Below are 288,358 nucleotides of genomic sequence, written 5' to 3'. Positions count from 1 at the left end.
TGTATTATTTAATCTTGGTGTTCTTATATATTGTTGGAGAAATGATAAAATATAGAAGGGATTATATTCTTATTTCTAACAAATAATATGAATCTAAAATTATTTTAAAATAAAATGTTTAATTTGCAAAATTAACTATAAATGGTTTGCATTAAGGATGCTGAGATGTTTATGGATTGGGCTGAAGATTACTTTCTGCAGCTCACCAGAATCAGAAACGGGCCCAACAGATGAAGATGGATTTTGCTGGTCACTGCTATTTCCCATTGCAGATGGGTAATTCACTGTCTCAGAGCTGCCTTCCAAGACTGCTTCAGGTATTACTGGAATATCTACAAGAAAAAATTTTCAAGGATCCCAATTATGAATTCATACATTGCAAGACTATCCTTAAGTAAGGTGTAGGAGCCAGGTGGTGGCGCACGCCTTTAATCCTAGCACTCAGGAGGCAGAGGCAGGCAAATCTCTGTGAGTTCAAGGCCAGCCTAGTCTACAAGAGCTAGTTGCAGGACAGACTCCAAAGCTACAGAAAAACCCGGTCTCGAAACCTCCCCTCAAAAAGTACAGGAAATAAACACATTTTCACATAGACTAAGACAAAATTATAATTTTAAAAGAGCCGAAGGAAAATCATCTAGAAATTACATGGTGAAAAGAATGAAGCTTTGAGAACCATAAAAAAGGAAAAATGAAAATAGAAAGATATACATGTAGAGAAATTGTGTTGTTCACAAATACTCATGAGGTGATAAAAATGGTATAACTCCCTGGGAAAAAATTCAGTGAGTTTTTAAATGAAGCGCATGTCAACATATGATTCAGAATATCACATAAATTTATAAAATGTATACATAAACGCTCATAGTACTTTACTTCTAACAGTTAAAAAAACCCTGGAATTATCTTCACTATTGATTAGTGGGTGAAGAGACAAAGAAAGTTGTACATACATGCCATGAAATAGTATGTGGCACTGAAGGAAGTGCTGACATGTGCAAAAATTGATACTCACTGCAAGCAAGTCACGTTTCATGAAAAATTACACCCAAAAAGTTACATAGCATTTACTTAAATTGAAGTAAAATGCAAATGAAAAATGTAGAAAAGAAATTAAGGTCACAGCCAAATGGTGCTTAGGATGGAGCAGGGTGAGGTGAAGGGAGATAAGAGAGGCAGATGGTTGTAGTTTATAGAGGGGCAACAGGAAATATTCTTACAATGATGCTAGACATCTCCTATAGCATAACTGTGGAAGTGAACAAGTAAGCATCTCATATTATAAAATTCCATAAAACTAAATATAAACATTCATGCATACAAATATTGATTTAATCAATGTCAATTTCAGTCATAATGCTGTATTTCTGCAATACATTATCACTGATGAAAATGAGTACAGCTTAAATGTAGCCTCTATAATTTCTTCTAACATAGAGATTTTAAGTTATCTCAAAATATAAAGTTGTAAGGCTGCTGATAAAAAAATAAACTATAAACTACAAGTTCTACACAACTATTCTTAAATATATAAGGAGAATAGAGACACTTTCCCATGAAGAAAACTAAAAGAGCCTTGAATAAACGCAAAAAAAGAAATTATTCTAACAGAAAGAAGCAACTATGGATCATTGGGAAGGATAAAATAACAACAGAGAGATTCTAAATACAAACATGGATAAAACAGATCATTCATACATAAATGCTGGGAATGAAAAATGTATAAAGCAGAAGAAATAGAAGACTGGTAATTTCTAATAAATCTTGATATGAAGAAGGTTAGTATCTAGAATATGCAAAGAAGTAAAAATAACTGAACAACAAAAGATAAATAATCCAATTTTAAAAGAACTAAGCGAAAGCTTTCAACAGATGAAACACAAATGGCTGAGAAACACTTTTTAAAGTGTTCAAAATTGTTACTCACCAGGGAAATTAAAAGTAGTTTGAGATTCACCTCACCCTAGTGCACCTCACACTATATGCAATAAAGATTAGTTTAAAAAGGACATTAATGTAAAGGAGAATGGGAGGCGTATGTGGTACAGTTTGAAGGAAGGAAAGGGGAGGGAAATGTAATGAAATTATAATCTAAAAAATAAATTAATGAATACTTCAAAATAGGTTCCACCCCACCTGAGGAGTTATTGGCAATTGATAGCTACAGAGAAAAGTAGAGTCAATATTTTTTTTTTTTTGGTTTTTCGAGACAGGGTTTCTCTGTAGCTTTGGAGCCTGTCCTGGAACTAGCTCTTGTAGACCAGGCTGGCCTCGAACTCACAGAGATCCGCCTGCCTCTGCCTCCCGAGTGCTGGGATTAAAGGCGTGTGCCACCACCGCCCGGCAGAGTCAATATTTTTTAAGAATTAGACTCCCAACAGACTGCCTAGGCTCTAGTAGACAGTCCTATATTTATGTACATACTGGCAACACTAAGTGGACTCAGTGCATTTTTAGAAGGTGTACATGAAGTTGGGAATGAAAAATGGAGACTGAGAGGGGAGCTGGAGGGGAGGAGAGAGAGGGGAGAGGTGTACATGATCAAAAACTTATGTGTATATATAAATTCTCAAACAATAAAAAAATTGACACTAACTTACACTGAGGTAAATTTGGATTACAGAGTGCTATTTGTAATGTGTATCATTTCAAACTCACGGAAGTTGTGAAAGACAGGCGGACTGAAAGTGTCTTCCTCTTCCTGATTTTCCTCAAGAGTTGGGTTATTCATTGTCAGAGTGTGGTTTCCAACATTGGCTTCTGCAATTCCTGGAATTTCTATTTAAAAAGAAAAATTAACTGTTGTCAAATAAGATCTTTCATATTTAGATTATATTCCCCAGGAAAGGAGGAGGAATTAAGATATTCACACAAAAAAGAAATTTAGAAGAATTTGTAAACCCCCCCCCCACAGACTTACTCATAGAAAAATCTTCAGGGGCTGGAGAGATGGCTCAGAGGTTAAGAGCACTGACTGCTCTTCCAGAGGTCTTGAGTTCAATTCCCAGCAACCACATGGTGGCTCACAGCCCTCTATACTGAGATCTGGTGACCTCTTCTGGCATGCAAGCATACATGGAAGGAATATTGTATGCATAATAAATAAATAAATCTTTTTTAAAAAAAGAAAATCTTCAATACAGAAGGATGCGATGAAGGAAGGAATTTTGAATCATCCAGAAGTAGAAAACCATAGAAATGACAGGTACAAAATGCTAGCAAGAATGTAAACTAGTCTAGATACACTGAAAAGCAGTCATGCAGTTTCTCACAAAAGTGAACATGCAAATGGCCAAGTTTTTCAAACTGTATACATTCAACATTTGTAGGATTTTACATATCAATTAGTATGGTTTGAATGAATATGTTGTCTCATTTAGAAGTCAGTACTGACAACCTGTTAGTATTAAGAAGAGAACTTTGAGAGATTAGTAGGCTGTGAGAATTCCTCTCTCTCATGAATGGCATTAATTTCCTTGTAAAAGAGGTTTAGTGCACCAGTTATGGAGCTTGCCATTACAACCTGTAGCCATGTGAAGAGATGGCATTTCTCTCCTTCAGAGAAAGCAGCCTTTACCAGAAAATGGCACCTTGTTTTTGAACTTCCCATTCTCCAGAACAGGAAGAAAATGAATTTATGATTTTAAAAAATTAATTAGTCTACGATATCTTGTTTTACCAGCAGAAATAGATGAAGACATTAATTACATCCCAATGGAACTTTTGTTTTTAAAAAGCTAGATATACAATTCATATATTGATTGTAAGTAATCAAACTCTTGATAATTTTTTTCAGGAAAATAAAAATTTAAATTTAATAAAAAATCTATACGTAAATGCTCAAAATAGTCTTAATTCTAATAGAACAAAAACAAGGGAAGAAAACCCACAAAATTTCCTTTAACAGATGGTTTAGTCGTAGTACATCTACTCCACGGAATAGTGTTCAGCAGTGAAAAAGGATGAAACTGTTGATACACATAACGATTTGGATGAATCCTCAGGGAATTATATTGTAGGGGGAAAACTTATATTAAAAAGTTACAAGTGGAAGGAAAGGGCAACCAAAAAAAAGATGGTTTTAGGTGTATATTTGGTAATACAACCATGTTGGATAGAAAAGTACCTTATGATAGGATGTTCTATATCTTGACTGTGGTAAACACATAAACCTTCTCATAATAAACTACACAGAACTAAACTCGCAGGCACAAATGACAACCACAGCTTTCATAAGATGTTACCTTTGAGGAGGATCATATTTCTGCCTTGTTTCTTACCACTATATGTGAATCTGGAAAGGTCTCAACATAAATCTTTCAATGAAAAAGACTAACATGTGTGAAGGAGTTTTAAAATATAAAGAATGCTATTTATGTGTTTTTATAAACTTACCCAAATTGGCAGGGATGTAGAGAAATGGTAAGACAGTATTTGTGCTGATATCCTCAGCTCCTACAACAACTGGATAAATCATCCCATTAGGGTCAGTGAGCAGAATGGTGTCTACTGGTTGCAGAAATATTAGAGGTGCTTGCACACCAGGCTGCTGGGATGAGATGACACCGTTGGTTCCTTGAGCACCTTCATCAAAGGGTCCTGTGTCATGGTTAGAAACTTGGTCTTCAGGCTCAGCCTCTGCCACTGGCTCAGGAACTGTTTCCTCAGGGTTGTCCTGGTCGTGGGATGCCTGCTCTGTCTGGTTAAATGACTCACCACAAGATCCCTACCCAAGAAAAGAGAACAGAATGAGTTAAGCTTTTCTCAGTTCCTAGACTTCAGTTCCACCATGAGATCAGCCGATCAAAACTTTTCTTTTTGGGTTGGTTTGTTTCTTAAGACAGGTTGTCATATCATTCAAGCTATCCTACAAATGATGGCCCTCCTGCCCAGGCCTGCTGGGTACTATATTATATTATATTATATGCTGGGTATTATAGATACATTCAACTACACCTGGTTGCCAAAACATTCTTTTTGTAATTAAAACTTTATTATATAGAACTTGCAAATTAAAAAAAATCATGCACAGAAATAAACCAGACCTAAAGTCAAGATATTCTTGTGTGAATACAAATCACATCTAAAATGACACTAACCCAATTTAAGTCAACTGTGAATTAAAACAATAATTAAAATGTGAATCAGAGATGGCTTAATATATTTTTCTTCCAGAAGACCCAACTTTGGTTTTCAGCACCCACACACACCATGAAGCTCACATCTGCTGATGACTTCCATCCCATGGAATTTGGCTGCCCTTCTGGCCTCTGCAGCAACCATGCATGTACACACATAAACATAAATAATGTAAAGTAATAGCTGGTCAAAACATGTACATCTATACCTGTCACTACACTACTTTTAACTTTTAAAGGTAAATGCTATCCCCCTCCACCCCAGTACATTTAAGGGAAATTTATGCATGGTCATTTAGTAACATAAAACAAGTACTTGTTGTGGTAATTTAGCAAGCCTACATTTAAGCATTTTTCCCAACAGAATTTTAGTCATCCATCTGCTACTGAAACAAGTGTAGATCAGTCTTGTTAATTTTATGGTTACCAGCTCCATATCTTCAGCTACTAGAAGTTTAAACAAATTGCAAGAATGCTTTGAAAATACTTACACATTTCTCCATCTCTGATACTTCTTGTATTTTTGAAACAGTTTCAAAAAGATGGGTAATCTGCCTGTTTGTCCTCTCAAGAAGATCTTCTAAATGCTATTATAAATAAGAAAAATATGATCATTTTAAAAGAAAAGTAACACATGGTAAAATGTATGAAGCATGGGGCTGGAGAGATTGGTTCAACTGTTAAGAGCACTTACAGCTTTCGCCAAGGACCTGGGTTCAGTTTCCAGGACCCACATTGTGGTTTATTACCATGCCTAGTTCCAGTTCCAAAAGATATGCTCCCCCTTCTGACATCTGCAGGGACCATGTATGCATGTAGTGCATGTATATACTTGTAGGCAAAACACTCACATAAAATAAAATGAATATATCTAATAAAATTTTTAAAAATGAAATAATTTTTAAAGGAGAATGTATGAGGATGACCTTTGATTGCTAGGCACAGTGGAAGTTCTCTAGCAGTCAGAAATACCCCATTTCCTCGGTGAAGCCTGGGTGTAGCGCCAACCACTTTGACTGAGACATGGACTCTCAACCTGCCTCTACACTGTTTGACCTATGCACACTTACTTGGAAGAAACTTCAGTGAAGAAGGTGAGCACTTCAAGCCCCTGATAGCCTCCTATGCACACATATATGCTATAGCCACTTCGCATCAATGAAGGTGTTAACAAGGGAAATTCAAAATCAAGGGCTCCAAACCACACCTACTGAATGGAAAACTGAGTAGAAGCAAAAGGCTGGGTTTTAATAGCCTTTGTGTGGTCCAGATACATGCTCAGGTGAAAAAACTCAAGACTGTGGCACTGAGGTAAATGCCACAGCTCTAGGGGAACAGGATTGACTCCAATACCAGAACTTGTTAGGTGTGTGATGTTGAGCAGGTTACTCAACTTCTCTGTCTTTCAGTTTCCTTATGTTCAGAATTGGGATGAAAATATCTCTTAATGACAAACATTGCTATAGCACTATCTTAATACAAAAATAGCCGTGCTACAAGATGATTGGTTCAATGGTACTCAACACTCCATTAGTGTTATTATCATCTCTGCATACCATGACACAAGAAAGGTGAGGCCTAGCTTGCTCAGAAGAGTAGACAGAATCCAGATTGTGAGTTGAGGCTTTTCAGAAGCGGAATCTGAGGAGAGCATTTAAAGGTAAGGTAAAAAGGTATAGGTTGGGTAAAAATACGTGGAGCATACAGGGCAGAAGGATCAGCATGTTCAAAAATCCCGAGGAAAGAAAGCTCAGTGTTTCAACAGACAGTATAAATGTTGTTGAAGGAACTGTGTTCTGAGGGGGGTGCAAGGGTGAGAACCATTAAGAGGAGATAGACAGGCAAATAAAGCAGTGTTTTGAAGCTGCAGAAGAGAAAGAGCAACAGGAACTGCATCCATGATTGGGATGGGGGGCTGTGCCCAAAGCACCTAAGTCTTTCAACAAAAAAAAGAAGGAGGAGGAGGGGGAAGGAGGAGGAGGAGGAGGAGGAGGAGGAGGAGGAGGAGGAGGAGGAGGAGGAGGAGGAGGAGGAGGAGAGGATTCAGAAACCAGCAAATGCATCAGCCCTGAACAACAGAAGATTTTACTCTTTATAATCCATAATGGTCCAAAGACAGCTAGGTTCTGGAAGGTTTGCTGGCTATCGGAGCTGACTGGGGCTGTGGAATATTTGCCAGACAGAAGATAGTCCTGCCAAAATGGGCTACTCTTCTGTACTCTGCCTCCAGCCCATATCAGGTCTAGAGACATACACAGGATGCTTGGCAAGGAAAAGTTGCTAAAGGAACTGGAGAAGAGGAGAACCAAGGGCTGCAAGCAGCATAGCCTAGGGGTGCGTCAGTAGAATTCAGTGAAAGCCAGGAGCCAGTAATATCAGAAATGGCAGTGCTTCCTTCAAGAGACAGTTCTTAAGAACATGACTTGGGAACCTGAGCATTTTTAGCCCTGACATCACATTCTACCCAGCTTGCCTAGTTGTTGGGACTCTGGATAAATACTATACCACAGGCAGCAGGGTACTGATGGGGAAACCAATCACACCTAATTCGTCAGCAGGGTACTAAGGTCTAGGCACTACAGGCTTTACAGTCCTGTTAGATCTCAAACTTTTAAATTTATTTGTTGTTATGTATTTCATTTTCATCTTTACTGGTGATTGAATCTAGAACTTTATACATGTCAGGTAAAGGCTCTGATATAGAATTGTATCCCCAAATCTTTTTTTTTTACATTTTTATTTTGAGACAGGGCCTCACTACATTGCCAGGCTAGCCTTGGCCTTGTGACCTCCTGTCATAGCCTTCCAAGTAGCTGGGATTGTATGCCTATCACACCACTTTCAGACAGACTTTTGCTTTTCAAACCATGTTAGCACGTTCTATTCAAGAAATACTATAAGAAAAGAACCACCTATTTTATATATATCTCCATTATTTCTAGGGCAGTGGTTCTCAACCTTCCTAATGCTGCAACTCTTTAATACAGTTCCTCATGCTGTGGTGACCCCAAATATAAGATTATTTCATTACTATTTCATAACTGTAATTTTGATACTGTTCTGAATTGCAATGTAAATATCCTGATATGCAGAATATCTGATATGTGACCCCTGTGAAAGGGTAGTTCGACCCCCAAAGTGGTGCATCCCACGGATTGAGAACCACTACTCTAGGGTATGCAGTTTACAAAAATCCCTGAAAATTACATATTTCTATTAGTATCTACTAAAAACGTTAGTTTTTCTAATATCCCCTCAAAATGACATTAAAATAAATTCCTCACAAAATATACCCTTTGGTTTAAGTTGAGATAATTTTATACGAAGTTAGGCTCAAAATAAAATTGCATCCAAATAAGCCAATTGTCATAGAAGAGCACAAGGAAAAATTAAACATCAAAGAATTTACATGAGTTTTAATTGTATTTAATTAGTTATGTGCTTTTTCTTCTTCTTCTTTTGTTTTTAAATTAGCAATGAAGATTGAACCCAGGGCCTCAATTGTGTTAGGTAAGCATTCTACCTCTGAGTCCCGGTCCTTTCTTCACTTTTTATTTTGAGACAGTCTCATTAAGCTGTCAAGGCAGACTTTGAATTTAAGATCCTTCTGCCTCAGCTTCCTGAGTGGCTGAGCTTTACAGGCCTTCACTATTAGGCCCAGTTAATTATAAGTTGTTGTTTTTATGTTATAATAACCGTATTTCTATTTCAATATTTTAACATTGGGATAATATTCTAGTCAGAAATTTTGTTCCTCTTCTTTAATTTTTTGAAAAGAAAACAAGCTTTTTTCATTTTTCATACCAATCCCAGTTGTCACTCCCTCCCCTCATCCCATTTCTTCCAACTCCTCCCCATCCACTCCTCAGAGTGGATTTTTGCTTTGAGGAAGGTCCAAGGTCCTCCCTACTATATCTAGGCTGAGCAAGGTATCCATCCAAAGAGAATGGGTTCCAAAAAGCCAGAACAAGCAGTAGGGATAAATCCTGCTGTCACCACCAGTGGTCCCACAGTCTGTTCCAGCCATATAACTGTCACCCACATTCAGAGGGTCTAGTTTGGTCTTATGCTGGTTCCTTCCCAGTCCGGCTGGAGTTGATGAGCTCCCATTAGCTCAGGTAAACTGTTTCAGTGGGTGAACCCTTCATGGACTTGACCTTTTTACTCATATTCTCACTCCTCCCACTCTTCAACTGAACTTTGGGAAGTCAGTCCAGTGCTCTGTTCCCATCAGTTGCTGGATGAAGGTTCTATGGTGATATTTAAGATATTCATCAATCTGACTACAGGACAAGGCTAGTTCAGGCACACTCTCCTCTATTGTTTAGCTGTGGTCATCCTTGTGGATTCCTGGGAATTTTTCTAGTGCCAGGTTTCTTGTTAGCCCCATAATGGCTCCCTGAATCAAAATATCTCTTTCCTTGCTCTCCATTTCTGTCCTTCCTCCTTCTCAAATATCCCATTTCCTCAAGTTCTATTCCCCTCCCCCTTCTCCCAGCCTCCTCCTTCTCTGACCTCCCTTCTCCCCCACCCCCATGTTCCTAGTTTTGTCAGGAGGTCTTGTCTATTCCCCTTCCCAGGTTGATCTATATATGTTTCTCTTAGGGTTCACCTTGTTACTTAGCTTCTCTGGGGTCGTGGACTATAGGCTCATTATCCTTTGCTTTACAGCTAGTTTCCACCTATGAGTGAGTATATACCATGCTAATCATTCTGGGCCTGGGTTACCTCATTCAGAATTTTTTTCTAGTTCCAACCATTTGAATGCAAATCTCAAGACGCCATTGTTTTTCTTTTTTTTCCCCACTGAGTAGTACTTAATTGTACAAATGTATCACATTTTCTTTATCCAATCTTCTGTTGAGGGGCATCTAGGTTGTTTCCAGGTTCTGGCTATTACAAATAATGCTGCTATGAACATAGCTGAACAAATGTCTTTGTATTATGATTGAGCATCCTTTGGGTATATGCCAAAGAATTGTGTGCTGGATCCTGAGGTAGGTTGATTCCAAATTCTCTGAGAAACTGCCATACTGATTTCCAGAGTCTAACCAGAATTTTTAAGTGTACATTATAGTGGAATGATAATTACAGAACAAGAGAAAAGTTGAATGATACATGTAACATGAGGGCCTGTTCAATGTTACTAAATGTAATAAAATCTGCTCAATATTTTAGAAAAATACATTTAAAAGACAGAACTTTGATACCTCACAAAAATTACATTTAAAAGACAGAACTCTCGATACCTCACAAAATGACAGAGATCTGTAAGGAAGTTTAAAATATTTTATTACTCTATAATATTATAAAAGCAAGTAGCCAGTGCTTAATATCAGTAGGAGCTAAATGAAGCACTAGGAAAAATATTTTCAAATGGCTTCCCATTTTAATAGTTTTTACTTTTGACCTACATTCTAAAGTATTTCATAAATCTAGTATGATAGAACAAAAATAATGTAAGCCAAAACCCACCTTCATACGAGAATGAAATAGAAAAATCACTAACTAATATAAAGGTTGAAAGAAAAGAAATTATATAAGGACTTAAGTTTAAGAAAAGTAACTCATGAGTATTACTATGAGCATATTTTACTATAGATAAACACAAGGTTAGGGTTGTAACTTGGTGGTAAAACTCCTGCCCCGCATGCCCAAGGTACTTTTTATGTATATTGCATGGTTTATTTCCTGCCTCTGTCCACTGATATGGCTTAGTAATACTGACCCAAGAATTAACAATGTATGGACCTAGCATCCACATCCAAATTTCCATTCTCTAAAACAGAAGGATTCCTTCAGTAGTTGAATTTCTGGGCAGAAGCAGGGAAAATGCTGATGAACATAAAGCATCTTGTAAAGCCAGAAAAGAAGAAAGTACTCAAAAAAATTAAGGCGGAACAAAAAGGCTTTAGGAGCCAAAGGGAAGAAGGTCAAAATTACCCAAACTGAAAAATTATATCAATGAAATGAGTGCTGCTAATTTTGAATTGCAAATCAAAATACTATAAGCATTGAGTCTGCTTTGATATATTGATAGATATACATATATATGTATATATTTGAATAGATAATACTAGCTCAGTTCATAATACAATAAATGTTGATGGATCTGTTTTTTTGACTATATAAAATTGCATGAGTTAGAAATAAATAATGTTTTGTCCTAACAAATTCTATTGAAGTATTTCTAATAAAATAGAAGAAATGAAGGAATAGAGAGTCACCATTAGGCAAATATCACAGTAATGATGGCCCTGTTAAAAAAAAATCTATGGATAAATAGTAACTAAGTTCAGTGGGTTTTGGAGAAGCAGAATGTTAAAAGAACCACAGAAAATGTTGTGTATTTACCACTTACAAAAGGAAAAAATGAAAGACACTTCACAAATCAAGTGATCTATCTTAATATCCCCATTAAAAAGATATATAGACAACATCTACCCTGTTATATGGCTCAACAAGGAGATTAGCATCATTTGTGTAGTATTCTTACCAACAATGCATAATCTCAATCTACTCAAAAGGGGGTATTAGACACACAATAATTGAGAGAGATTTATAAAGTAACTGTCATCAAATGTCAAGGTTACAATAACATGGAGAGAATGAGGACATGTGACTGATTCAAAGAGACAATGGAGACTATTAAATTCAATATGTGTATGTGTGTGTGCACACACGCATTTAATGATAATAATTATAGAAGAAGAGGTCATAAATTTGAAATTGGGTGTTTTGCAAGAAGAAATGGTGACTCACAGGAAGAGTTGGGGATAGAAATGATATAAATGTAATACACTCATACATGAAATTCTCAAAAAACAAGAAAAATTTAAAAACAAGAAAAATTAAATGTAAGATACTGGATTGAACCTGGTCACAGAAAAAAAGTGAGATTTGGAAAGAATGGCATAATTCAAGTAAGAACTATAGTTTAAGTAATATTTCTGAATCAGGGTTGATTTCCTAGCTTTGATTACAATACAATTATTTTAATATTAGGGAAGTTTAATGAGGTACATATATGGAGAACTCTGTACTATTTTATAATTCTCAAAAGTCTAAGACTATTTCAATATTAGGAAACACAATAAAACAAGGATCAAACTGCTGTGAATTGAGCAATAGGGCCATAACTCAGCAGCGGACCACTTGTCTGCCATGCAGGTATGAACTCCAGCACTGCAAAAAAAACTGTGAATTTTAGACTAGAGAAAAACACATTGGTTCATAATTGACTCTCCCAAAAGTAGTACACAAATTCAGGATGAAGAAATATTTCTTTGGGTATGAGTCTAAACTAAGTCCACAGTACACAAAATTCAAAAAGAATCTGACATAGAGTTTACTTAGCATGAACAAAACCCAGGAATCCATCTCCAACACTGAAAAAAAAAACCTAAATTTGTTTCTCAGTAAGTGTGAAAATACATAACATTTAGCAAATGCTATGTAAAGATTCAAATTTTGAAGAATACCAGTTAATAATATTTCCTTCTTTACAAATAGATGCTCTATTTGTATTCTTAAATCTACAGGAACACAGTCCAATAACAGAGTCTTGCGAGGAGAATTCTGAGTACTTGTGAGAGAAAACTCTAAGAAAACAAAAGTCTTGTGACCTAAGTTTCTTTAAAAAAAGAAAAAACAACAACACAGAACTGTTCTTAGAATGTGCTTTCACGCCCCTCCCAGGTGTGGTGGATAGGAGTGAATTTACTTTAGATTGTTCATTTGAACTAGCTATTGTTATTTGTCCATAGGCCTCTGTAGAAAAATGTTTTTGCCATATGTGGCTTGCCCTTGGAATTGTATACTTTACTCAGGTTTAACCCTCAGAGCACCAGAAAATTTATACTCCTACTCTCCCAGGTTCATGTTGCCAATTAGACAGGTACATATTATCTAAGGAGAATTTATTTATAGACCAAAAGGAGCTATAAAGGTAAAAATTAGAAGGAAAGTTCAGGACATCTATTTTGTTTGAAGAAACCCCAAATGTCTATTTATTGTATCAAAAAAATCTCTCACTGAACATACAACATGAAAGCATGCACTGGTAAAACTATATTCTTATTTATTCAACTGCCCTTAAGTAACATTTCCCATTGAGCATAACCCTTTCTTCACTTCAGTGCACAGACTAGTCTTCCAGTAACCTAGAATCATTTCTGATAAGAACAGAAATATTTCTAGCCATAAGCCAAGAATACAATGTTACAGGGCTTTTGATCTTCAAATAACCCAACAGCGACACCCTGTGGACAACACAGGAAACAATCCTTCTTTGGAATAAAATAGGACATAAATGACTAAATAAACAAAAATCCATTTTAACAACTGAATAATAATAACTATTCAAAAATCAAATTATGGGCTTTAAAGATAATATTAATACAAATATGTTAAGTAGTTAGCAAAAATATTTGTTCTAAAATACATGATTAAACTATTCGAATTAGCCTTGCATTATACACTTAACCAATAGCTAAAAATAGTAAAGCATATACTAAAAGAACAGTATTCTTATTAATTCAAGTTCCCTTAAGTCACAATTCCCATTTAATATAAAACTTTCAGTACTTCAGGGCACAAAGACTAGTCTTCCTGTAACCTAGAATCAATTCTGCTATAAATGCAAATATAAATACTGAAGAACTCTAGCAGGCCTGAGCTTGGTAAACAGGGCAAAACAGCAGATCTTGCCCATCTCTCTTCCCTCTCCCTTGATAAACCATTAGATTACATTCCTAAAGAAAGTCACCAAGGTCTATTCTGTTATTTGGCCACTTTGTTACGCCTGACTCATTCCTGAAGTTGATCACCAAGGTCCAATTATCAAAACATCAAGGCCCATCAATCAAAAATCCACATGTGCCTACTTTAATTCTAAATGCAGTCAAGTTGACAACCAAGAATAGCTATCACAAGTCCACCTCTGGTAAACTTGACACATACATAACCATTAACACATTATAAATTTTAGAATAGGTGATATTGTTCCTTGAAGGACATTCTTTTAGTATCTCAAACTTAAAACAACCACTGTTACTTTCTTAATTTCTTAATTGATAACACATTTTATGACAAATAAATCAAGGAAAGAAAACAAATATCTGTACAAACACGTTCTTAATAAAATATGACAGAAACTTTCATGTCAAGTATAATCCTTGTTTCTGCATGGCCTTAGCTGGTATTTATAACTGGCAACCAGGGATAAGGGAAAGAACACCCTCCCCCTGATTTGACCCATGGTCCAAGACCATAGCCAAGGGAAAAACCCTGCCTTGGCTTGACCTGGAGCCCCTGAGATTTAGAAATTGCCCCCATGTGACTTAACAATATGGGGGGTGAGCAGGGCAACAACCAGTCATGCTGTACTTTTCAACTAGCTCACTCTACATGCTCCAAAACCCTATAAAAGCCCTTCACTTTTATCCAATCCTCTGCTGTCTTTCAGTTCAGAAGCAGCTGCTGCCATTCTGTTCTCCCCAATACAACTCTTGTGTAAGACTGCCACATGGTATGACTTTTTGGTATTCCTTGACTCCTGCCAAGATACCTATGTGCCAGAAAAACCCTTACATTGATAACGGGACTTGGGTGGGCTCTCTAAGTGCCTTTCACCCCCCACCAGGGTTTAAGCTGCACCAGGACACTATCCCTCATCTCATTATCCACCCATAAAGGACTTGCATTCTGGCTCACCAATCCCTTGGCATTTCATTCATCAGCAATAATTCTATAAGTTTCCCCTTGAGACAGAGGTACCTCCACCCATGGTATATAAGGTTATGGTGGGCCCTCTTCACTGAACCCATCACCCTCACCCTTGGGACCGCAATCCTGCAACTTCCTTATACCCAAATGGGCTATTATGGCCCTTTCCTTTCCCCTTTTCTGCCTCCCTACTAAAACTGCCTGTAATCCCCCAGTTTCTGGCCTTCTATGATACTGTGATATCCTGTTCCTGTCCCTTTCCTGTGGATAAGACCTTATTCCTGAAATCAATTTTTCATTGCCTTTAAGCAAGCCTTTGGGCCCCTTCCACAAAAGTCCTGGTACCAGGTGAGGTGCTGATTTTTTCCTCAAACTGTTAGCCCCAATCCCTGTTGAGTGTGGTGATGACTCACTGGCCCTATTTGGTATAACTGAGTCCTGTGAATGCCTGTAACTACAGGCTACTGCAACCTTTTTGTCTACACAACCCTCACCCATGTCAACAGTGACATTCTTACCTTCTCGCCCCCCCTTGGGATAATACCTCTTAGAAGACCTCCAACCTCTCCACCTGGCATCTGACCTGAAGGGTCCAAAATTTATTCACTTTTGCAATCAAATCTGGTCTCAATATCCCTTAGATAACCAATTCAAATAGCCACCGAATGGCATCCTAGATTCCCAATGTTATTCAGGACTTTTACAGCTACTGTGAGCAATCAGGAAAACAGAAAGATTCCTTATTCCCCATGTTCCAGGTTTCTCTTATCTTTCACCCAAGCCCTGTTTGGTTTTTCTCTGCCACCAACACACACAGAGGGGTGTGTGTGTGTGTGTGTGTGTGTGTGTGTGTGTATGTGTGAATGTTCTGTCTTTTTAAGTTTCTGTTGATGGGATCTATACTTTTGTTGCAGATGTGTGAGCCAGGACCTGGAAAGAGCAAGAGAGAGAAGGTGCTGGCCTTGCTGGCTGGTGCATCTCTAAGCTCCCTCCTGCAGTGAACTCTATACCTACGGGCTCAAATTTATTTCTGTCCCTAAGCCTTCTTTGTTCTTAGCTTACTGGATTCAGTTTTACAGGGATTCAAGTATCTTTTAGGTATAGGTATTATTAAATTATTGCTTTATGCTGCTTCACTTCAATGAAAAGCTGGTTCTGGAGTTGGATAATGCCTCCCCTATTTCTAGACCTAGGCATGCTTTTTTAAGGGTTTCCTCCAAAATCTCTGTCCCATGTCAGGCAGGCCACCTGACTATATAACAGAGAAAGGAGAACAAAACAGGAAACTATTCCTAATAAGGATTATTGCTACTCATTTCATACTCTTTTTTGAGTTAATTCTCTAAAACTTTTGCTATGTTGTAAATCTTAAGATTTATAAGACTATTTAAACTCTTTATACTTCAGGATTTGTAAGTATATTGGGTATGTTTAAAAATCTCTAAAAATCAGTAACAACTCATAAATCTGTAAAACTCATAACACAGAGTATTGACTATATATATATACACACACACACACACACACACACACACACACACACACACACACATATATATATATATATTCTTTAAGGAAATCAGGTGGCAAAACACCATTTTGGGATATAAGCAACATGTGGCTCACCACTATCTTAGCTGTTGTCCCCTACTAGGATGAAGGCAGCCATATGGATGGCAACTGTCCTTGCTATGGTTGGAGAGGGTAAGTGCCATGTGACTTCACTACAATCTTGATTAAAGGTGACTACATTGTGTAAGCTAAACAAGGAGGCAACAAAAGGTCTCCAAGATATTTTGGATTGGGATGTATTTTCGTGTAGGCCATACTTGTTCTAAGGATAAGAATAATAATTGAGGAAAATTAATAAAAAAAATAAGTTACCCAAAATAGGACTTAAAAACAGCATCTTATACTAATTCCTGCACCTTCATTAAAAAGGTCCAACATATTACCCAATCCTACAAGCTCATATTACATGACATTTAGATGATTCGCATTAACAACCTTTTCTGAAGGAGCACAAGTAAGTCTGGGAGCAGGATAGGATGCATGCAGACAAAATTCAAAAATCTAACACTGTCCACTCAGTTGGGGCTGAGGCAGTCCCCATCTTGGACCCTGAATGAAACTACAATATTCTAGGGGGCATTTCAGCTAGAGATAAATTTATAGCTTGCCTCCTGGATCAATTTATAACTTGCCTTCTGACCAGTATCCAGAAGGCTGCCCTTAAAAGCTGTAAAGTATATAAAAAATACAGGAGGTCATTTAGGACAAACAAAAAACTTTTATTCCAATTTCTAGACAATTACAAAAGCCCTCCTACAATATACCAACCTGCATCCCAAAACCCCAGATGGGAAATAACTCCTTATGACCTCCTTTTCCCTGTGTTTCCCTGACATTGGGGCCAAACACCTAGAGACGGAATCCCTAACTCCAAAGGCACAAGTCTTAGTGGTGGCCTTCAAAGTGTACCAAGGGTGGCAAAGGCCTTTCAGCCAGTCACAGCCACTGCCCCTATGGCCCCCGAAAGCCTGGGAACCTGAGTCCTTTCTTCAAATGCAGTCAGAAGGGCCACTGGGCCCAGATCACCCCAAACCCTCGAAAACTCTACCAACCATGTCCTATGTGCTATCAAGAGGGACATTGGGCTGTGGACTGCCCCCCATGGCCCTTGCAGTTTGGAGACACCAGGCCCAGATCACCCATCAGCTGACCAGTCATAAATTATCTTTGCTTTTACTTGAACTGACCCAAACACCCACCTTTCTACTCAATTCACCTGGACTGTCCTATCCCAGAAGTTCCAGGACAGGCCACATCTACTTGACCAGGATTTGGCCTCTGACTTACTCTCTGTTTCTTCTGAAATCCAAGCTTATACAATACATTGAAGATCTCCTCTGTAGTCCATCCCTACAAAATAGCCAAGCTGGCATCTCTACTCTTCTAAACTTCCTGTCTGACCAGAGATACAGGGTCTCACCCTCTAAGGTCCAGCTGTCCACCCCAGGTTACTTATCTGGGGACTAGCTATTATTCCAAGTTACAAGGCCATTACCCTAGGTAGAAAATATTTACCTCAGTCACTTGCAGTCCCCACCACCAAGGACGAAAATCTGTCCTTTCTAAGGATGGCTGGTCTCTTACTCTTGGATCCCCTGTTTTTCTCTTCTTGTTTGCCCCCTATATGAGGTGGCTCTTGGAACCTTACATGAGCCCTTCCTTGCACCTACTGACAAGCTTTTTCATAAGCTTCCATGTGTGCTCCTAGCCGGAACCACTAATCAACAGGATGGACTAACTGCTCTTATTCATTCCTTTCAAATGGCAAAGGGACTATGCCACTCTGAACCAAGCTTCTGGTCTGACTTGAGCTACTGATTTGACTCCCCTAAGGTATGTAAGGATCATTTGTTTTTGCTGGTTCACCTCTTCAGGCAATTTCTTCCCTCTACCTGCTCTAACCATTTCTCCTCTCCTACTTGATAAGTGTCTTGCTGGCTCCTGGAGCCTGCTATGCCCTTTGTGGCCCCACCATGTGGGCAAGTCTAATTACTAAAACACTTATGCTGCTCCCTTTATTGGAACCCTGTCTGTTTCCTTGCCTCCTCCCCATAAGAGCTGCCTGTGGAGCCTCACCACTTCCTTAAATTCTCCTAGGATTCTGTGACCTTATTCCTCCTGTCCCTCAGCTCCCTCCTGAAAGTCTTGTGCCTTCCCTATGTCCTCTTGGGCTTATTTCTTATCTCGCAGCTCCCACTTGGAGATTATGAAGCTGCCTTCAGTGGAGTTTATTTTGTGTCCTTTTCTTAGAACTACACAGACTTGGGTGTACCAAAGCCTTGCTCTGATACTACAAACAGCTTGACTTAAGTACAGCCCAGTAACCAAAGTTAGCATGCTCAATTTTCAAATTCTCTCATGTGGTAGCACCTTCTGCCACTGCACAGATAATCCAAAAATCTTTTATATCCAAATTTGCTCTTTCCTCTATTTCTTCCTATCTACATGTGTCCAGGTTAGCTCTTATATATGGATGTTTAACATTCAAGAGACTCAAACCTCTAACCCATCCTAATAGGTTCAGGAAATTGTTCTATATAAGAATGTTAAAAGGCACCGGGCGGTGGTGGCGCACGCCTTTAATCCCAGCACTCGGGAGGCAGAGGCAGGCGGATCTCTGAGTTCGAGGCCAGCCTGGTCTACAAGAGCTAGTTCCAGGACAGGCTCTAGAAACTACAGGGAAACCCTGTCTCGAAAAACCAAAAAAAAAAAAAAAAGAATGTTAAAAGGCTAACTGAGTTACCTATAACTATCTATCTATCTCTCCTTCACTGGTACTTACCCCCATGCCTGTTTTCTCTATGACCAAAAGGAAGATTATTGTAAAAAGTGGACAGAAACTTACGGAGGTTGCCCATACTGGTCCTGCAAATACCATGGGACAAATCTTGGCTATCCTAATTCCCCCTCATTTTATGTACAGGGGGATCCTTCTATCTCTACATTCAAGACCTATGGAACACCAGATGGGAGGAGAGTGTCACTGGTAAGTTGTATTATGAACTGTTCAGCAGGTGTATATGATCAAAATGCAATGAGTACACACTCCACTCTCCTAACATCTAGGTTAAAAAAATAGAAGATGTGATCCAACATGCATCAAAGGTTCTTACTGCCCTAATGTCTCCCCTCTTGGATGATACTGATTTCACCTCTATGTCTTTATTTCAGGCCTTAACCTCTGCATAGAAGCTACTAAATAACACTCTGCATGGCTGCTTTGAGGAATGCTGGTTGTGTGTCCCTCCAGTGCCAAACTCAGCCTTGCCCATTGAACTATTAGGCTCTCTCATCTCAGTGCCCATTAACTTCTCTGAACCAAATATCACTACCCATCCCTTATCTCTCCCACATCCCTCTCTGATACCACAGACTGCATTAGTTCTTCAGGGACACACTTTATGGGTACACTGGATTCCTTGAATTTTATTAATACTTTGACCCTGAGCACTACCAGCCAACCCTTCCGTCCAAAGATTCACAATGCCTCAGTCCTCTACAGCACTCAAGTTTACCACTGTCTACCCACCTGGCAGTCTGGGATTTGGGCTCTGGTGTTTCTTTTCTCAAAACTGGGGGTGGTACCCAGAGAAGAACCCTTGCCAGTTCCCATCACAGAGTTTATGGTAGCATGACATGACAGACGAATAGTTCTCGCAATCCTAGGGAAAACTACTGGTGTTGCTACTGGAACATCAGGACTAATTACTTCCCTAACTACCACTGTCCTTTTAGCTTAAGGGTACCAGAAGCCCAAAGTGGCCAGGAGAAAATCTGAGCTTCCAGTTCAATGGAATGTTTGCTGTGTCTCCTAGCAGGAGTCTGTAGCCCAGGCTGGCCTCAAACTCACAGAGATCTGCCTGTCTCTGCTTCCTGAGTGCTGGGATTAAAGGCGTGCGCCACCTCCACCCAGCTAGCATTGTCCTTTTCATGAATGAAGTGAGCGAATGTAGTAAACCTGCAACCAGGTTGCTGGCTGGTTACCCCAGGGAATGGTACCAAATCTATGGTTTAGTGTTAGTCTCTATTGCTGGTAGGTTTGGGACTAAGCAGCATCCATAGCAAGGTCAGTTTTGATGAGTGGCAGTCCATGTTGTCAAGCCCATGCATAATTCCCATCTCTGCAACCATGGTCACTTTGTTCATGAGCAATGACAGGGATGGCTGTGGAAAGAGGCTGTCAACAGAATGGGTCATACTATCTACTTGGTTAGTAAGCAACTCCTCTACTGAAGTCAGTTTTTGATGAACATTTACAAGGGACACCAGTTTGGAGAGATCTATACACATACTTCTTCCCCAGATGACTTTTTCACCAATTTTCCAATCATACTTTTTCCAAGTCGCTGACCATCCAGCTACAGTCTATGAATCAGTGAATGATTATCCATCTGGCCATTTCTCCTTCCAAACCAAATTATATATAGTTTAACCTGTTTCGTTAAACTTCAGAAGTCACCAAACACAGAATATGATGGTAACCTCAAAGAGTACAACAACTTCAGAAAATATTACAACTACCCTAGGACTCAATGTTTCTATCCTGAGTGTTTGTGAAAAAAATTCAAAGATATTTACAATGAGACTTTCATAAACCTATTCACAATCACTTACTCAAAACTTGTAGAACCCAAATGGCCACTAGGAAGAGAATGAATAAGTGAACTACATATAATACTATCACTGGAAAATAATGGGATAAAATAAATCTCTAAAACATTAGTCTAAGGAAAATACTGAAATATAAATTCCACAATTCTATTTATATAAAATATTTTCATCTATACAATTTTACATGAAGCTGTGTGGCAGGTAAATTAGCCTAGGATGTAAGATAAATCAAAATATTTAGAGAAGATAAAGATTTGCTGGGAGCTTGGAACCCTGAAACACAGCCTGCTTCAAGGCTGAGGGGACCGGAGAGCCAGCAGGTAGTGTTCTTGCTGCTGGGCTTTCTTTCTCCCATTCCACCTTTCCCCCAAGCTCGCCCTTTTGTCTGCAAGGTCCTTGGAACCCTGCAATAGACCCTGCCCCAGTGCTGAGGGGACCAGAGAGGTGACTCAGTGACCACAGGGCTGGACAGCTGGAAGTGCCACACTCTGGGACCTTTCCGGGGGACAGAATCCAGCCCCCCCACAATTCTCTAGGCTTTTTTGGCCATCCAGTGGCATGTGTTCCTGCTGCTGGGCTTTCTTTACCCCCATCCCCATCCTGCCCCCAAGCCTGCCTTTTCACCTGTGAGGTCCTCCGAACCCTGCAACATAGCCTGCTTCAGCTCTGAGGGGATCTTAGAGGAAAGTCAGCGCCCACAAGCCCGGACAGCCAGATGCCCCACTCTACAGGACCTTACCAGTGGTCCTGAACTTAGGGGCCCCTCCACAACTCCCTAGCTTTTCTTGCCAGCCAGCTGGGAGTGTCCCTGCTGCTGGGCTTTCCCCCAACCAACCCTGCTCCCAAGCCCGCCTTTTTTGCCTGTGAGGTCCTTAAAATCCTGCAATACAGACTGTTCCAGTGCTGAGGGGACCTAAGAGAGGCAGACAAAGAAAAACTCCCAAGTACTCAGTCAGCCACAGCAAAGAATGGACCAAGACGCCAAGACTCTGCTGGCCTCGTTTGAAGGAAGAGATGGGTAGACACCAATGCAAGCATTCCTCCAACATTCTTTAAAGCAACATGGTAACACCAGAATCCAGTGAACATGCAATAGGAAGACTTGATCATCCTAACCCAGAAGAAGTAGAAGAAAACGACTTTAAACATAACCTTATGAAAATGATGGAGACATTTAAACAGGAAGTTAAAAACTCCCTTAAAGAAATTGAAGAGAAGACAAACAAAAGGTTAGAAGAAATTAATAAATCCCTCAAAGATACCCAAGAAAACAAAGAAAAAGCAATCAAACAGGTAAAGGAAACAGTTCAAGACTTGAAGACAGAAATGGAGGTAATAAAGAAAACACAAACCGAGAGAACTCTGGAAATGGAAAATCTGGGTAAATGAACAGGAGCTACAGAGACAAGTATAACCAACAGAATACAAGAGATAGAAGAAAGAATCTCGGGCACTGAAGATACTCTAGAGGAAATAGAATCATTGATGAAAGAAAACATTAAATCCAACAAATTCTTAACACAAAACATCCAGCAAATCTGGGACACCATGAAAAGATCAAACCTAAGAATAATAGGGGTAGAAGAAGGAGAAGAACTCCAGTTCAAAGGCCCAGAAAATATATTCAACAAAATTATAGAAAAAAACTTTCCCAACCTAAAGAAGGATATCCCTATGAAGGTACAAGAAACTTATAAAACACCAAATAGACTGGATCAAAAACAAACATCCCTTCTCCATATAATAATCAAAACACAAAACATACAGAATAAAGAAAGAATATTAAGAGCTGCAAAGGAAAAAGGTCAAGTAACATATAAAGAAAAACCTATCAGAATTACACCTGACTTCTCAATGGACACCATGAAAGCCAGAAGATCTTGGATAGATGTGCTGCAGACACTAAGAGACTATGTATGCAATCCCAGACTACTATACCCAACAAAGTTTTCTTTCACCATCGATGGAAAAAACAAGATATTCCATAACAAAACAGATTTAAACAATACATATCCACAAACACGGCCTTACAGAAAGCACTAGAAAGAAAACCTCAACCCAAGGAAGCTAACAACACTCACAACAACACAGACATCTGATAACCCTCCACCAACACAACTCAAAGAAGGGAAACACACAAACACTACCATCAAAAAATAGCCAGAGTTAACAACCACTGGTCATTAATATCACTTAATATCAATGGACTCAATTCACCTATAAAAAGGCACAGGTTAAGAGAATGGATATGAAAATAGGTTCCAGCATTATACTGTTTAAGAGAAATACAGCTCAACCTCAAAGTAGACACTACCTCAGAGTAAAGGGTTGGGAAAAGGTTTTCCAATCAAATGGACCTAAACTAGACAATAAAATTCTAAATAACCCAATTTAAAATGGTGTACTGAACTAAACAGAGAATTCACAATAGAAGAATTTCAAATGGCCAAAAGACATGTTCAACTTCCTTAGCTATCAGGGAAATGCAAATCAAAACAACTTTGAGATGCCATCTTACACCTGTCAGAATGGCTAAAATCAAAAACACCAATGATAGCTTATGCTAGAGAGGATGTGGAGTAAGGGGAACACTCATCCATTGCTGGTGGGAATGCAAACTTGTGCAACCACTTTGGAAATCAGTGTGGCGGTTTCTCAGAAAACTGGGAGTCAAGCTACCTCAGGATACAGGAATACACTCTTGGGAATATACCCAAAAGATGCCTAATCATACTACAAAAGCATTTGTTCAACTATGTTCATAGCAGCATTATTTGTAATAGTCAGAACCTGGAAACAACCTAGATGCCCCTCAACTAAAAAATGGATGAAGAAAGTGTGGAATATACACACATTAGAGTACTACTCAGTGGTAAAAAACAATGACATCTTGAATTTTAACCCAGACCCAAAAATATTAATACGGTATGTACTCACTCATTAGTGGATTCTAACTGTAAACAAAGGACATTGAGACTATAGTTCGTGATCCTAGAGAAGCTAAGTAATATGGTGAACCCAAAGAAAAACATATATAGATCCACCTGAAAACTGGAAGCAGACAAGATCACCAGGTAAAAGTTGGGAGCATGGGGGTAGGGGTGGGGTGGGGGAAGGGGAGAGCAGGAGGGAGAGTGAGAGGAGAGAAGGGGAGGGTTGGGGAGAGCTTGGGGGAGCGGAATGGTTTAGATGGAGGAAGGACAGATATGGGAGCAGGGAAGGAGATATCTTAATTGAGGGAGCCATTTTGGGGTTGGCAAGAGGCTTGGCTCTGGATGGATTCCCAGGAGTTCATGGGGATGTCCCCAGCTAGAACCCTGGGCAGTGGAGGAGAGGGTGCCTGAACTGGCCTTGTCCCATAATCAGACTGATGACTATCTTGAATATCACCATAGAACCTTTGTCTGGCGACAGATGGAGATAGAGACAGAGACCCACATTGGAGCACTGGACTGAGATCCCAAGGTCCAGTTGAAGAGCAGAAGGAGGGAGAATATGAGCAAGGAAGTCAGGACTGTGAGGGGTTGGTCCACCCACTGAGACAGTGTGCCTGATCTAATGGGACTCACCAAAGCCAGCTGGACTGGGACTGAACGAGCATAGGATCAAACTGGACCCTCTGAATGTGGTTGACAGTTGGGGGAAATGAGGGGCCAATGACAATCGCACTGGGATTTGTCTCTACTGCACATACTGGCTTTTTGGGATCCTATTCTCTTTGGATGTATACCTTGCTCATCCTTGATGTAGTGGGGAGGGCCTGGACTTCCCACAGGGCAGGGTGTCTTGTCCTCTCTTAGGACTGGAGGGAGTGGGGTGAAGAGTGTGTAGGAGAGCAGGAGGGAAGGGGGAGGAGGGGAGGAAGTGGGAATTTTGATTGGTATTATTTTTAAAGTAATAAAATAAATAAAATAAACAAAATAAATAAAGATTTACTGGGAAAAGGCACATGGAAAGTTTCTAGAATGACAGAAAATTTCATTATCTTCATATAGGAATATGGTATAAATATTTATAAAAACTCACCACTTTACTTTAAGATCTATGAATTTCATTTTATAAAATTCAACTCAATGTTTTTAAAGAAGAAATACAGTATAGTGAGAACAAAAGACTTTCACTTTAATATACGAACCATAAAATCATCTGGAGCAGATGGTCGACTTCTTTTGTTTACTGGGGAAAAACCCACTGAGCTAGGGTTGCCTCTTTTTAAATTTTCTGGAAGAATATTTTCTTCAACAGCTTCATTGTCATCTTCAAGATTTTCTTCATCATCTGTATGAACTATATTGTCTTCATCATCTTCAGTATCTGTCAAGCAGCATATAAAAGTCAGTTTATATATTTACTAAGAACCTTATCTCATATATGTACATATATATGTATATATACATATGTATGTATTTTCTGAGCATGCCATTTTAAATTAGCACCTCTTTCTGTTTGAGTGACAAAACACAAATTCTTCCATGAGTAATTTAGAATAAAAATATCTAAAAATGAAAAGGGTATAAATAGGTGTAAGTGTGAAGTTAAAAAATAAAAGTCCAGCCGGGCGGTGGTGGAGCATGCCTTTAATCCCAGCACTCGGGAGGCAGAGGCAGGCGGATCTCTGAGTTCGAGGCCAGCCTGGTCTACAAGAGCTAGTTCCAGGACAGGCTCTAGAAACTACAGGGAAACCCTGTCTCGAAAAACAAAACAAAACAAAAAAAAATAAATAAAAATAAAAATAAAAAAATAAAAGTTCAAACTATGAAGAAATGTTTACAACTTAAACTCCACACGAGGAGATGACTATCTATAATGATATAACCCTCCAGTTTGAACTAGGTCTGGCTTGCCCTCTTTCTTCATAGTTACTGGAGATTCACAATACTACAAAAAGCTAATTCACTTTATCCATCCTGAGTTAGAGCAGTCAAAGAGATATTAATAACCTAAAAGACCCAAATGTCAGAAAGTAAAAGGAGTAAGAAGATAGTAATTAACTGGATGTAGTGGTTTACACCTATGCTGCCAGCACCCTGAGGCCAAGGCAGAAGGATACCAAGTTTGAGCCAGCCTGAGCTGACCTGTTGAGCTACACAGAGACCCTATGGGCTCCTTTCAAAATGAAAGAAAGTTTGCTGGATCTGGTTCAGGCTTTAAATTCAAAGCCTAGCTGGGCAACTTAGCTAGAGTGTCTCAAATAGAAAAAAATTAAAAAGAGGGCCAAGGTTATAGTTCAAAGGTAGCATGAAGGAAATCCCAAATACTACAAAGAGACGATAAAAAAAAATGGGAGAATTAACTCTCAGGTGAAGTAAACACAGAACAATGCATTAAAAAAACAGCATCAAAAACAAATAAACAAAAAGTCAGACATATCCAACTTGAACTGTAATTGCCACTAAACTTATTTTTAACTGGATTTTTTTCCGACCATAAAATGAGCTGTAAATAGTTAACCCATAGACACAAACTCAGAATAAGTCACCTACTGGGGCTTCCAGTCAGGATGAACCTCATAAACTTGAACTTGAATTAAAGTAGCCAAACATAACAGTAAATACAATGCATGATTCAACTCACAGAAAGTTCAAAATCAGGCCAAAGTAAACCATGATGGGACAAGTCAGCATAGTGACTACTTGCCAAGGGGGTTAGGAGCTACAAGGAGACATGGTTAGAGTATGTACAGTTCTTATCCTATTATTTGTTATTATTAATGATGATTATATACATACATTGAAAATATTTAAATTGTATATGCATGAAGTATATAATATATACTTAATATAGTATAGCTCTATGTAAAACTTATCTAAAAATAAGCTCTTTAGGGCCTGGAGAGATGACATCACAATTAGGAGTACAGAGGACCACTCCCCACACTCACCCAGCAGTTCACAACCACCTGTAGCTCTTTTTCCAGAGGCTCTGATGTTTTTCTCTGGTCTCCATGAACACCAGGCACACATGTGGTGCACAGGAATGCATGCAGACAAAACTCCATAATATAAAATATTTTTAAAATTAGCTCCTTATAGAAAATTCAGAATCTAATTAAAGTAATCCATCACCAATAAATACGAGTTTTAGATGCATTTCCTTTTTTCTTTTATACTGTATACATCTTTAGAGCAATTTTGAGTATCACCTAAAATTTCAAAATACTTTTGAATTTCTTCACAGTATTTCATTTTATTAATGCACAAAGGTAGTATTTATTAATACTACTATCTCACACTGGGCATTTTATGGTTTCTAAGTTTCATGGCTCCTAAGTTTTCACTATTTTGAAATAATCATGGATACGCTTTCAAACAAATATTTCTTCCTATAAAAGAATCACTACAAGAAAGGCTATAACATTTGAATGACTTCTGATAGGTGTTCCCCAGAGATTCTGAAAGGCTGTTCAAACTTACGCTCCAAAAGAATTAAAGTGTAATATTTTTCTTTATTATTACTAAAGTGAATTAACTTTTAAACACTACTAATTTGATAAAGATTTAAAGCTATATCCCATCTCATTTGCATCTTTCTCAGTATGAATTAGGTTGAATAATTTCAGATGATTATGTCTATTAAAACCCCTTGGTATGGGCCCTACACCTTGCTTGGGCAGTACCATAGAGGCAAACTTGGCGGAGGTATGGATGAGCCAGCCCTAAAGTGGTGAGCATGGGAGAGAGCTGTCCCCACTAATAGTCTGTCATGCTACAGTGTGGATGTGAGAGAGGTGTACCTCCTTACCCCGCTCCCCTTACTGCCTAGGACAGAGAAGCAAGTTGTCCCTCCCCCTTACCAGCTGCAGTATTTGGGAGAGTGGACCTTACACCTTACCCAGACAACACAGTAGAGTTTACCCTAAAAGTGTAGGTGTGGGAGAGCTGACCCTGAGGATGTGAAAGCTGGAGAACTGACCACATCCCTTGCTCTTTGCTGCAAGGGGTAAAGTAGACAGGGCAACGCAGGAGAGCCCACCCTGATGGGGGAAGACAGGGGAGAGCTGATGGGCTGATCAATCCTGTACCTACCCAGGCCCAGAACAAGGGTTATATGTCGGCCCAGCCCAACATCTGTCCCATCTATGATCTGTTGAAGCATGAGGGTGATGGGTGGGGTGGAGTCGGTCCTGTGGACTCAGGGCTGCAGGACCTCCACTACACAGGACAGGCAACAGGATGTCCAGGAAGAGTCCCAGTGAGGACCCAGTATGGATGGTGTACTAGAGACCAAGGGCCTTGAACCAGATCAATAAATTTTTATGATGAATTCCTGCCTGGTACTATAATTCCTTAAGTATATTATATTCACACATAGTGTAGCTCTCACCAACTCATCAAAAAAGCTTCTTTTTGTATCGTATATATCTCCTTAGAGGCCTTAACGTTTAGGTCAGATGTCTTTTCATACCTGGAGAAAAACATATTGATCATTTGAGAAATGTTTTTCCCCTTCCTGGAACCATAACACAGGGTTGATTTGACTTGTACTTGCCCAGTTGCCTTCCTCATCCTTCAAGACACCAAGATGGGTGCCTAATGCTTTGAAAAAATTTTAAACTACTTTAGAATCTATTTTCTATGCATCTGCCAGCCTCCATGAAAGAAAAATGATGGACCAGAATAGAAGCAAAAGGAGATGGCACCCAAGTTCCAAGAAATGTCTGCCTAATACAAGGAAAGACAGGAATATTCCTCCTCTTAATCAGACAATGTCTCCTCTAATTCTGTTTACCCTATAAAAACAGATAAGTTAGCTGTTCACTGGATGCCCTCTTCTCTGTTTTTGTTGTTGTTGCTCACTGAATGAACTTATACTATCAGTATTTAATGCTTCATTTCATTTTTGGTTTTTTTTTTTTTTTGTGTGAGCCTGAAAGGGAAACCATTCCCTACTAGAGGTCTCTGCAAAAGTGACCATCAAGTTTAGAGAACCAAATTATTATTCGCTACAACAAGAAGAAATCATTACCCAAATGCACAAGGATGTTCAAACATAAGAAAATCAGTGCAATATATAAATAAAGAGGGGAACACTCACATTATCATCTTGATAAACAAAAGGCAGTTGACAAAATTCAATATCATTTCACAATAAAAGTTTTCAGAACATTAGAAATAGAAGAAAACTTTTATAACCTAATAAAGGATATTAATGGAAAATTTACAACTACCTTCATGCTAGATAAAACAACTGAAAAGTCTTTCTGTGGCTGTCTATGGTGCAGCAGGCTTTTAGTCCCAGCACTTACAAGGTAGAAACAAACACATCTCTGTGAGTTGAAGGCCTGCCAGGGCTACATAGTGAGACTCTGACTCACAAAGACGGGGAGGTCTTTCTGGGGACTCTTATGTTCAACTGTAAATAGTACTGTGCTTTAATTTATAAGTCCAATTTTTCATTACTGGTATGTAGAAAAATGACTGACTTGTATACTAAGCTCTTTATTTTACAAATAACCATTTTAGTTCAGTAATTTTTGTTCCTTAAGATTGTCTACATAGACAGTTATGTTATGTCACCTGATTCATAAACTCCATCAAAGCTATTATATTTAGTTTATATATTTTATAAATATTTATATATAAGTATTTATATATTTATAAATTATATATAGTTTAATTATAGCTGCCAAATACAAATAATTTTCTAAGACAGAAAACATAGTTTTTAAATATTTTCTGAGATTGTTCCCCTTAGAGTGAAAAAGGCAAAGGGAAACGCAGCACATATAAAAGCTGAAGGAAAAACACAAACACACAGAAACACTGTATTACTGTGACTCTTGGGATTCTTAGAAAAAATTATGATGCGTATGAGTGTTTTGACTGAATGTTTGTACATGCCCCATGCTTGGTGCCTACAGAAGTCAGAAAGAGAGTGTTGGAGCCCCTTGGACCAGAGCTACAGATTTTTGTGAGTGGTCATGTGGGTTTTGGGAATTGAACCACGGTCTTCTGCAAGAGCATCATGTGCTACTAACTGCTGAGCCATTTCTCTAGTCCCAAATTCAGGCTTTCTACACAAACTAATTCATACAAAAATTATGAAAATAAGTGGGTTACTAGAAATGAGAAACAGACCATAAAATTTAATGAAGGAGAAAATTTAACAAATTACCATGCAGGGATTGTTCCTCAAAGTTGTCATCAGATTCAGATTCTACGGTCAAGTAGACATCGCTGGATGTATCCGGAATAATATCTGAACCAAAATACTCACTTAATACCTCATCTCCATCATCGTTGTTATTATCACTGTTGCTGTCTATATTGACAACAATATACTCTAAGAATAAAAGGAAAAAACAGATTAAGTAACATGTTAAATGAACAGTTTCATGGACTATGATATAAAGTTATGGGTTGTTTAAAAAAAATCTCCATTCTTTGAGGCAGGTTATCACTGTGTAGCCTTAGCTGGCCTTGAATTTTCTATGTAAACCAGACTGACCTTGAACTCAGAGGTATCTACCTGCCAATGTTTTTCTCACAGTGCTGGAACTAAAGGCATGCACACAACTTTTATAAAACATATTTTAGCTTACAAAACTATTTTAAGTATTTTTTATACTTATAATCAATAGTTGGCTAAAGAATCATTTATTTACTATAAAATATTGAGCTATATGAGTATATACACAGACTATTATTTCTAATTGTGTAGAGCAATACATTTCTTCACTGAAACAATAAATGTCTTCTAATTAAAGAAATATCAGCAGCATTGGGTGCAATCTGGCAATACAGAGCTTGCCTAGCATACCCAAGGCCCTGGGTTCAATCCTCAGTACAAGAAAAGACGTAGCTGTCATCACATGTTCCACGCTATGATGTGCTCAATGGTTTGCTTTTAAATTTTAAATTATAAAACTGCTGCCTCCTGGCCACATTTATAGTGACCAATAATTTAGAAGTCTGTTCTCCAAAAATTAACACACTATATAATTGATGATAAAATACAAAAATACTATTTATAAAAATTAAATTCAAACTAGATCTCACAAAACATGAAACAGATAACTACATATGAAATATCACCTTTTAACCATCTAAACATTATGTATATTGTCAAATATCTAAATGGGATTTCTAATTTCTTAAAGCTGTCCTTTAAAAGAACATTTTGTTTAACATGGTGGCATTCACCTTTAATTCCAGCAAGTGAAATGCAAGGGCAGGCAGATACCTGTGGGTTTCAGGCCAGCCAAGGCTATCTAGCAAGGCCTTGTTTAAAAAGGAAAGCAACAACATATTTAGGAATGCAGAGACAGCTCTGCATGGCACTTGCCATTTAAGTATGATTGGCTTGAGTTTGAGTTTAAAATCCACATGGAAAAATCAGGTGTATGTTTACAAAGAAAAGGCCCCAACATTTATGTGTGGGTGTGTGTGTATGTGTGCATAAGATGGAGTTTTACCAAGATGCCCCCCAAACTGGGGCTCAAACCCTAGCCTGATCCTACCACCTTGGGCTCATCTGCATCTGGAAAAATAGGTACACAGTCCACTCTTCCTGACTCACTTTTTCTCCATGTGGTGCTAGGCACCGAACTTCAGGAGAGTCAGTCAAGTGCTGTCAACTAAGCTAAATACACACACTCCCAGCTCCAATTTTAAAAAGATTTAAAAAAAAACAAACACTTAAACTACAGTATTAATGACTCTCTTATTTCTATGGAGGCCCTCTTAAAAGAACGGCTCCCCCTGTCCAGGGGGTTGTACATGCCGGCACGTGGGAGACTCTGGCAAGAGTTTTGCTGTTTCCAGGTGGCCTGAGCTCCTCGGTGAGAACCTCTCTCAACAAACAAAGAAAAGTAGCCTTCCATTGTGCAGGCCAAACTTAGATACTAGAAAGTCAGCTCCGTGGGAGATAAAACAAGCAAATTATGTTCCGCTATCCCCCCCCCCCGCCAGCATTAGCATTTGCTTCCTTTCAGACAAATGAGGTTCAAAACTGGCACACATTTAATCCCAGCGCTAGGGAGGTAGAGACTAGCCTGGTCTACATAGCCAGTTCCAAGTCGGTCAGTCAGTCTATATAATAAGACTCTGTCTCAACATGGAGAGAAGGCAAGTCAGAGGGGGGGAGAGAGAGAGAGAGAGAGAGAGAGAGAGAGAGAGAGAGAGAGAGAGAGAGAGAGAGAGAGAGAGAGAGAGAGAGAGAGAGAGAGAACATTAAAACCTGTATCTAGTCCAAGTCCTATTTTATAAAATACGGAGCAGAAAGGTTGCTTGGAAAATCACATTTTGCAACCATTAAAAACAGTTTGGCAGTGCAGTGGTGGCACAAGTCTTTAATCCCAGCACTCGGGAGGCAGACGTAGGCGAATCTCTGTGAGTTCAAGATCAGCCTGGTCTACAGGAGCTAGTTCCAGGATAAACTCCAAAGCTACAGACAAACCCTGTCTCGAAAAGAAAACAAAACAAAACAAAAAACAATTTGTCAGTTCACGTCATAAAAACTCTACAGCAGAATGAGTTCAGAGAGAGCAGACAGCCTTTACTATCGAAGGTCCACAAATCATGAGGCCTCTCTCAGGAACATGCCGAAAGGCGCTGTGCTTTTCAAGGAACGCCACACACATTTTGCAGCTGTTCCCAGACAACACATCTGTCCCCTGAAAAACAAACAGAAAGCTCAATACATAGCAAGGCCTCTCCACAACATCTCCAGATCTCTGCAATCTTCCCCCTCACCACAACTACAATAAAATTAGAGTCCTGTCTCCAAACAAACACGGTTAATCGCCAAGGCCCCAAACTGGCTCTGCTTCCGTCTCTAAGAAAGCATCCTCACAATGAACTCCCTGAATTTAGAAGTCAGCAAAACATAATATTAGTCCTCCCTCGTCTTAACCTATTTCCGCCGGGGAAGGACATTACAAGAAGGGTCAACTCGTCCCAGACAGTCCACACCAAGTGGCCGAACTGCAAAGGCTTTCAGGAGCTGGTGGCCCACGAGAAGGTCCACGCCAAACAGGAGAGTTACTTCGCGGGGCTGACACCCAAGTGCAGGTTCCTTCTTCTCCAAAGAAAGTTCTTGCGGGTCACAAGTGCCCGCCACGAGCCTTCAAGGCACACAATGGAGAAAAGCACGGTTCAGAGCTTGCGTCCCAATGGACGCGCAGTGGCCCCTGAGCCCTCCACGCCTCCTTTCCGAAGCTACGGAAATCGGCCTGGGATGCAGCCATGCCCTGGGGCGGCATTTTCTAGAACCTCTTCCTTAGCGGCTTGAAACTCCTCAAAGAACTAACCCAAGTTCGGTACCACAGGAGCCGCAGCATCGGTCTCGTCCCTCATTTGCTGGCAACTCCAGCCCAGGGAAAACCCGCAAGCCCTGTGCGACCGCCCAGAGCAGCCTTTTGGGACGCCATGTTATGGCGGACGCCCACTAGCCCCTGAAGCACCCTGAATGCCAAGGATACGAAGAAGCCGAGGGTCCCTTCGAGTCCCTAGACTTGCGGGGGGGCCTCTCTAGCCCCCGGGAAGCCGCGACCGGGAGCACCTGTTAGCAGCCTCAGAAGCACCCCGAATGCCAAGGCTACGAAGAAGCTGAGGGTCCCTTCGAGTCCCTAGACTTGCGGGGGGGGGGGCGGGCCTCTCTAGCCCCCGGGAAGCCGCGACCCGGAGCACCTGTTAGCAGCCTCAGAAGCACCCCGAATGCCAAGGCTACGAAGAAGCCGAGGGTCCCTTCGAGTCCCTAGACTTGCGGGGGGGGGGGGGGGGGGCGGGCCTCTCTAGCCCCCGGGAAGCCGCGACCCGGAGCACCTGTTAGCAGCCTCAGAAGCACCCCGAATGCCAAGGCTACGAAGAAGCCGAGGGTCCCTTCGAGTCCCTAGACTTGCGGGGGGGCCTCTCTAGCCCCCGGGAAGCCGCGACCGGGAGCACCTGTTAGCAGCCTCAGAAGCACCCCGAATGCCAAGGCTACGCAGAAGCCGAGGGTCCCTTCGAGTCCCTAGAAGCCACGAGAGCGGAACGCAGAAATGTGCCGCCGGCCGCCGTGAGCCCCAAGATCCTGTGGAAACCCGGAACTGCGCCACCTGAGGCTGAAGCTCGAGCGTCAGGAGACGTCGCCCCTCAGCCAGAGTTTCGAAGACAACCGGAAACACCTAGACAGCCCCACCCCCACCCCCACCCGTCACCGCCCCCCCCCCCCCCGCCCGTAGTCTCACCTTAGGGACTCCCGCTCCCAACCCCCCCCCCAAAGCCCTCACCTTACCTTCCCCACCCCCACCTCAAGAAAACCGTGCGTTCGTTCCTCAGGTGCACCTCAAGCTCCCGGAACCTGGGGAGCCCCCTGGGAGGCACGTCTGGGCAGTGGCATGGCCGGTTCTCTCACACACGCACTCCAATTCCCGCTAGCGAGGCGAGAAAAGCAGCGGCGCGGGTGGCCCTCACTTTTGAGGTCGCCGGGCTGCAGGCTAAGGGACTAAGGAACAGAGACACCCTATCTGACGGAACCAGGCGCAAGGGAGGCGAACGGGAAGGGTCCTTACCTCCTCCCTCCTCAGACATCGTGAGGTGGCAGGTGCAGTGCGTTGCACCGAGCGACAGCGCCCAGACCGCTTCTCAGCACATGTGGCGCGAACCCATACAGGCGCCAAGTGCGTGGAGCGCGAACCCGAAAGAGGCTTCTGCGGCTGCGCAGTGGCGCTTTAGCGCCTCCATAGGGGGCAGAACCCCCACCTCCACCCCCCACCCCCACCCCTACACCCCCGCGCACGAATATTGGCGGCTTTCCACCCTCCCGCCATCATTTGAAAAAAAAAAAAAGCTCTTCTCTTTTACACAGCACCGCCAATAGCCAACTGCTCATCCCACCCTTCACAAAAGGTGCTTTTTTTGTTTGTTTGGCTGACTGGTTGGTTTTTTTATGTTTATGTTTATGTTTTTGTTTTTTGAGACAGGGTTTCTCTGTGTAGTTTTGAAACCTGTCCTGGAACTAGCTCTTGTAAACCAGACGAGTCTCGAACTCACAGAGATCCACCTGTCTCTGTCTCCCAAGTGCTGGGATTAAAGGCCACTATCGCCCAGTCACCACAAAAGGTGCTTTAAAAAAAAAAAAAAGCATCCAGCTCAAACTTTTAAAACGTGCGAACAGATTCCTCCGAGTCGCCGCACTGCTTAAGCTACACAGCTCTGTTTCCTTTTTTCTATATAGCTCTGTGCTTCATTCCTCCATGAAATAACTGCTAAGGTTTATGCAGTACTCTCCACAGTTCTAAAATGCCGATAGATATTAGCATCCCATTTTAAAAATGAGAAAACTGAACTAGACAGTGGACTTGGTGCGTGCCTTTAATCCCAGCACTCGGGAGGCAGAGGCAGGCAGATCTCTGTGAGTTCGAGGCCAGCCTGGTTTACAGAGTGAGTTTTAGGACAACTAGAGCTGGTACACAGAGAAACCCTGTCTTGTAAAAACTAAAAATAAAAAAAGAAGAAGACAATGATGATGAAGTTTTAATTTATTTTTTTATTTAACTTATTATTGGGTCTCATTCTGCAGCCCAGGCTGACCCTGAACTACTAAGCTGAAATGAGGTGTTTTTTTTTTTTTGCCTCAGCCCCCATAACTACTTACTTATGTCGGTATGTGCACCACGGTGTTGGGCTCAGGATTATTTGGACACTAGGGTCAGACACCATAGCACATGGTCCCTTATCCTAGTTACTTTACTCCCTTCTCAGTTATGTCCAGTCCTCATGTTATTTAAAGCCTTCGTCATTCCTGTATTTGTTTGTCTGCGGGGTTTGATGGGTTTTGTTTGTTTGTTTGCTTGCTTGCTTGCTTGCTTGCAAAAAAAAAAAACAAACAAACAAAAAAAACCTCTCATATATTCTGAGCATACTACACCAAAACACTTATGCAACCTCATGGTAAGAAGAAGTCACTCCTCTAGGGTTCCAAAAAAGTTACCTTCAATACCCCCAAAGCTCTTGAATTACTTTGCCTGATACTAAAATATTCTTGCCAAGAGCCTCTCTCTAAATTCTTGGTGGGAAGCACTACCTCTTCTTTTATTAAATGTAAAACAAAATTTTGCTTCTGGTCCCTTGTGTAGTCAATTATATAATGACAGTGGCAACCATGTCTCCTCATCTGGGAGAACAGTAAAGAATTTTCTTTTCTGGTAAGAAAGAAATGTGTATTGGATAGAAACAGAGTTGTGGCCTGGCATGAAGACAGATCTGTAATCCTGATATGTGGAAGGCAAAGACAGGCGCATTGAGAGTTTCAGGCCAGCCTGGGCTACATAGTAAGACTCTGTCTTAAGGCCTAAGGGTTTCTGGGTAGTGGGAACTGAGTATGCACAAAACCCAGGATGCACCCCACTATTGCAAGGGCACCACCAAGAAATATGTAAACCAATAAGATCACTGGTCGCCATTGTATGGGAGAATAAATGTGAGAGGGTTATAGGGAAACTGAGTGCTAGAACTTAGCTCTCGGCTTCAACTTTGCCTGTTAAACAAGTTTCCTTTTGTTAATGGCATAACCCCAGTTTTTGTTGCTAGGAAAGTCTTGGAGAGAAATTTTAGGATAAGAGAGGTTTGCCCCTGGTGCCATATGTTCTCTGGGGAGGCTGTTGCAGATTTCAGCCTTCCCCACACTGTAAAGGGCGAGTATCTGAAACATTCTAGAAAGCATGCTTCCAGTACCTTGCAGAGAATATATTTCTGGCAACTTCTGGAAGGTAGGTTTCTAGACAGTTCCATAGAATGGCTGTGCAGTAGGTTCCACCAGTATAATTCCACAGTGTTACGACTGCTACCTATCAGCCATTGTTATACCTATTTGGAAAAGCTATCTTAGCCCCAAATGTCTTCCTTTGTTATTTGTTTGACTGTGGAGAGAGGCCTTTAACTTGAAATACCTGTCCTGGCTCTTTCTTTAAAAAAATGTTTCCTGTGTATGTGTGTGTGTACCTGGTTGTATGTATGTATCTATACTACTTCAATGAAGGAGCCTTAAGCAGTCAGAAGAGGCATCAGATCAGATCTCCTGGAACTGGAGTTACAGACAACTGTTATCAGCTCTGTGGGTTCTGGGAACCAAATTGCACTTCTCTGCTAGAGCTGCATGTGTTCTTACCTGTTAAGCCATCTCTCTCTTTCTCTGCATCTTGAATGTTGGTAGTGCATGTGTATGCCACTATACCCAGCTTCACAGTGTTTCTTGCAGCTGTAATTCATATATTGTTTAGAATTTTCTTTAATTTTTACCAACCAACTACTCATTACTTCAGTCTTCCATTTTGCTGTTGACCTTGAATTTATATTCTTCTGTTACAGTCTCCAGAGTGGTACAACTATAGGCAATTTTTTTTATACCCAGCTTTACTAATTGTTTCTTATTGCTGTATTTCATATATTCTTTAGCATTTCTTTCTTTTCTTTTCTTTCCTCTCTTTCTTTCTTTTTTTCTTTCTTTCTTTCTTTTTTTTGATACAGGGTCTTGATATATAGTCCAGGCTGACCTGACCTTGAGCTCACCCTAAGTTCCCAAGTGCTGAGATTACAAACATGCAACACCACATCTGGCTTTTGAAAAATTAATGTGTGTTTATATGTGTTTGTAATGATCCCATGTGAGTGTGTATGTGTGTGTGCTCATGCACATGTGGGTGAAAGCCAGAAGTCAACATTGAATGTCTTCTCCAATTGCTCTTCACCTTCTCTTTCGAGACAGGGTCTTTCCTCACTGGCCAGCAATCCCCAGAGGTCCTATAGTCTCTACATCCCCAGCCTTAGGATCTTAGCTGCTGCACCTGGGTTTTCCCATGGGTACAGTGGGAAACAAGCACATTTTCCATAGGGATCTGAATTTGGGTCCTTAGGTTTACACAGCCAGAACGTTACCAACTGAACCATTTTATTAGATCCCTAAATTAATTTTTAATAATTGCTTTCACTACACAAAATATTTAAATCTTTATGCTAAGGAAATCTTCTAAAAATTTTATAGCTGTGAATTGCTTATGTTTATTATAAAAAAATTAGAAGTGTCCTTAAAGTTACAGAAAGTATTATAATAAACCCCCAGGTGTCTATTACTAACTGATATCAATTTCAATGCATATTCCAATCTTCTATTCTACTTAATACTTCATATTAAACTTTCATTTATAAATTACCATGTGTTTTTTTCTTCGTACTTGCACAGACTGGTCCAATCACTGGTGTGGGAGGTCCTTCTGTCTATATGTTACTTTTATTGGTTAATGAATACAGAAACTGCCTTGGCCTGATAGGGTAGAACTTAGGTAGGCAGGGAAGACTAAGCTGGGGGAAGACTAAGCTGAATGCTGGGAAGAAGTAGGTGAAGTCAGAGAGATGCCATGGAGTTGCTTGAAACAGACGCTGGAATTTTACCTGGTAAACCACAGCCTCGTGGTGACATACAGATTAATAGAATGGGTTAAAAATGGAATTAAAATAAGAGTTAGCCAATAAGAAGCTAGAGCTAATGAGCCAAGCAGTGTTTTTAATTAATACAGTTTCTGTGTGATTATTTCATGGCTGGGCAGCCGGGACCAATGAGCCTCCCCTTCCTCCAACACACTCACCCTTTCAGATTTCCTTCTGGAATTTAGTTCTCAGTAAGGACACATGGTTTGCTCATGGAATGTGATTGAAAATCCAACAGTTACTCAACAATTCCCTTCACCTTTATTTCTGCTCAGTCATCTGTATGCATTTGCTTGGCTCTTCTCCAATGAAGGAGGTAGAATGAAGGAAAGAAACCAATTTTCCTACTGTCATTCCTAAGGCTACCTTTCCAATTCCAGGCCTGCCTGAAATGCATTAACCTGAGTAGGACAGGACAACAGTGACCAATAAAGGAAATTCTCCAACAAGGGAGAAGTGGGAAGAAGTGTATTCATGTAATGCTCACTAGCTAGTCTAGGGTACAAGCTGAACCAGATAACAGACAGCAGGTGTTTGGTCAATAGCCAGGATAGTTATGGAACCCTGAAGTTCTGCTGCTTATTACGCCAGACTGGCTCATGAAGAATAGCTATCCTCAGAAATCTAAATAGCCCATTTCTAAAATCTTATAACATTAAAGAAGAACATAAAACTTGAAAAACTACAAAACTGTGGCTGATTTACTAAGCTAAGAACTGGGGAATACCAGAAAGCTGAAGAGATGTAAAAAGCTAAGAAGGCTGATTTTGCTCTTGGGGAAGGAGAAAAGGAAGGAGTATGGGTTTCATTTTCAGTCAGAATTTGAGGTGAAAATCAAAATCTTGAAGTCACCAAATCATCTGAAGGGTTCTCTAATAGGCCCAAGCATTGCAAACATGACACCAACAGGTTTTGCCCACCCTTTCTTTCCCCTCCCTTGCTAAACCATTATATTGCATTCCTAAATCTAATCCCCAAAGTCTATTACTTTATTTAACCACTTCCTTATGCCTGACTAAAAGTCTAACATTCAGCTATAAAAACACCAAGGTCCATCACTCAAAATTCATTATTTGGCTACACTTGATAACATTTCCAATCAGGACTGATCAACTCACCCTAGCATAGACTTCCCCTTTTTCCTTAAAAGCCACTTCTGCAGAGACACCTGCTACTGTCTTTGTCCAATCCAGGGGCAGCCTCCTCCCCTCTACTTGTCCCTCCAGGGTAATAAAAATAGATTGTGATGAGAATTTGATGTATGAGTGTGTTCTGTGCCAACACTGAGGCTCCACTTCATTGGATCTTGACTACAATGAGTCTACAGGTCCCGTGACCCAGTTATTGAACTTTTTGGACCACCTGGTGGCTACTCCATACATTAGTGGCTAATTGGTGAGTTTTCCCTTACTAACCATCCTAAACATTCCTTGGCACATCAAGTCTCTGGCATCCCTGCTCTGTCTTCAACAGCCATGACAGACTTCTTTGGATGTCTGGCAGGCACATTCCATTCAGTTTGGCTAGGATGGCAGTTTTCCTTTTTTTTTTTTTTTTTTTTTTTTTTTGGTTTTTTGAGACAGGGTTTCCCTGTAGTTTTTAGAGCCTGTCCTGGAACTAGCTCTTGTAGACCAGGCTGGCCTCGAACTCAGAGATCTGCCTGCCTCTGCCTCCCGGGCAGTTTTCCTTTTGATTTTGGTGACTGTTCTGCAGGAAGTCAGTTGTCAGAAAATACTGTCCACAGATTTCTCCTTGGAATATTGTGCCCCTCTATTGGAGACAGAGCTTGGGTGACGACACTTCCCTCCCAGAGACCTCTCTTTCAGGCACTCAAGACCCTTGGGGATGCCCTTGGCTTTCGACCTTGGATCCCAGCCACCATTTTCTGAATGATACACTTTTGGGATGTCTCTTAAAGACTCCAGTCAACACCCAACATTACTAGTGCATCTTAACACTCAAGAATGACCCTTATGCTCCCCAGAAAAATCAAAGTGACAATCTTTACAATTTTGTGGGCACATGAAAAGATGGAAGGGGATACCCCTTTCACCCCTGCCTCCACTTTCTGGAGATTCTAGTCTCCACCTGCTTTTGGCCTTCTTCTAACCTCTGCTCTAAGTCTTCCCACTTTGCCACAGGAGCATCATGACTCACCAAATGGTACTCTGAGTCTGGCCCCTACCCACTACTTCCTCCGCTTCTGCAGGCCACGCAGCTCTAGGAGCCTGTCTGGGATGCCCTGTTCCAAAAGGCCTCTCTTGCAGCCACAGCTGCTGTCTAGTCTGGGCTGGGACTCCCTGGGACACTTGCCTGTGTCCCTGCTGTGCCACTGGAATCTGCTTCTGCTCTGGAAGCTCACCAGAGTCTGCCTCTACCTGCAGCTGTCTCCGCTTCCTACTGCTGATAAATGCCCTCACTATTCCAGCTCTTTTCCTCCTTGTCAGCCACCTTCCCTTCAGTCCTCTTATTCTTCCCCCTGCTACACCCCTCCTGGTCAGTGGTTCTTCCTCCCCTCTCCTTGCATGGCCCAGCTCAGATTCACGTTACTCTATATGCTCCCAAATGTCCCTGCTTCTGATTGTGCTCTCCCCCCTGCTTCTTCTGGCTAATCCAGCCTGGGCCCACCCACTCTGCATGGCCCAACTCAGCAGGGAATGTTGGAGCACACATTTGACTTGAAGCAGTCCCAAGGCAGGTAGGTCTCTCCAAATTTATTTCCTCTCAACTCCTCCTCACTCCGGGTTTGGACATGTCTCCCCCTCCCATACCTAAACAACTGCCATTACACAAACAAATTTTATTTAGCTTCCTATATACGTTTTCAAAGTTAAGCCCCAAATCAGCTATACTTCGTAGATGGTCCTCAAACCCTTCAGAGATATGTTAAACATAACATTTAAAAATTTTAAACTTCCCATTATAGAGACATTCCCACTCCTAATAGGAACCCTATGGTTTCCAAAAAGATAGGTAAAACACAACAATTCTACCTGAATTGTGGTAACACTAACCACTGGGATGAACTACCCCAATGCCTTTCACCATCCCCTGCTTCAGACTGGAACCAGAAAAAGACTTGCATTCCAAGTAAAAATTATTAATGCATGGTTGTTACAAGGAGAGGCTGCTTGTTCATCCCAGCCGCCCGACTGGCTTACACTCAAAATAACCACACAGAAAGTGTATTAATTAAAACACTGCTTGGCCATTAGCTCTAACTTCTTCTTTTTTTGGTTTTTTGAGACATGTTTATCCCTGTAGTTTCTAGAGCCTGTCCTGGAACTAGCTCTTGTACACCAGGCTGGCCTTGAACTCAGAGATCCGCCTGCCTCTGCCTTCCGAGTGCTGGGATTAAAGGCGTGCACCACCACCGCCCGGCTCAGCTCTGACTTCTTATTGGCTAACTCTTACATATTGATTTAGCCCATTTCTATTAACCTATGTATCGCCATGTGGTTGTGGCTTACGGGAGATTCTAACTGGCATCTGTCTTCAGCGTAGGATACATAGCTTCTCTGAGTCTGCTTTCTTCCTCCCAGCATTCATTTCTGTTTTTTCCATCTACCTAAGTTCTGCCCTATCAACTAGACCAAGGCAGTTGATTTATTCATTAACAAATGAAAGCAACACACAAACAGAAAGAACTCCTATACTACATGGTCACCTGAAATGACTGGCAGGAATTATAATAGGGCAAATGTTTTGCCATGCCCTGTCTCAGCTGAAGCTATCTTTGATTTAACCTGAAACTGGATTTGGATTTCCCTCCCCTTTTCCCTTCACCCTCCATAAAAAGTCCCATTGGAAATACCCAATCTTGTTCTAAAGCCTCAGGCTCACTTGCTCTACTTCCACCTGCAACTGCCAACCACGGTTTATTTTTTTCTGTGTTCTTTGCCCTTAAAATCTCCCTGAAAAAAATCATTCAAGGGTGCTTTGTGAGAAGTTTCTCTACAGGGTCGCTTCCAGCAGCCTAATAAAGACTCTCAGTTCTGCCTTTGATCCTGCTGAGTGTTTTTTTGTTCTCTACCCATCAACAAAAAGCAAGTAAAAAAAAACTTTAGCCAAGGAAAAGAATGTCAATTTGCCTCTACAAGTAAGTTTTAAGTAAAATATTTAGCCTAAAGTTAAATAAAACCAGTTAGAGAAGACGATAGGAGACCAGGGTGTGGTGGTACATGCCTGTAATCAAAGCACTTAGGAGGTTGAGGTAGGAGAAGGACCAGGACTCCAAGGAGCTAAACTACATGAAATCCTGTTTCAAAACAAAACAGAACCACTGCAAGAGAAAGATGCAATAAATGCAGGCATGCTAGAGGAATATAATCTCTTAGGTCACTCTTGATTGTTTTCGCTTCTCAACAACCACAAGAAAGGGCTTGTTATGGTAGATTACTAACCAGTGATTACGGTCCCCTGAAAGAAGCTAATTACTATCTTAAAACAACCATTTAGATCAAAAGTCCCAAGGAGTTCAAGTATTCAGCAAAGAGGCTTAACCATAGGGAAAAGAAGCCAGATAAGCCCGGCAGGCAGGCATTCAAGCCATGAATTCTGCAGCATTCCTTTCATCCAGGCTAGATCTTGTGGGAGTATGAAGATGATTCTGTAGACAAAGCACTATAGAGGTTCAGGACCTGAATTGAGATGCTCAGAACCCAGGGGCAAAAGTTAGGTGGGTGTGGCATCCCACCATTAATCTCAATATGCTGGAGTCAGAAAAGAATGAAAATACAGATAAAGGACCAGTTCCAGCACCTATGTCTCAGGATGCTTCCTCTTCTCACCAGCCTGAACTGCTACCCTCCTACAGGGAGTGGTGATCTTCATTCTACCAATGAAAAAGCAGTTGTTTAGACAATAGAGCCAAAGTCTGGCCTGCAGAATCTGGCAGAGTTGTATTGGTCCAACTCCAAGAAGGTGGGGGGGAGGGTCAATATTTTCTTTTAAAATTATTGAAACCCTCAAAGATGTTCTCGTACAGACAGGATGCTCTAGAGGATCCTAGACAGGGATCCTTTAGGAAAGGGAAGGAAACACAATAAGAGGCTCTTTGCTAATAGAGCAAAGTCACTGGTAGTTGGCTGAATGCCATGCCTATGAAACCTCAGACTGAATCCTGAGCTCCTGTCTCCTCTCTCTGTCCAGCCATATCACTTCCCATCTCCACCTCCCTAGTGCTGGATTAAAGGCGCGAGGAACCATTGCTTAGCTCTGTTTCTCTTTTAGGCTGAGTCAATCTCATGTAGCCCAGGGTGGCCTTGAACTCACAGAGATTCATCTGCCTCTGTCTCCTGAGTGGTAGGATTATAGTGCTCATGCAAAGGTGATCCCAGCACTTGGGACCACACATCTTTAATCCCGGCACGAGGGAGGTGGAGAGAGGAGTGATATGGCTGGGTAGAGAGAGGAATATAAGACGGAAGGAGCTAAGAACAATCTGAAGTTTGGTGAAGATAGTTGCAGTCTAAGAATGCAGTCTGAGGAGACAGTCTGAGGACAGGATCGCCCCTTTGTTCTGAGCATTGGTGGAGGTAAAAGGTCTTTCTAGTGTTTGGCTGTACTGCTTCTCTGATCTTCAGCATTAACCCCTATATCTGACTGGGTTTTTATTATTAAACCCAACTAGAATTCGTGTTACAACTTCTCTTAGGGTGTTATAACTTGTATCCTGTAGTACAAGGGCTAAAACTCCCAAACCTGTTGACCAAGTCACCCCTAGACTGAGTAAAGTTGAAACTAGAACAGCAGCTATTCCTATGGCCCATCTATGTCTGGTCTGAAGGGAGGAAAGGAGCTGCCTCTCTATTTTCTCATTGGTATAGTAGAGAATACAAGGTGTGAGCTGAACCAAGATACAGAATTCCCCCTATTTAATGTAGTATCTGGGAGTGAACACGGGGGGGGGGGGGGGTGAGACCTGATGAGCAGACCCACCAGTCATTATCAGGGTCTGCCAGATAGTCTGAACAGATTTATCAACATACTGGGTCGAACACCTGTACAAAATGGTGATGACCCTGAGAGGAGCAGGCTCCCTTTAAGCACAGCTAGGGGAATTTCAAGAACAGTCAGGTCATCTGAAACAAAATTGGTCAAGTAAGCAACAGTTACGCTAGTATACTTTTAATTGGCTGAGGTTCAGTTTTACCATTTTGGGTAAAGATTTCCTTTAGGGATGACCTGGGTCTCATTACAAAGGTGTACATAGGTTCAGGGAATTTGTTTTCTTTGACCGACTACATGTGCCCATGCCATGAGCCATCTCTAAGGTGACACCTGGTGCTTGTCCTTGAGCCTACCTGATGGAGGAGTGTCTATGTGTTACTTTCATTGGTTAATAAAGAAACTGCCTTGGCCCTTTAATAGAACAGAAAATTAGGTAGGCGGAGTAGACAGAACAGAATTCTGGGAGAGAGAAGGCAGACGCTTCAGGCAGTTGCCATAGTCAGTTGCCATGCTTCTCCTCTCCAAGACAGATGCAGGTTAAGATCTCTCCTGGTAAGCGACCACCTCGTGGTGCTATATAGATTACTAAATATGGGTTAAAGCAATATGAGAAGTTAGCCAATAAGAGGCTGAAACTAATGGGCCAGGCAGTGTTTAAATGAATACAGTTTCTGTGTAATTATTTTGGGTAAAGCTAGCCAGGTGGCGGGACACAGCCCGCCATTCCATCTATACCTACCTACAAGAGGACTCTTTTGGAGTCTGTATATAGTCAGCCAATACAGTTATACCCTCATAATAATAGAGTTGTGTGTCCAAGCAAACCCAACACTCAGCTGTCTATTCTGACTGAGAGGTGTTCAACACCATATAGGTGGCCTTAAGGAAGTCCCAGGGAGTATATCCAGTCAGGAGAGTGAGCACAGGGACATCAGTCCCAGGAGGAGTCAGGGGGATCATTGTAGTGGGATTTTGTGACCGACCTCTGAGGAGAAACCTGAGCTTGGAGTGCCAGTAGCAGGATGGTATTGGGCCCTAGAGGGACTCTCAGTTTAAAAATGCACTGTATGGTAAGTGACCATCCACAATCAGTGCCTGTTCTTGAGTACAACTTTAGGCCCAGGTCTTTCCCCCCACTCCCATCTTGGGGTGTTTTTTCCTTTCTGAGTGAACTGTACAAGAAGTGGGTTATAGGTCAGGGGAAGGCAAGGCTCCCCTCCTAAGATTCTGTGGCCTTAATAAGATCATTTTTGATGACTGGGTCCCATGACTCAGTCTCTGTGGATTCACTGCCTCGTTTTGCACAGTAATGATCATGTGAACTACCACAATTATTGGCTTGGGCTTGGAATCGTCCACTCCCAGGGCAAACATAAATATCTATTTAGGTGTGTATGGTCATCCCCCCGACCACATCCATAGGTCCCTTTGAAATTATCTGGTACAAGTGATAAGAAAGCACAAGACACAAACAAACCCGCTTAGGAGTTTATTAGAGGGGGTGCGTCCAGGCCTGGGGAACAGTGTGCAGAGAGAGGGGGAGAAATGGCACGTCCAGCTTTTAAAATCTGCCTAGCACATGTGCACAGGGGGTTGGCTGTCTATGTTATATGCTGATGACGCAGATGGGCAACTCACACATGCGCACAAGGGTTTTAGTTGAGTCACCCGTGGAGGTAACCACGCATGTGCACCCATGGGCTATGTGGGGAGCCCCTTGTTCCCGATGGCCTGTCTGCACGTGCCTGCCTTTAGAACCTGGAAGTGTAGCCTTATTGGTAGCTGAATAATAACACCCTTCACAGTCAAAGGCCTGCCATTCCCTCCCATCATGTTTGAAATAAGGAAACCATGTGTCGAGAGTAGCTACGTTTGAAATGGAGCAGACTATTGTCCTGGTATAAGCTTTGGACAGTATCCAAGTGATGCTGATGGGAAGTGTGGGTTGGCATTAACTGGGGCTGTAAGTATGTAATAACAGCATGAAGAGGATTAGGAACATTTGTGTCTTAGCATTAATGGCTCTCAGGGACTCACCTTAGATGCTGGACTCTCCACATTGATGTCTCAGGCTGGCCTGACAGTCTATCGCTCTTGTGGCTGTGGCTCAACTGTTTAGGTCATCTTTAGTCCAGAAAACTTGATGTAGGAGTAGTGGATCCAAGTCCTAATCCTGCCAACTTTTACAGCTGTGGGTGTTGTCAGGATCAATGTGTAAGGGCCTTTCCAATGAGGCTCAAGTGTCTTGTGGTTATGTCTCTTAACCCAGATTTCATCATATAGTTCAAAGCAATGGGGGTTATAAGGGGGAGCTGATTAATAGGTCTGGCATATATCAGGCCAGAGCCATTTCTGGACTTTATGTAGGGCCTACAAGGATTTCAGGAACCCTTGGTGGTCCAAATCTGCAAGAATCTCAGACTGAAGGTTAGGCATAAGGGTAAGAGGTCTCCCACAGATGATCTTGAATGGGGTCAGACCCTGAGTATGGGGGTATTTCTTGTTTTATATAGGGCATAGGGAAGGAGGACTACCCAGTCATTGCCAGTTTCTAGGGTTAATTTAGTTAAGAGCTCCTTCAAAGTCTGATTCATTAATTCTACCTGGCCAGAACTCTGGGGATAGTATGCACAACGGAGTTTCCAATCTGTCCCCCTGATGTTAACAAGTGATTGTGTTACCTGAGAGATGAAGGCAGGTCCGTTGTCATATCCTAACAGTGTAGGTTCATAGCTTGGGAATGATCTCTTTTAGCAGCTTCTTGGCCACTATGTTGGCTGCTTCGTAGTGGGAAATGACTCAACCCAACCTGATAATGTATCTATGAAGTCTAGGAAGTAGTTATACCCATACAAACCCAGTTTGATTTCCATATACTCTATCTCCCATGTGGCATCTGGTTGCTGTCCACACAGCCTGACCCCCAAGCCTCCTTGTCCCATGGGCTTACTGCCTTACAAATAGAGCAGTGTGAAATCATATTGTCTACTAGGGACCCTAGGTGAAAGATCTTGTAGTGGGCATTTCTCAACAGTTCTTTAAGCTTCCTGTGTCCCAAGTGGGTATTTAGGTGTATCTGATGAATAAGTTGTTTAGCAAAATCTGAGAGAAGGGCTATTCAACCATCTTCTATATAGAGCCATCTGTCCTTTTGATAAAGTCCTTGACATTTCTCATTGTCCTTCTTATCTTCTGGGCTGTAACAAAGGGCCGAGGAAAGGTTCAGGGAAAACCATGGTTATCAGAGCAGTCATGGCACTGCCCAGTGTAGCCTCTTAAGCAGCCTCATTTGCCAGTCTATTTCCCTTGGCCCTATCATCCAAACCCTTTTAGTGCCCTGGGCAGTGGATGATGGCTATCGTAAGAGGTAGCCAAACTGCCTCTAGTAAGGCCAGGATTTCATCCATGTTTTTAATGGTTTTTCCTTTTGTTCTAAGCAACCCTCTCTCTTTATAAATGAGTCAGTGGGCATGAGTCATGGTGAAAGCATACTGGCTGTGCATGAAAGTGTTAGCAATCATGCCTTGGGCCATCTTAAGGGCCTGGGTCAGGACAATCAGTTTGGCCCGAGTCAAGGTCTCTGGTGGTAGGGCAGAGGCCCATCTTGGAGAGTTAAAGTTTAGCACTGCAGCACCTGCATACCTGATTCCATTCTGCGTGAAACTGCCCCCATCTGTGAAGTAGACTACCTCAGCATCTGGCCACGGAATGTCTGTCAGGTCTGACCTCAAGCTTTGGACTTGGCTCAGCACCACTGAGCAATCGTGGTTTACATCCAAGTCAGGGTCAGGCAGCAGGGTGGCTGGATTAAGAGCAGAGGAGTAGCTGTATCAGATCCTGGGTGGATTCAGGAGTAGCACCTGGTACTGGGCTAACTGGGCATTAAATCTCCATTGATCTGATGGGTTTTTAAGAGTCCCTTAGACAGCATGTGAGGTGGTAATGATAAGTCCTTGTCCTGTGGTGATTTTTGTCTGTGTCCTTAACCAATAATACAGTGCCTGCCACAATGCAAAGGCAGGCTAGGCATCCTTGGGCTACTGGGTCCAGTTTCTTGAACAATTGGGCCACTGGTCTCTTCCAAGGGCCCAGAGTTCATGTTAATACCCCTTTAACTATGCCTTTATTCTCATTCCCATTTAAGTGGAAGGGTTTGCAGATATCTGGTAGGACCAAGGCCAGGAACTTTAGGAAGGCCTCCCTTAGCTTATGGAAAGCCTCATCCTTTTTAGGAGACCAGTCCAAAGAGTTTCCCTACCCTCCTGTGGCTTCATAGAGCAGCTTAGTAATTTTTGAAAATCCTGGAACCCAGAGCCTACAGAATCCTGCTGATCCCAAGAACTCCCAAATCTGTCCCTGAGTTTTGGGGATCAGAATGTTAAGAATTGTCTCTTAAGCTAAGTAACAAGGAGTACCTTAAGAGGAACATATATCGATCCCCCTGGGAAGGGGAAATATAAAAGATCTCCTGACAAAATTGGGAGGTTGGGGAGACAAGGGAGGGCAGAAGGGGAGGAGGAGGAGGAGGAGAGACGGGAAGGGGGAGGAAACCTTGAGGGAATGCGATAGTCAAGATGGGGGAAGGACAGAGATGGAGGGCAAGAGAAGAGATATTCTGATTGAGGGAACCATTATGGGGCTATCAAAAAACCTGGCACTAGAGAAATTCACAGGAATCCACAAGGATGACTCCAGCTAAGACCGTAAGCAATAGAGGAGAAGGTGCCTGAACTGGCCTTGCCCTGTAGTCAGATTGATAACTATCTTAAATGTCATTATAGCACCTACATCCAGCAACTGATGGAAACAGAGGCAAAGATCCACAGCGGAGCATTGGACTGAGCTCCCAAAGTTCAGTTAAAGAGTGGGAGGAGTGCTCTCTTCCGGCAGCTGGATTCCCCATTCGAGCAGAGGACTGTGATCTGTGAGTCTCCCTTAAATAAATAACCCTTTATTATACTAAAAAAAAGAGTTGGAGGAGTGAGAATATAAGCAAAGGTGTCAAGACCATGAAGGGTTCACCCACTGAAACAGTTTACCTGAGCTAATGGGAGCTCACCAACTCCAGCCAGACTGGGAAGGAACCAGCATAGGACCAAACTAGACCCTCTGAATGTGGGTGACAGTTGTATGGCTGGAACAGACTGTGGGACCACTGGCAGTGGCACCAAGATTTATCCCTGCTGCTTTTACTGGCTTTTTGGAACTAATTATCTTTGGTGGAATGCTCTATTCAGCCTGAATATAGTGGAGAGGGCCTTGGCCCTTCCACAGAGCAATGTGCCTTGCCCTCTCTGGTGTGTGGATAGGGGGTTTGTGGGAGGGAAGAGAGAGGGCTTGGGAGGAGGGGAGGGAGTGGGAACTGGGACTGGTATGTAAAATGAAAAAGATAGCTTGTTTTGTTTTATAAAAAGGAAAATTAAAAAAAGAATTGTCTCTTTCCAAGCCTGGTATAACATACGTGCCCCCTCTTGAGTATGTACTCAAAATATATCACCCCTCTCTTGCAAATCTGTGCTTTGGGTACCCCATCTGGTCCAGCTTCTTGAGCATGGTGGTGGTCTCTATGTGGCAGATTTTCTCATCCACAGCAACTATAAGGAGGTCATATACAAATTGCAAGAGATTTATTTGGGGATGAGATCATCTGTACTCATCCAAATCCTTGTGGAGCACCTCATTGAAAATGGTAGGTGAGTTCTTGTATCCTTGAGACAGCCTGGTCCAGGTCAGTTGTCCATTAAAACCGTGGTCTGGGTAGTTCCATTCAAAAGAGAACAGAGGGTAGCTGGCTGGGACCAGTTGCAGACTTAAGAAGGCATCCTTGAGATTCAGCATAGTATAAATGACCTATTCATGTAGGGGGCTACTCAATAAAGTTTATGGATTAGACACTGTGGTGTATATTTCCTCGACACTTTTGTTAACTTCTTACAAGTCTTGTAAAGGTGGGTAGTCATTGGAATGGGGCTTTCTACCTGGGAGGAGGGGAATGTTCCAAGCCGCCTGGAACAGAGTCAATTTATGTGTGGTTTCATTTTCATTTTGGCCTCTTGGGGCATGGGGTATTGGTGGACTCTGGCCAGACAGGTATTTTCTTTTAGCTGCACCAGGATTTGGGCCTGGCGCTTAGCCAGTCCCACCTGATTTCTCTCCACCCATAACCCTGGAATCTCCTCCCACAGTCTCTCCAGGAATGGATTATTTTCAGTGGCTAGAAAGCATGTGGCCTACAGCTTATATTCTTCCTCCAGTGCCATGGTTAAAACATGTATGGGGCCATCTTCATTTAGGACCTGCAATTCCTGGGGCCCAAATTGGATCTCTGCTCCCATTTGTTTTCAGGAGGTCATGAGCCAAGAATGGATACAGGTGTCTTGGGGTGGTCATAAATGAAGGGGTTACCTGTCCCACATCCAAGTTGACCTTTCTTTGGGTAGTCCATGAGCATCAGTCAGTTCCAGTGGCCTCTTATATCCAGGTATTTTTATCAGACAAGGATCCCATGGACTGTTTTAGAATAGAGTCCTGTGTCCACTAGAAAGTCTACTGGCTTCCCCTCCACCTTTAAGGTTACCCAGGGCTCATGGAGCAGACATGAGGACCAAAATCCTCAGTCATTAAATTCCTCTATCTCAAAGACCTATGGCCATTTCACTGCTTGTTTCTTGGGGTACTTGTTCTTCCAGTGTCCCATTTCCTTGCAATAGGCACATTGGTCTTTCTGGAGGTAGGGGTGTGCCCATGTCTCTTCTTCTCATTCTTTGAAACTCCTTTGCATTTGGCCTTTCTTTCCCTGTGGTTACCTGGCAAGCCCTTTAGACTATTTTTCTTCAGGAGGTTATTGTTAGGAACTTTTTCTTCTATTGCTCCAAGATCAGCCAATTGCTTACCTACAAATCCATCCAGTCGCTGTAATTTCCATCAAATATCCAGCACTGCCTGGGTTACAAAAGCCATATTGACAGCAGACTGATCTTCTCTTGCTTCTGGGTCAAAAGAACTGAAGGTTCTGTAAGTCTCCATCAACCACTCTGGGAAAACTTCCAGAGTCTCATCCTACCTTGGATAAATTTGTGGGTCTTCTTGCAGTCTCACAGAGATTCCCCCCATTAGAATATGCCAGTATACTTTCAGCCTCTTTTTACCTGCATGATCACTGCGATCCCATTCAGGGCAGGTTAAGGAAAACACCTCATCGATATCGGACTGAATAGCTGTAGGCTGGCCATTCTGCCCTGGAACAAACTTCTGGGCAGCAGCTAGAATCCATACATGCTCCTCAGTTGTGAACAGTGTAATAATACCCAACATCCATCTTTGGAAGCCCCCTCCCCCTGGGAGTTGTCTTGGTCTGGACTCCACCTCCGGGAAAGCCTGCCAAATGCTGACCCCTCCCCAGGGAGGGTTAGGACTACTTCCACAGGTTATTTAGGCTGCGGCCCAGAGAAGGAACACGTCGTTTCAGGTTTTGTGTGTTCTCCTCTTCTGTCTCTCCCTTCTCCTTGTCACACTCCCCCAGCCACCCAGGAGTGCTGCATTTATTAAACATGGGCATCTTTGATTTGGTCTAATCTGGATTGATTGAAATTATGTGTGTCAGGGGAAAGGCACATAATAGATTATTTTTAACAAATGGAGGTTTCCCATCCAATAGGTCTGTTTTTCACACGGGCTCAGTGCTGCGTGATGGAAAACACCCTTTGTGAGCTCTCTGCCAGGCAAGATCGGCTTCAGGTAAGGTCACCTTTTTGAAGTACATGGCCTGTAGGGTCCCGGGGGTGACCCATTCGCTTCTCAGGTTTTCCATTGAAGTCGCATCTGTGCTGGAAGCCTGACCCATGCAGCGAAAGCTAGGCTTTCACTGAGATGAGATCTGAGTGTTTGGAGATGTTCCCATTCATTTCTCATGTACCCCGTTTTGACTCAAGAGTTGTCCCAGTGGATGCATTGCAACAGGCTTGAGTTCCAATAGGTATATACTTCCAAATGGATCCTTGCAATTCAAAGCTGATTACTCAAATGCCCTTGGGTGTCCTTTTACAAAATCCTTTTATCAAAATTGAGGCTATCTAACATAAAGCAAACAATACTCCATAACCTGTGGTTTCTAGATGTGTGCTCCTGTCCCCACTTCAGCTTCTCCTTCTCCACTTCTCTGTAGCCCATAGTTTCTCCCATACTCCCCTCTGCTTCTCTCTGGCCCGCTTTCTATAACATGCTGTTTCTAGATGCCTCCTCTCCCTCTCCCCCTGCTTCTCTAAGCTGTTTCTCATGCTTCCCTGACTTCTGCTGCCTACACCGGGATCACTCTGAGCCCCTTCCCCTCCACCCTCTGGCTGTTTGTTATGCTTCCCTGACTTCAGCCACCTACCTACCAGAATCACTCCCGTTCTGCCCCCTCCCCTCTGCTTTCTGTTTGCTTCACACTGACACTATAAAAGATCCATTTTACCAATGTCCTTTCACTCTAAAACTGTATAAATGTTTCATCCTTATGTTTCTGTTCCTTCTTACAGCATCTGCTAATCTGGTCCTTAATGAGATCACCTCTGTGTTTTTTTGGCTTTCGCCACCTACCTAAGCCAGGATTTTTAAGTTGGTCAGCTGACACAGGTTTCTAAAAATGTCCTATTTGTCTGTCTGTTAGAATAATGTGGCTACAGTATGCCTGTGTAAGTATGTGAATTTATGTTTCTGTGTACTTGTGAGCTTGTTTTAAAATTCTTTGATTTATTAAAATATTCCTTTTAATTTTCTTACATTTACTAGCATTGGTAAACTGTAACTAATTGGATAAAAATACATGCCTAAATTTAGCTTATATGGCCAGTTTAAAATAAAAGGTAATGGTACCCAATTCTCAAGTGCCTTTACAGATCTGAGGGTATGGCATTTAACAAAAGAACAGAGAGACATGCAGCTTCCGCAGCACACTATAGCTCCTCCAAGAAGATGTGTGGTTATAGAAGGACCTTCTGCCTCCAGGCTTGTCCTTGTCCTTGGCAAAGCCACTCACATAACAAAAAGCAGCCTTTCACCTCTTCAGCCTCCTGGATGCTTCTTCACCAGGAGAAGTGATCTTTTCGTCCTGCCAAGACAGGTAGACCAAATCTTCCCCCACAGGAAAATCTTTGGGCCTCTTGTGCTCAGCAGCTAACAGCAAGCACTACTTCTAAGACTGGTGTTCTCCAAGGACTAAGGAGAGGATTTGGGATTGCCTGCATAGCTACAAAGCTGTCTCATTTTTGCTCATTTATTTCTCCTAGATCTGTCTAATGGCATTTGATAACTTAAGCTATTTGTTTTCTGCTAAATACAGACAGGTGTGCCTCTTTCACAGGCTTCATAATTCAGGATTAACAGGTTTCAGGTGTATCCTTAATAATCCAGGGTTTCCAATTCCTTTAATTGTCTTTTAAAATGTTCATACCTTTTAACTTAAAACAATAGCCTTTTGCTATGACACCAAGATGTAAATCTGTTGACCAAGCTTTTCTGTCCCTCCTGGTACTGCAGCCATTAAGTCCCAAAGAATCACACAGAGGTCTACACTAATCATAAACTGATTGGCCCAGTATCTCAGGCTTCTTATTAAATAATTCTTATAATTTACATTAGCACATAATTCTTGACTGTGTTAGCCACATGGCTTGGTACCTTTTTCGGCAAGGCAGTCACATCTTGATATCTCTGTGTCTGGATCATGACTGCAGAATGAGCTTTCCTCTCCCAGAATTCTCCTGTTCCCATGGCCCTGCCTCTACTTCCTGCCTGATTGCTATGCCTATACTTCCTGCCTGGCTACTAGTGCCAATCAGCATTTTTTTTAAAAAAAAAATACAAGTGAGAAGATAAAAGACAATTGTCCCACAGCATAAATCTGTTCCAGTTCTCTTATCAAAACTCAGGTCTGGAAAAAAAAGTAACAGTCTCCAGAGCCAGTTTCAGCATATTTTACAGGTCACTCCTGCTGCCTGGGCCAAGACCAACCTACAAAGCACGCCCCAGACAATGCCAAATGGTGTGGGAAGTCCTTCTGTCTTTGTGTTTCTTTTATTGGTTAATGAATAAAGAAAACTGCTTTGGACCTAGAGCAGGGCGGAATTTAGGAAGGCAGGGAAGATGGAACTGAATGTTGGGAGGAAGAAGGAAGAGTCAGAGAGATGCCATGGAGCCACCACTGGAGATAGACGTGCTGAAACTTTGCTGATAGGCCACGACCTTGATGGAAGACTCTCATTGGTTAATCAAGAAACTGCCTTGGCTTTTTGATAGGGCAGGATTTAGGTGGGTGGAGTAGACAGAACAGGATGCTGGGAGTGAGGCAGATGCCTCAGGCAATAGCCATGCCTCTCCTCTTGGAGACAGATGCGATGAAGCTCTGACCCAAGATGGACGTACGCTAGAATCTTCCCGGTAAGGCACAACTTTGTGGTGCTACACAGATTATTAGATATGGGTTAATCAAGATGTGAGTAAGAGGCTGAAACTAATGGGCCAGGCAGTGTTTAAATGAATACAGTTTGTGTGTTGTTATTTCGGGGCATAAGCTAGCCGGTGGCTGGGAGCCAGGTGGGACGAAAGGCAGACCTGCCTGCTGCTCCTCACTACACGACCTCTTGGTGATATACAGATTAATGGAAATGGGTTAAATTAAGATGTAAGAGTTAGCTAAAAAGAAGCTAGAGCTAATGCGCCAAGCAGTGTATTAAAATTTTAATACAGTTTCTGTGTGATTATTTCAGGTCTAAGCTAGCTGGGCGGCCGGGGCAAAAATATGGGCCCTCCTACTACAGCCAAACACCTTCACCAGCTCCTGGGACTTTACCATTGGTACCAACTCTTCTGGATCAAGGACACCTACCAACTAAAATCTGGTTTTATATGCAACTGTATCCCAATTATACACCTGAGCCTTATATATACAACTAGGGCACTTCCTTGTTCTATTCTTTGTGGCAGTTAATGACTTCCCATGGCTAGCCCCATTTCATAGGGCCAATAATAACAATATTTTTTCTCCTAGCCACCTGCCTTCTCATCTCCCTCAAAAAACAGCTGCCTGAGGACTCCAGGATGACAGTAAACCAGATGCCACTCTAGCCACTCCTCTCACTGAGCATGAGCCCAACTCCCAGCTCTCCCCTCTCCCACATTGCCCCATGACTACAGGAAGTAGCCAGACTTGAGCTGATACCCCCTTATCCAAAGAGAGCCTAAGATAAGATATTGGTCATAACCATCACCTCAGCTCCCTATTACCCCTTATGCAAAGAGCCTGGAATATAATACCCAGCATCCATCTTTGGAAGCCCCCTCCCCTTGGAGTTGCTTTGGTCCAGATTCCACCTCCAAGAAAGCCCAGCAAACACTGACCCCTTCCCAGGGAGGGTCAAGACCACTCCCACAGGCTATTTAGGCTGCGACCCAGAGAAGGAACATGTGGTTTTAGGTTTTGCATGTCTCCCCCTTCTGTCTCGCCCTTCTCCTTGCCATGTTCTCCCAGCCACCTGGGAGCACTGCATTTATTAAACGTGGGCATCTTTGATTTGGTCTAATCTGGTCTGATTGAAATTATGTGTATCGGTATAGAGGCTCCTCTTGAGATTATTTTAACAAACAGTACCTGCAAGAGCTGCTGACAATCATCATAAGTAGGCTCATGAGTGTTCTTTACGGTATCTAATAAGTCTAGCAAGGCAGAGGGTTTCTCTGAAAACTTGTTTTACATTTTCCAGTTATAAATGTCACTAGTGGCAAAAAGGATATGTGTCATATATTACCCACCATCCTGTTTGGGGGGGCAGTTGCCTTTAGGAGTAGGGCAACTATCGTGGAATCTGCCTGTGCTACCTGTGCTACATGTGTTTTAGTCCAGGATCAGGTGTGAGGTGGACTTGCCATGCCTCCTTCCCCTTCCCCGGGGCTAGATTCACCTGTAGCAATCTGGCAGCTGGGGGCTTGTGTGGAGACTGACATAGGAACATTAAGGAGGTGGGTAAAGCTCCTCCTCTGGCACAGAAGGGGGTTAGGACCTCTGGTTTACAATCCTTCTTTGACTCTGCTTCTTTTACCTGCAAGACTGTTGGGGCAGGTGGCGGGAAGTGCTTCAACCAAGAAGGGGGGCTTTCCACCAAATATTGCCAAGTGGTGATGTAGGGGACCTGGATAGGGCATCCAGGGTTCTTGAATACATGATATCTTTAACCTGATATATGATGGGGCAGTGGAAGGTGCCCACTTCTAGCCATTCAATATTGAAGAATGGCCATTCATTGTTGAAAAAGTTTGTTAACTTCCCTGGTCATACAAATAACCCCAGAGTCTCAGCATGGTGATTGAAATCCTTGAAATGTGATCAGACTAGCTTCAGGAAGGTGGAACTCTCTGTCTGCCCCATAATAGTATTTTTCAAGATTGCAAAACAGGACAAACAAAATACACACACACACACACACACACACACACACACACACACACACACACAAAGACAAACCCACTGGTATTCAAAAAAGGAATTGGAAAGATGCAGATAGCATTCATACCCATTTTCCAGTACTGCCAGATGGGAGCCACTCATCAGTAACTACAAGAACCAGATTCAGACTTGAGTTTTTTAGCTCAAGAGACTGGAACTTGATGTGGGATTTCCCTCTGTGTGCTGTGATTAGCATTAATGAATAAAGAAACTGCCCTGGCCTGTTGATTGGGCAGTACTTAGGTAGGCTGGGAAAACTAAATGGAATGTTGGGAGAAAGAAGGGTGGAGTTGGGGAGAAACCATGTAGCCTGCTGGAGACAGACCTGGGATCTTTACCTGGTAAACCACAGCCACGTGGTGATACAGATTATGGAGATGGGTTAAATTAATATGTTAGCCAATGGGAAGCTAGAGCTAGTGGGCCAAGCAGTGTTTTAATTAATACAGTTTCTGTGTGATTATTTTGGGGCTAAGCTAGCCAGGTGGCCAAAAAGAACAAATGACCTCATCCTCCAACAGGAACTCTCTTGCTCCAACAGAAGTGCAGGTCCCAAGCGTTCCCTGAACCACCCCACCCTGCTACACACACAAGGAGGAAGTTAATGGCATTTCTGACCTGCCTCCATGGGTCTCAAGTTTGTATCCAGACACCAGATCAAAACAAAGATTAGAAAATGACATATCCAGACTTACTAATCAAAGGAGAATGAATTGTGCTCCCTTAAAACGCTCCAATAAGGAGTTGGGTGTCCCCACTGTTTCCAAGACAATGCACCAAAGGTAAAGGTTCAAGAAAATGCTGAAGGAAGACCCAGACTCAAATAGTATTCAAGAACAAAGAGCATTTATTTAGTAGCATGCAGAGTTGAACACCTGTATAAAATAGCCATCACCCCAAGAGAAGCATGCAGGTTCCTTTTAAGCACAGCTAGGGGAATTTCAGGAGCAGTCAGGTCATCTCAAACATAATTGGTTAAGCAAGCAGCAGTTATGTTAGTATACATTTAATTGGATGAGGTTCAGTTTTACCATTTTAGACATACTTGAGCAAGTTCCAACATGACCCAGCAGGGGGTTTGCAGGATTTGAGACATTGTAGGGCTGACTCAGACCTTGTACATGCTCTCTCTTTGTCCCTGAATGTAAGTGTGCTGTTGATTAATGACCCTTTGCTGGGAGAAACGTATTTTGCCCATCTCAGAGAACTGAAACCTATATTTAGTTATAAAAGTGGGAAGTTTAAAGCCTTCACTACCTTACTTTCTGACTTTGTGTTAATGTTACAACATGCACTTGTAGAGGAGTCTTTGTATTGTGGTTCACCAAAGGGCTGCCTCTGTTGTGGAGTATTCACCAGAGAAGACTACTTGGACACAGTGTTTAAGCCAAATAGAAATTCTTTATTAGCCAGCCAGTGACCACACTGGAAGTTTGTGATCCCAGTATAGCCCCCAGCCTTTCTCAGGGTGAGATTTTTATATAAACTATATCTTGGGTTAGCCTGGTGGTGGGCACACATCTTTAATCCCAGAACTTGGGAAGCAGAGGCAGGCAGATCTCTGAGTTCAAGGCCAGCCTGGTCTACAAGAGCTAGTTCTAGGACATGCTTCAAAGCTACAGAGAAACCCTGTCTCGAAAAGAAAACCTTTCAGATAAACTATATATTACATTAACACATTTCATCTAATAAAGATAGTTATCCAGAAACAGATCTTCAGAATCCAAAAGGCAAGGTTAGTATATTTAGAGACTTTACCAGAACTATGGACTTTAAAGAAATAGGTTTTGTTTTCATTTTAGCAGATGGTACTATCTACATGCTGAGTATCATGGCCTAAATGGTATTTCCATCATGGAGTTAGTTATGCTTAGGTTTGAGGGCCTACTGAGGTTTGGAGGCTGATAATATCTCTCCCAAGTGGTCTTAGTGGATGAGTAAAATCTTGGACCTATCCTTCTCTAAAGGAGTATCATATATATAGTTTAAGATGCAGAGCCCTTCTGTTAATCCAATCAGGATGAAAATTAAAGACCCAGCCAGTACTGATAGCAGAGTCATGCTAGCCAGGGGTACCAAGAGAAGAGAGACTCATATCAAGTAACTCATTTACACATTAGTTTTTTTTCTCTTTTTGAAGTTTCTCCCCCAACCATGGCAAGATATTTTTTCTAATTACTACTGATCAATTAGCATAGAAACAACAGGTTTCTTCCAAAGCCATACATAGTCCCCCTTGTCTCATGAGAAGTATCTAAACCTCTCCAATTTTGTTGGACCATTCTGCAAAGAAATCTGTTACTTTAATTTAGAAATGTTAACTCTCTGGGTGGTGGTGGCATACACTTTTAATCCCAGCACTCGGGAGGCAGAGGCAGAGGCAGGCAGAGCTCTGTGAGTTCAAGGCCAACCTGGTCTACAAGGGCTAGTTCAGGACAGGCTCCAAAGATATAAAGAAACCCCAACTTGAAGAAAAAAAAGAAATAGAAACTTTTAATACCTCTAGGTCCTGATCAACTTGTCTACTTAGTTTTAAAGGTTTTATCTCCCATGATAAAGGCTAATACGTTTATGACTGTTTGCCAGTGGCTCTAGCCAGGAGTGGGGTGAGGAGAAGCACATGTCCTTTTTTTCATTGTACTCAAGTATTAAAGTGTATTTTCCCTTCTTCCCTATTATATAGCTATACCTGGGGAAGAATGTGTACTAACATGCACAATTTGGAAAGCATCAGAAGAAGCATATTTAGTCATTTGGTACACGAACAGCAAATACTCTCAGGGGCCCAGCTATATTGCTATTGTCCAGATGAGTTAACCCATAAGGCAGAATAGCAGGCTTCAGAATAAGGCGGAGTGCCTAGATTAAAGGTTTTGGCTACTAATCAAGTTCCAACTCCCTGCAAGTCCTCTAATGGTAATTTGGATTGCCCCCAGTCACCATGAGTTTTATCAATCACTGGGCTGACAGTCTGGTTAGTCCCTATATCTGTGTAGGATAGGGACTGAGGATCTAAGCATAACCAGAAATCCTGGCTGATTTCAACTAAGTGGTTGACTTTTCCAAGAATGGAAAATAGGGATGGGCATCCTTCAATTTCCTGGACAGCAGAAGGAAGGACTGGGGTCCCAGGTGTGTCAAGTGCTTTGGAGGGGAGAGTTGGTCAGGGCTTGGACATCAGTAGATCTTTGTCAGGACAGAAAGTTCTGGGAATCATGAGGGGCAGTTTAAATCTATCCCTAGGGTTCCTTCCTGTGGCAGAAAGTCTGATTCCCCATGTTCTCCGTTTTCCTAAAGGCCAGAATCTTTTTAAAGTAATCTTTCAGGAAGCCTGTTTCATAACCCCAAATTTTGCAATGGAAATTCTCTTGTTTCTGGCAACTAGGGGGGCCTAGCCACAGGGCATACGTAAACTTGTAAACTCTGTATTCCTGTTTTAAAAGATAAACCCCCTTATCTTTCCTTTCTCCAATACAACTTAAAGTGGACATCAGTAAACAAAGACCATATTGCTCAGGGAGGACAAATCAGGGAGCCAGTTCTTGGAGGAGCTTTTTAGCTACTATCTGAGAAGTTTCAGTCTGGGTGGGTGTTTAGCTGGGAATCCTGCTTCAGCCCAATTTCTTCCTCTCCAGAACCTGCCCTCAGAAAGCCCTTCAAGCAGCAACTCCTCCTCTGGTGTTGCTCAAAGACTGCACAACAGAGAATTTAAGCTCCCCTCCTGGGGAGCATTGGGGTGATATCTCCTCCCCTCCCCGAGATTACCTGGGGGTGCTTTGCTCAGATTAAACCTGTGTTGTTAATTCATTTTGATTTGGCTTTGTGCATCAGTGGTGAAACCCCTCATAGGGGATTCTAAATCCTTATCAGTGTATATTAGATTCTAAATACTCACATTCTCATACTGGATTGCCTTGCCTAGCCTTAATACAAAGGGAGGTACTTACTCTTCCCGCAACTTGATATGCCATGCTTTGTTGATACTCATGGGAGTCCTGCCCTTTTCTGAACAGAAACAGAGAAGTAGATGGGGGCGGGGAGCAGGAGGAAAGGGAATGGGAGGACAGGAGGGAGGGGAAACTGGGGTCAGGATATAAAATAAAAGTTAAATCAAAATAAACAACAACAACTAGCAAGTACCCATATCCTCCCTGGCAGGCTGGATCCCAGTGGAGTCAGTTTTCCGAGAGTCCATCAGGGTGCTGGCCTCTCATTTAGACTTCTTGGGAAAGGGCTACTTTGAATTTACTTGAGCTTACGTCTGGAATCTGGTTGAGACATCTTGCCCCAGGTTGTCCAGTCTAGGTATAATACACCTTAGTCTGAGCAACTCGGAAAGTTTTGTGGACCCCAGATGTGTAGCCTAGTGAAGGTGAGTTACCAGAGTTCTGCCTGTCAATTGTTTCTGGAAGAATGATCTTTCCCTCTGGTGTCCTCCACCAACCTGTGGGGTTGAAATGCCCATTTCTTCTTTTATAGCCTCTATTTCCTCTTGGTTATAAGATAGATTCCCAGGCAGCACCCAGTTAGGGCATGCAGAATATCATATAGGTTCCACTTGTCTTATAACTGTATGTCTGGCAGCCAGGTCAGTAGCCCAGTTACCTATTCTCGGCAGTGAAGGAGAGAAATTAGTAAGAGAAGCCAAATAGCCTCCAGTAGGTTCAGGATTTTCTTTGTTTTTGCTGTTCTTTCCTTCAGTGGTAAGGAGCCCTTTTACTCTCTAGATCATAAAGTGGACATAGCATCTGTTTTTATATATGGTGGTGGACTTTCCTTTTCCCCATCTGAGTGCCTGGGTCAGATGGATCAGTTCTGCTCTGTGAGTTGATGTAGCTGGCTCGGGCCCAAATTATTTCAGTTAAAGTAGCTCCTACAGCTCTCATGAACTTGCTTGCATCTTCCGATGCATGGTAGTCATGGACGAGCACCTGTAGGCTGTCATCAGGCAAGAGGGAGAAGTGCCTAGTACTGGGTCACACAAACACTAGACAGCCAGTGTTCTGGTGTTCCTCAGAGGACAACCTCAGCTGTTTTGTGGGGTGTTATCAGTATAAAAATATCCTGACCCAGAGTTAATTTGATTTTTTTTCATTAGACTAGCAGCAGCTGCCACAGTTCTTAGATGCTTATAGGCAGTTGAGCCATCTTGTACCTATAGGGTCCAATCATTTGAAAAAATATGCCACGGGGCATTTCCATGGCCCCAAAGTTTGGCTTAAAATCTCTTTTGTAATGTCTTTTGTAAGTAAGTAGCAAGGTGTGATTTTTTTTTTAAAGGCAGACTCTCACTATGTAGGCCAGGCTGGCCTGGAACTAGCAATGTACATCAGTTTGGTCTCAAATTCAGTCACTCATCTGTCTCTCCTGAGTGTTGGATTTAAAGATATGTGCTATATGATCCAGTTGAAACAGAGATTTTAAAAATCAAATGTTCTAACCCAATCCAATTCAATGATAAGCTAATTTGATCCATGCTGAAGAATGATGGTGGGTGTCTCAGTTTGCTTCTCTGCTGCTGTGAAACACTAGTCAAATAAACTAGGTATGGAAATGCTCTATTTCATCTTGTAACTCAGGACAAGGACTCAAAGCAGGAAACTAGGGGCAGGAACTGAAGCAGAAGCCATAGATTAATGTTAATTCCTGCCTTGCTCTTAATGGCTTGCTTTGTTTTCTTTCTTATATAACCCAGGATCCAGAGGTGACACTATCCACAGTGGGATAGATCCTCTCACATAAATTATTAATCAAGAAAATGATCTACAAGCTTGCCTACAGGTGAATATAATGGAAGCAATTCCTCAATGAAAGTTTTCTCATCCCAGACTACTTTTAGCTTGTATTGTTTACAAAAAAATGATTATCACAGTAGGAACTATATTAAAGTATTATTTTACATAATTCGACCATTATGTTTCTATGAGAGTAGAAAATTTGGTATGTACAGTTAAAAACAGTGCAGTCTATATCATACAGTGGTCTTGAATCTGAGCTGAGCTGTCTCAGGGATTATTTGGTAAGCACTGCATGGTGTAATAAAAATGAACAGTGCAAAGGGCACATGACATTTCAGAATTAAGGTTACAAGAAAATACAGAGATGCAACAGGCATATGCTATCAGAAACACCCCAGATTCTTTATGTACTAGATTTCAAATTAACGTTTTATCATTGGGCATTTAGAAATCCTTTACTATTGGTAAGTCTTTGTGACAGTACAATAAGTTCTGCAGCTCCATTTTTAGTTAGGAATCACAGTTTAACAAATATAGATTTATCTGGGCAGTGGTGGCATGTAGACAGAGACCACTTGTTCATTTCCCAGCCACCCAGGCCTGAAATAATCACACAGAAACTATATTAATTGCAATACTGCTTGGCCAATAGCTTAAGCATATTTTTAGCTAGCTCTTACATCTTAACCCATTTCTATTATTTTATGTTTTACCATGAGGCTTGTGGTTTACTGGCAAGGTTCTGCCTGGCGGTTCCCATCTTTGCATCTTTCTCTTCTAGCAGCTGCATGGCTTCTCCCTGACTCCGCCTTCTTTCCTCCTTTATCTGCTTGGAATTCCCACCTTGTTCTATTCTGCTAAGCCACTGGCTGAAACAGCTTCTTTACTAACCAATGACAATAAAACATATTCACAGCATACAGAGGGGAATCCCACATCGGTGGTGCACATCTTTAATCCTAGCACTTGGGGGGGGGGGGCAGAGGCAGATCGATCTCTGAGTTTGAGGCCAGTCTGGTCTACAGAGCAAGTTCCAGGACAACCAGGGCTATACAGAGAAACCAATCAACCAAAACAATCAAATGACCAAACAAAAAAACAAACAAAACTCAAAACATGGACTTGCTCTTTTTGCTTCATGTTCGTGGTTTAAGACATGAGCCTTCAGGTTCTTCTCTAGCTGACATGTCTGCTGATTGCTGCCTTGCTTCTCTGTCCGGATGGACACATAGCCCTCTAGAACCAGAAGCTGAATAAACCCTTTCTTCTGTTAAAATATTTATGGACTTGATGGATATACACAAACATACAAAAAGCACAGAAAAGGGGGACATGGCTCCAAACCATTGTTATACTATTAACATACATGCATCAGATGTGACATGTTTAGCAAAGCTATAGAAGGACTAATTACATATTGTCCAGTTGTGTGATCTCCAAAGTGTGCATGTGTGTGTGTGTGTATGTGTGTATGTATGTGTAGGCCAGAGATCCATGCTTGATATTTTCCTCCTTCACTCTCCACCTTATTTTTTTTTTTGAGATAAGGTGTTTTACTGAACTTGGATCTCACACATTTGGCTAGACTGACTGGCCAGTAAGCCCCAGGGATCCTTCTGTCTCTGCCTCCCCTGTGTCTGCAGGGATTACAGGTAAACTTAGTCATTTCTGGTATGTTCTGTGGATTCTGGGTATCTGAACTCATGTTCTCATGCAGGCATAGCAAGCTCTTTACCTACTGAGATATCTTTCCAGCTCCTCCAATTTAGTTACTTTAAGAATAAGCCACTAAAACAAAGAAAAATTGAGGGCTTGTGGGGATTTTAAGTCCTGAGTGAATGTGTATTACCATGATCACAGCGATGTCAGGAACCCCAATGCCTCAGATCCAAGGGAATGGCAAAGCCTTCCCCCAAATCAAGCTCACAGAAATGGCATATCCTTTGTCTGGGTCATGTACAGATGTTTTAAATGATTGACCTTTAGGGAAACTCAATGCATATAGAAACTCTCAACCACAGCTTTCCCACGCAGCTGGCTGCAACCTAAAACTATGCCCCTACAGAGATTAATTTGCTTCCTCCTTCTTCAGCTCTGCATAGCAAAGTAACCCTCTTTCTCAGTGGTATATATAATAAAAGTCCTGCGCTGAGCTCTGAAAGTCTTGCAGAAGAAAGGGAGGAGGGATTGTATGACCCAAGGGGGTTATGATGGGGGAACCCACAAATGCAGTAGACCTGAGCTCACGAGAGCTCATGGACACTGGGCTAACAGTTAGGGAGCCTGCATGGCCGACCTAGGCCTCAGTCTAAAATTGGTGATCCTGCCTCCAAGAAACCTCAGAATGAGACTGAAAGCAGTTTTACAATCCTTTCTAGTTTTGGGATTAAGGGCGTGCACCACTACCAGCTGGGGTTTCTATGGCAACTGGTGTGGCTACTTGGATTAAAGTTGTGTGTCATTGTGGCTACTGGGATTAAAGATGTGTGTCATTGCTGCCTGGTCTGTAAGGCTGACCAGTGTGGCTGCTTTACTTTTCTGATCTGGTGTGGGAGGTCCTTCTTTCTATGTGTTGATTTTACTGATTAATGAATAAGAAAACTGGCTTGGCCTATAGCACTGAAGGAAGAAGGCGGAGTTAGGAGAAGCCATGGATCCACCACTTGACACAGACGCTGGGATCTTTAGCTGGTAAGCCACAGCCACGTGGTGATATACAAAATAATAGAGACAGGTTAGTTTAGGATATGAGTTTAGCCAGAATTACGCTTAAGCTATTGGCCAAACAGTATTACAAATAATATGGTTTTTCTAAATGGTTATTTCATGGCTGAGAGGCCAGGAATAACAAGCAATCCTTCCCCCAACATGGCTCTTCAGGCTTTATTCATTAAAATACCAATGAAATACCACTCTATAGGCCTTCTGTATATGTGTGACAATTGTGTAGCTTCATCTCTTAGTAGACTTAGAACAAGGGGAGCCTGACCTCTTTCTCCCTGGTGCTTAGATGGCTTTTGGTAACCTGTTGCCCATGCTGGATTACCTGGCTCTGTCTCAACATGAGGAGCTCAGTACTTGATGTGCAAATCCACAGGAGGCCTGCCCCTTTCTGAATGGATATGAAGGAGGAGAGAATGGGGAGGGGTGGTCGATAAGAAAGGGGACAGAAAGAGATAAGGGAAGAGAAATTGGCTGGTGTGTAAAATAAATGAGAAAAAGGTAACCTTTTCTTTTAAAAAGTACTGAGCTTCCATGCTGCTGGTGCATCTCAATCAGAGAGCCCAACCCACCTAATACCAGATTTTTGGTACATGTGTATGTCCTTTCTTCAGGTCTTAATTGCCACTGTGCAGGTTACAGCAAGGGTTTGAGTTTTCCTTCATTTATATTTTGGCCAACGACACGTTTTAGTCCTTTTAGGCTACATTTTTTTTCTTCTCTGGATACTATAATTCTCAAATTACTATCACTCTATACTTCTAGTTTATTAGCTAGGCTTATACCCTATACTAAACTGGGGAGGCATTCATACAAACAGTTCTAGAACCAACAATACTGGAAACAATCCCCAATATTCAATATCCATTACAGGGACTCAGACTACTAAACTCCTTTCCAATGGCCTTCTCTCAGCATTTCTTAGTCCCTCCACATCTCCACATGGTTTCCCCTACTGTGTCTCCACTAACAAGTCTGCCTCGCTCTATATTTGACTTTTTAAAATTTTTCTATTTATTTTTAAAAGAAAACAAACTATATTTTTTCATTATACAAAGCAATCCATTTCCCATTCCCTTCCCTCCTTCCATTCCCTACACTTACCCCCTCCATGCTACCCCCCGTCCACTCCATAGAGAGGGTAAGGCATATTGCTTTTGGGAAGGTCCAAGGCCTTCCCTACTGCCTCAGTCTTACTAAGTTTTCTACTCTATGGTTTTCAGCTCATCAGTTTTGCTTTAACTGTCATTTGTAAACAGATGTTAAATATATGTATGAAATCATGAGCATACATAAGTCCGTTCCTTTTTGTCAGGTATTTGGTCACAGTCATGTCAGTAACTGAAACCAGTTAAGGTGTACCCCTTAGCAAGTGTTTGACTGCACATTACAGTATTGTTTACTATGATCACTGGGCTTTTCTGGAGAACTCCTGACCTATCTTTCACAGCCAAAACTTTATAGCCTTAGCATAACGCATTCCATTTACTGTTCCTCTGGTCCTTGAAAATTGCTCTAGTTTGTTTGTGAGTCTGATTACTTTATATTGCTCATGTTTGATGACAGATTTCTTCCCCTTAGCATCACATCCTGCAAGTTCACTCAAATTCTCCCACACAATTAAATCTTCTATGGCTCCTAAACCCCAGAATTGGTTCTCACAAATGATGGTGCATCAGTATTCCTGGAAGGTTTATCAAACAGATTCATTGGCTCCACTACACTTTCTTATTCAGCAAGCAGATGGGGTCCGAAAATGGGAGTCCCTAGCTGAGGTATGTGCCTTTGTCAAGAGACCACATTGGGATGTTTTATCTCTCAGAGAAAAAGTTCAATCAACATCCTTAGCTATGAAGATTAAAACTTTGTTGAGAGTCCATCTCTTTCCAGTCAGAATGGCCATCATGAAGAAAACAGGCAAGGATGGAGGTAGAAGGAATCTTTATACAAATATGGTAGGAATAAAAATTAATGTAGTCACTATGAAGATTGGTATTTTGTTCCTGAAAAATATTAAAAACAGTACTGGTATCTGGTCCAGCTATACCACTACTTGTTATATACCTCAAAAAATCTAAGTCAGCATCCAGAAAAAATAACTATATACCCATATTTTTGTGGCACTATTAACATTAAGATACAGAATCACCTTAGGCAGATAAGATAAATAGCCAAGAAAATGTATCTATGAACAATGCAACCTTATTCAGCAGCAAAGGAGAAGGAAATTGTGTCATTTGCAGGAAGACAGATCAAACTGGAGTGATATTAAATGAAATAAGTCAGATTCAGAAAGACAAATATAACATTTTCTTTCACACAAATAGTCAAGATTCAAACAAATATGATATATTAAAATAAAAGGAGGACTCCTGGTGAGGAGGAAGGAGCTCAGTGAGAGGAAAAAGTGAGAACAAGAGAGGGTAATAGGGGATGGATATGAGCAAAGAACGTAATATGAGACATAATGAACCCTTTATTTTGTATGTTATTTTAAAGAGTAAACCACTCTCGTGGCAGAATCAAATACACCTGAGATTCATTTATTGCCAGTGTTTAAAGACTCTAGTTGGATTGCTGTTCTTAAGGTCCTTGTGCCATTAGAAAAACAAGGGTTCATGATGGAATGCAATATCAATTGTGGACAATATAAAAATTCACAAGGTTAAAGAAAATAAAGCAGAGGTTGGAAGGAGGCAGGTATACTGGTACACTGGAAGTGGAACAGGGGGATTTGACAGGTTTAAAGGAGGCATGTGTTGTGTTATCTGGATGAATAGCAGGTGAGACTATTTACAAAAGATCCATTTCCTCATTTTCTTGGTCAGACACTGTTACAGTGAGGAGTGGGCCCCTGACCAAATTCCACAGCAAGAGAAACAAAGCTGACAAAGGATCCCAGGGCCCAAGAAAATTATGGATCACAATGTTGAACCTGAGATTCCAAATCACCATAAAGGATAAGCTAGTTTAAAAGTGAGAAAAGCTACAGAGGTACATGGTACATAGCACTGTTGTGGAGTATTAGTGGAAGATGCATTTGTTTATGCTGTGGAGCATTTGTTTAATGATGCAAAGATGTCAGACACAGAATAAGGACAGAAAAGAGATACAGAAATAGAGAAAGTTGTAAAAGCCCAGAGGCAAAAGGTAGATGGGATCATTTAAGAAAAGCAGACTATAAATAAGCCAAGCTAAGGCTGGACATGCAAAAGGAAAGGCTAAGTCTCCGTGTGATTATTTGGGAACTTGGTGGCAGTCAAAGAGTAAAAACAAAACAAAACAAACCAAAAAAAACAAAAAACCAACAACATTTTGGTATTCCACCGTGGGCCCCATATTTCCAGCTAGGGACTGAGAAAGCTAAAAAAAAAAAAAAAAAAAAAAAAACACCAAACAGCAAAAAACACAGATACAGCTTTTTAAAGAGCAAGCCCTTGAGCAGCAAGTACATTAAATAAAAGCAAAGCAAAGCAAAACAAAACAAAACAAAAAGCTAAATTTAAAAAAATGCCTGCCACAGTGCAAGCATCAGCATTTTGGAGTTGGGGGGTTAAATGCAGTTCCTGGTCAAACGAACCTCCAACTGGGCTTTCGGCTTGGCTTTTGTGACGAGATGCAGGCACAGCCAGCCACCAAAGCCACACAGAGGTCCTAGACACACCACTTAGCAGTTTAAAGGTTTATGCAGTCAAAAAAGTCTAAAAGATATGCAGTAAAAGAGGTCCAGATGGAACATTTTCTAAAAAGATGTTTAATAATATGCATAGGCTTAAAAAAAGGGAAAGGGTATAGACAGTTAGAAAACATTGTTTAAAAGATGGCTCAGAGGTTAAGAGCACTGGCTGCTTTCAGAAGTCTTGAGTTCAATTCCCAGCAACCACATGGTGGCTCACAACCATCTGTAATGAGATCTGTCGCCCCCTTCTGGGGTGTGGGAATACATGTAGGCAGAACACTGTATGCATAATAAATAAGTACATAAATAAAATCTTAAAAATGTAAAAAAATGTTTAAAATAATAAAGTCTTTAAAGAGAATAAAAGTATTATAAAAAAGCCACTTGAGATGGGAAATACACAGGGAATCGGTTTTGACTTTTTTGGTTGCTGATAAGCAAAGACAGCTACTAAGAGACATGGGATTGAAAGAGGGACTGATAAAATAAATCAGTCTAGATATTTTAAGAATGCCTTATCTTTAAAATGTAACTCTTCTACATGACTCCTGAGAGTATTTGTAGAGAAAAATGCATTTTTATCTTCTCACATCTATTACTTCAACCCTGTTTTTTATTCTAATTTACCTTGATAAATATACACAAATTTACTACTTTACTACTGTAAATATACAATGAATATTACATATATCTACAATGTTGTACAAACAATAATACTATCTAAATCCACAACTTTTCTTTCATTCCATACTGAAATTCTGGCGCAATGAAACAGTAACTTCCCATTCCCTTTTTAACGACCACCTGGTAACTTCTATTTCTGAATTTCATGTAAGTGGATTCATACAGTATTTGTCCTTGTGCCTGGCTTAATGTAATTCATCTGGCAGTATGTGTCAGAATTTCATTCATTTTAAAGAATAAATCACACACACGCATACACAGTGTGTTTCATACTTCATTCATCTGATGATAAAGATTCATTTTTACCTTTAGACTGTTTGGAATACTGATATCCTAAGCATTGGATGCTTCTTTTTAAAAAATTTTGCGATTTGATATGTAACATAGTAATTGTTTTACACAGTAACTATATTTTAAATTTCCACTAGCATATAAGGGCTCTAATCTCACTTTACCTTTTTATTTAAAAATAAACTAATATTAATAGCAACTAATAAATATCTAAGCAGAGATTAAGCACACTCATACAATTGCAGCACCACGGAGGGTGAAGCCTTGTGAATTCAAGGTCAGTTTAAGTTATACAGGTGAGACTGGAAACACTAAATGACTGGAGATATAGGTTAGTGGTAGATCACTTTGGGTTTGACTCTTAGCACTCTCAAGAAAGATATCTTAAATATTTACTGTTCATGTGAAATGCTAAAATACAAAGGAAGTAGAGGAAAGAAAGACTATCTGATGGTATATTCTGATGGCGAGCATTTGTGTATGTATCTATTCTATCCTATGTTGTTTCACATTGGGTCAGTTTCAGGGGACTTCGTAAGATGTGACAGCTTCAGCCTGTAGAATGAGCCCCAGAGATTTCAACCTACTTCATTTACACAGAAAACTGCAAGTAAAATCTCTTCTGCAGTACGGAAAACTAGGGTTGTACTGTTAAGTACAGTACTAAGTAGTTTACAAGACCAACAAGCCCACATACTAATCCACTGTGGAGAAGGTAAGTAAAATAAAATTTCAGACTTAGGTATTAATTACTGTGCTTATTTAACTTTATTATATTCATCAAATTTGAAGATAACAAAACATAGTATTATAAACACCTGAGGACCACTCAACTGGACATAGCATCTTCATACAAACAATTTGCAAGAAGATCAATTTTTAGAGTCTAGTTATACCAGAAATGACATAGATGAAGTAATCTTTTATACATTTCTTCTGTTATATAAAACACATTTGGTATTTTTAAAGAGAAAATGGACATTCTCGTCCTGGTGAACATTTTGTTGACATTTAGAACAAATGGCTAATACATGTATAACTGATTCTCACAGCTTATATGCATTACACCACTATATAAAGTAATGGCATGCAGCATCATTTTCCTTTGAAAGCTCTCATTTATAAAAATAGAGCCCCAGTGTCAGAATTAATGTATCTTTTAAAATGTAGTAATTGATGGCTCAATAAGCAAATTAATTAGAAATATTGCATAGGATAAAGAGCATCCCTATGTGGGAGACAATCTAAGTAGAGTTTCTTAACACCTGAATAATAAGCTGAGAGGTACTGGTAATAGTAAAATGATGTACATATTTTTGATGGAATAAACATCTATATATAGTTCTTTATTACCTTTGTGGCAGTGTAAAGTGCCATAATAAATCAAAAAATCACTTGTGTATTCTCACAAATATAGAACAGTATATAAATATGCTAAAGTATCCATATGAGTAATAAACACAAAATAAAATAATTTTTTAAAATTTGGACACAAATATCTTGGAAATAGACATGTCAGGGTTGAATGTCTAATGTTTGAGCTTAGCAAAAATTCAGAAAATTGTAAAAGAGGTATAAAGTTTATCCAATTCCATCCAATCCACTCTTGAAGAATAAACATCTCCTCCACAAAAATTATTCACTTTAATCTATCCTAAAAATATCAAAGACTAGTAAGAACACTTTATGCAAGCTTATAAACTTGCTTTTTCCCCTTTGTATGAACAAGTATACCACCAAGGGCATGAAAAGAAAGGAGAATAATTTATATGGCTCTTTCCTTTCTAGTAGTAGTGTATCATGAACAGAAGAATGGGGAAGGAGATGAGAACTTAAGTGCATCATTAAACTCTTTTGAGAGAAAATTGTCATAGTTTTGTAATAGAGATTACATTGCTGGTATTTTCCCCTTTGGGGTTTAGCTATTTGGTTCTAGTTATAAAAATTAATCCTAATAAAAGGTTTTCATCTGTTTGCTACATGAAGTACACTTGTAAACACAATAAAATAATTAAAGATATAAATAATAAATTGCCAGTTATAAGTATGCTAATAAAACATATTCAATGTTGTTTAAAGAGTAAGAACATACTATCAATGTAATTGTACTACAATTTTGATAAAATATTTTTATAAAAACCTTTCATAAAATACAAACTGATGAGAAGGAAATTACTTTTATAAGTATACCTGAGAAATGTCTCTAATCTAAATTTGCACATTTTCAATTATATTTTATTTCTTTAAGTTTTTCAATGTAGTAACATAGTTTTAATGCTGGTCCTAGTTTCAGCCCCATATACTTCATCATCAGTTCACTCTTCAGTAGTAAAAGAGCTTTGCCATCAATTTCCTATAGAGAGAAGAAAATTATAGTAAGAATCCTTCCATAGTTTATACAGTATTGTCTATATATACACACATATAAATACACATATATGTATATATATTCATTCTCTGGATATATTTCTATGAAAACTAATAAAATTTGATTTGTACAATGGAGCATCATTTGACAATTTACAAACTTAATCTAATTTTTAAGAAAAAGGCTTAACCCTGTACTTTCAATATATGTTCTAAGTATCAAAGTATCCGACTTTACTGTGTACTGAACAAAATACTAGCACATATTTATGACAAATAGTTAAAGACTAAGAATAGTAGAAATGAATTTCATATGTTATTAACTTTGAGAAGGGAAAGGAGTATGTCATTATCAATGTAAACTGTAAACATGCTATACAGTTTCATCTTCATGTTGAAAGCTAATCAGCTGTCTGAAGCTAGTTAGGTATTGAAACAAATATTGATTTACTTAAAATATTGAAGAGGGGCTCGGAAGGATTGCTCAGTCAGTAAAGCACTTGTGTTGAAAACATGAAGATTGGAGTTGGATATCCAGAATCTGTGTAAAAATGCCAGACATGGTGGCATGTACTTAAATTCCAGCAATGAAGAGGTAAAGACATGATACTCCCTGGGGTGCACTGGCCAATCAGTGTAACTTAGTTGATGAGCCCCCAGATTGCAATGAGAGACCCTGTATCAATGGAAGCTCGATAGCCTTACTGAAGATAATACCTGAGATTGTCCTCTGGCTCCCATAAGACATATACACATGTGCATTTGCACCTGCACACACATGTGTACACACACACGCACGCATAAAATAGTGTACACCAGACATTAAATCAATAATTTTATATTAGAAAATGTTGTGAACACATTGCTTAACAGTTACAAGGAATCCTTTTAAAATTTTTTATTATTGTAAGCATACAATTTATGTCATAAAAGCCTATTATTTGTTATTCAAATTATAATGAAGTTGCTGTTTTCACTGGGTATCATGAGAAGGCCACCCTGGTATATGCTGTGGGTCAACCCCTCCTACTCGTGGTCCTAGAATAGAACAGGGAGCAGGTTGGGGGGAGGGTTCTTGTATTTGTCATTACAAGAAGGGGTGGTCTACACGAGAGTGGCAATCCTATAATACCACCTCTTGAAAACCTGAGGTTGTTTAGTGTTCGAGAGTCTTAGATACCCATTTGAAGAACAGTCAGTTAACCTACCATTTAAGGCCTGAATGTTGGGCAAAGCAATCTTTCTCCCAAATGAAAAAGATCAGTTGATATGGTTCCCCCACCATCAACACAACTCAGCAGCAAACTGAAAGGCCTGCACAGACGTCATTCAAAGGCATAAGGGCAGCAGGAAAACCGGATCAAAAGATACGTTACATGTTGCCTGAAGAGGTCGGCGAGGGGGCCTGATATGTGAGGATCTGTATGTTTCATAAACTGTATCACTTCATCCACAGACCAGGTTGAAGGGTCCTTACAGAAGCCTTGTTTCAGGACACTGGGGTCAGGTACAGCTATATAACTTGAAGCTTCAATGGGAGGGGAAAAAAAACAAATCATACTTGACCTGATCATAATCCTGAAAGAAGAGACGTTAGGTAGAAAGTAATGGTCTCACTTCTGGAACCTTCTCTCCAGTACCTAAAGTAAGGACTCAAGATTCCAACTGTAAAATCTCATGAGAGCCTTAACAAAGATGATCTGCGGAGTGTTGCACAAAGTGTATCACTGAACCTCCCCAAAGAGCAGAACAGCTTTACACTAGAAAGTACAAAGCTTCGATGTTCATGAAATACGTGTAGCAATCCAAGGCCTCTTAGGTCACAAGTACAGGAAAAGGTGTTACTTGAATTAAATTGGGATAAGCTGAGCTAACTCACTACTGTCTTCTTTGAACAGATCCAACAAACTTTGCACAAGCTGCTCTTTTAATGTCTTTTTCTTCTAAATTGACTTTATTTTGTTAAATATGATGGGGCCTTTCAAGTTTATAGGTTTATAATCCCTTATATTTTTCAATTTTAACTAATATATTTCAGCAATCCCATTATGTTTGAGGAAGAGATTATTTATTGGAACCATTCTCCTCAATTCAGTATGGTCATTTTTAGCATCACTTTTACACTTTATAGACTCTCACCTCTGGCTTAAATGTTTATCTCAATTTTAAAGAAAAAAAAATTAGCTGGGCGGTGGTGGCGCACGCCTTTAATCCCAGCACTCGGGAGGCAGAGGCAGGCGGATCTCTGTGAGTTCCAGGCCAGCCGGGTCACAGAGCTAGTTCCAGGACAGGCTCTAAAAAAACTGCAGAGAAACCCTGTCTCGAAAAACCGAAAAAAGAAAAAAGAAAAAAAGAAAACAAAATTATTTCCTGCTCAGCTCTGTCAGAAAGTAGCTTTAGTAGTATTTTTATTTGATCTCTCTTTCATGATTCACTGTCTAGCAAGAGATATTTTGATTAGACATTTACTAAAAAGGCAACAAGACAGAACACAACTAAGGTATTCATCTGATGAGGTTCCGGTTTTAGAGGTGCTGTACACTAAGTTGTGTAGAAATTTGTATTCAATACTCATTAACTTAAGGAGAATGCTCAACTTCCTACTGAGTGTGTGATGATAAAGAAGGTTTTGGACTTTTCTAGGGAAAATCTGTTTATATTTCTAGATATGAATTAGTCAAAGGTATATAATTTGTTTCCTATCATCCAGGTCATGGCAAATATATAGATGCTTTGAGTATTTACCGCAAGAAGGATAAAAAATAAAGAAAATGTGTCCAAAATTATAATGATTTTCTCTGAGTAGTTCTACTTTTTCTTTTCTTTACAAAACCACAACTGTAAAGTGAAATAAATATCTACTAAAATATATCTTAGCCTTAAAATTTCAGAAAACATAAATAAAAATTTGCTGGACTTCATTAATTCAGGTAAAACTGGTGATAATGTAGCTGGGAGTTTCCAACATTTGTTACTGCAACACGATGTCATCTACAAATCTGTTGGGCTATATTCTCAACTATCCTGGCACACTTGTGACCCAGGCTGGACAAGTCTACAGACAATGCTGTACCATTTGGGAATTAGGACAATTAGAAGTGATCTTTTACTTAACAATGCCATAATACTAAAATATTTACAGGGTTAATTATATTTCTAAATCTAGGTTTTAAAAAGGTTTCTGTCATCAGAATCTGGTATAGTTACGTCTTGTATAATACTTTACAGCTAGACTGTATGAAAAGGTATGATTTCTGGCATAAAATTAATTTCAAATTAAGATAAGACTATAAGATCTTCTGTTTTCACACTATTACTGAAACAAAATTGAGGATGCATCTTCAAAATGATCAGAGGTGGTTGTAAATATTACATGACTACTACTCAAATATGAAGCAAACTAATCATGAGAAAACAAAGTTCAGGTATATTTTTTTCTGCCTTTATAGATTGGGATATCAATAAATATACCTGAAATAAAGTGATTTAATTTCTCCTGACTATCATGGAATTTCTTTATAATGTAAAGGTGAACAATTTTCTTTTATTCAAATAATGAGAGAGTAATACAATAAGAGTTGTGTCAGCAACAGTGATAAATGAAGCTTAAACTAATAGTCACAGGACCTGAAAGAAAATAATGACACATCTAGAGAGCTTTGAAATGAAATGGTTATCTTTTATCTAGAGGTGCAGGCAATCAGTGTCTGGATCAAGAATTGGCCTAGCCACGTTTTTGTCTCAGGGATTACAGCCAAGTGACTTCTGAGATTTTTTTTCACTGAAAATGTTTACTAGTAGCTATTTTTCAAGGAATTTTAAAAATCAAAAATTATGTATATGAAGTCATATAAAATATATGCCTGGCACATAATGTCACATGATGATGATGACTTATTTCTAGCATCACAAAGTATTAATAAGCAATATCATTATTATTGAGCTCTCCAATCCTAGGATTGTCAGTAGCATTACTCAAACATTTGGAAGTCAGATAACTAGCATTAGAAATTTTAAAATCAGAAAATTTTACAACATGTTACTAAGAAAGTCTTTTTCACAAGTTGATATTTAGTGAACTTAGAATTAACATTTCATATTAGTTCTTATGGACTAAATATTCATTTTTAGACCTTTGGTAAACAATATCACTTTAAAAACAAACAGTCACTACAGGAGGTGGGGTAGGATAGAAGGGACAACATTAAATGTGTCATAGATGTGTATAGTGAGGTTGCTCATAGATAACATCCATGATAAAAAAAAAACCCAACGAGGACACTTGCTTTCTATGTTCTTTACTCTTCAACCCAGCCAAAAGAAAATGGACAGAACACTTATTATCTCTTTCACTCTCCTGTACTCTTATCCCTTAAAAGGTTAAGTAGTAGCAGCAGGAAATGCTATGTGATATTTTTCTTTTTAAAGAAGATACCACCTTTTCTTGGCAGATCTAAGAGAATGACAGCGGATGTGGTTATTAGGCAAATGATGTGGTTACAGAAACAGGATGCCAGAGACTTGATCCAAGAGCCACACACAGGCTGGTACCAGGAAAGGTCTCAACAGATATGACATCACATCAGAAACAAGGAGAAAGAGCCATGAGAGGTTTAAGAGTTCTCACAGCGCTTTGGGAATTACTTGAGAACTACTAATCAGAGACGTCTCTAGCTAATACGACTGGTGATCCAAAGTCCCAGAGACAGTTCTGTGATGCTATGAGGATATGAATAGCCACAACAGTATTGCCCCTGGCAATGTGGAAGAGAAAACATGACCTCTCTAATTTTGGCATTTCAAGAGGTGATCAGGTGGTATGGTCAGGTACGGAATCCTCAAGGAAAAAGATAAACACACTGACTGGGAAACACTATTCTTGAATATACCTTCATTTTTCTTTTTCCATTAGTATTTAATGTGCTTATAAGTCTTCAAGGCAGATGACTTTTTCATAACTATAGATGTACTTGATGTATTTGACACACAATCTCAGAAACTCTCTTGGAGACTGAAGTATATGCAGGATACTAGGAATCACCTATTGATGAATTCTCAGAAGTTTCAAGAAAACTTTTCATTTTAGACATGTCATGTCCCTCAGAAGATATTACTATAGGGGGAAAAGAGATTATCTTCAACAGCTCAAATTCTATTAGAAGGATGCCTTACTTTTCCATTGCCATGACAAGACACCATGACAAAGGCAACAAAAAAACCATTTAATCTGGGAGCTTATGGTTCAAGAGAGAGTTCATGACTATCAAGGTGGGGGACATGGGAACAGGCAGGCAGGCATGGTGCTGGAGCAGCACTTAGAGCTGAGAGCTTACATCTGATCCATTAGCGAGAGGCAGAGAGAGAGAGAGAGAGAGAGAGAGAGAGAGAGAGAGAGAGAGAGAGAGAGAGAGAGAGAGAGAGAGAGAGAGGAGAGAGAGAGAGAGAGAGAGAGAGAGAGAGAGAGAGAGAGAGGGAGAGAGAGAGAGAGAGAGAGAATATGCCAACTGGGACTGGTGTAGGCTTTTATAACCTCAACTCCCTCCTTCAGCAACCTATCTTCTCCAAAAAGGTCACACCTCCTAATTTTCTCAAAGAGCTCCAGAAACTAGGTACAAAATATTCAACTCTATGGGCCTTTGGGTTCCATTCTCATTCTGCCACATTCCATTCCATGGTCCCCATAGGCTTGCAGCAATATCATAAAGCAGAATACATTTCATTCAACTTCAAAAGTCTCAACAGTCTTTCAACAATGAAACTATTTAAAAGTCCAAAGTCTCTTTTGAGGTTTGAGGCAGTTTCTTAACTGTAAGCCCCTGTAAAATTAAAAGTAAATTACATATACCTAACATGCAATGGCACAGAATATACATTACAATTCCAAAAGGGAGGAATGGGGCATAGTGATGAAATACTAGACCAAAGCAAGACTAAAACCTAGCAGGGCATCCTCCAAATTCTGTAGATCTATGTCGGATTGTCAAAGGGATTAGATGGCTCTGTCCTTCCAGCTTTGCTGACTGCAACACATTTCTGTCTCTTGAACAGGTTCTACTCACTGTATGCAGCTTCCCTTGGCAGGTATCCTACAGCTCTGTCTCCAACATCCTGGGGTCTCCAATACAAATCCAGCCTTCACTTTCACAGCTTCGTGCAATGGCCTCTCTGGGCCTGCATGCAGAGACTTCCCTGCAACACTCCTTTCTTTAATGGTGTAGGAAGACTCCACAACCCCTTTATTGTTGTATCCTTCTTGACTCTAAAGCCAGACCATGGTTGCCAAGTTCTGTTGTAGGATCAGGATGAAACCTGGACCCTTCCTTGAAATATTTACATAAGGTTTGATTTGTTGTTGTTCTTTAGGAACAGATAATACCTTAGGCCTTTTCACAAATTGTAGAATTAATTGGGTGGGATCTTGCCCTGAGGTTATCATTCCCTTTATTCCATTTCTCCTTATCTCTTTCAGCACAAACCAAGGCTCTAACATAAAATTTCCTGTTGGTCTTTTTCTCCTCAAACTGTGTATTTTGTATTTCTTGTAGCCCTGCTTGTTCTTTTTCATTGCAGATCAGCATAGGAGTGATCACTAGTAACCACACGACAGAGTCAATATTTGGCAGTCTTGAAATCTCTTCTGCAAATGAAACTAATCCAAAACTCTTCAATTTAGTGTTATGAAGACATTTAGACAAGGACAAAAGGCAGCCACATTCTTACCCAAAATATCACCAAAACAGCTAGCCAAGTTGCTAATATTGTTTCCATCTGAAATCTCTTGAGCTGGTTCACATCACTCTCAGCATTAATATCTTCTAAGCTCCTAATATGATGGCTCATTAAGTTCCACTTATAGCATTCAAGCATGCTCTTAGTCCAAAATCCCAAAGTCTTTCACATCCCTCTGAAAAACGGCATGACCAGGGCTGTTACATCACTAGCCCACTCCACATTCTATCTTACTTTTCTATTGCCCTGAAAAAACACCATGACCAAAGACACTTACAAAAGAGAGCATTTAATTTGGGGGCTCACAGTTATAGAGTTAAGAGTTCATAATCATTATGATGGGGAGCATGGCAACAAGCAAGCAGGCATGGAACTTGAGCAATAGCTGAGAGCATACATATTGAAACACAACAAGGCAGAGACAGTCACACTGTATGAATCTCTCTTTTGAAATCTTAAAGCCTACCCTGGTGACAGATCTCCTTCAACAATGCCATAACTCCTAATCCCTCCCAAATAGTTCCACCAACTGGTGATGAAACATCCAAATATCTGAGCCTATGGAGGTCATTCTTATTCAAATGACCACAAAGATAAAAAAAATCTTATTTTCCTACTGTGCCTTTTATCCTACCACTGAAGAGACAGGGAAGGGCATAGCTTTCTGAGTTTGAGACAAGATTGGTTTATATAGTGAGTTCCAAGCCAGCCAGAGTTAAACAGTAAGACTTTATCTTAAAAAAATTAAAGTATCTTCCAATAAATCTAACAAAGGAAGTAAAAGATTTGTATAATGAAAACTATAAGACACTAGAGAAAGAAATCAAAACAAGATGGAAAACCAATCTATAGATTCAATGCAATCGGCAATCCTCATCAAAATACCAATGCAATTTCTTCACAGAAACTGAATAAAGATCTTAAAGTTTACAAGGAAACACAGAAGGACCCAGGATATTCAAAAAATCCTGAATAATAAACAGACTTGCTGGAGGTACCAGCATTCCTGATTTCAAAAAATATTATAGAAATATAGCAATAAAAACAACATGGTACTATCATCAAAACACACCAATTAGTAATATAGTTCTGAGGACCCAGATACAATTTGAACCTCTTACAGCCACCTGGCTATTAACAAAGGGGCCAAAAATATATATTGGAGAAAAGATATCTTCAATTTATGGTGTAGGTTGAGCTGAATAGATATATGTAGAAAAAGGAACAAAACTCTATTCTAAATGAATAAAAGATCTCAACATAAGCCCTAATACACTAAATCTGTTAGAGGGAATAATAGGGATAGGTAGGAGAAGGGCCCGCTTGTTTGTCCCAGCTGCCCAGCTAGCTTAGCCCCAAAGTAACCACACAGAAACTGTATTTATTAAATCACTGCTTGGCCCATTAGCTCTAGCTTCTTATTGGCTAACTCTTATATTAATTTAACCTGTTACTATTAATCTGCGTATTGCCACGTGGCAGTGGCTTACTGGGTAAAATTCCCAGTGTCTGTTTCTGGCGGCTCCATGGCATCTCTCAGACTCTGCCTCCTTTCTCCCAGCATGCCATTTAGTTTTCTCTACCTACCTAAGTTCTGTTCTATCAACAGGCCAAGGCAGTTTCTTTATTAATTAACCAATGAAAGCAACACATAGACAGAAGGACCTCCCACATCAGGGATTAACTTCAACTTTTAGGTACAGGCAAGGACTTTCTTAACAGAATGCCAGTAGTGCAGGCATTAAGATCTGTGATTGACAAATGGGACCTGCTTAAATTAAAAGCTTCTGTACAGCAAAGGACACCATCATTAGAGTGAAGAGCCAGTCTATAGAATGAGAAAAAAATTCTTTACAAGCTCTACATTTCATAGAGGGCTAGTATCTAGACTATAAAAAGAACTAAACAAAAAACTAAGCACCAACAAAACAAACTCAATTTAAAATTTTGGCATGTAACCAAATGAAGTTCTCAAGTGACAAAATATGAATGGATTAGAAACATTCAAAAATTGTTCATCTTTAGTGATAGGGAAATGCAAACTAATACTACTTTAAGGTTTTATTGTACCCCAGTTTGAATGGCAAAGAGTTAAAAATAATTTGGACAAAAAATTCGTGTGTGGATGTGGGGAAAATAATTATACACTATTGATAGGAGTTTAAACTGGTACAACCAGTATGGAAATCAGTGTGGAGGTTCCTTAAAAATAAATTTATCATATAATTCAGCTATAAATCTCCTGAGCATATACTCAAAGGACTCTATATCCTACTACAGAAATATTAGTTCATCCATGTTCATTGCTGCTCTATTCACAAGAGTAAGGAAATAGAAGTGGCCTAGGTGCATATCAACTGATGAATAGCTAATAATAATGTCATACACTTACATAATGGAATATTATTAATATGCTATGAAAAATGAACAAGAAATTCACAAGTAAAGGATGGAACTAGAAATAACCATTAGTGAGATAACCTAGACTTGGAAAGACAAATATTTCACATTTTTGCTTGTATGTGAACTCTAGCTTTGAATCTCCAGATATGTGTGTTTAACTTGGAGTACACATAGAAGTCAGGAAAACAGTAAGAGAACAGGGAATAATGGAGCAAGAAGGGTTAAGTGGGTTACGGGTTGGAGGGCAGAGTAGAGGAGGGAGTTTTCAGAGAGATAACTAAACAAAAGACTTTAGAAAAAGCCAAATGGAAACCTACTTGTACAAGCTTCCTAACACACACACACACACACACACACACACACACACACACACACACACAAAATGTGTTTTATATATATATATGTGTGTGTGTGTATATATATATACACACACACACATATATATATATAGTATATGCAAAAATTCAAATGGGCCTCTCACAGGCATGATAATCTATCAAAAACTCAGTGCCAGGAACATGTTACTTCTTTTGAAATGGATGGTCAGTGGGACTTCATAGACCAGTAAATATAAGCAGGGTTATTAACATTGTTCTTGGTTACCCCCTCAGACCCTAAGGTCAGGTTATGAGGTCACATAAGACCCTATTTGCTAAAGATACCACACAGAACATTGAGAAATCAAGCTGCTCTGACCTGTAAGCTACTGGCTAGCTTTCATTGTGCTGGGTGGTGCTGGGCACTCTATTAAGGGAAAAAAGTAATTAACAGTCCTACCAAGGTATGAACACTACAAACTATTATAATTATGGTCTGTCAAGACATATTTACTGTTACTATAGTGGTATGAATGCTATGGAAGTAACCAATCACTTAATGATAGTATTGTATTATTGTATTTAAGGCCTTCTTCAGAAGATTGAACTCATGCTTGGAATGTTAATGAGGCCAAGGACCTGAGTATAGGTTACAAGTCCTTGAGAACTTTTCTGCTAAAAGTACACAGTACTAAACTAACTCCTAGAGATTTATATACAGATAAGTGTATCTCTCAACTCTCCTCAGAGAAGATCCTTTTTGCAGTAGATGGAGATTAGCAGAGAGCTATATCATACTGTGACCGCAAGGCTAGTAATCATCTCAGAAGAGGGGGCAGAAAGATTATGAGAGCCAGAAGCAGTGAATAACTACAACAAAACTATTTTCTAGATACAATTTGGCAACTGCATATATAAACTAACATCTGTGGACTTCATGTACAAGATCAAATCCGACAAAAATATCAGCATGGATATGAAAGGGGCTTAGGACATCTCAGCCCTAGCCAAGGAACTAATAACAACTGATTGCTACTGAGAGAGGGAGAGTCAGTTTTCTTCAGGGATGCAGCCCCTGAGAATCTCTGCTCTAGTAGATAGTCTTGTATGTATGCACATAATAGCGGAACTATGTGGACTCTGTGGATTGAAATAATAACAACAGAGGGAGTGAATTCATGAAATTGGGAGGAAATTGTGGTGTAGGTGTAGAGGAGTAGTTAGAGGGGAGAGAATGAGATGAGGCTTGATTAAAATACATTACATACATGTATGGGATTCTTAATCAAGAAAAATAGCTTATTTCCAATAACAGATCACTTAGTGTTCTATTGAATGGCAAGCTTCTAACACAAAATACAAGGACGACTCTTTTTCATCATACAAATTAATGGACACTCCTAAAATCCACAGTGATTCTAGGCCATCATATATGTTTTATATGACAATTTAGTATATCTTTCCATTCTTGCAACCAAAGCTGTAAACTTCTAAAATACATTTCTTCTTAGGAGCACAATTCTTCAGAAATATTCCTTATGACCATACTGTTATTTTCTCATATTTGCTTTCACTGGAGAAAGCATATTAGCTTTTCTCTCATTATTATTAGCAAAGCAGAATGGAGTGTGCTATCCTAAGTCTTTTTAGCCCAGGGAAAATGACAGAAGTATATTTCTGAAAGGAATACAGTGCTCAGTGACCAAAGTAATAATGTAATTGTCAAGCATGAGTGAATTTAACTTCCTACCCTCAAAACCATCACACCAAGAGAATACATAGGTGGTGACTGAGGGACTGACTTTCTCAATTCTGGTGTGTGTGTGAATGCCATTTACCTTTAGAGGCTCGCCCACTCTTTCTGGGAACCTTTGATGACACTGGAGCAAAAGGTAGAGGTTGCTGACAACATCGTTTGAGTCTTCTCCTTTCTTTTAGTTCCTCATTTACTGCTTTTTTAAAAAAAGTACATGTTATAATTAATGTTATAATATAGTCAGGTATTTTTGTATTATCTGTATGAAGTACTTCTGCATCAAAATAATTTGCAGACTGACTTCAACAACAGTGTCAATTATTTGACTATAATAACAGGTTCACTGTATCCTATTATGTATTTCTACTGAAATACTATATTAAAGAGTTGGATTGGAGAGATGGCTCAGAAGTTAAGAGCCTATCAAAGCACTGGAGACCAGATCCCAGCACCCACATCAGGCAGCTTACAAACCCTGTAAACTCCGAGAGATCTGATTTGCCCTTCTGGGTTTTGTGAACACTTTAATGCACACACACACATACATAAATTCTTGTGTTCAGCAGGACGATGAGGGGTGCATACTTTTATTTCAGCACTCGGGAGGCAGAGGCAGGTGAATCTCTGAGTTTGAGGCCAGTCAAGTCTACAGATCAAGCTTCAGAACAGCCTACAAAGCTACACAGAGTAACCCTGTCTCGAAAAAAAAAAATCTTGTGTTTGTATATGTGTGTATTTTGATTAATTTCGCAGCATTTAGAGAAAGATATGTCTGAATTTTATTTATCCTGTGGTCACATACCAGGCAAACACTCTACCACTGAGCTATATCCCCTACTTACTTTCTATTGTGATACAGGGTCTTACTAAACTGTCTAAGCTAGGCTTGAAATTTATCTCACATAGGCCTTAGACTGCTTCAAAATCTCCAGTAGTTGAGATTACAGGTCTATGTCAGCAGACATGGTTGTACATATTTCCTCATAATTCAGAAAGTAACCACTTTGTCGAAAGGCAAACTGAGAATCGGGGAGGTTCAGTACTTTGTCCATAAAGTATAATTCTAATTAACAGCAAGCCTTGGATTAAAATTTAGATCTGCCAGACTTCATGTCCTTATAGTGTACAGGTTACACAGTCAGCACTGGAACCAGATTTGATAAATTCCAACACCTTATGATAATGACTATTGTACTTTCATGTAAGGACTTCCTGTATCATAACTTTATTTCAGAGGGATTCACTAGGCAGTTATACCAGCATGGAGAAACCAGAAAGGGAACTCCAATTACGAGATCACTTTACTAAGCCAGAAAAGGGGTGGGGCAATAGGCTTCTAAATGGGATGAGGGTTTTGGCAAGAAAATGGGAGAGAAAGGAATAGAGAGGAGACACTTCACTGAAACAGAGGCAATAAAGTTTATGAGGAAAAAATGAGAATAATCAGAAAGACCTGAAAATGAGTAAATGGAGATGATACCCTGGTTTTCTACCTGACTGGAATACACTGGACTTAAACACATTGAGCCTATCATGGTATTCTAGTTCCAGAATTGACAGCATTTGACAAGAAGACAATGCAGCTTTAAAACCAGGACTTACAGCTACTCTTGTGACATACATAAACTTCTACTATAACCAGAATATGGTTACTTGCCAATAGTCATATGAAAGAGCAACAAACATCCAAAACATGGACAAAAAGCTCAAACAACCTTTTCACTGTAGAGATTAGAAAGAATATCACCTGCGGTTCTATAGGACAACATCACACTCATCTTTTTATCCAGTCATCAGTTTGAGAGTCTATGGAAGACAGGTAAATGTAGCTAATTTTGAGAAAATCATTCTTTATTTTCTATGGGCTCAATAGTCTTTGCTACTTTCTTTAGATTATGGTCAATAATGTTAAAGCCATACCTCAACCTAACAGAATATGTCAAATATCAACTATTCATAAAGAAGCAAAACATAGCACACTGGCTTTGATTCTCAAGTTTACTAGGAATGCAGTTAAGAAATTAGTTTCTCACTTTAAGTGAAGAAAGTATAATTATATACTACACATTTTTCATTAGTTCAATGTGGCAAAATGTTTGATGATGACAGAAAGGAAAACTCTGAAATACTCAGATTCCCAAGTATAAAATGCAAAATAAAAGCATAGTAGGGGTCAGCAGATAAAGACACTTGCTACGCAATCCTGGTGATCTGAGTTCAATTCCTGGAATCCATGCAAAGACGGAAGGAGAGAACTGACTCTATAAACTTATTCTCAGGCCTCCATATGTGCACTGCTCCCAACATCCCCTCCTCACTTTCTTAGATATATAGTACAGAAAACGTTTATTTTTCTTACCTGGTTTGTTTTGATCAAGGTCTGTAGTAGAGGTATGAACATGAGCCTTAGGTCTAAAAGGCTGGCTACTCAAAAAGTTATCGCATTGCATGCTGCGGCAGAAGTTTTCAAGAAAGCGAAGCGCAAATGATGCACTATTCACTGGAGGGAGCTGAACAGTATGGACTTTCTCATCAAAGAAGGCTATGGGGCGGGGAGGTAAGGTCAGTCGTCAGTCATCTCATAGACAGATGAGAAATAAAATAAATCAATTCAGGAAATGTACTTTTAAGCTTACTTTCTGGGTTTTGAAATTTAAAAAGGAATTGATAAAAATCCTATTAAGTATATATAAATAGTGCAACAGAAATGGCTTGGTTTATAATAACCCTTCTACATCCCATGAGTACAAATGTTATGATATCTGTTTATAGAATCATGCTAGACAATAACTACAACTTACTTCTCTCCTATTCTATTTTTTCTTTGAAATTTTTTTTTATGGTGCTAAGCACTAAATTCAAGGCCTTGTGCCTGGAAGGCAAACATACTATTCCTGAGCTATAATCCTTAGCCTTTTCATTTTATCTTAAGAAGATTTTCTTTTGAGTCACATTATTCTTTAAAGCTTATTAGAAATTTTTCAAAAAAATTAAAACATTTTAATAGCCAAGGTACTATGCTTAAACATCTAGCTTAGTAAAGCATGTACAAGAAAAAAATCAGTATCTTTTACTTAAACTTATAGTACTACGCTGACTATTACCTATTTTGTTTTCTGTTTGTTTGTGTGAAACAGGGTATCACTATATAGCATTGGCTGACCTGGTACTTTACTTATAGCCCAGAGTGCCCTTGAAGTTACAGTAGTCCTTCTGTTTCAGACTCTGAGTACAAGGAGAATAGGTATGTGCCACAATACCTGGCTCTTATCTGTCTGCTTTGAGAAAAGTAAACTTTCCAAATGAGATTTAAAATTTTGTAAGCATATAACCACTATACTTATTCTATTACATCAGTATAATAAAGTGCTATAGTAGAATATAAATATTATATAAATAATCTCTATGCAATAATAGTCTGCTTATCTAAACCCCAAATCAAATTTAGAACAGATATAAAGAATTAGATTAATATACCAGTTATTAATTCTCCTCCTCGATTATCTGGCTTAATAAATAAAAACACACTCTTGGAGTCAATGGCACAATCCACACAGGCCTGCACAGTCTGCCGGAGAATCACATTCACAGGACCTGGGCCAAAATGGTCAGGCAGCTGTTGTACTTTCTGTGGATTCAGGTAGGGGCCACAATCTCCACGTTTATTTATATAGACACAGACTTGAGGAGAAAAAAGTATATAAAAATGAGATGAATTAAAACAAATTTTCTGAAAATATTACATAATTGTCATATCCTACTAGTGATTTCACTTAATGGAAACTTAAATATAGCTCATATCATTGACCATTTCTGAAAACATGCAGGTAGATATATTATATTTATATAAAGATATTGAACATGCAAACAGTCCAAAAATAGCTTATGTAGCATTTATGACTTCTACTCAAACTGATTATATAAAACATATGTTTGAGAAGACTTAAGGGCTTCATATAATCATTCTTAATTTAGCATTGCAAGAAATGATACAAAATTAAAGAGTAGTTTCATGTTATTCTTTAAATTTTGATCTTTCTCCCTCCAACTCCTCCTAGAGCTTTCCTACTTCTCTACCTACCCAAATTCATTACACATACAATATACAAATTTCATTTGAAAATTGCTCATTCTTACTCATTGTAAATCACTGATAGTGTGCTTCAACTGCATTTTCTAAAGCAATAAAATGACTTACGGTATATATAATAGTAAGTTGTAATGACAAAGTTTGAATATGAAAATAACAATTTCTTTCTATATATGACTAGGTTCACTGAGGAAAATTTTAAAGCATTTTCTTTGTACTATAAAATCATATAGTACAGAAGTCTCTCATCTATAATCATGGTGTCAAGTGTAGATAATTTAAAGTGACAAATGCAAATCAATGTATGCTAGAAAATCATGCAGGTTTATCAATACTGACACCATCTTAAACTTAATTTGTACTGAAAAATTACATACACACTATTTAGTATACTAACAAATCATACATGTCAATTTTACTGGGTTGAAACATGATAATTTGACTTGTCTCTCACAAAAATGAAACAGTGATTCAAACCTAACCCAAGGTGATAACAGGACAGATACACACAGAAAGTAAAGCAAAAGAAGGCTTTCAATGTTTTCTCATATTTCTGCTATGCATGTTCAGATCCCTTATAAGAAATCATTGGTACCAGAATATTTCAAACATAATGAGATAACTTGGGGGATGGAACATAAGTCTGAGCATAAACTCCATGTATACTTCATAAAAACTTTATGCACAAAGCCTGAGGTAGTTTGATATCATACTTTTGTGGCACTTGTGTTTTGATTGCAACTCATCATTTGATTTTTACTTGTGGTGTCATGTCAGTACTCAATAGTTTCATTCTTGGATTAGATATTATCAACTTGTATTCATTTAGCTAGTGTATTAAATATAATAAATAAGAAATTAAGTGTGTTAAATGAACCTTTAAAAAACAAGTGGTATTTAAAAAATAATTTCCTTGAAGTGAGAAAAATGATAAGGAAGAGTTAAAGGAAAATCAGAGCATAAAGGTGGTAATTCAGGATATAAAAGAATAGGACATACTTTTAAAACACTAAAGGGGTACTAGAGAGATAGCTCAAGAGCACTGGCTGCTGTTTCCAGAGGGCCCGGGTTTGCTTGCCAGCACACACGTGACAGTTACGACTGTCTGTTGTGGCAATATTTTGTTTGTACTATAACAAATAAAGCTTGCCTGAGAATGAGAGTGCCAAGCAAGCCACTAGTTAGCCATAGAGGCCAGGTGGTGGCACACACCTTTAATTCCAGCAGTTGGGATACAGAGGCAGATGGATCTCTGTGAGTTCAAGACCATCCTTGGTTACACAAGATTGAATCAGTCTAAAAGAAAAATAGAGCCAAGCAGTGGTGTCTCACTCCTTTAATCCCAGCACTAGGGAGGTGGAAACAGGAAGGGATATGGCAGGGCGGAGAGAGGAATATAAAGCGGGAGGAGACAGAAGCAGTCTGAGGCCTTGTAGAGACAGAAGAGCACATTCGGTTTAAGGATTTCATAGAGGGAAGAACTAGTGGCTGGCTGCCCCGCTTCTCTGATCTTTCAGTTTTCACCCCCCTAATATCTGACTCTGGGTTTTTATTATTAAGACCAATTAGAAATCATATTACATCCTGTATCTCTCTAGTCCCAGTGGATCTGACATTCTCTTCTGGGCAAGAGGCAGATACATGGTTACACAAATACAATTGTAGGCAAAACACTCATATATACAAAATAAAATGAAAGGAAGATTAAAATACAAGAAGATTAAGAAAATGTATATGGGATGATAAAAAAGGATTTGCTTTTGTCTGTGCTCTTTGAAACATACCAGAGAAGAATTTAATATCGCCATGTCCTTTGACAGAAAAATTATTTTCAAAAGGTATGAGTTATTTTGGAAAACACATATAATATGAAATGACAAAATACTTTGAAATAATAAGGATTTGATAATGACACAAATTCAAAATGTTGGATATTTACTTTCAGGTGACAGATTTACACAGGCTGTTTTTGATTAACATTAAGCTGAACTATTAGTTTAACAAAATACATTAATATTTTACTCATTTCCAGTACTCTAACAACACTCAAATCAATGCTGAATAAAATATGTAATGTTTATTACTGTTTTGAAAATACTAACATACCTGTAGACATCACTATTTTCGATGGCCCCACAGGAGACTTACTAGATGAAGACCTTCTCATTAGTGAATGAAGAGATGCTTTAGATGTAGAGGAAACAACTGGAATACATTTTTCCTGTTTAAAAAAAGGAACAAAGAATGCAGGTAATGTTCTCTTTTAAAAGCTTCCAGATTAGAATAAAAATGGTAGACATCACTGGATCACAAAAGCATCAGTTAAAAAATGGTTGAAAACTTTCTGGGTACCAAGAACTGCAGTGATTTGCAAACTGAACTCAGGCACACAAGCTGTTCAGGTGACAGAGGAAGAGACCAAAGCCTAGGTAGGATTCTGTTTCCTGTCTTCTGATGATACCTTAGTCAAATTAGTTAACTGTGCAAAACCTGTTAACCTCAAAAAATTTCTGAGGTTCCTTGCAAGACATGATTTTTTTTGTTTTTTATTTGTTTTTCAAGAAAGGGTTCTCTGTAGCTTTGGAGCCTGTCCTGGAACTAGCTCTTGTAGACCAGGCTGGCCTCAAACTCACAGAGATCCACCTGCCTCTGCCTCCCGAGGGCTGGAATTAAAGGCATATGGCACCACCATCAGGCAAGACATGCTTTATAAATCACTGTTAATTCTATAAATCTCTTTTTCCATAAGCAAAATTAACCACAGAAAGGCAGAGGACTTTAGAAAGCAGATGTTCATTCCTGATGGCTCTAGCCAGCAATAAACTTTATAAAATTGTAAATAATTTGGTGAAGACTGCTTGTTGCATGTAAGAGACAAATATCTCTTAAGCACAGGTGAATATTACTAGTATTCTAATGATGTGAAATGTTGGGACTTTTCTAGGAGCTACTTTCAAACTGCTCTGTAGTGTCACAAAAGGTACTCCTGTGCCTAGAACAATTATGACAAAAGACAAAAGAGTAAAACAAAGTATCATTTAAGGTTTCTGAAATATGCTTTAAATTAATGACTGTTATTTGGATTCGAAGCAATCTAGTAAATCATGCCAAGTATTGAATTACAAATTTCATTTTTCAAAATTCTGAACCATTTGATGCAAGATAGTATGTTTAATACCAACCTGAGTAAATACATTTATTTAGAAAATGTACTAACATATGTTTTTTAAAGTTTCTAAAATTAAATTTAATTAAATTTTATGTATATGAATGTTCTGCCTGCATATATGTCTGTGGACCATTTGCATGCCTGGTGCCCACAGAAGACAGAAGAAGGTATTTGATCCTTGGAACTGGTGCTACCAAGGGATGTGAGCTGTCATGTGAATGTTGGGAATCAAAACCAGGTTCTGTAGAAGAGTAGCCAGTGCTCTTAACCACTAAGCAGTATCTTTAGCCCCTGTACTAAAATCTTAAATGAAGGAAGAAAATGACAATTCACAAAGAAATCGTTTAAGAATATTTTATGTAGCTCAAAAACTTCATCAGTTATTAAAACTGTGAACATTCTATTCTTATTATGAAATAATGAAGTTAGATGATAGTGAACTGAAATGACAATTTTGAAAAAATACAAATTATGAATTATACTATTGCTCTTTATCTCTATTATTAAATGTTTACCAAAATACCTTTTCAAAATTATATTAGTGTTGATACTAGAAAATATAAGAATCAAAAGATATCATCACTAATATTATATAACTTTCTGAGCAGCTGAAAATGTGTTTTCAAATGTATTTTTTTGGTTTTTTTAGAGACAGGGTTTATCTGCAGCTTTAGAGCCTGTCCTGGAGCTAGCTCTTGTAGACCAGGCTGGTCTCGAACTCACAGAGATCCACCTGCCTCTGCCTCCCGAGTGCTGGGATTAAAGGCATGCACCACCACCGCCCGGCTTTTCAAATGTATTTTAACTTTAAATTTTAAGATTGACTTTTCTTAATTTTATTTCCCATTTTAAAAACATTACTGCTTTAGGAAAATCATTTTTATGTTTATTATAATATTTTTACAAATATTTCATATTGATTTTTATAAATTTTAGATGTTTTAAAAAGAAATAATAGTGTAAATATTTTTAAAAAACAAGATGGTATTATTTTCTTTCATATGGAAAGTACTCAGATGCAAATGTTCTGCTGGTATCATATGGAAATACTAGATGTATAAGATAATACTGCTGAGATATTTTTACCTCTATATTTAGAGTGCATGTCTTATGGACACTTAGTTGAGTCTTTTTAAAATTTCAGAATTAAATCTGTCACTTAACCAAGAGTTTAATTCCTTAATATTTAATGTAATTATTATTATATTTAGGTCTGAGTAAACCATTTTATCATGAATTTTCTGTTTGTTTCCTTTATTCTTTTTTTGTTGAACTGGTTCCACTTATATTTTGAGGGGCCACTTAAATACTTAAAATTCCATCATAATTTCTTCCTTGGATTTTAGGTACACATAATTCTTTACATTTTTTATATTATAACTATAGGTTCATTATAACTTTGCATAATTTTCAAACAAATTCATAATGTATCATTTTGCACAAAATATTGAAACTAAAATCATATTCAGGCTTTCATAATGTAAATTGTTTATGTAGTTATATGTATCTGTTATATAAACTGTACAGTACTAGAAACGATTATAAGAAAAACTTCAGTATTTTCCTGCCCACATTTATCCCTCCCTCTCTTCCTCCTGACTAATTCACATTAAGGAAATCTCAACTTGTTGTCTTTCTCACTATTTTAAATTCTGTATCAGTTTTTCACATTGGAAAGTTTCTATTCTATTCTCCAATTCATTTACTCTTTGTTCTTTCATCACCAGTAATTACCAGTCAATTATGTTCAATGACCACTTTACATTAGATATTACTTTTGCTCCACCCCCATTCCAGCTCCACTCTCTGCCCTATTTGAGTTCCTGCCTTGACTGCCTTTGATAATGAACTGTGATATAGAAGTGTAAGTTCCTCATAAATTGCTTTCATTTAATCACAATAGAAAATATAACTAAGACAAAAAGAGCTTTATACATTTAAAACAGTCCTAGAAAATTCAGCATAGTCTTAGCAAATTGCTAAACTGAGTGTTAAAAATAATATTCCAATACAGAGACAATAAAAATTGACGTAGGTGTGTCTTCTATCTATCTGATGATTTCACTGGTTAATTAATAAAGAAACTGCTTGGCCTGATAGGTCAGAACATATGTGGGTGGAGTAGACAGAACAGGATGCTGGGAGTGAGGCAGATGCCATGCCTCTCCTCTCTGAGACAGTTGCCATGAAGCCAGCCACCAGGTCAGACATGCTGAATCCTTCCCGGTAAGACACCACCCTGTGGTGCTACACAGATTATTAGAAATGGGTTAATCAAAATGTGAGAGTTAGCCAGTAAGGAGGCTAGAAACAAATGGGCCAGGCAGTGTTTAAAAGAATACAATTGGTGTGTTGTTATTTCGGGGCATAAGTTAGCCAGGCGGCCGGGAGCCGGGTGGGAATGCAGACCGCTGCTCCTTCTACAAAAAATTAGCAAGAGACAAGACTAACCTTCTCCTCTGACTTTCTACCTTTTTTCTTTGGTAAGACAATATTAAAAGTAATGTCCTTCGTTGTAGCTGAAGTATTTCCAGTTGGTTTAGTTTTAGTTTTTCCTGATTTCTTGCTGGTCTTTGGTACTGGTAGTACAAGAGTTGTTTTCCGTGGAGACTTCTTTTTTGGAGATGGAGCCCCTTTGGAGGTGGAAGACTTTGTTTTCTCAGAGGTAGAGGGTTTTGTTTGCTCATAGGAGGAAGGTGGTGTGTTCTCTGCACTCTTCACTGAAAGAGCTGAGAAAAGAGCTTAGCAACAAAAATTAAAGAAAATGTTAAAGCACTATCATATGACTGAAAGAAGTTTAAGCATATCTTTAAAACTTTCCAAAGAATACGCATTGAAATTATTTTAAACAAGATCCAAATTAGCAAAACTAGAGATGAAAATGAAGACATTACAATAGACACTAAGAAAATGAAGATAACCATAAAAGAATACTTTTAACAAAATTTGTATTTCACTAAACAGGAAAACCTAGAGGAAATAAATTTCTTAAAATAAATAATCTATCAAAGTTAAATCAAGATAAAGTAAATGTAATTTAAATAGATTCATAACCCCTAGTAAGATAGAGGCAGTAACTAAAAATCTCCCAACTAGAAAAAGTCCACGGACAGATGGTTCAGCATATAATTCTATCACATATTAAAAGAGAATTAATGACATTAGTCTTCAATTATTCTCAAAAAAAAAAACCCTGAAGAAACATTCCTAAATGCTTCATACAAGGCCATCATTACCCTGATACCAAAAATCACACAATGACTCAACAAAATAAAAAAGATGGATATCCAGTATGAATATAAATAAAAATTCAATAAAATATTACAAACCAAATTCAAGAATACATCAGTGTAGAAGGCGCAGCGGGCTGCGTCCTGCCACCCGGCTCCGCACGGCTAGCTTGACACCCGAAATAATTACACGGAAACTGTATTCTTTTAAACATTGCCTGGCCCATTAATTTCAGTCTCTTACTCACATCCTGACTAACCTATATCTAATAATCTGTGTAACACCACGAGTGGTGTCTTACCCAGAAAGATTCAGGATGTCTGACCTGGCGGCTGGCTCTATCGCATCTCTCCCAGAGAGGAGAGGCATGGCGATTGCCTAACTTCCCTTCTTCCCAGCATTCTGTTCTGTCTACTCCACCTATCTATATCCTGCCCTATCAAAAAGCCAAGGAAGTTTCTTTATTAACCAATGAGAGTCCTCCATCACATCACAATATTATCCACCATTAAGTCAGTTTCATATCAGAGACACAGGAATGATTAAACATATATAAATCAATAAACATAAATCACATAAATAGACCAAAGGACAGAAACCATATGATCATCTCAAAAAGATCAGAAAAGGCCTTTGATAAAATTCAACATTGCTGATAAAAGTACCAAAGAGATCAAGAATATATATCTTTAATATGTTGAGAATATCTCAACATAATAAAGGTAATTTATAATAAGCTGACACATCAACGTTCCTTCTAAATGGGGAAAATTAGAAAACCAACAAAAACCATTTCCACAAAACTCAAGAAAAATATTTCCACAAAACTCAAGTCAAAATGGATGGAAGACCTCAACATAAAGCCAACCACACTGAACCTTATAGAAGAGAAAGTGAGAAGTACACTTGAATGCAGGGGCACAGGAGACCACTTCCTGAATATAACCTCAGCAGCACAGACACTGAGAGAAACAATTAATAAATGGGACCTCCTGAAATTGAAAAGCTTCTGTAAAGCAAAGGACACGGTCAACAGACAAAAAGACAGCCTACAGAATGGGAAAGGATCTTCACTAACCCCACTTCAGACAGAGGTCTGATCTCCAAAATATACGAAGAACCCAAGAAATTGGTCATCAAAAGAACAAATAATCCAATATAAAAATGGAGTACAGACCTAAACAGAGAACTCTCAACAGAGGAATCTAAAATGGCTGAAAGACACATAAGGAAATGTTCAATATCCTTAGTCATCAGAGAAATGCAAATCAAAACAACTCTGAGATTCCATCTTACACCTGTAAGAATGGCCAAGATCAAAAACACTGATAACAATTCATGCTGGAGAGGTTGTGGGGAAAAGGGAACACTCTTGCATTGCTGGTTGGAATGCAAGCTGGTACAGCCGCTTTGGATGTCAGTGTGGCAATTTCTCAGAAAATTAGGAAGCAACTTACCTCAAGACCTAACAATACCACTTTTGGGTATATACCCAATGGATGCTCAATCGTGCCACAAGGACATTTGCTCAACTATATTCATAGCAGCATTGTTTGTCATAGCTAGAACCTGGAAACAACCTAAATGCCCCTTGCCTGAAGAATGAATGAGAAAAATGTGGTACATTTACACAATGGAGCACTACACAGCAGAGAAAAATAACAACATATTAAATTATGCAGGAAAATGGATGGAGCAAAAAAAATAATTCTGAGTGAGGTAACACAGACCCACACAAAAAAATAATTATAACATGTATTCATTGATAAGTGGTTTTTAAACATAAAGCAAAGAAAACCAGCCTACAAACCACCATCCCAGAAAACTTAGACAACAATCAGGACACCAAGAGAGACTTACATAGATCTAATCAACATGGGAAGTAGAAAAAGACAAGATCTCCTGAGTAAATTGGGAGCATGAGTACCTTGGGGAGAGGGTTGAAGCGGGGAGGGTAGAGACAGGGAGGGGAGCAGAGAAAAATGTAGAGCTCAATAAAAAACAATAAAAAATACATTCAGCATCTGTAAGCACCAGGAGAGCACTTAAAATCTCATCTTATTCAAGTCAGAAGGTACACAATAAGATCAAAATATAAGGCAAAAATTTTTTAACAATAAAAATCATTAAAAAATAAGACACTGATTAAACAAGAATGTCAGTCAAATGAAATTTTAGGTACATTAGACTATAATAATCAGGAAACGATTTAATTATCTAAAGAAAATAAACTTATTAGAATAACCAACAAATTTGATTTAGCACATTAAAAATGATACAAATTTATCATTGTGCTACTTCTTGTAGTAGATTTCTTTTAAAAATTGTCTTTCCTTCTGGAAAGAATATGTTATTATTTAATAATGAGGATCATCTTGTAAATAAATATAGAAAAAAATAAGGCAAATGAGTCACCTGGAATTGCTTCTTCATCTTCCAAAAGTTTGGCTTGGTCTTCCCAAAATTTACTGACTCTTTTGATCTTGCGTTTTTTCTTAGCTTCATTGAGATATGAAATAAAAAACAAATATTATGTACATTTAAAGCTGGAACACATTATGTTCCAGTCTGCATGTTAAATAATAAAGTATATAATGTTACATAGTCAAAGTCTTATCACAGTGAAAATTTCTATGATTTATCTTTGTGGGACTTATACTTGTTTCCTTAAAAGTGAAAAACAGTTTTGTCTTCTAAACACATTGCACCATTATTCAATATATCGCAAACATCTTGTGACTCAATATGGATTAAAAAAACAAAGCAATCACCTTGGGCTGCTTCATCACTTTCAAAATGTATTCCTTGGTCTTTCTGAGGTCTGCCGACTTTCTTGCCCTTGCGCTTTTTTTCAGCTTTGTGGAGTTATGAAATGAAAAGCAACTATCATGTATACTTAAAGCTGGGACACATTACTTTCCAGTGTGCATACTAAACAATAAAAGCTTCTAATGCAGAATAGTCATGAAATACTACCATCATATTCACATGACATTTAACAAGGCACAACATGGCACAGTTGTACAGTAGAGGCATGCATACCTTGGCAGTAACCAAATGCTCTTTACTTGAACTTAAGATCCACTTAACACTAGAGAAACCATGACTGGTACTGGAAACCCAGCTAAAAAATCTGTGCTAGAGAACTGATGGTTATTGGAGGATAATATGCGCCCACTAATTTAACTGAAGCAGCACAGTCCCCAACAATGATCTATAAACATTTGTCTTCATACCCACAGTAGTCTTCATTCCTCATCAAGAAAACGTGTTTGCCACAGACAGAGACCATTACAATAAACCAAAGCTAATCACAACAAAGAGTGCTGGAGTCCAATCAGAATGGATACATTTACAGAGTATTTCTGCACATTGCCAAAAAGGAGGTAGACTGTCAAGAGCCAGAGGGTGAGGTGTTCGCTCTAAAACTGTATCTCCTAGAAATACCAGGAAAAATACATATAAAATCATGAACATCACTGTTCATACATGAGATGAATAAGGATGACATTAATACACAGAAATAGCTCATGAAGCCTCAACCACATAGAAAAGAACTATAGAAAACTGAAGAAAATGGGAAACAGGAGAGATGGGAAACCCCAGAAAGAAGCACACAATACAATCTGGTGTGAAAAAGTCAGCCATCAAAACAGAATACAGTTACTATTATACAGACAGAACAAGTTATATTCAGGACGATTTGTATACATAGATATTTTTGAATGCAAGCATTAACAATTATTAAGAGTAGGCCACACATTTGTCAGAGAGATGAAGGCATATATGGAAAGTTTGGTGAAAAAGGGGGAAAGGAGAAAGATCAGAGATTAATTATTAACTCGAAAAAGAAAATGTTCTCTCTTAAAACATAAAAAAAACTATAAGCAGAGCCGGGCGGTGGTGGCGCACGCCTTTAATCACAGCACTCGGGAGGCAGACGCAGGTGGATCTCTGTGAGTTCGAGACCAGCCTGGTCTACAAGAGCTAGCTCCAGGACAGGCTCTAAAAACTTCAGTGAAACACTGTCTCGAAAAAAAAATAAAGAAAGAAAAAAACTATAATCAGGAAAAAAATTAATCTTTCAAAGTGATGAACTTACTACAATAGAAGACAAATTTGACTTATCATACTCAAAATTTCTATGAATTTTTAATCATGCTACTTCTTATACTTGTTTTCCTAAAAGTAAAAAGCAGTTTTTCCTTCTAAAAACGTTACACCATCATTCAATATATTGCAGACATGATAATAAATATAGATTAAAAATCATCAAAAAAACAAAGCAATCACCTGGAACAGCTTCTTTATATTCAAAAATTCCAGCTTGGTCTTTCCGAGGTTTGGTGACAGTTTTGCCCTTGCATTTTTTCTCACCTTTATTGAAATATGAAAATAAAAACAAAAATTATGCACATTTAAAGGTACAACACATTATGTTTAATCCACTATGTTTTCCAAATAACAAACCTTCTAATACTAGAGCATATGTTCTAATACCGCCTTGCCATAAAGAAGCCTACCATCAGGTTCACGTCATGTGTAACAATGCACATCATAGCATGATAACTCTAAGTATGCAGCTGTGGAACACGTATCTTCTCTATAAACAACAGCGCTTTACTTGGAAATAAGACTCGTTGAACAAGAGAGAGTACATGCCTGGTAATAAAACCCAGCTAAAAACTTTGGGCTAGTCAAATGGTGGTTATCAGAGTAGAATCTACAACAACTCAATTACTAAAACAGCATAATCCCTAACAGTAATCTATAAATAGTTTTCTTATGCCTTAAGCTAACTGTATTCTTTACTCTTTATTAAGGGAACTTTTGTTTGCAACAGACAGAGACCTTCATAGAAAACCACAACCAATAAAAGCAAACAGTGGAACAGGCCAATCAGAATGGATATCTACAGAACAATCCTGCACATAAGGTACTGCTCAGGGAACGCTGCTCAAAAGAGTGTAGAAAGATCATAAGAGCCACAGGGTGAGGGAGTTTAAGACTGCATCTTCTAGTAATAGCAGGAGAAATTACTATCAAACATGAGTTGAACAAGAATGATAACAATACAATATAAAAACTGAACAGAGAAAAAGCCCATGAGGCCTAAATCCTAAACAAAAGAACTACAGAAAATGGAAGATATGGGATAGGTGGGAATCACCAGGGAAGAACATACTAATTCACTCTCAGATATAAAAAGATAGCCACGAAAACAAAAATACAGGTATTATTAAATAGACTAAACAAGTTATATTCAGGGCTATACATGTATGTCGATATTCTTGAATGCAAGCACTAAACAGTAAGCGAGGAAAAGGGTCATATATTTGGCAGAGAGAACGGGGGATATACAGGAAATTTGGGAGGAGGACCAGGTAGGGAGAAAGGTTGAAATGAAACTATAATTTCAAAATAAAAGAGAATATTCTCTTTGAAAAGATGAAGAAAATTATAATCAGGATATAATCTAATTCTCAAAAAGGATGAACCAATCTGACCACTCACAGTGAAAATTTCTATGAATTTATTATTGTGATACTTCTATTTATTTTCACAAAAAGTAAAAAAAAATCCTTTTAGAAACATTACTCCATGCAATATATGGCAAACACCTTCTGAATACATATAGTAATTATATATAAATATAGGTTTGTGTTTATGCATGTATATACATTATATAAGAACTATGTGAATAGGTGTATGGTCATGATATATAATGACATTATTTTTATGTTCACAATGTGGTTAAATATATTTAAATATTTATATTTATTTATATATATAATTACTTTTGTGTATGATTTATATTTATAAAATATATATATACAAATGTAAATATAAAATGTGTATGTATATATATTAAAAACAATCACCCAGGGTAGGTTCTTCATATTCAAAAAGTCCAGCTTGATCTTTCCATACTTTGGTGACTGTCGTGCCCTTGCGCCTTTTGGCAGCTTTATTGAGATACAAAATGAAACACAACGATTAAGTACATTTAAAGCTAGAACATGTTATGTTTAATCCACTATGTTTTCCAAATAGTAAAGCTTCCAATACTAATACATATGCTCTAATATAACCCTGTCATGAAGAAGTCTACCAACATGCTCATGCTACATGTAACAATGTCCATCACGGCATGATAACTCAAAGTATGCAGCTGTGGAACATGTACTTTCTTTGTGATCAAGACCTCTTTACTTGTACAAGAGAGAGAGCATGCCTGGTAATGGAAACCCAGCTAAAAACCCTGTGCTGATCAAATGATGATTATTGGTGAGGAAATCTACAACTACTAACTTACTAATACAGCATAATCCTTAACAGCAATCTAAAACCTTGTTCTTATGCCTGAAGATAACTGGAGCCTTGAGTCTTCATCAAGGAAACCTTGGTTTGCAGTAGCTAGAGACCATTAAGTCAATATAGATTTAAAGCAAAACAAAGCAAAGCAATCACCTGGGCCTGTTTCTTCACTTTCAAAATGTCTTCCTTGGTCTTTCTGAGGTCTGCCGACTTTCTTGCCCTTGTGCTTTTTTTCAGCTTTGTGGAGTTATGAAATGAAAAGTAACTATTATGTATACTTAAAGCTGGGACACATTACTTTCCAGTGCGCATACTGAACAATAAAAGCTTCTAATGCAGTCATGAAATACTACCATCATATTCACATGACATTTAACAAGGCACAACATGGCACAGTTGTACAGTAGAGGCATGCATACCTTGGCAGTAACCAAATACTCTTTACTTGAACTTAAGATCCACTTAACACGAGAGAAACCATGACTGGTACTGGAAACCCAGCTAAAAAGTCTGTGCTAGAGAACTGATGGTTATTGGAGGATAATATGCGCCCACTAATTTAACTGAAGCAGCACAGTCCCCAACAACGATCTATAAACATTTGTCTTCATACCCACAGTAGTCTTCATTCCTCATCAAGAAAACGTGTTTGCCACAGACAGAGACCATTACAATAAACCAAAGCTAATCACAACAAAGAGTGCTGGAGTCCAATCAGAATGGATACATTTACAGAGTATTTCTGCACATTGCCAAAAAGGAGGTAGACTGTCAAGAGCCAGAGGGTGAGGTGTTCGCTCTAAAACTGTATCTCCTAGAAATACCAGGAGAAATACATATAAAATCATGAACATCACTGTTCATACATGAGATGAATAAGGATGACATTAATACACAGAAATAGCTCATGAAGCCTCAACCACATAGAAAAGAACTATAGAAAACTGAAGAAAATGGGAAACAGGAGAGATGGGAAACCCCAGAAAGAAGCACACAATACAATCTGGTGTGAAAAAGTCAGCCATCAAAACAGAATACAGTTACTATTATACAGACAGAACAAGTTATATTCAGGACGATTTGTATACATAGATATTTTTGAATGCAAGCATTAACAATTATTAAGAGTAGGCCACACATTTGTCAGAGAGATGAAGGCATATATGGAAAGTTTGGTGAAAAAGGGGGAAAAGAGAAAGATCAGAGATTAATTATTAACTCGAAAAAGAAAATGTTCTCTCTTAAAACATAAAAAAACTATAATCAGGAAAAAGCTAATCTTTCAAAGTGATAAACTTACTACAATAGAAGACAAATTTGACTTATCATACTCAAAATTTCTATGAATTTTTTATCATGCTACTTCTTATACTTGTTTTCCTAAAAGTAAAAAGCAGTTTTTCCTTCTAAAAACATTACACCATCATTCAATATATTGCAGAAATGATAATAAATATAGATTAAAAATCATCAAAAACAAAAAAACAAAGCAATCACCTGGAACAGCTCCTTTATATTCAAAAATTCCAGCTTGGTCTTTTCGAGGTTTGGTGACAGTTTTGCCCTTGCATTTTTTCTCACCTTTATTGAAATATGAAAATAAAAACAAAAATTATGCACATTTAAAGGTACAACACATTATGTTTAATCCACTGTTTTCCAAATAACAAAGCTTCTAATACTAAAGCATATGTTCTAATACCGCCTTGCCATAAAGAAGCCTACCATCAGGTTCACGTCATGTGTAACAATGCACATCATAGCATGATAACTCTAAGTATGCAGCTGTGGAACACGTATCTTCTCTATAAACAACATCACTTTACTTGGAAATAAGACTCGTTAAACAAGAGAGAGTACATGCCTGGTAATAAAACCCAGCTAAAAACTTTGGGCTAGTCAAATGATGGTTATCAGAGAAGAATCTACAACAACTCAATTACTAAAACAGCATAATCCCTAACAGTAATCTATAAATAGCTTTCTTATGCCTTAAGCTAACTGTATTCTTTACTCTTTATTAAGGGAACTTTTGTTTGCAACAGACAGAGACCTTCATAGAAAACCACAACCAATAAAAGCAAACAGTGGAACAGGCCAATCAGAATGGATATCTACAGAACAATCCTGCACATAAGGTACTGCTCAGGGAACGCTGCTCAAAAGAGTGTAGAAAGATCATAAGAGCCACAGGGTGAGGGAGTTTAAGACTGCATCTTCTAGTAATAGCAGGAGAAATTACTATCAAACATGAGTTGAACAAGAATGATAACAATACAATATAAAAACTGAACAGAGAAAAAGCCCATGAGGCCTAAATCCTAAACAAAAGAATTACAGAAAATGGAAGATATGGGATAGGTGGGAATCACCAGGGAAGAACATACTAATTCACTCTCAGATATAAAAAGATAGCCACGAAAACAAAAATACAGGTATTATTAAATAGACTAAACAAGTTATATTCAGGGCTATACATGTATGTCGATATTCTTGAATGCAAGCACTAAACAGTAAGCGAGGAAAAGGGTCATATATTTGGCAGAGAGAACGGGGGATATACAGGAAATTTGGGAGGAGGACCAGGTAGGGAGAAAGGTTGAAATGAAACTATAATTTCAAAATAAAAGAGAATTTTCTCTTTGAAAACATGAAGAAAATTATAATCAGGATATAATCTAATTCTCAAAAAGGATGAACCAACTGACCACTCACAGTGAAAATTTCTATGAATTTATTATTGTGATACTTTTTTTTACAAAAAGTAAAAAAAAAATCCTTTTAGAAACATTACTCCATGCAATATATGGCAAACACCTTCTGAATACATATAGTAATTATATATAAATATAGGTTTGTGTTTATGCATGTATATACATTATATAAGAACTATGTGAATAGGTGTATGGTCATGATATATAATGATATTATTTTTATGTTCACAATGTGGTTAAATATATTTAAATATTTATATTTATATATATTATAATTACTTCTGTGTATGATTTATATTTATAAAATATATATATACAAATGTAAATATAAAATGTGTATGTATATATATTAAAAACAATCACCCAGGGCAGGTTCTTCATATTCAAAAAGTCCAGCTTGGTCTTTCCATACTTTGGTGACTGTCTTGCCCTTGCGCTTTTTGGCAGCTTTATTGAGATACAAAATGAAACACAACGATTAAGTACATTTAAAGCTAGAACATGTTATGTTTAATCCACTATGTTTTCCAAATAGTAAAGCTTCAAATACTAATACAAATGCTCTAATATAACCCTGTCATGAAGAAGTCTACCAACATGCTCATGCTACATGTAACAATGTCCATCACGGCATGATAACTCAAAGTATGCAGCTGTGGAACATGTACTTTCTTTGTGATCAAGACCTCTTTACTTGTACAAGAGAGAGAGCATGCCTGGTAATGGAAACCCAGCTAAAAACCCTGTGCTGATCAAATGATGATTATTGGTGAGGAAATCTACAACTACTAACTTACTAATACAGCATAATCCTTAACAGCAATCTAAAACCTTGTTCTTATGCCTGAAGATAACTGGAGCCTTGAGTCTTCATCAAGGAAACCTTGGTTTGCAGTAGCTAGAGACCATTAAGTCAATATAGATTTAAAGCAAAACAAAGCAAAGCAATCACCTGGGCCTGTTTCTTCACTTTCAAAATGTCTTCCTTGGTCTTTCTGAGGTCTGCCGACTTTCTTGCCCTTGCGCTTTTTTTCAGCTTTGTGGAGTTATGAAATGAAAAGCAACTATTATGTATACTTAAAGCTGGGACACATTACTTTCCAGTGTGCATACTAAACAATAACAGCTTCTAATGCAGAATAGTCATGATATTCATCATATTCACATGACATTTAACAAGGCACAACATGGCACAGTTGTGTAGTAGAGGCACTGTAGTAGAGGCATGCATACCTTGGCAGTAACCAAATACTCTTTACTTGAACTTAAGATCCACTTAACACGAGAGAAACCATGACTGGTACTGGAAACCCAGCTAAAATATCTGTGCTAGAGAACTGATGGTTATTGGAGGATAATATGCGCCCACTAATTTAACTGAAGCAGCACAGTCCCCAACAACGATCTATAAACATTTGTCTTCATACCCACAGTAGTCTTCATTCCTCATCAAGAAAACGTGTTTGCCACAGACAGAGACCATTACAATAAACCAAAGCTAATCACAACAAAGAATGCTGGAGTCCAATCAGAATGGATACATTTACAGAGTATTTCTGCACATTGCCATAAAGGAGGTAGACTGTCAAGAGCCAGAGGGTGAGGTGTTCGCTCTAAAACTGTATCTCCTAGAAATACCAGGAGAAATACATATAAAATCATGAACATCACTGTTCATACATGAGATGAATAAGGATGACATTAATACACAGAAATAGCTCATGAAGCCTCAACCACATAGAAAAGAACTATAGAAAACTGAAGAAAATGGGAAACAGGAGAGATGGGAAACCCCAGAAAGAAGCACACAATACAATCTGGTGTGAAAAAGTCAGCCATCAAAACAGAATACAGTTACTATTATACAGACAGAACAAGTTATATTCAGGACGATTTGTATACATAGATATTTTTGAATGCAAGCATTAACAATTATTAAGAGTAGGCCACACATTTGTCAGAGAGATGAAGGCATATATGGAAAGTTTGGTGAAAAAGGGGGAAAAGAGAAAGATCAGAGATTAATTATTAACTCGAAAAAGAAAATGTTCTCTCTTAAAACATAAAAAAACTATAATCAGGAAAAAGCTAATCTTTCAAAGTGATAAACTTACTACAATAGAAGACAAATTTGACTTATCATACTCAAAATTTCTATGAATTTTTTATCATGCTACTTCTTATACTTGTTTTCCTAAAAGTAAAAAGCAGTTTTTCCTTCTAAAAACATTACACCATCATTCAATATATTGCAGACATGATAATAAATATAGATTAAAAATCATCAAAAAAAAAAACAAAGCAATCACCTGGAACAGCTTCTTTATATTCAAAAATTCCAGCTTGGTCTTTCCGAGGTTTGGTGACAGTTTTGCCCTTGCGTTTTTTCTCACCTTTATTGAAATATGAAAATAAAAACAAAAATTATGCACATTTAAAGGTACAACACATTATGTTTAATCCACTATGTTTTCCAAATAACAAACCTTCTAATACTAGAGCATATGTTCTAATACCGCCTTGCCATAAAGAAGCCTACCATCAGGTTCACGTCATGTGTAACAATGCACATCATAGCATGATAACTCTAAGTATGCAGCTGTGGAACACGTATCTTCTCTATAAACAACAGCGCTTTACTTGGAAATAAGACTCGTTGAACAAGAGAGAGTACATGCCTGGTAATAAAACCCAGCTAAAAACTTTGGGCTAGTCAAATGGTGGTTATCAGAGTAGAATCTACAACAACTCAATTACTAAAACAGCATAATCCCTAACAGTAATCTATAAATAGCTTTCTTATGCCTTAAGCTAACTGTATTCTTTACTCTTTATTAAGGGAACTTTTGTTTGCAACAGACAGAGACCTTCATAGAAAACCACAACCAATAAAAGCAAACAGTGGAACAGGCCAATCAGAATGGATATCTACAGAACAATCCTGCACATAAGGTACTGCTCAGGGAACGCTGCTCAAAAGAGTGTAGAAAGATCATAAGAGCCACAGGGTGAGGGAGTTTAAGACTGCATCTTCTAGTAATAGCAGGAGAAATTACTATCAAACATGAGTTGAACAAGAATGATAACAATACAATATAAAAACTGAACAGAGAAAATGCCCATGAGGCCTAAATCCTAAACAAAAGAATTACAGAAAATGGAAGATATGGGATAAGTGGGAATCACCAGGGAAGAACATACTAATTCACTCTCAGATATAAAAAGATAGCCACGAAAACAAAAATACAGGTATTAATAAATAGACTAAACAAGTTATATTCAGGGCTATACATGTATGTCGATATTCTTGAATGCAAGCACTAAACAGTAAGCGAGGAAAACGGTCATATATTTGGCAGAGAGAACGGGAGATATACAGGAAATTTGGGAGGAGGACCAGGTAGGGAGAAAGGTTGAAATGAAACTATAATTTCAAAATAAAAGAGAATTTTCTCTTTGAAAACATGAAGAAAATTATAATCAGGATTAATCTAATTCTCAAAAAGGATGAACCAACTGACCACTCACAGTGAAAATTTCTATGAATTTATTATTGTGATACTTCTATTTTTTTTTACAAAAAGTAAAAAAAAAATCCTTTTAGAAACATTACTCCATGCAATATATGGCAAACACCTTCTGAATACATATAGTAATTATATATAAATATAGGTTTGTGTTTATGCATGTATATACATTATATAAGAACTATGTGAATAGGTGTATGGTCATGATATATAATGACATTATTTTTATGTTCACAATGTGGTTAAATATATTTAAATATTTATATTTATTTATATATATTATAATTACTTCTGTGTATGATTTATATTTATAATATATATATATATACACAAATGTAAACATAAAATGTGTATGTATATATATTAAAAACAATCACCCGGGGCAGGTTCTTCATATTCCAAAAGTCCAGCTTGATCTTTCCATACTTTGGTGACTGTCTTGCCCTTGCGCTTTTTGGCAGCTTTATTGAGATACAAAATAGAACACAACGATTAAGTATATTTAAAGCTAGAACATGTTATGTTTAATCCACTATGTTTTCCAAATAGTAAAGCTTCCAATACTAATACATATGCTCTAATATAACCCTGTCATGAAGAAGTCTACCAACATGCTCATGCTACATGTAACAATGTCCATCACGACATGATAACTCAAAGTATGCAGCTGTGGAACATGTACTTTCTTTGTGATCAAGACCTCTTTACTTGTACAAGAGAGAGAGCATGCCTGGTAATGGAAACCCAGCTAAAAACCCTGTGCTGATCAAATGATGATTATTGGTGAGGAAATCTACAACTACTAACTTACTAATACAGCATAATCCTTAACAGCAATCTAAAACCTTGTTCTTATGCCTGAAGATAACTGGAGCCTTGAGTCTTCATCAAGGAAACCTTGGTTTGCAGTAGCTAGAGACCATTAAGTCAATATAGATTTAAAGCAAAACAAAGCAATCACCTGGGCCTGTTTCTTCATATTCAAAAAGTCCAGTTTGGTCTTTCCATGGTTTGGTGACTTTTTTGCCCTTGTGTTTTTTATCAACTTTATTGAGGTATGAAATGAAAAACAATGATTATGTATAATGAATCTAAAACACATTATGTTTAATACATGACTTCTAAATAATAAAGCTTCCAATACTAATGCATATACTCTAATACAGCCTTGTATTGGGCTACTAATCATGCTCCTGGGATATGTAACAGTGCCCATTATAGCATGAGAACTCTTTCAAGTATGTACCATTGGAACACAGACTTCTTTGTAACCAGAAGATCTTAATTGGACTTAAGACTCCTCGACAAGAGGGAGAGATTGCCTGTAAAGGAAACCCAACTAAAAATTTGGTGCTGGTGAAATTATGTTTATTGGAGAAGAATCTACAACCACTAATATACTAAAACAGCATAATCTCTAACAACAATATATATTATTCTTATACCTGAAGATAACTGTATTTTTTATTTTTCATCAAGAAAACTTTGGTTTCAAATGGCAAGAGGCTATTACACAAGTCCACAAGCAATCACATCAGAGAGTGGTGAAGCACAATCAGAGTGGACACATGTACAGAACACACCGGTACATAAGATAAGGCCCGGGGAACACAACCCAAGAGGAGGGACTGAAAGATCATCAGAGTCAGAGAGTGAGGGAATATGCTCTACGGCTGTGTCTCCTAGTAATATCAGGAAAAACACACATAAAACCTGACAAACATTACTGCTCAAACGTAAGTTGCAAGAATGGCACCAATACCTATACAATCTGGACATATGGCTTCAACCCTACTCAAAACACAATAGAAAACTGAAGGAATGGACAAAAGAAGATGTGGGAATTCCCAGGATAGAATATACTAATTTACTGTGTGGTTTCAAAAACCCAGGCATAAAACATATATTATTATACAGACTGTACAAGTTATATTTAGGTGTGTGTGTGTGTGTGTGTGTGTGTGTGTGTGTGTGTGCATTTATATAAACATTCCTGTTTTTGTTTTTTGTTTAGTTGTTGTTTGTTTGTTTGGGTTTTTGAGACAGGGTTTCTCTGTAGCTTTGGAGCCTGTCCTGGAACTAGCTCTTATAAACCAGGCTGGCTTTGAACTCATAGAGATCTGCCTACCTCTGCCTCCCAAGTGCTGAGATTAAAGGCATGCACCACTACTGCCCAGCTTTATATAGACATTCTTAAAACTCCCTCAACAAGAGGAAGAGCATGCTTGGTAATGGAAACCCAGCTAAAAACCCTGTGCTGATCAAATGATGGTTATTGTTGAGGAAATCTACAACTACTAACTTACTAATACAGCATAATCCTTAACAACAATCTATAAACATTGTTCTTATACCTGAAGATAATTGTCGTATTTACTCTTCATCAAGAAAACTTTGGTTTGGAACAGCCAGAGACTATTACAGAATTCTACAGCCAATCAAACCAGAGAGTGGCAGAGCCCAATCAGAATGAATATATCTACAGAACTCTGCTGCACATAACATAAGGCTCAAAGAACTCTCCCCAATTTAGGGGCTGAAAGATTGTCGAGTCAGAAGGTTAGGGAATTTGCCCTAGACTAAATTTCCTACAAATCTGAGGAGAAACAGACATAGAACCTCACAAACATCTCTGTCCACACATCAGCTGAACAAGAATGGCACCAACACATACACAAACTGGACAGAGAAAAGTTCACGAGGCTTCAAGCCTACTTAAAGTGAAGGAAAACTGAGAATAGGAGAGGTAGCAATACCCAGGGAAGAATACGCTAATACAGGTATTAGTGTTAGTATACAGACTGAGCAGACCATTTTTGAATCTCTCTCTCTCTCTCTCTCTCTCTCTCTCTCTCTCTCTCTCTCTCTCTCTCTCTCTCTCTCTCTGTGTGTGTGTGTGTGTGTGTACAGAGTTTTTTTTTTCAATACAAGCACTAACAATTAGTGTGAAAAGAGACTATGAATTTTGGCATAGAGTAGGTGGTTGAAACAGAAGATTTTGGAGGGAAGAAAGGGTAAGGAGAAAGGTTGGAACTTAGTGATAATTTCATAAAAAATGAGAACAGTCTCCTTGAAAACATGAAAAGAATCTGTAGTCAGAAGCAATCTAATTCTTCAAAATGATGTAGTTATTATAACAAGAGAAAATTTGACTTGTCAAAGTGAAAATACCTATGAATTTATCATTGTGGTACTTACACTTGTTTATTTAAAAGTTAAAAAGTCTTGCCTTCTAAAACATCACACCACTGTTCAATATACAGAAAATTTCATGTGAATAACTATAGATAAAAACAAAGCAAAACAAAGCAATCACCTGGGCCTTCTTCTTCATATTCAAAAAGTCCAGCTTGGTCTGTCCATGGTTTGGTGACCTTTTTGCCCTTGTGTTTTTTCTTAGCTTTGTTGAGGTATGAAACAAAAAACAAAGATTATATACACTGAAAGCTAGAATACATTATGTTTAATGCACTACTTTTCCAGTTAATAAAGCTTCTAATACTAATGTATATGCTTTGCTATTTCCTTGTTATAAAGAAGGCTACCATTATGCTCTTGTGATGTGTACCAATGCCCATCACGGCATGATAGCTCTAAGTATGCAGCAGTGCCACACATACTTTCTTTGTAACTAAGAACTCTTAAATGGACTTAATTTGCTCAACAAGAGGGTTAGCCTGGTAATGGAAACTCAGACAAAAACTGTGTGCTTTTCAAATGATGATTATTGGAGAAGAATTTACAACCATTAACTTAGTAAAAAAAATCTATAAACATTATTCTTAAACCTGAGGATAACTGTTGCCTTACACTTCATCAAGAAAACTTTGATTTTAAACAGCAAGGGGCTATTACAGAAATCTACAAGCAATCAAAGCAGAAAGTGGTGGAAACCAATCAGAATGGCTACATCTACAGAACACTCCTGCACATAAGATAAAGCTCAGGGAACACTATGCAAGAGAGGGTTGAAAGATCATCAGAGTCAGAGCATGAAGGAATTTGCTCTAACACTGTATCTCATAGCAATATCAGGAAACACACACATAAGACCTCACAAACCTCCCCGTCCATACATCAGCTGAATAAGAATGACAGCAATACATACACAAACTGGACAGAGAATAGTCCATGAGGATTAAACCCTACACAAAAGACAACAGAAAACTGAAGGAAACTGGTAAGAGGTATTATTATAGGTATTATTATGCAGATTCAAAGAGGTTACATTTATGAACATGTGTGTGTGTGTACACATAGACATTCTTAAATACAATCACTAAGAATTACTGTGAAAAGAGGCCATAAATTATGGCACAGAGAAGGTGGTTGAAATTGGAGGTTTTGAAGGGAAGAAAGCATGTGGAGAAGGGCTGCAATTAAATGATAATCTCATAAAAATGATACTTCTTCATGAAAACATGAAAAGAATCTGTAATCAAGAAGCAATCTAATTCTCCAAAAGGATGAACTTATTATACTGAGACAAATTTAACTTATCACAGTGAAAATTTCTATGAATTTATGATTGTGTTACTTATATTTGATTACTTAAAAGTGAAAAACAGTCTTGCCTTCTAAAAACATTACACCATTATTCAATATTTGGCAAACATCACATGAATCAATATAGATAAGAACAAAACAAAAAAGCAGTCACCTGGGGCTGCTGCTTCTTCATACTCAAAATGTCCAGCTTGGTCTTTCCATGGTTTGGCTACTGTCTTACCCTTGGGTTTTTTCTTGGCTTATTGAGGTATGAAATGAAAAACAAAGATTATGTACATTTAAAACTAGAACATCTAGTAACTGATGAAAAAATCCTTACCAGTTGGGCCTGCCAGAGACTTAGAAAGCATTCAACATTTATGCTAGTCTAGTAAATTTTTGAGTTTGTTATAATGCTTACATCTCTTCCAGATGTAACTTTTTGCTAAATTCCAGACATGATATACTGGTTGAAAGGAACTCTGATTAAAAAAAAAGCATTCAGTGACGTGATGCATGAAGAGAGGGAAAATGCTACATGTTTAATCCACGTTGGTTTTTAAATAATAATCTTCCAATACTAAAGTATATGCTCTAATATGGCATCATAGTAAAAAAAAAGGCTACTACCACATGGCCCATCATGGCATGATAAATCAAAGTATGTAGAAGCAGAACACATACCTGCCTTGTAATCAATAGTACTTTAACTTGCAACAAGAGGGAGAGCATGCCTGGTAATAAAAACTCGGCTAAAAACTCTATGCTGGTAAAATGATGATTAAGAAGAAATCTTCAACCACTAACTTACTAATACAGCATAATTCCTAACAACAATCTCTAAACATTGTTCTTATACCCAAAGATAAGTACGGCCTTAATCCTCATCAAGAAAACTCTGGTTTGGAAAAATCTGAGACCCTTACAGAAATCCATAATCAATCAAAGCAGAGAGTGAGTAGTGGCGCACAATCAGGGTGGATACATCTACAGAACATGCCAGGACCTAAGATAAGGCTCAGGGAACACTATCCAAGAAAGGCCTGAAAGTTCATCAGAGCAGAGGGTAAGTTAATTTGCTCTATGACTGTGTCTCCTAGTAATATCAGGAGAAACAAATATAAAACCTGACAAACATCACTGTCCAAATATGAGATGAACAAGAGTAGCACCAATACAAATATAAACTAGACAGAGAAAAGTCCATGACGCTTCAACCCTACTCAAAGGATGATAGAAAACTGAAGGAAACAATCAACAGGAGGTGTGGGAATACCCAGAAAGAATACATCAAATGACTGGAACGAAAAAGCCAGCCAAGAAACCATATATACAGGTATTATTATACAGAATGAGCAGGTTATATTTATGAATATGTGTGTTTGTGTGTGTACACATAGACATTCTAAAATACAATCACTAAGAATTACTGTAAAAAAAGAGGTCATGAATTATGGCACAGAGAAGGTGGTTAAAATGGGAGGTTTTCAAGGGAGGAATGGGTATGGAGAAAGGTTGCAATTAAATGATAATCTCAATAAATATGAGATACTTCTCCTTGAAAATATTAAAAGAATCTGTATTCAAGAAGAAATCTAATTCTCCAAAATAAATTTCTTATACTAAGAAACAATTTTGACTTATCACATTGAAAATTCCTATAAATTTATCGTTTGGTACTTACATTTGTTTATTTAAAGGTAAAACAGTCTTGCCTCCTAAAACCATTATATCATTATTAACATATGGCAAACAGTATATGAATCAATATAGTAAAAACAGAACAATCACCTGGAGCTGCTTCTTCATACTCAAAAAGTTCGGTTTGGTCTTTCCATGGTTTGGTGACTGTCTTAACCTTGGGCTTTTTCTTAGCTTTATTGAAGTATAAAATGGAACATAAATATCATGTACATTGAGAGCTAGAACACATTATGTTTAAACGACTATGTTTGCCAAATAATAAAACTTCTAATGGTGATGCATACATTCTAAAGAAGGCTACCATCAAGCTCACTTGAAATGTAACAATGCCCTTCATGGTAATGACAACTCTAAGTATAGAGCAGTGGCATACATACCTTCTTTGTAATCAACAGCTCTTTAGTTGCACTTAAGACTAGTTCAATAAGAGGGCGAGAATGCCTGGTACCAGAAAGCCAGTAAAAACTCTGTGATTGGTGAAGTGATTATTAGAAAAGAATCTACAAGCACTGATTTACTAAACAAGATAATCCCTAGCAATAATTCATAAACATTTGTCCTCATATCCTAAGACAATAGTAGTCTGTACTCTTCATCAGGGCAATGTCTCTTTGCAAACCCAAACATCACTACAAATATCCACAACCTTTCAAAACCCAGAGACATGGAGCTCAATTACAGTGAATCCATCTACAAAATACTCCTGCACTTTAGGAAGGGCTCAGGGAACACTGTCCAAGAGGCAGTAGAACGATTTGATGGGTCAGAATATAGGGGGGCTTGCTGTAAGACTGTGTCATTCAGTAATATAAGAAACAGTACCCATAAAGTTTCATCAACATGATTGCCCAAACAAGAGCTGAACAAAAGTGATATCTATTCGTATGCAAACTGGACAAAGAAAAGTCCACCAGACTGCAACTCTATACTGAAAACTGAAAATAAGTTTTATTATTTGGCAAACATAGTCGATTATACCATTATCGAATATGCAGGAGTCAGGTTGTAAACCAATACACATAATTTTTCTCAGTATTATTGAGGTGTGAAATAAAAATAAAAAATATGTCCACTTAAAGCGAGAAGGTATTATGTGCCATTTAGTATGTATGCCAAAAAAACTTCTACTACAGTATAGTCATGAAAAGGTTGTCCTATTGATCATTTGATATGTCATAATGCCCATCATGACATGACTAAGGATGTATTAGTGACACACATACTTTGGCAGTAACCAATAGCACTTTACTTGGACGTAAGACCTACAACTCAACAAGAGGGAGACTATGCCTGCTATTTGAAACCCACCTAAAACCTCTGTGCTAGTGAAGTGATAGATATTGGAGGAGAATCTACAAACACTAATTTGCTAAACCAGCATAATTTCAAATGAAAATCTATAAACATTTGCCTTTACACCTACAGATCATTTTTGTGTTCACTATTCATATGCCAAACTGGAAAGAGAAAAGTCCACAATGTGCCAACCCTATACAGTGAACTATCAGCAACCAAGGAAAGCTGGAAACTGGAGAAGTGGCCTTCCTCAGGGCAAAGCACAAAAATTAGTTGTCTGGTGCCAAAAAGCCAGCTGTGGAAACATACATACAAGTAGCATTATACAGACTGGACAAGTTATATTTAGAAATACATTTTATATATTTACATACACATGCACATATACATGCAGTATATTTCTCACAATTAGTGAGAAAAGAGGTCATGAATTTGGAGAGCAGGAAAGGTATATGGTAGAGTTTGGAGAGAGGTTAAAGGAAGGGAGAAAGGTTAGACTTAAATTATAATTGCAACAAAGAATTTTCTTTTTTAAAAACCAAAACAATTTATAATCAGAAAACCATCTAATTCTCAAAAGGATGAATTTATTAGAATAATTATCTAATTTTAATTATCACAGTGATAATTCTAAAAATTATCATTTTTACTTTTAAAATTTGTTTTCTTTTCTTTTTTAAATTTTTATCAGACAGGGTTTCTCTGTTTAATAGTCCTAGCAGTCCTGGAATTCACTTTGTAGACCAGGCTGGCCTTGAACTCACAGAGATCCACCTGCCCCTGCCTCCTGAATGTAGGGATTAAAGGTGTACGCCACCAATGCCCAGCTAAAATTTGTTTTCTTAAAATGAAAAAGGCTTTCCTTCTGAAAACATTTTTATCCACTCAATACACAGGAATCACCTTGTAAGTCAATACAGACAGATAAAGCAACACAATCACCTGGGGCTTCTGCTTCATCTTCAAAAGGAGTGGCCTGTTCTTTCCAAGGTTTGGTGATTCTCTTTCTCTTTGGTATACTCTCAACTTTGTTATGTTATGAAATGAAAGACAAATTTATGCACATTTAAAACTAGAACACATTATATTGAGTAGGTATGGCAAATTATAAAGGTTCTACTCATAATGTATACACTCTAAGACAGTGTTGTCTTGAAAAGACTCAGATGCTATACAGCTTCAGAAAATGCTCATGTCATATGCAGCTTCCAGCTACCCAGCAGCCCAATTTAGGCCATTTTAATACTTTGGATGAAGACTGATTGCCAGCCTAATTTTGATTATGTTACCAGCAATAAACCAAATAAACAAATGAGATAGTTCAGTATCAACACCTTAACAACTTAATGATGTTTATATACTAAAATCTACTATTTCTAAGTAAACAAGCTTTTGAGGGAGAGATATGAAACTATAAACATATTCAAAGCTCAACTACATTTACTTGGAGTGTTTTACTTTACAAACTTAAAGAGTAGTCAGTCTACTGCTTTACTTTTTCCATACTTAAAGATGATATAATATGCATACAATAAACTTGTGATAATAAGTATCAAATTTTTCTGCAGCTTTGGCATCCTACTTTTACTTTTCACCAAAAAGGGAGCAGTTGAGTACTTTACACAGCTGTAGAAGAAGCAAGATGTGACTGCCTCACTAAAAAAGGTACCAAGTCATGTGGCTAATATATACTAGAATGTGTGATTTATTTAGGACTTAATGACTGTGGGAACTAGGCAGAACAGAAATCCTGACAACAAAATAGTGCCCAACATGTGAACAACTGCATCCACATAAAGCCTGAGAGAGCTTAAAAAGTAACACTAGACAAAAATAGTAAGAGTAAAGCATGGCTTATTAATAGCAGCATTTTCTCTAGTGGGCTCTGCTTGCTAGAGGCAAGCGCTCTCATTTAAGAAAGGCTTTCTGACTCAGTATTAGCTACAAAACCCTGCAGCTCTTTTAAGAGGTCCTGCCAAGAAACACTTAAATGGTGTTGATGAAAAGCTGACCACATGCTTTTTGGTTTTCATCCATAGCAGGAAAAAAAGCCACTCCATTTTAAAATGCCGGCCTTCTCGGCCATCCTGCCAGTGCAAAATCTGACTCTTTCAGACAAGAGGTCTAGTAGCTACAGAGCATTTGAGTATGGTTTGTGAGCAGACTGCTGGAGCTTACTTGGTGGCAGGGACCTTGAAATGCCATAGAGTTGTGGCAATAAATATGGCTCTGGCAGTACCTCCACTATGAGACTGGAATCTCAGAAAGCTAAGGAATGGGCTGAATCTAGCCAAAGTCACGTCTTTAATCCTCTCCATATTGCTTCACATATTATATACTCATGTGGTCAGAAAAAGAGAGATATACAGTAAAGACAGATTCAAAGACAAAGAAAACCTGTAAATGGTTTACAGTGTGTTTAAAAATATATACAGGCTTGGGAGAGAAAAGAAAAAGGTTAAAGTTCTTAAAATAAAAAAAAGAGAATAGTTGGGAGTGGTGGTGCACACCTTTAATCCCAAAGCTTAGGAGGCAGAGGTAGGCAGATCTTTGTGAGTTCAAAGCCAGCCTGGTCTACAGAGGGAGTTCCAGGACAGCCAAAGATACACAGAGAACCTGTCTCAAAAAGCCAAAAATTAAAGTAAAAATAAAAGAAATAGAGGTTAAAATAAAGCCATGTAAAGATGAAAAATACACAGAAAGTCTGGATACTGTATATTATTATGTTGTCTTTGAATTGCTTGACAGCTGAGGAAGGAACAACAGCTGCTAAAAGACATTTAAATATAAATGCTGCTTGATTAATAAAACATAAATATTTTGAAAATACCTTGACTTCAAAATTGAAGTCAAAAGGTATGTTACTTTGGAGAAGAGGTTTTGGTTTTGTTTCCACAGGAAAGGAGAAACTGTGGATTCATTCTGAGTTAAGAAAAATCAGGTTTGATCAAGGAAGACCACCTGAGAAATCTCCAGAAGGAAAAGATGACCCAGATGTCTGAGTTCTACATCCAGAACTGATTCAAGACTGTTGCCAGAGATGATCAAGCCTCACAGGATACTCCAGTCAGGACTTGGTCATAATTATAAATTTGCATTAGGTACCCATAAGATTATCAGCGCCCCCAACAAGCAGGAAGTAGCCTGGAAAACTACACCCTCATTCCCAAAAATGGACTATGAATATTTTCCTTTGTTTAGAATGTTGGTTATAAGTTGTTATGGATAATGGTCAGGAGAAAAGCTAAACAAAGAATATTAGATTCAGAGTTCTTATTTTTTTATTTTTTAAAATAGAGGGGGAAATGGTGTGGGACAATCGTCTATATTCTATCAATTATATTTTAAATAAACACTGACTGGCCAGTAGCAGGAAGTATAGGCAGGACAACCAGACAGGAAGTAGAGGCAGGTCAATGAGAACAGGGGAATTCTAGGAAGAGGACGCAGTCCTTTACCCAGCCACAGAGGAAGCAAGATGTGACTGCCTCGCTGAAAAAGGAACCAAGCCATGTGGCTAACATATACTAGAATAATGGGCTAATATAAGTTATAAGAGTTAGTAAGAAGCTTGAGCTAATGGACCGATCCGTTTATAACTAAAAAAAGGAGGGGGGGAGCAGTCTATACTCTGCTGCCATGGCAAATGTAACATCCTTTTACTGCCACTATAACTCCCTCTCATTTATAACTAGTTCACCTATTTACAACCAGCTTCATCTTATTTCATTTTAAACAACTACTGTCCACTTCAGGCTTAAGACTTCTTGGTTACATTCTATACCATAACACCGAGAATCTTAAGCTAGTTTTAATCTGCTGAACATACCATAGATGTATGTCATGCCCCAATGAGAAATGTAGCTGATGCTCAACAGGAAGCCTCAGTCCTATTCCCTATGGTTCATATTCCTAAGCAGTGCTATAAACATTACCACAGAAAAAAGTAATCAAAAGACAGGTCTATTATCTCTGTGAGCTACAAAATCCAGCTTTCTCTAAGACATGTCTACTGGTGCAATAATAGCACAAATATTATAGAGCTAACAAAGTACCTTTTGATTGAATTTAACTTATATCTGATACTGTTAATGAGTCCAAGAACCTGTGACAAGAGGTCACATTTCAAAGGAGAAATACTATTACCAAGGTTCTTCTAAATGGGCACAGCAATAAAACAACTCCTAATGACATATTGCTATACTCATTAATTAATTTATCATTCAAACATCATCAGAGAACCTTTTATAGTGGATTGTAATTAGCAAAGAGACCTACAACTGAACAACAATCAGAGAATGAGAGATTTTAGAGACCCCAACCTTAAAGGATTTATGTCTGTATCACATCCTTCCCCTCAATGCTCAGAAAACTATGTGGAAAAGCAGGCAGAAAGATTCTAGGCAGGGGTAGAAAAGCACTTCTCACAGATAACTTTTTTTCAGAAACAACACATGAACATAAGGGCTCAGAAAGACTAACAGAATGCACATGTTTTGTATAAGCTCAAGCCTCACATATCAACAGCATGGAGGAGGGGAAATGATCACAATTCCCAGCCCTAGCCAAGAACTCACAACTGCTAGAAAAGGGAAAATCACTTTTCTTCTTCAATGGAGTAATATTGAGTATATCAACCACATACCAAGGCAGGCCACATGCTCAGTAGTCAGTTAACACAAAGCAGACTCCTATTGTGTGTGTGTTGGGAGGGGTTCATTTCTTTTCAAGAGAGAAAAAAAATGAAGTGGGCAGATAAGGATGTGGAGCATAATTTGAAAATTGGGGAGGGAAAAGAATATAATCAAAGTAAATTTCATGAAATTTTCAAAAAAGGAATAAAAGCATTAAACAAAGGAAAATACTTTTAAGCAAAGATGCACCATAAGCAAAGTTTAACATACATTAAAATTTCATATAATTAAGGACTAGTCTAATCTTCACAACCACCAAAAAGAAAAAAAAAAGCTTCCATGAAAACAACCAGCAAATTTGATCTAGCACAGTGAAAATTTCTAGCAGTTTATCATTTGGCTACTTTCTGCTTTTATTTTTTTCTTTTTCTTTTGTTCCTTTTTCTTTTTTTTTCTTTTTTTTTTTTTTTGATTTTTCAAGACAGGGTTTCTCTGTGTAAAAGTCCTGGCTGTACTGGAACTTGCCTTATAGACCAGGCTGCTCTTAAACTCACTGAGATCTCCCTGTCTCTTCCTCCCAATTGCTGGGATTAAAGGCACGTGCCACCATAGCCTGGTTTACATTTTTTTCTTAAAACAGAAAGGAGTCTTTCCTTCTGAAATACTACAACATTCTTAAATATGGAGGAATAATCTTGCAAATCTTTATACAAAACCAAAGCAATCACCTGGGGCTGTTTGCACATCTTTCCCTGGTCTGGCTTCTTCTTCCCAAGTTTTGGTGAATCCTCTGCCCTTGGGCTTTTTCCCGGCTTTGTTGAGGTATGAAATAAAAAATAAAAATGATTTATATTTACAGCTAAAATTCATTATGTTCCTGTATGTATGCCAAGCAATAAAGCTTCTTATCATAAAATGGATTCTCTTCCTACAATGTTGTCATGAAACAGATATCATGATCATATGATACACAGCTTCCAATTGCCTGGTAGCTCAGTTTAGATTATTTTATATTTTCTGTGAAGATAACTACCTGGTTATTTTGTGTTTTATAGTTAAAAAATAAATATCGATATCAATGCCTACAAATTTAGGTTATTAAGAAAAATGAATTTTACATAGCAAATATTACTAAGTATAATTTAAAATGCTTTGTAGGTAGATATGAGACACACATGCATGTACATTCACACACATGCACAAATACTAACATTTTGAGGGCTTTATTTTTTAAGTTGAAACAGTCTACTGCTTTGTTTTTTTCATTGCCCAAATATCACCGAGTATGCATAAACAAGACATGGGATAGCAAATATCCCATCTTTCTCCAGCCTTTTTCTTCCACTTCTACTACTCACCAAAAAAGGACAGAGTCTATCCTCTGTTGCGAGTGTAAATTAAGATCATTTAACTGGAATTATAAATGTATCCATTATTTACAACCAATACACCTTTATGCACCAGGCTCATTTCATTCTTAGCAACTAGCCTACACTCTAGGTTTAAAACTTCCAGTTTAACAAAACAAAACACATCTAGTAATATCACTTACATTCTTCTTTCTTACATTGTCTTCCTGCCATCAGTTTCAGGATGTTGGCCTGGACCAGACCTCATCACATTGACATCATCATTAAAGGTTCCAGCTAAGGCCCTGAACTGGTTATTCCAGACAATTTTCTGGATCTATCTCCAAGACTACAGTGTTTTTTGTCTGCCTTCGACTCCTTTACTCAGTACCTTTAGTTTTCAAATGATCATGTTTTACACACTCATTGCAAAGTTTATCCATAGTTCTCTTAGATTTCTTCTGGTTTTCTCTAATCCTGATACCTTGTCCTCAACTGTCCACCTCCACCAATACTTCTAAATAAAGTATCCCTTTATCACCCCTAAGCAGTAAGTCAGCTCCTGACTAAGTCACACACTCATTTCCTTCCTTCAATAAGAACCAACAGTATACAGATTAGCAATCTAGTTCTGTAAAGAGCTAAGCAGTAAACATTCCAATGATCACATATGGTACCTTTCACATATTCTTTGTCTGACTGCTAAAAAACTATTCAAAGAACATAAAAATCAGTTTCATCACATATACTAAATAGGCTGTATATGATTCTATGTAAAGTCCAAACTAACTAATTTCTATGAAGGAGTCATTGTTTTACTTGACTTTTAAGTATATATACAGGCTACAGTGTTTCCTTTTGCTTAAGTTCCTACTTCTAGCTCTCTCTGCTCCATTCAGCAATGAATTCAACCTTCTACTTTATATGAAGACCAAAATTTGTCTTTGTGAATGACCTTAACTATACCGTTACACCATCTTAAAACATTCCTTAGGGCTGAAGAGGTGGACAGTTATTAAGAGTGCTTGTGGTTACCCTTCCAGAGGACCGAAGTTCATTTCCAATATCTACAAGTGGCTCAAAACTGCCTGTAGTGTTACTTCCAGAGAAACAATACTCTTCTGTCCTCTTATGACAATGAAATGCATATACAAAAGTATATATAGCTCAATTAAAAATACATCTTCCATGTCTAAATATGATACTAAAATGGTAAAAATTGTGGACAATGAATTCAAAAGTCTAGCTTTAAAAATGATTAATGACTTCAAATTGTTCTCAATTGAACAAACAAATACAGGGAGTTCAGGGCTAAGATGAGAAATTCAGCAACTTGCATACAAAATTCAGTAGACAGAGATTACGAAAAAAGATCTAAGCAAGGAAAATTTTAATAAATCAATATTTAAAATTCTGTGAAGCACAGGCCCTAGAAAAGGAAATATAAATTTGAAGGTATGGAAGGCCTGGCAGGGACTTGAGTATCATACCTCATCTCCTTCAATAGGAATCCCCATAAATAATGAATAATTATTCTATGAATAATGAAGAAAACCAACTACAAATCAAATGGTCATTAGCAGACCCTTAATGATTTATTCTATAGACCAAACAAACAAAGAAACAAACAAAATATATGGATTGAAGGGAATTGGGGATAGGAGCAAAGAGTAGAGGAAGGAATTTGGGGAGGACGTATAAAGTGAAAAGCATTTCAAAAAAGCCTTACAGAACCCTTCTAGATCCTGAATATTAAACATATACACATATAAAAACATTTTAAATGAAGAGACCGTGTACTGGAAGGAAGCCATCACAAACAGACAAGACATGTTATAAAATTTAAAAAATCAAAACCCTGTGCCAAGCCGGGCGGTGGTGGCGCACGCCTTTAATCCCAGCACTCAGGAGGCAGAGGCAGTCGGATCTCTGTGAGTTCGAGGCCAGCCTGGTCTACAAGAGCTAGTTCCAGGACAGGCTCTAAAAAAGCTGCAGAGAAACCCTGTCTCGAAAAACCAAAAAAAAAAAAAAAAAAAAAAAAAAAAAGAAAAAAAAAAAAAATCCCTGTGCCAGCAATGAGTTGAGAACGTTGGCTAAACTGTTTTACCCCAACACTATTAGGTCAGTGGTTCCCAATCTGTGTCATGACCCACAAAGGAGTAGCATATCAGCTACTTACATTGCAATTCATAACAGTAGCAAAATAACAGTTATGAAGTAGCAATGAGATGATTTTATGGTTGGGGTCACTACAACATGAGAAACTGTATTAAAGAATCACAGCAGTAGGAAGGTTGAGAACCACTGCTACAGGACATTGCTACTGGTTACATTCTAAAACTTGATGGCAAGGATCTCAAAGTATTTTTAGTTTCTGAGCATACCACAAATTTTTGTCAAGTTCGTGAGCTATAATAACCACATGACCAGAAGACATGCTGAATAGCATAACGCTAACACAATGTTATGAGAGTTTCCAACCATGTTTTAAATGGATTTAAGGACTACTCCATAAGATAGAGCCAATATCTGACACTGCTAATGATATCAAGAACCTGAGACTAGATAGGTTCTGTGATAAAGGGATAATGTAATAAAATGACTCCTAATGACTTACTGTTATACTCACTGATTACTACAACACCCAATTCTTTTCAGAAAAGCTTCTTGCAGTAGATGGTAATTAAGAAACAGACCTACAACCCAACAGTCCACAGAGAATGAGATACTTTGGAGTGCTCAACTCTAAATGGGATTTCTATAACATAGCCCTCTCCACTCAAGGCTCAGCTACTGATGTGGAAGAGTAGGCAGAAATATTTTAGCCAGAGGTGGAAAAGAACTTAGATGATACAGTGCTTTCCAAACACAAAATAGCAGATGCACAAAGGAACTCAAAAAGAAAAACAAACAGAATGTTCATGTCTTTACAAGTTCAAGCCAAACAAAATTCCAGCATGGAGGAGAGGAGTGAATATAAAATGCAGAACTATTTAATAATTGATAGTTTCTGAGAAAGGGAAAATCATTTCTCTTCAATGGAGTAACATTCGTTATGTCAACCACATTCCACAGCAGGCCACATATTCAGAAGTAGTTAGGTAACACAAATCACTCTCCCATTTTTATGTGTCTCATTTTTTTTTTAAGAAATCGAAAGGCCATGAAATTGGAGGTCAGGGACATGAAGAACAATTTTGGAGGAGGTGGGACAGGGAAAAGAATATGATCAAAATAAACAGCATGAAAATTTTCAACAATTAATAAAAGAATTAAATGAAGAAAAATAAAATATTTTGAAACAAAAACATAAAATTGAAGTTCCTCATACAGTAGATTTTCATATAATCAAGAAACTGTCTAATTCTCCAAAAGAAAGCTTCTCTTAGAACAACCATATACATTAGATTAGCATGATAAAAATTACTAGCAGTTAATTATTGAGCTACTTTCTGCATTTGTTTTTTTAAAACAATATTAAATACAGAGGTATTATTTTGCAAATCTATATAAAAAACTAAAGCAATCACCTGGGGCTGCTTGAACATCTTTCCCTGGTCTGGTTTCTTCCCAAGTTTTGGTGAATCCTCTGCCCTTGGGTTTTTTCACAGCTTTGTTGAGGTATGAAATGAAAAATAAAATGATGTATATTTACAAATGGAACTCATTATGTTCCTCTAGGAATGCCAAATAATAAAGCTTTATATAACATGAAAAGGCTACAACCATACTCTTGTGACATGCAGCCTGGTAATCTAATTCAAAAAACTTTAGTATTTTATGTAAAGATTACTTGCCAGGTTATATGTGTCTATGTTCACAGGACACACACATACACACAGAGAAAGACAGACAGACAGACAGACAGACAGACAGACAGACAGACAGACAGAGAGAGAGAGAGAGAGAGAGAGAATATATCAATGACTTTTAAATTTAGTTATAAGATAAATAAATTTTACATAGTAAAAATTACTGAATTCAACTAACAATTATTTACAAGTAGAGCTGTCTTCAGCTAGCAGGAAAAATATGACCATTTAACTGTGGTCATAACTTTACCTCCCCATTTGCAACTAATTCACTTAAATATACTTGACTATACTCATTTATTTTTACAAACTGCCTTATATTTCATGTTGAAAACTCCTATTTTGAAAGAATTCTAGTAATATTACTCACACTCCCTGCCATCAGTATCAGGATTTTCACCAGGATCAGACCACTGATGCTCCATCGCACTGACAGTATCACTAAAGATTCCAGTGGCCCTTTTGTTATTCTTGGCAACTTCTGAATCTTCTATTCCCAAGACAACCATGTCCCTTTGCCCACCTTCAACTCCCTTACTTGCTATCTTTAATTTCAGGCCAATGAGAGTGTTTTATTTTCACTGTGAAGTTTAGCCACAGTTCCCTCTATTTTTATTCAAGTCATTAGGGGTAGGAAGAAAAGGCCTACAAGGCTGAGAGATGAGTCAACCTGGAGTCTGCCTGAGGGGCTAGCAACAGTCACTGCCAGAGGTCCTGTTCATGCCTAGCCAATAAGGGGCAAACACACAATGATAACAGATCAGAATGCCTGGGTGCTGGGAGGGTATATAAAGTTTTCCACATTGCTAAATAAATGAGTCTGCTATATGCCTTCTACCTGATTCCCAGTGTCTGAGTCATTGATGCAGTGCCTCACTCCCTCCCCCGAGGAAGATGTTAGGGCCCAGCTATAATTAGGCTCCTTCAGGATTTGCTCTACTTCTGACACAACTTGCACTCAACTGTCTACCTCCACCAACACTTAAATGAAGTATCCCTTCCTTCAATGCTCCTGAGCTATCAGTTCTCACCTCCATGTCATTTGTCATCACTTCCTCTAGCAGAATCAACAGAAAAGTGGTCAGCAATCTTGTTTTGTAAAGAGCTAGACATTTGTAAATAGTAAACATTCTAAAGGCCATATACAATCTGTCACATAAACAAATTTGTATGCTTGCTGTTAAAAAGAAAACCAATGATGGGGGGAATGGGAACATGAGGGAACCAGGATGGTCAAGTTGAGGACAGGACGAAGGGGGAAGAGTAATGAGAGAGATATCTTGATAGAGCGGTCCATTATGGGGTTAGGGAAAAACTTGGAGCCAGGGAAATTCCCTAGAATTCACAAGGATGAGCAGAGATAAGACTCCTAGCAATAGTGAAGAGGGTGCCTGAACTGGCCTTCCCCTATAATTAGATTGGTGACTACGCTAATTGTCATCATAGAGACTTCATTGAGTACCTGATGGAAGTAGATGCAAAGATCTACAGCACTGGGCCGAGCTCCAGGAGTCCAGTTAAAGGGAGGATAGAGGGATTATACAAACAAGGAGGCAGGTCAGGATCATGACAGGGAAACCCACAGAGACAGCGAACCTGAGCATGTGGGAGCTCAGGGACTCTGGATGGACAGCTAGGAAACCTGCATGGGACCAACTTAAGGCCCTCTGCAACTGGGTGACAGTTGTGTAGCTTGGTCTTTTGTGGGGCCCCTAGCTGGGGGACCAGGACCTGTTCCTGATGCATGAACTGGCTCTTTGGAACCTATTCCCTATGGTGGGATGCCTTGATGAAACGGGGAGGAGCTTGGTGCTGCCTCAACTTGATATACCATGTTTTATTGATTCCCAAGAGAGGCCTTACCCCATCTGAATGGAGGCAGAGAAGGAGTGGATGGGGGAGGTAAAAGGGAGGTGGGGGGAAAGGAATGGAAGGAGATAGAGGGAAAACTGTGGTTGGTATGCAAAATATAAATAAATAAATAAATGAATGAATGAATGAATGAATGAATAAATAAATAAATAAATAAAGCCAATTAATATAAAAAACAATCTTGTGTCACAATTTCATGGGATCTATAAAATTCCTCACTCATCTACAAGGAGGAGTCAGTCTTGTAATTGATTTTTAAGTTTATTCTCATTCTCTAGTGTTTTCTTCTGCTTAAGTTACTACCTCTATCTTTCTCTGGTCCATTCAACAGATGACTCAACCTTCCACTTTATATAAAGATTAACATCTGTTTCTGTGATTGACCTTAACTATTCCATCATACTATCTTAAAACATTCCTGGGGACTAAAGAGATGGTTTAGCAGTTAAGAGCACAAGATGCTGCCTTTATAAGGACCAGAGTTTATTTCCAACACTTGTAACAGATGGCTCACAACTGCCTGTAACTACAGCTCAAAGGTTCCAATATCCTGTTTTGTCCTCTGAAGATACCTGCATGTAAGTATAAAAACAAACATGCAGACAGATGATTAAAAGAAATATGTCATTCTATTAAGTTCCTAACTCCTCCACAATGAAATCCAAAGACACTGAAATGGTAAAAACTTGGGATAAAGAATTCAAAAGTCCAGTTTTAAGGATGACTAATGACCCCAAATTCAAGCAGTCAGTTCAGTAGTCAGATGAGAAATGTAGCACCTTGCATAGAAAAGTGAAAATAGTGATTCCAAATAAATTATTTAGGCAAAGGAAACATATTAAATCAAAATTTAAAACTCAATAGACCACTGGTTCCAGGCAGGGAAAAGAAGATATGGGCCTAAGGATGGTGGGTGTAGAAGGCTGGACATGGACTGGGAGTGCCACATCTCATCTCCTTCAGGAGGAATCTCCAGTTGCATAGCACATCTATAAGCAATGAAGATAATCTGCAACAAACTGAATGGACATAGGCACATTTGTAAGATTAATCAAGTAGGCTAAATTTCAAAACTATATAGATTAAAGGTTGTAGGAGAAAGGAGTAAAGATCAAAGTTAGGAAGGTGGGGAGGAATATCTAACAGTAAAGCCTCTCAAAAAACCCATAAGGAAACTACTATACTAGAAGATTCCTGAAACAAATACACATTCATACATGTATATGAAAAAGTTTAAGTGAAATCTGCATGTAATAGAGGGAAACAACCCTAACTAGAAAACACATATTACCAAAAATCCCCGCTAATGCAAGAAATGGGTTACCACTTTTTGAGGTGTTAGACAAAGATGTTCCAGAGAACCCACTCCTAATATTGTAGGCCACGGACAAAGCTATTAATTACCCTCATCAACTTGATGGCAAGAATCTCAAGATAGTTTTAATTTACTGAAAAAACCACATACTTCTGTTATAGAGCATGGAGAAACTTAGGTGCTTTTCAAATGGAAGCTTCAGCACTAATGGCTATGACTTATAGTGGTAAACATTGCTATACACACTATCAGAGAAGAAAAGTAATCATCAGCCTGATTCATCTACTAATCCTGTGACCTATTATAACAACCTCCTGGCACCATACACTGGTGCAATAGTGATGTGACTTTTATAGGGAAAATCAACCCTTTTTACAGAAATAGGGCCCATTTCATGAGAGGGAACCTATAGTTGACGCTGTTAGTATAGATAAGATCATAAGACTTAGTGAAAATCCCACTCCTATGAATCTGGTAAATTGATACAGTAATAAAGCGACCACTAAAACATATTATGAACATTGATCACGATAATTCTTAATCCTCTTCAGAGAAGTTTCTTGCAGCGTATGGTAATCTATACAGGGACCAACAGCTGAACAAGCTGCAGAGAGTGAGAGACTTTGGAGTGCTGTACCTCAAATGGGATATTTGGATCACACTGTTCCCCTGTCAAGGTTCAGGGTTCTATGTGGAATAAGAGGCAAAAAGATTCTAGCCAGAAGTGGAAAAGGACTTCCACCAGGCAATATTTTTTTCAGAAACAACTAAGTAGACAACCACACGAAACCAGAAAGACTGTAACAGAATGTACAAGATGAGTATAAGCTCAAACCTGACAAATTCTTAGCATGGATGAGGGGAAGTGGGCACAAAGTCCCAGTCCTAGCAAAGTGATTCACAGTTTATAGCTGTTGGGAGAGAGAAAATCCGTTTTCTCCAATGGAGTAACACTAGGCAGGTATATCAACCACACTCTAAGGCAGGCCACATGTTCAGGAATAGTTGGCTAACACAAGTCAGACTCCCAATTTTTTTTATGTGATTTTCATTATTTTTAAGAGAGAGAAAGAATATGAAGTTTAAAGGACAGGGTGATGGAATTTGAGATGAGTGAGGGGGGGGAGAATAGGATCAAATTGAATTGTATAAGATTTTCAAAGAATAAATAAAAAGCATTAAATACAGAAAAACAATTTTAACCCAAAATGCCACAAAAATCAAAGTTTTATATACAATACAATTTGATATCATCAAGAACTAGTTTCATTATCTAAAATGAAGGCTCTTCGTTTTAGTCTAATTCTTCAAAGAGAAGGTGTTTATTAGAACAAACAGTGAAGATTTCTAATCACTGAGTTATTTTCTGTATTTGTTTCTTTAAGACAGAAAAGTCTTTCCTTCTGAAATACTAAGCCACTATACAACATAGAGGAATTAACTTTCAAATCAAAATAGAAAAACAATCACCTGGAGCTTCTTGGTTATCTTTTCCAGGTCTGGCTTCATCTTTCCTGGGTTTGGTGAATCCTCTGCCCTTGGGTTTTTTGCCAGCTTTGTTGAGATATAAAATGAAAAAAAAGGTGCACATTTAAAGTTAAAACATATTATTCTCAGATATGGATGTCAAATAAAACTTTTTATAATAAAATACAGACTCTCTTATAATGTTATCGTGGAAAGGCTACTACCATGCTTACATGATAGACATCTTCTAGTTATCTGGTAATCTAATTTAGACAATTTCAATGCTTTGTGTTAAGAGCATCTGTCATGTTCTTTGTGTCAATGTTCATACTTATAAAAGGAGATATTTCAGCATCAACACTTTTACAATTTGGTTATCAGATAAAAAGAATTTTATATAGCACAATGTACCAATTATAAATAAGGAGAGCTATGAAACACACACACACACACACACACAAATACATGCACACACCCTAATACAACTGTGTTCAAAGATTAACTACTCTCATTTTACGGGATTTATAACTTAAAACAATCTACAGTTTTACTGCTTCTGTGTTTAAAAGTATTCATAAATAGCACCAGTGATAAAAGCTCTCCTATCTTTTTGCAGCATTTTTATTCTACTTCTACTCATCAAGAGGGACATAATCTATCCTCAGTTATCAGGGCAAATATGAGATCAGATAACTGCCACCAAAACTCTATACTTCATCTACAACTAATTTCAACTATATCCACCAGACTCTTCTTATTTCATTCTTAACAACTACCTTACTTACACCTTAGGTTCAAATTTAAGTAATTCTAGTAATGTTACTCACATTACCTTTTCTTGTTAACCAGGACCATACCAGTGATGCCTCAATCCATTGACATCATCAAAAGATTCCAGCTTATACCCTGAAATGATTATTCTTGGCAATTTCTTGATCTCTTATATCTTCAAGACAACAGTGTTTCTGTGTCCACCCTAATACACTACAAGCCACTGGTAATGCTATTGGTTATTCTCTAAAATTTGACAGGAAGATTTTAAGGTAGTTTTTAATTTGCAGAATGAATCATAAATTTATGTCTTGGAACATGGACAACTAGCTGGTACTGAAATGGAAGCTTTGCTCTAACTGGCTATGTTTCATAGTGCCCAATGTTTCACAGTGCCTATGTTTCACACTACACAAAGGGGCAAAGAAATCATCAATCTGACCCATATACTAACCCAGTGATATACAAAATCAACCTTCCTATAAAATATACTGGTGCAAAGATAGACCAAATGCTATGGAAGTAACAAAGCACTTTTGAAAGGATTTAAAACCCAAAGCATTAAATGGCCCTCATACTTGACACTATTAATTAGCCCAAGAACCCAAGATTAGGCAAGTAAAAAGCCTTAGGGAAAATCCTACTAGTATGATTTTGCTGAATGGACATAGAAACAAAATGACTCCTATGACGGATTGCTATTACTAACTGATCAGTGCATCACTCCAGCATCACCAGAGAAGCTCCTTAAAGTGGTGGTAAGACAGTGAGTTATAAGTGGACCACATGCACAGAGCAAGAGACTGCAGTGCTCAACCATGAATTGAATGTCTGTATCACATCCCTCCCCTCAAGGCTCAGGGATCTATATAGAGGAACAGGCAGAAAGAGTTGACATAGAGCTGGAAAATAATGTCCCAAAGACAGCATTTAAAAACACAACAGAGAAGAATCAAATCAAGGAGGAGTTGAGGTAGGGGAAAGAATATGATCAAAATATACTATGTAAATTTTTTAAAAATAAAAAGATTTTTAAATAAAAAAATAAAAAATAAAAACACAACAGAATAGGCATACAAAGGAATTCACAGAGACCACAACTAAATGCACGTCTTATACATTCTCAAGCCTACCAAAATCCCAGCATGGAGAAGGGGAAGTGGGCATACAAATTCTAGCCCTATCCAAGAATTGATAGCTGTGAGAAAGGGAAAACCCATTTTCTTTAATGGAATAATGCTAATTATATCAACCACACACAAAGGCAGGCTACATTTTCTTACACAAATCAGAATCCAATTTTTATATGTTTTTCATGTTTGTTTAAGAGAAAGTAAGAACATGAAGTCCAGAGGTTGCAGGCATGGAGGACAATTTGGGAAGCTTTGGGGGAGAGCAAAGAAAAGGAACAAAATAAAAATGTATAAAATTATTATATAATAAATAAAAGCACTAAACAAAAATAATTTAAATCAAAGTTGCTATATATAAATGAATATTTACATCAAATTTCATATAATATGAAGAATTTCATATAATTATGAAGTAGTATAAAAGGAAGCACTGATTCAAAACAACAAAAACTTTGGACTAGAACACTAAAAATTCTAACAATTTACCTTTAGGCTACTTTCTAAACGTTTTCTTCAAAGAGAAAAAGAGTCTTTCCTTCTGAAACATTACACCATTACTCACTGTGCAAGAATCATCTTGCAAATCAATATGGAAAATTAAAGCAATCACCTGTAGCTGCTTGATCATCTTTCGCAGGTCTGTCTTCATCCTCAAAAGGGTTGGTTAATACACTGCCCTGAGGGTTTTCTGCAGCTTCTTGGAGATATGAAATAAAAATAAAAATAATTTACATTAAAAGCAAGAACACATTACGGTGCTTTATGTATCCCAAATAATAAACTCTCCCATAATAAAGATCAGAATCTCCTACAGTGTTGTCAATAAAAGGCTACAATCATGCTCATATGATACGTGGCTTCCAGTTTTCTGATAGACCCATTCAGATAAAACTTTAATTTTATCTGTGAGGAATACCTGCCAGGACATTTGTGTCTCTGTTACTAGTTTAGCAAGAGAAAAATAATTCACAACTAATTCCTTCACCATGTGGTTATTAGAAAAATGAATTTTACTTAGCTAAAAAGTAGTATTTCTAAATAAAACTCTTTGTGAGAAGAGAGTTAAAACATATGCACACACACACACACACACACACACACACACACACACACACAAACACATAAAGGATGAAGTCTATTTTAAAGTACCAGGGCAAATATTAGACTTATAAAGATTATTTAATTAAATTTAATTGCTGCCATAACTTTACTCTTTATTCACATCTCAACTTTATTTACTAAACTCTTATTCACTTTTAACAACTGCCTTACACTCCAAGTTTAAAAAGAAAATTCTTTCAAAAAAGTCAGATGAAAACCTATGGCAGTATGATTTTATCAACACACACCAAGGCAGGTCATATGTTCAAATGTAGTTAATTAACACAAATCAGACTCCAATTTTTTAATGTTTTTCCCACATTTGTTTAAGAGAATAAAAACATGAATTTCACAGAATGGAGAGGTAGTAGTCAATTTGGGAGGAGTTAGGGGAGGGCAAGAAATGTGATAAAAATAAATTATATGAAATTCTCAAAGAAAAAATAAAAGCATTGACATAAAAAGAAAATAATTTTAAAGAAATATGCCACATAAATGAAGATTTATATACTCTAAATTTTCATATAATCACGAAATAGTCTAATTCTCCAAAAGGAGGCAATAGTCTATTTCTGTAAAAAGGAATCTTTCACTAAAAGAAAAATGTTGGACTAGCAAATACTTTCTGTATTTGTTTTCCTAAAACAGAAAAGATTATTTCCTTCCAAAAGCACTATTCAGTGTACAGGAATTAGCTTGCAAATCAATATAAAAACCGAAGCAATGGCCTGGGGCTGCTTGATCATCTTTCTCAGGTCTGTCTTCAACCTCCAAAGGGTTGGTTGCCCTTAGGAGTTTTTGTTTGCAGTTTTGGGGGGTTATTTAATGAAAAATAAAAAATAATATATGATTACAGTTGCTATAATCAGTGTACTTCATTGTGTTCCTGTATGCCAAATAATAAAGCTTCCTATTATAAGATATAGATGATTCTGTAGTGTTGTTTTGAAAAAGCTACTATCATGCTCACGTGATAGGTAGCTTCCAGTTGCCTGGTAGCCAAATTCGGGTAATTTTAATTATTTTGTGAAAATTACCTCCCAGGTTACTTGTGTCTATGTTTACAATTTAAAAACAAGAGCTATTTCAGTATTAATACCTTCACAATTTGGTTATTTTGGGGAGATTACTTTACATAGTTAAAAACTAATAATTCTAAATAAAAATTCTTTCCTAAGGAGATATATGAAACACATACAACCACACATAAATACCCTTGTGTTTAAAGCTCAACTGCTCTCATTCTCAGAACTTTGTAAGTTAAAACAGTCTACTACTTGTTTCTTCCTTACCCAAAGACCACATGGTTTGCATAACAAGAGCTGTGATAGCAAACATCCCATCTTTCTGTAGCCCTTCTTATTTTAGTTCTATGGTTTAGTTCACATGGTTTAGTTCACATGGTTTGCATAACAAGAGCTGTGATAGCAAACATCCCATCTTTCTGTAGCCCTTCTTATTTTAGTTCTATGAAACACTGAATAGAAGCAGTTTATCCTCAGTTACCAAGGCAAATACAAGATCATTTAACTATCGGCATAACTTCACCCTCTATTTACAACGAATTCACTCATTTAACCCATTCTTCTTATTTTAACAACTACCTTAAACTGTTGGTTCAATGTGTCCACTATTTTTTACATAATTTTAGTGATGTTACTCACATTACATTTTTTTACACTGTCTCCCTGTCATGATTTTCAGGATTTGACCAGCATAGAGCTTCACATTGACATTTTCAATAAAGAGTCTAGCTAAGGTCCTGGGATGGTTATTCCTGCCAATTTCTGGAACTCTTTTATCTTCAAGACAACAGTGTCCCTTTGCCCACTCTTCAACTCCCTTATTTGCTATCTGTTGTTTCACATGAACTGATCAAGTTTTATACTCTTGTTGCAAAGTTTACCCATAGTCCCTTGTATTGTCATTCAATCCATTATGTTTCTTCTGGCTCTACACCTTACACAACTTACACAACTGTCCATCTCCACCAATACTTCTAAATTAAGTGTCCCTTCCTATATCACTCCAGAGCAATGAGTCGGCTCCTGCCTCTGAATCACAAGAGGTTGGCAATTTTGGTTTGTAAGGAGCTACACAGCAAACATTCTGAAAGATACATATGGTCTCTGTGTCTGTCACATTATTTGTATACTTTAAAGAAAAAAATAACAAATGAAAGAACATTAAATATTGAGCTGGATATGGTATGAAGGAATGGCTGTTGCAGACGGTTTCTAAGTATAGTCACCACGTTACATGACTATGTAAAATGTTTTCTTTTATTTAAGTTCCCACCTCCATCTCTCTCTGTTCCATTCAACAAATGTTCCTTCCAACCCTCCACTTTATATGAAACTTAAAGGCTATCTCTGGAAGTGAGCTTACATATTCCATTATACCATCTTAAAACTATAATGACATCTTGAATTTTGCAGGAAAATGGATAGAGCTAGAAAACATTACTTGGAGTGAGGTAACCCAGACACAGAAAGACAATTATCATATGTACTCACTCATAGGTGGTTTTTTAAGCATAAAGCAAAGAAAACCAGCCCACAAACATCAATTCCAGAGAATTTAGATAACAATGAGGACACTAAGAGAGACTTACGTAGATCTAATCTACATGGGAAGTAGAAAAAGACAAGATCTCCTGAGTAAATTGGGAGCATGGGGACCTAGAGGGAGGGTTGAAGGGGAGGGGAGCAGAGAAAAATGTAGAGCTCAGTAAAAATCAATAAAAATAAATGAATGAATGAATGAATGAATGATAAAAACTCTCATTGAGCCTTTGAATTGGGTCAGCAATTCAAAGTATTTTCTGCTTCCCTTCCATAGAATCTGAGTTAAGTTTCTAACAGTCAGTCACATCAAGAGGCTCACAACTGTCTGTAACTGTAGCTGCTGAGTATCCAATGCCTTTTTCTGTCTCTGTACCTACATGCTTTTGCGAAATACATTCACACACACAGAGAGATATGAATGTGTGTGTGTGTAAAATTTCCAACTACCATATAACCTAATCCAAGATGTTGAAATGGTAAAAATTTGGGACCAAGGATTCAAAACTCTATTTTACAAATGATTAATGACCTCAAAATGGATTTAAATGAACATGTAAATAAATTCAGCCAGGCAGTTCAGGGATAGGATGAGATACTCAACAACTATAATATAAAATGTAACAAACAGAGGTTCTGCAAAAAAAAAGAGATACAGACAAAGGAAAACTGAATACATAAAAATTTGAAATCAATGGAGATGAAGTGAAATGATAATATTTAATGGAGGGACAAGTGAACTTGACAGCATATACTACCAATAAAAACCCTAGTACATGGAAATTCTTTTTGAGGTAGTGGCCAAAGGTTTCTCATAGACCCAATCCCTAACATGAGAGGCCATTGCCTATGCTATTGGTAACCTTCTACAACTTGACAAGAATTTCAAGGTAGTTTTTAATTGCTGAACACACTACATATTGATGTCATGGTACATAGAGAAACCAGCCGGTACTCAACTGAAAGCATCACCCTTACTATCTAGGGTTCATATCTATAGACACTGCCAGAAGAAAAAAAGAAACCATCAACCTCATAGAGCTATGAACCCTCTGAGCTCTAATAATCATCTGCCCTCAAGGTATGCTCACTGGTACAATAGTAGCAAGAATGTTATGGAATGGACTAGTTTTTCATTGGACTGAAGGATCATCTCATGTCAATGAGACCAATAACCTGTGACTAGATATGTCTTGGGCCCTAAGGGGAAAATCTACCACTATTATTCTGCTAAATACAATAAAATGATTTCTAATGACATGTCATTGATCTGTGTATCCCTCAAACATTGTCAGAAAAGCTTTATACAATGTATGGTAATTAACATAGAAACCTACAAGTGGACCACCTGAAGAAAGTGAGAGTTTGAAATACTCAACCTTACACTGGATGTCTATATCAAACCCCTACTGTCAAGGCTCAAGGATCTATGTAGAAGTGAGAACAAAAAAGATTGTAAGAACCAGAGATGGTAAAAGGTATGGGAAAATTGTCTGTATTTTGTCAATTATGTTTTAAATAAACGCTGATTGGCCAGGCAGAAAGTATAGGTGGATCAACCAGAAAGAAAGTAGAGGCAGGGCAATCTACCTGGCTGAAAAAGGTACTGAGCCATGTGGCTAACATAGATAAGAACAATGGGTTAATATAAGCTACAAGAGTTAATAAAAAAACTGAGCTAATAAGCCAATCAGTTTTATAACTTATAGAGATCTCTGTATGATTTTTCTCTGGGACTAAATGGCTGGGAGACCGGGTGGGACAAAAACCCCAACAAACAGGTAGAAGTATTCAAGCAGACAGAGTTTTCAAGACCTAACAGTGCAGACGCAGAAAGGAACAGAGAAAGACTGCAACAAAATGTATAATACTTACACAGGATCAAGCCTGATAAAATCCTAGAGTGGCACAGGTGAAGTGGGAACAAAGTCCCAGCCCTAGCCAAGAGGCAATTTATAATTGAGAACTGCTAGATAAGAGATCAGATTTTGTTCAAGCCCCATGTTCAAGAATAGTCTGAAAACACATATCAGATTCCCATTTTTATATGCTTCACTCTCTCTTTTTTAATAGTGTGAAAAACAGGAATTTAGGTGAACAGGGAGGTATGGGAAGCTCCTGGAGGAATTGGGGGCAGGGAAAGTATATGATTAAAATAAATTATATGAAAATTTCAAAGAAAAGCATTAAAAAACTAAAAATATTTTAACCTTAAATGGAAGTTTAGGTACATTTGAATTTCATATAGCAGGAAATAGTCTAATTTTTTTCAAAAGTAGGCTTTCATTAAATACCAAGTACCACAGACTTATCACAGCGAAAATTCCTAGCAATTTTACATTAGTCTACTTTTCTTAAAACAGATAAGAGCCTTTCCTTCTGAAAACACTACACTATTATTCAATGTAGAGAAATCATCTTGCAGATTGGTGTAGAAAAAAAGTCAATCACCTGGAGCTGCTTCTTCTTCACTTTCCAAAGCTGTATCTCCATCTTTCCAACCTTTAGTCACTGCTTTGCTCCTTGGTTTCTTTTCAGCTTTTTGAGAAATAAAGTGAAGAAAATTATGTTCACTTAAAAGCTAGAACGCATTAGGTTCCTGTATGCATACCAAATATTAAAGCTTCTAACAATAATTTATACATTCTAATATAGTGTCATCATAAAAAGAAATTCATTCTCATATGATATACAGCTTCTAGTTACCTGGTGGCATAATTCATACAATTTTAACATTGTTTGTGAAGATAATTTGCCAGGTAAATTGTGTCTATGTCCAGTTTAAAAACTGATATTTCACTAATTATGCCATGACAATTTAATTATGCCATGACAATTTCCTTTGTAGAAAATCTGTAATTTACATAGTAAACGTTATTAATTCTAAAATTGTTTGGCTGATAGAGATCACACACATACACTTACAAACACATACACTTTTGATATAAAGCAAGAAGGAATTTTATAGCTAAGAGTGCCTACAATAAAATCAGATATCAAATTAATAACCTAATGATGTATCTAAAGGTCTTAGAAAAGTAAAAACGGTCAAACTAAAAATTCCTAGAAGGGAAAATGACTAGCCCTAAAGTTAATGAAATGGAAACCCCAAAACAATAAATATTTGCTTTTTTGAAAAACAAATAAAACTGATAAACCTTTAAACTAACCAAAACAAAGAAGTCACAAATTAGTAAAATCTGAGATAAAAATGATAATATTATAATATAAAACACTAAAAATCCAAAGGATTTAAAAATTACAGAATTAAGTAATGAGGGCAAAACCTTTTTATGTTCAAATTTGAGGAAGCTTACATGCAAACATCAAAGGAGTACAATTTAAAGAAGTGTTGGAAATAAGCACCAATGGTGCTCTCAGTAAGACAATGTTTAGGTTTTCTTCATATTGATAAAAAGGTTTTATTTTGTTTGACATCAAAGTAATTACTTTGAGTAAAAACAAATGTGTTTTCTATATTATATGTTGACAATACATTAAAGTTAAAAAACTCCACCAAATATTTAGATAGTACTTGCTGACAAATTTCTTGCTTCTTTAATATTTCTTAGAGAAAGTTTATCTACTAATGATAATAATAACAGAATATCTAAGCAAATAGAATCAAGTCACTCTAACTCTATACACATGACAATATAATACATGCTCTGTAAGATGTCTCCAATTGGTCATATGAATACTGGCAATTAATATTCCAAGTTTTAATTAAAATATTCTAAAGCTTATATACTAAAATATTAGCAATCATTGCTTCTAAAAGGAAGGAATATATACAATTTTAGATTATCGCCAGGCGGTGGTGGCGCACGCCTTTAATCCCAGCACTTGGGAGGCAGAGGCAGGCGGATCTCTGTGAGTTCGAGGCCAGCCTGGTCTACAAGAGCTAGTTCCAGGACAGGCTCCAAAGCCACAGAGAAACCCTGTCACGAAAAACCAAAAAAAAATTTAGATTATCCTCTGACCACTGTTACCTTATTTTCTGAATGTTCTGTAATAAATACCAATTTGTAATTTAGAGTGCAAAATGTCTCAAAAAGATAAACAATCTAGCCACTTCTATAAATAACAGAATTAGCTATTCTAAAGAAAAATTATTTGATAAAGCATAACATTGCATTTAAGTAGTCATATAGCTGGCCCTATAGTAAATCTGTAGATTTGATCAACAATGGACAGATAATACTGAGAAAAAAATCCATACCACTACTTAACATATACAAACTTTTGTCATTGTTTCTTAAATGACAACTATTTATGTAGCATTTATTTTGGACCAGGTTTGTATTCTAGTGATGACTTAAAATATAAAGGATGGTATAAATAGGTTATATACAAACATTCCACCATTTTATATAGGATTTGGGCATACTTGTATTTTGCTATGTCTAGAGGCCATGGAACCAATTCCCTCAGGATACTTAGGGATGACTGTCTATAGTTTCAGCGCATGTCAGCAGTGATCTTTAGAGTCTTCAAAACTGATACACAGTAATTTACTGCTCAGTCTTGAGCAATTTCAAAATTCAGTTGTAGACTGATTGTGTTAGGTAGAAGTCATTCAAACAGTCTGACTTGGCCTTCTATAAAGGAAAAGACCTCTCTGTTGTTCAGGTAGTTGAATTCTACAAACACAATGTTACCTCTATTTACAAAAGTCAGTATTCTCTGTTATGTTTCAGCCATCTATCAAATATTTATTAATATTTACAAACTGCTACAAGAAAAAAGAAATAGCTACAAAGGAAAATAATGTTTTCAAAACTTAGTAGTAACTGTCCAGGTTTTTATTTTAAAATTTGGTGGGTCTTGCATCAGTTTCTCAATTCTGATCTGAAGATTTACACTAATTGCCCATTTATTTATCACCCACACTCTAAGAACCTAATAATATCAACAAGTCTAGACCTTACCTCCTCCACCATCCTCCCTGAGTCTCTTTGATAACTCAAATAGATTTCTCTCTAGGAATCAACAATACATTTTCCAGTATCAAAACTACCTAAACACACACAATAAAAAGTGACTCTTATATAAAAGGAAATGACACATTCAGAAAACTAAGGATTCATCTAAATGACTTTACTGTGGAAAGTGTCAAATAGAGATAGCATTGTCATTTGAGAAGCAATAACATGCCATTTTTAAGAGCTTTAAAATATTATGCCTAGATAAATAAGCCAAAATTCAACTATATTTAAAGGCTCTATCTACAGCTTTGTTTTAATCCTATTTCAAAACTGGGCTTATGGATTTAAGTTATTTTTAAAGGTAACAGAAAGGAAATAACTAGAATGGTTATTGAGGCCTATAATCCCAGCACTTGGGAGAGGGAGGCTGAAAAGCTGCTGTGAGCTCAGGCCTAGCCTAAATTACAGATCTTGTCTTTGAAAAACAAAAACAAAAGCTTTTTTTCCCCTTGGCATAATTCTATACTGAAATAAAACTAGATCTAACAACATTTACATGCTTTTTCAGTCCTGTTATATAGTTGAGTCTCATAAATATTCAGCCTAGAAAAGAAGCAAAAAAATTAATAAGCAAGAAATCACAACCAAAATTTAGAAGGGCTTTGGAGACATATTTTAAAATGTATGTGCTTTCTGCTTGTGGACCACAAAAACACTGTAACTTATTCCCTTCAGTTCTCCAGGGTAATACTTTCCATGGTGACTATTTTATTTCATAACTGCTACTAATATATACCTGACAGCATTAAAAAATACAATATCTATAATCTTTAATATTTTCAGAAGAAATTGCACATACACACACACACAAAAAAACAGTTTTAGGTCAATTTGAAATTCACCTAGCAATATAAGCTTTTAAAAATCACTTGAATTTCAAAACATAGTATCTTTTTTCCTCCCGAACAATTTCTAACACTGACTTCCACTGTACTGTTCAAAATAATCACAGCAGGCATTGAAATAATTTTCATAAAAATTAAATGTTTTAAAATAATCAGCAGAATGTTATTTATATTTCCATAGCATAACTTTTTAGTATATCTCATTCAACATCAGTGGAAAATTATTTATGGTCATATTCCTAAAACTTAAGAGAAAAATTAGAATACTCTTATTATAAACTAGTATTCTAAATAACTAAATATTACTTATAATCAGATTGTTCCTTGCTTTTAAAAAATACGAGCATTTTTATGGTAGAAATAAGCAAAGACTGAATTTCTCCCAAAGCCTTTTAAAAACAACTTTTGTAAGTGACTATTCAAATAATAGTGCTAAAAGTTTCAATAAATAATATTTAAAACAGGACCATCTAACTAAAGTCTTTAATATATGTAGTACACAAAAACTAACAAAGCAGACAATAGATTTCTTTACCCAGATTTTAGTTACAATATAAAGACAATTCCTACCTTTATAAAGACCCCAGAATGACAAGCTGCTGCTGGATTTACCATTAAAGTGACTTAGATTCCACTTCATAGTCTTACTCTTCCTAACCAGGATTAAAATTGAATTTCTAGAGAAAAGAACTCAACAACAAAGCCCATGTTGCATGAGCAAGCCTGAATTTCTAGCAAATGGGGATGGAGCTATTTGCATTGTTGATTTAAGGAGGGAGGGGTGAAGGGAGTAGATAAAGGGGCTGGTAATGTAATTTGTATATTGTCTGTGAGCTGTTGAGACAGGGATCATCAGTCACCTGCTCAAACTCCCTTCATTTTCGCCTTCCAAGAAGGACCAAAGGTTACCCTGGGTCAGAGAATTTGGAAAGAAATGAAAAGACACACAAAATCTATCAATCTATTGTGTCTGTCGAGAAAGTTATCCCTGCTGAACTGCATGTTCCTTTAACCAAGGCATTTTTAATAGCCTTAAGAGAACCCTCCAAAAATGTATCATAGCACAGAACCAAGGAAGATTTAAAAGTGTAGACATTGCTTGTAATTACCATAATACTTAGCAACAAATATTTACATCAGAAAAAAAGCCTCTTTATTCACTACAAGCTGCTTCTTTGCACTCTAATAGCTTCCTCTTTCACACAAGTGAAACACTTGATCCAAGCTGTTCATATAAGACAGAAAATATCATGTTTTAGACTTCAAGCCTTTTTAGATTGATAGCATCTCTAGCAATTTCATTCACACCTAACAAAAAGAATGTTCAATGTACTAATTATATTAGCCTATACTGTATTATAAATCATATTAAGAGCAAAAATCTAAATGAATATTTTAATGTCAGCCAATATGATCAAATCTATCTTGAACGCTTTATAGCCTTCATTATATGTACACTACCATTGTCTGACCTACCTGACAGAAAACTACTTTATGTAGTTTGAACTAAACACACACAGTTCTACAATAATAAAGTTGATAAAGAAATGCTTTAAAATGTACAAAATCTTAACTTTGAAATTTAGAGAGGTAAAGAATAAGTTGTAGAACATATATAATCCTTTGAACAAAGAAACCGGCAGCCATGATTTATATGTTTTTGGTGTGTAGGGAGTAATAAAGAAGGAGAAAATAAAGCTGCTTCTTATTTGCAAATAAAGATATAAAATACTTCCCATGACACAAACTTTGAAACAGTTGAGAAAATGCTAAATGCTACTGCTCCAAAATAAGGAAAGACTACATAAAGAATCCGTTAGACATTTTTAGAGGATCAAATTTAGATACCAAAATTTACTACATTATATTTTTAGTTAAAAAACTAAGTTATTTATGCACTCCTGCATAAAAGCATAGAATAAACATTCAAAGAAATAGTAAATAATACAAAGATAATTATGGTTAATATCTGCTTCATTTTTCTATTATTTTAACCTTAGGAATGATACAAATGAAATAGCAAGGCATAGCTACACTACACCATGATGAATTTACGTTTGCCACTCCTCTACAATTCCTCTTGGACAGAAGGAATTCTTCCATACCTTAGAGATACTGTAACTTTGGACCCAAATGTTGTGAAAGTTTGCTTTTTGCTCTTCATGCTAGTCTCTAATGTTACAACTCATCACTCAGGCCAGAAGGCCAGAGAGGAAACAGGAAGCAAGTGGGAAAAATATCCAAAAAGCACCCATCCAACAAAGGATAAACTCAAAAATCAGCACCCAAACCCAGTAGGGCCACCATAAGAACACAATCAACAACCCAGGACAATATGGCATCACCAGAGCCCAGCTATCCTGCTACAGCAAGTCCTAGACATTCCAACACAGCGGACACACAAGAAGATGACCTTAAGTTCACTCTTATGAAGATGATGGACGCACTTAAATAGAAAATGAGCAAACCCCTTAAATAAATCAAGGAAAACAAACAGGTGAAGGAAATGAATATATTATAATTGATTATAGAATCACTGGGAAAGACAACTTCATACAACTGAAGATCATTATTACAACCAATAATATATAAATATATAGCTAAATTTCAAAAATTAAATGTTTTGGAAATTAGGTTCAAATTTAATTTACATAGCTTATGTCTAAAGTACTTAAGAATTGTTAAAGCAAAGTAAAACATATACAATAAAACTATTTCTTAAAGACTGAATCATTTCATAATCTTAGGGAAATTACTGTGGCAATTTTTTTTAATGTTTGTGTATATTGTGTCTACATATATGTCTATGCATAATGTGTATGCCATGCACAGTGTTCTCAGCAGACCCGAGGATGTCAGATCCACTGGGACTGGAGTTTCAGAAGGTGGTGAGCTGACAGAAAGGTGCTGGGAATAAAACCCAATTCCTCTAGAAGAGCAGTCAGTGCTCTTAACCACTGAGCTATTTTTTCTAGCCCCTGGTGCACTTTTTTAAACAGTATCTTATTCTTCTGAATGTCTCAAATAACAAATGTATATCCTCATCCAAAACGAGAAAGAAATATTACAATATCTTGTTTGTTCCTTCCTGTATTAATGGCTGGTGATAAACTCCTACAACATGCTGGAGACATGGGAAGGGCAATATGAGAAAAATAAATAGTTTATAAGGAATCATTAAATTTCTATCAGTATATAAACAATCTAAAGGAAACTGAGATTTACAAGGAAGATGAAGGAGAAAATGAGAAGAGAAAAGAGCAAGAGAAAATTGTTGAAAGGAAACCTGCAGTAAGCCCTGTTTTCACTTATATGACAGTCTCCTCCAAGTTGCTACGAACACAGCGATACATATGAGCTCTGCTTTTTCTTTGTTTCACTAGATACCCTGTATTGACAGTCTTGGAAAGAAATTTAATCAGCTGTGACATTGCAAAGAACTTTTAAAAAGTACAGGGTCATAACAAGAGCCTGGAAAAGAAAATGTGGATAAATAAGAAAAAAATACAGACTTATCTACCCCTGCGAAAACCAATTAAAAACTCCACTATTTTCTGATCCTATAAGTGTTTGGAGTTTAAAAAAATGGAATAAGCTGTAAAGAAAATTAAACTTTATTACTATTCTCCAAATTAAATAGTATTCATGTTTCACTGTACTTTTCTAAAACACTGCAACTACATTGCATTTAGTGATTATTTTTCAAAAGTTTTCAGTGTTATAAAAAAGAAATTGTTTATAAGTTGAAAGACACTTCTAGTATATTTAATACTGAAAATATAAATTTTTAATTTATGAAATATGATTAACTTAATATCATTTATGCCTTTTGAAAATAGTAAGACCTTAAATTATTTAATATTTAAGACAATAAAATTTTTTAGTTGAAAAAAAAAAGACTATCATATTAAAAATCAAATGACTGAGGAAAATATTTTTAATTGGGGGACATGGATTTGAATGAAGAAATGAATGAATGAATGAAATTTATGCCCTGGCAATGCTGAAGCATGCATGAGCTGCCTGTATATGGCTGTTCTGTTGAACTTGTCAATATTGGGGTTCATGGTCTAAGTTGATGGGGATGACTGACAAGGTCTCTTCCTCAAGAGGGCGCCAGATCTCACTATAGATGGCTGTGAGCCACCATGTGGCTTCTGGGAACTGAACTCAGGACCTTTGGAAGAGCAGCAGTGCTCTTAACCACTGAGCCATCCCTCTAAGCTATGCAATAAACAAAACAAACTAGTAAAAAAAAATAGTATTCTAAGATGAAAAATGAGAAAAGGCGATTAGTAGACAAAATTTAAAGAAGTATTATTAATTTATTGAAAACTGTACTCAAAGTAAAAATCAGAAAGTATATATGGATATAAGAGACACATATGGGCATTTTTCAAATATCATCAGCTGTGAAAACATGAACAGTCTCCAACAGAATCATATATCCACTACCAGCACCAGAAGAGCATTTTCCCCCTTTTTGTCCACTGCCAATGCCTAGCACGATAAAATATTTTATCACTTATTACTAGACTAGAAAATTATTAAATTTTACTATTCAAAGTATGGTTTCTTCTGAATGTTTATTGCTTTCACTAAATTGTACTGACAAAACTTGTAAATGTAGTCATCCTAAATTAGGGATCATCTACACAGTCATAATAGTATAAAAATAAACAAGGGAATAGAATATTCAGGATAATCTCTTTCAACCTGAAAGTTTAAAGCACAAAGTGATGTACAGATATCTTCTTGTTATTACATAAAAAAAGAAGCCAAGGGACTTTGGGCATAATTCATATAAGGAGGTCCTGGGTATGATTCCTAGTACCACAAAATCATAACCAGAACCACCATCACATGGCTGGGGATGCAGCTCAATGGAGAAGAAAAATGGTACTCGAGGAAAAAACATTCCTATTCACACATTCCAAACTCAACCATGTTTTAAGCAAAATTCATCTGTTTTCAATGTAAATTCAAAGTTTACACCTGTGATATCTACCTACAATTTTATTCTGAATAGCAAATTTCTTCTCCTCTCTCAACAGTCATATAGTTCCCTGAAGCCTTTCTTTACTTAATCAGCATTCTCTCCAGAATTTGAGCTATTTCCATATTTACCATACTTTTCTATTTTTGTAATTTTTAACAGGTATACCTTTCAGTCCATTTCTCTTCACTTGAAGATAAATTTTTTAAGAGCAGATACTATGTATTAACTGCCTTAGTATCATAAATAGATCTGTGTAACAGAAACATTTACCAAAATTGACCACTAACATTTACTTGCTAGATACAGCAGCAATAAACTGGTAAGTATTACTGTAGTATAATGGGATGTGTTAAATCACAGAAGACTTCAAGGGCAGTCAGTTACAATAAAAACATACCTATAACCTTTTTCTAGCCCCTAACTTCCACTATATTCCTTGCCTACTTATTTTATATTTCTTTTTCATGATATAGATAACATTTAGTGAGGTAAACTTTAATCATGTTTACATTTGATTCCAGCAGTAAATTTATATTAAACTCAAGGCCAGTATATCTCAGCAGTGTTACTTCAAAGACCACATCAAGCTTGCTTAAGCCCTTGGATGAGTTGCAAGGAGTTTTGATATTTTATAGACATTTCATTTCTCTGAAAGAAGGCATCTACATGATCACAGTATTCAATCTAGAAACACCATTACAAATGACGAATACTTCAATTACTGAACAGAAATCTATAACAGCTACTACAGAGTCAGAAAGTTTACTTGCATATGGATTTTACTTGAGAATATCAGAGTACCAGTTTATCTTTAAGTATAAACAGAACCATGTAAAATATATTCCAATACTTATGTCCAATTTTTAAAATTATGGTTGAGATGGAACTAATGAAATATCATGTGCAAATGTTTTTAAAAAGGCTTTGGTGTTGAGAATATAATCAGCGCCCTGTGCATGCTACACACTCACTCTATACTGAGCCATGTATATCCCCAGAATTCAAGTATACATTTTAATTGAATAATAATTACAAAAGCAATTTTAAATATAACCATCTCCTATACATAGCCAACATTTATAACAACACAGTTCCAATATTCTTAATGTGACTTTTGGCTTTGCTGATATCCTTAGCATGAATTGCAACATAAAATGTGTGGGGAGTTCTCAAGAATTCTAATCATCTCTAGTACCTAGACTATAGAATGTTATTAATGGTCTACCTACCATTCTAATTTGGCACCAAGTCCTAAGATCACCACTACTAAACACACTGCCACCAAAATAAGATCTAAAATAAGAGAATATATAATTAGCTTACCAATGTTTCCTGGTGGCTGCAATACATCTCCTGTGAGGCAACACCATCCAACTGGGAAGATGTCCCGGGAGTCGTATTTGCACCAGTAATCAAACGTTCCACTCCATCCATCAAAAGTAATGTGAATTTGATCTCCGTTGACAGCTCCAATTGTGGCAGGACATATAAAAAATGGATTTTTTCTATCGACTGCTTCAATCTTCATCCCAACTTTAAAATTATTTAGGGGTGGTGGTGGTGGTTCCTACAAAAACATTTTTAAATTTTTCACAGATAAGGTATATTAAGAACCATCTTTTCAGTGTGTTCTTTTATAATCCTTAGCAACCAAACATAGACTTCATATTCATCAGGAAGAAAGATATTCTTAAAAATCATAAACTACTCCTTTAACTTTTTACTTTTTCCCTGCAAAGCAAAGAATCTAGAAGGAAACAAAACTAGCCTGATCCATCCACTCACACAAGAAATATATTCTATCACATGGCAGAAATGTAAGATTCACTGATAAAAATATTAAATATTGCTTCTAGAGAAGTATCACTTTAAAAAGTTTCCTCTCTGTTTTCAGGAAAGAAGTGTCAGAATATCAAAGATATATTTTATTCTGAAGAGATAAAAATAGGAATTGCTCTGGAAGTCAGTCGCAACACAGTAAGGCTGTGGAAAAGCACGATGACACAGAAAGATCACGCATGGAGATTCAGAAGCTTCAGAAGTGCTATTCGCACCTTCAAGTCAGACTTGAATGTTTAGAACTGATGTTTAAATAATATAGCCATCTACATTGAAAACATTTTGAAAACACTGGAGAAAAAAATTGAAGATGACACAAGAAAGGGAGATATCCTATGCATATGGAACGGAAGTATAATATTATAAAAATGGTTATCCTACCAAAAACAATCTACAGATTCAGTGCAATCTCTACCAATAGTCTAAAAAATATTTTTACATAAACTAAAATGAAATCTTAAAATTATATGAAAGCCCAAAATAATACCCTAGATAGTCAAAACAGCCCTGAATAATAACAACAACACTGGTGAGGGTGTCAGTATTCCTGATTTCAAGTTACACTACAGAGTCATAGTAATAAAACCAGTATGGTACCAGGACAAGAAAACAGACACGGTGAGCAATGGAAGAGCACTGAGGACGCAGGTATAATTACATGTACCTACAACTACCTGTTTCCTGACAAAGATACCAAAAACATACACTAGGGAAAAGGTAGCTATTTAAACAAACTGTATTGAGAAATCTAGCTATATACATATGGAAAATGAAATTGATCCTTTTCTCTCAACCTGCACACAAATCAAGCCAAATGAATAAAAAAATCTCAATGGTAGATATGAAACTGCAAAACTCCTAGAAGAAAGGGCAGGGAATGCACTTGAGTATATTGACTGAGGTAAGAACTTGCTGAATAGGGCTCCAGTCACCCAGGATAAATACAACAATCAACAATTTTGACTTTATGAAATTTAAAAGCCTCTATACTACAAAGGAAATTGTTAATCAACTGGTCATTGTGCAGAGAATAAATGTTCTCAACTACAAACGCGATAACCACATCCGACCATCCCACCACCACAAACCTCAGGAACCATTGCAGAAAACAAAGGCAGAATGATTCTAAGAGTCAGGGGTCAGAAAGTACCAGCGCAAAACAGAATCTTTCTGAGTGTGATGGGTCTATCAGATTCATGAACTCATAGGAACTATAGTTACTATTACAAAATGAATGGTGTCTATTCTATACCAAACTTCTTTTAAAGTAATACCAATATGAACACATCTGAAAATGGAGCCTTAATCCAGTTTGACTGGTGAGACATAACAGTAATAAGAGACCCACTAGGTGTGCACACACAGAGTTCATAAAAGGACAATAGAAGATGGTCAACTGTAAACCAGTCTTCAAGGCACCTTAATTCTTATTCTAGCCTCCAAACTGTGGGGAAATATACTTAACTGTATAAATTACTTCACTTTGTTACAGTGGCCATAACAAAGTATTTGCTAACTTACAATTAAAAAAACCTTTTTTTCTATGTCAGAAAAGACAAAGTATTAAGCATCCCCATTAGAAAATAAAATCATGTGATAGAGGACAGAGATTTCTTGTAATGCTTTTCTTACTTTCTTAAAGAACACTGCAGGTGCCAGTTCAGATCCAGTTAGTGTTCGTAGTAAGAACATGGGCCATGATGAAACATTCATTCTGTACCCTGTTTTATAAATTAGATATAAAAAAGCCTGTGAAACTATGGTAATAGAGAAAAATGGGTTACATCCACATATCATCTTCTGAGAATGACTTTCTAAGGACTTGAGTAAATGCAGATTAATCTTGTAGCTACAACCATCGTTTTGACATCCGGCAACAAAGTCAAAGTAGAACCAGAAACTTTCATTTTAGAGCAGCCATTGGATAGGGCTTGCCAAGAAACCCACTTATGTTGGGGACAGGCCATAATAATACAATTGATACAAACTGCAGTTCAGTAAACCTTTTATTCTAAAACCAAAAACCATACAAGAATGGGAAAAGGTGGCAAAAGGCTTCTAGTCCTTCTTGGAGCCCCTGACTTTCAAAAAGACCATGTCTGTTGAACTTCACAAATGTACATACAAAATGCCATCTTATTTTAAATTTTTAACAATATGCATGCTTAAGTATTTAAGAGAAGTATATTTAATATCAACTATTCTGGGATACATAAAAATATGACAGATGAACACACAAATAATAAATCAATATGGTAAAATAATGAGGTACTGAGTCTATGGATACTCACTGTAAAATCTTTTACACTTTGCATATGTCTGAAACTTTATAAAATATTAGGAAAAAGACTTCTCTTCCTTTAGCAATTCTTACACATACTAGACATGATCTTAAATTTAAAAGAGAAGTTACCAAAATAGGCTTGTTTAGAAATTTCACCAACTTATATCAGCATTTTGCATATGCAGCAGGGACTGTAAGTTTGCTAGTCTGTTTTCTGGAGCAACCACTTTCACTGAAAACCTGCCTCCTCAAAATGCTCGAATTGGAAAAAGGTTTCTATGACCTTTTGATGAATTCATTCACTAAGATAGAGGTGCATGTGAATCACTGACAACAGAGCTATCAATAGCAAATGCATATGCAAAAATGTTAAGATAGACCAAGTCAACCTCAAATAAACTTTTACTGAATTCCCCGAAATATAACTAGGAAAAAAATGGTGATAGTGGAAACAGATGGAACGGTTGTTACTCAATGCCTACTGTCAGGCCTGACCACCTGAGTTTGATACCCAGAAACCACATGGTACAAGGAAGAAAACTGATTTCCCCAAGTTGTACTCTGACCTTCACCTGTGTTCTGTATCACATGTGTATACACACACACACACACACACACACACACACACACACACTAAATAAGTATAAAAGAAATAAAAACAAGGCAAATTTTTTTAAAAAAAACAACTTTTTGTAGTGGCACATACCTATAATCTCAGCATTTGGGAAACTGAAACAGGAGGATCAATATAGTTCAAGGGCAACATGAGCTACATTACTGAGATACAGTCCCAAAGCATTGAAACAACCCTATCTTGGACATGTAAAAACCAATGAAGGGGACTGAGAAACAAGCCCCTTGTCACTATGTTTCACTAACAAGTGACTTTACTGGTCACTGAGGCAGTGCGTGCATGTCGGTCTGCCTTTATTTTTTCTATAAGTCTCACCGAAACATCCGCTTAAGTTCTTTCATTTGTACCATTTCTTTAAATAAAGAATTTTGGTACCCCCCAAAATAAAATAAAATAAAATAAAATTCCTTTAAAATAATGTTCGGTAATAAGAATTGATAATAAGCTCTTTGTGAATGTTAGTGTGTGCTCTTCTCACTGGGCTACATTCCAGTTCTTAAACTAAATCAATTTTAATTAAAAAATTAAAAGATAATACTAATTATTCTCAGTATTATGTATTACTGGTTCTTGGGAAATACTTTACTAATAGGGAAAAAATCATTGTGAGTTTTACATTAATTTTTATTTTAAACATTGTAAAAAATATGAAAACTAACCTCTGAAATTCACTTAGAATGAAGAATGATGACCCAATAAACTAAACACTGATTTTCTACAGATTATATTGCATATTCTTCAATTCTTAAAGGTTTTTTCTAAAATATGTCATAACCATTTTATATTTTAAAAACATGGTCCAACCAAACACTACATGCCCTTAAACTTAAGCCCTTCGCTAAAATTTCCATTCTCTCATCTTTTTCTAGGCCTAACAGTAACTAGGTTCTTTGGTGTCTAATGGTTAGGACTGAAAGAACTCTCTCAACGTTTAAAAGGTACCAATTCTTATACTCCTCTCATAATGTAAGATCTCACATTCTTCCTATCCTCATCTTCATACCCAAAGTGTTGAATGGCTCAATGGACATTATCAAGAGGTGTGTCACTCATATGATGTATAATGGTTTCTTTTCTAAAGGAGTTTCTAAATTTACATGCATGGTATACAAAAATTTCTTTTGCTGTTTTAAATCTGAAGACTACTATAACATTTGCTCAAAAATGAGGCCTTTTAGCACACTTGTGCAGTATGTATGAAAGTGTCTTAGTACATCATATATCCTCTACTATAACTCCCTGGCCATGAACATGTAAGAAGGCCGAAGTGGCTTTTTTTTTTTTTTTTTTTTTGAGGTGGGGTGTTGAGTTTGAGACAGGGCTTCTCTACAGACAGCTTTGGAACCTGTCCTGGAACTAGCGCATGTAGACCAGCCTGGCCTCAAACTCACAGAGACCCACTTGTCTCTGCCTCCCAAGTGCTAGGATTAAAGGCGTGCGCCACCACTGCTCAGCTGGCCTAAGTGATTTTTAAAAGGATTCTTCAAACCACCTCTAGAGAATAGTTTAGCTTACTAGTAAGACTATGTTCAAGAACTGTTTCTTTCTCCTTACCCAGTGGGGGTTGAAGTAAATCTCCTTCCTGTTCACAGGTCCCAACAGGCTGTATGTCTGATGAATCAACAAGTCTCCAAAAATCATTCTTATTATCACTACCATCCAGTCGTAAACGCAATCTGGCACCAGTAGTTGCAATAACAGAAGCAACGCACACTGACGCAATATTGCGAGGGTCACGGGCTTCCACTTTCATACCAACTTGGAATTCATTAGTTGGTGGAATCTTAGACTAAATATATAAACAACATTGTGTTAAAATGCATGAACTATAAGAAAAAAAGATGGCAAATTAAGTTACCAGAATACTTAGAAGACATTATTTAGGTAGAGTCACAGCAGGTGAATAAAGTCAGTGTTACAAGGCTCAAGGAAAAGTCTCCCTTTTGACTGACATGCAGAAAAAAAATTGCTGGCTATCACTATTCTCACACATCTGTATATCCAGAAAACACAAATATAGTCTATAAAATACATCCTGAAAGACATTAAAAAATAAGAATCCTATTAAGCTATTCCCCTTGAAATAAACAAACTAGAAGTCCTATCAAAGTCTATGATAAAGTTAAACTTTCCAACACACTTCAAACACCTTACACACCTTTAGCCTTGATCCTACAGTGCTCTATCTACCTTGCATTCCAGCTACTCTGTGCCATCTCCTAATACTTAAGTTGTTTTGTATGTTTTCTTTCTTCTCATTCTAACAATCTTAAATAGCATCAGTTCCGTGGAGCTCTCTCAGCATGAGTTATTACGTTTGTTATAGTTGCTATTTTTGTCTTTCCCTCTAAATGGGCAATTTTTAGGGCTTACCATAGCTAGCAAAACAACTGCAAATAGATCACTTGGTTTTGGGTGGCAGAAACATAATCCTACTTTCTCCTCATACTACTGGAAACCCGAAGCCACATAGTTACTCTTCCACATGTTAATGCTGTGCATTAATGTATAAAGTCTCAACAGAATTTTGGCATACCTGTCTGAAGTACTCTGACGGAGCACTTATAGAACCAGTTTCTTTCAAATACTTCTCCCAGTCAAAATATTCTGGGAAAAAACATAAAATAGGTTAGGTTTGGAGCATATAGTTATGATTTTTTTCTCTGAATAAAGTAAGTTTTAATATGTACATAGAACAAGGAGTGATATAGGAGGGTTCTGACGGGTGGAAAGGGAAGGGGAAAGTGTTATACTTACATTATAATCTCAAAAATTAAAAAAGGGAAACAATATTTTCTACAAACCAAGTTCAAACTTCTCAATTTATATTCAGTTATGCAAGAAATAAAATCAACTTCCTAATAATAATGGTCCTAATGGAAATTATAAACCATATCTTCTCAATGAATTGTGGACTAAAGCAGAGTGACTTTTAAGGAATGGATTGGGGGTGTGAAGTAGAAGTAGAGGTTCAAGACTTTACACTGCAAAAAAAAGATGTGGATACCATAAACAACTAGAAAATTTTATAGACTAGAAAATTTGCATATGTGTCAAATATACAATTGATCAACAATATTGTTGACATTATACCATCCCATTAATATGAAGGCACTTTGGGTTTTTTTGGGGGGGGGAGCTAAAAGTGCTTAGTATGTGTTCTAACAGAATTTTAACACTGCAATGTTTTACAAAAAGAAAATTCTGAGAACCAAGTAGTTCTTAGTGGGCTATTAAATTTCCATCCACAGTGTCAAAAACATGGTGTTAAGATAGAGCAGTAAACAGTGAACAGCGTGGTCACTGAAATGGATGACTTTAGTGCTGTACTTGTACTATAGATTCTTGCTGTGCTCTTTCAAGAGTCTTTATAACATGCCACAGTGCTATCAGAAAGTAGTGTCTCTTCCTGGATTGAACACTTTCATTATGCTAGCCAGACCGTCAGAACACTTGAAAAACTGACTAGAAATACTACAAAATACATATCCCTATATAGAGTCTAATTTTCAGCAAACAGAAAGTTTTTATGTTCTTGTTAAACACTATAATTTTTTTGACTTCTCTTCCCTAGGTGAATCTCCATTACCAGTTTCTGATACGCAGTGCTACTTTTTATCCTCAGCCTCCCTTATGTATGATTTCAACTATTTTGATTCAGTTGCAGTCCAAAATGTTAAAGAGAAAATTCCAGAGATAATTCCTAAGTTTTAAATTGTACAGTTGCTGTAAGTAATGGGATGAATCTCACATCGTCACACTCTATCCCACTCAAGAGATTTATGCCACGAATGCAACCAGCCTGCTAATCACTTAGCAACAACTTGTCATCAGGCTGCCTGCTAAGGTAACAAATAGACAGTATTCAAATATCTTACTTTCAACTTAACAATGGCCACAAAGTGCAAGAATATTGACACTTGGTAATTCAGATATGCCAGAGAGAAACCATAAAGGGCTATTCTTTCGTTAAATGAGTAGGTAAAAGCTCCCAACAATGAAAGAAAAGTAGTAGGCTGAGGGTCCTGATATTTATGTTAATAGCTGCCAATCTCTTATTGTGCCTTATTTATAAATCAAACATTATCAAATATGTATATGTAAAGCATCCATTACTATCCAGTTTCAAGCATCTACCAGAGTAGGATCTTGGAATACACCTCCCCCAAGGGAAGGACTATTACATCTTTCAAAGGATAGCACAGATATCTGCACATAGAGATTGCTTACCAATCAATTTTCTAAAAAATACAAATAATAAAATGTGGCTTTAAGTATCTGTGGATTTCTATAATATAAATATTGACACAACGGCTGACTGCAGTATGCCAAACCAAACTTATAAACCACTAAATTGGGGGAAGATGTGTACACCTAGCTCCTTCAAGTCAGTATGAGCCATCCCCTGTAAACCATAAAATATTATAAGTATTCACATATCTATACATATGTAATACACATGTTATATGTAAGATTACAGAAGTTTTAATTAAACTCAGCCAATGATCTCAAATTACAGTTTGATCCCGCTTCTAGATGGCGTAAACTGAGTACTACCGCAGTACTGAAAATCATGAAGCAAAGTGTCAAGAACATGTACTTCAGAGTCAGATCTTCCTGTTTTCAGCATGGGTCTACAACTTATTATATAACTCTGAGCATATCATTTCACTTTCTCTGCCTAGTTACCTTATTTAAAATATGTGAAAATTAGTATATATGGTACCACGTGTGTTTAGAATTAAATGAAGTAACGCCTATAAGTACTAAATAGTGTACAGTAAAAGATTAATGTTAAAATTGTCCCTAAAGTTGTAAATACTTAGCTTTGTCCAAAGTAAAAACTGAGATCCAAGTCCACAATTAAATTGTCAAAATATTTCCATGGTCTCCTAACATGAAAATCAGAAGTGCTACAATTCTACCTGAAGTTTTAACACCACATGATCCAACAGAGCAATAAAAGACCAAAATAAAACATGAATTACAAACAACAAAAGACTAAGATATAGTTAAGACTATGACACCTCAAAAAGGAAGACAATGACTACAATCTTTTCCCATATACTTCTCAGTGAGCTAATCCTCTTTTTTGAAGCAGTATCTATGAAGATTTTTAGTGAAATGAGAAATTTATTTAATGCATCTGATCAAAACTTTTCTTTGAGATGAAGTCTTGCTACATAGTCGAGGCTGACCTCAAACTCAATCTTCCTACACAATTTGTAAATATTCTATCTTCATTTGTATCTGACTTGGCTATAATCTGAGTTACCAATTTCTATCCAGTAGTGTTCTATTAGCATAAACATTTTCTATCATATTGTTAGCCAATGTCAATCTGTAGTATATACAAGAGACTTACTTTGCTTTACCAAAATTGTTCTTGGCTTCCCATGTGATAAGCACTACCATTAACACAATGGAAACACACATGGAGCCAATATTTATTAGTTTAGATTTAACACACCTAACACCTACATCAACACCACAGTTGGAATTCCTAACCAGCAACCAAAAGTCAGCCTGAAGTTTTTTCTGCCTTTGTGTCATGTTCTCCTTCGAACAGGAGAAGTTGAGGTCATTTTCTCTTGGGGAAGATATCTAGAAACTGATGTATCTCTTCAAAAGACAGGTGCATGCACATACATGACTGTGTGCACACACATCCACAGAGTCCTTCTTCATATTAGCCTATACTCCATTCTAATTTCTACATCAGGTCTAACACATTGTGGAACATGGAATATAATCTCTATCAACCTCCTTGATTTTCTCTGGAGTGAATCAGAATTATAATGTATTTTATCAGGGCCAGGCTTGGGTTCATATGCTATGTGAAGATGATGAGCAGGAAATATCTTAGATGAAATCTCTCAGTTTAATGAACAACATACATAGCATTCATTACAACTATAGTTAGGTATTTACTATGTACCAGCCCACTTAATATCAGAGAAAGCAGGAATCATACCTGTTCTGTTTGGCACTAGATTATTGCATGTGTCAAGCATTATCCAAAAAAAAATTACCTCTAACTATAACTCACTGATTACTAAAATGAAATGCCATGGTCTAGATCCTGAAAATATATTCATATAATTGCCTAGTTCATTAGATAATCTCACTTATATATAAAAAGTCTGATAATTTTAATTGACAAATTTCTACCATTAAAAATTGGACAAACTTGCACTTAAATATACAATTGTAATTTCTTGCAATCTTTATCAATTCATCTTTAAATAAATTAAAAGTTAAAATATCACAGTACATTTTTGACCCTTTCTATGACTAAGATTCTTAAGGTATTGGAAGTTAGTATATACATACTATACCAGAAGCAATATGAGTTCATTATAACACTGAAAGAGGAAGAAAAATCGTGTATTAAATTACTTAAAAACCTACTGCTTTGCACAGAAGATGTACTTGAATGCGTAATTTTCTCTTGATTGTCCTTCTTGACATCCATTGATTCTAACCAAAGGGAAAGAAAATAAAATTGGAATAGTCTGAAAGAACACTTCAAAGATTATAAAATTAATTTAATATTTAAATGAGAACATGCTTAAATTTTATGATTATCTTCATTTGCTATGCGTCCTAATACTTTCTTTACTGTATTTTTCACTACTAAAATGAGAATTTCACAAGTTCAGTATATGCTAAGATACTTGTTAGAAATAGCTAAAAGGAATCTTTAGCTAAGCAAATCTTACCTTCATTCACTGTTTGTCCCATGGTATTCCCTTCTCCTCTATTTTCCTAAAAAGCAAAACAATTAATGCTTTAAGTACCATAAATTTCTGAAATGTAATAGTAGCAAAATATGCATTTCAGAGTCAGATACTTAGATAAAATGAAAAGAAAGCTACTAGCTAGAAAAAAAACTGTGATTGAGTAGTAGCTGCTAATTGAACACGGGTAAGTCCAGGGCTCTGTTTAGGATATCAAAAATGAAAGGGTAAATCAGAGATGATGGTAGATTGGCAGTCACTGAATTTTGATTTAAGGCCTATAACAGAGCCCACATAACATCGGTGAGTAGAAAAATCATAAATGCAATGAAAAGTTCCACAAATCAAATCTTCTAACAATAATTACCAGTTAAGAGCCAAGTAAGTACTGTGGAATAGGCCTATAATCTCAGCACTCAGGAAGCTGAGTTAAGACGATCTTAAATTTAAAGTCATCCTGGATTACATAGTGAGATTCTGTCTCAAAATTCACGTAAATTCATTTTAGTGGCAAATTGCTTGTTAGGAGACCTGACAGATTTAAACTACTATTAATTAGTTTTTTTTCCCTGCATGTCCTCAACATGCCCCATATTCTAAAACAAATATATTTATTAGACCGTCCTTCTATGAGAAGAGTCCAATCCAAGAAATATCAATAAAACACAGAATAAGCATTAGGAAAAAGATCAGGTGCATATATTTGCCTGTTGTTAAGATGTGATGGTGTACAGACTGAATGTAACTCGGTAATTAAGGAATGTATTTATGAAGTTATGCAGAAAGATTTCTATATCTCTAGCCCAAGAGATTTATTGGCATTTAAAGACTCAACTCCCCAAACTTTGCTTCTTCTGATAGTTTTCTCTCACCAATACCAATACTTCTCTCAAGACTTAGCTGTACATGTGTTCTTTCACTCAGTGGCCAACAATAGACTACACACCTAATTACCCTTCCCCTTGACACTCACTGGTCTATACTTTCATTCTACCTGGAGGAGTAACACAGCTGTTCAACTTGTTTTGCCATAGGTGAACTTTTCTACCATAATAATGCATAATGTTAGATACAGTCTGGGCTGTTTTCCTCCCAAATCACCCTCCGGCTTCAACTGGCTATGCAATTAAGAAGAAATCCAGAGCTTTCTATGGGTAAATACTAAGATCCTCCTCAATTTCACAATCATCAGACATGTATCACTCAAACACACCATATACACTAACTGAAAAAGATTTTTGTTTCAATGACTCATCTTGTTTTGACTACATCTAATACTTTTCTTTTTTTCTGCTTCTTTAAATACTACCAGTTATTAGAAACCATCAATAAACCCAATCTATTTCCTGAAAGCTTTCCTGTTTCTTTAGTCAATACAAGTATCTGATTCTAGATTTGCTTTACTCGTTTACTTAATAAATACTGATATAATTCCTATGATGTGCTTGGTACTATGTGGAGAGAAGATACACACTCTAGAGTTAGTAGTGGAGAATCTGCCTATAATCCTGATGTCAATAAAGAAATAAAACAGTTTAGAGGCTCAAGTTTAAAAAAAAAAGAGGCTCAAATAGGAGATTCGTGAATTTGAAACCAGCTTTGGTACCCAGCAAGACCGGTGAATGAAGGAAAAAAGAATTGGGGGGGGGGTGCTACCAGTTTACCACATAAAATCTGGGATTTGGGGGCTAGAGAGATGGCTCAGTGGTTAAGAACTCTTACACTATACTACAATATACTGAAGTTCCCAGAAAACATGTTCCGGAGCACAGATGCTGTTAACTACAGCTCCAGGTGATCTGAAACCATCTTCTGAACTCCAACAACATAAGACAGACAAGAGCACAAACACAAAACATGGTAACAGGTAGGCAGGCAGGCAGGCAGGCAGGCAGGCAGGCAGGCAGGCAGGCAGGCAGGTGAGTGGGCATGCATGCGTGCTATATTTTTAAAAGCTGAGTGTTGCGGAATATTACTTTAACTAAGCAAAAACGTGTTGCATTTGTTAATGCTACAGAATATTTAACTGTGTAAAGGTGTGTTACTTTTGTTTATACTGATTTAATGACGTAAGGATGTGTGTTTAATTATATAAGGATATGTTGCATTTGTTTCACCTTGCTTGCCTAAGGCACCTGATTTTTTTAATAAAGAGCTGAATCACCAACAGCTGGGCAGAGAGAGGGATAGGTGGAGCTGGAAGGCAGAAATAAATAGAAAGAAAAATCTAGGCTCAAGAGAGAGGAAGAATAAGAGGAGGAGGAAAGAACAAGGGACACATCCAGGGCGAGAAGCCAGGTAGATGCCAGCCACCCAGACTTAGAGAAGCAGTGAAAATAAGATATACAAAAGTAATAAAGGTATTAAGCACTGGGGAAAATGTAGATAAATAGAAACAGGTTAATAATTAAAAGAGCTAGGCAGAACGCTCAGGTTCACAGCTGAGCCTTGGGTTGACCCACCCTAGCATCTCCCCAATCTAGGACCTGCTGGAGTTTGTGAAAGGGCTGGTCCAGCAAGATCTCCAGGACACAAGATACCCCAGAATAGCTCTGGTAAGGATCCAGTGAGGATGGTGTACCAAAGACCAGAGGCCTTGAGCCAGACCAATGACTCATTGCAATGGCCATTTGCCAGTCAAGCTGATGGGACAAAGGAGTATACTAAATGACACACTGAAGCCTCTGATACAATCAGGATGGATGAAGAGGTGATGAAGAGTCAGGAGAGAAGGCGAAGCAGAGATTTTTTTGTTTTAGGTGCGGTTTTTATTCTGTTTTGATTTATTGTTCTGTTGTTGTTCTTGGTTTTGTTTGCTTGCTTGCTTACTTTGTTTTGTTTTGTGAGAGAATGCAACAGGGATGGGAAGGAATACTGGGAGACCAGAAGGTGAACAGAATTGGGGTGTATGATGTGAAACCCCTAAAGATTCAATAAAGAAGTTTGTTTTTTTAAAAAAAATGAAAACAAATAAAAACATAAATATGAGCTAGCCAGAAACATGCCTAAGCCAGGCCAATCATTCACAACTAATAATAAGTCTCTGTGTCATGGTTTGGGAGCTGGTAGATGGCCTAAAAGAAAAAGCCTGGCACAGCTAAGAATTCCACAGAAAGAAATAACATTATTAAACAAAACAAAAGTATAGGTATTAAGAGGATTTAAAATGATATTCTAGTATCAGAAAGTATAATGAACTTGGAATAAAAAAGGTTCTTGAATTTATCATATAAAAAGATAATTTCATTTTTTGTGCTTAGAACAGTCATACGAACATGATAAATGTTCCTGAAACCCACCAGGCTTTGTGTAAGAAATGAAGCAAGCTCCAACCCCAGAGTAACAGTACAGGCAGGAAAGGGATTCCTCATAAGCCTAGAGAAAAAGGTGTTGTGACATGATGCAAAGCAGCTTTATGAACAACCTTGCATATTTTTTTTCTGAGAGGAAAGAGGAAAAAACTATACACACAAAAAAAATAAAAAAATAAAAAAACATTATAATGAGGCTTTAATGTGTGGAACCCAACTGCAAATCTAAGAGAATGCTGGTAATAAAGAGGATACTAAGAGGAGAAAGGGTCAAGTGATCCACTTCTAAGCTTCATCTTTTGCTACACTGACAGTAAAATCATGAGGTTATATTTGCATGTGCATGCATACAGTGTGTGTGTGTGTGTGGTGGGGGGTGAGTCATTCACAGAGCTGACAGTTTCAATGAACAGAGAAAGAACAAAGTGGAATTTCAGACTGAAGACACAAAATAAGATCCTGTTTCTGCCACTAGCTTGATGAAATCCACTGTTGATCATGCTTCTTCTAGGTCCTCAATTCCCTCTATATTCTCTCAGAGCTCAAGGCTTCATGGGGTATCCATACACACACAAATCATAAAACATTACTCATCTTTCTTTGACCTTACCTTTAAAAGTCAGACTAGAATAATCATTTGGGAGGACTATTTGATACCAGCTAGAGCTGCAAGATACATAAGCCCAGAAGACAATAAAGGAGGATGAGGCTGTAGAGATGGCTCAGAGATTTTCCAATGCTAAATTATAGCTAACATGGCTACATAGCCATGTACATAGTCTTGAACAAGTGAAAACCCAAAGACAGAAACAAAGTAAATGAGGTAGGTTAAATATATAGGTTTACAATGATCAGATATTTTCATTGCCAAAAGAGAAGCTATTCTCTAATAGTAATCAAGTGGTCTAGCAAAACCCAAACCAATGTCACATTGCACTGAATAACTCTGGGATAAATAACCACAAGCATTTTTTTCTTTAAGATAACACTGGAAAAACTTTTGGACCCACACTGAGCCAGCCCTTGTGTATGCCTAGAAACTGTTTTTTTTTCTTTAAAAAAAAATCATCACTGGAATACTCTCCTCAAAATTATAGAGACAAGTAATTGTGAGGATGAAAAACCACCTCTAACCCAACTATCAAGTAATACATGCTACTATCCACCTGTTGTTTATCCTTCCAATTAACAAACATACACATAAGCCCACAGATAGACAACTTTGAAAGTATGTATTTTATATGCTCTTTCAAAGTTCCACATACCAATAATCTTCCAACGAAACTCTATCCATGTATATTATAAATTTATAAAGCCAACATTTTCAGTTAAAACAAAAACCCTTTGTCAACACAGTGTACAAAAGTGAAAAATATGAGTTATAGGCACAAAACACACACTTAAAAAAGTTTTTCATTTGACTTGAAGTGGTCATTTAATTCAAATGTATTGTAATAACATGTTTCTCTGACAAAAGCACTCTCATAACTAAGATTTTTGCAGTGCTGATGGCTATCCTAAAAAAAAGACAATAACAAGGTGTATATATCTATATGTTACTTGTTGACTCGGTCATGATTCATTATGCTAAGACTTTATGATCATGGATTTAATTCACCCAGGTTATTAAAATAATCAAAAGTCCCTCTTTTACACATAAATGAAAGTAATTAGAAAAAACCTAAATTGCACAAATACATTTAAAAATATCCAGGCATGGTGACACACTTCTGTAAAGCCCAGCACATGAGAAGCTAAGAAGATAGGTGACAAATAGGGAAACTGCCTATGTCTCAAAAGTAAAATATTCCTAAGGATAAAATGGAATCAAATTCCATTGGTGACTCACCAATTCTTAGAATATTATGGTAGTAAGGATTTGCATCAAATTGAATCTTCCAAAGGAAATAAAATTTTCTATAGGAAATATTTTAGCAATTTTTTAGCAAAATCTACCCCCAAGAAATTAGAAATTAGTCTTTTTGTGTGTCAAAATAAATCCAACATCACTAGGAAGGTGGAGACTGGAGGATAAGGAGTTCAAGGTCAGTGGGAGCTACTGAGATCCTGGGAGGGAGGGAGGGAGGGAGGGAGGGAGGGAGGGAGGGAGGGAGGGATGAAGAGGGAGGGAGGGGGAGGGAGAGGGAGGGAGAGGGAGGGAGAGAGAGTGTGCAAGCAAGAACATTCAGTAGTCATATTTTTTAGTTATTTAAAAATTATAACTTACAAATTAAAGAACCACTTGCCATTTTAAAATTATTCATGTGGAAGTTCTGTACACAGTTGGGCAGCATTTTATATAAGAGAATAGATAAATGAAATACAAGTCAAGGGTTGCCAAAATTCCAGCTTATAGTTGTAAATTCCTAAGGTTTTAAAGCACAGCCACAAGCTAATTACCCGAAGACCTGCTGCCCACTGACATTTGTGAAGGGCTAGAGTTAATGGCAAGGCATGTCAATTTACTACAGGCAGCTAATGGTGTTATACTTTGACAAAAGAAGTAGATCAAGTTACAGCCTGCTTCTATTATCAGTGCAACCTAGATTTCTGGTTTCTAACACTAGTCCAACAAGAAATAATGATGACAACAGTGCCCACTAAAATAAATCTAAAGTGACTAGAAAACGAGCAAGACGTGCAAGTTGTTCCCCAAGAAACGAAAAGTATCCTCAAGCATATCATAGAACTGCAGTGTGTCTGTCCCTTTGGAAGTTTACAATGGTAAGTTACTACAAAAGGTGAGCACTCTCTTTCCGCTCTTAGAACAATTTGGCCCTATAAACTTAGGAAGGGGCAGACCCACAGCCATAAACACAAGTTACAAGTAAAGGAGTTAAGTGTTCTCTATCTTCAAATATTTCCCAGCTCTTTACTCACACAAAAATTCAACAAGTTTACTCCACTTTTTAACTCTTTAAAGAGTCCATATAGTCTCTAAAACACCATCATATCTAGCTGCTGTGTGAACTCAAAATCACTCAACTTTACACATAATAAGTTATCCTCATTTCATGTTAAAAAAAAAAAACATTCCACCAGATGCCCAAAACAAAAGCAGGAGAAAGATTTAGGGACATTATGTTTAATAGAAATCATGATATAAACACCATCACTATTATTTCTATGGCTACCAAGGTTTACTTATACCAGATAAAGGATAAATAACCAAAAATGCCTTACTCATGAAAACCCAAACAACATATGCCCATTTCAAATCTTAGATTGTTTCTCAAATTTACTATCATTTCTGTTAGACTTTACGCAAATAAGACATTAGAGGTAAAGGTATTTCTATGCCTCAAGTAACCAAAGCCCAAGCTACTAAGTGTGAAAAACATATTTAACACTATTTTATTCCTATATTTATAAAATTAAATAAGTAAATTATACAACAGTGGAGTTAGTAAGTGAAACTGGCATTCTTCTGTATCCCTCAGGAAAAGGAGTATCAAGACTTTCCATTAAAGGTGAACTTTTAAAATCACCAACATTGACTCTTGTCAAGTTTCCAGGTTTTCAAATTCTACAATCACTTTTAATCTGAAGATCCCATGGACTAACTCGACATTAATGACTCTGTTTCTAAAAGGTGACTAGTAGCTCAAAGAACAGAGGATCCTCTTGCATTCACCCCAGTATTCCACTTAACCCAAAGATAGTGGCAATAAAAATCTCAAGTAAAATACCCCCCATAAGAATTCAAGCTAAAAGTTTGTATTTGGAACTAACTTATAGTGGAACAAGGGGATAAGTCATTTTCACCCAAAGACCTAGTATTTACTCAGTCTTTTAAGGCGCCTTCCCACCGTCAATTATGTCTTCTTGAGACAGCCCAGGATTACCCAGAGCATTTCACTAATGCGGAAACAGACACTAACAGAAGAGAACAGGGGCAGGAAAAGGGGTGATAGGAAGCATCTGGGAGGAACAGGCAGGCAGCTAAAAAGGAACAAACTCAAAAAAATGAGAGTCACATCTAGTCTGTAACTGACCATCATAAGCCTTATTATTTTGGCTTTAGGGAGATTTAAGATATTTTGAAATAATAAAAGTACTTTTTAGATCTAGTTATAACCTAAGCTACTTGGTCATAAATGTGCAATTGTTTATCATTTAAAAATACCCAAATTTCCAATGTGCATACTGATTTCAACTAATACTAGCTAAAATACCCGTCTCCCACAGGCCTAATCAGAAATAATTCTTGGTTACAACCAAAATGTAAAGAACAGTGGCAAAAATACTCGAATGTTCTATATCAATTATGATTTCCTTAGCAACCTTGGAATATACAGGAATAAGGTACTACTGGTGGAACTGGTTACCTTAAACACCCAGAAACTGAAACACAAAATGGGCTTTGAATAAATATACCTCAAACTGAGTGGATTCCATAAAATAAAAAAGCACAGGTGCTTAATGAAGACCTGTTAATTGAGCCATAAATCAAAAAGGCTGACCAAATGCCTCGTGACAAATAAGAATCAATGTTTAAGAGCAACTGTGTACATTCATGACATCATCAATTTTAAAAAAAGCCTCATACAGATAGTGCAAAACCAGTTATGGTATTCTTTTCTTCCCCTAACTACAAATCTAAAGCAAAGGAGTTCTCTGGGGTAAACAGGCACATAAGGAACTTACATAGCTTGAGGACAGACATCTTATTCAAAATTTTCAAAGCTATTTTTAATGATTTGACTAAGTCCTTTTATAAATTCAAATTATTTTTAAAATGATAGATTAAAGCTATAGATCAATGTCAGGTAACAACTCACTGCCTTCTCAAAATCCTAATTAGACTCACTTTCAAAAGCTTATTTTCACATTCTTTCCATTAAATACAGAAAACCACAAACAGCTTAAAAGAACACCCATCATTACAAAAAGGTTACTTAATGAAGAAAAACGGAATTGCAAAAAAAGGGTGAAACTGACATTAGTGGAAACATTTCAAAGCAATAATTAGACAAAATTAAGTATGTGCCAATAACTACTATTAAAAAAACCTCCTTGTACTCAAGTACATACTCCAATATTCTTCCTCAAACTGAAAATAATAATAATGTCCCTGGAAATATTGAGACTACAACAGCTGAAGTCCTCTGAGAAAAAAGTATCTCCAATATTTTTGAAAATCATACACCAAAAGATATTTTCCCTGCCTCAGTTTACCCTTGGTAACCAATCCATTTATTTTCAAAAGCCATTCTAAAGTCACCCTAAAGGTAAATAATAAAGGTTAATGTTCTCATTCTTCAAAAATAGACATTTCTAATTGTAATCAGACTTTGTGATGAATGACAAATGTTTAACAACCTTCTTTAAAACATCAATACTCTCAGATGGGAACCTATAAGTAAGTATGTGAGCTGCCCACATACAACACAGGACTGGAGGGGAGGAGAGAGAGGCAATTACTCTTCAGTCTTTGAAGGTACATATATAGCTCAAGACACCAATAAATAAATAAATAAATAAATAAACAAACACATACATACATGCATGCATGCATAAATAAATAAATAGTTGGATTAGATTCCAAATTCTCCTAATATCTCATATCTTTTTTTCCAGACTCTTCGAATACTAGTCAGGTAAAAAAAAAAAATCAATAAAGGCGAGGAACCTTTACAGGGCTGTTTTCAAATGAAAGGAACAGTGGTCACTATTCTCAAACTTTGAGTACATCTCCTCGCCTAAACCCTTTCAGGAGGAGTCTGTCTGCCCATCCCTTCCCATTCGACTTCATCCAGGAGGTATCCACTCCAAAGGGCTAACACACCCCCACCCCCACCTCACCCCACCCCCGCGAGGAGCCCCAAGGCACACACCTGGCACCAGACCCGCGCGGGCTCCAGGCCACAGGCGCATCTTTCTAGGCTGACATCCCCTCCGAAAATCCAAGTTACCTCCCAAATCCTGATCTGAATCCAAACCTTGCAAAGAAGGCATCCCCTGTCCCACTCAACCCTACCAACCACCCTCAAAGCCCCCAGGCTTCAGCCTGGTCCCACCTACCCTGGGGAGAATTGCAGAGGGCGCTGTCGGCACTGCAGGAGAGGGGCCCTCCGAGGGAGCTGGGCCAGGGGCCAGAATGCCTGCAGCAAGACGGGCCGGTGGAGGGGCTCCGAGCAAGTGTGAAGGGCAGCACTGCGCACTAGCAGCCAAAGTGGCCTACAGTGAACACTAAGTGAGACACGGCAGCCGTGGCATCTGGGGTAAAGAGTCCAGGGGTGTGAGACAGGGGTGTCGGGACAAACTGAGGCGGGACGCTGGCGCGGCAGTAAGGGGGCGTTCCCAGCGCAGGACGTGCCCCTAAGGCTCCCCACCGCCCGCCCTGCAGACAGCCATCAGGACTGCAACACCAGGACTTAGTAGCCACTCCCCATGGGGAGCCGGGGGCACCACGCACCTCGGGTCTCCTCCGCCCTAGTAACAAAACTTCTATCATGCTAGTTCCCGGAGCAGACACCAGAGTTCACACTGCAGACGCCATTTTTGAGAAGCCGCGCTCAGAGCCGCGCATGCCCCACAACCGATATAGGCACCCCGCCCTCCCACAGCAGGCTCTGTACCCTGTGTTGGCTGCAAACACACCCTCAGCGGGCTGCGGCGATGGAGCTGGAGCCCTGGACCCAGCAACCTGCTTGTGCTTATCCAAGCAGTGGCCATCATCGAGACATGGCGACCCTGAAAAGTCCTTTTGGCAGTTTTTAACCAAAAAAAAAAAAAAGGAAAGAAAGAAAGAAAGAAAAAAAAAACTACCTTGCTGCAGCCCTTGCACCCAAGAGCCCTGGAGTCTAGCATCAAGTTCCATCCTGGACACTCACTCCCATCAGCCTGTCAGACTCCTGGCCAACTCCTACTTTGGCCATTGACCCCAAAATGTAAATGCCTCCCCAGGAAATCAAGTCCAAGGTGCAAGAAAAATTCAGCTCAGTTCCTATACAGGAATTTGAGCAAAGGCACTCACTCCATCCTTTTGTGGCGCCAACGTTTTTACCTTTATCCCTCTTAACCATGGTGGTTTTTTTTCACCAGTGACCTCCTAGTCCCACTTTCTGGATTTTGTTGTTCTTTTTAATTTATGCTTAAACTAAAAGATACGACACCAGCCCAGTGACAGAAATCATTTGCTCGCATTTGAGAGTGCCCAAAAGGGTCATACATAGTGCAATTTGGAATTGCCCCTCCATATGCTTTCTAACCTGGGAGGAACCTGTAGCATAAGTGAAGATCACTCTGAAGAGAGGAAGGAAAAAAATGACTTAAAACACCCCCATCAATCTGCACAACACATATCAAATAGAAATTCAGAGAAAATATGTACCTCTAGTTCTGAGTTTATTATAAGCCAATTTCAAAGTTCTGTTAGGAAAATACACAATTGCCATGTTAACCAAAAGTAAACTATTGATAGGTCTTCTCCTCTCTCTACAACCTTTTCCAAAACTGAGTGTAGATATTGTATCTGTTATTACCTTAATGTATAGTGGACTTTCAAAATTATAATTCTGAAGTTAGAGCCTAAAACAAAAAATCATATATCCACGACAAAGAGTATATCCATTTTCTAAAGTATAAAATAAAATTATTTTCATATGCAGCTTTTACAGTACCAAACAAATGCAAGCTCATCGAAGATGTTAGCCAGTATGGACAGGCACTGCTAGTTCTAGGGACAACAGGGAAATAATTTTGGTCTCTCTGAGAAGAAGCCAGCAGTTCCTAAGACAGTAAAATAGAATGTACTCTCTGGTATACCCACTCTTTAAACAGAAGAGGCCTGCCACCTGAAGATTTTCAAAATGGTGTGGTATTAAATTCTTTATTTCTTCCTAGTAACTGGCAACCTCTCTTCCTGAAGATGATCATATTTACAGAAACTTTATTAAACATAAAATCAAATCTTTAATAGTCTGGAAATTTTCTCCTTCAGAGGACATTTATTTATTGGATTTCAGATAGGAGGCCATTTCAAGTTCAAATGTGTTTTCCCTTTATAGTATAAAAAAAGTGGTTATGTGAAAGTATTCAAGTATTATTAAGACACTTAAATCTAAGAATTACTATACATAGTATATATACCAAAAGGGAATTGAGATATTTAAACAAAACATAAAAATCATACAAATTCTTTTTTCACTGTTTTCATTACTGACGTAGAAGAAACTGTGTGTGTGTGTGTGTGTGTGTGTGTGTGTGTGTTGTGTGTGTGTGTGTGTGTAGTTTTGAGTTGTTTTGGAATTACAGTAATTTTATAGTTTTTCTTCTATTCAAAGTCAACTTGGGCTACATAGTAAGACCACTATTTCAAAAACAAATAGAAACAAAAGTCATGTTAAAGTACTCTGTTTTCAAATCATTTTAAACTGAATGAAGTCAATGTTAATATAAAATTGAAAGTGAAAATTATATCAGTGATAGATAAACATTAAAGAACTATCTGGTCACATCAATTGTTATATAAAGAATGTTTCCATTATCTAAGAGGAAGATTCAATAGTTTTTTAAGCCAGAAAGATTTTAACAGAACACAAATTGAACAGTTTTATTCTAAGCAAACCCTTTACAGATTATAAAACTGGATGAATTTAAATTCTTCATCAGTAGTCACTGTCTTTCTAATCCTGAACATTTGAAAATTCAGCTCTAAAGTATGTATGTGAAAGATTTGGCTTGCTATCACTTCTTTGGATGTACATATCTTTATTAATTTGTACTTATTGCTAAATTTCCTTTCACTGATACCTCATTACAACTGCTATTTCTTTAAAGCATAATTATTGAATTCCTTATTCTGAAAATGTAATTTGCATCATCTACATTAGAACAACATCTTCTCACTAACTATAATTCATCTCACCAAAGAACTTATAGAAACGACTATCATATTAAGTATGTTATTGAAAATGACAACTATATTTATTGAGCTCCTGTGCTCAAACCTCTTAGGTCAGTGCAGATTGTTCAGTGGACAAAGGCACTTGCTGCCAAACCTCATGACCTGAGTTCTGTTTGCAGGACCCATATGTTGGAAGGAGAGAACAGACTCTTGTAAGCTGTCCTCTGACCTGTGCATGAGTGCTATAGCATGCAGGCATGTACACACTACAAACCACAGATATAGAAAAATATTAAATGAAAAAATGAAGTTAAACCTAAAATATTTTAAATGTTATGAGGTTAGATATTCTTATACTCACATTATAGATGAGGAAAATGAATTTCACATAGCAAGTTAAGTGTCAGAGTTAGTTTCTGAACATATTTTAGAACATTTCTAACAAACCTTCCAATTTTGTCATCAGTCATATGGTTTCATCATATCCTATACATATATACTTTCAATAATATTATTTGGGGGTATTTATACCCTATTTTCTCTCCTTTGCTAAAATAGAGACTGCTTTTATAAATAATGTTAGCAAAGATCAGAGCATAGTTCTTTTATGTTATATGATAGTATTTTATATGTAGTAAGAATCTGATAATTTATAAACTGGAAGAATAAATATTTTCATTATGGTGTTGAATAAATATTGCCTAGAAAATTAGAAATAAGACTCTTGAGTCACAACTTCTGCTAGCCCCATGAACAGTGAGTATAAGTCATAGCTGAGGGCTCAACCCTAAAACAAGACATTTATACCATCCCCATCGAAGGCTTGGGGAACAATACAGAAGACGGGACAGAAAATAGGTAAAAGCCAGAAAATACGGTAAAGTATTGAAAACGTCATATTCTAGCCATGATACAACCATTGAAAGTCAAACCCATATCAACTGCGGTTACCTAAACTGGATCCCACACAAAAAAACTGGACCTGTCAACAACCAGTCATGGAAGGGGCTCACAGGCCTCTAGCCTTCACTGCTAAACTAGTAAAAAAGAAAGGGGGGGAGTCATTGTCTTAAATTATGTACCTACAGCTTGACCCACCAGGCTGCAGGATTTAGTCCTGAACCTATGGTCACATTGATATTTCTGGTTAAACTTAGTGGGTCACAAAACAAAATGAACAGACATGAAAATGATAAAACAGATTTATAAAGAAGGAGGATAGCCAGAGGTACTGGGGAGAGCCTGGGGTGAGAGAGGTCAGTATGTGTTACACACGTGTGTAAAGCCATCAAAGAACAAATTTCATTAATTTACAGAGAAGACTCTTTGGACTAAAAGGGTAAGAACTAAGGCTGAAATAATCCACGTTTTCATGATTTATCAAGTAAGCAACAGATTTACTCCTATTAATTTTCTCTGATAGTTCTCTTAACTCAGACCAAAGCCTATTATGACTTTATTGACACATTGCTCTGCCACATTCTTGTCTTAAGCCAAACTCATTGCAAAATCCTGTATCTCAAGTGTGTTTGGTTAGTTCCTTTTGAAATTTTCTTTAGTGTTTAATATTAATCAAGCAGAATAAAAAGATAGTTTTTTTCTAGGTAAGTTTATCCCATAATTTTATCAATACACATGCTATAGCTTATACTGAGTACTATTTGCAAACATAAAGTTAACAATCTAGGATGAATTAAGAAAAAATGTTTTTCCTACATCATGTATTTCTTATTACAACACAAAAGGCAGAAATTAGAGATTCAAGCTGTAATTAGTAAACGGCATTTGTCTATTTCCACCTGGGCAATAACACCCACATGGTAGGCCATAAATAACTAATAAATTAATTAAGAGTTAACTAAGTTTACAAATACCTTTAGATTCTTGAAAAACTTTTAATATCATTATTAAACTGAAAGCACATATCAAAAAGTTATGAGTTGACTTTAGCATTACTGTTGGTTTTAACAAGTTTTTTTTATAACTTCAAAATAGTAATTCCTCTGGAAAAGTAACACAAAGTGAATTCAGCTAGGAAGCCATAGCGCTAGCCTAACAGGTGAAAGGAAGGCATGACTGTACTAGGAGTTCTAGTTGTTGTCTAAAATCCAAGTTCCAAGCTCCATCAATTAGTTATTTATTTACAACCACTTCTATGCCTCTACTTAAAAAATTATAAACAGATTATAAATTATAAATAGATGACATTTAAGTCACAGATGAGAAAACACTGGTCAAACTGATCAGAAAACCACGTGGATTTTGTTTAACCAATCCTCATATTGTAAAAGTATATTAGTCTGTAATAGCAAAATGCCTGACATATGAACTAACTAGCCAAGTCAAGTGTTTTACAGGCTGTGAAAACTGGCATGGATTCCATGAATACTACATTATATTACATTTAGCCTTCAATATAATCACTCAGTCCTTTATTCAAACAGGTTATTTATTGAATTCTCACTGTATGCAGCTTTGTTAGAAATAGAGACAGCAAGATGAGTGAGAAAATTTGAGAAAGAGAAAAGAGAAAGATATTATAAAATCTGTTAAAAGGAAGTGGGACCAAATATCGCATCCTTCATGTATCAGTTTGAGATGAACCTATATCATGGAATATTGGATGAAAAAGTTACTTTGTCAGCTGAAAAGTGGTCCTTTGAACATAAAACAAAACTAAACACACTAATTTTGATTTTACTCTTTTCGTGATGTTTATTCTCCATTTGAGCCATCATCCCCCACCTTTCTTCTAGAACCCAGAAAATCTCTTCAGGATTCCTCCCAGTGATGAACATCCTTCCAACTCAAATGATATTACTCTCATTCCTACCACTATGAATTAGTTATGCTTTTTCTTGATATCTTATTAATGAGCATATATATATATATATATACACATACATATATATATATATATATATATATATGATGGAGGCGGGTCTTCTATCAATCTGTTGATTTCATTGGTTAATTAATAAAGAAAACTGCTTGGCCTAATAGGTTAGAACATAGGTGGGTGGAGTAGACAGAACAGGAAGAAGAAAGTGAGGTAGATGGCTCAGTCAGATGCCACACCTCTCCTAAGTTAGTAGATGTCATGACTCTCCTCTCTAAGTTCTCAATTAAATCAATGTATTGTTTATAGATACAAATAGGGACTGAGCAGCTAAGTTAAAGTAAATAAATAAAAGTAGCCTTTCATGAAAAACACAGTTCTTTTAATGAATAATATAGTAACACTAGACAAGCTAACATAAAATTCATAGAAAAATAATAAAAAATAATAAATTCTCCTTAGCAGCCCCCAGTAAGTTGTATTTCTGAACCCTGGCTCTGAGCAGTTAGAGTCACTCAGTCACCTACATAGTCTAGAGATTGGGGTCTCTACAGCCTTGAATAGGCCATTATTCTATCTTTTCCCCTACATTGATGGGGACTTTCAACCCATATGACTGAGAAAAGAAGATCGAAATCTGCAACTTCGTGGGATGCTTTGAATAAACTCAATTATGCAGTAGCAGATAATAAAGGTGAAAAAAATACACCAAGCCGAAGTCTGCAAAATTTCAATTTTAAAATATATTTAAAACATATTAAAGGTTTAGTGTCAGGAACAATCAAGTTCTTGTCATCTAGCATTTGCTAGCAGTTTCCACAAATAACAGGCAAGTACAACAGCTTCATAAAATGTTTTGGCAGTGAAGGATGAGGCAGCTTTCGGAGGTCTCTAGAAATGACTACAAATGTGTTTTGGTGTGAACATCCTTAAATAATTTAAATCCATGGTTAACAAAGTGACCAACCATCTCAAGTATGTTTTACTATTTATAAACTGAATATTCAGGATTATTTTAGGATGAATATTTTAATAACAGACATTAAAATAAATGAATTATCCTATTTTATTTTCTTAAACACTGGTGACTTTGGAAAATTTCTAAGTGGGAAACAAATTTTAGATGAAAAACTGCATAAATTGAAATAAAATATTTTCTAGGAACTAAGATTGACAAAATGACTCAGCTAATAGAGGCAACTGTGCACAGGCCTGAGAACCTCTGAGATTCACAGGCGTATAGTAGCATACCCCCCAAGAAATAAATATAAATAAATTTTTATTTCCTTGGAATCATTATAAAGACAATGTGACTATTGAGACTTTCAGAAAGAACACATATGGTCTTTACAACATGAACATGCTGATTTTGTCATTGAAGACATGAGAAACTGTATCTCTTATGAACCTAAAATGATTCTACAGTATACTTTTCCTAACCCTGTATCTTGAAACAAGTAATAAATGTGGCTTCTACTATAACAGCACTAGCAACGTGTGGGTATTTAAAATTAAATTAAAATTAATTGGGCTGAAAGTTATTTAAGTGGCAGAGCATTTGCCTACCATGTGGGAGACTCTAGGTTCAAACCTTGGTACTAAACACAGAAATTTTAATTAAAATATAATTAAAATTTTAACAAGGAGATCCAGATATCCTTCTACTGCTCCCACCTGGTCTCTGTACCTGATCCTCATTAGGCCTATGTCAAGGCCACTGCAGGGGTTAAAGAAAGATCAGGTTTAGGCACTCAAATTTTTTCTCAGGGGACTGCATTACCTGAAGAAATGCTTCGAGGTTAATGTCAAGTAAGAGCACAATATATGCATCTAACTTTCCATACTCCTTGAAAATGACTTATAGCAGGTATTTTTCAAGCATAGTAAAATTGGAAAGGTTACTATGAGGAAAGAGACAGGAACTAAGGAAGAGCAAAGAGGCTGTGCTTACTTGTCTTTGTAAAACGACAGCACAAAACTGTGCCACAGCAACAAACTAGAAAGTGGAGAATTAAATTATGCCTATCTTAAAATATGCTTTGAGAATGTGAACATCCAAAGAAAACAGAAAAACAGGAGAATATGAAAATTCTTAAACCTGAAAAAAATCTGTAAAAATAACCCTGAAGGTAAAGGAAAAAAGGCCTTCTCTTGGAAGTGAGGCCAGCAAATTCCAGTGACTAAGTACTGATGAACGAAATAAATGAATCTCAATAGTGGTAGGGCTATTGAACTTCAACCTAGGATGATTCAAGATACCCAAGAATTAAGAAAACCACGTATTGCAGGGATAAGAACTTACTTATGAAAACTTTTTATTATGTAAGCAGCATTAAAATTAAAATATGAAAATCTAAGAGAATAAATCTACACAAAAGATTATATTTAATATCCAAGCATAAAACACTTACTAGTTCTGCATTATAAATCAGTTCATAATAAATTTTAAAATAATTTAAAATATCATGTTTCTATTATTACCCTAGCATAGTATAAGTTGAATGTCTTTAACTTGAAACCAACAATCTAAAATGTACCAGTATCCAAAAACAGTGAAAACATGATGATGTTTCAAGAAAAATCCACACCATGAAAACCTGTTTTGTGCACATTATTAAAAATATTATATAAAATTACTATTACCTATAATATATAATGAATTTCATGCATTGACTGATCTGATCATATTTCACTATGCATATCCAAAACTTACAAATACAAACAACTTCTATTCTTGGGAATTAATTATTCACAAAAATAATTTAGTAAAACAACAAAACTTAATAAAGTCAAAGGAATGTTATTTTTATTCTATAAATTTGGACCTGTCCGATACAATCTGTCCCAAATGCCTAATTTCCCTATGTACTACTATCCTCCAGGACCTAAAAAATGTTTGCCACCATAAAGACAAATGGGCAGAGCTTACATATGCCCATGGTGTTTGGGCTCTGCGCTCTTGCCCTTCCCTTAGTAGCCAGTGTCTCGCAGCACCAGTCTTGATTGCTAAGGCTGCAATGCCTCCAAATTCCAAGTCATCTGGGAATTGGGACCCAGACAATTCCAGCAGGACTTTGCAGCCAGAGGCACTGGTCCCTCCCTGACTTGCTCAAGCCCACACTACCCAACTCTCCCTCTTGTGGAGCAACATTCTCCACATTCCTCTCCTCTGTCTACACCCTCCCTTCCCAATACAGAAGTTCAAGATCAACTTCACCTTACCCACCTTCCCCTCCCCCTCCTACCTTATCTCCTCACCCTTGTACCCCCTCGGCACACTGGGCTAGCCACTCCAAATCCTCCCCAGTCTCCTTCCATACCAGATCCCACCATAGCTCCGCCCTTCTCTGTCTTCTCCAGGAGGTGGCGGGAGTCAATGGCATTATGAAAGTTCATGTTCCCTTTTCTCTTCCAGATCTCTCTCAGATAGTAAAGTGGCTAGGTTCCTTTTCTACTAATCCTTCTGCTTAAAGTTAAAAAGCGTTGAGAAGTATTCCCAAAACCCTATACGAGAATTGGTGAAAATGGCCTTTAATGTTTTTAATATCCGATAAGAAACAGCTGAGTCTTCCCGACAAACAAGGCTATAACAGGCAGCTAACCCACAGGCCCAGGCTTTAGCAGTTGCCCTAAAGTTACAGGAGGGGGACATGGGAAGCCAACCACAGGGCTCTACCCTGATAAAGCCCAGCCTAAGTCAACCTCACAGGCAAGCTGTTTTAAGTGTGGCCTAAATGGTCAATGGACACAATATTGCACTATGCCTTCTCTGATGTTATGTCCTATCTGCCAGCAACCTGGACACTGCAAATCACAATGTCCCCATGTGGGCTTGTCCTCTATGCCATGCAACAGGGGTCTGGCCTCACCAACATGGGCAAGTGAAACTGTGCCAGCCTTTGAACTTCTCAGCCTTGCAGAGAATTAGCACTGCCCAGACTTGGTATATCCCATAACCCTATCCAAGCCTAGGGTAAAGCTGCAGGTAGCAAGTAAGTCCATTACTTTTATTTTGGACATGGGAGCTACCTATTCTGTTCTAACATCTCACTCAGGCCTTACTTTCTCCTCACCAATTTTAGTTATGGGGGTAGATGGGACCCGTTCCTCTTAAAACTTAAAACTCCCCATTTAAAACTTTGGCACTGCCCTGAATTCTTGCAGGAAAATTTTTCTCTCATTCTTTCTTAGTGATACCTGCTTGCCCAGCACCTTTACTGGGTCGAGATATCCTTAGCCACTTCCTCAAAGCTTTGTTCTGTTTCTTGGAGTCCCATTTTGACCCCACCCATCTCTGAGATTCTATTTTACAGGTTCACTACTGTTGCCAGACGTGTGCCCAGGCCAACCTACAAGGGGCTCTCCACATACGTCAGTCTCTATACCAGCTTCATGGACACCAACCGGGTGAAGACTGGCAGGTTGATTTCTCTCATATGGCTACTCATAAAAAACTCTGTTATCTCTTAACACTTGTGGACACTTTTCCTGGGTGGATAGAAGCATTTCCGGTCTCCAGAGAAACAGGAGATGTAGTGGCTCAGGTACTCATGGACCATATCATTCCTTGGTTTGGTGTCCCACGAACCCATCCAGACAGACAATGGGCCAGCCTTCGCTTCCAGGGTCATGGAGCTCATGTTAGAAGCTCTCAACATCCCCTGAAAATTCCACACCCCCTACCATCCACAATCCTCTGGAAAGGTGGAGAGGGCCAATGAACTCATCAAACAACAGCTAACCAAGCTCTCCATTGAACTCAGGTTATCTTGGCCCTCCCTTCTTCCCATTGCCCTAACTCGCCTCAGGACCACCCCATGTTACCCTACTGGCCTGAGCCCTTTTGAGCTGCTTTATGGCAGGCCCTTTCTCCTTAACCATCACCTCCCAGTTCAAACTCCTCCACTGGTGGGGTACCTACCTACCTCTCCCTTTTAAGGTCCCTCTCTGTTCACATGCTGACCGTTGTCTTCCTGCCCCACACCAGTGGTCTCTAGTGCCCCTAAACCTGCCCCGCTCTCCCCAGGGGACAGAGTACTCCTCAAACAGTTAACCCCTAGGTCTCTCGACCTCGATGGACAGGACCTCACATGGTATTCCTCACCACTACCCTGGCTGCCAAGCTCCTGGGACACCCATAATGGTACCATCTCTCAGGCTCAAGTGGGCACCTGCCTTCTCACCTCTCTCAAGGAACAGGTGCCTGACATCTCCGGGATGATAGTACACAGGATGCCTTTTCAGCCCGTCCTCTCGCTGAGCATGGAAACACCGACACCTAGCTCTGCCCTTTCCCATATTGCCCTATGCCCGCAGGAAGTAGCCAGACTTGAGTCAATGCCCCTTTTTCCTAAGAGAGCCTAAATGTCAGTCACAATATCCCCTCAGCTTCCTGTTACCCCTTATACAAACAGTCTGGAATGTAAGCCCCCAGTCTCTGGCCTCCATCTTTAAAGGCCCCCGTCCCTGTGCCCACCAAGTCTTGACCCCTCCCTGGAGGAGGGTCAAGACAAGCCCGCCAAAATCTTGACCATGCCCTCAGTCTATCTAAACTGCTTCGTTGGAAAGTTTCCTCGTGGTCTCTTTTTCCTTCTCCCTGGTAGTTGCATTAGCAGCCTCCCAGTTCCTCCTTGGGATTACCCGAGAGCAGAGGAATCCCATTAAACTTGGATTTTTTTTTTAATTTGGCTTGTTGTGATTTGGCTTGATTGGGATTTTTGCGTCGGCAGAGAGCTCACATTAGGAAAAATTCCTAAGATCTACCCTGGTGAGCAGTATTTTAGTCGAGTCTGGTCCCTGACAACTTCAAAGAAACAAACAAGAAATAACCTTTAAACATCCTATGGTAAGCTATAAAGGGTTCTCAGAAATGTGGTGGGAAAGCTCCTGATACCTTATTTCATAAGCCAATGTATTAACCTAGTTTTTACTGAACATTTTATAAGCTTTTGAGTGGCATACCACATATTATTCTAAATGATTTCATCTATATTTTGAGTCTTGGTCCTCAGAGGAAAATCATTAGTCATTTCATAATGAAAATGAGGTTTCATATTTTTTTACCTCCCCACATTTCTTTCCCAAATTATATTATTTGTTAACAAACCTAATCAATTGTGAAATCACAATAAAACACACAATCTTAACAGCTATATATATATATGAACTTCCATGACAAACGACTACTTATTTATGAAGAAATTGCAATCCTATAAATGAGATGCAAAGAGTGAATAAAAATGGAAGTAGCAAAATTAATAGTAAATAATAAAAATTTACATGCATGTATTCAGATCCAGAAAACAAAATAGGTGTTGTAATCCCAGCTATTTAAGACATTGAGGAAAAGGTATTTCAACTTCAAGATCTACCTTGGCTTCAAATCAACTAGAAATCTAGATTAGGTTAAAAAGTTTACACTTTTGAAAATGTTATGTGTATGTTTGTTTGTATGGGTATCTGTGCATCACTTATTTGCTCAAGGAGGCTAGAAGTGAGTGTCAGATCCCCAGGGATTCGAGTTACAATTGTAACTATAAATGCAACTGCCATATGGGTAGTGGGGATTGAACCTGGGTACCTTACAAGAGTAAGATGCAGGGGGGAGTTGGGAGGACCTTGGACTCAACATAGTGTAGAGAACCCTGATGGCTGTTTGGCCTGGAGAGGGAGGGAGTGGGGGTGTGGGTGGAGGGGAGGGGAGGGAAGGGGGAGGAGGAGGGGAGGAGATGGCAATTTTTAATAAAAAATAAATAAACTGGAAAAAAAGAGTAAGATGCACTCTTTTAACAGTACGGTGTAACAAAATGTCAAAGTATATTGAAACTCAGAATTTTTTGCAACAGGATTTCACTGTGTAGCCCTTGCTAGCTGTGAACTCAATATGTAGACCATACTGACCATGAACTCATAGAAAACAGCCTGCCTGTACTTTATGAGTACTAGGATTAAAGGAATGCACAATGATTCCAGGCTAAAAACACATAATAAAAACAAAATACACACATGAGGAAAATTTGGCATACAATTGAAGAGATTCATAAAACATATGTATAGAGATATGAACAAATGCTCAAGCCAGGAGTTGAAGCAATGCATGCTCAGGAGAAGGAGGCAGAAAGACTGAAAGTTTGAGATGAGACTGACCTGTGTGGCAAGACCCTAAGGAATAACAAAACAAAACTAAAGCAAACAAGCACAAAACAAAACAAACAAAAATAAAAAAACAAACTCAACTAACCTACATCATTCAGTCTTCAGATATAAACAACAGATATATCTAGTTTGGTCTTTTAAAGAAGATACTTGGCTACAGATCTATGCTTTAACAAACATGTTAACTGGGTGTCATATTGCTATAATACTTAGAATTGGGTTTTTTTGTTTGTTTGTTTTCATAATTTCCAGGATCCTTACGGACAGACAGAAAAACAGCTACAAAAGATAACAATTGGAAAAATGCGTTCTGGGTTTGAGATTTTTACTCAGAAGGGACCTAAGCAAGGAAAATTTTTACCTACTTAATAAGCAGAGTTTGATTCCCAGAACCCATAAAAAGCTAGATTCTGGGGCTCATACCTGTAATCACAGTAATCCTATGGGGGATATGGGAGGTGAAGATAGTAGAAGTGCCTAGAAACTCCCCAGACAGCTGGCATGGACTATGCCGTGCAGCTACAAACACAAGGGAGATGCTGCTTCAAGGTAAAAACTGACTTCAAAAATTTGTGCTCAGACTTCAACATACATTCTATGACACACAAAAGCACACACAACATAATGATAAAAACAAAAGACTTTCACAATGAGGTTAAACAAAATGGAGCCAAACAAAATAACAGAGCCTATGAGATTTTAAAAAAATGAATATGTGTGTGTGTGTATGTGTGTGTGTGTGTGTGTAAAAATAATTAATGAAAATGAGGTCATGACTTGGAAAGACAGCATATAGAAATATATTGTAAGGTCTGGAAGGAAGAAAGAAAAGAGGGAAATCGTGTAATTATATTGACTAAAAGAATAAAAAAAACCCAGAAAAATAAATTGAAGATCTTAATCTTTTCCATAATAACAGAAAACAAAAACTGAGAGTGGGCCTCACTGACCCTAACATACACTTCCAGATCCTTAGAAAGCCAATAAGAAAGGATTCCTTAAGCACAGAGTCAGCCAGAACTGGCCATCAAAGCAAGTGCCTCCTTCACCATTCCTTTTCTATTGAATTTTCTAATGAGGCTATTTTTTTTCTAAGTAAAAGAGTGAGAGCCAATTTCCCCAAATAGGAGAATCATTCTTGTCAAGGGTATTTAAGTCAAGCTGTATGCAGGGAAATTAAAGTTCAACATTACAGCTGTGGTTGGGAATTCAAAGAACCACCATATGTCTTAACAGCCTGCTAAATACCCAGGATTATGCCCACAGATTGGTGATCTGCAAACCTTTCACAGGTAAGATTTTTTTTACAGTGGGAAATACACACACGAAAGAGAAACGTGTAGAAGTGGAAAAGGTATTTTGGGGGAAGAAAGGTTTCAGCAGGAAGAAAACAATGAGAAAAAGTATAGGTGGGCTAAAAATGATAAAACTTCTTGGAGTATATGTATGCAATTATAAAGTACAGAAGATACCATAAACAACTCATTATAAACACCAAACAACTTGGCAAAACATAAAAGCCTGACAATATTAAGTGATGATAGGAATTCAGAATAACAGAAACCCTTGCATATTATTCTTAAGAAAAATGCCTAGGCTCACTTTAGAAAATACTGGAAGCCTTCACTATAGAATACAAGAGTCAACTTCACTCTCGCACACACTACTCATAAATACACCTGTAAAACCATGCCCAGTGGCTCTTATGGTCAGGCACAAATACTGAAAACAGCAGAGAATATACAAAACACATATGCAGAGAGAGAGAGAGAGAGAGAGAGAAAGAGAGAGAGAGAGAGAGAGAGAGAGAGAGAGAGAGAGAGAGAGAGAGAGAGAGAGAGAGAGACACACAGAGAGAAAACCGGGGGGAGGGGAGGGAGGGAAGAAGGCAGGGCACTAGGGAGGGAAGGGAGAGAATGATTCAATCCAAAACTGACACAAAAGATTCATCCTAAATGAGGACCCCCTCTCAAGATAATACCACAGTCAAAGGCTATGTGACATCTATACAAAAAAAAACACATTAATACTGGCACAATCCAGTGCTGGACATAAGAACAGAGATTAAATAATACTTTACATATTTTTAAAAGTGAAAACACACAATTAACACCTGATTCTCCAAGGATCAACCATTGCAACAGGTATATTCCTTCTGCTACACTACTTCTACCCCCAAAAATACCCTGAAATACAGAGACCTAAGGATGGGGAAATGTGGAGAAAAGCAGAGATGAGAAAACAAAAGGAAAGTGGAAAAGGAGCTGCAAAGGGACTGGAAGGGGAGAAGGGAGTTGGAAGTGGAAACATGAAACAGAAGAAGGAAAACTGTAGGATGGGGAAGAAGCTTGGGAAAGCAGAGAACTCAGACACTGGAAGAGGAACCTAGAGAACAGGGGTTGGGGAGAGAGACAGCTATAGGAACAGGACAAAGGGCACTAAACAGAATATAGGAGAAAGGATTAGAAAAGACAATGTACTGGGAAAGACACATTAACACAAAATAGGTTAGGAAAGGTAGAAAGGGCTGGGGAGAAAAATTTTTTAAAGCATAGGAAAGGAGAAAGAGTTTAGAAAAGGGAATGGTATACAAAGGGAATGGAGAACTGGTGCAAGAAAAAGGAAGGGAAAAGAGAAGAGGTGGTTCATGAATAGGAAAAAGCAAGGTAATGGGAACAGGGAAAGGAACCTGGAAAGAGAAAACTGGTGATGGTTTTGGAAAGGAAGGCAGGGATGGGGACTTTGGAAGGGAGTGAGGGAATTACAATGGAGGTTAAGGTGGGAAAGAGAAAGAAAGAACAGAAGGCATAAGGAAGAAGGGTTCTAAAAACTAGTGGGATGAAAAACTTAGCAGGGGTGGTGAGGGGAAAGCAAGGGAGAGCAGGGGAGGAGGGCACACAGGAGAGGGGATAGTAAGAAAGAGGGGTTGGGCAGGCAGAAAGAAAACTGGGGGCAGATGAACTGGGAGGGGAAAGGCAATAATGACAGATGAGGAGAGGAGGAGGCCTGGAAAAGAGGAACAGAGAATGGACTGGAATTAGGCATAGTGGAGGGGGCGGGTGAAAGAACTGATAAAGTTGTTGGGAAGAAAGGGGGAAAGAAGATTGGATAGGGGAAACAAAATCAAAACAAAACAAAAAACACTCCCAAGACATCCCAACCATCAGCTATAGCATTTAAACATTACTAAGAATGGAAAGAACGGTTATAAACAACTCAAACATGTACTAAAAATGGACTTGGGAAAGCATGCCACCGAGTCTGACCCCTGGGGTTAATGGGAAGGTTCCAGAAAGCCATCAACAGAAACATTGTTAAAGTGAGACTCCTCAGGAGAAAGGGAGTTGTTGGCATGGAAGAATCTCAACAAACACTCTACTCACTGCCATGATGAGCAGAGAGCTCCACTAGGCCAAAATCAGCACTTGGCATCCATGGAAAGAGCCCACAACTCTTGAGAGAGTCCACCAGCTGGCCAAGAAACCCCAAAGGATGCAAGCTCCTCGGGGCAGCAGCCCTCACGATGGTCCAAACTGTCAAACAGACACCAGAGCATTCTGAGAACCAGAAGTGAGAAATGTTCTATATCGCCCCTACTGGCAGGGCCGGAACACAGCGCCTGTTGCCCAAGCCCATAGCTGTGCTGCAGAAGCTGGCCTCCTCCTGTTTACTAAGTAGGGGGAAATGGAGAAATTGGAACTCAGCCCCAATACCGACCTGACTGTGGGGTAGCAGGGATACTACGAGAACTTACACAGTATTTATAATGACAGGTTAGGTGAAAAGCACAGGAGGACCTTTTAACAGAGACTGAAGCTGAAGGAATATCTGTATCCCTTCCATGGTTTTACTTCTTTTAGAAAGTATGCTTACCCTACTTAAAAAGGTGATAGGGAACAAAACTTTAACATGGGGAAAGGACTGGGAAGGGCAGCAGGAAGAGGAAAAAGAAGTATTTGCAAAGAGCCAGGAAATATAGAACGAGGTACATTGCAAACGGGGTGCAGAGAGGAAATGGGTGAGAAAGCAAATAAAAGTAATAGCATGATCATGATGATGATGATGAAAATATTAATAATAAACACCAAAACAAATTATAAAGGAAATTTGATGGTGGCTGGAAAGGAAGGAAGGAAGAAAAGAAGGAAGGAAGGAAGGAAGGAAGGAAGGAAGGAAGGAAGGAAGGAAGGAAGGAAAGAAGGAAGGAGAAAGAAAAAAAGTTCAGAAGGGGGAAAATTTGAGGAAGGTTCTCCTGCCTTGAAATGGGAATTTTTTAAATGGGAGGAGAGAAATACAGTAGAAATGGGAAAAGAGGAAAAAGGGGAAGTCACCAATGTAATGGTGCTCAAAATAAAGAAAGGCAGTAGGAAATAGAAATGGGGATGTAATGATTAAAGGGTAAAGAAAAAACGGGCAGATGATATAGGGAAGGAATGAGGGAACAGGAAAGACTTAGAAGAAAAGGCAGAAAGGAAAGATACACAGGTCAAAAGACAGGTACAGGACAGGAAATGGGCAATAAGAAAAGATGGGAAGGGGTGTGGAAGAAGAAAGGAAGAGAAGAAAACATGGATGAACAAAAGAAGAAAAGGGACAAACTCATGGGAGGCTGGCATCAGTAGAGAAAGGGGAAATTCCTGAGTTCTAGCCAGACAGGACCAATGAACAAATGAACCACTGAATGAAGAAATGAGTGAAGGACGTACAAGTGGTGTCACTGGGACAAGGGGGATCAGAGAGCATATAAGGCAGTGATGATGACTTAAACTGATGATACGTACATTGGAACACTGTCCAAGAATCAGAGATGCAAAAAAGCACTGACAAAAAGCTCTCCTGACAGCATTAAGAGTTGATGATCTTATTCCCCCAAGTTCTCCCCATCCTCCACTTCACACTTTTCTCTAGGAAGGGTGGATGTGGGAACAGGGAATTATATATCTTACTTAAGGGAGCCATTCTAGGGTTGGCAGAGACTTGACTCTAGAGGGGTTCCCAGGTATCCAGGAAGACGCCCCCAGCTAGTTCCTTGGGCAGCTGAGGAGAGGGAGCCAGAAATGTCCAGATCCCATTGCCATACTCATGAATATCTTGCATATCACCATAGAATCTTCACCTGGCGATGGATAGAGATAGAGACAAAGCCCCACATTGGAGCACCGGACTGAGCTCCCAAGGTCCTGATGAGGAGCAAAAGGAGAAAGATCATGAGCAAGGAAGTCAGGACCGTGAGGAGTGCATTCACCCATTGAGACAGTGGGACAGAACTAACTGGAGATCACCAAGTCCAGTTGGAATGGGACTGATGGAACAGGCGACCAAACCGGACTCTCTGAATGTGGCTGACGGTGGAGGAGGACTGAGAAACCAAGGACAACGGCGATGAGCTTGAACTCTACAGCATGGACGGGCTCACTGTGAGCCTTGTCAGTTTGGTTGCTCACCTTCCTGGACTTAGGGGGAGCTGGGAGGACCTTGGACTTAACATAGTGAAGGGAACCCTGATGGCTCTTTGGCCTGGAGAGGGAGGGAGTGCGGGTATGGGTGGAAGGGAGGGGAGGGGAGGTGGAGGAGGAGGGGAGGAGATGGAAATTTTTAATAAAAAATGAGGAAAAACAGGAAAAAAAGAAAAAAACAAACTGTCAAAAAAGAATTGCTACAAAACATATAAACTAAGCAATTGAAAGGAAAATAAATATATAATTATAACCAATATTAAATATGCATTATATAATAGTATCATTTATGAAATAGGCCTTTTAACGAACCAACAATTTTCACTTGTATATGCAACTCAATAACTTTCAGTTCAATAAATTGTAACTTAATAATTAAAAAAAAAAGAGTTGATGATCTTGTCTTTTTCTACTTCCCATGTAGATTAGATCTATGTATGTCTCTCTTAGTGTCCTCATTGTTGTCTAATTTCTCTGGGATTGTGATTTATGGGCTGGTTTTCTTTGCTTTATTTTTTTAAAAAAACATATGAGTGAGTACATATGATACTTGTCTTTCTGTGTCTGGGTTACCTCACTCAAAATGACGTTTTCTAGCTCCATCCATTCTTGGGTGAATGGGGAACTTGGGAGAGGGTTGAAAGGGAGGGGAGAGGCAGGGAGAGGAGCAGAGAAAAATGTATAACTCAATAAAAATCAAGTTGATGAGAATACAGACCAATGATATGTTTTACATTTTCTATTCTGGGAGAAACTGAACCTCACATTAGAATAAGTTTTAACCCTATGCTATACAAGAGACAGTCACTCATAAACACAGCCTCAGAAACTATCACATATGATTTCTATGGTCAGGTGCCTATTCCCAAAGCAGCAGCAGACAAAATGACAAAAATCTACGAATTATCACAAATACCCACACAAGGGTTTTCATAATCTAAGTAGACATGCATTCTTGGAATGGTATCTGTATAAGCCTGTTTTTCAATGCGAATAAATTACAGACAGGAGACCTAATAAGGATAATTCTGTACAGACAGGCTAACATCCTCTAAACATGTAAGAATGCTAATATCTGAAACAGCATTCTTTCATTTCTTCAAATACGCCACTATTAAAAGGAGGAATGGCTATGACCTGGTGCAGGTGACTCAGGCCTGTGCTCCAGCCAGCTGTCTGAGAGTCTGAGGAGAGCACATGACAACTAACTACTTCCAAACCCACCTAGTGACAGAACAGCCACAGAGCTGACCGAGGCCACTACCGAGAGCATATTTCAAACTTAAAACACATAAAATGGGTAAGAATTGGAATTTCGATCATGGTATCGTCCTCAATACCCTGGACTAGGTTGGAGGTTGTTAAGAGCTAGGCATGTCTGGGGCTTTCCCTGAGGTTCCGACGTATAGAGAAATAACATACTTTCTTGTCCAAACCAAGGTATATACTATACAGATAAGAGTCATTTTAGGTGATTTCATAAATATAATCATAAATATAATATATATATACATACATATATATGTTTATAAGTATATATACACATGTATGTATTTTTTAATTTTAATGATTCAATGTCCTTGTCCCCTGAGGCATCACAAAGAAAAACTAATTCAAGATCTTAAGCTATTTCCTTATCCTCAGTCCCTTCTCTCCCTGTTGTTTAGACACTGATCAAAATATTTTGTCTTGAAACTCTCAACTATATGTTCTCATGTCTTAAATTTATTGAAACATTTTCAGGTAAAAAAGCAGACTTCTTGATTGAAAGTAAAGCCTCTTTCTAAGTGCTTTAGCAATACACCCCAAGAACTAGAATACAAAAGCAACAGAAGCACCTGAGGGAAGAGAAATCTCTTTAGAATCCTGCTATCCTATGTAATTGTACTCTCAACCCTTCTGCCTCTTCCTTCAGGCAGTCCCTCAGCCTGGCTTCTCTTATTTTTCTCTATGTTATGGCCATACTTACTCCTTCTGCAAGTGCATCTCCTCCTCCTCCTGTAGTCTGTGGTCCATATTGAGGAATCGATTGTCTTACAGCGGCAAGATGTTTTCCACTGACAGGTTCCTGAGAGAGAAAGAGAAAGAGAGAGAGAGAGAGAGAGAGAGAGAGAGAGAGAGAGAGAGAGAGAGAGAGAGAGAGAGAGAGAGAGAGAGAGAGGACCAAGGAATGAGAAGTTAGAGAAGATAAGAAACTTTGGTATCAGCTATTCTTACACAAGCTAACTATTGGTACAAGCAGGTTCATTAAGAAATTCTACATCCTATATACAGTTTTCCAGAAAGGAAAAATGGGACAGTGTCAGCAAAAATTCTCATACAAGGGAACAAAATCAGCAGAAAGTCGATCAAGCAATGATGCTCCAAAGAAACAAAGAGTACTGCAAGTGAGATCCAAACTGAGTGCACACAGGCCATAGGAATGATAAGCATGGCCTCTTAGGATGGGAAGACCTGGGTTCTCAGGTCCCAAACACACTGCCAATTAGAGCCTGACTTTAGGAAACTGCTGGCCTTGTCAAGAGTGTGCCTCATTTTAGACCAGGAATTAAGTTCCTTCTCCACACATCAGTGCCTCAGAGACAGCCACAGACATGTCACATGCAGTAATAGGATCTGAAGAATGAAAAAAGAATGAAATGCAACAGAAATATTCAGAGATGTGTTGGGCCTGGAATCCTGGGGTTCAAGTGGAAAAGGAAGAAAAGCCCAGAGTCAGAAGAATAGGGTTATCTATCTCTCAAGTACTAAAAAATCGATGCATGGGTGAGTATGTATACATATACACATTCCTACATAGACACACACAGAGTGAGACAGACACAATACACTTATATACATTCGTGCCTACATACATGTCTACTTCCATCCATATAAGGTTTAAAGTATCCAGAAAAGGCATAAATTAGCAGTTATAAATGACCACACTTTCAACAACGTCTTCTGAGTAGAATTTGACACAGTTGTAAAACAAAATGGTGATGAAAACACAATCTGAGACTTTGAAACACAACTGCAGCTCTCTTTACTCCATTCCATAGAAAACTGAAGGGAAATCTGACATGTGGGAATGTCAAATGGCCATGTATCTCAGAAATATGGAATGCTGGAGGAAGAAGATGGCTTTAGTCCAGAATATAAGGCCTAACCTGGGAAAACTAAAGAGGTCTGTTCTCGAGGATAAAGGAAAAGACATAGATTTCAATTCACACAGGTAGCTAGGAAGGGACCCACACTAAAGAGGCACTCCTTATCCAACGTTCACTCAGCTGAACTATTTATTCCCCTGATCACCTGACCATTTTCACAGAGTTCTGCAAAATCCTCCATGCTTGCATGGTCTCCTCTAATCCTTAAGCTCTGGTTTTCTTGAAAATATGAGTTATTTCACTATAATAATGAGGATATGGGCCTGTATTTTCAAAAGAAAAACTCCTGATTCCATGGTTTATTCATCTACAAACCCACCCAATCATAAGACCTGGGGAACAGACAGTCACAAGTTTCAAGATCGACAAACACCATTCACCTGCTAAGAACTCATAGGCTTATGCACAGAAGACAGAAAAACAGAAGCAGCAACTCGGGTGGTAAATGAAGAAAAAGTAAAGAAGTTTACAGAATAGGGCATAAAAATATAGATAGGAGAGCATGTATCACTAGCATATTTCATTATAACATCACTGGCATAGCCAAAGAATCTACAAAATGAGAAAGGCCTAAAACAAATGAGCCAAATCCCTGTCAAATTCACAAAACACGGACCTAACAAATGCCAAGAGAGTAGAAGAAAAACTCAGAGAGAGTGCTACTGTTAAAGAAATGAAAACACAATGTAGACATGACCAGTGTGGACAATTGATGGCTGGAACATAAGCAGAACTGAGCCTGAGCAGATGAGCTCTCCACGTCCTAGATGTGTATGGACCACATGATGGACCTGCTAACCTGTACAACTCATATCTTTCAATAACAAACACACACATCCATCCAGTTTATCAAAGATGAAGTGCAAAGGCCATAGGATACCTATTACAGTCCCAGCACTGTATCTTATTCACAGAGTTGGATGCCCTGACTATTCAACTTAACCCAGTTGTTCCCCCCCTGCATCAGATCTGGTATTGTGGGTGAAATAATATTTTCTTTCAATGGACTGTCTTCTTAATCTAATTTTTCTTTCAGCATCTGCATGTATTTTTTTTTTTTTTTGGTTTTTCGAGACAGGGCTTCTTCTATAGCTTTTGGAGACTGTCCCGTAACTAGCTCTTGTAGCCCAGGTTGGCCTCGAACTCACAGAGATCCGCCTGCCTCTGCCTCCCGAGTGCTGGGATTAAAGGTGTGCGCCACCACCGCCTGGCAGCATGTATTCTTTTTTTTTTTTTTTTTTTTTTTTGTTTTTCGAGACAGGGTTTCTCTGTGGCTTTAGAGCCTGTCCTGGAACTAGCTCTTGTAGACCAGGCTGGTCTCGAACTCACAGAGATCCGCCTGCCTCTGCCTCCCGAGTGCTGGGATTAAAGGCGTGCGCCACCATCGCCCGGCTCAGCATGTATTCTTAATATGTGTCCAACGGGGCTCATTCCTTCCATCTTCTACAGACAACAAAAGCCCAGATAATGACATTCGCCAGCATTATGTGGAAAACAAATAAAAGCAAGGTTTTTTTCCTCAAAAAACAAGCACAGGTCTATGTTCCTACAGCAGAGAGACAAAATACAAATACCTCAGAAGTGTCAAGGAGACCCCATCTCATAGCCCAGAACTACTCACAGACACATAGCAAACATCTTATTTGTAATGACATATAGAAAACAACAGCAATATATAATACATAGTGAGTTTCAATCATGAGTAAGAACAGCACAAACAGCTTAACAAAACAGTCTCACTCATGAACATTGATGCAAAAATACTAAATAAAATACTGGAAAATAGAATCCAACTACACATCAGAACCATCATCCACCATGATAAAGTCAGCTCCATCCTAGGGATGGTTCAACATATGAAAATCTATCAATGTCATCCACCATATAAACAAACTGAAAAATAAAAACCACATGATCATCTCATTAGGTACTGAAAATATTTTCGACAAAATACAGCATCAATTCATGAGGAAGGTCTTGGAGAGAGCAGAGATACAAGTAACAAACCTAAACATAATAAAGGCAATATACAGCAAGCCAACAGCCAGCATCAAACTAAATGGAGAGAAACTCAAAGCGATCCCACTGAAATCAGAAACAAGACAAGGTTGTCCACTCTCTCCATACCTATTCAGTATAGTTCTTGAGGTCCTAGCTAGAGCAATAAGACACCAAAAGGAGATCAAGGGGATACAAATCAGAAAAGAAGTCAAACTCTCACTATTCGCTGATGATATGATAGTTTATAGAAGTGACCAAAAAATTCTACCAAGGAACTTCTACAACTCATAAACACTTTCAGTAATGTAATAGGGTATAAGATTAGCTCAAAATAATCAGTAGCCATCCTGTACAAAGATGATAAAAGGGCTGAAAAAGAAATCAGAGAAGCAACACCCTTCACAATAGCCACAAATAACATAAAATAATATCTTGGAGTAACTCTAACCAAACAAGTGGAAGACTTATGTGACCAGAACTTTAAATCTTTGAAGAAAAAAATTGAAGAAGGCACCAAAAAGTGGAAAGATCTCCCATGCTCTTGGGTAGATAGAATTAACATAGTAAAAATGGCAATCTTACCAAAAGCAATTTACAGATTCAATGCAATGCCCAGCAAAATTCTTCACAGACCTCGAAAGAACGGTACTCAATTTCATATGGAAAAGCAAAAAAACAGGATAGCCAAAACAATCGTGTACAATGAAAAAACTTCTGGAGGCATCACAATCCCTGGCTTCAAACTCTACTACAGAGCTACAGTACTGAAAACAGCCCTATACTGACATAAAAACAGACAGGAGGACCAATGTAACCGAATCAAAGACCTGGATATTAATACACATAGCTATGAACACCTGATTTTTTACAAAGAAGCAAAAAAATATAAAATGGAAAAAAGAAGGCATCTTCAACAAATGGTACTGGCATTACTGGATGTCAAAATGTAGGTGAATGAAAATAGATCCATACCTATCACTGTGCCGAAAACTCAAGTCCAAATGGATCAAAGACCTCAACATAAAACCAGCCACACTGAACCTCATAAAAGAGAAAGTGGAAAGTCCACTTGAATGTATTGGCACAAGAAACCACTTCCTAAATATAACCCCAGTAGCAAAGACGTTGCAGGAATCAATAAATGGGACCTCCTGAAACTGAAAAGCTTTTGCAAAGCAAAGGACATGGTCAAAAAGACAAAATGACAGCCTACAGAATGGTAAAAAATCTTCACCAATCCCACATTAGACAGAGGTCTGATCTCCAAAATATACAAAGAACTCAATAAGTTGATCATCAAAATAACATATAATCCAATAAAAATGGGGTACAGACCTAAACAGAGAACTCTTAACAGAGAAATCTAAAATGGTTAAAAGACACTTAAGGAAATATTGAAAATCCTTAGCCATCAGAGAAATGCAAACCAAAACAACTCTGAGATTCCATCTTACACCTGTAAGAATGGCCAAGATCAAAAATACTGAGGACAACTTATGCTGGAGAGGTTGTGGGGTAAAAGGAACACTCCTGCATTGCTGTTGGGAGTGCAAACTGGTTACAGCCCCTTTGGATATTAGTATGGTGATTTCTCAGAAAATTTGGAAACAACTTTCCTCAAGACCTAGCAATACTATGTTTGGGTATAAACCCACAGGAAGCTCAATGGTACCACAAGGACATGTGCTCAACTATGTTCATAGCAGCATTGTTTGTCATACCCAGAACCTGAAAACAACCTAAATGCTCCTCAGCCAAAGAATGGATAAGGAAAATGTGGTATATTTACACAATGGAGTAGTAGACAGCAAAAAAAATGTCATCTTCAAAGTTGCAGAGCTAGAAAACATCATATTGAGTGAGGTAACCCTGATCCAGATAGACAAATATCATATTACTCACTCATAAGTGGCTTTTAGACATAAAGCAAAGAAAACCAGTCTACAATTCACAACCCCAGAGAACCTAGACAACACTGAGGATCCTAAGAAAGACATGCATGTATCTATTCTATAAGGGAAGTAGAAAAAGACAAGCTCTCCTTAGTAATCTGGGAGCATGGGGACCATGGGAGATGGTGGAATGGGAGGGTAGAAGAAGGGAGGGGAGCAGAAAAAATGTATAGATCAATAAAATCAATTAAAAATAGAACTTTGAGTCTTTGAATAAAGAATTTGAAGAAGATACTAGAAAAATGGAATGATGTCCCATGCTCTTGGATGGGTAGCATCAACATAATAAAAATGGCAGGCCTACTGAAAGAAATCTAGATTCAATGAAATCCTCATGGAAATCCCAAAAGAATTCTTCAGAGATCTTGAAAGAACAATACTCACATTCATATGAAAAAATAAATACCAAGGATAGTCAAAAGAACCCCATACAATAAAGGAAATTCCAGAGGCAACACTGTCCCTGACATCAAGCTCTCTTATAGAGCTACAAAAATGAGAACAGCTTGGTAAAGGCAAAGAATGGAAGACCCAGATATTAATTGACACACCTGATTTCTCACAAAGAAGTTAAAATTATACAATTGTAAAGGAAAGCATCTTTAACAAATGGGAATGGAATACCTAGCTGTCAACATGTAGAAGAATGCAAATAGACCTATACCTATTCCCATACACAAAACTCAAGTCCCGATGGATAAAAGACTTCAATATAAATCTGACTACACTGAACCTGATAGAAGATAAGATGGAAAGTAGTCTTCAATTAATGGACACGGGAGACTATTTCCTAAATAGAACACCAGTAGCACAGCTACTATGAGTAACAATAAATAAATGAAACTGAGAAACTTCTGTAAAGCAAAGAACATAGTCAATAAGACAAAAAGGCAGCCTAATAAATGGGAAAAGATCTTGACCAATTCCACATCAGACAGAGGATTTATCTACAAAATACACGAAAAGCACAATAAATTACACATCAAAATTTCAAATAATGCAATTAAAAATGGGATACAGATCTAAAAAGAGCACTCTCAAGAGAACAATCTCAAATTACCGAAAGACAATAAGGAAATGTTGAACATCCTTAGCCATCAGGGAAATGCAAATCAAAATGATTCTGAGGTATCATCTTACACCAGTCAGAATGGTTAAGATAAAAAACACTGACAGCTTATGCTGTACAGGATGTATAGTAAGAAGAACATTCCTGCATTGATCCTGGAAATGAAAACTTGTACAACAACTCTAGAAAGCAATATGGCTTTTTCTCAGAAAATTGGAAATCAACCTTCCTCAGCATTCAGCAATGCCACTCTTGGAAATATACTTAAAGGATGCTCAATAATACTAAAGGGACATTTGTTTAGCTATGTTCATAACAGCATTACTTTAATATTCAGAACCTAGAAACAACCTAGATGCCCTTCATCCAAAGAATGGATAAAGAAAATGCGGTACATTTACACAATACTTAGCGGTAAAAACCAATGATATTTTAAATTGGTAAAAACCAATGATATCATCCATGCAAATGGATGGAAATAGAAAAACCCACCCAGAGTAAGGTAATACAGAATCCTAAAGAAAAACATGGTATTACTCACTCTTAAGTGGAAACTAGCTGTAAAGCAAAAAGTAAAAGTCTATAGTGCAGGACTCTAGAGAAGATAAGTAACAAGGTGAACCCCAAAATAAACATATATAGAGCCCCCTGAGAAGGGGAAATAGACAAGATTTCCTGACAAAATTGGGAGCATTGGGGTGAGGAAAAAGGGGAGGGGGAAGAGGCGAGAATAGAAGAGGGAGGATAACTTGATGAAGGAATGACAAAGATGGAGAGAAAGGAAAGAGATAATTTGATTGAGGGAGTCTTTATGGGCCTACAAAGAAACGTGGAACTGGAGAAATTCCCAAGGAATCCACAAAGATGACCACAGCTAAGACCATAAATAATACTGGAGAGGGTGCCGGAAATGGCCTTGACGTGGAGTTAGACTGATGAATAGGTTAAATATCGCTATAGAAACTTCATCCAGCAACTGATGGAAACAGAGGCAGAAACTTGCATCAGAACACTGGGCTGAGCTCCCAAATGTGCAGCTGAAGAGTGGAGGAGTGAGAATATGAACAAAGAGGTCAAGACCATGATGGGAAAGAATAGAAAAGGAAGGTGAGAGAGGGAAAAAGAGAAGGGAGAGTCTTGGAAAGCCTGAAAAAGGGAAGGGAGAAAAATGGAAAGGTACTGGTAAGGAGAAGGGAGGTTGGAAAGACAGAATAGAGGTGGTCAGGGGAGAAGGGCACACAGGAGAGGGGATAGTAAGAGAGAGGGGGTTGGGCAGGGAGAAAGAAAACTGGGGGCAGATGAACTGGGAGGGGGAAGGCAATAATGACAGAACAGGACAGAGGAAGCCCTGGGAAGGAGGGACAGTAACTGGAATTAGGCATGGTGGAGGGGAGGGGTTAAAGACATGTTAAAGGTATTGGAAAGTGAGGAAGGGGGAAAGGAGGATGGACAGGGAGATCAAGGAATAGAAACCGATCCCGAGACATCCCAACAATCAGCTATAGAATTTAAAACCTACTAAGAATGGAAAGAACGGTTACAAACAACTCAAACATGTACTAAAAATGGACTTGGGAAAGCACACCACCGAGTCTAACCCCTGGGGTTAACGGGAAGTTTCCAGAAAGCCCTCAAAGGAAATGTTAAAGTGAGACTCCTCAGGAGAAAGGGAGTTGTTGGCATGGACGAATCACAACAAACACTCTACTCACTGCCATGGTGAGCAGAGAGCACCACTAGGCCAAAATCAGCACTCGGCATCCATGGTAGGGCCCACAACTCTGAGAGAGAGAGAGAGAGTCCACTAGCTGGCTAGAAACCCAAAGGGCCTGAGCGCCTCAGGACAACAGCCCTCACAATGGCTCAAAATGCCAAACAGACACCAGGGTATTTGGGGACTCTGAATTGAGCAACGTTCTACATCGCCCCCTACTGGCAGGGCCAAACACAGAGCCTGTTGCCCAAGCCTGTGCTGCAGAAGCAGGACCCATCCTGCTTACTATGTGCTTACTATGTAGTGGGAAATGGAGGAATTGGAAATCAGCCCCAATAACGACTTGACTGTGGGGTAGCAGGGATACTACAAGAACTTACACAGGATTTATAACAAAGGGTTAGGTGAAAAGCACAGGAAAACCTTTTACCAGTGACTGAAGATAGGAAATTTCCATATCCCTTCTCATGTTTTTTTTTTCAGAGAGAATGCTCACCCTACTTCCAAAGGGGTCAGGGAAGAAACCTTTAACATAGGAAAGGGGTGTGAAATGAGAGGCTGGGAGAAAAAGAAGTATTTGCAAAGAGCCAGGAAATACAGAATTAGGTACTTTCCATGGGGTGCAGGGAGGAAATGGGTGAGAAAGGGATAAACCTATGGGAAGGGGAGGAAACATTGAAGTAGGAGGAGCAATCTTAGAAGACAGGAAGTGTGGGAATGTGGGAAGTATGCGGGAGGGGTGAAAGGTGAAGGGAAAGAGGTCAGACAAAGGCACAAAAGGAAGAAAGGCAGTAGGGAAGGAGAAAGAGGTGGAAGAGAGAGAAAAAGGGTAAGAAATATGGAAAGCATTGTGAAAGGAGAAATGGGAGTGACTTTATGGAAATATAGCCAGGATGCCAGCAGAGGACTTGAATCCCTGGCCTCCTAAAGCAGAAATAAGAGGGACTCTGACAGTTTTAGAGCACCCTAGTCCACACAAGGACTTCCAGCAAATACAGGAGCACACGGACAAGCCTATCTATAAAATAATAAAAATAATATTATAAATATATTTATATAAATTTATAAATATATAAAAAATCATATAAATATTATAAATATAATAAATGTAATAAAAATGATGATGACGATGATATTGATAATAAACATCAAAATAAAATATAATGGAAAATTAATGGTGGCTGGAAAGGCATAAAAGGAGAAAGAAAAACAAAAAAAGAAAAGAAAAAAGTTTAGAAGGGAGAAATGTGAGGATAGTTCTCTTGCCTTGTAATGAAAAAACGGTTTAGATTTTTTTTTTAATGGTAGGAGAGAACCACAGTGGAAATAGGGGAAAGAGGAAAGGGGGAAGGGACAGATAGAATGGTGCTCATAATAGAGTAAGTAGTAAGAAATGGGGAAAGGGATATAATGATTAAAGGGCAAAGGAAGAACGGGAAGAAAATATAGGGAAAGAATGAGGAATCAGGAAGGAGTTAGGAGAGGTAGAATGGGAGGTCAAAATACAGGTACAGGAAAAGGAAAAAGGCAAGAAGGAAGGATGGGAAGGGTGCAGAAAAAAGAAAGGAAGAGAAGAGAATGTGGACGAGCAAAGGTTAAAGAAGAAATGAAGAAAGACACAGAAGATAAAAAATCAGGAGACAAATTCCACCACTGCTAGCCAGTGCCAACAAGCTCATGGGAGGCAGGCATCAGTAGGGAAAAGGGAAATTAGTGAGCTCTGGACAGGACTAATGAACAAATGAACCACTGAATGAAGAAATGAGTGAAGGACATACAAGGGATATCACTGGGACAAGGGGGATCAGAAAGTGTATAAAGCCGTGAAAATGACTTAAACTGATGAAATACTCACTCATTAAGACAAAGACAAAGAGTCAGATATGCAAAACAAAATCACTGACAAAAACTCTCCTAAAGGCAAACCTTAATATCCTGACAGCATTAAGAGTTGACAAGACTACAGACCAACAGAATCTTTTACATGTTCTATCCTGGGAGAAACTGAACCTCACTTTAGAATAAGTTTTAACCCTATGCTATACAAGGATAGTCACTCATAAACACAGCTCTCATAAATAGTCACACACGAGTTCTACGGTCAGGTGCCTATTCCCGATCAGCAGCAGACAAAATGACAAAACTCTACAAGTTACCACAAATATTCACAGAAGGGTTTTCATAATCTAAATAGACATGCATTCTCGGGATGGTATCTTTATAAGCCTGTTTTTCAACATGAATAAATTACAAACAGGAAACCAAATAAGGATAATTCTGTACTGACAAGTTAACATCATCTAAACGTGTATGAATGCAAATATCTGAAACTGCATTTTTTCATTTCTTCAAATATATCATTTCTTATTTTATTTTATTACTTAAAAAATCAATCCAAATTTCTACTTCCTCCCCTAGTTCCACTTCCCTCCCACTCACTCCACACACGTTCCCCCACCCCCTCCAATCTTAAGAGAGGGTAAGGCCCCCTGCCCTGTGGAAAGTCCAGTGCCCTCCCCACCACATCCAGGTTGAGCAAGGTACACATCCAAAGAGAACAGGATCCTAGAAACCCAGTGCACGCAGTAAAGACAAATTCTAGTGCCATTGTCTTTGGCCCCTCAGTCTGCCCCAACTGTCAAACACATTCAGAGGGACTAGTTTGATTGCACGTTCATTCATTCCCAGTCTAGTTGGAGTGGGTGAGCTCCCATTAGCTCAGGCACAGTGGGTGAACACCACTACTGAGAGGAGGAATGGCTGTGACCTGGTGCAGGTGACTCAGGCCTGTGCTCCAGCCAGCTGTCTGGGAGTCTGAGGAGAGCTCATGACAATTGACTAATTCCAAACCCACCTAGTGACAGAACAGCCACAGAGCTGACCTAGGCCACTGCCGAGAACATATTTCAAATTTAAAACCCAAAAGACGGGTAAAAATTGGGATTTTGCTCATGGAAAAGTCCTGAATAATGGACTAGGTTGGAGACTGTTAAGAGCTAGGCCTGTCTAAGACTTTCCCTGAGGTCACAAGGTATGATAAATAATTTAGTTTCTGTCCAAATCGGGGTATATACTATACAGGTAAGAGTCATTTTTGTTGATTTCATAATGGATATATATATATATATATATATATATACACACACATATATAGGAATATATGTTTATAAGCATATATACACATTTATATATTTTTTAATTTTAATGATTCAATGTCCTTGTCCTCTGAGGCATCCCAAATTCGAGATGTAAAACAGCTTCCATTCATTCAGTCCCTTCTCTCCCTGTTGTTTAGAATTTTTATATTTCTCCTGTGAATTCCTGTTTGTTTTGGATTAGACTGACAACATTTATGAGGGTTTCAAATTACAGTCAAATCATATGCATAATATAGGTCTAAGCAATCGTGTGTCTATATAGACAGCTCAAACCTATCAATATGAAACACATTTGACTTTGTTAGGAAGTATTTTGCCTTGAAACTCTCAATTATATGTTCTCATATCTTTAAATTTATTGAACTATTTTCAGGTAACCAAAGGCAGACTTCTTGATTGAAAGTAAAGCCTCTTTCTAAGTGCTTTAGCAATGCATTCCAAGAACTAGAATACAAAAACAACAGAAGCACCTGAGGGAAGAGAAAGCTCTTTAGAATCCTGCTGCTCTATGTTATTGCACTCCCAACCCTTCTGCCTCTTCCTTCAGGCAGTTCCCCAGCCTGGATTCTCTTATTTTTCTCTATGTTATGGCCATACTTACTCCTTCTGCACGTGCATGTTCTCCTCCTCCACATGCATGTTCTCCTCCTCCATGTGCATCTTCCCCTCCTTCACGTGCATCTTCTCCTCCTCCATGTGGATCTTCTCCTCCACATGTATCTTCTCCTCCTTCATGTGTATCTTCTCCACGTGCATCTTCTCCTCCACGTGCATCTTCTCCTCCACGTGCATCTTCTCTAACACATGCATCTTCTCCAACACGTGCATCTTCTCCTCCTTCATGTGCATCTTCTCCTTCTTCACGTGCATCTTCTCCAACACGTGCATCTTCTCCTCCTTCACGTGCATCTTCTCCACGTGCATCTTCTCCTTCACGTGCATCTTCTCCTCCTTCACATGCATCTTCTCCACGTGCATGTTCTCCTCCTCCATGTGCATCTTCCCCTCCTTCACGTGCATCTTCTCCTCCTCCATGTGGATCTTCTCCTCCACATGTATCTTCTCCTCCTTCATGTGTATCTTCTCCACGTGCATCTTCTCCTCCACGTGCATCTTCTCCTCCACGTGCATCTTCTCTAACACATGCATCTTCTCCAACACGTGCATCTTCTCCTCCTTCATGTGCATCTTCTCCTTCTTCACGTGCATCTTCTCCAACACGTGCATCTTCCCCTCCTTCACGTGCATCTTCTCCTCCTCCATGTGGATCTTCTCCTCCACATGTATCTTCTCCTCCTTCATGTGTATCTTCTCCACGTGCATCTTCTCCTCCACGTGCATCTTCTCCTCCACGTGCATCTTCTCTAACACATGCATCTTCTTCAACACGTGCATCTTCTCCTCCTTCATGTGCATCTTCTCCTTCTTCACGTGCATCTTCTCCAACACGTGCATCTTCTCCTCCTTCACATGCATCTTCTCCACGTGCATCTTCTCCTCCTTCACGTGCATCTTCTCCTCCTTCACGTGCATCTTCTCCTCCATGTGCATCTTCTCCTCCTTCATGTGCATCTTCTCCAACACATGCATCTTCTCCTCCACGTGCATCTTCTCCTTCACGTGCATCTTCTCCTCCTTCACATGCATCTTCTCCACGTGCATCTTCTCCTTCACGTGCATCTTCTCCTCCTTCACGTGCATCTTCTCCTCCATGTGCATCTTTTCCTCCTTCATGTGCATCTTCTCCAACACATGCATCTTCTCCAACACGTGCATCTTCTCCTCCTTCATGTGCATCTTCTCCTTCTTCACGTGCAACTTCTCCAACACGTGCATCTTCTCCTCCTTCACATGCATCTTCTCCTCCACGTGCATCTTCTCCTTCACGTGCATCTTCTCCTTCATGTGCATCTTCTCCTCCTTCACGTGCATCTTCTTCACGTGCATCTTCTCCTCCTTCACGTGCATCTTCTCCTCCACGTGCATCTTCTCCTCCTTCACGTGCATCTTCTCCTCCACGTGCATATTCTCCTCCTTCATGTGCATCTTCTCCTCCACATGCATCTTCTCCTCCAGGCGCATCTTCTCCTCCTTCGCGTGCATCTTCTCCTCCTTCACGTGCATCTTCTCCTCCTCCTCCTGTAGTGTGGGGTCCATATTGAGGAATCAGTTGTCCTGCACTGGCAGGTTGTTTTCTACTGACTGGTTCCTGAGAGAGAGAGAGAGAGAGAGAGAGAGAGAGAGAGAGATAACCAGGGAATGAGAAGTTAGCAAAGTTTGGGATCAGGCATGCTTATACAAGTTGACTGCTGGTACAATCAGATATACTAGGACATTCTACATCCTATATACTGTTTTCCAGAAAGGAAGAATGGGACAGTGTCAGCAAAAATTCTCCTACAAGGGGACAAAGTCAGTAGAAAGTTGATCAAGTAATGATGCACAAGGTAACACAGAGTATTGCAAGTGAGACCCAAGCTGAGTGCACAGAGGCCATAGGAATGATAATCATGGTCTCTCACAATGGGAAGACCTGAGTTCTAGGACCCAAAGACATCGCCCATGTTAAGGCCTAAGTCTAGGCCTCTGTTGGACTTGTCAAGCCTGTGCCTGGGTTTAGCCCAGGAATTAAGTTCCTTCTCCACACATCTATGTCTCAGAGAAACCTGTAGACAATTCAAGTGTAACAACAGGGTCTGAAGAATGATAAAAGAAACAAATACAATAGAAATATTTATAAAGAAGTGTTGGGTCTGAAATCCTGGAGTTCAAGGGACAAAGGAAAAAGAAACCAGGGTCAGAAGAACAGGTTTGGATATTTTGTAAGCACTGATAAAACAATGCCTGGGTGTGTGTGTCTATGTGTACATAAACACATACCTACATACACACACACCCAAACATACATATATACCTACATACATGCCTACCTGCATCCATATATAAATTTAAAGTACCCAGAAAGGCATAAAATAGCAGCTACAAATGACCACACTCTCAACAACCTCCTTGTAGTAGAATTTGACACGGGTCTAAAACAAAATGGCACTGAAAACATAACCTGAGACTTTGAAACACAAAGACGACCCTGAGCTGAGTTACCACCTAGAGAGCAGGGTACCCCACACTCTAGACACTGCATACTAGGGCAAATACCTGGGCCCCTTATCCCACCTGCCTCAGCTTCTCTAGCCAGCCAGCAGGGTATCTTCCTGTAAGTAGGCTGCTGTAACACAACCATCCCATCTATTGGACCCTGTAAGCTACAAATCCCAATCTGTCCCCAAACCCTCCTATCCCCCAGGAACTCAGAGGAACTCTGAAAAGGGGTAAGTGAACACCCACCCGCAGGGCACTACAAACTCTAGGCCCTTCATACCAGGGTAAAACCCTGGGGCCCATCCCATCAATTGGACCCTGTAAGCAACAAGTCCCAATCTCTCCCCAAACCCTCCTATCCCCCATGACCTCTGCAGAACTCTGAAACACAAGCTGCAAATACACAGACATGTCCAAGAGGTAGACTCCTCCAAAATTCCCACCCCATCAATTGGACCCAGTAAGCAGCAAGTTCCACTCTTCCTTCCAGCTCTCTAATCTCCTGAGCCTCAGAGGAACTCTGAAGCACAGGCTGCAACTATACACAGAGGACCAAAATATGAACTCTTAAGCACAGGCTGTGACTGCACAGAGTGGACAAAGAGAGCAGACCAAGACAGTAGACCAAGAGAGTGGACTAAAAGAATGTGCCAAAAGGTATCTAAGTGACTCTCTGAGACACAAGCACTGATGGTACAGAGTAGAAGCACTTGACAAAATCCAACACCCCTTCATAATAAAGGTCTTGCAGAGATCAGGGATACAAGAAGATATCTGAACATATTAAAAGCAATATACAGCAAGCCAACAGCCAACATCAAATTAAATGGAGAGAAATTCAAAGTGATTCCACTGAAATCAGGAACAAGACAAGGCTGTTCACTCTCTCCATATCTCTTCAACATAGTGCTAGAAGTTCTGGCTAGAGAAATAGGACAACAAAAGGAGATCAAAGGGATTCAAATTGGAAAGGAAGAAGTCAAATTTTAGATGATATATTTGGTATTTGCAGATGATATATAAGTGACCCCCAAAACTACCAAGGATCTCCTACAGCTGAAAAATACCTTCAGTAATGTGGCAGAAAATAAGATCAACTCAAAAAATCAGTAGCCCTCCTATATACAAATGATAACGAAGCTGAGAGTGAAATCAGAAAAACATCACCATTCACAATAACCACAAATAGCATAAAAGATTTTGGGATAGCACTAATCAAAGAAGTGAAAGACCTGTTGAACAAGAAATTTAAGTCTTTGATGAAATAAATGAATAAGATACCAGAAATGGAAAGGTTGTCCATGATTTGGATAGGTAGGATCAACATAATAAAAATGGCAATCCTACCAAAAGCAAACTACAGACTCAATACAATCCCCATCAATTCCAACAAAAATATTCAGAGAATTTGAAAGAACAATACTCAACTTCATATGAAAAAACAAAAACCCATGATAGCCTGAACAGTCCTGTACAATAAAGGAACTGTCAGAGGCCTCACCATCCCTGACATCAAGCTCTTTTATAGAGGTACAATAATGAAAACAGCTTGGTATTGGCATAAAAACATAAAGGTTGACCAACAGAATCGGATAGAAGACTTGGATATTAATCCACACGCCTATGAACACCTGATTTTTGACAAAAAAAAAAACTAAAATTACACAATGGTAAAAAGAGAGTATCTTTAACAAATGGTGCTGGCATAACTGTTTGTCAACATGTAGAAGGCAAATAGACCCATATCTATCCCCATGCACAAAACTCAAGACCAAATGGAATAAAGACCTCAATATAAACCCAACTGCATTAATCCTGATAGAAAAGAAAGTGGGAAGTAGCCTTCAAACGTGGGCACAAGAGACCCTTTCCTAAATATAACACAGGTATCAGAGACACGGAGAGCAACAATAAATAAATGGGACCGCCAGAAACTGAGAAACTTCTGTAAGCAAAGGATACGGTCAATAAGACAAAAACGCAGCCGAATGAATGGGGAAAAGATCTTTACCAACCCCACATCAAACAGGGGATTTATCTACAAAATATACAAAGGACTCAATAAATTAGACACCAAAATTCCAAATAATCCAATTAAAAATACAGTACAGAGAACCTGAAACAGAAGAATTTTAAAGGACTGAAAGACACTTAAGGAAATGCTCAACATCCTTAGCCATCAGGGAAATGCAAATCAAAATGATTCTGAGATACCATTTTAAAGCTGTCATAATGCGTAAGATCAAAAACACTGATGACAGCTTATGATGGAGAGGATGTGTAGTAAGGGGAATACTCCTCTCCTCCATTGCTGATGGGAATGCAAACTTGCACAACCACTCTGGAAATCATTATGGTTGTTTTCTAAGAAAATCGGGAAATAACCTAGCTCAGGACCCAGCAACTGATAGAAACAGAGGCAGAGACCCGCAGTTGAACACTCGACTGAGCTCCCAGAGTGCACTTGATGAGTGGGAGGAGTGAGAATATGAGCAAATAGGTCAAGACCATGATGGGGATACCCACTGAAACAACTAATGGGAGATCATCAATTCCAGCCGGACTGGGAAGGAACCAGCATTGGACCAAACTAGAACATTTGAACGTGGGTGACAGTTGTATGGCTGGAGCAGCTATATGCTGTCTACTGGCAGGGGTAGCATGCAGTAGCATGTTCTGGCTTTTTTGAACCTGTTGTATTTGGATAGATACCTTGCTCAATCTAGATATAATAGGGAGGACATTGGACCTTCCTAAAGCAATGTCCCTTACCATCTCTGAGAAGTAGACAGAAGTGGGGTGGAAGAGAACGAAGAGAAAATGGGAGTGAAGGAGGGAGCAGAAACAGGGATTGTTTTGCAAAATGAAAAAAAATACAGTTTGTTTTTTTTAAATAAAAAGAAAAACTATAAAATCATGAAGAATACAGAGACCATCAGAGGATGGAGAAAATGTTTGGAAAAGCAGAGATCAGAAAAGAAGAGGAGAGTGGAAAAGGAGCCACAAAGGGACTGGAAGGTGAGAAGGGAGTTGGAAGTGGAGACATGAAACAGAAGAAGGAAAACTGTACAATCGGGCAAGGGGTTTGGGAAAGCAGAGAACTCGGACATTGGAAGAGGAACCTAGAGAACAGGGGTTGGGGAGAGAGACAGCTATAGGAACAGGACAAAGGGCACTAAACAGAATATAGGATAAAGGATTAGAAAAGACAATGTACTGGGAAAGACACATTAACACAAAATAGATTAGGAAAGGTAGAAAGGGCTGGGGAGAAAAAGAAATTTCAAAACTTTGGAAAGGAGAAAGAGTTTAGAAAAGGGAATGGTATACAAAGGGACTGGAGAACTGGTACCAAGAAAAAGGAAGGGAAAGTAGAAGAGGTGGGACATGAACAGGAAGAAACAAGTTAATGGGAACAGGGAAAGGAACCTGGAAAGAGAAAACTGGTGATGGTTTTGGAAAGGAAGGCAGGGATGGGGACTTTGGAAAGGGTGAGGGAATTACAATGGAGGTTAAGATGGGAAAGAAAAAGAAAAGAACAGAAGGAACAAAATAAAAGGGTTCCATAGACGAGAAAGATGAAAGACTTAGAAACAGCATTAAGTGGAAAAGCAGAAAAGCAATGGGTAATCTGATAGGGGGCGGGAAGTATTGGAAAGGTGAGTACACTAATGGGAAGACAGGTAAAGGAGCCGAACAATTCCATAGTCAGAAATGGAATAGGACAGAAAGGTGGGAGAGGGAAAAGAGAAGGGAGAGTCTTGGAAAGCCTGAAAAAGGGAAGGGAGAAAAATGGAAAGGTACTGGTAAGGAGAAGGGAGGTTGGAAAGACAGAATAGAGGTGGTCAGGGGAGAAGGGCACACAGGAGAGGGGATAGTAAGAGAGAGGGGGTTGGGCAGGGAGAAAGAAAACTGGGGGCAGATGAACTGGGAGGGGGAAGGCAATAATAACAGAACAGGACAGAGGAAGCCCTGGGAAGGAGGGACAGTAACTGGAATTAGGCATGGTGGAGGGGAGGGGTTAAAGACATGTTAAAGGTATTGGAAAGTGAGGAAGGGGGAAAGGAGGTTGGATAGGAAGAACAAGGAAAAAATCACTCCCAACACATCCCAACAATCAGCAATAACATTTAAACACTACTAAGAATGGAAAGAACAGTTATGAACAACTCAAACATGTACTAAAAATCGACTTGGGAAAGCACACCACCGAGTCCTACCCCTGGGGTTAATGGGAAGGTTCCAGAAAGCCCTCAACAGGAAATGTTAAGTGAGACTCCTCAGGGGAAAGGGAATTGTTGGCATGGAAGAATCTCAACAAACACTCTACTCACTGCCATGGTGAGCAGAGAGCACCACTAGGCCAAAATCAGCACTGGGCATTCATGCAGAGGGCCCACAACTCTGAGAGAGTCCACAAGCTAGCCTAGAAACCCCAAAGGGCCTGAGCACCTTGGGCTAACAGCCCTCACAAAGGCCCAAACTGCCAAATAGACACCAGGGTTATTTTGGGACCCTGAATTGAACAACGTTCTACATCGCCCCCTACTGGCAGAGCTGAACACATTGCCTGTTGCCCAAGCCCACAACCTGCACTTCAGAAGCTGGACCCATCCTGCTTACTATGTAGTGGGAAATGGAGGAATTGGAACTCAGCCCCAATACCGACCTGACTGTGGGGTAGCAGGGATACTACGAGAACTTACATGGGATCTATAACGAAGGATTAGGTGAAAACACAGAAGAACATTTTAAGGGAGACTGAAGATGAAGAAATTTCCATATCCCTTCTCATGGTTTTTTTTTTTCCATTTTCAGCGAGAATGCCAACCCTACTTCCATGGGGTCAGGGGAAAAACCTTTAACATGGGGTAAAGGGCTGTGAAATGAGAGGCTGGTGGGGGGGGGGAAGAGAAGTATTTGCAAAGAGGCAAAAAAATAGAACTAGGTACTTTGCAAATGGGGTGCAGAGAGGAAATAGGTGAGAAAGGGATAAAGGTATGGGAACAGGAGGAAACAATGAAGTAGGAGGAGCAATCTTAGAAGACAGGAAGTGTGGGAATGTGGGAAGTATGGGGGAGGGGTGAGAGGTGAAGGGAAAGGGGTCAGACAGAGAAAAGGCACAAAAGGAAGAAAGGCAGTAGGGAAGGAGAAAGAGGTGGAAGAGAGAAAAGGGGTGAGAAATACAGGAAAAAATGTGAAAGGAGCAATGGGAGTGACTTTAAAATGGAAATCTAGCCAGGCTGCCAGCAGAGGACTTGAATCCCTGGTCCCCTGAAGCAGAAATAGGAGGAACTCTGTTAGTTTGAGAGCACCCTACTCTACACAAAGACTTCCAAAAAATCCAGAAGCACATGGACAGGGCTATCTGTAAAAGCAAATAGAAGTAATACAAATGATGATGAGGAGGAGGATGAAATTAATAATAATAAGCAAAAAATATAATGGAAAACTAAGAGTGGCTTGAAAGGTAAATCAGAAAGAAAGAGAGAGAGAGAAAGAGAAAGGGAGAAAAGGACAAAGTTTCAAAGGGAAAAATATAAGAAAGATTTTCCTGGCTTAAAATGGGAAAATGGCTTAGAACGTTTTAAATGGGAGCTGAGAAATACAGTGGAAAATGGGGAAAGAGGGAAAAAGGGAAGGCACAGATGGAATGGTGCTTGTAACAGAGCAAGGCAGTAGGCAATGGGAAAAGGGATGTAATGATTAAAGGGCAAAGGAAAAAAGGGCAGACGATATAGGGAAGAAATGAGGGAATGAGAAGAACTTAGAAGGAGAGGGAAGAACTTCCCCTTAGAAGGGGAAGAAACGCAGGTCAAAAGAGATGCAGGAGAAGGAAATAGGCAACAAGGAAGATGGAAAGGGGTGCGAAAGAAGAAAGGAAGGGAAGAGAATTTAGACTAGCAAAGGTTAAGGAAGAAAATGAGAAAGACACAGAAAATACCAAATCAGGAGACAAATTCCACCACTGCTGGCCAGTGCCAACAAGCTCATGGGAGGCAGGCATCAGTAGGGAAAAGGGAAATTAGTGAGCTCTGAACAGGACTAATGAACAAATGAACCACTGAATGAAGAAATGAGTGAAGGACATACAAGGGATATCACTGGGACAAGGGGGATCAGAAAGTGTATAAAGCCGTGAAAATAACTTTAAACTGATGAAATACTCACTCATTAAGACAAAGACAAAGAGTCAGATATGCAAAACAAAATCACTGACAAAAGCTCTCCTAAAGGCAAACCTTAATATCCTGACAGCATTAAGAGTTGACAAGACTACAGACCAACAGAATCTTTTACATGTTCTATCCTGGGAGAAACTGAACCTCACTTTAGAATAAGTTTTAACCCTATGCTATACAAGAGATAGTCACACGTAAACACAGCTCTCATAAATAGTCACACACGAGTTCTACAGTCAGGTGCCTATTCCCGAAGCAGCAGCAGACAAAATGACAAAACTCTATGAATTATCACAAATACTTACAAAAGGGTTTTTTTTCATAAACTAAGTAGACATGCATACTCAGGTGAATAAAATACAGACAAGAGACCAAATAAAGACCATTCTGTATAGACAGGTTAACATCATCTAAATGTGTTTGAATGCTAACATTTGAAACAGCATTCTTTCATTTCGTCAAAGACACCGCTACTGACAGAAGGAATGGCTATGACCTGGTGCAGGTGATTCAGGCCTGTGCTCCAGCCAGCTGTCTGAGAGTTTGAGGAGAGCACATGACAACTACTTCCAAACCCACCTAGTGATAGAACAGCCACAGAGCTGATCTAGGCCACTGCCGAGAACATATTTCAAACTTAAAACAAAACATGGGTAAGAATTGGGATTTTGTTCATGAAAATGTTCTGAATACCCTGGACTAGGTTGGAGGTTGTTAAGAGCTAGGGCTGTCTGGGGCTTTCCCTGAGGCCCCGATGTATGGAGAAAAAAACTTAGTTTCTTGTCCAAATTCAGGTACATACTATACAGGTAAGAGTCATTTTAGGTGATTTTATAACAGTAATAAATGTATACAAATATATATATATATGTATTTATGATTATAAGTTTATATACACATTTATATTTATATTTTTTAATTTTTATGATTCAATGTTCTTGTATTCATGGCATCATGAAGAAACACTAACTCAAGATCTTAAGCTGTTTCCTTTACTTCAGTCTCTTCCCTCCCTGTTGTTTAGAATTTTCATTTTTCAACATTGTAGCCTTGTTTGTGTTGGATTAGACTGACCACACTTATGAGGGGATTACATTATAATCAATTCATATGCATACTATGGGTCTAAGCAATCTTGTGTCTACATAGACAGCTCAAAGCCATCAATATGAAACACATTTGGCCCTATTAGGAAATATTTTGCCTTGAAACTCTCAACTATAGGTTCTCATGTCTTTAAATTTATTGAGACATTTTCAGGTAACCAAAGGCAGACTTGTTGATTGAGAGTAAAGACTTTCTAAGTGCTTTAGCAATCAATACACCCCAAGAACTAGAATACAAAGCAACAGAAGCACCTGAGGCAAGAGAAAGAGCTCTTTAGAATCCTGCTATCCTATGTAATTGTACTCCCAACCCTTCTGCCTCTTCCTTCAGGCAGTCCCTCAGCCTGGCTTCTCTTACTTTCCTCTATGTTATGGCCATACTTACTCCTGTACTTGCATATGCTCCTCCTCCTTCTATAGTCTGAGGTTCATATTTAGGAATCGGTTGTTCTATACTGGCAGGTTGTTTCCTACTGACAGGTTCCTGAGAGAGAGAGATGACCAGAGGATGAGAAGTTAGAGAAGATAGCAAAGTTTGGCATCGGGCATAGTTATACAAGTTGATTCCTGGTACATGCAAGAATACTAGGAATTTCTACATGCTATACACAGTTTTCCTGAAAGGAAAAATAGGACAGTGTCAGCAAAAATTCTATTACAAGGGGACGAAGTTAGCAGAAAGTTGATTAAGTAATGATGCACAAGGTAACACAGAGTATTGCAAGTGAGAACCAAGCTCAGTGCACAGAGGCCATAGGAATGAAAAGCATGGCTTTCAGTATGGGAAGACCTGGGATATCAGGAGCAAAGACAATGCCCCCATTAGGTTCTACCTCCGGGACACAGCCGGCCTTGGGTTTTAGCCCAGGAATTAAGTTCCTTCTCCACACATCTGTGTCTCAGATAAAAACACGGACAAGTCAAGTGCAAGAACAGGGTCTGAAGAAGGAAAAAACAAAGAAATACAAAGGAAATATTTATAAAGGTACATTGAGGCTGAAATCCTGGAGCCCAGAAAGCAAAAGCAAAAGAAGCCTGGCTCAGAAGGAGAATAGGGTTATCTATCTCTCAAACACTGAAAAATTGATGCATTTGTTGTATGTATACATACACCTATACATACACACATTTATACATAAATATACACATACATAGATTTCAAGTGACAAGCAAAGGTATAAAATGGCAGCTATAAATAACCACACTCACAAAACAGCTTCTTTGGAGTAGAATTTGGCACAGGCTGAAATAAAATGGCACTGAAAACACAACCTGAGACTCTGAAACACAACTTGATCTCTCTTTACTCCATTTCATAAAAACTGAAACAAAACCTTTCATGTGGGAATGTTAAAGGACCTTGTATCCCAGAAAAATAAAATACTGGAGGAGGAAAATAGTGCTGTATCTTGTTCACAGAGCCCAATATCCTGAGTGTGTACCTTCAACCACAGATTTCCCCCTGCATCAGGACTGGTACTTTGGGTGGAATAATATTTTCTTTCAATGGACTGTTCTCTTAATCTAAGTTTTCTTTCAGCATCTTCACATATTCTTATTATGCATCAGTGGAGACCATTCCCTCCATCTTCTACAGACAACAAAAGCCCAGACAATTACATTTGCCACCATGATGTAGAGGACTAATAAATGCAAGGTTTTGTTCTCAAAAAGACAAGCACAGTTTCCTACAGCAGAAACAAAAACGGAATACCTCAGAAGTTTCAAGGAGACCTCATCTCATAGCCCAGAACTACTTAAAGACACATAGCAAACATCTTATTTGTACTTATGTATAGAAAATAACTATATTAGATAATACACAGTGAGTTCCAAGCTTTAGTAAGAATAACAAAACACCTTACAAAAACATGATGGGAACAAAGCCTGCATACAAACCAGACATGAGGGTGAAAAACATCATTAAAAATCTTGCTGGGAAACGTGGCCCATGCTGACAATGGTACTACTGGAGAGGAGGCAGCACGTGGACCATGAGCTCAGGACAGTCCAGAAAAGGTGCCATATTCTTAGTTTTATTCTTTTAGGAAAACAAAAATGGAACTTTTAATCAAGCACTCAAGAGGCAGAGGCATGGGGATATCTGTGAATTCAAGGCCAGCCTGGACTACGAAGCAACTTTCACACTGCGAAGACTGTTACACAGAGAAACACTGTTCCAAAAAGTAAATAAAAATGGAAAAAAATTTTCACACTGGACAGAATGGTAGGCTCATGAAATCACAGCACTGAAGAGCCACCAGACAGAGTATAAAGACCCTAAATCCTGCAAAGCACACAATAAGAAAATGTCACATGTTTTAGATACAAAGCATTTTGAAGCCTGACCTAGGTAATTTGAAAAGACACAGATTCAAACTTAAAATGTAAAAAACAAAAGACAGACATTAACTATGAGAAGCATGCAAGACATTGTAAATGTATACAAGCAAACAAAAACCTCAAGGGTAGAAAAATTGTCAATGTATACAAGAAAAAAACATCAAGAGGACATCTATAAAAAGATGCATGGTATAAAAACTGGCAAAGAGGTTCAATCAGAAACTTATATTATGAATTCAAAGAACCAGCTTCAGGAAGCTGTCCTTGGGAATCTATATGCCTTCAGTAAATAGAGAGCCTTGCATTCCAAGAGATTCAGACACATAAAGGAAACACTAAACCTATTCTCTCACACATGTACACAAAGCACACTCAGACAGAAACAGAGAGAGAGAGAGCAGGAGAAGGAGAAGGAAGGGAGGGAGGGAGGGAGGATGTGACAAATTAAGGGATGGAGGGGAGAGACTGATTCAACCCAAAACTGAAACAAGCAATTCAACATTAATGAGTAGGGTGTCTACAGACAAAGGCTGCATGACATCTTTCCACTGAAATACATTAATGATAGCACTGTCCAGAAAAAAGATGAAAATAATCCTTTACATATTATTAAAAGTGGAAACAGAGGAGTGCACCCAGGCCGGTGGGAGGTCCCCTCCTTCCTGCTCTTCCTTCCTTCTCTTCCTGCACTTCCTGCTCTTCCTGCAGGGGTTATTCTCCCCGATACTGCCTCTCTCTTCCTGTCCCTTCCCAGCTTGCACCTAGAATCCTCCCCCCCCCCCCCCCGCCTCATCCTCCCGTCTTTGGGGCCACAAAATCCCACAGCTCAGCCTGTTTGGGCTCTGGGGACCTGGAATTGAGTGCACCCAGGCCGGTGGGAGGTCCCCTCCTACATTAGCCTGCCTGCTGCAAGGTAGGCCTTTGTCAGAGAGCTGCTTGGCCTGCAAGGGGACCTGACAGTCTGCCAGAGGATCCATCATTCTTTGGGGTGAGTGAGGAGTGAGTGCCCGAACCCCGGCAGCTGCACTGAGAGAGACCACCAACATTCCACAACTCCCCCCCCAACCCGCACACTTCCTGCTCTTCCTGCAGGGGTTATTCTCCCCAGATACTGCCTCTCTCTTCCTGTCCCCTCCCAGCTTGCACCCAGAATCCCCCCCTCATCCTCCCATCTTTGGGGCCACAAAATCCCACGGCTCAGCCTGTTTGGGCGCTGGGGACCTGGAATTGAGTGCACCCAGGCCGGTGGGAGGTCCCCTCCTTCATTAGACTGCCTGCTGCAAGGTAGGCCCTTTGTCAGTGAGCTGTTTTGCCTGCAAGGAGACCTGACAGTCTGCCAGAGGATCCATCATTCATTGGGGTGAGTGAATTGAATTCATTGGGGGGAACTGAACTTCTAAAAAAAGACCCAAAGGGGATTATTCAGAGGAACAAATGGGCAGGCGCCAATGCAAAAATTCCTCCAACAATTTGAAAAACAACATGAAAGCACCAGAACCCAGCGAACTTATAACAGGAGGACTTGAACACACTAATCAAGAAGAAGTAGAAACAATTGACTTTATGAAAGTAATAGAGTCCCTTAAACAGGAGGTGAAAAACTCCCTTAAGGAAATAAACTAGAAGAATAACAAAAAGTTTGAAGAATTGAGTAAATCCGTAAACGATATCCTAGGAAACCAAGAAAAAACAATCAAACAGATAATGGAAACGGTGCGAGACTTGAAAACTGAAATGGAGGCAAGGAAGAAAACACAACCTGAGGGCCAGCTGGATTTGGAAAATCTATGTAAATGAACAGAGACTACAGAAACAAGCATAACCAACAGAATACAAGAGATAGAAGAAAGAATCTCAGATTCTGAAGATACCATAGAGAAAATAAATGCACTGATCAAAGAAAACAGCAAATCCAACAAATCCTCATCACAAAACATTCAGGAAATCTGGGACACAATAAAAAGACCAAACCTAAGAATAATAGGCGTAGAAGAAGGAGAAGAAATACAGCTCAATGGTTCAGAAAATACATTTAATAAAATTATAGAAGAAAACTTCCCAAACCTAAAAAAAGATATTCCTATTAAGGTTCAAGAAGCTTACAGAACACCAAATAGACTGGATAAAAAAAAAAAAAACATCCCCTCGCCATATTATAATCAAAACACAAAACATACAGAATAAAGAAAGAATATTAAGAGCTGCAAAGGAAAAAGGTAAAGTAACATATAAAGGTAAACCTATCAGACTAACACCTGACTTCTCTATGGAAACCATGAAAGCCAGAAGGTCCTGGATAGATGTTTTGCAGAAACTAAGAGACCATGGATGCAAGCCCAGATTACTATACCCAGCCAAGCTTTCATTCAGTATAAATGGAGAAAACAAAATATTCCAGGATAAAAACAAATTTAAACAATACATAACCACAAATCCAGCCTTACAGAAAGTAATAGAAGGAAATTCACAAACAAAGGAGTCCAGCATTGCCCAAAATAACTCAGACATCTAGCGACCCTTCACCAGCACATCCCAAAGAAAGGAAACACACAATCTCTACTACCAAATAAAAAATGACAACCGGAGTTAACATCCACTGGTCATTAATATCACTTAATATCAATGGACTCAATTCACCTATAAAAAGGCACAGGCTAAGAGATTGGATACGAAAACAGGATCCAACATTCTCCTGTTTACAAGAAACACACCTCAACCACAAAGACAGACATCTACTCAGAGTAAAGGGTTGGGAAAAGGTTTATCAAGCAAATGGACCTAAGAAACAAGCGGGTGTGGCCATACTAATTTCTAACAAAGTTGACTTCAAACTAAAATCAATCAGAAGAGATGGAAAGGGACACTTTATACTCATTACAGGAAAAATCTATCAGAATGAAGTCTCAATCCTGAATATCTATGCCCCTAATACAAAAGCACCCATTTATATAAAAGAAACATTACTAGAACTCAAGACAGCCATCAAACCAAACACACTGAAAGTAGGAGACTTCAACACTCCTCTTTCACCAATGGACAGGTCAATTCGACAGAAACCTAACAGAGAATTAAGAGACTTAATAGAGGTAATGAACCAAATGGACTTAACAGACATCTATAGAACGTTCCACCCAAACAGGAAAGAATATACCTTCTTCTCTGCGGCTCATGGAACCTTTTCGAAAATTGACCACATACTCGGTAACAAAGCAAACTTCCACAGTTACAAAAACATATTAGTAACCACCTGCATCTTATCGGATCACCATGGATTAAAATTAGAGTTCAACAACAATGCTACCCCCAGAAAGCCTACAAACTCATGGACACTGAACAGTCAACTACTGAACCACACCTGGGTCAAGGAAGAAATAAAGAAAGAAATTAAAGTCTTTCTTGAATTTAATGAAAATAAAGACACAACATACTCAAACTTATGGGACACTATGAAAGCAGTGCTAAGAGGAAAATTCATAGCACTAAGTGCCCACTTTAAAAAAAAAAAACGGAGAAAGCACACATTGGAGACTTAACAGCACACCTGAAAGCTTTAGAAAAGAAAGAAGCAGACTCACCTAGGAGGAGTAGAAGACTGGAAATTATCAAACTGAGGGCAGAAATCAACAAAATAGAAACACAGAAAACAATCCAAAGAATCAATGAAACAAAAAGCTGGTTCTTGGAGAAAATCAACAAGATTGACAAACCCCTAGCCAAACTAATCAAACGGCAGAGAGAGAACACACAAATTAATAAGATCAGAAATGAAAAAGGGGACATAACCACAGACACAGAGGAAATTCAAAGAATCATTAGATCTTACTACAAAAGCCTGTATGCCACAAAATTGGAAAATGTAAAAGAAATGGACACTTTTTTAGATAAGTACCATGTACCAAAGTTAAACCAGGACCAGGTAAATGCTCTAAATAGTCCTGTTAGTCGCAAAGAATTGGAAACTGTTATCAGAAACCTCCCTACCAAAAAGAGCCCAGGACCTGATGGGTTCAATGCAGAATTCTACCAGAACTTCCAAGAAGACCTAATACCTATACTCCTTAAGGTATTTCATAATATAGAAACAGAACAGTCATTGCCAAATTCCTTTTATGAAGCTACAGTTACCCTGATACCTAAACCACACAAAGACTTAACCAAGAAAGAGAATTACAGGCCAATCTCACTCATGAACATCGATGCAAAAATTCTCAATAAAATACTGGCAAACAGAATCCAAGAACACATTCGAAAAATTATCCACTATGATCAAGTAGGCTTCATCCCAGAGATGCAGGGCTGGTTCAACATACGAAAATCTATCAATGTAATCCATCATATAAATAAACTGAAGGATAAAAACCATATGATCATCTCATTAGATGCAGAAAAAGCATTTGACAAAATTCAGCACCCCTTTATGATAAAGGTCTTGGAGAGATTAGGGATACAGGGGTCATTCCTAAGTATAATAAAGGCTATTTACAGCAAGCCGACAGCTAACATCAAATTAAATGGAGAGAAACTCAAGGCCATTCCACTAAATTCAGGAACGCGACAAGGCTGTCCACTCTCTCCTTATCTCTTCAATATAGTGCTTGAAGTTCTAGCAATAGCAATAAGACAAAACAAGGGGTTCAAGGGGATTCGAATTGGAAAGGAAGAAGTTAAACTTTCATTATTTGCAGATGATATGATAGTGTACATAAGCGACCCGAAAAACTCCACCAAAGAACTCCTACAGCTGATAAACTCCTTTAGTATCGTGGCAGGTTACAAGATCAACTCCAAAAAATCAGTCGCCCTCCTATATACAAAGGATAAGGAAGCAGAGAAAGAAATCAGAGAAGCTTCACCTTTCACGATAGCCACAAATAGCATAAAATATCTTGGGGTAACTCTAACCAAGGAAGTGAAAGACCTATTTGACAAGAACTTTAAGTCTTTGAAGAAAGAAATTGAAGAGGATACCAGAAAATGGAAGGATCTCCCTTGCTCTTGGATTGGGAGGATCAACATAATAAAAATGGCAATACTACCAAAGGCAATCTATAGATTTAATGCAATCCCCTTAAAGATCCCATCAAAATTCTTCACAGATCTTGAGAGGACAATAATCAACTTTATATGGAAGAACAAGAAACCCAGGATAGCCAAAACAATCTTATACAATAAAGGAACTTCTGGAGGCATTACCATCCCTGACTTCAAACTCTATTACAGAGCTACAGTACTGAAAACAGCTTGGTATTGGCATAAAAATAGAGAAGTCGACCAATGGAATCGAATAGAAGACCCAGATCTTAACCCACAAACCTATGAACACCTGATTTTTGATAAAGGAGCTAAAAGCACACAATGGAAGAAAAAAAGCATCTTCAACAAATGGTGCTGGCATAACTGGATGTCAACCTGTAGAAGAATGAAAGTAGATCCGTGTCTATCACCATGCACAAAACTCAAGTCCAAATGGATTAAAGACCTCAATATCAATCTGAACACACTGAACCTGTTAGAGGAGAAAGTGGGAAGTACTCTACAACATTTGGGCACAGGAGACCGCTTCCTACGTATAGCCCCAGCAGCACAGACATTAAGGGCAACATTGAATAAATGGGACCTCCTAAAGCTGAGCAGCTTCTGTAAAGCAAAGGACACTGTCACTAAGACAAAAAGGCAGCCTACTGACTGGGAAAAGATCTTCACCAACCCCGCAACAGACAAAGGTCTGATCTCCAAAATATATAAGGAACTCAAGAGACTAGACTTTAAAATGCTAATGAACCCAATTAAAAAATGGGGCACTGATCTGAACAGAGAATTCTCAACAGAAGAAGTTCGAATGGCCAAAAGACACTTAAGGGCATGCTCAACCTCCTTAGCAATCAGGGAAATGCAAATCAAAGCAACGTTAAGATACCATCTTACACCTGTCAGAATTGCTAAAATCAAAAACACCAATGATAGCCTTTGCTGGAGAGGTTGTGGAGTAAGGGGTACACTCATCCATTGCTGGTGGGAATGCAAACTTGTGCAACCGCTTTGGAAAGCAGTGTGGAGGTTTCTCAGGAAATTTGGGATCCACCTACCCCAGGACCCAGCAATCCCACTCTTGGGAATTTACCCAAGAGATGCCCAATCATATTACAAAAGCATCTGTTCAACTATGTTTATAGCAGCATTATTTGTAATAGCCAGAACCTGGAAACAACCTAGATGCCCTTCAGTGGAAGAATGGATGAAGAAAGTGTGGAATATATACATGTTGGAGTACTACTTGGCGGTAAAGAACAATGACATCTTGAATTTTGCATGCAAATGGAGGGAAATAGAAAACACCATCCTGAGTGAGGTAACCCAGGCCCAAAAAGATGAACATGGGATGTACTCACTCATAATTGGGTTCTAGCCATAAATAAAGGACATCGAGCCTGTAATTCGTAAAAATCCTAGAGAAGCTATATAAGAAGGTGAACCCAAAGAAAAACATATAGTTATCCTCCTGGATACTGGAAGTAGACAAGATTGCCGGACAAAAAATGGGAACATAAGGGTGGGGTGGGATGGGGGGAGGGGGGATGGGGCGAGAAAAGTGTGAAGTGGAGGATGGGAAGAGCTTGGGGGAATGGGATGGTTGGGATATAGGAAGGGTGGATATGGGAACAAGGAATTATATATCTTACTTAAGGGAGCCATTCTAGGGTTGGCAGAGGCTTGACTCTAGAGGGGTTCCCAGGTGTCCAGAGGATGCTCCCAGCTAGGTCCTTGGGCAGCTGAGGAGAGGGTGCCAGAAATGTCCAGATCCTATTGCCATACTCATGAATGTCTTGCATATCACCATAGAACCTTCACCTGGCATTGGATGGAGAAAATGACAGAGCCCCACATAGGAGCACCGGACTGAGCTCCCAGGGTCCCGATGAGGAGCAAAAGGAGGGAGATCATGAGCAAGGAAGTCAGGACCGTGAGGAGTGCGTTTACCCATTGAGACGGTGGGACAGATCTAACGGGAGACCACCAAGTCCAGTTGGAATGGAACTGATGGAACAGGGGACCAAACCAGGCTCTCTGAATGTGGCTGACGGTGGAGGAGGACTGAGAAACCAAGGACAACGGCAATGAATGTGAACTCTACAGCATGGACGGGCTCACTGTGAGCCTTAACCTTCACCTGGCAATGGATGGAGATAGAGACAGAGCCCCACATTGGAGCAACGGACTGAGCTCCCAAAGCTCTGATGAGGAGCAGAAGGAGAGAGATCATGAGAAAGAAAGTCAGAACCATGAGGGATGCGTTCACCCACTGAGACGGCAGGACAGAACTAATGGGAGACCACCAAGTCCACTTGGAATGGGACTGATGGAACATGCGACCAAATCGGACTCTCTGAAAGTGGCTGATGGTGGAGGCTGACCGAGGAGCCAAGGACAATGGCGATGGGCTTGGTCTCTACGACATGGACGGGCTCTGTGTGAGCCTTGTCAGTTTGGTTGCTCACCTTCCTGGACCTGGAGGGAGTTGGGAGGACCTTCGACTCAACATAGTGTAGAGAACCCTGATGGCTCTTTGGCCTGGAGAGGGAGGGAGTGGGGGTATGGGTGGAGGGGAGGGGAGGGAAGGGGGAGGAGGAGGGGAGGAGATGGCAATTTTTTAATAAAAAATAAATAAACTGGAAAAAAAAGTGGAAACAGATAGGCTATTAACACCTAATCCTTCCAGCATCATGAATTGCAACAGGTATATACTCTCTGCTACACTACTTCTACTCCAAAAGTATACCCTTAAAAATACAGAGATCTACATGCCATCAATGGTACCTTCAATGCTACAAGTCCCACTCTGCACCAAAACCCTCCTATCCACCCAACCTCAGAAAAACTCTGAAACACAGGCTGCCAATACACAGAGATGCCTAAGAGGTGAATGCCAATCCACCTGGCAGGGCACTCCATTCTCTTGGTCCTCCATACAGGGGCAAAACCCCGGGAACCTCCACCACCTGCCTCAGCTTCTCTGGACAGCCAGCAGGCAATCTTCCTGCAGATAGGCTGCTCCAACACCCCCATCCCATCAACTGGACCAGGTAAGCGATAAGTCCCACTCTGCCCCCAAAACTTCCTATGCCCCACAACCTCAGAGCAACTCTGAAACACAGGTTGCAAATACACAGAGAGGATCATGAGGTGAGTTATGAACTACACAGCAGGGTACCAAACTCTCTAGGCTCTCTATAACAGGCCAAAACCCCCAGCCCATTTTCCCACCTTCCTTAGCTTCCCTGGCCAGCCAATAGGGATTCTTTCTGCAGGTATGCTGCTCTAACACAACTTTCCAACCAATTGGACTCTTTAAGCTACAATTTCTACTCTGCCTCCAAGACCTCCTATCCCCAAGTACATCAGAAGATCTATAATTCCAGGCTGTAACTACGCAGAGAGAACACAAAGAGGTGAGAAACTGAAACCCAGTGGGGAATCCAACCTCTTGGCTCTGCATACCAGGGTAAAACCCTGGGCCCCATTCCAACAATTGGTCCCTGTAAGATAACAAGTCCCACTCTGCCTCCAAGAACTCCAATCTCCCATGATTGCAAAGGAACTCTGAAGCACAGGCTGTAACTACGCTGTGTGGACCAAAAGAGCAAACCAAGAGAGTGGACCAAGACAGTTAAACAACAGAGCGGGCCAAGAATAGACATCAGTGGAGAATCACAAACCATATAAAGGAGAGAAAATGACTTAAACTGATGATATACACATTATGTCACTGTCCAAGAATCAGATATCCAAAAAAATTCACTGACAAAAACTCCCCTAAAAACAAACCTTAATATCCTGACAGCATTGAGAGTTGACGAGAATACAGACCAACAGAATCTTTTACGTGTTCTATCCTGGGAGAAATTGAACCTCACTTTCAATAAATTTTAACCCTATGCTACACAAGAGACAGTCACTCCTAAACACTGCTCCCAGAAGCAGTCACATACAATATGCATGGCAAAGTGCCTATTCCCAAAGCAGCAGCAGACAAAATAACAAAACTCTATGAATTAACACAAATACTCACAAAAGGGTTTTCATAATCTCAATAGACATGTATTTTCAGGATGGTATCTTTTTAAGTCAGCTTCTCAATGTGAATAAATTACAGACAGGAGACCAAATGAGGATAATTCTGTACAGAAAGGTTAACATCAACGAAACGTGTAAGAATGCAAATATCAGAGACACCATTCTTTCATTTCTTCAAAGACGCCACTACTGAAAGGAGGAATGGCTGTGACCTGGTGCAGGCGACTCAGGCCTGTGCTCCAGAGAGCTGTCTGAGAGTCTGAGGAGAGCACATGACAACTGACTACTTCCAAACCAACCTAGTGACAGAACAGCCACAGAGCTGACCAAGGCCACTGGCGAGAACATATTACAAACTTAAAAGTCAAAAGATGGTTAAGAATCGGGATTATGCTCATAGAAACATCCTGAATACCCTAGACTAGGTAGAAGGCTGTAAAGAGATAGGCCTGTCTGGGGCTTTCCCTGATGCCAAAATGTATGGAGAAATAACTTAGTTTCTTGTCAAAACCAAGGCACATACAATATAGGTAAAAGGTGATTGCATAACTGTAATAAATACACATGCATATGCACACATGTTTGTAAATAAATATACACATATATATATTTAATTTTAATGATTCAATATCCTTGTCTTCTGAGTCATCACGAAGAAACACTAATTCAAGATCGTAAGCTATTTCCAATTCTTCAGGCCCTTCTCTCCGTTTTGTTTAGAATTTTTAATTTTCAACGCTTTAGCCCTGTTTATGATGGATTAGACTAACCACTTTTATGAGAGTATCACATTACAGTCAAATGATATGTATACAATGGGTCTAAGCAATCTTGTGTCTACATAGACAGCTCAAACCCATCAATATGAAACACATTTGACACTGTCAGAAAATAATTAGTCTTGAAACTCTCAACTATATTCTCATGTCTTTAAATCTGTTGAAACATTTTCAGGTAACAAAAGGCAGACTTGTTGATTGAGAGTAAAGACTCTTTCTAAGTGCTTTAGCAATACACGCCAAGAACTAGAATACAAAAGCAACTGAATCACATAAGGGAAGAGAAATCTCTTTAGAATCCCACTGTCCTATGTTATTGTACTCCCAACCCTTCTGCCTCTTCGTTCAGGCAGTCCCTCAGCCTGGCTTCTCTTAGTTTTCTCTATGTTAAGGACATACTTACTCCTTCTATACTTGCATATACGCTGCCTCCTCCTCCTTCTGTAGTCTGGGGTGCATATTGAGGAATCAGTTGTTCTACGATGGCAGGTTGTTTTCTGCTGAGATGTTCCTGAAAGAGAGAGAGAAATGACCAGGAAATGAGAAGTTAGAGAAGATGGTAAAGTTTAGGTTCGGGCGTGCTTACACAAGTTGCCTGCTCATACAAGCAGGTTTATTAGGGATTTCTACATGTTATACAGCTTTCCTGAAAGGTAAATAGGACAGTGGCAGCAAAAATTCCCATACAAGGGGACAAAGTCAGGAAGAAGTTGATCAAGTAATGATGCACAAGGTAACACAGAGTATTGCAAGTGAGACCCAAACTGAGTGCACACAGGCTATGGGAATGAAAACCATGGCCTCTCAGGATGGGAAGACCTTCGTTCTCAGGACCCAAACATACCGCACCAATTGGGCCCTTCCTAGGATACTGCTGGCCTTGTCAAGTGTGTGCCTAGTTTTAGACTAGGAATTAAGTTCCTTCTCGGCACATCTGTGTCTCAGAGAAGCCACTGACAAGTCAAGTGCAACAACAGGATCAGAAGAAGGAATACAAAATACAAAAGAAATATTTATAAATATTTGGTCTGAAATCCTGGAACTCCAGATGCTAAGGAAGAAGTGGCATGGGTTAGAATGAAAAGAGGTTTGACTATCTTTAAAGCACTGAAAAATCAATGCATGTGTTGTATGTATACATACACATATCTCTATATACAAAATTTATATACATAGGTTTTAAGTGACAAGAAAAGGCATACAATAGCAGCTATATTTAACCACAGCAAAAAACAAAACAAACAAACAAACAAAAACCCAGCTTCTTTGGTGTAGAATTTGACACAGGTCTGAAATAAAAGTGTACTGAACAAACAACCTGAGACTTTGAAAGGCAACTGCAGCTCTCTTTACTCCATTCCATATAAATTGAAAGAAAACCTTACATGTGGGAATGTTAAAGGACCCGTATCCAAGAAATATGGAATAGTGGAGGAGGAAGATGGCTTTAGTCCAGCAATGTAAGGCCTAACCTGGCAAAACTAAAGAGACCTGCTCTCAAGGACTAATGAAGGGCATAGGTTTCAAGTCACACAGGAAGCTAGGAAGGGACTCACACTCTAAAGGCACTCCGTATCCAACGTTCAATCAGCTGAACTATGTATTCTCCTGATCTCCTGACCACTTTCACAGAGTTCTGCAAAATTCTCTGTGTTTGTGTGGTCTCCTCTAATCCTTAAGCTCTGGCTTTCATGGAAATATGAGTTCTTTCACTATAATATCGAGGATATGGGCCTGTATTTTTAAAAGGGAAACTCTTGATTTCACCTCAACAGACATGTCTTTTTGCGATGGTATCTTTTTAAGTCTGCTTTTCAACGTGCATGAATTGCAGACAGGAGACCTAATAAGGATAATTCTGTACAGACAGGCTAACATCCTCTAAACGTTTAAGAATGCTAATATCTGAAACAGCATTCTTTCATTTCTTCAAAGACGCCACTATTGAAAGGAGGAATGGCTATGACCTGGTGCAGGTGACTCAGGCATGTGCTCCAGCTAGCTGTCTGAGAGTCTGAGGAGAGCACATGACAACTAACTACTTCCAAACCCACCTAGTGACAGAACAGCCACAGAGCTGATCTATGCCACTGCTGAGAATATATTTCAACTTACATCCCAAAAATAGTTTAGGATTGGGATTTTGCTCGTGAAAACATCCCGAATACCCTGGACTAGGTTAGAAGTTGTTAAGAGTTAGGCCTGTCTGGGGCTTTCCCTGAGGCCCTGATGTATGGACAAATAACTTAGTTTCTTGTCCAAATTCAGGTAGATATTGTACAGGTAAGAGTCATTGTAGGTGATTTCAAAACATATATATATATATATATATATATATATATATATATATATATGTTTCCAAGTATATATAAACACATATATTTTTTAATTTTAATGATTCAGTGTCCTTGCCTTCTGAGGCATCACAAAGAAAAAATAATTTGAGATCTTCAGCTGCTTCCTTTTCTTCAGTTCCTTCTCTTCCTTTGGTTTAGAATTTTTATTTTACATCATTTAGCGCTGTGTGTGTTGGATTAGACTGAACACATTTATGAGGGGATCAGATTACAGTCAAATCATGTGCATTCTATGGGTCTAGGCAATCTTGTGTCTACATGGACAGCTCAAACCCATCACTATGGAACATATTTGACCTTGTTAGGATATATTTTGTCTTTAAACTCTCAAGTATATGTTTTCATGTCTTTAAATGTATTGAAACATTTTCAGGTAACCAAAGGCATATTTCTTGATTGAAAGTAGGGCTCTTTCTAGGTGCTTTAACAATACACCCCAAGAACTAATATACAAAAGCAACAGAAGCACCTGAGGGAAGAGAAAGAGCTCTTTAGAATCCTGCTGTCCTATGTTATTGTAATCCCAACCCTTCTTTTCGTTCAGGCAGTCCCTCAGCCTGGCTTCTCTTAGTTTTCTCTATGTTATGGCCATACTTACTCCTCCTATACTTGCATATACGCTGCTTCCTCCTCCTTCTGTAGTCTGGGGTGCATATTGAGGAATCGGTTGTTCTACGATGGCAGGTTGTTTTCTGCTGAGAGGTTCCTAAGAGAGAGTGAGAGAGATGACCAGGAAATGAGAAGTTAGAGAAGATGGTAAAGTTTAGGTTCGGGCGTGCTTACACAAGTTGCCTGCTTGTACAAGCAGGTTTATTAGGAAATTTTGCATACTATATACAGTTTTCTTGAAAGGAAAAATGTGATAGTGTCAGCAAAAATTCTATTACAAGGGGATGATGTTAGCAGTAAGTCGATCAAGTAAAAATACAAAAAGGTAACACAGAGTATTGCAACTGAGACCCAAGCTGAGTGTACAGAGGCCATAGGAATGATAAACATGGCCTCTCATGATGGGAAGACCGGGGTTCTCAGGTCTCAAGCACACCGTACCAAATAACGCCAAACTCCAAGCCACAGCTGCCCTTGTCTCGAGTGTGCCTGCTTTTAGACCAGAAATTAAGTTCGTTCTCTGCACATCTGTGTCTCAGAGAAAGCTGCCGATAAGTCCAGTGGAAGAAGAGGGTCAGAAGAATGAAAAGAAGAAATACCAAAGAAATATTTATAAAGGTTCATTGGCCTGAAAACCTGGACCTCAGAAAGCAAGGAAGAACAGGCCAGCGTCAGAAGGAGAAGAGTGTTGGCTATCTCTCAAGCACTGAGAAATTGATGCATGTGGTATATGTATATATGCACACATATATAGACACAATTTATACAAAAATACATAAATATGTAGATTTTAAGTGCCAAGAAAATACACAAAATGGCAGCTATAAATGACCACACTCAAAAAAACAGCTTCTTTTGAGTAGAATTTGACACAGATCTGAAATAAAATGGTGCTGGATACACAAACTGAGACTTTGAAACACAATGGCAGCTCTTTTTTTGAAGCTAAATACATTTTAAGAGGAAACAAAATACAACATAACTCTTGTCAGAAAACAGAAATATTCAATTCTGTCCATAGCATCAGAATGTCCTCTGTCCTTAGAGCATGGTATGATGCTAGTGAGTGTACACTCATGATTTGCTCTGGCTCACTGCACTGGTACTACAGTAAGGGTGGAAGCGGATTGAAGGGAGAAAGACACCAGAAAGTCACATCCCAGAATAAACAGTCATCAATACTTCTGAAGTCTATCCTGTGACTTATTCAAAATTACTCTTTATCATAATTTTGTTCATGGTGCTAAGGATGGAACCTTGGACAACTGACTCAAGTGCTGAGGCCCACCCTCTGCCCACCACAGTATTTCTTTCTGGAGTAAAGAAGTCCTGACAGAAGTGCAAGAAATCAAAAAAATCTTTCTTTCCCAACATCAGCTCAGGGCACTATGTTCAGCTAAGCTACCTGCCTGTTTTCAGAAGCACATTATATGGTGCCCCTTTTCCTGATACACCAAGCTACCAAAGTCGAAATTCTCCTAAAGGCAAACCTTAATATCCTGACAGCATTAATGGTTGATTGGAATATAGACCAAAACAATCTTTTACATGTTCTATCCTGAGATAAATTGATGCTCATTTTTAAATAAGTTTCAACCCCATGCTATACAAGAGATATTCACTCGTAAACACAGCTCTCAGAAACAGGCACATATGATTTCTATAGTCAGGTGTCTATTCCCAAAGCAGCAGCAGACAAAATAACAAAACTCTACGAGTTATCACAAATATTCACAAAAGGATTTTTAAAATCTCAGTAGACATGCATTCTCGGGATGGTATCTTTGTATGCCTGTTTTTCAATGGGAATAAATTACAGACAGAAGACCAAATAAAGACCATTCTGTACAGACAGTTTAGCATTACCTGAATGTGTTTGAAATCTAATTTTTGAAACAGCATTCTTTCATTTCGTCAAAGACACCACTGCTAAAAAAAGAAATGGATATAATCTGGTGCAGGCGACTCAGGCCTGTGCTCCAGCCAGCTGTCTGAGAATCTGAGGAGAGCACATGACAACTGACTACTTCCAAACCCACCTAGTGACAGAACAGACACCAAGAAGACCTAAGCTACTGCCTGAGAATATATTTCAAACTGAAAACAAAAGATGGATGAGAATTGGGATTTTGTTCATGGAAACTTTCTGAATACCCTGGACTAGGTTGGAGGTTGTTAAGAGCTAGGCCTCTTTGGGGCTTTCCCTGAGGCTCCAATGTATGGAGAAATAACTAAGTTTCTCGTCCAAATCCAGGAACATAATATACAGGTAGGAGTCATTTTTGGTGATTTCATAACAGTAATATTACAAACATATGTAGCTATATATGTTTATAAGTATATATACATATTTAAATTTTTTAATTTAAATGATTCAATTTCCTTGACTTCTGAGACATCATGAAGAAACTCTAATTCAAGACTGTAATCTGTTTCCTTTTTTTCAGTCAGTCCCTTTTCTCCCTGTTGTTTATGATTTTTATTTTTGAACATTGTAGGTCTATTTGTATTAGATTACACTGACCACATTTATGAGGGTATCAGACTACAGTCAAATTATATGCATACTATTGGTCTAAGCAATCTTGTGTCTACAAAGACATCTAAAACCCTTCAATATGAAACACATTTGATCTTATTCGGTAATATTTTGTCTTGAAACCCTCAACTATATGTTCTCATGTCTTTAAATTTATAGAAATACTTTCAGGTAACAAAAGGAAGATTCTTGATTGAAAATGTGACTCATTCTAACTGCTTTAGCAATACACCCCAAGAACTAGAATACAAAAGCAACAGAAGCACCTGAGGGAAGAGAAAGAGCTCTTTAGAATCCTGCTGTCCTATGTAATTGTACTCCCAACCCTTCTGCCTCTTCGTTCAGGCAGTCCCTCGGCCTGGCTTCTTTTACTTTTCTCTATGTTATGGCCATACTTACTCCTCCTGTACTTGCATAAGCTCCTCCTCCTCCTGTAGTCTGTGGTCCATATGTAAAAATCGGTTGTCCTACAGCGGTAGAATGTTTTCCACTGACAGGTTCCTTAGAGAGACAGATGACCAGGGATGAGAAGTTAGAGAAGATAGTAAAGTTTGGAATCAGATGTGCTTAGACAAGCTGACTGCTGGTGCAAGCAGGTTTATTAGAAAATTCTACATCATATATACAGTTTTTCTGAAAGAAAAAATGAGACAGTGTCAGCAAAAATTATCATATAAGGGACAAACTTAGAAGAAAGATACATACACACAAATAGGTTTGAAGTGACAAGATTAGGACTAAAATGGCAGCTATATGTAACCACACTCAAAAACCAGCTTCTTTGGAGTTCAATTTGAAACAGGTCTGAAACAAAATGGCGCTGAAAAGACCTGAGACTTTGAAACACAACTGAAGCTTTCTTTACTCCAGTCCATATAAATTGAAAGGAAACCTTGCAGGTGGGATGAAAAGACCTTGTATCCAAGATATATGGAACTGGACGCAGAAGACAGCTTTAGTCCAGAAATGTGAGGCCTAACCCGGGAAAAGTAAAGAGACCTGCTCTCAAGGACGAATAAAGAGAAGTAGTTTTCAAGTCTCACAGGTAGCTAGGAAGGGACTAATACTCTAGATGCTCAGTCAGCTGAACTATTTACTCCCCTGATCACCTAACCATTTGCACAGAGTCTGCAAAATCCTCTGTATTTGCATGGTCCCCTTTAACCCTTAGCTCTGGCTTTCTTGGAAATATGACTTCTTTCACTATAATAAAGAGGATATGGGCCTATACTTTCAAGAGGGAAACTCCTGAATTTATGGTGTATTATTTACAAACATTGCCAACCATAAGACATGGGGAACAGACAGTCACAAATTTCAAGAGAAAAGCATACAAAAACTCTGACAAACACCATTCACCTGTCAAGAACTCATAGGCTGATGCACAGAAGACAGAAAAACAGAAGCAGCAACTTGGATGGTTATTGAGGAAAAAGTAAAGATATTTGCAGAACAAGGCATCAGAATAGAGAGGTAGTTGAGCGGTATCACAAGCATAATTCTTTACAACATCATTTGCATGGCCAAAGAGGGTTAGGAAATGAGAAAGGCCTAATAACAATGAGTCATTCCCCTGTCAAATTCTCAAAACACAGGACAAATGCTGAGAAAGTAGAACACCTAAGATAGAGTGCAACTCTCAAAGAAATGAAAACACGGGATAGACATGATTATTGCGGACAACTGATGGCAGGAAAATAAGGGTAAATGAGCCTGAGCAGATGAGCTCTGCACATACTAGATGTGTATGGAACATATGATGGATCTGCCAACCTGTACAATTCTTATCTTTGAATGACCAACAGCATGGATTCAGACATCTGTCTAGTATATCACAGAGGCGATGGAATACCTATAACACTCCTGGCGCTGTATCTTGTTCACAGAGCCTGATATCCTGACTGCACATCTTCACCCAGTGTTTCCCCCTCTGCAGCAGGACTGGTAAGGATAAAAGGAACATATCTAAGCATAATGAAGGCAATATACAACAAGCCAACAGCCAACATGAAACTAAATGGAGAGAAACTCAAAGCATTAAGAAAACAGAAGGAGATCAAGGGGATACAAATCCCCTCTAATACCCAAAGATATCATTCCCATTAGGGACTGACTCCAGGCCACTGTTGGCTTTGTTATTGTGTGCCTGGTTATAGACCAGAAATTAAGTTCCTTTTTTGCACATCTGTGTCTCAGAGAAAGCCACAGATGGGTCAAGTGCAACAAGAGTGTGTGAAGCATGAAAAAAGAAACAAATACAATAGAAATATTGACTGAACAGCACACCTGAAAGCTCTAGAACAAAAAAAGCAGACTCACCCAGGAGGAGCAGAAGACAGGAAATGATCAAATGGAGTGCCAAAATCAACAAAATAAAAACAAAGAAATGAATACAATCAATGAACTAGAGTTGGTTCTTTGAGAAAATCAACAAGATAAATGAACCCTTATCCAAACTAAAAGGCAGAGAGAGAACATGAAGTTAACAAAATAAGAAATGAAAAGGGGGATATAACAACAGACACTGAGGAAATACAGAGAATCATTAGGACTGGTTTAACATACAAAAAACTATCAATGTAATCCATCAAATAACTAAACTAGAAAAAAACATATGATCATTTCATTAGATACTGAAAAAGCCTTTGACAAAATCCAACACTCCTTCATGACAACGGTCTTGGAGAGACCAGAGAAAGAAGGAACATATCTAAATGTAATAAAAGCAATATACAGCAAGCCAACAACAGTGAATATCAAAATAAATGGAGAGAAATTCAAAGTGATTCCACTAAAAACAGGAACAAGACAAGGCTGTCCACTCTCTCCATATCTCTTCAACATAGTTCTTGAAGTTTTAGAAATAGCAATAAGACAACAAAAGGAGATCAAGGGAATTCAAATTGGAAAGGAAGAAGTCAAACTTTCATTATTTGCAGATGATATGATAGTGTATATAAGTGACCCCAAAATTATATCAGAGAACTCCTAGAGCTGATAAATATCTTCAGTGATGTGGCAGGATACAAGATCAACTAAAAAAATGAGAAGCCCTCCTATACACAAATGATAAAAAGCTGAGAGGGAAATCAGAGAAACATCACCATTCACAATAGTCACAAATAACATAAAATACCTCGGGGTAACACTAACCAAAGAAGTTAAAGACCTATATGACATGAACTTTAAGTCTCTGAAGAAAGAAATTGAAGAAGATACCAGAAAATGGAAAGATCTCCCACGATCTTGAATAGGAAGGATCAACATAATAAAAATGGCAACCCTACCAAAACCAATCTATAGATTCAATGCAATCCCCATCAAAATCCCAACACAATTCTTCACAGACCTCAAAAGAACTGAATTCAACTTCATATGGAAAAATAGAAAACCTAGGATAGCCAAAACAATCCTGTACACTAAAGGAACTTCCGGAGGTATCACCATGCCTGACATCAAGCTCTATTACAGAGCTACAGTAATGAAAACAGCTTGGTATTGACAGAAAAACATACAGGTTGACCAATGGAATTGAATATAAGACCCAGATATTAATCCACACACCTATGAACAGCTGATTTTTGGCACAGAAGCTAAAATTATACAATGGATAAAAGAAAGCACCTTCAATGAATGGTGCTGGAATAACCAGATGTCAACATGTAGAAGAATGAAAATAAATCCATATATATCACCATGCACAAAACTCAAGTCCAAGTGGATTAAAGACCTCAATATAAATTTGACCACACTGAACGTGACAGATGAGAAAGTGGGAAGTATTTTTCAATGCATGAGCACAGGAGACCACTTCCTAAATATAACCCCAAGAAGACAGACTCTAAGAGCCACCACAAATAAATGGGACCTCCTGAAACTGAGAAGCTTCTGTAAAGCAAAGGGAACAGTCAATAAGACAAAAAAAGAAGCCAACTAAATGGGAAAAGATCTTGACAAAACCCCACATCAAACAGAGGATTTACAGACAAAATGTCCAAAGAACTCAATAAATTAGACATCAAAATTCAAATAATCCAATTAAAACTATAGTGCAGATCTAAACAAAGAACTCTTATCAGAAGAATTTCAAATGGTGGAAAGACACTTAAAAAAGATATTCTTTTTTTTATTAAAAATTTCCACCTCCTCCCACTTCCCTCCCCTCTCCCCACACCCCCTCCCTGTCCCTCTACAGTTCAAAGAGCAGTCAGGGTTCCCTGCCCTAAGGGAAGTCCAAGGTCCTCCCCCCTCCACCCAGATCCAGGAAAATGAGCATCCACACAGGCTTCTATGCCCAATCCTTCCACCTCTTCCTTCAGGCAGTCCCTCAGCCTGGCTTCTCTTAGTTTTCTCTATGTTATGGCCATACTTACTTCTCCTGTATGTGCAGCTCCTCCTCTTCCTCCTCCTCCTCCTCCTCCTCCTCCTCCTGTAGTCTGGGATCGATATATAAAAGTCGGTGGTCGTAGTATAATGGCAGGCTGTCTTCTACTGACAGGTTCCTGAGAGAGAGAGATGACCAGGGGATGAGAAGTTAGAGAAGATAGTCAAGTTTGGATCAGGCGTGCTTACACAAGCTGACTGCTAGGAATTTCTACATGCTATACACAGTTTTCTTGAAAGGAAAAATGGAACACTGTCAGTGGAATTTCTCCTACAAGGGCAAGAAGTTAGCAGTAATTCGACCAAGTAATGATACACAAGGTAACACAGGGTAATGCAAGTGAGACCCAAGCTGATTGCACAGAGGCCATAGGAATGATAAGCACTGCCTTTCAGGATTGGAAGACCTGGGTTCTCAGGACCCAAAGATTAGGGCCTAACTTCATGCCACTGCTGCTCTTTTCAAGCATGTTCCTGGCTTAATACCAGGAATTAAGTTTCTTCTCTGCACATCTGTGTCACAGAGAAAGACACTGACAAGTAAAATACAAGAACAGGGTCTGAAGAATGAAAAAAGAAAGAAATACATAAGAAATATTTATAAACGTACATTGGGTCTGAAATCCTGGATCTCAGGTAGCAAAGGAAGAAGAGGCCAGGATCAGAAGAAGAGGGCTGGCTAGTTCTCAAGTACTGAAAAATTCAATGCATGTGGTGTATGTAAACATACACACACACACACACACACACACACACATATATACACACACCCATATACATATATGTATAGGTTTCATGTCAAAGGAAAAGGCATAATATAGCAGCCACAAATAATCACACTCTCAAAATGCTTCTTTGTAATAAAATTAGACACAGGTCTGAAATAAAATGGCACTGAAACACAACTGGAGATCTCTTTATTCCATTCCTTATGCATTGAAAGCAACCCTTTCATGGGCGTATGTCAAAGGACCCTGTTTCCATGAAATATGGAATACTGGAGGAGAAAGAATGCTTTAGTCCACCAATGCTGTATCTTGTTCATAGAGCCTGATATCCTGAGTGTATACCTTCAACCACAGATTTCCCCCTGCATCAGGATTGGTACTTGGGGTGAAATAATATTATCTTTCACTGGGCTGTCTTTTTAATCTATCTTTTCCTTTCAGCAGCTCTGCATATTTATATGCAACAATAGGAATCATTCCTTCCATCTTCTACAGACAACAAAAGAACAGACAATGATATTCACCACCATGAAGTAAAAGACCAACAAAAGCAAGTTTTTTTCCCCAAAAGAGAAATATGTGTTTGGGTTACTACAGCCAAAACACAAAATCAGAATACCTCAGAACTGTCAAGAAAACCTCATCTCATAGCCCAGAACTACTACATATAGCAAACATCTTATTTGTAATGATGTATAGAAAACAACAACAATATATAATACATAGTGAGTTCTAAGCTTGAGTAAGGGAACAAAGCCTGCATGCATACCAGAAATGAGAGTGAAAAACATCATGAAAAATTATTTCTAGGCCATGAAGCTCACACCTATAATGGAACTGCTGTGGACCAGGAAGCAGGTAGACAATCCAGCACAGATGCCAGTTTCTAAGCTTTATTCTTTTAGGAAAACAAAAATGGAACTTTTAATCCAGCACCAGGGAAGCAGAGGCAAGTTTATATCTGTGAGTTAAAGGCCAGCCTGGACTATGAAGCAACTTCCACACTGCAAGGACTTTTACAAAAACTTAAAAAATAAAAAATATATAAAAAGTTCCACACTGGACATGGTGGTAGGCTCCTGAAATCACATCACTGTAGAGGCACCAGTCAGAGTATAAATAACCTAAGTTCTCCAAAGACACAATAAGAAAATGTTACATGTTTTAGATATAGAACATTTTGATGCCTGACCTAGGTAATTAGAAAAGACACAGATTCAAAATTAAAATGTAAAAAAAAAAGACAGGACCTTATCTAAGAGAAGCATGTAAGAAATTGTAAATTTAAACAAGAAAACAGAAACCTCAAGGGGATGAAGAAAGAAAATCTCACACTAGCTCTGAATTGAGAAATAGACAGATATTTATTTAGGGGTAGACTCACAAATCAGAATCCTCAACTTGAACAGAGATCATAAACCGAATCCCACAGCAAGAAAAGAGGCTGGATGCATGCCCTACATCAGCATATATAGTATAAGAGGTGACACCCCAGTGGGTGGGTAACCATGTGCTGTAAGCCTTCCAACAGCACTGCCCCCTTTTGTTTAAATAAGAGAGTTCTAAGTCTAATACAAAATTATATACAATAAGAACAAATTTATTCAATAATTATCCTATCCTAACTAGTTTAAGTATTGTATAATAAATAACTTGGCCAAGTCATGAGAGGATAGTAACCACAACTATCTAGTCTTCAACCCATTAAAGATACAAGAGGGGAAATAATATTACTTGAGTAAGCAGGAAGGGCAACAAAGCAACTTCCAAAATGTGCAACAAATGACAGGGACAACTGGCTACCTGGGCAATCACCCAAAGTCTCATTTGCAACGTTAAAGCAACTGATGTGGGAGAGTCTTCTATTTGTGTTGATTTCATTCATTAATAAAGAAACTGCCTTGGCCCATTCAATAGGCCAGCCCTTAGGTGGGTGGAGTACACAGAACAGGAAGAAGGAAGTGAGGTAGATGGCTCAGGTAGTCACCATGACTCTCCTCTCCGAGATGGATGCAGGCTAGAATCTTCCTGGTAAGCCACCCCTCGTGGTTCTACACAGATTACTAAATATGGGTTAATCAAAATGTGAGAGTTAGCCATTAAGAGGCTAGAGCTAATGGGCCGGCCAGTGTTTAAATGAATACATTTGTGTATTGTTATTTCGGGGCATAAGCTAGCCAGGCGGCCAGGAGCCGGGCGGCGGGAAGCGGCCCGCAGCTCCTTCTACAAGCAACCAACTTTAGCTAGGCCTAGAATAACTGACATACCATTTTCAGAGGCAGGAAATTTTTCAGAATCATCTTACCCTATCTTGGCAAGATTTGACAGTCCTGCTTATCCATTTCCGGATACTATGAATCTTGACAGTGGTTGAGGCATGGGCAGTTCCTTGCCCAAAGTCCAGTTTTGCCAAGAAGAAAACAAGCGCCATGTCAAGTATCTTTGGTGCTCAACATTCCCTTGGGAATAGATCGGTGCGGCCAGGAGCAACCATGTCTCACTTCAACAGAACCCTAATTTATTTAAATGTCATATTCTACAGCCCTTTAAGTGGTTGAAGATTATCTATCTATGCAGAATATAATCTCTATGTAGATAAAGAACCTGATATGACAAACATAGATAACTATTGATCTATAATTCTTAATACCTATATAACTTAAAGACTAAGACTTCATATTAGAATATTATGCAATAAACAAATGTGCAATAAGTGAGGACAAGGACCTCAAAATGTAAACAATGTATAAGTATCTTGATCAGAGGTAGAAATGTACATTGCAATATAAATATATATCAATATATAAAAAATGTTTTAAGCAGAGGTAGAAGCATGCATGCATACAATATTCAATATAATTTAACTTTGTATCAATACACAAGAATCTATACAAATATAAATACTATAAATACTAACTCACAGTATTCACTCTATCACTCACTAGGGGACATCTATAAAAAGATGCATGCTACAAAAACTGGCAAAGAGATTCAAACAGAAACTTATAGATTCAAAGAACCAGTTCCAGGAAGCTGTACTTGAGAATCTATATGCCTCCAGTAAATAGAGAGGCTCATCCTCCAAGAGATCCAGACATATAAAGAAAATACTAAACCTATTCTCTCACACATGTACACAAAGCACACTCAGACAGAAACAGAAAGAGAGAGAGAAAAATGAAAGAGAGAGAGTAGGAGAAGGGGAAGTAAATGAGGAAGGGAGGATGTGACAAAGTAAGGGATGGAGGGGAGAGACTGATTGAACCCATTTATACATATATATACAGGAATTAAGTGACAAGTAAAGGCATAAAAGACAGCTATAAATGAAAACACGAAAAAAAACCTTTGGAGTAGAATTTGACACAGGTCTGAAATAAAAGTATACTGAACAAACAACCTGAGACTTTGAAACACAACTGCAACTCTCTTTACTCCATTCCATATAAATTGAAAGAAAATCTTACATGTGGGAATGTTAAAGGACCTGTATCCAAGAAATATGGAATACTGAAGTAGGAAGATGGCTTTAGTACAGCAGTGTAAAGCCAAACCTCGCAAAACTAAAGAGACCTGCTCTTGAGGACAAATGAAGGGACATAGTTTTCAATTCACACAGGTAGCTAGGAAGGGACCCACGTTCTAGAGGCACTCCATATTTAACGTTCACTCAGTTGAACTAGTTATTCTCCTGATCTCCTGACCACTTTCACAGAGTTCTGCAAAATCCTTTGTGTTTGTGTGGTCACCTCTTATGCTTAAGTTCTGGCTTTCATAAAAATATGAGTTCTTTCACTATAATAACAAGGATATGGGCTTGTATTTTCAAGAGTGAAACTCCTGATTCAATGCTTTATTTATTTATAAACATAGCCGATCATAAGTCATGGGGAACAGACAGTCACAAGTTTCAAGAGCAAAGCATACAAAAACCCTGACAAATACCATTCACCTGTCAAGAACTCATATGCTGATGCACAGAAGACAGAAAAACAGAAGCAGCAACTCTGGTGGTTATTGAGGAAAAAGTAAAAATATTTGCATAACAAGGCTTCAGAATAGAGGTGGATGAGAGAGTATCACTAGCATAATTCTTTAAAACATCACTTCCATGGCCAAAGAGGCTTAGGAAATGAGAAAGGGCTAAAAGAAAAGAGCCAACTCCCTGTCATCACTGACAGCATTAAGAGTTGATGAGAATATAGACAAACAGAATATTTTTCATGTTCTATCCTGGGAGAAATTGAACCTCACATTAGAATAAGTTTTAACCCTATGCTATACAAGAGACAGTCACTCGTAAACACAGCTCTCAGAAACAGTCACATGTGATTTCTAAAGTCAGGCTCCTATTCCCAAAACAGCAGCAGACAAACACACCCCAAGAACAAGAATACAAAACCAAAAGAAGCACCTAAGGGAAGAGAAAGCTCTTTAGAATCCTGCTGTCCTATGTAAATGTACTCCCAACCCTTCTGCCTCTTCGTTCAGGCAGTCCCTCAGCCTGGCTTCTCTTAGTTTTCTCTGTTTTATGGCCATACTTACTCCTCCGGTACTTGCATACACTCCTCCTCCTCCTCCTGTAGTCTGTGGTCCATATTGAGGAATCTGTTGTCCTACAGCAGCAGGATGTTTTCTACTGACAGGTTTCTGAGAGAGAGAGAGAGAGAGAGAGATGACCAGGGGATGAGAAGTTAGAGAAAATAGTAAAGTTTGGGATCAGGCGTGCTAACACAAACTAACTGCTGGTACAAGGAGGTTTATTAGGAAATTCCTCATCCTATATACAGGTTTCCTGAAAGGAAAAATGGGACAGTGTCAGCAAAAATTCTATTACAAAAGGACAAGGTCAGTAGAAAGTTGATCAAGTAATGATGCACAAGGTAGCACAGAGCATTGAAAGTAAGACCCAAGCTGAGTGCACAGAGGCCTCTCAGGATGGGAAGACCTGGGTCCTCAGGACCCAAAGACACTGCACCTGTTAGGACCTAACTCTAGGCCTCTGTTGTCCTTGTCAATAGTAATAGTGTACCTGGTTTGAGACCAGGAATCAACTTCATTCTCTGGATATCTGTGTCTCAGAGAAAGACTTGCACAAGTCAAGTCCAACAACAGGGTCGGAAGGATGATAAAAGAAAGAAATACATTAAAATATGCATAAAAATGTTTTGGGCCTGAAATCCTTGAGATCAAAAAACAAAACAAGAGGAGACAAGGGTCAGAAGAAGATCAGGTTTTGTTATTTCTCAAGCACAAAGAAATCAATGCACGGGTGAGTATGTATGTATACATCAACACCATACATACATACATACATACATACATACACACACACACAGAGACACACACACACATACGTTCCTATACACATGCCTACTTACATCCATATATAAGTTTAAAGTACCTAGAAAAGGCATAAAATAGAAGCTGTAATTGACCGCACACTCAAAAAATCCTCTTTGGAGTAGAATTTGATACAGGTCTAAAACAAAATGGAACTGAAAATACAAACTGAGACTTTGAAACACAACTGAAGCTCTTTTTACTCCATTCCATATAAATTAAAGGAAACCTTTCATATGGGAATGCCAAAGAACCCTGTATCCCAGAAATATGGAATACTGGAGGAGGAAGATGGCTTTAGTCCAGCAATGTAAGGCCTAACCTGGCAAAACTAAAGAGAACTGCTCTTTAGAACTGCAGCAGGACTGGTACTTGGGATGAATAATTTTCTTTCAATGAACTATCTCCTTAATCTAATTTTTCTTTCAGCATTTTCATATATTCTTAATATGCCTCATTGATGATCATTCCCTCCACTTTCTATGGACAACAAAAGCCCTAACAATGACATTCGCTATCATGATGTGGAAAACAAATAAAAGCAAGGTTTTGTTCTCAAAAAGACAAGCACAGGTCTCCGTGCCTACAGTAGAGAAACAAAAAATGAATACCTCAGAAGTGTCAAGGAGACCTCATCTCATAGCCCAGAACTACTCACAGACACATAGCAAACATCTTATTTGTAATGACATACAGAAAACAACAAGAATATATAAATCATAGTGAGTTCCAAATATGAGTAAGAAAATCACAAACAGCTTTAAAATAATATGATGGGAACAAGGCCTGAATGAATACTAGAGATGAGGTAGAAAAACAGCATGAAAACACATGGCCCACACCTACAGCGGTACTTCTATGTAGGAGACAGCAGCTAGACCATGAATGAGGTCAGGACAGTCCAGCACAGGTGCCAGTTTCTAAGTTATATGCACTTAGGAAAGCAAAAATGTATCATTTAATGCAGAACTCAGGAGTCAGAGACATGGGAATATCTATGAAACACAGGCTACAACTACACAGAGAAGTCTAACAGGTAAATGCCAACTTACCCGGCAGGGCACCCCACTCCCTAAACGTCCATACAAGGGCAAAACCCAGGGCACCTCCCAACCTGCCTTAGCTTGTCTAGCTAGGCAGCAGGCAATCTTCCTCCAGGTGGGATGCTCTGACACCCCCATCCCATCAATTGACTCTCCAAGCTACAAGGCACACTCTGACCCCAAAACTTCCAATCTCCCAGGAAATCAGAGGAACTCTGAAACACAGGCTGCAAATACACAGAGAAGATCATGAGTTGAGTTACCACCTACCTAGCAGGGTACCCACTAGCTAGTCCCTTTTTACCAGGGCAAAAAACTGGGCCCCTTCCCCCATCTGACTCAGCTTCTCTACCAAGCCAGCAGGGAATCTTCCTGCAGGTAGGCTGCACTGATACCTCCATCCCATCAATTGGATGCTGTGATCTACAAGTTCCACTCTGCCCCCAAGAAATCCTATCCCCTGGGACCTCAGAGGAACTCTGAAACACAGGCTGCAACTATACAGAGAAGACCAAAAGGTCAGTGACCTCCCTCTATACTGGGGTAAACCTCTGCCAAATCCCATCAATTGGACCCTGTAAGCTACAAGTCCCACTCTGTCCCCAAAGCCTCCTATCCCCCAGGACATCAGAGGAACTCTGAAACACAGGTTGCAAATACACAGAGATGACCAAAGGTAGGCTCCTCAAATGTCCCCACCCCATCAATCACATCCAGTAAGTTACAAGTCCTACTCTCCCTCCAAAAACTCCAATCTATCACGAACTCAGAGGTACTCTGAATCATAGGCTGTGACTGCACAGAGAAACCAAGAGAAAAACTCTGAAGCACAGGCTGTAACTGCACAGAGAAACCAAGAGAAGAACTATGAAGCACAGGCTGTGACTGCACAGAGTTGACCAAGGAAGCTAACCAAGAGAATAGACCAAGAGAGTGGACCAATGTAATCCAGCATATAAACAAACTGGAATAAAAACCATATGATAATCTCATTAGATGCTGAAAAAGCATTTGACACAATCCAACACCCCTTCATGATAAAGGTCTTAGAGAGATCAGGGATACAAGCAACACAACTAAATATAATGAAAGCAAGATACAGCTGCTGACAGTCAACATGAAGTTAAATGAAAAGAAACTCAAAGTGATTCGGCTACAATCAGGAACAAGACAAGGCTGTCCAGTCTCTCCATATCTCTTCAACATGGTTCTAGAGGTTCTGGCAATAGCAATGACACACACACACACACACACACACACACACACACACACACACACACACACAAAGAGATCAAGGGGATTCAAATTAGAAAGGAAAAGTCAAACTTTTGCTATTTTCTGATGATATGATAGTATAAATAAGTGACCCAAAAAACTCTACAAGGGACACTCCTAATCCTGATAAATACCTTCAGGAATGTGACAGGATATAAGATCAACTCAAAAAAATCTGTACTCCATCTATATACAAATGAAAAAGAACCTGAGAAAGAAATCAGAGAAACATCATCTTTCACAATAGTCAGAAATAAAACAAAATATCTTGGGGTAACACTAACTAACCAAAAAGTAAAAAAACCTGTTTGATAAGAATTTAAGGCTAAGAGTTTTAAAAAGATACCAGAAAATGGAAAGATCTCCCATTCTCTTGGATAGGTAAGATCAATATTTAAAAAAAATGGCAACCTTATCAAAAACAATCTATAGACTCAATGCAATCCCCATCAAAGTCCCAACACAATTATTCACAGAACTTAAAAGGACAATACTCAACTTCATAAGGAAAAAAAAAACACGGATAGCGAAAATAATCCTGTATACTAAAGGAAATTCCAGAGGCATCATCATCCCTGCCATCAATCTCTCTTATAAAGCTACATTAATTAAAAACAGATTGGTATTGACATGAAAACATACAGGTTGACCAATAAAATTGAATAGAAAGTCCAGGTATTAATCCAAACACATGATTTTTGACAAAGAAGGTAAAATTGCACAATGGAAAAAGAAAGCATCTTCATCAAATGGTGCTGGCATAACTGCTTCTCAACATGTAGAAGAAAGCAAATTGACCCATATCTATCCCCACACAAAACTCAATGTAATTAGTCAATGTAAAAGACCTCAATGTAATTCCTATTGCACTGAAGCTGATAAAAGAGAAAGTGGGAAGTAGCCTTCAAAGATGGGCACAGGAGACCCCTTCCTACACATAACAATACCAGAATAATGAGTGCAACAATAAATAAATGGAACCACCTGAAACTGAGAAACTTCTGTAAAGCAAAGAACAAAGTCATTAAGACAAAAAAGCAGACTACTGAATGGGAGAAGATCTTCACCAACACCACATTAGACAGAGGATTTATCTACTTTGGAAATCAGTGTGGCATTTCCCAGAAAATTGGAAGTCAACCTACCTCAGGATCCAGCAATACTACTCCTGGAAATATACCCAAGAGATGCCCAATCATACTACAAAAGCATTTGTTCAACTATGTTCTTAGCAGCATTATTTGTAATAACCAGAACCTGGAAACAACCTAGATGCCCCTCAACTGAAGAATGAATAAAGAAAGTGTGGAACATATACACATTAGAATACTAAAAGTGGTTTAAAAAATGACATCTTGAATTTTGCATGCAAATGGATGGAAATAGAAAACACTATCCTGAATGAGGTAACCCAGACCCAAAAAGATGAATATGGTATGTACTCACTCATAAGTGGATTCTAGCCATAAATAAAGGACATTAAGCCTATAATCCAAGATCCTACAAAAGCTAAATAAGAAGGTGAACCCAAAGAAACACATATAGCTATCCTCTTGGATATTGGAAGTAGACTAGATTGCCAGGCAAAAATTGGGATATTGGGGGTAGGGGTGGGGTGGCGGTAAGGGGAGATGGGGAGATGTGGAAAGAAAAGTGAGGAGGGGAGGATGGGGAGACCCTGGGGGAATGGGATGGTTGGGAAGGAGGAAGGGTGCATAGGGAAGCAGGAAAGAAGATATCTTAATTATGGGAGCCATTTTAGGGTTAGCAAGAGACTTCACTCTAGAGCAGTTCCCAGGTATCCATGGAGATGTCCCCAGCTAGTTCCTTGGGCAGCTGAGGAAAGGGAGCCTGAACTGGCCTTTTCCTATAGCCATACTGATGAATATCTTGCATATCACCATAGAAGTTTCATCTGGTGATGAATGGAGATAGAGACAGAGACCCACATTGGAGCCCAGGACTGAGCTCGCAAGGCCCAAATGAGGAGCTGAAGGAGGGAGAACATGAGCAAGGAAGTCAGGACCCTGAGGAGTACGCCCACCCACTGAGATGGTGGGGCTGGTCTAATGGGAGCTCACCAAGGCCAGCTCCACTGGGACTAAAAAAACATGGGATCAAACCGGACACTCTGAATGTGGTGGACAATGAGGGTTGACTGAGAAGCCAAGGACAATGGCACTGGGTTTTGATTCTACCGAATGTACTGGCTTTGTGGGAACCTAGTCTGTTTAGATGCGCACCTTCCTGGACCTGGATGGATGGGGGAGGACCTTGGACTTCCCACAGGGCAGGGAACCCTGACTGCTCCTTGGACTGGAGAGGGAGGGGGAGGGGAGTGGAGGGGATGGGACGTGGGGAGGAGGCTGAAATTTTTAATAATGATAAAAATAAAAAATAAATAAATAAAAAAGAAAGACATAAGAAATTATGTAGCAAAATTCCAAATGATCCAATTCAAAAATGGAGTATAGATCTAAACAGAGAACTCTTAACAAAATTATCTCAAATTGCCGAAAAACACTGAAGGAAATGTTCAAGATCCCTTAGGAAAGCAGAGAACTCAGACATTGGAAGAGGAACCTAGAGAACAGGGGTTGGGGAAAGAGATGGCAATAGGAACAGGGAAAAGGGCACTAAACAGAATATAGGATAAAGGATTAGAAAAGACAATGTGCTGGGGAAAGACACATTAACACAAAATAGATTAGGAAAGGTAGAAAGGGCTGGGGAGAAAAAGAAATTTCAAAACATTGGAAAGGAGAAAGAGTTTAGAAAAGGGAATGGTATACAAACGGACTGGAGAACTGGTGCAAGAAAAAGGAAGGAAAAAAAGAAGAGGTGGGACATGAACAGGAAGAAGCAAGGTAATGGGAACAGGGAAAGGAACCTGGAAAGAGAAAACTGGTGATGGTTTTGGAAAGGAAGGCAGGGATGGGGACTTTGGAAAGGGTGAGGGAATTACAATGGAGGTTAAGGTGGGAAAGAGAAAGGAAAGAACAGAAGAACAAGTTAAAGGGGTTCAAAGATGAGTAAGATGAAACACTTAGAAACGGGTATTGTTAAGTGGAAAACCAGAAGGCAATGGGTAAGCTGGAAAGTGCCGGAGGTATTGGAAAGGTGAGTACACTAATGGGAGAGAGGTAAAGAAGGTGAACACTTCCGTTGTCAGAAATGGAATAGGACAGGAAGGTGGGAGAGGGAAAAAGAGAAGGGAGAGTCTTGGAAAGCCTGAAAAAGGGAAGGGAGAAAAATGGAAAGGTACTGGTAAGGAGAAGGGAGGTTGGAAAGACAGAATAGAGGTGGTCAGGGGAGAAGGGCACACAGGAGAGGGGATAGTAAGAGAGAGGGGGTTGGGCAGGGAGAAAGAAAACTGGGGGCAGATGAACTGGGAGGGGGAAGGCAATAATGACAGAACAGGACAGAGGAAGCCCTGGGAAGGAGGGACAGTAACTGGAATTAGGCATGGTGGAGGGGAGGGGTTAAAGACATGTTAAAGGTATTGGAAAGTGAGGAAGGGGGAAAGGAGGATGAACAGGGAGATCAAGGAATAGAAACCGCTCCTGAGACATCCCAACAATCAACTATAGCATTTAAAACCTACTAAGAATGGAAAGAACGGTTATAAACAACTCAAACATGTACTAAAAATGGACTTGGGAAAGCACACCACCGAGTCCCACCCATGAGGTTAACGGGAAGGTTCCAGAAAGCCATCAACAGAAACGTTAAAGTGAGGCTCCTCAGAAAAAAGGGAGTTGTTGGCATGGACGAATCTCAACAAACACTCTACTCACTGCCATGGTGAGCAGAGAGCTCCACTAGTCCAAAATCAGCACTGGGCATCCATGGAGAGGGCCCACAACTCTGAGGGAGTCTACCACCTGGGCAAGAAACCCCAAAAGGCCTGAATGCCTCAGGGCAACAGCCCTCACAATGGCCCAAAATGCCAAACAGACACCAGGGCATTCTGGTACCCTGAACTGAGCAACGTTCTACATCGCCCCCTATAGGCAGGGCCAAACACATTGCCTGTTGCCCAAGCCCACAGCCTGCACTTCAGAAGCTGATCCCATCCTGATTACTAAGTAGTGGGAAATGGAGAATTTGGAACTCAGCCCAATAACTACCTTACTGTGAAGTAGCAGGAATACTACAAGAACTTACATGGGATTTATAACGAAGGGTTAGGTGAAAAGCACAGGAAAACCTTTTAACGGAGACTAAAGATGAAAAAATTTCCCTATGCCTTCTCATGTGTATATATATATATATATATATATATATATATATATATATATACACACCTTTAATACGGGGAAAAGACTGTGAAATGAGAGGCTTGGTGGGGTGCGGGGGGAGGTAAAGACAAGTATTTATGAAGAGGCAAAACAAATAGAACTATGTACTTTGTAAACAGGGTGCAGAAGGGAAATTGGCCATAAAGGGAGAAAGGTATGGGAACAGGAGGAAACACTGAAGAACGAGGAGCAATCTTAGAAGACAGGAAATGTGGGAATGTGGAAAAGTAGGGGGAGGGGTGAAAGGTGAAGGGAAAGGGGTCAGACAGAGAAGAGGAACAGAAGGAAGAAAGGCAGTAGGGAAGGACAAAGAGGTGGAAGAGAGAAAAGGGGTGGGAAATAAGGAAAAGATTGTGAAAAAAGAAATGGGAGTGACTTTAAAATGGAAATCTAGCCAGAATGCCAGCAGAGGACTTGAATCCCTGGCCTCCTGAAGCAGAAATAGGGGGACTCTGACAGTTTGAGAGCACCCTAGTCCACACAAGGACTTCCAGCAAATCCAGGAGCACACGGACATTCCTATCTGTAAAAGCAAACAAAAAAGTAATAAAGTGATGATGATGATATTAATAATAAACATGAAAATTAAAAATATTAAGAAAATTAACAGTAACAAGAGGCAAAAAAGACTATTAAACACAAAAACAAATATAAAAAATTTAGAAAGGTGAATAATGTGAGAAAGTTTCTCCTGCCTTGAAATAAGAAAATCTATTAACAATTTTTTAAATGGGAGGCGAGAACTAGAGTGGAAATTGGGGAAAGAGGAAAAGGGGAAGGCACAGATGGAAGGTGCTCATAACAGAGTAAGCAGTAGAAAATGGGGAAAGGGATGTAATGATTAAAGGGCATTGGTAGAACGGGCAGATGATATAGGGAAGGAATGAGGGAACGGGAAGGACTCAGAAGGAGAAGCAGAAAGGGAGCAGATGCAGGTCAAAAGAGATGCAGAAGAAGGAAATAGGCAACAAGAAAGGATGGGGAATGTACAGGAAAGAAAGAAAGGGAAGAAAATATCGATAAGCAAAGGTTAAGTAAGAAAACCAGAAAGACAAGCAAAATACAAAATCAGGAGAAAAATTCAACTACTGCTGGCCAATGCCATCCAGTTCATGATAGGCAGGAATCAGTACTGAAAATGGAAATTTGCAAGTTCTGGAAAGACAGGAACAATGAATAAATGAACCGCTGAACAAAGATACTAGTGAAGGACATACAAACTGTGTCACTGGGATAAGGGGAATCAAAAGCATATAAAGCAGTGATAATGACTTAAACTGATGATATACACATTAGGACACTGTCAAAGAATCAGATATGCAAAAAATTCATTGACAAAAAGCTCTCCTAAAAGCAAACCTTAAGAGTCTGACAGCATGAGGAGTTGAGGATAATACAGACCAACAGAATCTTTGACATGTTCCAAACTGGAAAAAACTGAACCTCAAGTTAGAATAAGTTTTAACTCTATGCTATACAAGAGACAGTCACTCGTAAACACCGCTCTCAGAAACAGTCACATACGATTTCTACGATCAGGCACCTATTCTATAAACTGCACCAGACAAAATGACAAAACTCTATGAGTTATCACAAATAATCACAAAAGAGTTTTCATAATCTAAGTAGGCATACATATCCAGGATGGATTTTTTGCCTGTTTTACAATGTGAATAAATTACAGACAGGAGACCTAATAAAAATAATTCTGTACAGACGGGTCAACATCAACGAAACGTGTATGAATGCAAATATCAGAAACAGTATTCACTCATTTCTTCAAAGGCGCCACTACTGAAAGGAGGAATGGCTATGACCTGGTGCAGGGACTCAGGACTGTGCTCCAGCCAGCTGTCTGGGAGTTTGAGGAGAGCACATGACAAATGACTACTTCCAAACCAACCTAGTGACAGAACAGCCACAGAGCTGACCTATGACACTGATGATGACATATTTCAAACATAAAATACAAAAGATGGGTAATAATTGGAATTTTGCTCATGGAAACATCCTGAATACCCTGGACTAGGTTGGAGGTTGTTAAGAGCTAGGCCTGTCTGGGGCTTTCCCTGAGGCACTGATGTATGGAGAAATAACTTACTTTCTGGTCAAAATCCAGGAACATACACTAGAGGTAAGAAACATTTTACGTTATTTCATAACTGTAATATATATATGCATATATATGCACACATGTTTGTAAGAATACATACACACATATTTTTTTTAATTTTAATGATTCAGTATTCTTGTCCTCTGAGGCATCACGAAGAAAAAAATAATTTAATATATTAAGCTGCTTGCTTTTCTTCAGTCCCTTCTCTCCATCTGGTTTAGAATTTTAATGTTTTTCCTGTGCACCCATGTGTGTTTTGGATTAGACTGAACACATTTATGAGGGTATCAGATTATAGTCAAATCATATACATAAAATGGGTCTAAGCAATCTTGTGCATAGACCCATCAATATGAAACACATTTAACCCTGTTCAGAAATATTTTGCCTTGAAACTCAAAACTATAGGTTCTCATGTCTTTAAATTTATTGAACCATTTTCAAGTAACCAAAGGCAGACTTCTTGATTGAAACTATAGCTCTTCTAAGTGCTTTAGCAATACACCCCAAGAACTAGAATACAAAAGCAACTGAATCACATGAGGGAAGAGAAATCTCTTTAGAATCCTGCTGTCCTATGTTATTGCACTCCCAACCCTTCTGCCTCTTCCTTCAGGCAGTCCCTCAGCCTGGCTTCTCTTAGTTTTCTCTGTGTTATGGCCATACTTACTCCTCCTGCACTTGCAAATAGTCCTCCTGTAGTCTGGGGTCCACATGTAGTCACTGGTAGTCCTACACCGGCAGGGTGTTTCCTACTGGCAGGTTCCTGAGAGAGATGACCAGGGGATGAGAAATTAGAGAGGATAGTAAAGTTTGGGATCAGGCGTGCTTACACAAGTTGACTGCTGGTACAAGCAGATATACTAGGACATTCTACATCCTATATACAGTTTTTCTGAATGGAAAAATGAGATACTATTATCAATAATTCTCATATAAGGGGACAAAGTCAGCAGAAATTTGATCAAGCAATGATGCACAAAGGTAACTAAGAGTATTGCAAGTGAGACCCAAGCTGAGTGCACATAGGCCATAGGAATGATAAGCATGTCCCTCAAAATGGGAAGGCCTGTGTTCTCAGGATCTAAGACACTGTTCCAGTTAGGGCCTGATTCCAGGCCACTTCTGGCCTTGTCAAGAGTGTGCCTGGTTTTATACCAGGAATTAAGTTCCTTCTCTGCACATCAGTGTCTCAGAAAAAGCCACAGTCAAGTTAAATGCAATAACAGGGTCTGAAGAATGAAAAAAGAAAGAAATGCAAAAGAAATATTCAAAAAGATGTGTTGGACCTGAAATGATGGAGCTCAAGGGGAAAAGGAGGAAGAGACCACATTCAGAAAAAGAAGAGGATTGGCTATCTCTCAAGCACTGAAAAAAAATCAATGCACATCATGTATGTATACATACACCCATTTATATACATAGACTCATACACGCATACTCACATACATACATACATACATACATAAATACATACATACATACATAAGTTTGAAATGAAAAGAAAAGGTATAAAATAGAAGCTATAAATAACCACACTCACAAAACAGCTTCTTCAGTGTAGAATAAAACACAGGTCTGAAATAAAATAGTGCTGAACATAGAAACTGAAATTCTGAAACTCAACTGCAGCTCTCTTTACTCCATTCCATACAAACTGAAGGGAAATCTTACATGTGGGAAGGCCAAAGGATCCTGTATCCCAGAAATATGGAATACTGGAAAAGGACGACGGCTTTCAGGAATGTAGGCCTAACCTGAGAAAACTAAAGAGACCTGCTCTCAAGGACAAATGAAGGGACATAGTTTTCAATTCACACAGGTAGCTAGGAAGGGACCCACACGCTAGAGGCACTTCTTATACAACATTCAATCAGCTGAATTACTTATTTCCCTGATATCCTAACCATTTTCACAGAGTTCTGCAAAACCCTCCATGTTTGCACGGTCTCCTCTAATCCTTAAGGTCTGGCTTTCATTGAAATATGAGTTCTTTCACTATAATAACGAGGATATGGGCCTGTATTTTCTAGAGGGAAACTCCTGATTCCATGGTGTATTCATTTAGAAAGACAGACTATCATAAGGCATGGAGACAAGACAGCCCCAAGTTACAAGACCAAAGAATACAAAAACCCTGACAAACACCATTCACCTGCCAAGAACTCATACAACATCACTTGCATGGGCAAAGAGGCATAGGAAATGAGAAAGGCCTAAAACAACTGAGCCAGCTCCACAACAATTTCAAAAGATCCAAAGAGAATAAACACCGAGAGAGTAGAACAACTCAGAGAGAGTGTGATGTCAAAGAAATGAAAACTCTGGAGAGACATGACCAGTGTAGACAACTGTTGGCCGAAAAATAAGGATAAAAGAGCCTGATCAGATGAGCTCTCCACATACTATGTGTGCATGGACCACATGATTGATTTGCTAATGTGTACAATTCTTATCTTTGAATAACCAAAATGACTGAATCACACATCTGTCCAGTTTATCACAGAGGAAGTGCAAGGGTCATGGAATACCTATTACACTCCCAGCACTGTATCTTATTCACAGAGCCCAAAATCCTGAGTGGACACCTTCCCAAAGTGTTCCCCTCTGCAGCAGGACTAGTACTTTGGGTGAAATAATAGTTCCTTTAACGGAATATCTACTTAATTAAAATTTTCTTTCAGCATATTCACGTTTTCTTAATATACATCAGTGGGGATAATTCCCTCCATCTTCTATGGACAACAAAAGCCCAGAAAATGACATTCATCACCATGCTATGGAAGACTAATAAAAGCAAGGTTTTGTTCAAAAAAAGACAAAGCACAGGTCAAGGTTCTTAAAGCCAAGAGACAAAATTAGAATACTTCAGAAGTGTCAAGGAGACCTCATTTCATAGCCCCGAACTACTCACAGAAACATAGCAAACATCTTATTTGTAATGACATATAAAAAACAACAGCAATATACAAAACATTGTGACTTCCAAACGTGACTAAGAAAAATACAAACAGCTTAAAAAATCATGATGGGAAAAAGGCCTTCCTGAATACCAGAGATGAGCGCAAAAACAGCATGAAAAAATACTTCTGGGCCATGGTGCCCACACCTACAAGGGAACTACTATGGAGGAGGCAGCACGTGGACCATGAGCTCAGGACAGTCCAGCACAGGTGCCAGTTTCTAAGTTACGTTCTCTCAGGAAAACAAAAATGGCCTTTTGAATCCAGCACTAGGGAGGCAGAACCATGGGGAAATATGTGAGTTTGAGGCCAGAAAGGCTTGCATTCTAAGGGACAGAACTATATAAAGGAAACTGTAAACTCATTCTCTCACACATACACACACATATGCATACAAAACACATACAGACAGATTCAACACAATACTGAAATAAGAGTTTCAATGTTAATGAGGAGGATATCTCAAGATAATACCACAGTCAAAGGCTGTGTGACATCTTTCCACTGAAATACATTAATAGTAGCACTATCTAGTGCTGGACATAAGAACAGAGATGAAAATAATCCTTTACATGTTATAAAAAGTAGAAACACAGACTATTAACATCTGATCCTCCCAGGATGATTAATTGCAACAGGTATATATGTTCTGCCACACTACTTCTACCCAAAAGTATACCCTTAAATACAGAGATCTAGATCTCTTCAATGGGATCTTATACGCTACAAGTTCCACTCTGCCCCAAACAATCCTGGCCCCCGACCTCAAAGGAACTCTGAAAAACAGACTGCAACTACACAGATATGTCCAAGAAGTGGGTGCCAATCCACCCGGCAAGGTACCCCATGCTCTAGGCCCTCAAAACCAGGGAAAATTCCCGGGCACCTACCCACGTACCTCAGCTTTTCTAGCCAGGCAGCAGGCAAGGTTCCTGCAGGTAGGCTGCTCCAACACCCCATCCCATCAATTAAACCCTGTAAGCTACAAGTCCCACTCTTCCCCCAACCCTCCTGTCCCCCGCAACCTCAGAAGAACTCTAAAAGACAGGCTGCAAATATACTGAGAGGACCATGAAGTGAGTTACCACCTACCCAGCAGGGTACCCCACTCTCTAAGCCCTCTATTCCAGGGGAAAACCCTGGCCCCTTTCTTTCTCCTGCCTCAGCTGCTCTAGCAAGCCAGCAGGATCTTGCTGCAGACAGGCTAATCAAACACAACCATATCATCAATTGGACCCTATAAGCTAAAGGCCCACTCTGACCCTAGCCCTCCTAGCCCCTCTGAAACACAGGCTGGAACTACACCAACATGCCCAAGAGGTAGGCTCCACCAAAATCCTCACTCCATCAATCAGACCCATTAAGTTAAAGTCCCACTCTGCCTCAAAGGACTCCAATCTCCTGAGACTTCAGAGAAACCCTGACATACAGGTTGTGACTACACAGAGGGGACCAAAAGAGAAAATCAAGAGTGGAACCAGAAGACCAGGCCAAGAGAGGTCTCAGTTGTCTCCCTAAGACACACACACTAACAGTACAGAGTAAATCAGGAACATTTGTTTCCCCAAAACACAGACAGCCACTGCAAGGATGGGACCAAGAAGCAATGACACAAAAGGTACCAAATGGAAGAAATCAATAAATCTATTCAAGAAAAAAAGAACAGGGAAACGGGTGAAGCAAACAGTTCAAACAGTTCAAGACTTGAAGGCTGAAAGACAGGCAATAAAGAAAACACAAAAGGAGGGAATTCTGGAGATGGAAAATCTGGGTAAACAAAAGGGAAATACAGAGGTAAACATAACCAACAGTATACAAGAGATGGAAGAGGGGATCTCAGATGTTGAAGATACTATAGAGGAAATAGTTTCATCGGTCAAAGGAAACATTAAATCAAACAAATTCTTAGCGTAAAACATACAGGAAATTTGGCACACCATGAAAAGACCAAACCTAAAAAAAAATAGGGGTAGAAGTAGCAGAGGAAATTCAGCTCAAAGGCACAAAAAATATATTCAACAAAATCATACAAGATAACTTTCACAACCTAAAGAAGTAAATCCCTATGAAGGTATACAATACAATACCTGATGGAGGAGAGTTATCTGTCTATGTTTCTTTCATTGGTTAATTAATAAAGAAAACTGCCTTGGCCCTTTAAGAGACAGAAAATTAGGTAGGTGGAGTAGACAGAACAGAATTGTGGGAACAGGGAAGTAGAGTTGGGGAGACACTTCAGGCAGTCGCCATAGTGAGTCTCCATGCTTCTCCTCTCCAAGATGGACGCAGGTTAAGATCTCTCCTGGTAAGCCACACCTCGTGGTGCTACCCAGATTACTAAATATGGGTTAAAGGAAGATGTGAGAATTAACCAATAAGAGGCTGAAACTATGGGCCAGGCGGTGTTTTAAAAGAATACAGTTTCCGTGTAATTATTTTGGGTGTAAAGCTAGCCGGCGACTGGGCGGCGGGAACGCAGCCCGCCGCTTCACACTACAAATACCAAATAGACTGGACCAAATTTAAAAAAAAAATCCCCTCACCATATACTATTCAAAACACAAAACGAAAGAAGGATCCATCCTTCTGCTATATACAAGAAACAAACCTCAACCTCACAGGAAAATGTTAGGAATAGATTTTTCAATCAGATGAATCTAAGAAACAAGTGGATATAGCTATTGTAACACTAAAAAATTGACTTCAAACAAAAATCAATCAGAAGTGATGGAGAAGGACACTTTATTTCACAATATATATAACATCACAGGAACAATACATAAAGATGAAATCTCAATCCTGAACATCTAAGCCACAAATACACAAATAAGAGTACTACATATGTAAAAGAAATGTTGCCAAAGATTAAAACGCAAATCACACCTTATACACTAAGAGTAGGAGACTTCAATGTCCCACTCTCCACAATAGAAAGGTCATTCAGACAGAAAATTAACAGAGAAATAAGAGAACTGAGAGCAGGGATACAAGGAATATACTTAAACCTAATAAAGGCAATATACAGCAAGCCAACAGCCAACATCAAACTACATGGAAACTCCCAGTGCTCCCACTGAAACCAGGAACAAGACAAGGTTGTCCACTCTGTTCATATCTATTCACTACAGTTCTTGAGATACTAGCTAGAATATTAAGACAACGAAAGGAGATCAAGGAGATACAAATCGGAAAATAAGTCAAACACTCACTATTTGCTATGATATGATAGTTTACATAAGTGACCACAAAAATTCTACCAAGGAACTTCTACGACTCACAAATACTTTCAGCAATGTAGCAGGATACAAGATTAACTCAAAAAAGTCAGTAGCCCTCAAGTACACAGATGATAAATGGGCTGAAAAAGAAATCAGAGAAACATCACCCTACGCAACAGTCACAAATAGCATAAAACATCTCAGAGTAACTCCAACCAAACAAATGGAAGACTTATATGACAAGAACTTTAAATCTTTAAAGAAAGAAATTAAAGAAGATATCAGAAAGTACAAAGATCTCCCATGCTTTGGGGTAGGTGGGATTAACATAGTAAAATTGGCAACCTTACCAAAAGCAATCAATTCAATGCAACGCCCATAAAAATCCCACCAAAATTCTTCACAGACCTCAAAAGAATGGTACTCAACTTTATATGAAAAAGCAAAAAAAACAAGATTGCCAAAACAATCCTGTACAATAAAAGAAATTCTGCAGGCATCATAATCACTGACTTCAAATTCTACTACAGAGCTACAGTACTGAAAATATTCTGGAAGTGACATGAAAACAAACAGGAGGACCAATGGAACAGAATCGAAAACCTGGATATTAATTCACACAACTTTGAACACCTGGTTTTTGACAAAGAAGCAAAATATATCAAATGGAAAAAAGAAAGCATATTTAACAAATGATACTGGAATAACTGGATATCAACATGTAGAAGAATGAAAATAGACCCATATCTATCACCATGAACAAAACTCAAGTCCAAATGGATCAAAGACCTCAACATAAAGCCAGCCACACTGAACCTCACAGAATAAAAACTGGGAAGTACACTTGAACACTTTGGCCAGGAGACCACTTCCTAAATATAACCCCAGCAGCAAAGACACTGAGAGAAACAATTAATAAATGGGACCTCCTGAAACTGAAAAGCTTCTGTAAAGTAAAGGGCACGGTCAACAAGAAAAAAACAACAGCCAAGAGAATCAGGAAAAATCTTCACCAACCCCACATCAGACAGAGGTCTGATCTCCAAAATATATAAAAAACTGAAAAAAACTTGTCATCAAAAGAACAAATAATCCAATAAAAAAATTGAGTGCAGACCTAAAATGAGAAATTTTAACAGAGGAATATAAAATGGCTGAAAGACACTTAAGGAAATGCTCAACATCCTTAGTCATCAGAAAAATGTAAATCAAAACAACTCTGAGATTTCATCTTACACCTGTAAAAATGGCCAAAATCAAAAACGCTGATGACAACTTATGCTGGAGAGGTTGTGGGGAAAAGGGAACACTCTTGCATTGCTGGTGGGAATGCAAGCTGGTACAACCCCTTTGGATGTCAGTGAGGCAATTTCTCATATATTAGGAAACAACCTTTCTCAAGATCCAGTAATGCCACTTTTGGGTATATGTCCAAAGGATGCACAATCATGCCACAAGGACAGGTTCTCAACTATGTTCACAGTAGCATTGCTTGTCATAGTCAGAACCTGGAAACAACCTAAATGCCCTTCGATAGAAGAATAAATAAGGAAAAATATGGTCCATTTACAGAATGAGTAGTACACAGCAATAATAATAATAATAATAATAATAATAATAATAATAATAATAATGACACCTTCAATTTAGCAGACAAATGGATGGAGCTGGTAAACATCATTCTCAGTGAGATAACCCAGACCCAGAAAGACAATTATCACATGTACTCAGTTGAAAATGGTTTTAAACATAAATAAAAGAAAAACAGCTGACAAATCACAATCCCAGAGAACCTAGACAACAGTGAGGACCCTAAGAGCGACATACATGGATCTAATCAACATGGGAAGTAGAAAAAGACAGGATCTCCTGGGAACATGGAGATCATGGCAGAGGGTTAATGGGGAGGGCAGAGAAAAGGATGGGAGCATCTGTAGACCTCACTAAAAATGAATAAAAAGAAAGAAAACAGAAAACAAAAGGAAAGTGGAAAAGGAGCTACAAAGGGACTGGAAGGGGAAAAGGGAGTTGGAAAAGAGACATAAAACAGAAGAAGGAAAAGTTTAGGATGGGAAAGAAGCTTGAGAAAGCAAAGAACTCAGAAATTGGAAGAGGAACCTAGAGAACAGGGGTTGGGGAGAGAGACAGCTATAGGAACAGGACAAAGGGTACTAAACATAATATAGGAGAAAGGATTAGAAAAGACAATGTGCTGGAGAAAGACACATTAACACAAAGTAGGTTAGGAAAGGTAGAAAGGGCTGGGGAGAAAAAGAAATTTTAAAACATTGGAAAGGAGAAAGAGTTTAGAAAAGGGAATGGTATACAAAGGGAATGGAGAACTGGTGCAAGAAAAAGGAAGGAAAAAGAGAAAAAGTGGGACATGAACGGGAAGGAAAAAGGTAATGGGAACAGGGAAAGGAACCTGGAAAGAAAAAAACTGGTGATGGTTTTGGAAAGGAAGGCAGGGATGGGGACTTTGGAAAAGGATGAGGGAATTACAATGGAGGTTAAGGTAGGAAAGAGAAAGAAAAGAACAGAAGGGACAAGGGTTCCAAAGACAAGAAATATGAAAGACTTAGAAACAGCATTAAGTGGAAAAGCAGAAAAGCAATGCGTAAGCTGATGGGGGGAAGTATTGGAAAGATGGGTACACTAATGGGAAGACAGGTAAAGGAGCCGAACATTTCCATAGTCAGAAATGGAATAGGACAGGAAGGTGGGAGAGGGAAAAAGAGAAGGGAGAGTCTTGGAAAGCCTGAAAAGGGGAAGGGAGAAAAATGGAAAGGTACTGGTAAGGAGAAAGGAGGTTGGAAAGACAGGATAGAGGTGGTCAGAGAGAACAGGGGAGAAGGGCACACAGGAGAGGGGATAGTAAGAGAGAGGGGGTTGGGCAGGGAGAAAGAAAACTGGGGGCAGATGAACTGGGAGGGGGAAGGCAATAATGACAGAACAGGACAGAGGAAGCCCTGGGAAGGAGGGACAGTAACTGGAATTAGGCATGGTGGAGGGGAGGGGTTAAAGACATGTTAAAGGTATTGGAAAGTGAGGAAGGGGGAAAGGAGGATGAACAGGGAGATCAAGGAATAGAAACTGCTCCTGAGACATCCCAACAATCAACTATAGCATTTAAAACCTACTAAGAATGGAAAGAACGGTTATAAACAACTCAAACATGTACTAAAAATGGACTTGGGAAAGCACACCACCGAGCCCCACCCATGGGGTTAACGGGAAGGTTCCAGAAAGCCATCAACAGAAACGTTAAAGTGAGACTCCTCAGGAGAAAGGGAGTTGTTGGCATGGAAGAATCTCAACAAACACTCTACTCACTGCCATGGTGAGCAGAGAGCTCCACTAGTCCAAAATCAGCACTGGGCATCCATGCAGAGGGCCCACAACTCTGAGAAAGAGAGTCCCAGAGAGCTCCACTAGTCCAAAATCAGCACTGGGCATCCATGCAGAGGGCCCACAACTCTGAGAAAGAGAGTCCACTAGCTGGCTAGAAACCCAAAGGGCCTGAGCGCCTTGGGACAACAGCCCTCACAATGGCCCAAAATGCCAAACAGACACCAGGGCATTCTGTTACCCTGAATTGAGCAACGTTCTACATCACCCCCTACAGGCAGGTCCAGAACACAGCGCCTGTTGCCCAAGCCCACAGCCTGTGCTGCAGAAGCTGGTCCCATCCTGATTACTGGGTAGTGGGAAATGGAGAAATTGGAACTCAGCCCCAGTAATCACCTAACTGTGGGATACTACAAGAACTTACACTGGATTTATAACAAAGGGCTAGGTAAAAAGCACAGGAATGCCTTTTACTGGAGAATGAACCTGAAGAAATTTTCATATCCCTTGTCATGATTTTTTTTTGAAACAATGCCCACCATGCACACAAAGATGTAAGGGATGGAACAAATCTTTAACACGGAAAAGGGATGTGAAATGAGAGAATGGTTAAAAACAGAAGTATTTTAAAAAGGGCAGAAAAAATAAAACTAGGTACTTTGCAAATGGGGTACAGAGAGGAAATGGGTGAGAAAGGGATAAACCAATGGGGAGGGGAGGAAACACTGAAGAAGGAGGAGCAATCTTAGAAGACAGGAAGTGTGGGAATGTGGAAAAGTGGGGGGAGGGGTGAAAGGTGAAGGGAAAGGGGTCAGACAGAGAAGAGGCACAGAAGGAAGAAAGGCAGTAGGGAAGGACAAAGATAGGAAGAGAGAAAAGGGGTGAGAAATACAGAAAGGATTGTGAAAGGAGAAATGGGAGTGACTTTAAAATAGAAATCTAGCCAGGCTGCCAACAGAAGACTTGAATCCCTGGCGTCCTGAAGCAGAAATAGGAGGATCTCTCTCAATTTGAGAGAACCTAGTCTACACAAGGACTTCCAGCAAATCCAGGAGCACACGGACAGGAATTATATGTAAAAGCAAAAAAAAAGTAATAATGAAAATGATGATGATGATATTAATAATAAACACCAAAACAAAATATAATGGAAAATTAATGGTATCAGGAGAGGCCAAAAAGGAAATAAAAATAAGAAATAGGAAAAAATTAGCAGGTTAAAAATGTGAGAAAGGAGCCGGGCGGTGGTGGCACATGCCTTTAATCCCAGCACTCGGGAGGCAGAGGCAGGCGGATCTCTGAGTTTGAGGCCAGCTTGGTCTACAAGAGCTAGTTCCAGGACAGGCTCTAGAAACTACAGGGAAACCCTGTCTCGAAAAACCAAAAAAAAAAAAAATGTGAGAAAGGTTCTCGTGCCTTGAAATAAGATAAACAGTTAAAAAGTTTTTAAATGGTAGGAGAGAAATATAGTAGACAAGGGAAAAAGAGGAAAATGGGAAAGCACAAATGGAATGGTGCTTATAATAGAGCAAGATATTAGGAAATTGGGATAGAAATGTAACGATTAAAGGGTAGATAAAAATGGGCAGATGATAAAGGGAAGGAATGAGGAAACGGGAAGGACTTAGAAGCAGAGGCAGAAGGGGAGGAGATGCAGGTGAAATACAGGTGCAGGAGAAGGAAACAGGCTAGAAGAAAGGATGGGAAGGGGTGTGGAAGAAGAAAGGAAGGGGAGAGAATGTGGAAAAGCAAAGGTTAAGTAAGAAAAGGAGAAAGACACAGAAGATAAAAAAAATTCAGGAAAAAATTCAACAATGCTGGGCAGTGCCATCCACCTAATGGGAGGCAGACATCAGTAGAGAAAAGAAAAATTCCTGAGTTCTGGAAAGACAGGACCAAAGAACAAATGAACCACTGAATGAAGAAATGAGTGAAGGACATACAAGGGATATCACTGAGACAAGGGGGATCAGAAAGCATATAAAGCAGTGGAAATGACTTAAACTGATGGAATACACATTAGGACACTGTCCAATAATCAGAGATGCAAAAAATGACAGGCAAAAAGCTCTCCTAAAGACAAACCTTAATATCCTGACAGCATTAAGAGTTGACAAGACTACAGACCAACAGAATCTTTTACATGTTCTATCCTGGGAGAAACTGAACCTCACTTTAGATTAAGTTTTAACCCTATGCTATACAAGCGATAGTCACTCATAAACACAGCTCCAGAAACAGTCACATGTGATTTCTACAGCGAGGTGCCTATGCAAAAGCAGTAAGCAGAAAAAATGTCAGAATACTGGAAGTTATCACAAATAGTCACAAAAGGGTTTTGATCATCTCAGCAGACATGCCTGCATTTAAATGTGAATAAATTACACATAGGAGACCTAATAAGGATAATTCTGTACAGACAGGTTAACATCATCTAAACGTGTATGAATGCTAATATCTGAAACAGCATTCTTTCATTTCTTCAAAGACGCCACTATTGAAAGGAGGAATCACTATGACCTGGTGCAGGTGACTCAGGACTGTGCTCCAGCCAGCTGTCTGAGAGTCTGAGGAGAGCACATGACAATTGACTCCTTCCAAAACAACCGTTTAGTGACAGAACAGCCACAGAGCTGACCTAGGCCACTGCTGAGAAAGTATTTCATCCAATAGCCTAAAGATGGGTAACAATTGTGATTTTGCTCACGGAAACTTCCTGAATACCCTGGACTAGGTTGGAGGTTGTTAAGAGCTAGGTCTGTCTGGAGCTTTCCCTAAGACCCATTGTATGGAGAAATAACTTACTTTCTTGTCCAAATCCAGGCAAATACAATACAGGTAAGATAAATTTTACATGATTTCCTAACTGTAATATATGTATCAGATTACAAGTAAATTATATGCATAATAAAGGACTATGTAATCTTGTGTCTACACAGACAGCTCAAACCCATCAATATGAAATAAATTTGACCCTGTTAGGAAATATTCTGTCTTGAAACTCTCAAGCATATGTTCTTATGTCTTTAAATTTATTGAAACATTTTCAAGTGACCAAAGGCAGACTTGTTGATTGAAAGTAGGGCTCTAAGTGCTTTAGTAATACACCCCCAAAAATTGAATACAAAAGCAACAGAAGCACCTGAGGCAAGAGAAAGAGCTCTTTAGAATCCTGATGCCCTATTAAATTGTACTCCCAAACATTCTGCCTCTTCCTTCAGGCAGTCCCTCAGCCTGGCTTCTCTTACTTTTCTTTATGTTATGGCCATACTTACTCCCCCTGTACTTGAATATGCTCCTCCTCCTCCTCCTCCTCCTCCTCTTCCTCCTCTTCCTCCTCCTCCTTCTCCACTTCCTCCTCCTCTTCCTGCTTCAACTCCTCCTCCTCCTCTTCCTGTAGGTTGGGGTGTATATGTAAAGATCGGTTGTCCTGCAATGACAATATGCCTTCTACTGAATAGTTCCTGAAAGAGAGAGAGATGACCAGAGGATGAGAAGTTAGAGAAGATAGCAAAGTTTGGGATCAGGCGTGCTAACACAAGTTGACTGTTGGTACAAGCAGGTTTATTAGGAAATCCTACATCCTATACACAGTTTTATGAAAGGAAAAATGGGACGGTATCAGCAAAAATTCTATTACAAGAAGGCAACGTTAGCAGTAAGTCGCTCCACTAAAAAAGGACAAAGGTAACACAGAGTATTGCAACTGAGACCCATGCTGAGTGCACAAAGGCTATTGGAATGATAAGCATTGCCTCTCACGATGGCAAGACTGGTTCTCAGGACCTAAGATACCGTCCCTCTAAAGGCCTGAATCCAGGATACTTCTAGCCTTGTTAAGAGTGTGCCTGGCCTTAGACCAGGAATTAAATTCATTCGTCATACATCTGTGTCAAAGAGAAAAACGCAGGCAAGTAAAGTTCAACACCAGGGTCTTAAAAAGGATAAAAGAAAGAAATACATTAAAATATTCTAAACATGTTTGGGTCTGAAATGCTGGACTTCGATGGGAAAAGTTAGAAGACACAAGGTTCAGAAGGAAAAGAACCTAGGCTCTCTCTCAACACCAAAAAAATCGATGCACGTGATGTATGTATACATACACACATACACATACGTACACTCACAGATGCATACACACATACATACGTACATACATACATAGGCTTGAAGTGAAAAGAAAAGACATAAAGTAGCAGCTATAATTAACCACACTCACAAAACAGCTTCTCTCATGTAGAGTTTGACACAGGTCTGAAATAAAATGGATCTACATACAACCTGAAACTTTGAAACCCCGCTGTAGCTCTCTTTACTCCATTTATATAAATAGAAAGGAAACCTTACATTAGAAATGTCAAAATGTCCTGTATCCCAGAAACCTGAAACACTGGAGGAGGAAGACAGCTTATAGTCCAGAAACGTGAGGCCAAATTGGGAAAACTAAAGAGACCTGCTCTCAAGGACAAATGAAGGGACATAGTTTTCAAGTCACACAGGTAGCTCTAGTGGCTCTCTTTGTCCGATGTTCAATCAGCTGAACTATTTATATCCCTGATCTCCTGACCATTAACACAGAGTTTTGCAAAATCCCCTGTGTTTTCATGGTCTACTTTAATCCTTCAACTCTGGCTTTCATGGAAATATAATTTCTTTCCTTATAATAATTAGGATATGGGCTGGTATTTTCATGATTCCATGGTGTATTCATTTACAAACCCAGCCAATCATAAGAGCTGGGGAAGAGAGACTTACAAGTTTGAAGAGAAAAGCATACAAAAACCCTGACAAACACCACTCACCTGCCAAGAACTCATAGACTGATGCACAGAAGACAGAAAAACAGAAGCAGCAACTTGGGTGGTTATTGAGGAAAAAGTAAAGATGTTTGCATAACAAGGCATCAGAATAGAGGCAGGTGAGTGGGTATCACAATCTTAATTCTTTACAACATCACTTGCATGGCCAAACAGGCTTAGGAAATGAGAAACGACTAAAACAAGTGAGCCAACTCCCATGTCAAATTCACAAAACACACACAGAACAAACGCAGAAAGAGTAGAAGAACAACTCAGAGAGAGTGTGACTGTCGAGGAAATGAAATCACGGGGTAGATGCCATCGGTGCGGACAACTGATGGCAGGAAAATAAGGGTAAATGAGCCTGAGCAGATGAGCGCTCCACATACTAGATGTGTATGGACCACATGATGGATCTGCCAACCTGTACAATTCTTATCTTTGAATGACCAACAGGACTGAGTCACACATCCGTCCAGTTTATCACAAAGGCGATGGAATACCTATTAACAATCCCAGCACTGTATCTTGTTCACAGAGCCTGATATCCTGACTGCACATCTTCACCCGGTGTTTCCATCTCTGCAGCAAGACTGGTAGGGATAAAAGGAGCATATCTAAATATAATAAAGGCAATATACGGGGGCTGGAGAGATGGCTCAGCGGTTAAGAGCATTGCCTGCTTTTCCAAAGGTCCTGAGTTCAATTCCCAGCAAACATATTGTAGATCACAGCCATCTGTAATGGGGTCTGGTGCACTCTGCTGGCCTGCAAACATACACACAGACAGAATATTGTATACATAATAAATAAATAAATAAATAAATAAACAAATAAATAAAATATAATAAAAGCAATATACAGCAAGCCAACAGCCATCATGAAACTAAATAAAGAGAAAATCAAAGCATTGAGAAAACAGAAGGAGACCAAGGGGATACAAATCTGAAAGAAGTCAAACACTCACTATGTGTTTATGATAGGATAGTGTACATAAGAAAACACAAATTTCTACCATGGAACTTCTACAACTCATAAACACTTTTAGTAATATAGCAGGATAAAAGGTTAACTCAAAAAAATCAGTAGCACTCCTAAATACATGTGGTAAATGGGCTGAAACAGAAATCAGAGAAACATCACCCGTTACAATAGCCACAAAAGCATAAAATAGCTAGGATTAACTCTAACGAAAAAAGTGGAAGACTTGTATGACAAGATCTTTAAATCTTTGAAGAAAGTAATTAACGAAGACACCAGAAAATGCAAAGATCTCCAATGCTTTTGGGTAGGTAGAATTAACATAGTAAAAATGGCTATCTTACCAAAAGAAATCTATAGATTCAATGCAATTCCTAGCAAAATCCCAGAAAAATTCCTCACAGACCTCAAAAGAATAATACTTAACTTCATATGGAAAAGCAAAAAATCGAGGATAGGGAAAGCAATCCTGTGCAATAAAAGAAATTCTGGAGGCATCATAATCCCTGATTTCAAACTCTACTACAGAGGTACAGTACTAAAAACTGCCTGGCGTTGCCCTAATAAGAGATAGGAGGACCAATGGAACCAAATTGAAGACAAGGATATTAATCCACGCATCGAGGAACACATGATTTTTTGACAAAGAAAAAATATTTAAAAAATGGTGCTGCCATAACTGGATAACAACATGTAGAAGAATGAAAATAGATCCATAACGATCACCATGGAAAAAACTAAACTCCAAATGGATCAAAGTCCTCAACATAACACCAGAAATACTGAAAATTATGAAAAAGAAAGTGGAAAGTACACTTGAATGCATTGGCACAGGAAACCACTCCCTAAATATAATCCCAGTAGCACAGACACTGAGAGAAACAATTAATAATTGAGACCTCCTGAAACTGAAAACCTTCCGTAAAGCAAATGACACGGTCAACAAGACAAAACGACAGCCTTCAGAATGGGAAAAGATCTTCACCAACTCCACATCAGACAGAGGTCTGATCTCAAAAATACACAAAGAAATTAAGACAATGAGCATCAAAACAGAAATAACGCAAGAATAAAAAGGGTATAAACCCAAACATAGAACTCTCAACAGAGGAATCTAAAATGCCAGAAAGGAACTTGGAAAAGCTCAACATCCTTAGTCATCAGAGAAAGGCAAATCAAAACAACTCTGAGATTCAATCTGACACCTGTAAGAAAGGCCAAGATCAAAAACACTTATGAAAACTTAGGCTGGAGAGGTTGTGGGGTAAAGGAAACACTCCTGCATTGCTGGTGGGAATGCAAGATGGTACAGCCCCTTTGAATATCAGTATGGCAATGTCTCAGAAAATTAAAAAAACAAGCTTGCTCAAGACCCAGCAATACCACTTATGGGTATATATCCAAAGGATGCTCAGTCGTGCCACAAGAACATGTCCTCAGCTATGTTCATAACAAAATTATTTACCATAGCCACAATCTGTAAACAACCTAAATACCTCTTGACTGAAGAATGGATACGGAAAATGTGGTACAATTACACAATGTAGTAATACTTAGCAGAAAAAAAAACCAACGGTATCTTGAAATTTGCAGGCAAATGGATGGAGCTAGAAAACATTACATGGAGAGAGATAACTCAGACCCAGGAAGACAATTATCATATATACTCACTCGTAAGTGGTTTTTAAACACAAATCTAAGAAAATCAGCCTACAAATCACAGTCCCAGAGAACATAGAAAACAATGAGGAACCTAAGAGGGACAATAAATATGGACCTAATATACATGGGAAATAGAAAAAGACAAACACTCCTGAATAATTTGGGAGCATGGTGACCATGGCGGAGGGTTGAAGGGGAAGGGAGAAGTAGGGAGGGAGGGGAGCTAAGAAAAATTAGAGTTCAATTAAATCAATAAAAAAGAGAAGGGCTGGAGAGATGGCTGTGAGGTTAAGAGCACTGCCTGCTCTACCAAAGGTCCTGAGTTCAATTCCCAGCAATCACATGGTGGCTCACAACCATCTGTAATGACGTCTGGTGCCCTCTTCTCGCCTCCAGACATACATACAGACAGAATGTTGTACACATAATAAATAAATAAATATTTTAAAAAAGAGAAAAAAGGAGTGAGGGAATGTGGGAAGTATGGTGAAGAGGGGGAAACTGAAGGGAAACGGGACAGAGAAGAGGCACAAATGGAAGAAAGGCAGTAGAAAAGGAGTAATAGGAAGAAGAGTAAGACAAAGGGTGCAAAATACAGAATTGTGAAAGGAGAAATTGGAGTGACTTTTCGAAAAGGAAATCTAGCCAGGAAGCCAGCTGTGAACTTGAAAATGAGGTGTCCTGAAGCAGAAATAGGAGGAACGCTGTTAGTTTGAGAGCACCCTAATCTGTACAAGGACGTCCACCAAATCAAGGAGGACATGGACAGTCCTATCTGTAAAAGCAAATAAAAGTAACATAAATGATGATGATGATGATATTAATGATAATCTACAAAGCAAAATATATAGAAAACTAACTTTGGATGGAAAGGGAAGAAAGAAAAAAGGATGTAAAAGAAGGACGAAAAATTCAAAGAAAGGACGAAAGAACAAAAGAAAGAAACACAAAAGGAAAGAAAGGAAGGGAGGAAGGAAGGAAGGAAGGAAGGAAGGAAGGAAGGAAGGAAGGAAGGAAGGAAAAGAAAATAAAGAAAAAATCAGAAGAGGAAAAAATGTGAGGAAGGTTTTCCTGCCTTGAAAAAAAAATTTAGAATTTTTTAATGGAAAAGAGAGATACACGGAAAATATGGAAGGATGAAAAAGAAGAAGGAACGAATGGAAAGGTGCTAATATCGAGCAAAGCGGTAGGAAATGGGGAAAGAGATGTAATGATTAAAGGACAAAGAAAGAATGGACAGATGTTACAGGGAAGGAATCATGGTAGGAGGAGGACTCAGAAGAAGAAGCAGAAGGGGAGGAGACACAGGTCAAATCAGATGCAGGAGAAGGAAATAAGCAACAAGAAAAGATGGGAAAGGGAGCAGAAGGAGAAAAGAAGGGAAGGCAATGTGGACGTGCAAAGGTTAAGGAAGAAAATGAGAAACACAGGATAAAAATAATCAGGAGAAAACTTCAACCACTGTTGGTCAGAGCATGCAGCTCATGGGAGGCAGACATCAGTAGACAAAAAGGAAATTCGTGAGTTCTGGACAGACAGGACCAATGAACAAATGAAGCGCTGAACAAAGAATCAAATAAAGGACATACAAGGGATATCACTGAGACAAGGGGGATCACAAAGCATACAAAACCGTGAAAATGACTTTAAAATATACACATTAGGGCACTGTCAAAGACTCAGATATGCAAAAATGACAGGCAAAAAGCTCTCCTAAAGGCAAACTGTAACAGCCTGACAGCATTAAAACTGTGACAACAATACAAACCAAAAGAATCTTTTACATGTTCTATTTTTGAAAAAAATTTGAACTCCACATTAGAATAAGTTTTAACCCTATGCAATACAAGAGACAGTCACATGTAAACACAGCTCTCAGAAACAGTCACATAAAAATTCTACGGTCAAGGGACTATTCCCAAAGCAGCAGGAGGTAAACAACAAAACACTATGAGTTATCAGAAATATTCACAAAAGGGTTTCACAGTCTAAGTAGATATGCATTCTAGGGATGATACCTTTTCAAACCTGTTTTTCAGCGTGCATAAATTACAGACAGGACACCAACTAAGGATGTACAGACTCCTAACATCATCTAAACGTGTAAGGATGCTAATATCTGAAAGAGCGTTCTTTCATTTCCTCAAAGACACTATTGTTGAAAGAGGAATGGCTATCACCTGGTGTAGGCCTGTGCTCCAGCCAGTGATCTGAGGATTTAAGGAGAGCACATGACAACTGACTACTTCCAAACCCACCTAGCGACAGAACAGCCACAAAGCTGACAGAGGCCACTGCCAAGAAGATATTTCAAACTTAAAACCCAAGACACGTAAGAATTGGTATTTGGCTCATAGAAACATCCTGACTACCCTGGACTTCATTGGAGATTAAAATCGAGGCCTTGCTGGGGCTTTCAAAGAGGGACCAATGTATGGAGAAATGACTTAGTTTCTTGTCCAAATTCAAGCACATACTATACAGATAAGAGTCCTTTAGGTGATTTCATAATAGTTTTATGTGTGTGTGTGTGTGTGTGTGTGTGTGTGTGTGTGTGTGACTGTGTTTGAAAGTATATATACACACATTTTTTTATTTTAATGATTCAGTGTTCTTATTCCCTGAGGCATCACAAAGAAAAAAATGATTCGAGATCTTAAGCTGCTTCCTTTCCTTCAGTTTGTTCTCTCCCTCATGTTTAGAACTTTATTTTTTACCATCGTAGCTCTGTTTGTTTTGGATTAGACTGACCACATTTATGAGGGTATCAGATTAGAGCCAATAATATGCATAGTAGGGATCTAAGAAATACTATGTCTACATGAACAGCTCAAACCCATCAATATGAAACACATTTGACCGTATCAGAATATATTTTGTGTTGAAACTCTCAAGTATATATTTTTATATCTTAAAATTAATGGAAATATTTGCAGAAAAGCAAAGGCAGACTTCTTGATTGAAAATAAAGCCTCTTCTAAGTGCTTTAGCAATACACCCCAAGAACTAGAATACAAAAGCAACAGAAGCACATGAAGGAAGAGAAGGAGCTGTTTAGAATCCCACTGTCATATGTTATTGCACTCCAAATCCCTTCTGCCTCTTCCTTCAGGCAGTCCCTCAGCCTGGCTTCTCTTAGTTTTCTCTATGCTATAGCCATACTTACACTTCCTGTTCTTGCAAATAGTCCTCCCCAAGTCTGGGGTCCATATTGAGGAATGAGTTGTCCTACGATGGCAGGTGGTTTTCTACTGGCAGGTTCCTGAGAGACAGAAACAGGACCAGGATGAGAAGTTAGAGAAGATAGTAAAGTTGGGGATAGAGCGTGCTTCCACAAGTTGACTGCTGCTACAAGCAGGTTTATTAGCAAATTCTACATCCTATATACAGCTTTCCTGAAAGGAAAAATGTGATAGTGTCAGCAAAAATTCTATTACATGAGGATGAAGTTAGCAGTAAGTAAATGAACTAAAAATGCACAGAGGTAACACAGGGTATTGTAAAGGAGACGCAATGTGAGTAGTGCACAGAGGCCATAGGAATGATAAGCATGGCCTTCCACAATAGGAAGACCTGGGTTCTCAGGACCAAGTGATAGCGTCCCTGTTAGGTCCTGCCTTCAGGCCACTCCTGGCCTTCTCAAGAGTGTGTCTAGTTTTAGACCAAGAATTAAGTTCCTTCTCTGCACATCTGAGTCTCAGAGAAAGCTTCTGACAAGTCAAGAGGAAGAACAGGGTCAGAAGAATGAAAAAAAGATAGAAATACAAATGATATATTTATAACGGTCCATTGGCATGAAAACCTGGAACTCAGGAAGCACAGGAAGAAGAGGCCAGCGTCAGAAGGAGAAGCATGTTGGCTATCTCTCAAGCACTGAAAAATCAATACATGTGCTGTATGAATATATGCAAACAACTATAAACACAATTTATATATAAATACTTAAGTATGTAGGCTTTCACTGCCAAGAAAGTACATTAAATGGCAGCCATAAATGACCACACTCAAAAAACAGCTTCTTTTGAGTAGAATTTGACACAGATCTGAAATAAAATGGTGCTGGATACACAAACTGAGACTTTGAAACACAAAGGCATCTGTCTGTCTTTTGAGTTGGGGTGGAATTTGACACAGTCCATGTCAGCCTGGTGGCCTGCATATACACCTCAGCAGGTACGTTCAATCAAAGGACCAAGCCTGGTAAGACAGACATGGGACCCACTGACAAAATACAGGCTGTAGGCGCCTGATGTCCATGTCCCACACGGGGTAGGCATGTCCCTGATAGAGCACAGTGTGGGTGAAGCTCCCCAGGTCCCAGTACCTGGTGGACATATCTCCAGAACAAGAGAGCAGCCCCGAGTTGTCTGAGAGGAACCGTGTGCTGTATTCTGGGTCACAGTGTCCCCACAGGATCTTCATCTCTGAGCCTGTATTATCTTCCTCATTCTCCTCATCCTTCAAAGTGTCACAGGCAAGACAGATATGAGATGTGTCCACAAGGGGAGGATCTGATTTCAGCTTTTTAAATCATAAACTCCGGAGCTATATGCAGGAATTGTCAAATCCCGCAGCCAGGAGTTTGCTATCAGAAGAGATCTCAACTGCAGTTCTCTTAACCCCATTCCACATAAACTGAGAGGAACCCTTTCATGTGGGAATGTCAAAGGACCCTGTATCCAAGAACTATGGAATACTGGAGGAGGAAGATGGCTTCAGTCCACCAGTACTGTATATCGTTCACAGAGGCCAATATCCTTACTGTACACATTCAACCACAGTTTTCACCCTGCAGCACGACAGGTACTTGGGGTGTAATAATATTTTCTTTCAATGGACTGTCTTCTTAATCTAATATTTCTTTCAGCTAGTGCACGTATTCTTATTATGCATCACTGCGGAACATTCCCTCCATCTTCTACAGACAACAGAAGCCCAGACGATGGCATTTGCCACGGTGATATGGAGGACGAATAAAACAAATGTTTTGTTCCCTCCAAAACAAGCAAACGTCTATGTTCCTACAGCTGAGACACAAAATCAGAACACCTCAGAAGTATTGAGGAGACCTCATCTCATAGCCCAGAACGACTCATAGACACATAGCAAGCATCTATTTGTAAGGACATACGGGAAACAACATTATGTAATACATAATGAGTTCGAAGCAAGACTAAGAACAGCACAAACGGCTTAAAAAAATCCTGATGGGAAAAAGGCCTGCCTGAATACCAGAGATGAGCGCAAAAACAGCATGAAAAAATACTTCTGGGCCATGGTGCCCACACCTACAAGGGAACTACTATGGAGGAGGCAGCACGTGGACCATGAGCTCAGGACAGTCCAGCACAGGTGCCAGTTTCTAAGTTACGTTCTCTCAGGAAAACAAAAATGGCCTTTTGAATCCAGCACTAGGGAGGCAGAGGCAAGGGGATATCTGTGAGTTCGAGGCCACGCTGAAATACATTAATAGTAACACTGTCCAGTGCTGGACATAAAAGCAGAGATGAAAATAATCCTTTACATATTATTAAAAGTGTAAACAGATGAACTATTACCTGATCCTACCAGGATCGTGAAATTCAACAGGTATATATCCTCAGCTATACTACTCTGACATCAAGAGTATACCCTTAAAAATACAGAGATCTAGATGTCACCAATGGGACCTTGTAAGCTACAAGGCACCCTCTGCCCCAAGCCCTCCTGTCCCACGTAACCTCAGAGGAACTCAAATACACAGACTGCAACAACACAGAGATATCCCAGAGGTGAGTGCCAACCTACCCAGAAGGGTACCCCACTCTCTAAACCTACATACAAGGGTAAAACCCCAAGCACTTCCACTGACTGCCACAGCTTCTCTAGTCTGCCAGCAGGCAAGCTACCTGCAGTTGGGCTGCTCCAACACCCCATCCTTCAATTAGACCCTGTAAGCTACAAGTTCCACTCTGCCCCCAAACCCTCCTATCCCCCATGACCTCAGAGGAACTCTGAAACACAGGCTGCAAATACACAGAGAGGATCATTAGGTGAGTTACCACCTAAACAGTGGGGTACCCCACTCTCTAGGCTCTCCATTACAGGGCAAAACCTCCAGCCCCTTCTCCCAACTTACTCAGCTCCCTAGCCAGCCAGTATGGAATCTTCCTGCAGTTATGCTGCTCTAAGAGAACCATCCCATCAACTGGACCCTGTAAGCTACAAGTTACACTCTAACCCCAAGACCTCCTATCCCCCCCAAGACCTCAGAGGAACTCTGAAACACAGGCTGTAATGTAACTACACAGAGAGAAATCAAAGAGGTGAGTGACTAGGCATCTAGTGGGAGAACCCAAAGTCTAGGCCCTCCAGACCAGGGTAAAATCCCGGGCTCCATCCCAACAACTGGACGCTATAAGCTAACAAGTCCCAAACTGCCTCCAAACACTCCACTCTACCACAACCTCAGAGGAACTCTGAAGCACAGTCTGCAAATATACAGAGAGGACGAAGAGAGGAACACTGAAGCACAGCTGTGACTTCAAAAGCTGTGACTTTTAGACAAAGAGAACAGAACAAGAGGCCTCAGTGGGGGATCAGAAAGCATATAAAGCAGTGTAAATGGCCTCAACTGATGACATACACATTAGGACATTGTCAAGGATTCACATATGTAAAATAATCACTGACCAAAACCTCTCCTAAATGCAAACCTTAATAGCCTGACAGCATTAAGAGTTGACAAGAATACAGACCAACAAAATCTTTGACATATTCCATCCTGCCAGAAACTGAACCTCGCTTTAGATTAAGCTTTAACCCTATGCTATACAAGAGACAGTCACTCGTAAACACAGCTCTCAGAAAAAGGCACATATGATTTCTACAGTCAGGTGCCTATTTCCAAAGCAGCAGCAGACAAAATGACAAAACTCTACGAGTTATCACAAATACTCACAAAAGGGTTTTTAAAATCTCAGTAGACATGCATTCTCAGGATCTTTGTATGCCTGCTTTTCAACGTAAATAAATTACAGACAGGAGAGCAAATAAAGACCATTCTGTACAGACAGTTTAGCATTACCTGAATGTGTTTGAAATCTAATTTTTCAAATAGCATTCTTTCATTTCGTCAAAGACACCACTGCTAAAAAAAAGAAATGGATATAATCTGGTGCAGGTGATTCAGGCCTGTGCTCCAGCCAGCTGTCTGAGAGTCTGAGGAGAGCACATGACAATTGACTCCTTCCAAAACAACCGTTTAGTGACAGAACAGCCACAGAGCAAACCTAGGCCACTGCTGAGAAAGTATTTCAACCATTAGCCTAAAGATGGGTAACAATTGTGATTTTCCTCATGGAAACTTCCTGAATACCCTGGAATAGGTTGGAGGTTGTTAAGAGCTAGGCCTGTCTGGAGCTTTCTCTGAGACCTAATGTATGGAGAAGTAACTTACTTTCTTGTCAAAATCCAGGCAAATATAATAGAGGTAAGAGAAATTTTCATGATTTCCTAACTGTAACATATGTACATCCACATGTACATATATGTATAAGTATATATACACAATATATTTTTTAATTTTAATGATTCACTATTCTTGTGCTGTGAGGCATCACAAAGAAAAAATAATTTGAGATCTTAAGCTGCTTTCTGTTCTTTAATCCCTTGTCTCCCTCTTGTTTAAAATTTTAATTTTTGCCTGTGTATTCTTGTTTATGTTGGACTAGACTGACCACATTTATGAGGATATCAGATTACAGGTAAATTATATGCATACTATAGGTCTATGCAATTTTGTGTTTACATAGACAGCTCAAACCTGATGTAGGTGTGTCTTCTATCTATCTGATCATTTCATTGGTTAATTAATAAAGAAACTGCTTGGCCTGATAGGTTAGAAAATAGGTGGGTGGAGTAGATAGAACAGGATGCTGGGAGTGAGGCAGATGCCTCGGGCAGATGCCATGCCTCTCATCTCTGGGACAGTCGCCTTGAAGCCAGCCACCAGGTCAGACATGCTGAATCTTTAAGACACCACTTTGTGGTGCTACACAGATTATTAGAAATGGGTTAATCAAGATGTGAGAATTAGACAATAAGAGGCTGGAACTAATGGACCAGTCAGTGTTTAAATGAATACAGTTTTGTGTGTTGCTATTTTGAGGCATAAGCTAGCCAGGCAGCCGGGGGCTGGGCAGGATGAAAAGCAAACCTGCCTGCAGCTCCTCACTACACAACCCATCAATATGAAACAAATTTGACCCTGTTAGGAAATATTCTGTCTTGAAACTCTCAACACATGTTCTCATGTCTTTAAATTTATTGAAACACTTTCAAGTGACCAAAAGCAGACTTGTTGATTGAAAGTAGGGCTCTTTCTAAGTGCTTTAGTAATACACCCCAAGAACTAGAATACAAAAGCAATAGAAGCACCTGAGGAAAGAGAAAGAGCTCTTTAAAATCCTGCTGCCCTATGTGATTGTATTCCCAACCTTCTGCCTCTTCCTTCTGCAGTCCCTCAGCCTGGCTTCTCTTACTTTTCTCTCTATTATGGCCATACTTACTCCTGTACTTGCATACACTCCTCCTCCTCCTCTTCCTGTAGGTTGGGGTGTATATGTAAAGATCGGTTGTCCTGCAATGGCAATATGTCTTCTACTGAATAGTTCCTGAAAGAGAGAGAGATGACCAGAGGATGAGAAGTTAGAGAAGATAGTAAAGTTTGGGATCAGGCATGCTAACACAAGTTGACTGTTGGTACAAGCAGGTTTATTAGGAAATCCTACATCCTATACACAGTTTTCCTGAAAGGAAAAAGGGGACGGTATCAGCAAAAATTCTATTACAAGAGGGCAAAGTTAGCAGTAAGTCGCTCCACTAAAAAAGCACAAAGGTAACACAGAATATTGCAACTGAGACCCATGCTGAGTGCACAAAGGCTATTGGAATGATAAGCACTGCCTCTCACGATGGGAAGACTGGTTCTCAGGACCTAAGATACCGCCCCTCTTAAGGCCTGAATCCAGGATACTTCTGGCCTTGTTAAGAGTGTGCCTGGCCTTAGACCAGGAATTAAATTCATTCGTCATACATCTGTGTCAAAGAGAAAACCGCAGGCAAGTAAAGTTCAATACCAGGGTCAGGACAGGCTCTAGAAACTACAGGGAAACCCTGTCTCGAAAAACCAAAAAAAAAAAAAAAAGGATAAAAGAAAGAAATACATTAAAAATATTCTAAACATGTTTGGGTCTGAAATGCTGGACTTCGATGGGAAAAGTTAGAAGACACAAGGTTCAGAAGGAAAAGAACCTAGGCTCTCTCTCAACACCAAAAAAATCGATGCACGTGATGTATGTATACATACACACATACACATACGTACACTCACAGATGCATACACACATACATACGTACATACATACATAGGCTTGAAGTGAAAAGAAAAGACATAAAGTAGCAGCTATAATTAACCACACTCACAAAACAGCTTCTCCCATGTAGAGTTTGGCACAGGTCTGAAATAAAATGGATCTACATACAACCTGAAACTTTGAAACCCCACTGTAGCTCTCTTTACTCCATTTATATAAATAGAAAGGAAACCTTACATTAGAAATGTCAAAATGTCCTGTATCCCAGAAACCTGAAACACTGGAGGAGGAAGACAGCTTATAGTCCAGAAACGTGAGGCCAAATTGGGAAAACTAAAGAGACCTGCTCTCAAGGACAAATGAAGGGACATAGTTTTCAAGTCACACAGGTAGCTCTAGTGGCTCTCTTTGTCCGATGTTCAATCAGCTGAACTATTTATACCCCTGATCTCCTGACCATTAACACAGAGTTTTGCAAAATCCCCTGTGTTTTCATGGTCTACTTTAATCCTTCAACTCTGGCTTTCATGGAAATATAATTTCTTTCCTTATAATAATTAGGATATGGGCTGGTATTTTCATGATTCCATGGTGTATTCATTTACAAACCCAGCCAATCATAAGAGCTGGGGAAGAGAGACTTACAAATTTGAAGAGAAAAGCATACAAAAACCCTGACAAACACCACTCACCTGCCAAGAACTCATAGACTGATGCACAGAAGACAGAAAAACAGAAGCAGCAACTTGGGTGGTTATTGAGGAAAAAGTAAAGATGTTTGCATAACAAGGCATCAGAATAGAGGCAGGTGAGTGGGTATCACAATCTTAATTCTTTACAACATCACTTGCACTGGCCAAACAGGCTTAGGAAATGAGAAACGACTAAAACAAGTGAGCCAACTCCCATGTCAAATTCACAAAACACACACAGAACAAACGCAGAAAGAGTAGAAGAACAACTCAGAGAGAGTGTGACTGTCGAGGAAATGAAATCACGGGGTAGATGCCATCGGTGCGGACAACTGATGGCAGGAAAATAAGGGTAAATGAGCCTGAGCAGATGAGCGCTCCACATACTAGATGTGTATGGACCACATGATGGATCTGCCAACCTGTACAATTCTTATCTTTGAATGACCAACAGGACTGAGTCACACATCCGTCCAGTTTATCACAAAGGCGATGGAATACCTATTAACAATCCCAGCACTGTATCTTGTTCACAGAGCCTGATATCCTGACTGCACATCTTCACCCGGTGTTTCCATCTCTGCAGCAAGACTGGTAGGGATAAAAGGAGCATATCTAAATATAATAAAGGCAATATACGGGGGCTGGAGAGATGGCTCAGCGGTTAAGAGCATTGCCTGCTTTTCCAAAGGTCCTGAGTTCAATTCCCAGCAAACATATTGTAGATCACAGCCATCTGTAATGGGGTCTGGTGCACTCTGCTGGCCTGCAAACATACACACAGACAGAATATTGTATACATAATAAATAAATAAATAAATAAATAAATAAATAAACAAATAAATAAAATATAATAAAAGCAATATACAGCAAGCCAACAGCCATCATGAAACTAAATAAAGAGAAAATCAAAGCATTGAGAAAACAGAAGGAGACCAAGGGGATACAAATCTGAAAGAAGTCAAACACTCACTGTGTGTTTATGATAGGATAGTGTACATAAGAAAACACAAATTTCTACCATGGAACTTCTACAACTCATAAACACTTTTAGTAATATAGCAGGATAAAAGGTTAACTCAAAAAAATCAGTAGCACTCCTAAATACATGTGGTAAATGGGCTGAAACAGAAATCAGAGAAACATCACCCGTTACAATAGCCACAAAAGCATAAAATAGCTAGGATTAACTCTAACGAAAAAAGTGGAAGACTTGTATGGCAAGATCTTTAAATCTTTGAAGAAAGTAATTAACGAAGACACCAGAAAATGCAAAGATCTCCAATGCTTTTGGGTAGGTAGAATTAACATAGTAAAAATGGCAATCTTACCAAAAGAAATCTATAGATTCAATGCAATTCCTAGCAAAATCCCAGAAAAATTCCTCACAGACCTCAAAAGAATAATACTTAACTTCATATGGAAAAGCAAAAAACCGAAGATAGGGAAAGCAATCCTGTGCAATAAAAGAAATTCTGGAGGCATCATAATCCCTGATTTCAAACTCTACTACAGAGGTACAGTACTAAAAACTGCCTGGCGTTGCCCTAAAAAGAGATAGGAGGACCAATGGAACAAAATTGAAGACAAGAATATTAATCCATGCATCGAGGAACACATGATTTTTTGACAAAGAAAAAATATTTAAAAAATGGTGCTGCCATAACTGGATAACAACATGTAGAAGAATGAAAATAGATCCATAACGATCACCATGGAAAAAACTAAACTCCAAATGGATCAAAGTCCTCAACATAACACCAGAAATACTGAAAATTATGAAAAAGAAAGTGGAAAGTACACTTGAATGCATTGGCACAGGAAACCACTCCCTAAATATAATCCCAGTAGCACAGACACTGAGAGAAACAATTAATAATTGAGACCTCCTGAAACTGAAAACCTTCCGTAAAGCAAATGACACGGTCAACAAGACAAATCGACAGCCTTCAGAATGGGAAAAGATTTTCACCAACTCCACATCAGACAGATGTCTGATCTCAAAAATACACAAAGAAATAAAGACAATGAGCATCAAAACAGAAATAACGCAAGAAGGAGCTGCTTGGCCTGCAAGGGGACCTGACAGTCTGCCAGAGGATCCATCATTCTTTGGGGTGAGTGAGGAGTGAGTGCCAGAACCGGGCAGCTGCCCAGAGAGGGACCATCGACATTCCACAACTTCCCCCCTTCCTTCCCCGCCACATGCACACTTCCTGCTCTTCCTGCAGGGGTTATTCTCCCCAGATACTGCCTCTCTCTTCCTGTCCCTTCCCAGCTTGCACCCAGAATCCTTCCCCCCCTCCCCCCCCCCGCCTCATCCTCCCATCTCTGGGGCCACAAAATCCCACAGCTCAGCCTGTTTGGGCGCTGGGGACCTGGAATTGAGTGCACCCAGGCCGGTGGGAGGTCCCCTCCTTCAACAGACTGCCTGCAGCAAGGTAGGCCCTTTGTCAGTGAGCTGTTTTGCCTGCAAGGAGACCTGACAGTCTGCCAGAGGATCCATCATTCATTGGGGTGAGTGAATTGAATTCATTGGGGTGAATTGAACTTCTAAAAGAAAACCCAAAGGGGATTATTCAGTGGAACAAATGGCGCCAATGCAAGAATTCCTCCAACAATTTGAAAAACAACATGAAAGCACCAGAACCCAGCGAACTTATAACAGGAGGACTTGAACACACTAATCAAGAAGAAGTAGAAGCAATTGACTTTATGAAAGTGATAGAGTCCCTTAAACAGGAGGTGAAAAACTCCCTTAAGGAAATGGACGAGAAGAATAACAAAAAGTTTGAAGAATTGAGTAAATCCGTAAATGATATCCTAGGAAACCAAGAAAAAACAATCAAACAGATAATGGAAACAGTGCAAGACTTGAAAACTGAAATGGAGGCAAGGAAGAAAACACAACCCGAGGGCCAACTGGATTTGGAAAATCTATGTAAACGAACAGAGACTACAGAAACAAGCATAACCAACAGAATACAAGAGATAGAAGAAAGAATCTCAGATTCTGAAGATACCATAGAGAAAATAAATGCACTGATCAAAGAAAACAGCAAATCCAACAAATCCTCATCACAAAACATTCAGGAAATCTGGGACACAATAAAAAGACCAAACCTAAGAATAATAGGCGTAGAAGAAGGAGAAGAAATACAGCTCAATGGTTCAGAAAATATATTTAATAAAATTATAGAAGAAAACTTCCCAAACCTAAAAAAAGATATTCCTATTAAGGTTCAAGAAGCTTACAGAACACCAAATAGACTGGATCAAAAAAAAAAAACATCCCCTCGCCATATTATAATCAAAACACAAAACATACAGAATAAAGAAAGAATATTAAGAACTGCAAAGGAAAAACGTCAAGTAACATATAATGGTAAACCTATCAGACTAACACCTGACTTCTCTATGGAAACCATGAAAGCCAGAAGGTCCTGGATAGATGTTTTGCAGAAACTAAGAGACCATGGATGCAAGCCCAGATTACTATACCCAGCCAAGCTTTCATTCAGTATAAATGGAGAAAACAAAATATTCCAGGATAAAAACAAATTTAAACAATACATAACCACAAATCCAGCCTTACAGAAAGTAATAGAAGGAAATTCACAAACAAAGGAGTCCAGCATTGCCCAAAATAACTCAGACATCTAGCGACCCTTTACCAGCACATCGCGAAGAAAGGAAACACACAATCTCTACTACCAAATAAAAAATGACAACCAGAGTTAACATCCACTGGTCATTAATATCACTTAATATCAATGGACTCAATTCACCTATAAAAAGGCACAAGCTAAGAGATTGGATACGAAAACAGGATCCAACATTCTGCTGTTTACAAGAAACACACCTCAACCACAAAGACAGACATCTACTCAGAGTAAAGGGTTGGGAAAAGGTTTATCAAGCAAATGGACCTAAGAAACAAACGGGTGTAGCCATACTAATTTCTAACAAAGTTGACTTCAAACTAAAATCAATCAGAAGAGATGGAAAGGGACACTTTATACTCATTACAGGAAAAATCTATCAGAATGAAGTCTCAATCCTGAATATCTATGCCCCTAATACAAAAGCACCCATTTATATAAAAGAAACATTACTAGAACTCAAGACAGCCATCAAACCAAACACACTGATAGTGGGAGACTTCAACACTACTCTTTCACCAATGGACAGGTCAATTCGACAGAAACCTAACAGAGAATTAAGAGACTTAATAGAGGTAATGAACCAAATGGACTTAACAGACATCTATAGAACGTTCCACCCAAACAGGAAAGAATATACCTTCTTCTCTGCGGCTCATGGAACCTTTTCGAAAATTGACCACATACTCCTTAACAAAGCAAACTTCCACAGTTACAAAAACATATTAGTAACCACCTGCATCTTATCGGATCACCATGGATTAAAATTAGAATTCAACAACAATGCTACCCCCAGAAAGCCTACAAACTCATGGACACTGAACAGTCAACTACTGAACCACACCTGGGTCAAGGAAGAAATAAAGAAAGAAATTAAAGTCTTTCTTGAATTTAATGAAAATAAAGACACAACATACTCAAACTTATGGGACACTGCTAAGAGGAAAATTCATAGCACTAAGTGCCCACTTAAAAAAAAATGGAGAAAGCACACATTGGAGACTTAACAGCACACCTGAAAGCTTTAGAAAAGAAAGAAGCAGACTCACCTAGGAGGAGTAGAAGACTGGAAATTATCAAACTGAGGGCAGAAATCAACAAAATAGAAACACAGAAAACAATCCAAAGAATCAATGAAACAAAAAGCTGGTTCTTGGAGAAAATCAACAAGATTGACAAACCCCTAGCCAAACTAATCAAACGGCACAGAGAGAACACACAAATTAATAAGATCAGAAATGAAAAAGGGGACATAACCACAGACACAGAGGAAATTCAGAGAATCATTAGATCTTACTACAAAAGCCTGTATGCCACAAAATTGGAAAATGTAAAAGAAATGGACACTTTTTTAGATAAGTACCATATACCAAAGTTAAACCAGGACCAGGTAAATGCTCTAAATAGTCCTGTTAGTCGCGAAGAATTGGAAACTGTTATCAGAAACCTCCCTACCAAAAAGAGCCCAGGACCTGATGGGTTCAATGCAGAATTCTACCAGAACTTCCAAGAAGACCTAATACCTATACTCCTTAAGGTATTTCATAATATAGAAACAGAACAGTCATTGCCAAATTCCTTTTATGAAGCTACAATTACCCTGATACCTAAACCACACAAAGACTTAACCAAGAAAGAGAATTACAGGCCAATCTCACTCATGAACATCAATGCAAAAATTCTCAATAAAATACTGGCAAACAGAATCCAAGAACACATTAGAAAAATTATCCACTATGATCAAGTAGGCTTCATCCCAGAGATGCAGGGCTGGTTCAACATACGAAAATCTATCAATGTAATCCATCATATAAATAAACTGAAGGATAAAAACCATATGATCATCTCATTAGATGCAGAAAAAGCATTTGACAAAATTCAGCACCCCTTTATGATAAAGGTCTTGGAGAGATTAGGGATACAGGGGTCATTCCTAAATATAATAAAGGCTATTTACAGCAAGCCGACAGCTAACATCAAATTAAATGGAGAGAAACTCAAGGCCATCCCACTAAATTCAGGAACACGACAAGGCTGTCCACTCTCTCCTTATCTCTTCAATATAGTGCTTGAAGTTCTAGCAATAGCAATAAGACAAAACAAGGTTTTCAAGGGGATTCGAATTGGAAAGGAAGAAGTTAAACTTTCATTATTTGCAGATGATATGATAGTGTACATAAGCGACCCGAAAAACTCCACCAAAGAACTCCTACAGCTGATAAACTCCTTTAGTATCGTGGCAGGATACAAGATCAACTCCAAAAAATCAGTCGCCCTCCTATATACAAAGGATAAGGAAGCAGAGAAAGAAATCAGAGAAGCTTCACCTTTCACGATAGCCACAAATAACATAAAATATCTTGGGGTAACTCTAACCAAGGAAGTGAAAGACCTATTTGACAAGAACTTTAAGTCTTTGAAGAAAGAAATTGAAGAGGATACCAGAAAATGGAAGGATCTCCCTTGCTCTTGGATTGGGAGGATCAACATAGTAAAAATGGCAATACTACCAAAGGCAATCTATAGATTTAATGCAATCCCCTTAAAGATCCCATCAAAATTCTTCACAGATCTTGAGAGGACAATAATCAACTTTATATGGAAGAACAAGAAACCCAGGATAGCCAAAACAATCTTATACAATAAAGGAACTTCTGGAGGCATTACCATCCCTGACTTCAAACTCTATTACAGAGCTACAGTATTGAAAACAGCTTGGTATTGGCATAAAAATAGAGAAGTCGACCAATGGAATCGAATAGAAGACCCAGATCTTAACCCACAAACCTATGAACACCTGATTTTTGATAAAGGAGCTAAAAGCACACAATGGAAGAAAGAAAGCATCTTCAACAAATGGTGCTGGCATACCTGGATGTCAACCTGTAGAAGAATGAAAGTAGATCCGTGTCTATCATCATGCACAAAACTCAAGTCCAAATGGATTAAAGACCTCAATATCAATCTGAACACACTGAACCTGTTAGAGGAGAAAGTGGGAAGTACTCTACAACATTTGGGCACAGGAGACCGCTTCCTACGTATAGCCCCAGCAGCACAGACATTAAGGGCAACATTGAATAAATGGGACCTCCTGAAGCTGAGCAACTTCTGTAAAGCAAAGGACACTGTCACTAAGACAAAAAGGCAGCCTACTGACTGGGAAAAGATCTTCACCAACCCCACAACAGACAAAGGTCTGATCTCCAAAATATATAAGGAACTCAAGAGACTAGACTTTAAAATGCTAATGAACCCAATTAAAAAATGGGGCACTGAACTGAACAGAGAATTCTCAACAGAAGAAGTTCGAATGGCCAAAAGACACTTAAGGGCATGCTCAACCTCCTTAGCAATCAGGGAAATGCAAATCAAAACAACGTTAAGATACCAACTTACACCTGTCAGAATGGCTAAAATCAAAAACACCAATGATAGCCTTTGCTGGAGAGGATGTGGAGTAAGGGGTACACTCATCCATTGCTGGTGAGAATGCAAACTTGTGCAACCGCTTTGGAAAGCAGTATGGAGGTTTCTCAGGAAATTTGGGATCCACCTACCCCAGGACCCAGCAATCCCACTATTGGGAATTTACCCAAGAGATGCCCAAACATATTACAAAAGCATCTGTTCAACTATGTTTATAGCAGCATTATTTGTAATAGCCAGAACCTGGAAACAACCTAGATGCCCTTCAGTGGAAGAATGGTTGAAGAAAGTGTGGAATATATACATGCTAGTATACTACTCCGCGGTAAAAAACAATGACATCTTGAATTTTGCATGCAAATGGATGGAAATAGAAAACACCATCCTGAGTGAGGTAACCCAGGCCCAAAAAGATGAACATGGGATGTACTCACTCATAATTGGGTTCTAGCCATAAATAAAGGACATCGAGCCTATAATTCGTAAAAATCCTAGAGAAGCTATATAAGAAGGTGAACCCAAAGAAAAACATATAGTTATCCTCCTGGATACTGGAAGTAGACAAGATTGCCGGACAAAAAATGGGAACATAGGGGTGGGGTGGGATGGGGGGAGGGGGATGGGGTGAGAAAAGTGTGAAGTGGAGGATGGGAAGAGCTTGGGGGAATAGGATGGTTGGGATATAGGAAGGGTGGATATGGGAACAAGGAATTATATATCTTACTTAAGGGAGCCATTCTAGGGTTGGCAGAGGCTTGACTCTAGAGGGGTTCCCAGGTGTCCAGGAAGACGCCCCCAGCTAGGTCCTTGGGCAGCTGAGGAGAGGGTGCCAGAAATGGGCAGATCCTATTGCCATACTCATGAATATCTTGCATATCACCATAGAACCTTCACCTGGCATTGGATGGAGAAAATGACAGAGCCCCACATAGGAGCACCGGACTGAGCTCCCAAGGTCCCGATGAGGAGCAAAAGGAGGGAGATCATGAGCAAGGAAGTCAGGACCGTGAGGAGTGTGTTTACCCATTGAGACGGTGGGACACATCTAACGGGAGACCACCAAGTCCAGTTGGAATGGAACTGATAGAACAGGGGACCAAACCGGGCTCTCTGAATGTGGCTGACGGTGGAGGAGGACTGAGAAACCAAGGACAACGGCAATGAATGTGAACTCTACAGCATGGACGGGCTCACTGTGAGCCTTAACCTTCACCTGGCAATGGATGGAGATAGAGACAGAGCCCCACATTGGAGCACCGGACTGAGCTCCCAAAGTTCTGATGAGGAGCGGATGGAGAGAGATCATGAGAAAGTCAGAACCATGAGGGATGCGTTCACCCACTGAGACGGCAGGACAGAACTAATGGGAGACCACCAAATCCACTTGGAATGGGACTGATGGAACATGAGACCAAATTGGACTCTCTGAGGGTGGCTGATGGTGGAGGCTGACCGAGGAGCCAAGGACAATGGCGATGGGCTTGGTCTCTACGACATGGACGGGCTCTGTGTGAGCCTTGTCAGTTCGGTTGCTCACCTTCCTGGACCTGGGGGGAGTTGTGAGGACCTTGGTCTCAACATAGTGTAGAGAACCCTGATGGCTGTTTGGCCTCAAGAGGGAGGGAGTGGGGGTGTGGGTGGAGGGGAGGCAAGGGAAGGGGGAGGAGGAGGGGAAGAGATGGCAATTTTTAATAAAAAATAAATAAACTGGAAAAAAAATCAAAAAAAAAAAGAAATAACGCAAGAATAAAAAGGGTATAAACCCAAACATAGAACTCTCAACAGAGGAATCTAAAATGCCAGAAAGGAACTTGGAAAAGCTCAACATCCTTAGTCATCAGAGAAAGGCAAATCAAAACAACTCTGAGATTCAATCTGACACCTGTAAGAAAGGCCAAGATCAAAAACACTTATGAAAACTTAGGCTGGAGAGGTTGTGGGGTAAAGGAAACACTCCTGCATTGCTGGTGGGAATGCAAGTTGGTACAGCCCCTTTGGATATCAGTATGGCAATGTCTCAGAAAATTAAAAAAACAAGCTTGCTCAAGACCCAGCAATACCACTTATGGGTATATATCGAAAGGATGCTCAATCGTGCCACAAGAACATGTCCTCAGCTATGTTCATAACAGTATTATTTGCGATAGCCAGAATCTGTAAACAACCTAAATGCCTCTTGACTGAAGAATGGATACGGAAAATGTGGTACAATTACACAATGTAGTAATACTTAGCAGAAAAAAAAAAAAAACAACGATATCTTGAAATTTGCAGGCAAATGGATGGAGCTAGAAAACATTATATGGAGAGAGATAACCCAGACCCAGGAAGACAATTATCATATATACTCACTCGTAAGTGGTTTTTAAACACAAATCTAAGAAAATCAGCCTACAAATCACAGTCCCAGAGAACATAGAAAACAATGAGGAACCTAAGAGGGACAATAAATATGGACCTAATATACATGGGAAATAGAAAAAGACAAACACTCCTGAATAATTTGGGAGCATGGTGACCATGGCGGAGGGTTGAAGGGGAAGGGAGAAGTAGGGAGGGAGGGGAGCTAAGAAAAATTAGAGTTCAATTAAATCAATAAAAAAGAGAAGGGCTGGAGAGATGGCTGTGAGGTTAAGAGCACTGCCTGCTCTACCAAAGGTCCTGAGTTCAATTCCCAGCAATCACATGGTGGCTCACAACCATCTGTAATGACGTCTGGTGCCCTCTTCTCGCCTCCAGACATACATACAGACAGAATGTTGTACACATAATAAATAAATAAATATTTTAAAAAAGAGAAAAAAGGAGTGAGGGAATGTGGGAAGTATGGTGAAGAGGGGGAAACTGAAGGGAAACGGGACAGAGAAGAGGCACAAATGGAAGAAAGGCAGTAGAAAAGGAGTAATAGGAAGAAGAGTAAGACAAAGGGTGCAAAATACAGAATTGTGAAAGGAGAAATTGGAGTGACTTTTCGAAAAGGAAATCTAGCCAGGAAGCCAGCTGTGAACTTGAAAATGAGGTGTCCTGAAGCAGAAATAGGAGGAACGCTGTTAGTTTGAGAGCACCCTAATCTGTACAAGGACGTCCACCAAATCAAGGAGGACATGGACAGTCCTATCTGTAAAAGCAAATAAAAGTAACATAAATGATGATGATGATGATATTAATGATAATCTACAAAGCAAAATATATAGAAAACTAACTTTGGATGGAAAGGGAAGAAAGAAAAAAGGATGTAAAAGAAGGACGAAAAATTCAAAGAAAGGACGAAAGAACAAAAGAAAGAAACACAAAAGGAAAGAAAGGAAGGGAGGAAGGAAGGAAGGAAGGAAGGAAGGAAGGAAGGAAGGAAGGAAGGAAGGAAAAGAAAATAAAGAAAAAATCAGAAGAGGAAAAAATGTGAGGAAGGTTTTCCTGCCTTGAAAAAAAAATTTAGAATTTTTTAATGGAAAAGAGAGATACACGGAAAATATGGAAGGATGAAAAAGAAGAAGGAACGAATGGAAAGGTGCTAATATCGAGCAAAGCGGTAGGAAATGGGGAAAGAGATGTAATGATTAAAGGACAAAGAAAGAATGGACAGATGTTACAGGGAAGGAATCATGGTAGGAGGAGGACTCAGAAGAAGAAGCAGAAGGGGAGGAGACACAGGTCAAATCAGATGCAGGAGAAGGAAATAAGCAACAAGAAAAGATGGGAAAGGGAGCAGAAGGAGAAAAGAAGGGAAGGCAATGTGGACGTGCAAAGGTTAAGGAAGAAAATGAGAAACACAGGATAAAAATAATCAGGAGAAAACTTCAACCACTGTTGGTCAGAGCATGCAGCTCATGGGAGGCAGACATCAGTAGACAAAAAGGAAATTCGTGAGTTCTGGACAGACAGGACCAATGAACAAATGAAGCGCTGAACAAAGAATCAAATAAAGGACATACAAGGGATATCACTGAGACAAGGGGGATCACAAAGCATACAAAACCGTGAAAATGACTTTAAAATATACACATTAGGGCACTGTCAAAGACTCAGATATGCAAAAATGACAGGCAAAAAGCTCTCCTAAAGGCAAACTGTAACAGCCTGACAGCATTAAAACGTGACAACAATACAAACCAAAAGAATCTTTTACATGTTCTATTTTTGAAAAAAATTTGAACTCCACATTAGAATAAGTTTTAACCCTATGCAATACAAGAGACAGTCACATGTAAACACAGCTCTCAGAAACAGTCACATAAAAATTCTACGGTCAAGGGACTATTCCCAAAGCAGCAGGAGGTAAACAACAAAACACTATGAGTTATCAGAAATATTCACAAAAGGGTTTCACAGTCTAAGTAGATATGCATTCTAGGGATGATACCTTTTCAAACCTGTTTTTCAGCGTGCATAAATTACAGACAGGACACCAACTAAGGATGTACAGACTCCTAACATCATCTAAACGTGTAAGGATGCTAATATCTGAAAGAGCGTTCTTTCATTTCCTCAAAGACACTATTGTTGAAAGAGGAATGGCTATCACCTGGTGTAGGCCTGTGCTCCAGCCAGTGATCTGAGGATTTAAGGAGAGCACATGACAACTGACTACTTCCAAACCCACCTAGCGACAGAACAGCCACAAAGCTGACAGAGGCCACTGCCAAGAAGATATTTCAAACTTAAAACGCAAGACACGTAAGAATTGGTATTTGGCTCATAGAAACATCCTGACTACCCTGGACTTCATTGGAGATTAAAATCGAGGCCTTGCTGGGGCTTTCAAAGAGGGACCAATGTATGGAGAAATGACTTAGTTTCTTGTCCAAATTCAAGCACATACTATACAGATAAGAGTCCTTTAGGTGATTTCATAATAGTTTTATATGTGTGTATGTGTGTGTGTGTGTGTGTGTGTGTGTGTGTGTGTGTGACTGTGTTTGAAAGTATATATACACACAATTTTTATTTTAATGATTCAGTGTTCTTATTCCCTGAGGCATCACAAAGAAAAAAATGATTCGAGATCTTAAGCTGCTTCCTTTCCTTCAGTTTGTTCTCTCCCTCATGTTTAGAACTTTATTTTTTACCATCGTAGCTCTGTTTGTTTTGGATTAGACTGACCACATTTATGAGGGTATCAGATTAGAGCCAATAATATGCATAGTAGGGATCTAAGAAATACTATGTCTACATGAACAGCTCAAACCCATCAATATGAAACACATTTGACCGTATCAGAATATATTTTGTGTTGAAACTCTCAAGTATATATTTTTATATCTTAAAATTAATGGAAATATTTGCAGAAAAGCAAAGGCAGACTTCTTGATTGAAAATAAAGCCTCTTCTAAGTGCTTTAGCAATACACCCCAAGAACTAGAATACAAAAGCAACAGAAGCACATGAAGGAAGAGAAGGAGCTGTTTAGAATCCCACTGTCCTATGTTATTGCACTCCCAACCCCTTCTGCCTCTTCCTTCAGGCAGTCCCTCAGCCTGGCTTCTCTTAGTTTTCTCTATGCTATAGCCATACTTACGCTTCCTGTTCTTGCAAATAGTCCTCCCAAAGTCTGGGGTCCATATTGAGGAATGAGTTGTCCTACGATGGCAGGTGGTTTTCTACTGGCAGGTTCCTGAGAGACAGAGACAGGACCAGGATGAGAAGTTAGAGAAGATAGTAAAGTTGGGGATAGAGCGTGCTTCCACAAGTTGACTGCTGCTACAAGCAAGTTTATTAGCAAATTCTACATCCTATATACAGCTTTCCTGAAAGGAAAAATGTGATAGTGTCAGCAAAAATTCTATTACATGAGGATGAAGTTAGCAGTAAGTAAATGAACTAAAAATGCACAGAGGTAACACAGGGTATTGTAAAGGAGACGCAATGTGAGTAGTGCACAGAGGCCATAGGAATGATAAGCATGGCCTTCCACAATAGGAAGACCTGGGTTCTCAGGACCAAGTGATAGCGTCCCTGTTAGGTCCTGCCTTCAGGCCACTCCTGGCCTTCTCAAGAGTGTGTCTAGTTTTAGACCAAGAATTAAGTTCCTTCTCTGCACATCTGAGTCTCAGAGAAAGCTTCTGACAAGTCAAGAGGAAGAACAGGGTCAGAAGAATGAAAAAAAGATAGAAATACAAATGATATATTTATAACGGTCCATTGGCATGAAAACCTGGAACTCAGGAAGCACAGGAAGAAGAGGCCAGCGTCAGAAGGAGAAGCATGTTGGCTATCTCTCAAGCACTGAAAAATCAATACATGTGCTGTATGAATATATGCAAACAACTATAAACACAATTTATATATAAATACTTAAGTATGTAGGCTTTCACTGCCAAGAAAATACATTAAATGGCAGCCATAAATGACCACACTCAAAAAACAGCTTCTTTTGAGTAGAATTTGACACAGATCTGAAATAAAATGGTGCTGGATACACAAACTGAGACTTTGAAACACAAAGGCATCTGTCTGTCTTTTGAGTTGGGGTGGAATTTGACACAGTCCATGTCAGCCTGGTGGCCTGCATATACACCTCAGCAGGTACGTTCAATCAAAGGACCAAGCCTGGTAAGACAGACATGGGACCCACTGACAAAATACAGGCTGTAGGCGCCTGATGTCCATGTCCCACACGGGGTAGGCATGTCCCTGATAGAGCACAGTGTGGGTGAAGCTCCCCAGGTCCCAGTACCTGGTGGACATATCTCCAGAACAAGAGAGCAGCCCCGAGTTGTCTGAGAGGAACCGTGTGCTGTATTCTGGGTCACAGTGTCCCCACAGGATCTTCATCTCTGAGCCTGTATTATCTTCCTCATTCTCCTCATCCTTCAAAGTGTCACAGGCAAGACAGATATGAGATGTGTCCACAAGGGGAGGATCTGATTTCAGCTTTTTAAATCATAAACTCCGGAGCTATATGCAGGAATTGTCAAATCCCGCAGCCAGGAGTTTGCTATCAGAAGAGATCTCAACTGCAGTTCTCTTAACCCCATTCCACATAAACTGAGAGGAACCCTTTCATGTGGGAATGTCAAAGGACCCTGTATCCAAGAACTATGGAATACTGGAGGAGGAAGATGGCTTCAGTCCACCAGTACTGTATATCGTTCACAGAGGCCAATATCCTTACTGTACACATTCAACCACAGTTTTCACCCTGCAGCACGACAGGTACTTGGGGTGTAATAATATTTTCTTTCAATGGACTGTCTTCTTAATCTAATATTTCTTTCAGCTAGTGCACGTATTCTTATTATGCATCACTGCGGAACATTCCCTCCATCTTCTACAGACAACAGAAGCCCAGACGATGGCATTTGCCACGGTGATATGGAGGACGAATAAAACAAATGTTTTGTTCCCTCCAAAACAAGCAAACGTCTATGTTCCTACAGCTGAGACACAAAATCAGAACACCTCAGAAGTATTGAGGAGACCTCATCTCATAGCCCAGAACGACTCATAGACACATAGCAAGCATCTATTTGTAAGGACATACGGGAAACAACATTATGTAATACATAATGAGTTCGAAGCAAGACTAAGAACAGCACAAACGGCTTAAAAAAATCCTGATGGGAAAAAGGCCTGCCTGAATACCAGAGATGAGCGCAAAAACAGCATGAAAAAATACTTCTGGGCCATGGTGCCCACACCTACAAGGGAACTACTATGGAGGAGGCAGCACGTGGACCATGAGCTCAGGACAGTCCAGCACAGGTGCCAGTTTCTAAGTTACGTTCTCTCAGGAAAACAAAAATGGCCTTTTGAATCCAGCACTAGGGAGGCAGAGGCAAGGGGATATCTGTGAGTTCGAGGCCACGCTGAAATACATTAATAGTAACACTGTCCAGTGCTGGACATAAAAGCAGAGATGAAAATAATCCTTTACATATTATTAAAAGTGTAAACAGATGAACTATTACCTGATCCTACCAGGATCGTGAAATTCAACAGGTATATATCCTCAGCTATACTACTCTGACATCAAGAGTATACCCTTAAAAATACAGAGATCTAGATGTCACCAATGGGACCTTGTAAGCTACAAGGCACCCTCTGCCCCAAGCCCTCCTGTCCCACGTAACCTCAGAGGAACTCAAATACACAGACTGCAACAACACAGAGATATCCCAGAGGTGAGTGCCAACCTACCCAGAAGGGTACCCCACTCTCTAAACCTACATACAAGGGTAAAACCCCAAGCACTTCCACTGACTGCCACAGCTTCTCTAGTCTGCCAGCAGGCAAGCTACCTGCAGTTGGGCTGCTCCAACACCCCATCCTTCAATTAGACCCTGTAAGCTACAAGTTCCACTCTGCCCCCAAACCCTCCTATCCCCCATGACCTCAGAGGAACTCTGAAACACAGGCTGCAAATACACAGAGAGGATCATTAGGTGAGTTACCACCTAAACAGTGGGGTACCCCACTCTCTAGGCTCTCCATTACAGGGCAAAACCTCCAGCCCCTTCTCCCAACTTACTCAGCTCCCTAGCCAGCCAGTATGGAATCTTCCTGCAGTTATGCTGCTCTAAGAGAACCATCCCATCAACTGGACCCTGTAAGCTACAAGTTACACTCTAACCCCAAGACCTCCTATCCCCCCCAAGACCTCAGAGGAACTCTGAAACACAGGCTGTAATGTAACTACACAGAGAGAAATCAAAGAGGTGAGTGACTAGGCATCTAGTGGGAGAACCCAAAGTCTAGGCCCTCCAGACCAGGGTAAAATCCCGGGCTCCATCCCAACAACTGGACGCTATAAGCTAACAAGTCCCAAACTGCCTCCAAACACTCCACTCTACCACAACCTCAGAGGAACTCTGAAGCACAGTCTGCAAATATACAGAGAGGACGAAGAGAGGAACACTGAAGCACAGCTGTGACTTCAAAAGCTGTGACTTTTAGACAAAGAGAACAGAACAAGAGGCCTCAGTGGGGGATCAGAAAGCATATAAAGCAGTGTAAATGGCCTCAACTGATGACATACACATTAGGACATTGTCAAGGATTCACATATGTAAAATAATCACTGACCAAAACCTCTCCTAAATGCAAACCTTAATAGCCTGACAGCATTAAGAGTTGACAAGAATACAGACCAACAAAATCTTTGACATATTCCATCCTGCCAGAAACTGAACCTCGCTTTAGATTAAGCTTTAACCCTATGCTATACAAGAGACAGTCACTCGTAAACACAGCTCTCAGAAAAAGGCACATATGATTTCTACAGTCAGGTGCCTATTTCCAAAGCAGCAGCAGACAAAATGACAAAACTCTACGAGTTATCACAAATACTCACAAAAGGGTTTTTAAAATCTCAGTAGACATGCATTCTCAGGATCTTTGTATGCCTGCTTTTCAACGTAAATAAATTACAGACAGGAGAGCAAATAAAGACCATTCTGTACAGACAGTTTAGCATTACCTGAATGTGTTTGAAATCTAATTTTTCAAATAGCATTCTTTCATTTCGTCAAAGACACCACTGCTAAAAAAAAGAAATGGATATAATCTGGTGCAGGTGATTCAGGCCTGTGCTCCAGCCAGCTGTCTGAGAGTCTGAGGAGAGCACATGACAATTGACTCCTTCCAAAACAACCGTTTAGTGACAGAACAGCCACAGAGCAAACCTAGGCCACTGCTGAGAAAGTATTTCAACCATTAGCCTAAAGATGGGTAACAATTGTGATTTTCCTCATGGAAACTTCCTGAATACCCTGGAATAGGTTGGAGGTTGTTAAGAGCTAGGCCTGTCTGGAGCTTTCTCTGAGACCTAATGTATGGAGAAATAACTTACTTTCTTGTCAAAATCCAGGCAAATATAATAGAGGTAAGAGAAATTTTCATGATTTCCTAACTGTAACATATGTACATCCA

At 38.9% G+C, this 288,358-nt stretch overlaps 1 protein-coding gene and 1 long non-coding RNA gene across 12 annotated transcripts; both read right to left on the bottom strand.

Annotated features, from left to right (window-relative positions):
• Nucleotides 1-70,740: 70,740 nt before the first annotated feature.
• Nucleotides 70,741-198,264, bottom strand: Scml2 (Scm polycomb group protein like 2). Of its 11 annotated transcripts, none has more exons than XM_038317004.1 (29): nucleotides 197,708-198,264; nucleotides 186,033-186,131; nucleotides 156,434-156,479; nucleotides 156,123-156,191; nucleotides 152,248-152,318; nucleotides 151,266-151,500; nucleotides 148,426-148,514; nucleotides 146,278-146,521; nucleotides 136,574-136,660; nucleotides 131,068-131,154; nucleotides 128,557-128,640; nucleotides 123,618-123,698; nucleotides 119,467-119,550; nucleotides 115,047-115,130; nucleotides 112,896-112,979; nucleotides 111,277-111,363; nucleotides 109,933-110,016; nucleotides 106,994-107,077; nucleotides 105,399-105,482; nucleotides 99,940-100,023; nucleotides 98,351-98,434; nucleotides 96,473-96,556; nucleotides 93,278-93,567; nucleotides 89,764-89,878; nucleotides 87,045-87,248; nucleotides 85,927-86,109; nucleotides 83,650-83,763; nucleotides 73,739-73,890; nucleotides 70,741-72,348 (listed from the first exon to the last, which is right to left on the bottom strand). In XM_038317004.1, exons 3-29 carry the CDS (start codon nucleotides 156,453-156,455, stop codon nucleotides 72,220-72,222), a joined length of 3,099 nt encoding a protein of 1,032 aa, XP_038172932.1. In that variant the 5' UTR covers nucleotides 156,456-156,479; nucleotides 186,033-186,131; nucleotides 197,708-198,264; the 3' UTR covers nucleotides 70,741-72,219. The 11 variants fall into 11 exon arrangements, 10 of the variants coding, with proteins under 10 accessions (XP_038172932.1, XP_038172933.1, XP_038172934.1 ...); XM_038317005.1 differs by having other exon boundaries at nucleotides 83,650-83,760; XM_038317006.1 differs by having other exon boundaries at nucleotides 131,068-131,151.
• A 31,341-nt stretch (nucleotides 198,265-229,605) lies between these two features.
• LOC119805289 lies at nucleotides 229,606-284,100 on the bottom strand. Its single transcript, XR_005283884.1, has 5 exons — nucleotides 284,007-284,100; nucleotides 269,902-270,006; nucleotides 245,052-245,147; nucleotides 234,849-234,953; nucleotides 229,606-229,694 (listed from the first exon to the last, which is right to left on the bottom strand). It is a non-coding gene; the product is annotated as an uncharacterized LOC119805289 (long non-coding RNA).
• Nucleotides 284,101-288,358: the final 4,258 nt, after the last annotated feature.

The sequence above is a fragment of the Arvicola amphibius genome, chromosome X, assembly GCF_903992535.2.
Source record: "Arvicola amphibius chromosome X, mArvAmp1.2, whole genome shotgun sequence".
Lineage (NCBI taxonomy): Eukaryota > Metazoa > Chordata > Mammalia > Rodentia > Cricetidae > Arvicola > Arvicola amphibius.
This window is presented reverse-complemented; position numbering and strand designations above follow the sequence as displayed.

What these genes read in the sequence shown, in the direction of transcription:
- Scml2 (XM_038317004.1), bottom strand. Translation starts at nt 156,455, where the DNA reads ATGGGACAAACAGTGAATGAAG. An exon ending in TACATCTTCTGTGCAAAGCA is followed by an intron (nt 152,319 to 156,122) that starts GTAGGTTTTTAA and finishes GTTTTTTCCCAG; the next exon opens with AATATTTTGACTGGGAGAAG. An exon ending in ATATGAAGAACCTACCCTGG is followed by an intron (nt 98,435 to 99,939) that starts GTGATTGTTTTT and finishes ATTTCAATAAAG; the next exon opens with GTGAGAAAAAATGCAAGGGC.